The sequence below is a fragment of the Bufo gargarizans genome, chromosome 2, assembly GCF_014858855.1.
Source record: "Bufo gargarizans isolate SCDJY-AF-19 chromosome 2, ASM1485885v1, whole genome shotgun sequence".
Taxonomy (NCBI): Eukaryota; Metazoa; Chordata; class Amphibia; order Anura; family Bufonidae; genus Bufo; species Bufo gargarizans.
This window is the reverse complement of record NC_058081.1, coordinates 305,669,681-305,904,208: the sequence shown is the minus strand read 5'-3', so window position 1 is coordinate 305,904,208 and position 234,528 is coordinate 305,669,681. Positions and strand designations below refer to the sequence as shown.

The window sequence follows — 234,528 nt, the reverse complement described above, 5'->3', positions numbered from 1 at the left end:
GATGTCGATCAGTGATGCAGTGGAGAGTCATCTGTATGCCTATACTGTCTTGGGCTCTTCAGTTTCTTAGATGTATATTTTTGTGATACACTTTTTATTACATACATTTAAAGGGCATCTGTCAGCAGATTTGTACCTATGACACTGTCTGACCTGTTACATGTGCGCTTGGCAGCTGAAGGCGTCTGTGCTGGTCCCATGTTCATATGTGCCCGCATTGCTGATAAATCAATAGCATAAAGCGACCATAGATGTCCCTATCGCCAAAACCTAGTGTATCAACGAATTGTTGTGGCTGGTAAAGGCAGGGATCAACCAATTCAAATAACCCGGTACAAACTCCCAAGTATACCAAACAACCAAAACAAAAAATGGAGCTTGCAAAGTACCCATAAAAAATTGTGTTTTATTTAGGCTACTTTCACACTTGCGACAGAGTGATCATCTACTAGATGACTAGAGTCATCTAGTAGATGAGGGAGACATTTTTTAAAGAAGAAAACAAGCAAAAGAAAAAGGTGGGATTGTTTAGAGAGGCATTTGTCTGATCATTCCATGCAGTACAGTCAGCCATCATGAACCATGGTTAGCCTAAATGGACAAAACCATACATTTTCTGCATAGGTAGCTCTAAGCTCAGGATGCATCGACTCCTCTGTGTATGGCAGGAGTCATGATGTGGACAACCTGATTACATCTCACGGTCAGTTGTCCCCCACCTGTAGCTCTCCAGTTGTTGCAAAACTACAACTCCCAGCATGTCATGATAGGTACACACTGTGCATGGCAGGTGCAGCTGGAGAGACACAGGCTCGAGACCACCAATAAAAGATGGAACTAGAGATTATGCATTTCCTTTTGGATTAAGTATTACAAAACCACTATGGCACCAAATTATCGTTCTGCAGACAACAGGTTTATTTCTTGCAGTTTCAATATATGCTATAAAGTTGTCAGGTAAAATTAATCACAGGATTTACAAATACACTGTATTCAGATTTGGAGAAGAGGCGCAGCAAGTAGTACAACCGACAGTATACACCAAATGCATATCCACTGAATAAAGTACATTGTGCTCTGTTATATATCCTGCTGGAAATTCACAATTGCTAATAGAACAAGAACACATCTCCATATAACAGGTTCACTGTTTCTGAACCGTTTGGACAGAAACGAAGAAATATTATTTAATAAAAAATCAACTATCATAGTACTGAGAACACTAGCAGCAATAGTCTTATGTGGGCAGGAGACAGGTTCACCACATAATAAGTAATAGCACTTAACAGAGTGACAACTGACAGTCCATTTACAAGACACAAAGTTTGCAAACGTTTATTTCATATACATTGAATAATCGTTAGATACCCAGCCACTGGAGCAGTAGTACGTACATTCTGTGCAGTAGATTATCCTATTTCCAAGGTACATCCACCTTCCGGGTACATATGGAAAATCCATATACATCTTCTATACCAGCCATAGCTTTCTGCGGTGCAGGTACATTCAATGACACACTATAGTCCATCTAACCGTATCAGAGTTTTCGACATTTCCTCAGACGTTTACTTTTGCGAACGTTCTTGTCCATGGAGCCTACTTTACTCCTTCAAAAAACTGCTGGTCGGTAATTCAGGGAATTACCTAAAAAAAGATCTCTGTTGCTTAAACTCTCAGACTTTCACTGAACTGTTTCTGTAGAGAGGCGGCTTTCATAAAGGCTCAGGGCATGGTGTACAAACTGATACTGTTCACTTGTTTGAACCATTCCACCCCTGTTGAGGGAAAGAAGAATAACCACTTATGAGTAATGATAAGGTTCTCTTGCATTTCGGACTACAGTCATGTGTAATAATTATAGTATCAAAGTATCAATTCAGAGCAAAAATATTATATGGATAATAATGTGGAGGAACGTTTTGCTTTCATCTACCACTTTGGAGTCTTTACTGACAGGAGCGAGCAGAAAAGTAAGGTGGTAAGGAGCACAGGAAGCTCTTTAGAACCATAGAAAGAGGCACCACCTCAAGTCCTCAAAGAACCAACATGTCACGACCATGGTCATGGTCGTGACTCCTGTAACCGCATGCAGTTGCCTGCGGTCTTGGTTTTGTTGTTAATCACAGGTGAGGGCTAAAGTATGTTGCCTCACCTGTGGTTGCCGCTGGCAACATTGTTTATGTGGCAGCAGAGCAGCCTGAGCTGTTGCTAGGCAGCTTGCTGCAATCTGCATGCGGTTACACTTGGCAACGTGTGTTTATGTGTGCACTTTCCTTGTCTGGTGTGCACAGGGTTTATTGTGTGTATTCCCCTTTTAGTTGCCGTCTTCCCTTCCCTGGTGTGTGAAGGGTTAATTCCCTTCCTACTCTGTGAGCACTGGGTGTGTCTGCGTGGGTGTGGCTACATGGGCTATTTAACCTCAGTTGAGACCTGAGTTCTGAGGGGTACTCCAGCCTTGTAGTAAGCTGGAGGCACGCTCCTGGTCCCATATAACATCTGCCAGTAAGAGCCACCCTCGTGGTCATAAATTGTGATACTATATGTTTATGTGATGTTAAGTTTATGTCTATGTGGTGTCTGTTATTATTGCAGCTATGGTTCTGGGTCCCTGTGTGTTTATGTGTGCTGTGTCCTTTTATGTTTGTGTGTGGACAGCCAGCACTTGTGTCCAGGGATCCAGTCAGTGTGTCTGTGGCAGGTAGAGGTGGAAGTCTTTCACTCTCCTGCCATATCCATAGTCTGTTTATGGTTACATCCCATTGCAGCTCGGCCAGTTTAGACTCCTGTTTCTCCGCATCCAGGAGGAACAGGTGGTCTTCCCAGCTCCTAGTTCAGGGATCGGCGGAGGGTGAGTAGGGATCCGAGGTTCCTGAGCATGGGCCCTCCTACCTTCAAGGTCGGCTCATGCAACTAGGAGTTAGGGTCGGATTAGGGATGCGTTAGGAGGTGACCTGCTCCCTAATTCTGTCGTCCTGGCCGAGCAGCCACTAACATCTCATGGCATCGCACGGCTGAGGGTTTCCCCCATCCTCAGCCGTGACACAACATTATGGGCAAGGATAGCTTGATGTCCTGGTACTCTGGGGAGGGTAAGTAGGCAGAAATAGTTTTTTCTTTGCTCTTCCTCGTTACCCAATGAGCACAGTGCACATATTTCTAAAGTGAAGTGGGCCCTGATGACTCCCATCTCACATTGTGACTCATATCTTTTTTATTACATTGCTTTACAGTGCAGTTCAATGTCAAGTAGGCTCAGTAAATATGTGGTTAGGTCTTGTGAATGCCTCATTAAATTGAGATTTGAGCAGTTTCAGGTATGTGAAGTGTGCGGGCCTCATGTTCACAAATGACTAAACCATTGGGCCCATACAGTGAAAAGTATCAGTAAGTTAACAAAGCTACAAGAGCTGGTCACCCACCTCTAGTACCTTTTTATAGTTTACCCTGGGTCACTGTTGGCAATACTAGCTTTACAGCCCTGATGGCAGCTCTGTGTTAAAATAAAGTTTTGGTGTGAAGCCAATGGAGTCAGATGTAGTAGTCTCTTCTGTGCCCTAGTGCCTAATTGGGCACAATTCCCTCTCTGCCACTTTCATATGGTCAGTATATGATACATATTTTGCATTAGGCATACAAATACTGATGTAAAATACTTGCAAATATTGATTGTGTGAAAGTGACCTAGTGTGTCACTTATAGCCACATCTCAGCTGAAGTCACTTATTGGTTGCAGTGGAGCATGTTACCATGCCACATGGATATGCAGGAGCCAGCGTGGAGGACATAAATTAAAGGTGATTACTGAGGGTCCTAGTAAAGGGACACTTTGGGATGTGCCTATTGTCAAAGGAAGTTTATGGAAGCAGGCTGCAGGCAGTACAGATAAAGTCTTTGTTCCCTGACAACCCCTCTAAGGTGTTGGCAGCTTTGGACAATTCCCACTTGATAAAAACATCCCTTGACAATAGGCACATCCCAAAGTGTCCCTTTACTAGGATCCTCAGTAATCACCTGCAATTTATGAGCAAACCTGGCAGTAAGTATTCATTTGCTCTGCAATGCCACCACTGGGGAAACTAAGCATCACAGTGGTCCACATTTTCTAATGTGCCTGTGCCTTGAATCTGCCTAATTATTTGGGACAACTGCAATTTTTTACAACCTGCTCAAAAAGGGGAAGGGATGGAGCTTTGTGGAAATATGGGATGGGATGGTACTGCATTGTAATTGGATGTGATATAAGATCCAATATCTTGTGCCAAAGTTCTGTCACAATTCTGGCCTGGACTTCTGTCTTAAAATAAGCCAATCAGTAGTTGTTATAGCGTTAGACAAAGCTGTCTATTCCTCCTCCATTATCATCCAGTCTGATTTTAATTGTGGCAAAAAGATGAGGATCAAAACAGAGAATAACTCATAACTCAGTTAACTCAGAATTCCATAACTGGGTATATGAAAAAGTTTTTTTTTATGCTGGACAACCTCTAAATGTAACCACTAAAGTGGTTCCAAACCAGCGTCACTATCAGCTGTGTGGAGATGTATTTCTCAGAAATAGTTTGTGGCAGCAGAATTATGTCCTTTGACCATCATTTGGACAGGATACATCTCAGTCTGCTTGGGAAATGACAGGAAAAGCTGCCTAGTTTCTGTGTGAACTCATGGTCACGTAGGGTGTGCCAATTTGAATATGAACAAGACACATAATTTGCTATCAGACTAAATATACAGTACATGCATTTTCTATGCTGCAGAGAGATCTTAGAAAATCAGGTATCGCAATTTGATAACTGAACTGTTTGTGGATATAAATACGTAACTTGTATATGGTATAATTTACTATGATAAAAGTCACATAAACCCGAACATTCTAAATATCTGCTACAGGTTATTTAATTGGGGTTGTCCAGCCCCTTGAAATGTTTTACCGATAGCTTAGAACGCTATAAAATAATAAACCACCTGTACCAATCCCCCTGCTGCTCCCGTTCAAACTTTTCCCAGGTCCCCTGCCGGACTCTGTTTTCTGGCCTCCAGTGATGACACATCGATGTGGACATGCCAATCATTGGCAGAGGTCACATGGCCATGTGATATGTCAACATTGGAGTCCAGGATACAGAAACTGGTGGGGGACCTGGGAAAGCCACTTTTTAACTCTTTGCTGGGAACTAGAATATAAAGTATGCAGTACAAAAGGATAAATAGTAATCAGCAGGATTAGACTGTATAGTTACTGTGTGCCAATCTTTTTTTATTGGTTAATTCTCTTTAATTATTAGTGATGAGCAGCATAGGCAATATTAGTTTTCACGATATTTCGCGAACTTTTGGCCTAATATTCGCCATAAATTTGCTAATTCTAGAATTCGTGGTCTCCAGTCATTATTTTCTTGATTGCGTAAACCGGCAATGTAATATGTTCGTATTGGGCGCACAATACAGGCGTGGGTCACTTTTGCTACATTTTTCACACTGCTAGAGGCTTCCTGAGACTGGAGTAAATGCACAGTACAGTAATTCCTATCACACTACCTAACACCCTGCACTGGAACACCCTACACTATACCACTATCTAACCTATACTGACTATCTCCTACTAACTATCTGTATTATATATATGAGCTAACTATCTAATGTAATTGAATAGGGATCCAGGTGACTCAGCAAAGCGCAGAGCACAGCAAAGACTCTGCTCTCTCTCTCTCTCTCAGAACTGCAAAAAACAGCAAAAAATGGCTGCTGGGGAGATTCTTATATAGTAAGGGGTAGGCAACTTTCCTATTGGTTGCTAGGGATGTTGCTAAGCTCAGACAAAGATATTGCTGCCTTCTCATTGGCCCACAAGCAAGAAGCAGGGAGGTTACTGCTGAAAAAAATCTAGAATATTCGCAATTATGAAGATATAGCACTATATTCTACATCTTCGCAAATTCTCGAAGTGCCGATATTCGCGATAAAAATTTGAGATTAGAATACTCACGATCAACACTATTAATTATTTCCTACCCCTTTAAGCTAGTGATATCCTTTTTTATGTAGTGAGTTAGTGAGTATATACAGGCCCCTATTTATCAGTGCTGGTACCTCTGGTACCAGGCCACATTCCTAAGGATTGAAGTAACTGTACATGAGTACTGTGCACTGAAGACCTTTAGGAAGGGCTAGGAGGAGCCAGGAGCTAGAAAGTATGAACTTCTATGTATGTAAAAATAAATCTCAGCTCCATTGTGGATATTATCAGGGTAAGATGTGATTACCACCTCTCTTTGCTTCATATGGGTGTTGGCCACATGCTATGTTGGGAACTGGTCGATGGGGAGCTCGCTCATTTGTTCATGGCCTAGGAGACTGTTACTTTACTCTGTATGTTATCTTCTGTATATATATGTTATGCATTTTATCATAGTTTGGTAAAAAATTTTATGCACCTAAGACTTGTCAAGCCTATTTTATTCCCGGATCTCAGAATTCACGGTAATACAGTTACACAGAAATTGAATTGTATACTGTCCACGCACAAGAGCCCTGTGGTAGGCGTCTCTAATGATGTCATGTGACATATTTTTATATTTTATGCAATATATGTACTATTGTGACTATAATTATGGTCCCATATCTTTCCATTATATCTAAAGAGCCTTTTTATTTTATTTATTTTTTTACAAATTTGTATTACAGATCCAATCATATACTATGCAAACGTATGCAATCATAAACACTTATGTTTGGATACATCTGCTATTGATTTCATTCTAGAAATAATGTATAGCTTAACATATACAATATTTGTAATAACCTGACAGAAATCAGACAAAGGGATACACTTTTGGCATATGATAACATGAGATGAGAATAAAATATGAATTGTTCTTTGTCCATACACAATATTAAAGATAGACTAAAACAGCAGTTACAGTTTAAATACTGTCTATTTAATATTTAATAGCTCCCCAGGACATAAAGTTAGGATAGAGCATAAATGTTTGATTGGTGGGAATCTGACTTCTACTGTAGGAACCCTGTCGATAAGCACATGAAGAGGCTGGGATGCTCACTGTTTACAGAGGCAAAGTAGCTCATTTTGAAATGGGTGTCTGGTATTGAAGCTCGGTACCATTGAAATGACTACAACAGCCACTTCATTGTGCTACCTGGCAATTTTGACCTAACAAAAGGACAGGTCATTAATACTTAAGTTAAGTTCCTCAACTTGCACAGCTGGTAGTACATCGCATTCTTATGGCAGACTGTTTTCTGCATATGAAGAAGTAAATGCATACTATCATAAAGTGATCTGTGTCAAGGAGAAGTTTCACACTAGCCTTAAAATCTACCAGCAGGCTGTTCTAGCCGAAGTACAGTCTGCTGGAGTTCATAATATCCAGCATAGCTGGAAAGAGCTGGAGCACATCCAGGCTCCATTGACTATAAAAGGACCTGGCTGGGATCTGGCCTGTTCCCATAATTAGTGCTTGTAGTGTTTTTTTATCTACTAAAACGAATGCCGCAAACAGGCCGGATCCCATTGGTAGCAGCGAGGAGAAACAAAGCTCAGATGAGCGCTTCTAATTCATTTTAGGGAATTGCTGGGGGTCTTAGCACTCAGAACCCCACCTATCAAAATCTTTGATATGTTGCTATGACATCAAACATTTTGAACAAAAAGGGCAGTTACTTGCTTATTTCCTTGCTTAATATACAATACAGTTTTTTGTTGATCTCGATTTACCTGTCCATTCTTAGCTTACAGACAATGCCTAATACATCTACAACTCCTTCTTCTCTCAGTTGACAACAGCCAATGGATGTAGCAATGAAACAACCAGTTCTCCCAATTCCAGCACTGAAAAGAAATGGACAATAGTTTATTATTGGTATGTGACCTTATTATAGCTGTAGTATAGCTCATCGCTAATCTAAATGCAGCTTTGGCTAGTTTACAGTCGACACTGGATTATTTAATACACCATAACTCTATCACTTACTATCTGACATGTCATTGTGTCAGAAAATGTAGAACTGAAGGAAAATGCCAGTCATTGGCTGCAGTGGTGCAGGTGACCATGTCCATACCCCAGCCGGGGACTGGAAGAAAACCGAACAAGAGTAAGAGTGCAGAACAGCAGCAGCCGGAAGTAAGTTAGTATGAGTCCTTCACTAGGGGCTATGAGTAAATTGTGAAGAATTCCCAGAAAACCCCTTTTAGCTATGTATCAGATACAGCAATTGGCTTGTGTGGTGCTGTTCTGCAAAAGTAAATCCAAACAAGTCTTTTAAGCTTAGATATGAAAGAAGAAGAAAACATTATGTAATGCCACACTGGTACCAGTCACATAAGGTAACGTATTTGTAAAGGTGCTTCACATTTTATGTAGATTTAGTAAAGCTTTCTTCAGTAGGTTTCTCTGTAGTCTTTTGCAAACTCAGCAACAGTTGCCTCTAACCTAAATATAGAAGAATTTTTTTTTTTCCACCTTCAAGAAGATAGAAAGAAGTATGGCTGGAGAATTAGACTACACAGGGTTTGTTTGTAGTCTGTTACCATGGCGAAACAAACTGTGAAGAACAATGCTATCGTAAAAGTGTACATAGCTTTTAAGGACTGTATGTATTTATATTGTTCAGAGTATTATATAAAGAAGATTCTAGAAGTGTGGTTGTTATAATTGAAATACTATGACTGCTTTTATTAAACCTGGTGCTTGTGGCCTCCTAGAGTCAATGGAGGGAAGGGTGCTGGTAACTTCCAAAGTATTCAACTATATATACTCTACATATATAATCAATATTATATTAACTGGCTTAACCTGTTAACACAACAAATGTGACCATCCTGGAGTGCCTGAGTCAAGATAACGTTGGCTACATCAGTAGTTCAACTGTCTAGCTCAATTTGGTGGTTTCAAAAATATGGGGCTTGTTCCCTAGATGGCTGCCCAGACCCTGGAACATGTGAAGCTATTATACATAAAAAAGAAACGTGTAGTCTGATATGTATTATATTGCTATTAAATATTACACTCATAAATACCAAAGAACAACATAACATCATAAACCAAGATAAGGTCTCTAAACTTTTTTTCTTTCTAGGAATCAGATATAGTTTATTTGGAGTCATGTGCTTTTAGAGTTGTTTTTTGTTGTTGTTCCTAGTTTTACAATGCAATCACAATTACACACTATTACAAGATCATCAATATCACTTGCTATCTCTGCATAGACACCTACAGAGCCCCAAACTACTTTGTTTCTTGTTCTATGTTTTTGCCTACATTTAGTGTTTTCATTTCTGTTTTCTTATGTGTTGGTGAATCATTGCAGTAGGTAAGTGCATTCTCCTGTCTAAAAAGGATATCATAGAAGCCTACCACTAGTAATTACCAAATGTTACAATGTAGCCAAAATAACCCAATAAACAAGCAAATCAATATGTTTGTGACACGTAAAAAGGAAGGTAAATTGAAGGTGTATATATAAGGCTGCATATGTTGCTTTCATCTTACTTGAAGAGACATTTTTCTGGACATTCCATATTTCCTCACCACATTCCTATCTACCTCCTGAAAGGAAGTGTGTTTTGCAGAGGAAAACATCTTGTGCGTGTAGTCAGGATACAGAGATATTCAGAAGTGTTCTGTATGGGTTAGACATAGAACTTTTAAAGGTAATAAGAGGTCACAGACGTGCAATGTACTCCTGGAGGAATAATCATAGAGCACTTGTACTAACACAGGCTGATCCTAACGTTTTAGGCCAAACACAATGGACTAGTAACTATCACATTCCCCTGCCAGAAATATTTATTTCATCAGTACAGTCAACAGCTAACACCAGCTGGTCAAGAGTTTTTTATTAAAGGCCAGTGCAGATGTTAAAGTGGATGGATTTTCACTTTCAGATGGTTCCACAGCAGTCAGGGGGCACCATATTATTATCTGTGATATAGCTGAGGGCATAGGTCATATAGTTGCTCATGCTGAAAGATTAGATTTCAATCTAGCAACAATATACTTTATTTCAAGTATATGACCAACCTAAAAGGGGTTGTCAAGTTTAGAAAACCTATTTTCACACTCCCTATGGTCCTAGGATATGCCCCATGAAAATAAAACACCCACATGAATGTGGTCTTGCTGAGCCCTTGCCACTGCTCTATGCCCCACAGAACCAGGAAGTGGCTTGAACAGACCCATGACGGTCACATGTGCATGAACACCACAGCAGTGACATACAAGTCAAGCAGATGTGTGCAGTGGTCACAGGACCAAACTACTTCCTGGTTCTGCCGGGATCGGAAGCAGCTGGAACGGGATAGAGGCACAGGCATGGCAAGGCCACAGACAGGTGCCTTTTTTTAATTAGCTTGCAATCCCATGTAAAAATCACCTCCTCAACATTCAGTCCCATGTAAATAATATCACACCCTCCCATAGCCGCCATCAACATACAGTCCTATGTAAACAACATCAATGCCTCCCCCAGCCCCATCTGACATCCAGTCCTATGTAAATAACATCACTCCCTCCCACAGCCACCTCCAACATACAGTCCCATGTAAATAACATCACTCACACTCACAGCCGCCATCAGCATACAGTCCCATGTAAATAACATCGCTCCCTCCTCCAGCCCCTCCAACATTCAGTCCCATGTAAATAACATCACTCCCACTCACAGCCGCCATCAGCATACAGTCCCATGTAAATAACATCGCTCCCTCCTCCAGCCCCCTCCAACATACAGTCCCATTTAAATAACATCACTCCCTCCTACAGCCACCATCAAAATAGAGTCCAATGTAAATAACATCCCTCCCTTCAGCCCTAACCTACAGTCCCAGTTAAATAACCATAACTCCCATAACTCTACCTCTCTCTTCACTTACCTCTCCTCATGTAGCAGACATCACCACAGTTTCATCACCAGGACTTCTCCTCTTCACTGCCGTCCTCTCCTACACTGGTCACATGATGGTGACATCATCGCAGGTCCTTCCTAACCACTGCCTGTTTTACTGGTTACATGACCTGTGATGTCATCACAGGTTCTTCAGCTCTCCCAATGCATTAGATTCAATTTTATTGCCGTCTTGAGGATGGCAACACAGTTGTATCTAGCTGGCAGGCAGGACATTCGAGACCTGAGACAAAACATCAGGGGCCCAGGCCCCCAATGTTTTAATCTGGCAACGGCCCTGACACCGGTCTTAATAAATATGCCTCTTAATGCTCGATTTGTAACTTCTTACTGCCATGTTTCCCTACGGATTACAGTGATCAGCTTATTATAAATAGACTCTTCAACCCCTTCCCGACCGCAATCTGTATATATACGTGATAGCTGCACATACCCGTGCAGCTACCACGTATATACAGGGAGTGCAGAATTATTAGGCAAGTTGTATTTTTGAGGATTAATTTTATTATTGAACAACAACCATGTTCTCAATGAACCCAAAAAACTCATTAATATCAAAGCTGAATATTTTTGGAAGTAGTTTTTAGTTTGTTTTTAGTTTTAGCTATTTTAGGGGGATATCTGTGTGTGCAGGTGACTATTACTGTGCATAATTATTAGGCAACAAAAAACAAATATATACCCATTTCAATTATTTATTTTTACCAGTGAAACCAATATAACATCTCAACATTCACAAATATACATTTCTGACATTCAAAAACAAAACAAAAACAAATCAGTGACCAATATAGCCACCTTTCTCTGCAAGGACACTCAAAAGCCTGCCATCCATAGATTCTGTCAGTGTTTTGATCTGTTCACCATCAACATTGCGTGCAGCAGCAACCACAGTCTCCCAGACACTGTTCAGAGAGGTGTACTGTTTTCCCTCCTTGTAAATCTCACATTTGATGATGGACCACAGGTTCTCAATGGGGTTCAGATCAGGTGAACAAGGAGGCCATGTCATTAGATTTTCTTCTTTTATACCCTTTCTTGCCAGCCACGCTGTGGAGTACTTGGACGTGTGTGATGGAACATTGTCCTGCATGAAAATCATGTTTTTCTTGAAGGATGCAGACTTCTTCCTGTACCACTGCTTGAAGAAGGTGTCTTCCAGAAACTGGCAGTAGGACTGGGAGTTGAGCTTGACTCCATCCTCAACCCGAAAAGGCCCCACAAGCTTATCTTTGATGATACCAGCCCAAACCAGTACTCCACCTTGCTGGCGTCTGAGTCGGACTGGAGCTCTCTGCCCTTTACCAATCCAGCCACGGACCCATCCATCTGGCCCATCAAGACTCACTCTCATTTCATCAGTCCATAAAACCCTAGAAAAATCAGTCTTGAGATATTTCTTGGCCCAGTCTTGACGTTTCAGCTTGTGTGTCTTGCTCAGTGGTGGTCGTCTTTCAGCCTTTCTTACCTTGGCCATATCTATGAGTATTGCACACCTTGTGCTTTTAGGCACTCCAGTGATGTTGCAGATCTGAAATATGGCCAAACTGGTGGCAAGTGGCATCTTGGCAGCTGCACGCTTGACTTTTCTCAGTTCATGGGCAGTTATTTTGCGCCTTGGTTTTTCCACACGCTTCTTGCGACCCTGTTGACTATTTTGAATGAAACACTTGATTGTTCGATGATCACGCTTCAGAAGCTTTGCAATTTTAAGAGTGCTGCATCCCTCTGCAAGATATCTCACTATTTTTGACTTTTCTGAGCCTGTCAAGTCCTTCTTTTGACCCATTTTGCCAAAGGAAAGGAAGTTGCCAAATAATTATGCACACCTGATATAGGGTGTTGAAAATAGGTCAAAATACTCATTTGCCTAATAATTCTGCACTCCCTGTATACGTTCTGGCAGCTCTTTAATCCAAGTGCTGCAAAGCGCTTGGATTAAAGCTTCTGCCCCTGCCCTGCTGCTGTCACGGACAGCATACAGTGCAGCCTATCTGTGTCCCCTCCATCTGTTCCCCATTTTTCACAGTGCTGCCCCCTCCTTGAGTCCGCCCCCTGCTGGCGTGACACCCCCCCTTCCAGCGCTGCCCCCCGTCTGCCCCCCTCCCTCTCTCCAGCATCGGGGCTGCTGCGCTGCGATGGCAGCCCCGATGGTTGCCCTGGCAACCGGACGCTTTGCAAAAGCGTCCGCTGTTGCCACCTACAGGGCATCTGAATGTATTACACTTTGCAATGCAAGAGCATTGCAAAGTATAGTACAGCCATCAGCCCCACTGGATCTTCATGATCCAAGAGGGACTTGATAAAAAAAAAAGTGAAAAAAAAATAAAAGTAAAAATAAATAAATAAAAATGTAAAAAAAAATAAAAAATTGCCTTTTCCTATAAAAAAAAACTACACATATTAGGTATCACCGCGTCCGTAACGACCGTCTCTATAAAGATATCACATGCTAGACCCCGTCCGATAAACAGCATAAAAAAAAAGTGTAAAAAAAAAGCAATTTTTGTCACCTTACATCACAAAAAGTGCAACAGCAAGAGATCAAAAAGTGTATGACTCCCAAAATAGTACCAATCAAACCGTCACCTCGTCCCGCAAAAAATGATACCCTACTTAAGACAATCGCCCAAAAAATAAAAAAAAAGCTATGGCTCTCAGACTATAGAGACACTAAAACATTTTTTGGTTTCAGAAATGCTATTATTGTGTAAAACTTAAATAAATAAGAAAAAGTATACATATTAGGTATTGCCACGTCCGTAACGATCTTCTCTATAAAACTATCACATGACCTAACTCCTCAGATGAATGCTGTAAAAATAAATAAATGAAAACTGTTCCAAAACAGCCAATTTTTGGGTCACCTTGCCCCATAAAGTGTAATAATGAATGATCAAAAAATCCTATGTACCCAAAAATGGTACAAATAAAAACCTCAACACTTTCTGCAAAAAACACGCCCCTGCACAAGACGATCGGCAGAAAAATAAAAAACATATGGCGTTCAGAAAACCAATCCAGCACAATCTGCCTTCCAAAAACCGTATGGCATTCCTTTCCTTCTGCGCCCTGCCAGGGTAATAAATATTGAGTTTTGTTTGGCTGTTAACCCTCAATGTGTTAAAGAATTTTTTTTTATAAAATGGAAAATCTGCCAAAAATGTGAAATTTAGAATTTCACATTCGGCAATGCGCCGAAACGACGTTTAGCTTAAGGCCGGATCCGGATCAATGCCTTTCAATGGGCATTCATTCCGGATCCGGCCTTGCGGCAAGTGTTCAGGATTTTTGGCCGGAGCAAAAAGCGCAGCATGCTGCGGTATTTTCTCCGGCCAAAAAACTTTCCGGTCCTGAACTGAAGACATCCTGATGCATCCTGAATGGATTTCACTCCATTCAGAATGCATGGGGATAATCCTGATCAGGATTCTTCCGGCATAGAGCCCCGACGACGGAACTCTATGCCGGAAGAAAAGAACGCAGGTGTGAAAGAGCCCTTACATACAGTTTTACAAGACCTGACCTCAGAATGTCATCCACAATTTTTCAGGGCACTTTTGATTCAAGTCAAATTTATTACGACCCGATTTGACCCGGCCACCAATTTGGCCGAATTGATCTGAATCAATATGAATTTCAACAAATTCGCTCATCACTAATAATTAGATACTACTGACATTATGTAGCATCAAAGCCAACAACTATTGCTATAAAAAATAGTATGACACCAAGGACACATCTGTAAAATTTAACATGAAGTATATTGTGCATATTGCATATATTTCCCCCTTGCTGCATTGTCCAGAATTAGTGTGAATGATAACACACAGTGTAATTTCAAGCCATGTGAAAACACGACTTACTATAGTTTTCACACAATAAGGGTCCATTCACACATCCGTATGTGCTTCCACGGATCCGCAAAACACTGACACCAGCAATGTACGTTCTGCATTTTGCGGACTGCACATTGCCGGCACTATAATAGAAAATGCCTAATCTTGTCCGCAATTGTGGACAAGAATAGGACATGTTCAATTTTTTTCAGGAACGGAATTGCGGATCTGCATTTCCAGATCCGGACAGCACATAGTGTGGCCCCATAGAAATGAATAGGCCCGCAATTCCGTTCCGCAAAATGCGGAACGGAATTGCGGACGTGTGAATGGAGCCTTAGGGCTCATGCACACAACTATATGTATTCTGCGGTTCGTAAAACACGGGTACACAAAATAAATGGATGACATCCGTGTGATATCCGTCTCGCATCAGTTTTTTTTTTGAAGATCCAAAAAAAGGACAAGAATAGGACATTTTTTTTTTTTTTTTTTGCGGAACAGACATGCGGACACACGGACACAGAATGCACACAGAGTCATTTCCGTTCGTTTTCAAGCCCCATTGAAGTGATTGGTTCCGCATATGGACCTGTAAGAAAACGGAAAAAAAAATGTTCTTGTGCATGAGCCCTAACAGTGTATGTCACCCAGGATCAGCATAAAGTACAAATGATATTTTCTATCACTAATGCACAGTGAAGGAAAAAGCTCTGTGAAAGCCGCCATCTGCTGGCTACCTATGGTACTGCACTAGTCCATCTAGGTACCTTGAAACTCACTAGCCTCAAGCCCCAATTGCATTGATTTGTAACAGAAAAATAACTAGACCATAATATTCCAAATGCCAATGTTCACATTTTTATGAAATAAAATGCGCATTTAAGATGACATTTAAACTAGCCAAATGCCACTATACAAGCATGTACATGCAATGTAAAATGATAAAACATGACATAAAAACCATAAATTATAAATTCTCACAACTTAAAGGGATATTTTGACTGTGCTAAGTTATCCCCTATCCACAGGATAGGGCATAACTATTAGATTGGTAGGAGCCTACATGTGGGACCCCCACCAATCATTTGAATGGGGACCCGTGCCCCTCGAAGTGTCAGATCAGGAATGCACATTGTGGCTCCATTCATCTCTATGTGAGTTTCAGGAACAGCCAAGTACAACGCTCTGCTCTGCTATTTCTGGAAATCCCATAGAGATGAACAGATTGTCATTTCAGGTGGCCCCAGTGGGTATGAGGTCCCTGTTCTCATGATCGGGTGGGATCCCAGTAGTAAGACCCCAACGATCCAATAGTTATCCCCTATCCTATGGCTAGGGAATAACTAGACACAACTGTAATAGCCCCTTAAAAGAGTATTTCCACATTGAGACACAATTTTATTGTTTAGAAATAAAATAAATGTGCATAAAAATTGAGTAAATACATTTTGTATTATAATCCAGAGCCATATTCACAATTCTGCTCTCAGAACTCAAGTGTGGTCTGTAAGTCCCACCTCCTCTTTCTTCATAGGCACTTTCCTTATATGCATGCAGGGCCCACAAACTGGGCAATTGCCCAGGCCCCTAGTAAGGTGAAAGGGGTATTCCCAAGCATGGCCACAGCCAGACTTTATTTTTGAAATATTTCTGTAGGGATTTGAACTCACAACCATCTACATTGAAGACACTGGGCCATAGAGCTCAGTGCCAAGTCATGACTGAAAAAACTCATAGAAGTTTCTCTTGTATCATACAAGAAATACTTCTATGAGGTTTTTAATAAAAGAGAAACTTCTATGAGGTTTTATAGCAAAGAATTAGCATTGAGCTCTATAGCCCAGTGGTTATGGTTCTTAACTTTAATGTAAATGGTTGTGAGTTAAAATCCCCACAGAAATATTTTAAAAATGGAGTCTAAATAAAACTTAAATACACAGGACTCACTTCTTAACATTATATTTTTTCTTTTCATCGTGATATTCTGATCTGATTCTGAACTTTTTTATAGTTATGTCTACAGAGATGTATGGAGGCTAATTTTTTGAAGGACGATCTGTCATTTTTGACAATACCATTTTGGGGTGTGTATGACTTGATCACTTTTTATAAAAAAATTCTTGGGAGATAAAGTGATGTAAAAAAACGTGAATTGGCCTTTTTAAAAAAAATTCTGTTACGCCATTCACCATATGGGCTAACTTTTTAAAATATTTACATAGTATGGGTGTTTTCACATGCGGCGATGCCCATAATGCAATTTTTTTGTCTCTTTTTATTTTGGGGAATGGGGGTGATTTTAATTTGTAAGTTTTTTTTATATTTGCAAAACTTTTTTTATTTTATTTTTTACTTTTTGTTAAGTGGACCACAACTTACAATCATCAGATGTAAATTGCTCCATTAGTTTGTATAGAAACCACTATATCACAGTTCAGTGCTGCCATCTAGTGGCCTAAACTGGGATATACTAACAATGAGCCTAGAAGCCTAGTACAGGCTTCCCCAATCTCTGCTGGGGAAAAGCGTGCCTGAAGAGGAATCCCGCGCTTCCAGTTTTTAACCCTCTTAGATGCCGTGAGTGAGGGGAACTCATTGCTGTGAGGGGAGGGGGCATGTGGCGCATTCTGGGGCCGTGAGGGTGCAGATCTGTGTGAGGAGTTTTGAAGGGATGTAAATCTGTGAGGGAGGGCCAGATTAAACAGAATGTAACTGTGTTGTTAGTACATTATTACAAGATTTGGGGCCCCACTTTTGATTTTGCCCAGGGCCACATTTTGTCTAAAACCAGAAACTGCGTGCATGTATATGCTTGGAAAGAGACAAACAGGAGATTGCCAGATTTATGTATAGGATTGATATAGGACATCACCTGCAGTGTACTGCCACTGGACCCCTGCCTGTGAATGCATCACTGTCTTGCTCCACATCCAGCATGAGTTGAAGCAGAGGCTGAGCACTGTCTGGAGTCTTGTGGTCAGGCCAGGACGTGTACCAGTAATGTTTCACGATGCGTGACTGGCTTCCTTGCTGGAAAAAAAAAATACAGTTATGTATACCAGATAGCACTGAAGCCATGTGATAATCTCTAAAACGGTTACCTTGAGAATCACAGCCTAATCGGAATAGATCAACGATCAATGATAAATTGCAAGGATCCTTTTCCATGGCCCGATGCTAGGCCATAACACACCCCTACTTGCAGGTGTGAGGGAATGTGAACAAGTTTGTAGTGGAATTCACAGCAACATTCTGATGAGAACAGACACGGGTAACCTACCTGCAAGAGCAAAGAGCTGAACATATGACTATACTAGCTCTATCTAGCCACTGTATTCGCTAGCATCCATCTTGGGTCACAGTTGGGAAAACACACAGTATACCATCCATTTGATAAAGTAGCTGCACTTTGAACTTAATAACTATATGTCTCTAACATAATGGGTGAGTTTTTGTAGCCCTCTTTAATTTAGAATTGCTTTTTAGGCGTGGTGTGTTTTGTGGTCCGCAAATCGCGGATCCGCAAAACACGGATGGCGTCCGTGCGCGTTCGGCAATTTGCGGAATGGCATGGACAGCCTTTACATATTACTGCCTATTCTTGTCCGCAAAGCGCGGACAAGAATAGGACATGTTCTATTTTTTTTTTTGCGGGGCCACGGAACCGGATACATTTAAATATTACCTGCTCACATAGCAGCACACAACAGCAAGATGCTGCCAGATGATTGATTATGGAGATCACTGCAGCATCCTGAGAAGGCATGTCTCTGGGAATAGAGGATACTACTGGCTGGCCAAGCACCAGATTGGGTCTATAATAACAAACTGGATGTTTTTTTTATTAATCTACCCAATTTTTTATATGATCATAGGTTGAAGATAGGCTGTATACTGCCTATCTATATGTACTACAGTAAGTCTACTGTGTAATGGGCCACTTGTGCAGGGGATGGAAGACTAAGGGCTGTTTCACACGAGCGGGTCCATTGCGGGAATCGCGCTCCGTGTGTAAGTGTGATCCTCCGTTCTGGACTTTCGGCATTATAATGATTTATAATGCTATGTGTCTCTGCATGGCCTTTTTTCCACAGAATCATAGTGACCTAAAGCTGTCAGTATGATTCTGTAGCAATAAGGTCAAGCAGAGGCACATAGCATTATAAATCATGATAATGCCGAAAGTCCAGAACGGAGGATCACACTTACACGCGGAGCGTGATTCCCGCAATGGACTCACTCGTGTGAAACAGCCCTAAGGGCCCCCCTTGCTCAGGGCCCCACCTATACCCCTGTGGGCCAGTTATCTCATGGGACAACAAAGAATTGGCATACTAAAATTCATCTTGTCAGTAGCTAGTGATAATTGGAGTATATTATATATATTTATATGTATATACAATATATGTATATATACAGTAATATGTGCGTGCAATAATATCTCAATGTATGTATATGTTATAGTTATACACAATAATACTAGATAATATATATACAGATGTAGTAGAGTTAACACTCATGCTTTATGAGACGTGTTATCTAAACTAAATCCGTTAAGCAAACACCTTCAATTGCTTTTCAATGGCTTTTGTTTCAAGATAACGGGATGAGTTAAGAAATTTGAGTTAAGCGTTTGCGTGTTAACCCTGCTACATCTGTATATATTGCCAAGCAGATACATGATTGATTTCTGTTTATTTAACATAGATAACTGTGTTGGAGCCATTTTGATGGCAATCCTGACAGATCCTATTGACTCATGATTGCATACATCAAGGCGAGAATTGCGCTGCAGACCACTCTATTCTTGCTTTCAAAACATAGGCAACTTGATGGAATGGACCCCAGCAGCAGTGTGAACAGAGCGTTGAACCAGCGTTCCAGACAATTCCACAATCAAACAACAGCCTATTATGACCCCTTTTAATGTTACCTTTATTGTCAGACTCCGAGTCGTATAGTACTCATGTTCGTTGACACTGTTGACAAGTACCTCAACATTTCCGTAGATTCCTCTCTTCTCTGGCCAGTAAAGGACACATTTCTGTGGAAAAGAAGAGTCACATAAATATATACTGTCGTTAGTTATTATTATATTTTTGCATAATTTTCTATGGCATATACATATGTCAATAAGATACAATACGATAAAATATGAACCCAACAGAGTGAGAAGGATAGCTAGAAAATCAACCATTACGTACTGAGTTCTGTAGTTTAATAGACGTTGGCCTTGTCCAGATCAGGTTTTCGTTTTAATTTGTAAAACCATACACTTTTGATGGTGACATACGGTTTCATACACTTTGATTCTGTACATGCAACCCCTCTTGGACCGATTAAATAGAGTATGACTGTGCCTTTCCTACAGAAGCCCATGGGACCTCTCCACGACATGTACAGTACAGTATATATATATATATATATAAATCACATAGAAAGTAAATTATTATAAGAGTATCTGTTCCTACGCACAAAGCTTATTGCTGATTTGCTGGAGCACTAACCTTACACATTATCCTCCAAGGATGGAGACACTATTGAATTACAAGTGAAGTCAGGTATTTTTCCTGACAAGTGACGATTGTGTAGCACAACATCTACATGCACAGAAATCAGACATGAGCCTATGAATCTGTCCTACTGACCTGTTCAGCTTTTCTACAAGAATCACTGGAGCTTGTCACACACATGGGCTCAGCTAAATCACTGCCTGAAATATGGTGACAAGCTCCCTTATAAGATGATCAGGGGAAAGAAAAACATTACAAAGTTCAGCAGCCACCCATTGTGGAAATGTTCACATTGTCACATTATCTGATCTGCAGCCTCCACTCCTCCCTGGGAATCAGAGGGAAATTATAAACATGGGAAAACAAAGGGCTAAAAATACAATTCTACTCGCACCGCTCCGCTTACTAAACCAGGCGCGGAAGGCGGGTGTCATTACAAAAATTATGTTTTTCTAGATAAAATAGTCTCTTTGCTTAACAGGCATGTCCAAACTGCGGCCCTCCAGCTGTTGCAAAACTACAACTCCCAGCATGCCCTAATAGCTGTAAGCTATCCAGGCATGCTGGGAGTTGTAGTTTTGCAACAGCTGGAGGGCCGCAGTTTGGACATGCCCGGCTTACAACAAGGCCCTTTACAATGCAGCCATGCATGTTAAGGAGAACCTCTCACCGCTCCTGACATGCCTGTTTTCAGAGCTCCAGGCATTCCCCATGTACTAACAATTCTGGAGCATCTATTCTTATGTCTGTAACATCTCCTGCATGTACCGTTTGCCTGGCCGAAAGTGGCCGGATCCATGCTGAATCCCATTAGAGTCAAAGGGGTCTGGTGGTGAATGGCAGTATCTTGTTAGGATGGATCCGGTGAACTCTGGCAGGCTGTTCTTGGAATAGACCAGGAACAGTAAAATGGAGGTTTGAACCTACCCTTACTACATTATCCTTTCTTATCGTTATTTAAAAACGGTTGGATTATTAGATTATATTAGATGAGTAAATTGTAATGTGCAGGTTGGATCTGGAAATCCGGTACCACCAAGTAATAGCTAAAGATAATATTTAGGAAGGAAGTAGCACTTGTGTTTCATGAGCAATGTTGCAGCTCCTCTATGAAGCCATTTTTGGCGAACATAAAAGTAATCAGAAACTGGCTGGAAATGGCAGGTTTATCAGATTTTAATGTGTATGCCAAGCATCCTGCAATTGCTGGCAACAGTATGTTGATCTGAGTCTTGCTCTGCTGCTTTTTGTCTTGCTTCTATGTACTGGAACCTTGGTGAACACCACCATCTCCCCAAATAAATACCAATTGCCCTTTGTATAATTGAGAATTTCTGACTTTTACCCCATGAAGTAACATAAAACAATATCAGCTAGTTAGTAATACTACAATTTAATCTAATGTATTGTTTCAACTTGTTAATATCACATGAACCCAATTACAATTTTAACCTCTTGAGGACCTCCGGAAGTCTGGTCTTTAAACACGTCCAGCTATAGCCGCTTGGTTTCTGCTTTTTTAAATAGCAGAGCCCTGCAGCACATGTATGCTATCAGACATTTTCCCCTTCAGATGCCGTGGTCAAATGTGACCACGGCATCAGAGCAGTCCGAAAGAGGAAGCCGCTCGCTTCCGCCCTGATAACAGCGTTCCCTGGCTGAGATCGGGGAACCTGTTACATTGCTCTAATAGACCGAAGCCTCAAGCAGGCTTCAGAGTCTATTAGAGGAATATACCAATACAGGCCACTAGGTGGCAGCATTGTATTGTTATATTTAAAATGAAGTGTTCAGCTATAAAGCCATCAATGAACCTAATTGGCAATCTAATAATTGCCAGTTATAGTCACCCAGGGTGACTTAAAAAAAAAGGTTTAACAAATATTTAAAAAAATAAATAAAAAAAGTTAAAATCACCCCCCTTTCCTAAAATAAAAATACTTAACCAATAAAAAAATTAACATCATGGACATTGCTGCATGCGAAAATGCCCATGCAATTAAAATGTAACAATATTAATGGCATACAGCAAACGGGAAAAAAATAAAAACAGCCAATTCACCATTTTTTGTCACTTCAACTCCCCAATAACTTTTTTTATAAAAAGCGTTTAAAAAGTTGCACACACTTCAAATAAGTACAGATCGCCCCAAATGAGCCCTAACACAGCCCTATACACATAACTACAAAAAAAGTTGTTGTTTTTTCCAGTATTAAAACGCAAGAAAAAGTATACATGCGTGGTATTGTAACCGTACTGACCTGGAGAATGAAGATAACAGGTCAATTTTACCGCATAGTGTACAATGTAAAAAATAAATAAATAAAAACCTTTGTCAGAATTGTTTTCCTAATTCTACCCCATTTGGAATTTTTTTTCCGCTTCCGACTACATGGTATGCCTCCCGTAAATGGGAAAAAAAGTAGAGTACAACAAGAAAAGTAGAAAGTACAACTTGTCCCGCCAAAAATAAGCCCTCATAAAGCTATGTGAATGGAAACATAAAAAAATTAGGACTTTGGGAAGGCGGGGAGTGAAAAACAAAAACGCTAATATGGAAAATCTCAGGGTCCTTTAAGGGTTAATAGTTCATTCCAAGCCATGGTCATTGTAATAAGACAGTTAAAGGAGTTCTCTGGGAATTAACAAAATAAAATTACTGAAAATACTTAAATATTGTTTTATTACAAATATATCTCCAAATACCTTTCATTAGTTATCAATTGTTTTGTCTGGGGAGCAATCATTAGGAGACATAACAAGGCCGTCGTCCTATTAGTACACATAAAAACCTGTCCTAGTCACACAGCAGGACAAGTTACTTCAGAACACTGAGGTAAAGAGCTGCCTCATCCTCCTCTCCCACTTGTCAGGAATTATGATCCTGAATACAGTTTAATATGATCTTCAGCTGAATGTCTCTGTAGGAATGGAGTTCATGAGGAGACAGGTGAGGTACAGAGAGGAGGGTATTTAGGTCCATTATATTTAAAGGAAGATAAGACTGTGTAGACTTTGCAGTTTACAACATACCAGTCACACTTTAATAGAGCTTGTAGATAACATTATACTATTTGGCAACATACCACGGGTGGGGATGTGACTAATGGCCAGCAGCACTTGTTATTCAGGCTCCATTACCACAGCCTCACATTACCACAATCTGTCCTTTCCATCTTCTCTGTACTTCATGTCTCCTCATGAACTCCTTGTGTTCTCTAGGCAAAACAAGCCATTATAACTAACGAGAGGTATTTGGGAATATATTTATAATAAAGTAATATTTAAGTTTTTTCAGTTATTTTATTTTAATTCTCAGAGAAACCCTTCAGCTATAAACGGGGGCATTTTCAGCCTAGCTAAAAATAACCAGCATAAAATAACCAATGTGAGGTTGAGCTTGAGTATTTTTGGATATGTAATAAAATACGTGAAAACAGGTACTGGCAATAACCAGTAGAATAATCAATAAATGAAGTAAAATAGTTGAGGGGAAGGTGACATTCAGAGGATTCACAGTATCTAAGGACTATAATGTAATGAACAGAGATCAGAATTTATAACATTCAACTAGACAGAACAAAGGTGCCAAAGACAAATGCATTATTTTAAAATTAGGGAGCATTACAGGTCCATAAAATTAGGGTCCATTACAGGTCAAAAATAAAAACTGTGCAAAATAAACCATATTTTGTCACCTTACATCACAAAAAGTGTAATAGCAAGCGATCAAAAAGTCATATGCACCCCAAAATAGTGCCAATAAAACCGTCATCTCATCCTGCAAAAATCACACCCTACCCAAGGTAATCGCACAAAAACTGAAAAAATTATGGCTCTCAGACTATGGAAACACTAAAACATGATTTTTTTTGCTTCAAAAATGAAATCATTGTGTAAAACAAGTATACATATTAGGTATCACCGCATCCGTGACAACCTGGTCTATAAAAATATCACATGATCTAACCTGTCAGATGAATGTTGTAAATAATAAATAATAAAAACGGTGCCAAAACAGCTATTTCTTGTTATCTTGCCTCACAAAAAGTGTAATATAAAGCAACCAAAAATTATATGTACCCTAAACTAGTACCAACAATAATGCCACCCTATCCTGTAATTTCTAAAATGGGGCCACTTTTTTGGAGTTTTTACTCTAGATGTGCATCAGGGGGGCTTCAAATGGGACATGGTGTCAAAAAAAACAGTCCAGCAAAATCTGCCTTCCAAAAACCATAACCAAGCTTTGTAAAAGTAAAAAAAATATTAAAATGGAAAATCTGGCAAAAAAGTGAAATTTTGAAATTGTATCTCTATTTTCCATTAATTCTTGTGGAACACCTAAAGGGTTAACGACATTTTTAAAATCAGTTTTGAATACCTTGAAGGGTGTAGTTTCTTAGGTGGAGTCACTTTTATGGAGTTTCTGAGGGTGCATCAGGGGGCTTCAAATGGGACATGGTGTCAAAAAAAACAGTCCAGCAAAACCTGCCTTCCAAAAACCGTATGGCATTCCTTTCCTTCTGCGCCCTGCCGTGTGCCCGTACAGAGGTTTACGACCACATATGGGGTGTATCTGTAAACTACAGAATCAGGGCCATAAATATTGAGTTTAGTTTGGCTGTTAACCCTTGCTTTGTAACTGGAAAAAAAATATTAAAATGGAAAATCTGCCCAAAAAGTTAAATTTTAAAATTGTATCTCTATTTTCCATGAATTCTTGTGAAACACCTAAAGGGTTAACAAAGTTTGTAAAATCAGTTTTTAATACCTTGAGGGGTGTAGTTTATAGAATGGGGTCATTTTCAGGTGGTTTCTATTATGTAAGCCTCGCAAAGTGACTTCCAACCTGAACTGGTCCCTAAAAATTGGGTTTTTAAAAATTTCTAAAAAATTTCAAGATTTGCTTCTAAACTTCTAAGCCTTGTAACATCCCCAAAAAATAAAATATCATTCCCAAAATGATCCAAACATGAAGTAGACATATTGGGAATGTAAATTAATAACTATTTTTGGAGGTATTACTATGTATTATAGAAGTAGAGAAATTGAAACTTGGAAATTTGCAATTTTTTACAAATTTTTGGTAAGTTTTGTATTTTTTTATAAATAATTTTTTTTTTTTTTTACTTTATTTTACCAGTGTCATGAAGTACAATATGTAACGAAAAAACAATCTCAGAATAGTCTGGATAAGTCAAAGAGTTTTAAAGTTATCAGCACTTAAAGTGACACTGGTCAGTCCTCAAGGTGAAATAGGGCTGAGTCCTTAAGGGGTTAAAAACAGGGTGCCACATGTAAAGGAGCTGAAACTCCTAAACTCTTCATCCAATTTTAATGTGGATCCCCTAAAATGAAAGCTAAAAGTTTGGACTTTATGTCCATGTTTATTATATAACTATAACTTAAAAATAAAATAAAATTGTGTCAGTGTCCTTTCTTCTGTTGATCTCTCACTGCCCGGAAGCCAGTCTTGTCTGTCCATGTTTTATGCTATTGGAGGGTGAATGAGCTCATCCATTGCATTTTCCTCATTATGAATCTCATTTCACAAGTGCAAATATGTTTCTAGATAATTGTATATTTTAAATCAATACCTCATTTTTTTCCTTGAGCTTGGTGATCATAACGATAACAGGGACATCTTCTTGCCAAACCATCTGCCAGAAGTCATTGACTGTGTTAATCATTGGTCCTTGAGTAGCAATGAACCTCCTCTCTTTACCACCATAGCCCTGCCATAGATAAGGAAATTATTAGTTAATATAATAAGTGTATACATTATGCCATCATTTATAGACATACAGAGTGGATTTAGTGAGTGGGAATTTCATTATGTCTATCCTACACACAGAATGTATGAAAGCTCCACTTTCCTCAACCATCTAGTGATGCAACATTTTTTACCCTATGATATATTTGTTGGGCGACTGTGCAAAAAAAATTCATGCTATGAACATATCATAAAAAATGGTCTTGGGTAAAAAAAGGAGTGAGCAGGCTGCATATATGTCTCACAGCTACAGAGCAAGCTGCACACAAAAAACTGCTATTAAAGGGAACCTGTCACCGGGATTTGGGGTATAGAGATGAGGACATGGGTTGCTAGATGGCCGCTAGCACATCCGCAATACCCAGTCCCCATAGCTCTGTGTGCTTTTATTGTGTAAAAAAACCAGATTTGATACATATGCAAATTAACCTGAGATGAGTCCTGTCCCTGACTCGTCTCACATACAGGACTCATCTCAGGTTAATTTGCATATATATAAAATAGTTTTTTTGACACAATAAAAGCACACAGAGCTATGGGGACTGGGTATTGCAGATGTGCTAGCGGCCATCTAGCAACCCATGTCCTCAGCTCTATATGCAAAATCCCGGTGACAGGTTCCCTTTAAATCTGTTATTGGAGCACTACAGCATTACTATTGATTTTAACTATTCTTATTTAAATCAATAGGATGTTTGTGAAAGGCAAGGACGTACCTGGTTTTCCAGAGCAACACATACCCTTTAAAGTCAATATGTGATCTAGATAATAGGACATACAGTATGATAGTGACGTGAAGGACAATGACATGGGACAATGGCAGATGTGACTAAATTAAAGGGATTATCCCATGATTAATGTAAAAAAAAAAGAAAATCCAATATCATATAGTATCTAACCACCTCTTTCTAACAAACTAAGAACCAGCCCTGTGCCTCACATGGATCCAGAGATCTCTACATTCATTGCTCCTATGGCTCTGCTAGATTTATTTCAAGCTGGCAGCTTAGGGGGAATGTACTTTCCCGGGGTCATGTCCTTGCAATTTAACGTACAGAAGATCATTTGGGGTCCAAAACAATTGCACAACAGGATCAGCTGACTCAGTATGAAGGCCAAATGCTGGTGGACACTGAGACTGTTACTGTATCAGCAATTAGCCCTCATTGTAAGGGCTGTTTCACACAAGCGGATGCCGTACGTGACAACCGCTCCGTGAATGACAGCCAAGACCCGCTGCAGACTGCAGAGGCACGGGGCAGTAACATGACTGATAATGCTCCGTGCCTCTCTGTGATCTCTTTACTACAAAATCACAGTTGTCACGGAGCATTATTAGTCATGTTAATGCTCCGTGCCTCTGCAGTCTGCATCGGGTCTTGGCACTCTTTCACGGAGCGGATGTCACGCACGGCATCCACTCGTGTGATACAGCCCTAAGAGATTTGATGGGTCTCTTGAGAAAAGAAATAAAAACTCTGGCCAGTACCCATGATGCTATAAGTCAGATTGCACTATATAAATGAAGTCTCCAGGTGAGGGGAATTTGTATTAAACCACAGACAAACCTTAATTAAGAAAGCCATGCATATGTGGCATTGCTGAAACATGGCAGTGAATGTTCACAATATGAATGTTACATTTAATGTAAAAGATGAACACATCATACTCACCTTGATATAATTAGCATTTATATAGGTGCTCAATGCATCTTTTGGGTTCTTTGGTTTTAAACACACTCTGCTTACTTGATCTAAAGAAACCGGAATATTAAAGAAACAGAACAGGACACATGATCAAATATGCCAGTGCTTGCTATACTTCAGTTTATACGTAGAACATTAGGTACCATATATCGTAGGATTATATGTAGTCGTGTATGGTGAAAATGGGGTTCCTTGCTGATCAATAATGTTGAGCACGAATATTCAAAAAGCTAATTTTTATCTCAAATATGGCAAATTCAAGAATTTGCGAATATTTCGAATATAGTGCTATACATTCGTTATATCGAATATTTGTCATTTTTTTCCATCTAAACACATGATTCCCCCCTGCTTCTTGCTTGTGGGCCAAAGAGTCATTGGCCCACTTAAGCAGGGAGGAATCATGACTTCAGATGGAAAAAAATGACGAATATTCTAAAAAACTAATATATAGCACTGTATTCAATATAGTGTTATATATTCATATTTTAGAATATTCAATAAAGTGCTATACATTAGTTTTTTAGAATATTCGTCAATTTTTTCCATCTGAAGTCATGATTCCTCCTTCTATAGTGCTATATATTCGTTTTTGACCCACACCTGTATTGATCGCATAATATTCGCATATTACGCTATCATTACCTTGCCGATTTTTCATGAAAAAAAAGAATGTAGAATATAATGAATATTCGAATTTGCAAATATTCCACTGATATTCTACAAAATATTGGCAAAATATCACGAATTCTAATATGACCCCTGCCGCTTATTACTACTGATCAATTTCATGTTATTCCATTCCACCATCCCAAGAGAGTTTGATGCTTGTTGTCCCCTTAAAGGGAGTCTGTCATGTAAATTTCACCAATATAACTACCAGCAATGGCCATCCGAATATTGTAAAAGCATTATAACCATACCTTTATGGTATCTGGCTGTATATTAAAAGACCTTAATATGTATAGCTTGGAAGAAAGAAGAGACCGAGGGGATATGATAGAAACTTTTAAATACATAAAGGGAATCAACTCGGTAAAGGAGGAGAGCATATTTAAAAGAAGAAAAACTACCACAAGAGGACACAGTTTTAAATTAGAGGGGCAAAGATTTAAAAGTAATATAAGGAAGTATTACTTTACTTCGAGGGTAGTGGATGCATGGAATAGCCTTCCTGCAGAAGTGGTAGCTGCAAATACAGTGAAGGAGTTTAAGCATGCATGGGATAGGCATAAGGCCATCCTTCATATAAGATAGGGCCGGGGCTATTCATAGGATTCAGATATATTGGGCAGACTAGATGGGCCAAATGGTTCTTATCTGCCGACACATTCTATGTTTCTATATTCAATGTCCAGGAAAAGCACTTTTATTCCTATGAAAAAGGGTTCTAAGTGCCCAACTGGGTGGGATTTCTTTTTCAAAGTGCCTAAACCCACGCCCTTCCCCGTCTGCTCCTCCGCTAACCTCCCAATGCTTTCTCCCCTCAACCGTGACATCACAGTCATGGGAGCAAGGCCGGTATCAGCACCAGCATACCCAGACAAGTGCTGGGGCCCACTGTTCCTGGGGCGCCCCAGGGATGCACCACCACCGGTCCCAGAGATAAGTGGGGGATGGTGGCAGCAGGGCCATGGGAAATGACCGCTACCATTCAGTGGCGTGCCAAGGACGGGGGACCAGGGGGCATTTTCAAGAGAAACTGGCTGATAATGAAGTTTATATTTGAAAAAGTCACATTTTGAATACAGAGGGAAAAAGCAGTCTGGTCTGAAGCTGTTTGGGAACTGCACTTATAAAAGCAGGCAAACAACGCGAGTTTGTGAGCGTTCGCGTGTTTGATTTCAAGTGTGTGTTTGTTTTGTGTGACTTTAGATTACGTGACTTGAGATTCAGGGACTTTAGCAGGGTACTACACTAAGTCAGTTGCTTATCACTGCACTGTATTGTATTTTTTCTTTTTACTTGCGTAATCCCCATTTAGTATGTGTTCCATTATTAACAGCTCAGTCCAGTGCACATTTTGTCTAATGTATACAGTCCTGGAACAGCCGTTTGAGGGTGCATATCTTTGTTCAAGGAAATATTGGATGAGGTGGCTCACAGTGGGGTTCTTCCAGATCTGCTTTCTCAAGACCATATGGGAGGATTTAATATGTCAGTTTTATGTCATTTTTATTTCATCTTCATTTTTAGTTTTATTCACATTTTTTATGTGTATATTTTAGTGGTAGTATGTTTATTTGTGGATAAAAATGTTAATGAAGGATTTATTTCACAAGAATATGTAAGGAACGGAAACCCTATGAACATAAAACGAAAAAGCGCAACAATGATGCAACAAAAACGCATCATTCTTTTCTAGAACAACTTCACAATTAGGACACTAGATCTACATAGGTGATATTGGAAGCACTACGTGCCAACAAAGGGATATTATTCCATGTGATGGCAAAATCCAGTTCAGGATTTATATCTAACTCTGAAGATTCTGATTCCCCTTTTTAGAACTGATCCACATTGAACCCTACAAAAGGGAACTGGAAATGACACAGGTTCTAAGCCACTGATGAAGGAGCAAAAGGCTCCGAAACACGTCTGGCGTTATTTTGTTTTATCTAACTAAAGAGCTTCTGGTCCGGACCAAGCGAAGTAAAAGGTATCGGAAGATAACAGCGCTTCATATCTACAGCTCAACCTCTGTGCACTGAGGTTTGAGCACAGAACTTTAATCACCTGACCTCCTTTGGGATCACGTGGTTTGGTCACGTGACTGCTTCAAACAGCGCACGGAGATACAGGAACGAGTGCCGCAGCATATACGGCTCCCTGGCGTCTGCCCCAGACAAGGAGAGACTAAATATAGGAGTGAGGTAAGAGCCTCATATGAGGCAAATATTATTTGTCCTCAGGAATGATGCCCAAAGGCAGGTAACTGAACCACTAAGTGGAACTATTATATTGAATAACACTGCCTTGAACGTTATTTTAGCACTGAATACTTATTGTGCAATGTGTCTTCATCTACATCGATCCTGCTGAATGTCATACTTTCTCACAGATATATTGGATATCATATTCCCTCACATATTTTCTGTTGGATTAATAATATGAACATATACTAAAGGATTAATATATATGGACTTTGATTACATCTTGATAAGTGACTACATCTATATTATAACCACAGAACAAACTATAGTAAACTTCGATATACCTTTGGATTAATAGGGGATGTATGTACAGTACAGCATTTACACTATATGTATATGTTAAGCAAGAAGGATTCTATTGCTTGACCTGCCCAAATAGTGATATATATATATAAAGTATATGTGCCCATTCACATTAACGTTTTGGAGTGGCCCAGCCGGAGTCCAGACTTGAATCCAATTGGGAATCTGTGGAGGGAGCTAAAGATCAGGGTGATGGCAAGAAGAGCCTCCAACCTGAAAGATTTGGAGCTCATTGCTAAAGATGAATGGGCAAAAATACCTGTGGAGACATGCAAAAAGCTGGTCTGCAATTATAGGGAGCGTTTGATTGCTGTATCAGCCAATAAAGGCTTTTCTATTGATTATTGAGAAGGGTATGAATAATTTTGGACTGGACACTTTTTGCTCAAATGCAAATAAAAGCTGAGAAATGTTTTTTTCCCCACAATAATGCCTCTTGTACATCGTCTTATTATCTTTTGGGAGACACCTATGTCATTTCCCGTCAAAAAATTACTTGCTGGTTGAATAAAAGTCAAAATTTCCCTGGGGTATCAATAATTATGGGCAGCACTGTAACTAATATAGAAAGTGCTCCATTGTGTATTAATAAGCCTTTGCCTTTTTTGTCTTTGGGGGGGATTTCGTTATCCATGTTTTTATCATATACTTATTTTATTTTATTTTGTAAAGATACAATTATGAGACGCACAGGAGTGGATGAATCCACAGAAGGAGGTGCTCACAGTAAAAAGGATTCGCCCCTCCTTTAAGAGAATTAACAGTGAAATGAAATATACTGGGCACTCACACTATAAGTAGAACCATGTGATTGGAGCGATAAGCCTAATCTTCAATTGATGAGTCTATTAACATGAGCATAAGTTGACATATATACGAATAAAAATATCCCCACCATTATTAATATACTACTAGGACGACCTAAAAGTTGATAGAATAAATACCTAAAATGGTGGATTATTTAAACCTCAGTGCAACCACAATATAACTTATCCTGCGGCTAAAACCCTTGATCACATTTGGTAATAGAATATAATAACATAAGAGCCATAAAATTGGCTCTTATGTTGGTCCAAGACCCCCAGTCCACCCACATGAACTTGTGTTGAATATACTTCATAATCATCCCAGGCTGATGCTGTAAAAGACCGGAGTATCCTGTAAGTAAAGAGGCCCTGGCACGCTGACTCACTAAGAACGCCGATCAATTAAGATCGCAGCACGAGAATATCAAGCATCGTGACTGCAGACAGAATCCAGCGTGGAAGCAGGGAAACTACAGGCTTGGAGGACACCGGCTCTTCAGCGGTACGGAGCGGAGCCCAGAGCCATACAGACCGTTGGCAGACAAACCTGGGAGCAAGTTTTTTGCCGACACAGTGAACCGGAACTTCAGCAGTGGAAGACTGCAAAAGTAATCACCGAACAGTGAGTAAGAGCAGGACGCCACTTTAAACACTCATTGTAAAGTGGACTTTCAGAGACTCAGAAACTTTGTCCCAACCAGCGGATCCCAATCCTTTATCTAGTTAATACTGGCAACAATTTTATGGCTCTTATGTTATCATATTCTATTACCAAATGTGATCAAGGGTTTTAGCCGCAGGATAAGTTATATTGTGGTCGCACTGAGGTTTAAATAATCCACCATTTTAGGTATTTATTCTATCAACTTTTAGGTCGTCCTAGTAGTATATTAATAATTGTGGGGATATATTTATTCGTATATATGTCAACTTATGGTCATGTTAATAAACTCATCAATTGAAGATTAGGCTTATCGCTCCAATCACATGGTTCTACTTATAGTGTGAGTGCCCAGTATATTTCATTTCACTGTTATTTTATTTTTTGTTTTTTATCTATATATACCCAGTATTTATTTGACCAGAAAGGAGTGAGGAGCGTTTTTAATAAATTTTGTCTCCTTTAGCACCAGTAGTAGGTGTTTCTGCCTTACTTTTATACTTACCATATATTTGTTCAAAATGTGAGCAAATTGCCTGTTTGGAATCTCACATCGAGTATCTAACCAGGTCAGTTTCAACACTGAGAAGCGTTGGCAATTTGGAACAGAGTTTGCTGTTCACTGAGCAGGCACTCGATGGGGTAGATGTGGAGGAGGGTAGAAGCATGGAGGCTCAGGAAAGTGAGGTAGCTAGCTGGGTAACAATTAGAAAGTGGGGTAGAGGGAAGAGTGCCAGGGAGGCTAGCCCTGATCTGACACACACCAACAAGTTTGCAAGGTTGGTAGTTGAGGGGGATGTCAGTTCAGGGAGAGCACTGCTGCAGACGGACACTTCCTCTGCCAGTCTGGGGAATGTCAGCTCCAGTAAGCAGGGGACCAGGAGAGCAGGGCAGGCCAGACAGATGCTGGTGGTGGGAGAGTCAATAATTAGGGATACAGATAGGGTGATCTGTCACAAAGACTGGGATCCTCGAATGGTGTGTTGTCTTCCTGGCGCTCGAGTTCGATACATCGTGGATCGGGTTGACAGGTTACTGGGTGCGGCTGGAGAAGATCCAGCAGTCATGGTCCATATCGGAACCAATGACAAAAGTTAGAGGTATGTGGAGTGTCCCTAAAAATGTTTTAGGGATTTAGGTCACAAGCTTAGGGCAAGGGCCTCAAAGGAAGTGTTTTCCGAAATACTAACGGTACCACGAGCCACACAAGAAAAGGCAGCGGGAGATTAGGGAAGTTAAGAAGTGGCTCAAGAACTGGTGTAGGAAGGAGGGATTTAGGTTCCTGGAGAACTACAGGCTCTATTGTAGGGATGGGCTGCACCTCAATGGGGAAGGGGCAGCTGTTTTTGGGGAGAAGATGGCTAGAAGGTTGGAGGAATGTTTAAACTAGGGACTAGGGGGAAGAAGAATTACATTATAGGAAGGGAAGATTGGGCAGTTATCGTACAGGGTTACAGTCTGTTTAGAAAGGATCGTCGAAACCGGAGAGGGGGAGGGGTTTGCCTTTATGTAAAGTCCTGTTTAAAGCCCACACTCTAAGATGATATAAGTGAGGGACATGAACATGTGGAGTCACAATGGGTAGAAATACATGGAGGAAAAAACAATAATAAAATACTAATAGGAGTTTACTATAAGCCACCAAATATACCAGAGGCCACGGAAAATCTACTTCTAAGTGAAATAGACTAGACGGCAAATCATAATAAGGTCGTTATTATGGGGGGCTTCAACTACCCGGATATAGACTGGGAAACTGAAACCTGTACATCTCATAAAGGAAACAGGTTCTTGGCAATACCCAAAAACAATTACCTTTCCCAACTGGTTCAGGACCCAACTAGATTTTTGTTCCTCCCTGAAGATACACTCCTTTGAATGACAATTGATATGGTCACTATTTCCCGGGTGTCCCCCAACCTGCACATCTGTTGTTCTGTCAGGTCTATTGGTTAATACTAAGTCCAGTGTGGCCATCCTGGACTTAGTATTAACCAATAGACCTGACAGAACAACAGATGTGCAGGTTGGGGGACACCTGGGAAATAGTGACCATAAAGTAATAACCTTCCAATTGTCATTCAAAGGAGTGTATCTTCAGGGAGGAACAAAAATACCAAACTTCAAAAAAGCTAAATTTTGCCAACTAACAGAGGCCATAGGCCTAACTAACTAGGACAAAGTCCTCGTCCTCAAAAATAAAAATACAGCCACAAAATGGGATATTTTTAAAAGCATCCTAAAATCTAATTGTCAGAGGTACATACCTTATGGGAATAAAAGTGTCATGGTCTTACCTTCTTGCTGTTCTCCTTCGTTTGACATGTGCTGGCGGCCATCTTGGTTTCTGGGTTTCTTGTAGCCTCCCACCCTGCGGCTTCTCCTTCCCACTGGGAGGAGCTGGATGCCTAGCTCATATATATAGGAGGTCTGTGGCTTCAGTTCCTTGCTTGGTCCTCCTGTGTTCACATGCTTCTAAGACTGCTGCTGCTTCTGGTTCCTGATCCTGGCTTTGTCTGACTACCCTGCTGGTTCCTGATCCAGGCTTCGTCTGACTACCCTTCTGGTTCCTGACCTCTGGCTTCGCAAGACCCTGCTTCGGTTTAGCCATCCGTTTGGACTTTTGCCTGACAGCTTGATTTTCAATAAAGCCTTCTTATTTCCACTTATCTCTTGTTGTACGTCTGGTTCATGGTTCCATGACATTAGGACCAAGCCATGAATTCTGACGGTACAGGGCCATCCTCGCTACCTACGCTGGTTGCCAGACTTGATCAGCAGGATCACCTGTTGGGTCGGTTCGCTGTGGCGTTGCAAACCCTGCTTGAACGCACGGCTCATTTAGCTTCCGTTGCCGATGGGTCGGTTGTCGCTCCTACTGCCGCTCCGGTTGTTGCGCCAGAGTCTACCCCGACACCTGTTGCTGCGCCTGCGGTGTTTCGGGGTATGACCGGTTCTGCCCCCCTTCCACAGTGCTTTGGGGGAGAGCCAACTCAGTGCCGAGGTTTCCTTAACCAGGTGGGCATTTATTTCGAGTTGCTGCCACATGCCTTTCCTACTGAGAGATCAAAGGTGGGCTTCTTGATCTCGCTGCTCTCAGACAAGGCCTTGGCCTGGGCCAGCCCTTTATGGGAGAACAACAATCCGGTGGTTGCCGAGTTTTCCGGTTTTGTTGCTTCTCTTCGGAAGGTATTCGATGTGCCGGCTCGTGCTGCCTCTGCTGCGAAGCTCCTTATGTCCATCAGACAGGGTTCACGATCCGTAGCTGAATACGCCATTGAGTTTCGTACCCTGGCAGCAGAGGTGGGCTGGAATAATGAGGCTCTGGTCGCTGCTTTCTCTCATGGTCTCTCGGATGTCTTGAAGGATGAGGTTGCAGCTAAGGACCTACCAGTGGAGCTCGAGTCTCTTATTTCTTTCCTGATTTTGATTGACACCAGACTCAGGGAGAGACCTTCCTTTAAGGAGAGCCTGCGGAGGTCTTCTAACAGATTGGCGCCTACGTTTGCTGTCCCACCCGTGCCTCCCTCTCCTCCCACGCCTCCTGGGGATGACTTGTCTGGGGGTGAACCCATGCAGCTGGGGTTTGCTCGCCTGTCCGAGGGGGAGAGGGTACTCCGGAGACGCGAGGGCCGATGCATGTACTGTGGTCTCGGTGGGCATTTTCGGTTGGCATGCCCGAACCGTCCGGGAAACGCTCGCACCTGAGATCCTGTCGGGGGCAGATCTTGGGTGGAGTCTCCTCGTCCCCGGTTTCCCGTGTTGACAAACCACTGATTACTGTTGTCCTCTCCTGGGTCGGGGGCTCGGTGACGACCCAGGCGTTGGTGGACTCTGGTGCTGGTGGCTTGTTCATTGATAGTGTGTTCGCTGCCGCCAATTCCATTCCTCTGCAGCCTCGAGGTTCCCCACTGGCTCTTGAGGCGATAGACGGCAGACCCCTTCTGCCACCACACGTGACTCATGAGACCCTTCCAGTGGGGATGGCCATTGGTGCCGTTCACAGAGAGTCGGTCTGTCTCCAGGTTATTTCGTCTCCACACTACTCGGTGGTCTTGGGGTACCCCTGGCTCCAGAAGCATAATCCGACTTTCGATTGGAGATCGGCCGAGATCCTCTCGTGGTCACCGCAGTGTGGGTCTAGTTGCATCCATGGGTCTGTCAAGTTGCTGTGTACTTCCTCGGACTCTCTGTTGCCTCCTGAATACGAGGAGTACCGGGATGTATTCGATAAGGTGCGTGCGGTTGCCCTACCTCCGCACCGCCCATACGATTGTGCCATAGAGTTACAATCTGGTGCCGTTCCTCCTCGTGGCAAGGTCTATCCACTGTCGGTAGCGGAGAATGAGGCCATGGAGGAGTACGTGAGGGAGGCACTTTCACGCGGACACATTCGCAAATCCTCGTCCCCGGCAGGGGCTGGATTTTTCTTTGTGAAAAAGAAGGGCGGTGAGTTGAGGCCTTGCATCGATTACAGGGGTCTCAATCGCATCACGATCAAGAACGCTTACCCGATACCCTTGATTTCCGAGCTGTTCGATCGCCTCAAAGGGGCCACGGTCTTTACCAAACTCGACCTGAGGGCGGCATATAACCTGGTAAGGATCAAGGCGGGCGATGAGTGGAAGACCGCGTTTAACACCAGGATCGGTCATTATGAATCCTTGGTTATGCCCTTTGGGTTGTGCAATGCGCCCGCAGTCTTCCAGGAATTCATCAACGATGTTTTCCGTGACCTGTTGCAGCAGTGTGTGGTGGTCTATTTGGATGACATCTTGGTATATTCTGAATCCATGGAGGCCCACATTCTGGATGTCAGACGAGTGTTGCAACGGTTACGAGAGAACAAGCTGTTCGGTAAGCTTGAGAAATGCGAATTTCACCGATCCCAGGTAACCTTCTTAGGTTACATCATTTCCGCTGAGGGGTTCTCCATGGATCCTGAGAAGGTTTCGGCTGTCTTACAGTGGCCCCAGCCCAGTGGTCTTCGTGCCCTGCAGCGCTTTTTGGGCTTCGCCAATTATTATCGGAAGTTCATCAGGGACTTTTCCATGCTAGCCAAGCCTCTCACGGATCTGACCAGGAAGGGCAGTAATCCCCAGGTCTGGCCGCTCGAGGCCATCCGAGCTTTTGAGGCTCTAAAGTCCGCCTTTGTGTCGGCTCCGATTCTGTCGCATCCCAACCCTGGGTTGCCTTTTGTCCTCGAGGTGGACGCGTCTGAGACGGGAGTAGGCGCCCTTCTGTCTCAGCGTAGAACACCAGAGGGTCCTCTGCTTCCTTGTGGGTTTTACTCCCGGAAACTGTCTTCCGCGGAGTGCAACTATCAGATTGGTGACAGGGAGTTATTGGCCATCGTGCAGGCCCTTAAAGAATGGAGGCACTTGCTCGAGGGCTCGGTGGTTCCGGTTCTCATCCTGACGGACCACAAGAATCTGACCTACCTCTCTGAGGCCAAGAGATTGACACCACGTCAGGCCAGATGGGCTCTGTTCTTGTCACGTTTTAATTACGTGGTCTCCTACCTACCCGGTTCCAAGAACATCAGAGCGGATGCCTTATCACGGCAGTACTCCGAGCTGTCCGGGGAGGAGTCGATTCCGACTTCGGTCATACCTCCGAATCAGATCCTGGCCGCCATTCGCACCAGCCTGACCTCTCCCCTGGGTGAGCAGATTTTGGCGGCTCAATCTGGTGCTCCCTCTGGGAGACCCAACGGCAGATGTTTTGTGCCTGAGGAGTTGCGCACTCGGTTGTTGCGAACCTACCATAACTCCAAGGCCGCGGGGCATCCTGGAAAGAATCAGCTGCCCTGGGCTGTTTCACGTCTGTTCTGGTGGCCTTCTCTACGTTCCGACATCGCCGCATATGTAGCGGCATGCTCCGTTTGTGCCCAGAGTAAGTCCCCTCGGCACCTTCCGTTGGGTCTTTTGCAACCCATAGCCACCGGGGAGCGTCCATGGTCACACCTGGGGATGGATTTCATTGTGGACCTCCCTGCATCCCGAGGCCATACGGTCATTCTCATGATTGTGGATCGGTTTTCCAAAATGTGCCACTGTGTTCCTCTCAAGAAGTTACCCTCTGCACAAGAGTTGGCCACGATTTTTGCCAGGGAGGTCTTCCGGTTGCACGGTTTGCCCAAGGAGATTGTGTCGGATCGGGGGAGTCAGTTTGTGTCCAGGTTCTGGCGCGCCTTTTGCTCCCAGTTGGGGATTCATCTCTCTTTCTCCTCGGCCTACCACCCTCAGTCCAATGGGGCCGCAGAACGATCCAATCAGGCCTTGGAGCAATTCCTTCGTTGCTATGTCTCCGATCACCAAGACAATTGGGTTGACCTCCTGCCTTGGGCTGAGTTTGCCAGGAACACGGCGGTGAACTCTTCCTCTGGGACGTCTCCCTTCATGGCCAATTATGGGTTCCAACCTGCCGTGTTACCGGAGGTATTCTCTCCCCAGGAGATTCCGGCTGTGGAGGATCACCTTTCCGTCCTACGTGCTTCTTGGGTACAGATCCAGAGGTCCCTTGAGGTCTCTGCGCGGCGCCAGAGACTCCAGGCTGATCGCAGACGAGCGCCCGCTCCTTCCTACCAGGTCGGAGACCGCGTATGGTTGTCCACCCGCAACCTCAACCTTCGAGTGCCCACTCCCAAGCTGGCGCCTTGCTTTGTTGGTCCCTTCCGAGTGCTTCGCAGGATAAACCCGGTAGCCTATGCCCTTGCGCTTCCTACTGGCATGCGGATCTCCAACGTGTTTCATGTCTCCCTGTTGAAGCCACTGGTGTGTAATCGTTTCACTTCCTCGGTTCCTCGGCCTCGTCCGGTCCAAGTGGGCAATCGTGAGGAGTATGAGGTGAGCAATATCCTGGACTCACGCCTGGTCCACGGTCGGGTGCAGTTTTTGGTCCATTGGCGTGGTTATGGTCCAGAGGAGCGTTCCTGGGTTCCCTCCGCAGATGTCCATGCTCCTGCCTTGCTCCGAGCCTTCCACGCACGCTTCCCTCAGAAACCGTTCTTTACTCCGCGGAGGAGGGGCCCTTGAGGGGGAGGTACTGTCATGGTCTTACATTCTTGCTGTTCTCCTTCGTTTGACATGTGCTGGCGGCCATCTTGGTTTCTGGGTTTCTTGTAGCCTCCCACCCTGCGGCTTCTCCTTCCCACTGGGAGGAGCTGGATGCCTAGCTCATATATATAGGAGGTCTGTGGCTTCAGTTCCTTGCTTGGTCCTCCTGTGTTCACATGCTTCTAAGACTGCTGCTGCTTCTGGTTCCTGATCCTGGCTTCGTCTGACTACCCTGCTGGTTCCTGATCCAGGCTTCGTCTGACTACCCTTCTGGTTCCTGACCTCTGGCTTCGCAAGACCCTGCTTCGGTTTAGCCATCCGTTTGGACTTTTGCCTGACAGCTTGATTTTCAATAAAGCCTTCTTATTTCCACTTATCTCTTGTTGTACGTCTGGTTCATGGTTCCATGACAAAAAGGTTAAGGAACAATAAAAAAACAATGTGGATAAATAGAAATGTAAAGAAAGCAATAAATGACCAAAAGAAAGCATTTAAATCACTAAAACAGGAGGGTAGCTTTTCTATTGAAAAACTATAAGGAAAAAAATAGAATATGTAAAAGACAAATAAAAGGAGCCAAACTAGATAGAGAGATTAATTGCCAAAGAAAGTAAAGCTAACCCTAAAATGTTCTTAAATTATATAAATAGTAGAAAGTATAAATCTGAAGGTGTCGGCCCTCTACAGAGTGATGAGGGGGGAGTTGCAGAGAGCGATGAGGAGAAAGCAAAGCTATTAAATATTTTTTTCTCCACTTTATTCACTAAAGAAAATAAACAGTCAGATGAAATACAGAATGTAAAAGTAAATTCCCCTTTAAAAATGCCCTGTCTGACCCAGGAAGAAGTACAACGGCATCTTAAAAAGATTAAAATATACAAATCGCCGGACCAGATGGCATACACCTCTTTATCCTAAGAGAATTAAGTAATGTCATAGCCAGACCCTTATTTCTGATATTTAAGGACTTTATACTGACAGGGAGTCTTCCACAAGATTGGCGCATAGCAAATGCAGTGCCAATATTCATAAAGGATCCAAAAACAGAGCCCGGAAACTATAGGCTGGTAAGTTTAACATCATGGGTATACTGAAGGTTTTTTAAGAGATGCTATCTTGGAGTACCTCAATGAAAATAAGCAAATAACGCCACATCAGCATGTGAGGGATCGGTCATGTCAAACTAATTTAATCAATTTTTATGAGGAGGTAAGTTCTAGACTTGATCGCGGCAAATCAATGGATGTCGTATACCGTATATAGACTTCTTCAAAGCATTTGACACTGTACCGCATAAAAGGTTAGTATATAAAATGAGAATGCCTATTAATGGTACACACTCAGATTGGGTCACTGTCACTAGTGGAGTACCTCAGGGGTCAGTATTGGGCCCTATTCTCTTCAATATATGTATTAATGATCTTGTAGAAGGCTTGCACAGTAAAAAAAAAATTTTTGCAGATGACACTAAACTATGTAAAATGATTAACACTGAAGAGGACAATGTACAGCTACAGATGGATCTGGATAGATTGGAGGCTTGGGCAAATAAGCGGCAGATGAGGTTTAACACTGACAAATGTAAGGGTATGCACATGGGAAGGAATAATGCAAGTCACCAGTACATACTAAATGGTAACACTGGGTAACACTGACATGGAAAAGGATCTAGGAATTTTAGTGAACAGCAAACTAAGCTGTAGAAACCAGAGTCAGGCAGCTGCTGCCAAGGCCAATAAGATAATGGGTTGCATGAAAAGAGGCATAGATGACCGTGATGAGAACATAGTCCTACCACTTTACAAATCACTAGTCAGACCACACATAGAGTACTGTGTACAATTCTGGGCTCCTGTGAACAAGGCAGACATAGCAGAGCTGGAGAGGGTTAGGAGGAGGACAACTAAAGTAATAACTGAAATGGGGCAACTACAGTACCCTGAAAGATTATCAAAATTACGGTTAGTAACTTTAGAAAAAAGACAATTGAGGGGAGATCTAATTACTATGTATAAATATATCAGGGTTCAGTACAGAGATCTCTCCCATGATCTATTTATCCCCAGGACTGTGACGGTGATGAGGGGACATCCTCTGCGTCTGGAGGAAAGAAGGTTTGTACACAAACATAGAAGAGGATTCTTTACGGTAAGAGCAGTGAGACTCTCTGCCTGAGGTGGTGATGGTGAGTACAATAAAGGAATTCAAGAGGGGCCTGGATGTATTTCTGGAGTGTAATAATATTACAGGCTATAGCTACTAGAGAGGGGTCGTTGATCCAGGGAGTTATTCTGATTGCCTGATTGGAGTCGGGAAGGATTTTTTTTCTGAGTAAAATTGGCTTCTAACTTCTAAGTTCTTTTTTTTTTTTGCCTTCCACTGGATGAACTTGCAGGATAACAGACTGAACTGGATGGACAAATGTCTTTTTTCAGCCTTATGTTACTATGTTAAAAGTGGAATGCGCCTTTTGATATGAGGTGAAACAAATCACCACTTTTGATTTGTAATGTTAGTATTTTTTGTCACAAATTACGCCATTATTGATAAATGTCCTCCAACATGTCCAATACTTTTCTGCAAAATGTCATCTGCGGACCCATTGAAGTCAATGGGTTTACAAAAAATGCGGATGCAACATGGACAGCATCCATATTTTTCGGATCTGTGATTTGTGGACCACAAAACATAAGGTTGTATACATGGGGCTTAAAGACAGCAGATTACCATGGAATAGCATCATGGCATTCCAGGACATTACAATGATGGCCTTCGTATTAGAACACCAGACACTATTGGAGCTGCTCATTCCTTTGCAGGAGGGCGACCTACATGATTAGAGTCTACAGCAAGTATGTACGGAGGTTCTCCAACTGCCTCTGTGGGCACAGATAGATAGATGGATCCTGAGTTACATGATTTTAGAGGGAAAATGTCACAATTTCTTCACACACTGAAGATTTAGAAATCTGTAAAATTGTGACCTCTACTGGACATATAGTGTGCAGCAGCCTCTACAGCTCAGCTACTGTTCACTTGGTAATAGAACAAAGGTAACCAGTTGACAACTATCTATCTATCTAGATGAAAAAAAAAGGTATGATGGGCAGCACAGCAGTACTTTAGTAGATATGGTGTGCCAGCGGCTGAGAGGGCGATTCACCAACAGCAAAAATAAAAAAGAAAGCTCCATGGCACTTCCCAAAAGATGTGCGTTTATTCACTAGTTAGCGACGTTTCCACTGTGTACATGTAAAAAAATCTGATAAACATGATTATCTTGTAGACAATTCATAATAATGCATACCCTTTACAGATAAACATAATCAATCCATAATTGATAATAATTTAAAATGCCACACAAATGTGAACTCTCAGGTGCATGATTAAAATTTTGAGTAGAAGGGATTAGAAGGCGTACTAACCAGCATGCAGCCAACATATGTGTTCAGCGTTTCCTAATGCACACTGCGCATGCCCAGCTTTCAGTAATGAAAGCGGCACCCAATCTGTCACATGATCGCCGCCCGGCGCCATGCTCCCACTGGAACGCATCATGACACGGAAGCGGCTACCAGCGCTACCGTCACGTGATCAAAGATCACTGATTCACGCATTCAGCCGCCCGCTGTTCACAGACTGTATCATTATTTACATATGCGATGTAATATATTGGAAGTCCATGTATATCTTGCCATCCAATTGGTCAATTAATATAAACGTAAATGAAGGAAACATTATATCTGGAGACAAACGGGACGCTGTATCCACAAACATGGATTCCCACCGGGTTAGACACGGCTTCCACCGCGTCAAAACCAAGTTGGGGTGTCCACATGTGGGGTACCTGTACAGCAGACACCAAAATAAAAAATTGCGCAAAAACAACAAATCCAATCGGGGAAGAGTATATATACCGTAGTATCAAATGTGCCATGGTCCCTCAGTACGTCACAACATACACCCATTACGGTGCATGGGACAGTCTGAAAAATATATCCAAAAGGTCAAACCCGAAAGAAATCTGTGTGACCATGTATGGAGTATAATAGTCCATCCAGCACGAAAGTACATAGTTAATCCCAAATCTCTGTTTTTAGATTTAGACTATGTATTAATTTGATTTATAAACTAATTGCTTTTTGATAATTAATTATCATGGGGGTGAATATATATTTGACTTGGGCACCATTGTATCTTTGTCATTGCTTGAGAAAAGTCCCATTGAGAGGGCTGAAACATTGCTATCTGGTGAATAAACGCAGATCTTTTTTGTTTGGAAGTTCCGTGGAGTTTTCTTTTTTATCTATCCATCTATCTATCTATGTGTCTGTCTATCTATCTATCAATACAAGGACAATATACGCCATGTTCTGTTTTTTTTTAGTATCTTTAGGATAATGTACATGTGCAGTAACTAGTATTTGGCTTCTGTTTTTTGTGACTGTGGTCACATACTATATGGGGAAACCTCTACAAAACACCACCTCTTTGAGATGACCAGTTTTGAACTTGACCAAATTTTATACATATTCAGTTGATACGGCAAGTTAAGATAACAATTAGGTTGCCTGGCTCTGTCAATCAACTGGAGGGTAAGTGGCTCGTGAAGCAGAATGAGTGGCTAGCTAAGCAGAGTGGAGGAGGTTAAAATAATATATAACATTTTAGAGAAAACAACTGTATAAATGGTGGCTGTCCTAATATCATAAAGGTGCAAAAAATCCATTATATGTGACAGAGGGGGGTTTATAGCTGTGTCCTGTATGTGACCTATGCATTGTAGTGTAGGGGGTTTGGTTGGGTGAAGTGAAAAGGAGTCTATCTGCAAAGCTAACAATACAATTAGCACCTTCTTGCTGCTCAGCATTTTTAGATGCAGTTCAAACCTGAAATGAAGTCCCTGCCACCTAAATAACTCACTTGGCAGTATAGTTTTGTAGCGGTTTTTGGTTCCATGACTTGGAATATCAATTTCTTTGGAATCCATGAAATTCATTGGTATTTCCTGATAAAGACACAAAACAATGACATGAATAAGTGTGTTGTGAACATTGCATATTGTCAGTCATGTGGGCTGATCTTTCTCAGTTATTGTTTGGTTCACACTCGTGGAAATGTCTAGACAGGCTATTGTTCACGAAAAATACAGATTTTATTGTTTAAAGGGTCCACAAACCTAAATTCAAGCTACCTTCCCAGGGAAAATATATAAGTAACATTCCCATACCCATACTATGATAAAACTGGAGATAGTCCCCATAATGCTAAATAATCCAGGGTAGCTAACATGAAGACTTACATACCCTTAATATGATGTATTATTTTAACAGAGTTTTGGAAATGTCGACAAATATCAATCTTTGGCATTTGACTAAGTTACAAAAGACTCAAGAAAATTTCAAAAATAAACAATTTTATTACTGAGATTTTCCTTAGGACATGTAGCACCTTTAAAGCCATTTACTCGCCATAGCTCAGGCTAACCTCAGCCAGTACACTTCATACATTCAGCTTAAGCTCTATAGACAATCCCTTGCCATTGCCCCATTTCCGGTTGCTTCCAATCTCTGCCAGACGGGAAGTGGCTTGGTCCAGAGACCATTGTGGCCATTCACTGGCTTAAGCAGTCACTTGTACTTGAGAAGCACATCACTGCTAGTTCAAGCACTTGTAAGTGCTGAGACCAGTAAATGGCCGCAGTGGTCATAGGACCCAGTCATTTCCAGTCTGGCGTGGACCAGAAGTGTTCAGGAACAGGGCAGTGGCACACAAACAGTGGGACTTTGAACAGCTGAGTGATTTTATTTCTTTATCTGGGCACTAGTTCCATCCACTGGGGATGTCAGATCGTAGGCTGGGCCACCCCTTTAAGCCCTGCCAAATCACCTTGCCCCTTTCCAGCCCTCATTTCTTTTACTATGCTGAATGAGCTGAAGACTTGAGTGAGGTACTATTCACACTTGGTCTCATGAACATGTCTAGTGTAAAAATTGGGCAAGCTCCTAGTGTAGCTGAAGTGGCCCAAAAAGCTAAAGGCTTCCCCACTGGTTGAAAATGTAATGTGTATCGGAGTTCCCAACTCTTCTTTGGAGAATCGGGTGAATTTAATTTTTTCTAATTACTGTATTCTGGAAGATAAGCCAACTCCAGAAGTGTCTGGCAGCAGCTTTCTCCTCTCTCCCTATTGAAAACCCATACAGGTGAAACCAGAAGTTTACATACACTATATAAAAAGACACAAATTGATGTTTTTCTCAATATCTGACATGAAATCTGAATAAACCTTTCCTGTTTTTGGTCAATTAGGATTACCATAATTATTATTTGCCAAATGCCAGAATAATGAAAGAATGTTTTAAAGCATTTTTATTACTTTCTGCAATGTCAAAAGTTTACATACACTAAGATTACTATGCCTTTAAACAATTCTGGACTGCCCATATGATGATGTCATGTGTTTGGAAGCTTCTGTTAGGTTTGTTGGCAACATCTGAGTTAATTAGAGACACACCTGTGGGTGTATTTAAATGCACACCTGAAACACAATGTTTCTTTGTGAAGCATCATGGGAAAGTTTAAAGAAATCAGCCAAGATATCAGGAAGAGAATTGCGGACTTGCACAAGTCTGGCTCAACCTTGGGTGCAATTTCAAGATACCTGAAGGTGCCTCGTTCATATGTACAAACTATTATACACAAGTACAAACAAGATGGGAATGTCCAGCCATCATACCGCTTAGGAAGGAGACCGGTTCTGTGTCCCAGAGATAAACGTGCTTTGGTCCGACATGTGAAAATCAACCCAAGAACAAAAGCAAAAGACCTTGTGAAGATGATGGCGGAAGCTGGTAAGATTGTGTCAATATCCACAGTGAAACGAGTACTGTAGCAACATGGGCTGAAAGGCCACTCTGAAAGTAAGAAGCCATTACTCCAAAAGAAACATAAAAAAGCCAGATTAATGTTTGCAAATGCACACAGGAACAAAGACCTATATTTGTGGAGACATCCCATGTGGACTGACGAAACTAAAACTGAACTTTTTGGCCATAATGACCATTGTTACGTTTGGAGGAAAAATTGAGAAGCTTGAAAGTCTAAGAACACCATCCCAACTGTGAAACACAGGGGTGGCAGATCATTTTGTGGGGTTGTTTTGCTGCAGGAGGGACTGGTGCATTTCACAAAATAGATGGCATCATGAAGAAATAAGATTATGTGGAAATACTGAAGCAACATCTCAAGACATCAGCCATGAAGTTAAAGCTTGGGCGGAAATGGATCTTCCAAATGGACAATGACCCGAAGCATACTGCCAAACTGGTTACAAAGTGGGTTAAAGGGAAACTGTCACCTAGATTTGGGGTATAGAGCTAAAGACATGGGTTGCTAGATGGCTGCTAGCACATCCGCAATACCCAGTCCCCATAGCACTCTGTGCTTTTATTGTGTAAAAAAAAATGATTTGATACATATGCAAATTAACCTGAAATGTGTCCTGTACGTGAGATGAGTCAGGGACAGGACTCATCTCAGGTTATTTTGCAAATGTATCAAATCGTGTTTTTTACACAATAAAAGCACACCAAGCTATGGGGACTAGGTATTGCGGATGTGCTAGCGGCCATCTAGCAACCCATGTCCTCAGCTCTATACTCAAAATCCAGGTGACAGGTTCCCTTTAAGGATAACAAAGTCAATGTTTTGGAGTGGCCATCACAAAGCCCTGATCTCAATCCTATTGAAAATTTATAAGCAAAGCTGAAAAGGCAGGTGCGAGCAAGGCAACCAACAAACATGGCTCAGGTACACCAGTTTTGTCAGAAGGAATGGACCCAAATTTCAACAAACTATTGTGAAAAGCTTGTGGAAGTATATCCAAAACGTTTGACCCAAGTCATACAGTTTAAGGGCAATGGTACCAAATATTAATGAAATGTATGTAAACTTTTGACTTTGCAGAAAGTAATAAAAATGCCTTAAAACATTCTCTCTCTCATTATTGAGGCATTTGGCAAATAATAATAATTATGGTAATCCTAATTGACCCCAAAAACAGGAAAGGTTTATTCTGTTTTTATGTCAGATATTGAGAAAAACATGCATATGTGTTTTTTTATATAGTGTATGTAAACTTCTGGTTTCAACTGTACATGCTCAGTCGAATCGAGAGTGTATATGTATGGAGGAGTTGTGAGAAATAGATACAATGTACATGCAAAGGAGCATTCAGTTTACAGCTGTTGAAGATGTACAGGCACCCACACAAGAGTCTGACTAGTTTTTGCCACTTTCATGTTCTATGATTTCCTTCTGTATCAAGGCTTCCCATTCCATTGTAGCAATACATACGGTAAATGGATGAATTGATAGATACATTTTCCACCTTTTAGAAGTTTGCACACTAGCATTGTTTGTACGGTTGAAAAATATATGGCCTTGAAGTGTAACAGAGAAGAGAAATCTTTAATAAGAAACATCTACTGAACTGGAGATAACAAGAAATGTTGCACTGTGGATTGTTGCTAAATACATTAACACTGGAAAAAAACATTCTTTAACATATTGATATATAAGAAAACTATCTTGGAACCCCCAATATAATAGGTAAAGCCTCCATGACAGTTACTCGTACCATGAATTCTGTATGAAGCAAATGGGAGCTTTGAACAACATCATGGAGTTGTTGTCTGGTCAGAACACGACTGGCTGTTTGAAGGTATTCAATGGCAACTTTCTCTCTTGGTCTTGGAGCCACATTGAAAGGTTCTACCATTCCTAAACCAGTCATATCCAATGTAAGCGAGACATTGGAACCTCTCCTGGAATAGAAGAAAATGTGTTACTGCTAAAACTATTAAAGTACAGTAGGTCTACCTGCACATGAAAATGGACAGTCATCAAGATGTTGTGAAGAAGAGTCTTCTACAGTCGTGCCTGACAGTTTGTGAACCCTTCAGAATTTTCTATATTTCTGCATAAAACAGTCATGTCATGGGAAGAGGCAGATCATTTTTAAAATCTGTAGAGATGAGCAAGTTAATAAATAAAAAATTTGAGTTTGTCTTGAATTTCCCAAAAATTTGGATTCCAGAAGAAATCTAAATAGTTTAAGATTTGATTCGGATGAAGCTCTCAAAATGACTGCCTCTATTTTACAGGTCAGACAGAGAAGATGGAATCTGCCATCAATATGGGATAATTTGTGGAGCATGTTATAATTAAGGTTATGGCTACACAGTGACGTGTTATGCGACAGCAAGTCACACAACACAAAAGGTTATGGCTGGAAGTATTGAGGGAAGTGCTTTTAAAGTACAGAATCTGTGTCAGCACGTCCCTCAAAAATGCCACCAGCACGCCAGAACCACCAACTAGGCCCCTGGCAGCCAGCCAACAGTCAGGAGAGACCATACCAAACACCACGTCCCTCTCAGAGAAAGTTTACACTCAAGACTGTTGCCAGCAAAAATTCTTCAACCAGCACACAGCCAGTACACTAAAGGAATGCCGCCAGCAACAAGCACAAGGGCAAGAAACCACTGAGAATAAACGAGGGGACACACCAATACAAGCAATGGTTCACAAGAATGGCAACACCTGTTACCAAGAACCGCGCCGTTAAGGGAACTCCCCTTTCACCCTCCCTCCGGAGGACAAGCAAGTATCCCAGGAATGGAAGGCAATACTTGCAGCTCCCTCTTCCGAAGGCAGTCTCACAGCAACAGTATATGAAGAGACCTAAGACCACACCCAGCTCCACCTTGCTCACATATTAACCCCGTGCACACCAGAATGGAAGGGCAACAGCTTTAAAGGGAAAGCACACCCGCATGCAATACAACAACACGTTGCCACTGGCAACCAGCATGCCCAGCGAAAGTGTCACGGCAAACTACCTCCAAGCTGTGACAGTCATACACAATTGTTCAGGGCAATCTGAGCACTTACGATTTCAAACAAATTTATCCATAACTGAATCAAATCTGCTGATGGATTCATTAAAATTGACCCCCGCAACGAATTTCAAGAATTTTACTCATCTCTACACCTACTCTACACATATTTATTAATGAATTCTAATATGTGCAATCACTAATAAAAAACAAACACTATTATCTATTGCTGCTCTAAATTAAGTAAATGCAGTCTACTAGGAGCGCAAAAGTATTACAGTGAAAGTATACATTGCACCAAAAATGTGTTTCTTGTTGCATACGTTCTTTTGCTAAATTTCTTAACAATGTGTCCCTATCATGGAATAATATTATTTTGAATTCATTAAAATAACATAAACTTGTGAAAATTACATTTGAGACAAATGGCTATTAGGTCACGCAACAGTTCATGTTCTTCATCACACATCATGACTGTAATATTTCTGCAGCTATATAAACTACACACCCAGAGTGTTGAACTAGGCACTGTAGGTATGCATATGTGTGAAAATTGATGCTTTCATAAACTGAATGCTCCTATAGGTTTGGAATGTCCAAACAGGGAGTAACTTCCTCTAATGAGGTCACCCTATAGTGTCTACTCTGTCTCTGATAGCTGGGTAGTGATGACTTCCAAAAGCCAATGACCGGATGGGAGGAAGACACTCATTAAATAGGAATACTGCTAATGGTCTACTAATGTATACCTCCATTTTTTCAAGCTCTTCAGATAAAATAATCTTGCGCTACATTATCCCTGGTGCCTTAACATATGTTTTTTTGTATTTCAATTTCTTTGTGGCAATTCTAATATTCCATTGTAGACTACAACATGTTGTTTCCTGACAGCCACAAAATAGAAACATCACATAAATATGCTTCAGATGGACTATAACAGAAAGCAAAATGGTAGTGTGAAAAAAAAATCCTTAGGGTACAGCCACATGGTCAGGTTTCTGCATGCATTTTTGGAAGTCAAAACCAGGAGTGAATTAAAGTAAAGTCGTATCTGTCCTTTATGCTTTCTCTCCTTCTACGATCCATTCCTGATATTTGTACTCTATGGCATACATTGGTTATGTATTAATGTAGAACATTTCTCTTCAAAGACTTGTCTACAGGGGCATAAGTATAGGATGGCAAAGGTTGTGGTCCAAGAGGTCCTTCTGCACAATATGGGGAGATCAGTACTTTAAATGAAGTGAGATAATTGGGAGACGCCTTTAGAGATTTTTCATTGTGCCCGAAGACATTCAAGTTACACCTCTGTTAGTTCATGTAGTGTTCTTCATGTAACACAATGGAAGCACAGCAGGAGATATATCCCTAGGTTATAGACAGTGGGGTAACTAGAACTGACTGGGCCCTACAAGATATATTTAAATAGCTCTCCCCCCAACAACTTCTTTGCAGCACCCTGCTATTATGCAACCCCAGCTAGTCAAGATTGCTCTCTCAGACCAGGCCCTGCAGCGGCTCCGTCCGATTCCTACATGTATATACTGTATGTCATGTCCCTGTATATAATGTCATTGTATAATACTGTTGAGGGGGCCAGACAATAAAATCTTTTGGCCCTCCTGCCGGGCTGGCACACTCTCAGTTCGGGACCCGTAGGAGCAGCTTCACCTTGCTTCCACAATAGCTTTGCCTCTGGTTATACATAACATTGATCCCAAAGTCTGAATAGTTTTTAGGATTAGGATGATGAATGATCAATCATCTGTGTGCATGCATCATGAACATTCAAATGAAAAGGATTTGAAAAAGTTCACATCACGTTTTTGAATTCCACTTAGCGTATATATGGTGGGAAGGCTCCTGAAGCAACTGCTAACCACATTCATAGGCTTTCTTAGCCCAATTGAGGCCAAAATAGTATCAATGAAAGAAATGTACGGATTAATACCATGGTAGACTACACTATTCCATACAACAGTATCCAGTAAAACACGTATATTACGTGGTATGATATCGGATCAAAAATGTGAAGTGAACAGATCTGTACAGTATTTACAGCTTTTAATCAGTTTGAATTAAAGGGAACCTGTCATCAACTTTATGCTACCCATACCAACGGGTGAGTTGATTTCAGCGGTCTGTCATTTAAAAGTTAAAAGTAAGTGGTTGCCGAGAACCAACATCACAATCATTGCAGATGGGCCTGGAAAAGAGTCCCGGCCACCTGAGAAGAGTCATGGTTATTCATAATCTCCTGCTCTCCTGCCCACCTGCTGATGACTGACAGTCTTCTACCTAGTTTTCTCCCTTTCTCTCTAGGAGAGAACTGCAAATTATCAGTAGATAGGCAGGAGGGCAGGAGATTATCAATAACCAGGACTCTTCTCATGTAGATTTGACTCTTTTCAAGGCCTGAGCTGTAATGATTATGATGCTCATTCTCAGCAACCACTTACTTTTAGCTGATGTGTGACACACCGCTGACATCAGCATTTCTGTCACCATTTTATGCTGCCCTCAGTGAGATCAGCAAATAACATAAATTTATCTTCCAATAGAATCAGCAGCGAACAATGTGGAAATATCTTACTAAATCCATTAAAGTAATATATAGAATCAGAAAGACCATCCTACTCATGTCATGTCCATGCCTCTCCTAGCTGGATGAATTCTCACACAGTAGTTTGTATAATGTATATCCTGTAGGCTTCAGAATGACAGATCTCAGTTACACCCATAGTAGAAACCTATGCTAACAATCAGTCCAGTTTGTGATAAATCGACTACTGCAATTGAAATAAGAGCCTTGTTACCTTCAATATTAGCCATGGAAACTGTTCCAAGCTAATGATTAGACATCTTTACATTTCAATGCAATTATTTAAATACTATTTAGATGGCTTAACCCTCTTGAGTTCCATATCTGAATGCTCTACCAACTCAGCAGGTCACCCTGAGCTAAGGAAACTCTCTTGACAAGTATTTCTAGACTAAGCTTCAAGCAATCAGTATCTAGGGAGGACAGGAATTGCTTTACATCCTGTGGCGGAAAGCAGCTGACATAAGAGCAATTTCAGCTTTCCCTCTTTAATCACACTTTCTTATGTATTGCCAACTAGTTCCTGTTTCAACCCTATGCAACACTTTATGACACCGCCAGGGAAACGGACTGTTTAACATTGGATGCTTATTCAACCTCATCATTTCCTGCAGATTAACCCACTGATCAAATGTTATCTCCATCACCATCGACCTCACACTGATCCAATTCCTCTCAATTCTTTGTGTAGCTCTTAACCCATCATGTACTCGCTATCACAGTACGATTGTTAAAATCCAAAAAGTGCACAGTTTTAATATTTCTGAAGATATTTCATGCAACATGAGCAACTAAAACTGAGTTTGAATTTTTTTTAACTGATCAAAATAATGCTAAAATTAAGGTGACTCTTAGGTTTCATACACATGGCACTTTATAGCTCCATCCAACTTTTGATTTGTATGAACCTATAAATGGCATCCATAGACTTCTATGGAGCTCTACCTAACCTCTGTTTTTTAACCTCTGTGTTTTTTAAATTCTGAATTCTAGATTGTACCTAGGGCTCCACAGAATGGAGCTACTGAAATTCAGAGCACCATAGTACAGGTTACTTGCATTCTGTTTTGCTGTGTGCATGAGGTCTTAGATTCTGTTCAGAGGGTCTGTTAGGAGATTCCATTGCAGAATGCATCATTTTTCATGGGGAAAAGAGGGGATGTATATAGCCAACTTAAAGGAGTTATCCCATGAATAATGTAAAAAATATAGTCCATGACAATCTCTTTCTAACAAAGCTACCTCACATGGATCCAGAGATCTCCCCATTCATTTTTCTGCTACATTTATATCAAGCTGGCAGCTCAAGGGGGGTGTCTTTTCTGCTGCAGCTAAGGGGCGTGTCCATACTCTCCCTATCACGTCTCAGGAGGCAGTTGAAAGATGAAACTGAGCATGTGTGGCCATCTCATTAAGTAGGTCAAAGAAATAAGAAATTAAGTGGCACTATAAAGGTACATTTTACTGAATAACCCAGTGGCTATACAAATTTTTTTCTATTACATGCAATTACAAAAGTATTCAGATCCAGGTGCTGGTTTGAAAACGGTAAAATATTTTTTGTGGGACAATCCCTTTAAAGGGCTTTTCCAGGAATGAAATAGTGATGACCCAGGAGTTTTAACTGGCACCCTTGACGGAAGAGGGCTCAAAGGAACTAAGAGAGGGTAGAGTGCACAATGCCAGAAATGCTGAACAAGTAGAACATAGTAGCATGGGGAAAAAAAATCTGAGGATGGATGTTATACTGTTTATGGAGCACCTCAGGAGAGACTTACAAAAGGTATTGGATAAGATAACAGAATTTGGGTCACTTTCGTGGTTCAGATTAAAATTTACAAAATGTGCAGTATTAACCTTGAAGGGGGGTAAACCTGACCCAAATGCTACTCTCTGCGGCATACCGTTAGTGAGAAATAATATAACTTATCTAGGGATTAAATTAGGGCATAAGACCGACTTCTTGTACTCTCTCAACTATGTCCCTTTACTTAGGAAAATAAATCAAGAGCTCCAAAAATGCCAGAATCTACCTTTATCGCTTTTAGGACGAATTCATCTTGTCAGAATGATGAGTTTCTCAAAACTCTTATATCCGCTACAGACACTACCCCTCCTAATCAAACATGCTGATATTTCTAAACTATATGAGGCAATATGCCACTTTATATGGCCAGGCAAGCGGCCCTGGATAGCTATGAAAAAACTTATGGCCTTGAGGCCTAAGGGGGGTACGAATCTGCCAGACGTTAGAGTATACAATTTATCCTGTCTCTTCCGACATATCATAGATTGGATTTTCAGATCCAATTTTTTCACTCAGATTTCACTTTGGAAGAAAACCTTTGCTTCCCATGGGATCCTTGTACTCTAATACATACGAGCCTAAATTACCTACCTGTGCATCTCAGGGACTCAGTGGTGTTCAGACACACATGGGCTACATGGAGGACCCTTAGGAAACTCTTTGACCTTAGCAAAAGAATTTCCAAATACTTACCTCTATGGAACCACCCAGAGTTTGAGCAAGGGAGATCTAATGATCTCTTCAGGGAATGGAGGGACAAGGGGATTATGACTGCCCAACACATGATGCATGCTACTGACGGACAGTGGTTACTCAACAGGAAATTACAGGGCAATATAACCTAAGATCTTTATAAGCCATTCAATTTGCACAGGTCAAGGACTTCCTCACTGTCAGATTGGTCAATGTATCTAATAAAATTCAACCAAACAGGTTTAATAAGATCCTTAATAGAGGCTCGGGCCCAGAATCAATTTCCTCACTGTGCTCTCAAATCAGGGAGGTTCTTGGTGATGGTGTGCCTTCACACGCTTTTAGTACATGGAGTAGAATTCTGGGGGATCAAGAAGCAGGTGATAAAATAATTAGGGGATATGGCTTCATGAGCAATGCCATACTGAACGAAACCTGGAGGGATACACATTTCAGGATTATGCATAATGCAGTGTAGGCCTTTGACCTCCCCCGAACGGCGGATAGACCAGATAGATTAACTAGCTGTCCTAAATGTCTAACTCCCAACACGGACCTATTCCATAGGTTGTGGACATGTCCACACTCCTCGGCATTGTGGGAGAGGATTGCGTTATTTATCAGAGACATATGGAAACAGAAGATACCACTGACCCCGTGACTAGAGTTGAGCGAACACCTGGATGTTCGGGTTCGAGAAGTTCGGCCAAACATCCCGGAAATGTTCGGGTTCGGGATCCGAACCCGATCCGAACTTCGTCCCGAACCCCATTGAAGTCAATGGGGACCCGAACTTTTCGGCACTAAAAAGGCTGTAAAACAGCCCAGGAAAGAGCTAGAGGGCTGCAAAAGGCAGCAACATGTAGGTAAATCCCCTGCAAACAAATGTGGATAGGGAAATGAATTAAAATAAAAATTAAATAAATAAAAATTAACCAAAATCAATTGGAGAGAGGTTCCATAGCAGAGAATCTGGCTTCCCGTCACCCACCACTGGAACAGTCCATTCTCAGATATTTAGGCCCCGGCACCCAGGCAGAGGAGAGAGGTCCCGTAACAGAGAATCTGTCTTCATGTCAGCAGAGAATTAGTCTGCATGTCATAGCAGAGAATGAGGCTTCACGTCAGCCACCACTGCAACAGTCCATTGGCATATATTTAGGCCCAGCACCCAGGCAGAGGAGGGAGGTCCCGTAACAGAGAATCTGTCTTCATGTCAGCAGAGAATTAGTCTGCATGTCATAGCAGAGAATGAGGCTTCACGTCAGCCACCACTGCAACAGTCCATTGGCATATATTTAGGCCCAGCACACACACAGGCAGAGGAGAGAGGTCCCGTAACAGAGAATCTGTCTTCATGTCAGCAGAGAATTAGTCTGCATGTCATAGCAGAGAATGAGGCTTCACGTCAGCCACCACTGCAACAGTCCATTGGCATATATTTAGGCCCAGCACACACACAGGCAGAGGAGAGAGGTCCCGTAACAGAGAATCTGGCTTCATGTCAGCAGAGAATCAGTCTGCATGTCATAGCAGAGAATGAGGCTTCACGTCAGCCACCACTGCAACAGTCCATTGGCATATATTTAGGCCCAGCACACACACAGGCAGAGGAGAGAGGTCCCGTAACAGAGGATCTGGCTTCATGTCAGCAGAGAATCAGTCTGCATGTCATAGCAGAGAATCAGGCTTCACGTCAGCCACCACTGCAACAGTCCATTGTCATAAATTTAGGCCCAGCACCCAGGCAGAGGAGAGAGGTCCCGTAACAGACAATCTGGCTTCATGTCAGCAGAGAATTAGTCTGCATGTCATAGCAGAGAATCAGGCTTCACGTCAGCCACCACTGCAACAGTCCATTGGCATATATTTAGGCCTAGCACACAGGCAGAGGAGAGAGGTCCCGTAACAGACAATCTGGCTTCATGTCAGCAGAGAATCAGTCTGCATGTCATAGCAGAGAATGAGGCTTCACGTCACCCACCACTGCAACAGTCCATTGGCATATATTTAGGCCCAGAACCCAGGCAGAGGAGAAAGGTCCCGTAACAGACAATCTGGCTTCATGTCAGCAGAGAATCAGTCTTCATATCATAGCAGAGAATCAGGCTTCACGTCACCCACCACTGCAACAGTCCATTGGCATATATTTAGGCCTAGCACACAGGCAGAGCAGAGAGGTCCCGTAACAGACAATCTGGCTTCATGACAGCAGAGAATCAGTCTGCATGTCATAGCAGAGAATCAGGCTTCACGTCAGCCACCACTGCAACAGTCCATTGTCATAAATTTAGGCCCAGCACCCAGGCAGAGGAGAGAGGTCCCGTAACAGACAATCTGGCTTCATGTCAGCAGAGAATTAGTCTGCATGTCATAGCAGAGAATCAGGCTTCATGTCAGCCACCACTGCAACAGTCCATTGGCATATATTTAGGCCTAGCACAGAGGCAGAGGAGAGGTTCATTCAACTTTGGGTAGCATCGCAATATAATGGTAAAATGAAAATAAAAATAGGATTGAATGAGGAAGTGCCCTGGAGTCCAATAATATATGGTTATGGGGAGGTAGTTAATGTCTAATCTGGACAAGGGACGGACAGGTCCTGTGGGATCCATGCCTGGTTCATTTTTATGAACGTCAGCTTGTCCACATTGGCTGTAGACAGGCGGCTGCGTTTGTCTGTAATGACGCCCCCTGCCGTGCTGAATACACGTTCAGACAAAACGCTGGCTGCCGGGCAGGCCAGCACCTCCAAGGCATAAAAGGCTAGCTCTGGCCACGTGGACAATTTAGAGACCCAGAAGTTGAATGGGGCCGAACCATCAGTCAGTACGTGGAGGGGTGTGCACACGTACTGTTCCACCATGTTAGTGAAATGTTGCCTCCTGCTAACACGTTGCGTATCAGGTGGTGGTGCAGTTAGCTGTGGCGTGTTGACAAAAGTTTTCCACATCTCTGCCATGCTAACCCTGCCCTCAGAGGAGCTGGCCGTGACACAGCTGCCTTGGCGACCTCTTGCTCCTCCTCTGCCTTGGCCTTGGGCTTCCACTTGTTCCCCTGTGACATTTGGGAATGCTCTCAGTAGCGCGTCTACCAACGTGCGCTTGTACTCGCGCATCTTCCTATCACGCTCCAGTGCAGGAAGTAAGGTGGGCACATTGTCTTTGTAGCGTGGATCCAGCAGGGTGGCAACCCAGTAGTCCGCACAGGTTAAAATGTGGGCAACTCTGCTGTCGTTGCGCAGGCACTGCAGCATGTAGTCGCTCATGTGTGCCAGGCTGCCCAGGGATAAGGACAAGCTGTCCTCTGTGGGAGGCGTATCGTCATCGTCCTGCCTTTCCCCCCAGCCACGCACCAGTGATGGACCCGAGCTGCGTTGGGTGCCACCCCGCTGTGACCATGCTTCATCCTCATCCTCCTCCACCTCCTCCTCATCCTCGTCCTCCTCGTCCTCCAGTAGTGGGCCCTGGCTGGCCACATTTGTACCTGGCCTCTGCTGTTGCCAAAAACCTCCCTCTGAGTCACTTCGAAGAGACTGGCCTGAAAGTGCTAAAAATGACCCCTCTTCCTCCTCCTCCTCCTCCTCCTCCTGGGCCACCTCCTCTTCCATCATCGCCCTAAGTGTTTTCTCAAGGAGACATAGAAGTGGTATTGTAACGCTGATAACGGTGTCATCGCCACTGGCCATGTTGGTGGAGTACTCGAAACAGCGCAACAGGGCACACAGGTCTCGCATGGAGGCCCAGTCATTGGTGGTGAAGTGGTGCTGTTCTGTAGTGCGACTGACCCGTGCGTGCTGCAGCTGAAACTCCACTATGGCCTGCTGCTGCTCGCACAGTCTGTCCAGCATGTGCAAGGTGGAGTTCCACCTGGTGGGCACGTCGCATATGAGGCGGTGAGCGGGAAGGCCGAAGTTACGCTGTAGCGCAGACAGGCGAGCAGCAGCAGGATGTGAACGCCGGAAGCGCGAACAGACGGCCCGCACTTTATGCAGCAGCTCTGACATGTCGGGGTAGTTGTGAATGAACTTCTGCACCACTAAATTCAGCACATGCGCCAAGCAAGGGATGTGCGTCAAATTGGCTAGTCCCAGAGCTGCAACGAGATTTCGCCCATTATCACACACCACCAGGCCGGGCTTGAGGCTCACCGGCAGCAACCACTCGTCGGTCTGTTGTTCTATACCCCGCCACAACTCCTGTGCGGTGTGGGGCCTGTCCCCCAAACATATGAGTTTCAGAATGGCCTGCTGACGTTTACCCCGGGCTGTGCTGAAGTTGGTGGTGAAGGTGTGTGGCTGACTGGATGAGCAGGTGGAAGAAGAGGAGGAGGAAGCCGAGAAGGAGGAGGTGGCAACAGGAGGCAAAGAATGTTGCCCTGCGATCCTTGGCGGCGGAAGGACGTGCGCCAAACAGCTCTCCGCCTGGGGCCCAGCTGCCACTACATTTACCCAGTGTGCAGTTAGGGAGATATAGCGTCCCTGGCCGTGCTTACTGGTCCACGTATCTGTGGTTAGGTGGACCTTGCCACAGATGGCGTTGCGCAGTGCACACTTGATTTTATCGGATACTTGGTTGTGCAGGGAAGGCACGGCTCTCTTGGAGAAGTAGTGCCGGCTGGGAACAACATACTGTGGGACAGCAAGCGACATGAGCTGTTTGAAGCTGTCTGTGTCCACCAGCCTAAATGACAGCATTTCATAGGCCAGTAGTTTAGAAATGCTGGCATTCAGGGCCAGGGATCGAGGGTGGCTAGGTGGGAATTTACGCTTTCTATCAAATGTTTGTGAGATGGAGAGCTGAACGCTGGCGTGTGACATGGTTGAGACGCTTGGTGACGGAGGTGGTGGTGGTGGTGTTGGTGGTACATCCCCTGTTTGCTGGGCGGCAGGTGCCAACGTTCCTCCAGAGGCGGAGGAAGAGGCCGAGGCGGCAGCAGCAGAATAGGCCGAGGCGGCAGCAGCAGAAGAGGTAGCAGGGGGAGCCTGAGTGACTTCCTTGGTTTTAAGGTGTTTACTCCACTGCAGTTCATGCTTTGCATGCAGGTGCCTGGTCATGCAGGTTGTGCTCAGGTTCAGAACGTTAATGCCTCGCTTCAGGCTCTGATGGCACAGCGTGCAAACCACTCGGGTCTTGTCGTCAGCACATTGTTTGAAGAAGTGCCATGCCAGGGAACTCCTTGAAGCTGCCTTTGGGGTGCTCGGTCCCAGATGGCGGCGGTCAGTAGCAGGCGGAGTCTCTTGGCGGCGGGTGTTCTGCTTTTGCCCACTGCTCCCTCTTTTGCTACGCTGTTGGCTCGGTCTCACCACTGCCTCTTCCTCCGAACTGTGAAAGTCAGTGGCACGACCTTCATTCCATGTGGGGTCTAGGACCTCATCGTCCCCTGCATCGTCTTCCACCCAGTCTTGATCCCTGACCTCCTGTTCAGTCTGCACACTGCAGAAAGACGCAGCAGTTGGCACCTGTGTTTCGTCATCATCAGAGACATGCTGAGGTGGTATTCCCATGTCCTCATCATCAGGAAACATAAGTGGTTGTGCGTCAGTGCATTCTATGTCTTTCACCGCTGGGGAAGGGCTAGGTGGATGCCCTTGGGAAACCCTGCCAGCGGAGTCTTCAAACAGCATAAGAGACTGCTGCATAACTTGAGGCTGAGACAGTTTCCCTGGTATGCATGGGGGTGATGTGACAGACTGATGGGGTTGGTTTTCAGGCGCCATCTGTGCGCTTTCTGCAGAAGACTGGGTGGGAGATAATGTGAACGTGCTGGATCCACTGTCGGCCACCCAATTGACTAATGCCTGTACCTGCTCAGGCCTTACCATCCTTAGAACGGCATTGGGCCCCACCATATATCGCTGTAAATTCTGGCGGCTACTGGGACCTGAGGTAGTTGGTACACTAGGACGTGTGGATGTGGCAGAACGGCCACGTCCTCTCCCAGCACCAGAGGGTCCACTAACACCACCACGACCATGTCCACGTCCGCGTCCCTTACTAGATGTTTTTCTCATTGTTATGGTTCACCACAACAACAAATATATTATTTGGCCCAATGTATTGTATTCAAATTCAGCGGGATATAAATTTGAGGCCTAGTATTTAGGCGCTGGGTGACCGGTATGGATTTAGTGACAGAATTAGACTTGGAAATGCACAGAAGCGTGTGTGTGAAGTTATTCTGAATGACCCTATGTGCACCTTCAATATGATCTACCCTTTTAGGGATAGATTTCAAATAGCTCTGATATAGCAGAAACGACTAAATTATGAAATTGCTAAATTGGGAATTGTATTTCAACCCAGAACAAAAAATGTGCTTTGACGGACACTAAATAACTTTCCCAGCCACAACAGGACAGCGGTAACGAGAGATTTAGCGGGATATAAATTTGAGGCCTAGTATTTAGGCGCTGGGTGACAGGTATGGGTTTAGTGACAGAATTAGATTTGGAAATGCACAGTAGCGGGTGTGTGAAGTTATTCTGAATGACCCTATGTGCACCTTGAATATTATATACCCTTTTAGGGATAGATTTCAAATAGCTCTGATATAGCAGAAACCACTAAATTATGAAATTGCTAAATTGGGAATTGTATTTCAACCCAGAACAAGAAATGTGCTTGAACGGACACTAAATAACTCGCCCAGCTACAGCACTAGGGACAGATTTAGCGGGATATAAATTTGAGGCCTAGTATTTAGGCGCTGGGTGACAGGTATGGGTTTAGTGACAGAATTAGACTTGGAAATACACAGTAGCGGGTGTGTGTGAAGTTATTCTGAATGACCCAATGTGCACCTTGAATATTATATACCCTTTTAGGGATAGATTTCAAATAGCTCTGATATAGCAGAAACCACTAAATTATGAAATTGCTAAATTGGGAATTGTATTTCAACCCAGAACAAGAAATGTGCTTGAACGGACACTAAATAACTCGCCCAGCTACAGCACTAGGGACAGATTTAGCGGGATATAAATTTGAGGCCTAGTATTTAGGCGCTGGGTGACAGGTATGGGTTTAGTGACAGAATTAGACTTGGAAATACACAGTAGCGGGTGTGTGTGAAGTTATTCTGAATGACCCAATGTGCACCTTGAATATTATATACCCTTTTAGGGATAGATTTCAAATAGCTCTGATATAGCAGAAACCACTAAATTATGAAATTGCTAAATTGGGAATTGTATTTCAACCCAGAACAAGAAATGTGCTTGAACGGACACTAAATAACTCGCCCAGCTACAGCACTAAGGACAGATTTAGCGGGATATAAATTTGAGGCCTAGTATTTAGGCGCTGGGTGACAGGTATGGGTTTAGTGCCAGAATTAGACTTGGAAATACACAGTAGCGGGTGTGTGTGAAGTTATTCTGAATGACCCAATGTGCACCTTGAATATTATATACCCTTTTAGGGATAGATTTCAAATAGCTCTGATATAGCAGAAACCACTAAATTATGAAATTGCTAAATTGGGAATTGTATTTCAACCCAGAACAAGAAATGTGCTTGAACGGACACTAAATAACTCGCCCAGCTACAGCACTAAGGACAGATTTAGCGGGATATAAATTTGAGGCCTAGTATTTAGGCGCTGGGTGACAGGTATGGGTTTAGTGCCAGAATTAGACTTGGAAATACACAGTAGCGGGTGTGTGTGAAGTTATTCTGAATGACCCAATGTGCACCTTGAATATTATATACCCTTTTAGGGATAGATTTCAAATAGCTCTGATATAGCAGAAACCACTAAATTATGAAATTGCTAAATTGGGAATTGTATTTCAACCCAGAACAAGAAATGTGCTTGAACGGACACTAAATAACTCGCCCAGCTACAGCACTAAGGACAGATTTAGCGGGATATAAATTTGAGGCCTAGTATTTAGGCGCTGGGTGACAGGTATGGGTTTAGTGCCAGAATTAGACTTGGAAATACACAGTAGCGGGTGTGTGTGAAGTTATTCTGAATGACCCAATGTGCACCTTGAATATTATATACCCTTTTAGGGATAGATTTCAAATAGCTCTGATATAGCAGAAACCACTAAATTATGAAATTGCTAAATTGGGAATTGTATTTCAACCCAGAACAAGAAATGTGCTTGAACGGACACTAAATAACTCGCCCAGCTACAGCACTAAGGACAGATTTAGCGGGATATAAATTTGAGGCCTAGTATTTAGGCGCTGGGTGACAGGTATGGGTTTAGTGCCAGAATTAGACTTGGAAATACACAGTAGCGGGTGTGTGTGAAGTTATTCTGAATGACCCAATGTGCACCTTGAATATTATATACCCTTTTAGGGATAGATTTCAAATAGCTCTGATATAGCAGAAACCACTAAATTATGAAATTGCTAAATTGGGAATTGTATTTCAACCCAGAACAAGAAATGTGCTTGAACGGACACTAAATAACTCGCCCAGCTACAGCACTAAGGACAGATTTAGCGGGATATAAATTTGAGGCCTAGTATTTAGGCGCTGGGTGACAGGTATGGGTTTAGTGCCAGAATTAGACTTGGAAATACACAGTAGCGGGTGTGTGTGAAGTTATTCTGAATGACCCAATGTGCACCTTGAATATTATATACCCTTTTAGGGATAGATTTCAAATAGCTCTGATATAGCAGAAACCACTAAATTATGAAATTGCTAAATTGGGAATTGTATTTCAACCCAGAACAAGAAATGTGCTTGAACGGACACTAAATAACTCGCCCAGCTACAGCACTAGGGACAGATTTAGCGGGATATAAATTTGAGGCCTAGTATTTAGGCGCTGCGTGACAGGTATGGGTTTAGTGACAGAATTAGACTTGGAAATACACAGTAGCGGGTGTGTGTGAAGTTATTCTGAATGACCCAATGTGCACCTTGAATATTATATACCCTTTTAGGGATAGATTTCAAATAGCTCTGATATAGCAGAAACCACTAAATTATGAAATTGCTAAATTGGGAATTGTATTTCAACCCAGAACAAGAAATGTGCTTGAACGGACACTAAATAACTCGCCCAGCTACAGCACTAGGGACAGATTTAGCTGGATATAAATTTGAGGCCTAGTATTTAGGCGCTGGGTGACCGGTATGGATTTAGTGACAGAATTAGACTGGGATATGGCCAAAAAATAAACAGACTATTGCTGGTTAAATGCACTTGGTGTGACAGCTTCACCCTGATGTAGGCTTTAGCCAAAAAACAACCACACCATTGAGGGTTAAATGCACTTGGTGACAGGCGCAGCTTGCCCCTGATTTAGTATATGGCCAAAAAATGAACAGACTATTGCTGGTTAAATGCACTTGGTGTGACAGCTTCACCCTGATGTAGGCTTTAGCCAAAAAACAACCACACCATTGAGGGTTAAATGCACTTGGTGACAGGCGCAGCTTGCCCCTGATTTTGTATATGGCCAAAAAATGAACAGACTATTGCTGGTTAAATGCACTTGGTGTGACAGCTTCACCCTGATGTAGGCTTTAGCCAAAAAACAACCACACCATTGAGGGTTAAATGCACTTGGTCGCAGCTTGTGCTGGCGCACCACAAGACACAAAATGGCCGCCGATCACCCCAGAAAAATGTGACTGACAAACGGTCTGTGCAGCCTAAAAACAGTGAGGATCAGCAGCTCAATGATCCACAGCTGCAGATCGATCAGTTAATCAAGTCCTTTGGAGGAGTTAATCTGCCTAATCTCGCCCTACTGTCGCAGCCGCAACCTCTCCCTACGCTAATCAGAGCAGAGTGACGGGCGGCGCTATGTGACTCCAGCTTAAATAGAGGCTGGGTCACATGGTGCTCTGGCCAATCACAGCCATGCCAATAGTAGGCATGGCTGTGATGGCCTCTTGGGGCAAGTAGTATGACGCTTGTTGATTGGCTGCTTTGCAGCCTTTCAAAAAGCGCCAAGAAAGCGTCACAAAAGCGCGAAGAAAGCGACGAACACCGAACCCGGACTTTTACGAAAATGTCCGGGTTCGGGTCCGTGTCACGGACACCCCAAAATTCGGTACGAACCCGAACTATACAGTTCGAGTTCGCTCATCCCTACCCGTGACCTATCTGTTTCACTATTGGGAGAGGCGGGGAGCAGATGGACCAGGGGAAAGAAATCTGCCTAATCTTTTTTATGCCATATGCATGGTGACTAAGAGGAGTCTACTACAACACTGGCTGCGACCCGCCGCTCCCACTGGGGATATAGTAATACAAAATTTAAAAAATTTGCTGGCGTTGGAATGCAGGGAAGCTGAGAGGCACAAGGAACAAAGTGTGAAAAAATTTGTTGGAAGGTGGCGCAATTTTCTACTACATGGAAGGAGTGATTAATGTGATCAGACCTTTTTCTGTAACTCAATGGTACCTGACAGAGCAATTAAAAAACCCGCTAGGTAGATTGCAGCTGAGATTTTGAGATCTAATGTAGGGTTTACATCTATCTTACCCTTAATTTTCATTGCATATGGTTCGCATTCGGAGCTCACGTATACCACTGTGATATCTTGAAATGGCAGGTTTTTCTGTTTTATTATTTATTGTGCAGATATGTTGTCTGTACAATGTTCTTATAAAATGTTGTATGTATTGAAAATCTTCAAAATACAATAAAATATATTAAAAAAATAAATAAATCAGAGGATGGAGCACAGAATATGTTGGTAAAAGGGCACGAGAAGGTGTACAGAAAACTAGAAGACACAAAATGAAGATCCGACTGACTGGATCCAAAACTAAGGAACCTGGCTCTCTCCCTAACTGCTCAGCCTATGCGAAAATCCCAATGGTAGATGATTGCATATCCTCGTACCTCGACTGTATAACACCTGAACACCCTATAATAGTGAGGGGACACGACCACCGGCTCCCTACACTTGATACGGAGGAAGTCAGGGTCACCTGGGATCCAGCAAACAGGAAAACATAAATGAATGAACAAACTTAACTGTAGAAGACTCAGTAGTAGCATCAGCATGCACACACTCCAGGAAGTAATATAAACCGCAAAGTGATGCAGTATGGGAAGGGTTTTAAAGGGATGCAATCAGTGCAACTACATGACAGCTGAGAGAGGCTAACGAGATGAGAAAATGAAAGCAAAACAAAAGGAACCTCAAGGAGGAGGTTCTGAAGGACGTCTGTCAGAGCTTCTCAGATGCCTGGTGGTGACAAATATGCTTCACAGCTTGAAATTGAAAAGTACAAGGCACGACAAAGCAATGAGATAAAGACAAAATCAGATGTAGGAGGTAAAGCAAGTGAAAAATGGTGCGGGGTTTTGCTCTGGTAGACAGGATTAGCGGACGCGGTATATAGGCAACAACAAGTTATTTCGATCAAACAGTTCAGTGTTTTATTCACACTTTAGGCAAGTTACAAAACAAGCAGTCATAATTAAACAAAAAGTCACCTTGCGGTGTTGGTGTTAATTTACACCATGCGGCAATCCTGCCTCAAAGAATCCTTGCTGATAGCAGCATCAACCTGTTTTCACGCCAAACAGGTAGTAAGCCTTCATCCAGACATACAGACTCCTGAGCTCCACTGTCAGAAGGAGGTAAATCCACCCATCCGGGAAGTGCTGGCTGGTTTTTATGCCTGGCAAAACCCGGCCTGGAACATGGGGAGTAGTCAACCACCCAACGCTTTGACTATTCCCAGTGAGAGCCGTCCTGGATCAGCTATGACAGCCATGCTAACTCTCAAGGTGTCAATTAGCAATAGCTGCTGCTGACACATAAAATACCGGCTCTTACTTCACCGAGGCCAGGAACCTCGATGACACATACCTTCCATCCACGATGGTCCCTTGCGCCTTCCTACATACCTCCCCCCTTTGTTCATCCCTGAGGGGGTAAAGACTTGCCAGACAGTGTACCCAGCCAGGACAGGGCATCCGTGTTTCCCTGCAAGCGGCCTGCCCTGTGTTTCACTGAGAACTTGAAGTTCTGTAATGACAAGAACCATCTGGTGACCCGAGCATTCCTCTCTTTGGCTCCTCCACTTAAGAGGGTAGTTGCCGGACACCAGGCGGAACTTTCTCCCCAATAGATAATAGCGGAGAGACTCGAATGCTAACTCTCAAGGTGTCAATTAGCAATAGCTACTGCTGACACATAAAATACCGGCTCTTACTTCACCGAGGCCAGGAACCTCGGTGACACATACGGAAGGTATGTCACATGCACGACGGTCCCTTGCGCCTTCCTACAATGGCCACTGCTCGGCTGTGCCCGTATTGCGGCCCGCAAACTGCGGATGAGCAATATGCAGGCACCGGCAGCGTCCTCTCAGCATGACAGATGCGGACCCATTCCTTTGAATGGGTCCGCAATCCGGAAGGTGCGGTGTGGAACAGAGGCACGGACCCATTCAATTTGTATGGGTCTGGATCCGTCTGCGGAATCCGCACGGATGTTGCCCGTGCATTGAGCCCTTACAGTACAAATTGTGGTTGAGGTAAATAGGCTAGACCCTTAGTGAAAAGATATAGACAACTGAGATTAAATCGTTAAAACATGAACAAATAGTACTTATTTATAGTTTAAAATTTTTAAAAAGCATGCATTTTTACTGGTTTTTTTAGCAGCAAAAAACGCCAGATCAAGTTGACCCTAAGAAAGTCAAATAGTTGAGTGACCGTTCTAAGGACCCATACACACAGCCTAGTTTTTTGTTTGCATCCAATCCACATTTTTTTGCAGATCGAATGTGGACCCATTCATTTCTATGGAGCTGCAAAAGATGTGGACAGCACACCGTGTGCGGTCCTCATCCGTATGTTTGTTCTGCGGCTCCGCGAAAACATAGTTTGTGGACAAGAATAAACATTTCTACAATAGTGTGGGATGTGTGGAACGGGAAAGTGAGGGCCATTTGCGGATCACAAAACGGATAGGCAGGGACGTAACTACCATAGCGGCAGACCATGCGACTGCTATGTGGCCCAGGGAAAGAGGGGGCCCAGTTGGGATTATCTCTTCTACTGAGGGTAAAAACCTGGTCAGGATTTCCTTAGTATTGAGCAGGTGATATAATTGCTGTCAGTGCATCAGGACTTACCACAGGTATTCATTCTGTGGGATATTTTCAAACCCTGACCGGTAGGTGGGTCCCCGAGGACCGGAGTTGAGAAACCCTCCTCTAAAGAAACAACTTTTAGCAAGTGAAGCAGTGGAAAAAATGGCCCAAGGGTCACTGAAAGGGATTTAGGCAGAAACCCTTCTGTCCTGTGTGGGGGGCCTGGTTTAATCCTTGCTATGGGGCCCTTACTTCTTTATTTATGCCACTACAGATACGGTCATGTGCATGAGGCCTAAAGACAATCTGCAAGTAGAAATACAGGTCTGTCTTTCTTTGCCATATATATTCTATTTCTCAGCAAGCTGCCGATGTGAACAATGCAAACATACAAGTAGTATAAACTCAATTCACCTCCTCTTACAGTACATCATATGGTGGTGGGTAACAGCACAGTTTGAAAACGCTACTGAATATTGCTTTGGGCTATTAAAAGTCACTGCCAAGTTACCAAAGAATGTGCATTGTGTTCAAAAATACATTGAAATATGATATGGAAAAAGTGCATTGTGTTTAAAAATATCACATTGTCAGAAAGGTTTCGCAGGTTCCAGACAGAACACAGTAAACACACAAAGATGCCTGGAACCTAACCGCAAAAAGCCTCAAACCCGTGGACTGCTGCCAAGCGTATGTCCTGACATCATTATGATGTGGGCCCGTCTGCTAATGTCTTATGCACGGAACCTGGGCAGCAGTGCATGGGGGGAATACCTCCATACGCGTGGAGTCTATATAATTGTACCGCTGGTTGAGGCTTATATGTTGTGTGTGTATATATATATATATATATATATAGATAGATATGCACACACAATCAGAGGCATATGGAGATACAGCACAGGCCACCCCTGACTGGCCATTACCGTGGTTGCTCCCAGCTTGGCCTTTCATAGGAATAACCCTTTAAGCTACAGTAATATCCACTGAACCTTAGAAAACTGGAAAATCTGAATGTGTAAGGATTATGCCTATTTTATTCTTATCTATGGATGTTGGACATGCGAACATTCCTTATAGCTTGAATTACTGCTCCATTCTTTCCATTCCTGGAAAAGCGTCTATAAAATGCAGTATCTTTGCCTTCTTATCACAAGTCGTCTTCCATGTATTAAACTGCTTAGGCAGCAGTTAGACGAGCTTGTTTAAAGCATAGCCAAAAAGGAAAAGTAGAAGAAAGGTGGAGCCAGACATGGACAATCAGCCGGCTTCCTGTCACCTTGGGAACTGCATTGATTGGTATTGCTATTTCCTGTGTGTATAAAACACAACCAGTAGCAACAAAGTAACAGGACAAAGTGCGCGATAAGCAGCCTAGAGGCAGCATACAGGCTGCACTGCTGATGGAAGTCACACAGCACTAATTATGCTCAAACAAACATCAGGATACGGCGTTAAGCTTCCGACAACATGTTTTTTTCCCTCAGGTTTAGCTGTCATAGGACAGCGTAGACTCTTTGGTTTTCATTTTGCATACCAAACCAATAACAAGACCTAAACACAGAAAAATCATAATGGAATCATTTATACCGTACCTCTCTTTTATATATACACTCTCAATCTTGGCTTCAAAGTACTGACCATAACTGCAATATGTAAAGACATGCAATATAACACTGGCTATAAGCTTCTGTCTGCACCCAACCAGGTGCTTAAAGGGGTTGTCAGAGTGTTTAATACTGATTACCTATCCTCAGGATTGGTGGAGGTCCGACTCCTGGCATCTTGAAGAGGCTGGTGTGTGGCGTGGCCTCTTCACAGCTTACTAAGAGCAGCGCCGTACATTGCATAGTGACCTTCCCTGGTATTGAGTAGTGATGAGCGGGAGGTGCCATATTTGATTTTGCGATATTTCGCGAATATTCGAATGAATATTCGCGTTATATTAGTCGAAATCGAATATTCGGAATTATTCCAATTATCGCGAATAATATGCGATTTAGGCCTCTTTCACACTTGCGTTGTCTGGATCCGGCGTGTACTCCACGTGCCGGAATTACACGCCGGATCCGGAAAAACGCAAGTGAACTAAAAGCATTTGAAGACGGATCCGTCTTCAAAATGCGTTCAGTGTTACTATGGCAGCCAGGACGCTATTAAAGTCCTGGTTGCCATAGTAGGAGCGGGGGAGCAATATACTTACAGTCCGCGCGGCTCTTGGGGCGCTCCAGAATGACGTCAGAGCGCCCCATGCGCATGGATGACGTGCCATGCAATCACATCATCCATACTGCTCCCCCGCTCCCCACTACACTTTACCATGGCTGCCAGGACTTTAGCGTCCTGGCAGCCATGGTAACCATTCAGAAAATGCTAAACGTTGGATCCGGCAATGCACCGAAACGACGTTTAGCTTAAGGCCGGATCCGGATCTATGCCTTTCAATGGGCATTAATTCCGGATCCGGCCTTGCGGCAAGTGTTCAGGGTTTTTGGCCGGAGCAAAAAGCGCAGCATGCTGCGGTATTTTCTCCGGCCAAAAAACGTTCCGGTCCTGAACTGAAGACATCCTGATGCATCCTGAACGGATTTCACTCCATTCAGAATGCATTAGGATAAAACTGATCAGGACTTCGTCTTTTAGAATATTCGTTATATTGCTCTAACTTCGTCTTTTAGAATATTACGAATATTCTAAAAGACGAAGTTTGAGCAATATTAAGAATATACGTAAAAAGTTGAAATCGCAATGCGATTAATATAACTCGAAGTAATCGCATGGCGATTTCAACTTAGCACTGCTATATTCCATATTAGGCTAGAATTAACGAATATGGAATATAGCAGTGCTAAGTTGAAATGGCAATTCGATTATTATAACTTGAATTAATCGAATTGCGATTTCAACGTAATTCTCAAATCTGACAGTACTTTCTAGTATATAGAGACGTTCCCATGGTGATGGGGACGCTCCATGAGCACGGAAGTCGGCAGAAGCGGCAACGGGCACTGACTGGAGCAGCCAGGAAACCAGGAATCCAAAGGACAGGTAAGAACAACTTTAGGGAAGTGGGAAAGAAAAAAATAACAATTATAAAAAATAAATAAATAAATAAATATTCGATTTCGCGAATATATAGAACAATATTCTAAATATTCGCTAAATCTCGAAATTGCGATATTCGAGAAAAAAAAATGCAATTCGAATATTCGCGCTCAACACCAGTATTGAGCTGTGCCTCTAGGACGTGTGACCAAGGAACGTAATGTCCCAGGCCTAAGGCTACTTTCACACTGGCGTTTTGGCTTTCCGTTTGTGAAATCCGTTCAGGGCTCTCACAAGCCGTCCAAAATGGATCAGTTTTGCCCCAATGCATTCAGAATGGATAAGGATCTGCTCAGAATGCATCAGTTTGCCTCCGTTCCGCATTGGAGGCGGACATCAAAACGCTGCCTGCAGCGTTCTCGTGTCCGTCTGACGAAACTGAGCCAAACGGATCCGTCCTGACACACAATGTAAGTCGATGGGGACGGATCTGTTTTGACTGACAATCTGCCACAATAGAAAATGGATTAATCCTCTATTGACTTTCAATGGTGTTCAAGACGGATCTGTTCTGGCTACGTTAAAAATAATACAAACGGATCGGTTCTGAACGGATGCATGCGGTTATATTATCGGTGTGGATCCGTCTGTGCAGATCCATGACGGATCCACACCAAACGGCAGTGTGAAAGTAGCCTAAGAAGACGCTGTGGCACTGATCAGCGAGGTTGCCAGCCGTCAGACCTCCCCCGATCACATACTGAGGACCTACCCTGAGAAAGACAGTAGGTTGGGAGCCCTTTTACAGAGACATTAGGGGCATCAAGTTACTCCTCTGCATCCACTGATAGGAAGCACAGTGCTGAGTACAGATTGTCGTTGGTCATGAGACATTTCTAAAATCTGAAATCTCCACTGCTACACTGCTTTGGATGATTCTGCGTGCCACATGTGCCATAGGTTGCCAGGGAATCCAATGGTTTTTCTAATCCACACTACAATTCTATTACATGTACTATCTGATAAAGAGTTAACCTGTTTATCAAGCACAGGAAGAACATTAGGCCGTGATCGCTAAAGTTTTAATGACATCCCGGAGGAATATTCACTCTTGAAACCACAAACCCCCAAAGCATCCGAAAACCCAGTTGATTACCGTCTGCATAAACTGGGCCATATGAAAAGGTAATGAAAACACTGTAACCTGAAGGGAAATGTCTGCGCTTTCAGACTTTGAAGTGGATCATAAATGGGACAAACGTAGGAATTCTTTTTGATGAGAGGACATGTTATTAATGATAAGAGGGTGGCATGTGTAATGCACATTACAACCCATCATTAATGCACATTGTCAGCTTACATAAGACTGTGGCAGTTCTGTCCACTTTTCAGTTAATAGAGGTTGTATTCCATTTTTTTGCAGCGATTTTTTCAAAACAACAGAGCGATCTTTACATACCCCTTTAAGAAGGACCTGTCCGCTAAATAGGGCTTGCAGAAACCTGTATCTTTCACACCAATGCATCCGAATCCAGAAGAAAAGAACTCATTTTCAGTTGCAAATCGACAAATCTGTCTTAGGGCTCATACATACGGCCATTACCCGGCCGTGGCCTGCAAACAGGGCACCCGCTGTGTGCACCCCTCATCACTTGAATGGGTCTGCAATCCGCAAGGTCGGTGCAGAATGGATTCACTGAACCCCACGGAAGCACGATGGAGTGCTTCCGTGGGGTTTCTGTCCGTGCTTCCGCACCACAAAACAGTAGTGCATGCACTACTTTTTTGGACTGTCTGATTAGGATCGTGGACCCCATTCAAGAGAATAGGTCTATGTCCGCATGCGGTGGCCCGACGGTCAGTGCCCGTGCATTATGGACTGCAATTTGCGGTCCGCAGCACGGGCCCGGCAGGCACACGGTCGTGTGCATAAGGAATCAGTGCTACTAGCCACAGTAAAATACTTAAGGGGACCCTTGACCTGGGCTGTTTATGCATTTCATCTACATAGCACATAGCACGAATCCTCTGGATGGGAAATGATGAGGCGACAGCAACTCCCACTGGCAAATTCTGGATTTTCAGCAAGAAATCTGAATGGATAATGAACATGCTGCAGATTATATTCCGCCAGAATTCGTTCAGAGCATGTGACCGGTGCATTACAAGCCCCATTCCCATCCACTGCTGATGAAACCGCTAAGGATCCTGTCATGACTTAGTTGTGAAATCCACGTGTTCAGACAGAACCCACAATGTGTTAAAATACCCTAAAGCCGTTATTGCTGGATGGGTTAACTCTTTGTTGTCAAAGGCATTTTAGTTTTTACCCCCCTCCCCTGCCAAAAAACTTTATTCAAAATGTTTATGAAATATTAAAGGATGGACAGTAGAACATTGAAAGAGTCTTCCGTAAGGAGGTAAATATTGCAGTCTGCAGTAGCAAGAAACCCTCCCGAGAGTTTGCTTGGTACATCCCATTTGTTGTTTTGCTTGAGGATCTAAAAGTAATTATATTTTAACCCTTTCAGAATATAGCCCAGTTTCCACTCTAAGGCTGCAGTGTTTTGTTTTTTTCAAACTCTACATATTGAAAGCTATAACTGTGCGATAAGTTATGTTTTTAATGGCCCCATTTTAAGGTACATGATGTATGTATAACTTTTATTCATTTTTTTAAAGGGGAGATTGGAAAAAACTGCAATTCTGTCATTGATTTCTGGGTTTTATTTTTATCTATTCACTTCTATGGCAGTGGGAGTGGAACCACTGTGTAAACCGACAGATTTTTCTTAGCTCTTTAAACCTTATACAGGGATCTGGACTTTGCTACAGGGTAACACCAGGCCGCTACCTCCTGGAGTAGTCACTGTGTGGTTGCTGGCAGCTCCCAAAAACAGCTAATCGTGGGGGTGTCGGGTTTGGACCCCCAACAATTTGATATTGATGACCTATCCTGAGGAGTGTTAATATAGGACATAATTATGAATGTAGTACTGTTCTATATTCAGTGACGGACTGTGAACTTAAAGTGGCCTTGGAAAAAGTAAAAGTGGCCCGATTTTGTACTTGGGTCCAAATAGATGGAAGGCAGAGCCACCAATACCATATTGTGGCACATTATACCACCCCAACAGAGCCAAATACCACAGTCCATCATAAAATACTGCCGCCAAAAGCACATAATACATTCCTAAGAACATCCACTGAGCGGCTGTGAGGAGGGATCAGGTGGCCCCCTGGGCATCGGCCCACCTGGGAATTTCCCTGTAAGGTCTATGGCCAATCCACCCCTGTATATATCGTTTAACAGTGACATTATTTTCAAGAATAAGGCAAAAACTGTCAGCTTCATAAAAAGTTGTGCATTGAGGAATGATGAACCTGGCACATCCATGGTCAATGTTTCATTTCATTAATTATCTACTAGATAAGTCATGCCATGTAACTATAATACTCTTTTCAGCCCTATCTGTTGCCACAGCAAATGACAACTGCTAAGACAAAGCACATGACATTCATAGACGGGAGATTTGGACACAGTAATCTGTTTGAAGAACAGTAACAGGATTTATCACTTAAGTACATAATTGTACCTGCTGCCTTATCATGATAGGTACTGAAGTATTATTTAATATCCATGCCAATCTTTTCCCCAAATAACCTGGTTGATAACACCTGCCCTAGAATTATTCTTGTAATTCTACTAAGTTTAAATGATATTATTAGAAATAAGTGATTCATAGGTTTATATATTTTTTATTTTATCACTTTACTATAATTAACTTTAACTTTTTCTATATTTTAACACAGGTGTGTCAATTACATGACTTATGAAGCAGGTGCATGTGTCAATAGGTGTGTCACAACCTGAAAAATGCTTGAAGCCACGTAACTAGAATAAAGTTCATGTGTCAGATACCTTTGTACGCTACTGTACTACAACTCTTTGTATAAGAAATCTATATATAAAAGCACTTTCATACAGCAGGTGCCCCTCCAACTTGGTATAGTATGTATAAATTGTGCAGAATTGGCTACATACTGGATTATTTATTGGCTACAGGCCATATACAGCATTTAGCCATGGTGTATGACATGAATAAGGCTACTTTCTCATATGCGTTTTCGGCTACTTTCTCATTCCGGTTTTGAGATCTGGCAGAGAATCTCAAAACCAGGGCAAAATGTTTCCGTTTTGTCCACATTTATTGTCAATGGGGACAAAACAGAATAAACCAAAATCAGGATGCATTCCATTGTTGTTTGTTCAGTTTTTTGACCGGACACAAAACTGCTGAAAGCTGTGAAACTGAACAAACCGGATCCAGCACTAAAAACAATGTTAAGTCAATGGTGCTTGATAATTTTTTGGGGAAATCTGAAAAGATCTCATTTGGTCCGTAGTGCACAACACATATGTCAAAGTAGCCTAACTTTGGTTATCATGTTACAATGACAATATATTAGGCAGCAAGTGAACAATCAGTTCTTGAAGTTAATTTGTTGAAGACAGGAAAAAGTGTAAGAGCAAGTAAGCAACAATGACAAGAAGCTAATTTGGATGGCGAGCATCTTCAAAACAACATGTCTTGAAGGTTGTTCCTGGTATGCAGTAGTAAATAGCTGCAAAAGTGGTCCAAGAAAGGGCAATCGTTGAATCAGTGACAGGGCCATTGTGCATGGGAAGCAAAGAAGATCCCACAGAAGATTTACAGTAGTAAAAACTGTAGAAAAAGTGAATGATGACTAAAAGAGAAAGGTGCTTCAAAGCTTGCTACATAAAAAATCTGCATAGATGCTGATTGGTCAGAGTGCCCATCCAGACCCCAGTTCACCGCCAAAAGCATCTACTGTGGGCACATGAGTGTCAGCACTGGATCATGCAGCAATGGCATAATGTGATCTAGCGGATTACTGTTTCTTTGACATCATGAAAATGGACAGCGGCATGTACATTGCATACCTGGTGAAGAGATGGCACAAGGATGCACTATGGGAGGATGGCAAGCTGACGGAGACAGTGTAAGACTGGGACAAGTTTTGCTGGGAAACCTCAGGCCCTGCCATCCATGTGGATGTTACCTTGACATGTACCACCTACCTAGATATTGCTGCAGGACAATTATATCCCTTCATAGCTACAGTATTCCCCAAAGGCAGTGGTCTCTGTGTCAGTGTGCACCCTGTCACACTGCAAAAATTGTTTAGGAATGGTTTGCAGAAAATGACATAGAGTTTAAGGTGTTGACTTAAAATAGCTGGTGCTAATGACTAAAAACCATACAGTATTAATCCGAAGTTTTGAACGAAGAGACTTCGGATGTAACATCTGAAGCTCGCTTTGCTAATCTCTAATCATACGTAAAATGGCTGTACTCAGGGCCAGCTTTAGTGGGGGCAAACTGGGCAATTGTAGTGTCCCACTAGGTAAATGTGGGCACTACACAAAGGTCAATATGGCCACGTTATTGGTCATTGTATTTTATATGATGTTTGTATGTGTTTTCCCTGTTATCTCCTGTATCAGGCCTGTTAGGGGTAGTTCCTCCTCCTAGACAGTAGAGGGAGCTAGGGAACCCCTAGTATATATAGTTAGGCCCAGACATGAAAGGGGAAGTGCAGTATAGTCCAGGAGGCTAGTCAGTGCAGTCTAGCCTGCCTGAGGGTCCTGAGCAAAGAAGCTCAGAAGCTGCCATCCAGGAGAAGGGTTTGCCTCCTGAGAAAACCAAGTTCCCTTGAAGGTGCAATGCAGAGCCAAGTGTATTCCCAGCCAAACAGAGAGCTGAAGGGCAGAAGGATATTCTACAGCAAGGATATATATACCAGAGGAAGTTTTCCCTACCCAAGGATAAAGCCAGCTATAGGGCATATGGGCCTTGGAGAAAGACAGACAGGATTCTGAGGAAAAGTGCAGCCTGATCTGTAAGTGTTATTCCGAGTATCTTGCAAAGACATTGCCTGCCGTTTTTATATCAAGCCTGCCTGTTACCACCTGTTTACATGTGGAACTGACCAAAGACTGTAAATAGTTGAACTGTTTTCAGTAAAAGAAGTTCTGGTTCACTACAACATTGTGTTCCTCAATTATTAATTCAATAAATCGGTGTGCCACCGTTACCGGCACTGGCGTCACGAACCTAAAGGGATCTTGCCAACGGCACATAAAAAAACCTGCAACATCCAGGGCACCTCACCTATCACCCGGCCTGGTCCCTATATACAGAGAGTGCCCCAGAGGACCCCTATGCCAGCCTCTCCATCACTGCTGTACGTCTGCCCAGGGTATATAAAAGACTGTGAGTACCATAACCACCCTCGGTTAGTAACTACCCCTGTGACCTCACCATTCGCCTCACCCTGCAGGGCTGCGTACTGCACAATTGCCTAGGACCCCCCATTGTCTAAGGGGCCCACTGCTTCAGTGTTGCTATTCAGCTGAACGTCCAATGAAGCAAACAGGCGGACAGATGAACAGCTGCACTTTACAATGCAGTGTGAGGTCCCCTCCCTCACATATAAGAGAAATCATTATTCTAGTGCTGACAGGACCTGCGATAATGTCAGATGCAGGAGGCGGAGCTCAGCAGAGAAGAGGGGATGAAGGACCTGTGATGACCTCACCATCATGTAACCAGAATAGGAGGCGGAGCTCAGCAGTGCAGTAAAGTAATGAAGAAGAAGACCAGCCATGCATGTAAAGAAGTATGGATTCAATGTAAGTGCCAGGGAAATTCTGGGAGTTGTAGTCTTCTCCTCTTATACCTCCTGTTATGTAATATCAGAGTACATTACAAGAGGAGGTATAAGAGGAGAGGACGACAACTCTCAGCATGTCCAGGCCATTATTATATAATATCAGGGTACATTACAACACCCTGGATATGCTGGGAGTTGTATACCTCCTCGTACAATGTACTCTGATATTACATAATAACTGCTTGGACATGCTGGGAGTTGTAGTTTTCTCCTATACCTCCTCTTGTAATGTACTCTGATATTACATAATAACGTCATGTTGAACATGCTGGGAGTTATAGTCCCATCCTCTTATACGTCCCCCTGTAATGTGCTCTGATATTAAATAATAATGGCTTAGACATGCTGGGAGTTATAGTCCTCTCCTGTTATACCTCCTGCAGTAATGTGTTCTGAATTAGGGCCGGAACGATGGATAGGGTAGTCATCCGCCTAGGGCGCCACTTTGCCCCATAAAGGGGGGCGCACTCATGGCCGTCGAACTTCACAAGCCTCAGGCCGCTAGGCCTCAAGCCTGTGAGGAATTAGAACAGAGCAAGAAGCCGAAATGACATCAATGCAACCTCCTGCACTGGGTCTCGCATGATGATATAATCACGTGAGACCCGGAGCAGGAGTGGTGATGTCATTAGGACCCCATGCATTAGGACGCAGCAACCCAAGCTACAGATAAAACTGTGGTCTGCATTGCAGACAGCGGCAGGGGGATGGGAGGGAGGCGGGTCTTTATTTTTTAATACTAAATATTCACACTGCTGGGAGCACCAGGGATGGGGGAAAGGAGATCATTATATATACTTGGCACTACTGGGGAGGAATAGAGGAACATTATATACATACTGGCACTACGGTGAAACATTATATATATATATATATATATATATATATATATACATATATATATATATTGGCACTATGGGGGGAAGCATTATGATTGGAACTAGTGGTGGGCACTACAGGGGGACATTAGAGCCACTGGGAGCATTATGGTTTTATTATTACTACTAGGGTACTGTAGGGGCGTTATTATTTGACGTAATATGGAGGGCATTGCTAATAATGGTGGCTATCTTGGGGAGTATTATCACTATTGGGGGCACCATTACTAGTGAGGGCAGTCTGGGTTTATAGTATAGTATAGTGTTTGTGGACATGGGGGGGAGCATAACAGGCACAGTATTGGGGGTAGCAGCTTCAAGAGGTTCTCCGGGTTTTTTTATTTGATGAACTCCTCAAACAGCTGATCGGCGGGGGTGTCGGACATCGGACTGTGTTTTTGCCCAGGGTCACATTTTGTCTAAAACCGGCCCTGGCTGTACTCATGAGACAACGCATTAATTTGGCCTTTTATAATTGCTTATAGTTGAATTGTATAACTGTTCTTAAAGATTTGCTGACTTGTTTTCATATCATCCTATACCAATATTCAGAAAATATATCCTCGCATGACAATGAAAAAGTAGCGGATATAAGTCAATAGAGGTGGCAAACAACCCTATATAGGGAATGAATATCATCCTATTTATTTAAAAAAACACAACCTACAAATAAATGACAAACAGGAGGGAAACAGGATTTATAAAATGATTGATCTAGAAAATGAATCTTGGTGCCTTATATTGAAAGGTGTAACATTATCAAATATCTTGTTTCCTCATCAGCTATTTTAAACTCTTGACATCTTGAAATTTTAACTAAACATCAGAATCCATTTTTAGGAACAGCATCGATAAAGAGTAAATGAAACATAATTTAGAGTAGGTGGCGGAAACAAGACACTGCAGAACTGTAAACAGGGATCAAGAAAGAAATGTCATTTTAGATGCTACATTATAAAACTAAGTGCCCTTTAAGAAAAGAAAAAAAGAACACAAAAGACCGTAAAAAAGTAGAATGTAAGGATATCCGCATTCCATAGCAGCAGATTTCTTTAAAAGACTTAATAATTGAAACACAAAAGGGAACATTTATTAAGACCAGCGTTTTAGACACCGGTCTTCATAACTTTGTCGTATCCAGCGCCACTTCTAAATGTAAGACAGCTTGCTAGCTTTCTTACATTTAGACATTTACATTTAGGAGTAGAAAATGGTAAATGAGACGGGCCTAACCACTTTTTCGACCTGGCGTGATCGGGGACGCAGGATTGATAAATGACCCCCAAATTATTTGGACAATCCATTTACCAAAGTAATACTTTGCATTAGCACAAGGCTTTAGACAAGTGATTAGATACAAAAATGAGTATGTATTATTGATGTTATTGCAAAGTAGAAACATTTGTTTTATAAACTGAGTTATGTCTTTTAAAAACAATTTTATCTGTAAGTCTTTTAATCTATTAACAAAAACGTTATAAAAATAAGTAACTTTAACCACTTCCCTACTGCCATACGTCTATATATATCAGCAGTAGGGTCTTAAAAAAATGTGCTCACTTTGGAGTGGAACAGGCACCTGAAGGCGATGTCTGCAATCGGTGATAATGCTGATCGCAGACATTTAAAACTGATCACAGCATCTAAGGCGAAGATCAGGGGAGCTGTTCATTAGCTGTGCTGGCCTTGGTTCCTCTGATGAATCCCAAGCTATCACAGCAGTAGTTCCTATGGGAACATAGTGAATCTCCCTTAGGCTGCAATGTTTATTCATTGCAGTCTATGGGACAAACGATCTAACAATCGATTGTAAAGTCGATTGTAAGGGACTTAAAATATGTGTAAAAAAAAATGTAAAAAAAAGTTTTTAAAAAATATTTCAAAAATAAAAAAGTATTCTACTTTTCCATTAAAGGGACACTGCCAGTAAAATGTGTTGGCACAAATAATGTTGTATTAATATTATAATTTATGTCATTTTTATAAATAGTGGCTGGATGGTTTTCTGGATATAATTTTTGAAGTCACTCCATTTTCTTTGGAATTTTAGCATCTAGGCCTATCAAGAGAACAATGGAGCTGTCACACTTTTATCCCAATTCTACTATTATCATGAGGATTACCCTTTAGATAACATCTTCCCCTCACAGCAGTAGCAAACTGAAATGGAAAACCTATCTATATAGAAGTCTGTGCTGACTGCTACAGAATGACAATAACTTGTATTTAATAGTACCGCTGAGATTAAAAATTCTAAAAAGTTACATGAATATTGAGTCTAAAAAATGCAATTTTATAATCTCCCTTTAACCATGTAACATATTTAATTTTTATATATTACAATGTTTTTTTTATAATTATCGTGAAAATAATTTATCTTGACATCTGATGGGTTAGCTTTGTTAGAATTTCTACTATACATCATCACTGTAATTCACATAAACAATACCACTACTAATTGTGGTAACATTGGTTAGTACTATTGTGGGTAACACATTTGCATGTTCCCCAAGGTTGCATTTGTCACCCCATCACCACATAAAAACACACTTTAAAAATATACTTGTGAAGTTAATACCACGATGTGGACATGGTCCATTACGGACAGAAACCTACATGAGATAACTCAACATCTTGTCTGTAACTACAGGATTCATAGATTCATAAGACATTTATGTGTTATAGATTCCAATCATTTAAAAGTAATGCAGCAAAGGCTTACCTTTCTTGTAGGCCCACAGGTTTCATCTTAAATGGTGAGGGTCCTGCAGAAGCTGGAAGTTTAAGCTCAAAGGTGCCTGGGCACTGTGGGTCCACAACAACATTCACAGCTTTGGGGATTTGTACAGTATGAACCATACTGCTCGAACGCTTTGCCTCAGACTGTGTAGGCTGAACCGAGAGCGGGGACAGGTGTATCTCTTGTTTTTTTTTGTCCTGACTCAATGAAAACTGGATCTTTTCTTTTAATCTGTAAAGTACCTACAGAGATAGAAACTAAAGAGTATCAACAATTTTCTCCTCCTACTGTATAAACAAAGCAGAGCAAACACACAAAAAACCCAAAGCCATGAATTCAGAAGAAGCTCCATAATTTGTGCTGTGGGAGGTTTGTTTTCTTCATTGTAACATTTAATTTATTGATTCCATTTATAAAAATGGAATACGGTATGTCTGTAAAGTTGGCTTTATAGGATGCCATTATTAGGCTGGTGCACAGCAAAAGTGATTAAATAAAAAAAAAAATAACATAACCAAAGCATAACATTTACTGCTTAGCAAGTACGGTACTTTATTAGTCTATGTTTAGTCACTGCATTGCCACATGTGCCTCCATAATAAATAATATACTTGTAATCTTGTATATGATGCTGTGGCACAATATTTACTCATGTACCCTACATTTAGAAGTTGGCATATAGCAATATAAAGGGAAAATGTACATTTGTGAGAAATGTGCATGGCGCGTTCTTAAAGGGGTTATCCAGCAATTATGATGACTTATCCTTGGAATAGGTTATCATTATTACACCGGCAGGGGTCCAGGCACCCATGGTAATCAGCCGCTTCAGGGAGCTGCCATGTTCACGGGAGCTCTGGTGAGCGCAGTTGGCTCCCAGCAGTTTTCCAAGCACAGCGCCGTACATTGTATAGCGACTGTGTTTGGTATTGCAGCTCAGCCCCATTGACTTGAATAGGGCTGAGCTGCAACTACCTGTGGCTGATGTATGGTGACCCACCGATGTATGGCACCCACACGGCACACCCCTTCTAACAGCTGAGCATCGGGGGTCCCGGGTGTTGGACCCCCTCCCCCCATCCTTGATCTGATATTGAAGACCTATCCAGAGGCAGAGGATATTTCATCAATATAAATTCCAGGTTAACCCCTTTAATATGTGATCGTATCTACATCAAACTATTATAAATAGAGATGCGCAATCTTGAAACTCGTTTGGTGTGTGATTTGTCCAACTTAAAAAATTTGAATCATGGCCAAATCAATTCTACACAAATCAAATGTGCTCTAATTGGAGTGTATACTAGTATATGATATTCTATTGTTTCCTAGATTTTTTATATATTTTTTATATCTTCTTATTTTTTTTTAAGCTCTTTAAGCTCTGGAACCTCAATCACAGCAACAGCAAATAATGTCAGAGTGAGAATGACATATATAGCTGTTGTGTGTTTAAAATCAAAAATTTGTATGCTTTTTAATATTAGAAACGTTCCAAAAATGATCTATTACTGGGGGCAGATGGTGTTGAAACACACAGTGTTATCGAAAAAAAGTGTCCAAAAATTATGGGGGCAGATCCCTGCCCCTGTTTATACACACACATGTTAATATTATGATAAACAGTGGCTTGATTTGCGCAAGCATCCAAAAATTATGCGTTAGTGGAGGCAAAATACCTGCCTGTATATACACACATAAGTGTTAATTGTCAGAAAAAAACATTGGCTTGTTCTAAAGTTGAACAAGCCTGGAAAAAAATCTTCCTTTTATTTGGAAACAGCTGCAGTAGTACAATGTGGAAAGGGTAAGGCTACTTTCACACTCGCGTTTTGTGCGGATCCGTCATGGACAGATCCGTTCAGATAATGCAACCATATGCATCCGTTCAGAACGGATCTGTTTGTATTATCTTTAACATAGCCAAGACGGATCCGTCATGAACACCTTTGAAAGTCAATGGAGGACGGATCCGTTTTCTATTTGCAAGATTGTGTCTGAGAAAACCGATCCGTTTGGCTCAGTTTCCGGTCCCTATTGACTTACATTGTGTGTCAGGACGGATCCGTTTGGCTCAGTTTCATCAGACAGACACCAAAACACTGCAAGCAGCATTTTGGTGTCTGCCTCCAGAGCGGAATGGAGACTGAACTGATGCGTTCTGAGCGGATCCTTTTCTATTCAGAATTCATTAGAATGCAAACTGATCCGTTTTGGACCGCTTGTGAGAGCCCTGAACGGATATCACAAACAGAAAGCCAAAACGCCAGTGTGAAAGTAGCCTAAGTTGTGAAGGAGTAATAACTGGCAGCAATAGCAGTGACAGCAGTAGCAGCACAGCATGGAACAGACAAGGCAGTCGATGTGTGTGTGGCTGTGTTGGGGTAATAGTAGTGGCGACTTTTTAGGGGTAATGTTATTTGCAGTAGGGGTAATGGAAGTAGCAGCTCGGGGATTATAAGTGGTGAGTTGGGTCGGCGATAAATAACCAGCGTCAGCAATGGCAGATGTATTCATCAGCCTTAACCAGAGGTGTCTGAAAGCCCCTCACAGATCCATGCTGCCCTTATTTTGCTAAAAGTGATGTTTTGTACACTGGTGGAGGACAAGTTTGTCTGATTGGGTGTGACATTGTCACCTTCTGTGCTGAAAAAAACCCTCTCTGAGATGACACTGGTAGCTGGACAGGACAGTACAGAGAGAGCAAACCGGAACAGTTCCAGCCACTGTTCTAATCCGCCTGCCAAAGTCCATGTGGTCAGAGAACACGTTATGCGCCAAAGAAAGGCCAGGTAAGACTGAAATTGATTGTTCAGGTGGTAGGTCTCATGGTGTGACACATGAAAAAACTGCCCCATCAAGTTCATAAGACTGGACAGGCTGCTGCTGATATTATGGTGGTGGTGACAGTGGGAGCTTAGTGACTTGGCGGGAGGCTCAGAAGGGCATTCTTATCAGAAAGCTGTGTGCATAGTGTATCCTGGTAATAACACAATTGGGCCTCCCTTTTGGCGACTGCACCCACTTTGCTTTAATAGCGACGGTCTAGAAGCATGGCTACCCAGTAATCATCAGATTAATGGTAAGGATTACGTAAGCAAGCAAGCATGCAGCTTGCCATGCTCATCAGTGTCGCCTAAGGACTCAGTTCTTTCCGTCTCCGCCCCTACTGAGAATTCCAGAGAGTTGGAATGTTGCAGATCAAGAGGTGTAATGGCAGACCATTTTGTAGCTGCAAGTCCAGGAGGGAGTTTCTTGCTACAGAAGAAAGGCTGAAATGTGAGGAAAGTTTTCTGGACATGGCCACCATTCTCTCAAGCCACTGTATTTAAAAAAAAAAAATTAGTGGCCACTTCTAGGTTTGTGATTGTGTTTGAATGCTCACGGCTTATTTTAATCCTGCAGATCTTGCACACGGCAATGCTTTTGTCTTCCAGCACTGTGGAGAAAAAACTACAAAGTGGGAGATACCCAGATCTAGCAGCAGCCAAGCTTGACTTAGGTCTGGCATGTTTTGAGTGTGCATCCACGGTATCAGTGGCATCACCAGTTCCTGAGCTGACTATAATAGAAGCAGATCTGGCCCTGGCAGTTTTTTGGGACGTTATGGCTGTACGTTGCCACTGCTCTATACTGCCTCCACCACCAACCTCCTCCTCTGATGTCACTTCCTGCTCATCATCTCGATCTGGCTCCCAGGTCCTGTCCAATACACAATCATTGTCAGAGTCCTCACCTTCCCTGACATTTTTATTAGACTGAGATATGTCATTGTGGGCTCGATAGCCCCCATGCCAGTTCCCTGCTCTATATTTGCCCAGAGTGCCAATGTCACTACCACTGCCCCTGCTGCCACCACCATGGCAAGTGCCACTACTATTACCACCAACACAACTATTCATGAGGTCCTCCACCTTCCCCTGAGCCTCCTCCTTATGGCAGCCCAAATGCTGACTGTTCTAACACAATTAATCAACAGGAATACTCTCTGTTATCTTCCAATTAACATGAGGGTTTCTTGCCTCTTAGGAAAAAAGAAGGTGCCAGGCTAGGAGGGGGCAGTGAACACAGATGTTATGCAACTCAAAGGCTTTTCTGGCGCCACAAGGAGGAGCAGGAGGAATGCTGTGACCCCTGGCTCTAAGATATGTTGTCAGACTCAGAGGTGACCTCAATATCATCCTGCTGTGGCTGAGAGGGGGAGTGAGCCATCCAGTCCATAAACCCCCCCTCTTTGCCCTCAATAATAATGAGGCGCCTATTGGCAGCCAGGAATTACTGTGGCCTACTACTGCTACTACTGGCTGTATGGCTGGTGCTGCTGTTTACACTACTACCTACATTCTGACTCTTGGATGACGAGACCAGACATTTAATTATGGGGCCTATAAAAGAAAAGTCACGAATTTGGTACACAGATAGGCCTAGAGGTACCCCTCCTTAATCTGCGCAGGCGCACTGAGAGGCGGCCACTCGCTTGGCCGCTCGCTCCTCAATGCGCCTGCGCCGGGTGTAGATGTGACGTCATCGGCGCAGGCGCATTGAGGATGGAGCGGCCGAGCGAGTGGCCGCCTCTCAGTGCGCCTGCGCAGATTGAAGAGGGGTACGGCCGCGGCGCAGGCGCCAGATATTGAATCAAAACAGGCAGGGCCAGCAGAGAAAGGGCCAGCGGACGGGATCTGTCAATCAACAAGCAGAGGGGGCGTCATTACCATCGGAGGATGCGGCTGCTACCAGCAAGTAGCCGCCCTACTTGCTGGTAGCAAGGTAATTTACATATTTCAAAAATCGATTTTTAACAAATTCTACTGAACGAAAATCATTAATTAGCTTATGTATGATGAGATCGCAGTGTAGGGATTATTAGTAAAGAAAAAAAAAAACGGTTTAATGGGGTGACAGAAGCCCTTTAAGCCACATTCTTATCAGTAGTGTTTATAATGTAAGAGAGCAGAGATAAGGAGCCCGTCTGCGCCTCAGATGACGTAAATGACAAAAAATCCACAGGCAGCTAGTAGAGCATGTCAGCTCTGTAAACCATATTGTTAACAAAGTCCAATTTAAAAAAATATTTTTACCTCAAAATGAGTACAATGCAATAATAAAACAATTGCGCCCTAAGGTGTACATGGCCTTTAAAGGGGTTTCCCGAAACTTTTATACTGATGACCTATCCTCTGGTCCAAAACCCAGGACCCATGCCGATCAGCTTTTTGTGAAGGCACCGATGCCTTTTCACAGCTTCTTATAGGCCAGTGACGACACGTTCATGGTTCACGTAGCCTCAAGTGAATAAGGCTGAGCACAATATCAAGCCCAGCCAATATCAAATGTAGGGCTCTGTGCTCTGTGAAGGCAGTGGCGCTCACAGGAGTGCCGATGCCTTCGAAAACAGCTGATGTCGGCCCCCACCGATCAGATATTGATGACCTATCCAGAAGATAGGTTATCAGTATTAAAATCCTGGCAGCTGTTTGTACAGAGCAAATCTCTGTTCTGGCTCATAGAGTGGGATTCTCTGCTCTTACTGGGCATATGGAAACGGCATAGCTTCAAGAAAAAAAAAACTTTAATTACATACTATAAGAACTGGAACTAAAAGTCTATTTTGTATTATGTCATTTTTGTTCTTCAGCCCTAGTTACTAAGTTTAGGATGAGATATTTCATGCTACAGTGATGGAGACTAGGTGATTTTATCATAATTATAGGTTAGAGAATACCATTCCATTTTTCTTTTGAAGCCTCAAATATCTGTCAGTCACAGAATGTCCTAAATGTCACACAAAGGCTACTTTGACACTCGCGTTTGGTGTGGATCTGTCATGGATCTGCGCAGACGGATCCGTTCAGATAATACAAACGTCTGCATCTGTTAAGAACGGATCCGTTTGTATTACCTTTAACATAGCCAAGACGGATCCGTCATGAACACTACTTAAAGACAATCAAGGATGGATCCGTTTACTATTGTGTCATAAAAAACTGATCTGTCCCCATTGACTTACATTGTGTGTCAGGACGTTTGGCTCAGTTTCGTCAGACGGACACCAAAACGCTGCAAGCAGAATGGAGGCGGATCGGAGGCAAACTGATGCATTCTGAGCGGATCCTTTTCCATTCAGAATGCATTAAAGGGACACTGACAGGCCCAATCACCATAATTAGCTGTACATATCCATGCACAGGTCTTCTAATGTGCATTAAAAACATATAAGTATCCCCCCTGTCCACATTATGTATACAGTTAACTCACGTTTTATAACCTGAACTAATCGCTGTTCTTTCTGCCCAAGGGGCGGGGTTTCAGCTTCTCTTGCGCCCAGCCAGCATCAGCCCAACAGCCGTTTTTGAAGGGCCGCCCAGCTCATCAATATTCACTTAGCTGGGCGGCTTCTGCAGTCCCCGACCATCGCAGACTTCTGCGCATGCGCCCGGCACCCACAGCTTTCTATTGGGCATGCGCCGACTCTGGGAAGGTTGGGGACTGCAGAAGCCGCCCAGCTAAGTGAATATTGATGAGCTGGGCGGCACTTCAAAAACCATTACTGCATTAATGGTAAGCAAGTCTGTGAAGAATATGAATAAGCTGAGCTTGAGAAATCAGTAGCTAAACATTGTACATGCAGTTGGTGCAACAGAGTTAGGTAGCCATAGAAAAGCCAGTAGCTGGATTCCTCATGAAAAGAGCTCTGTTCACATAATGAGTCTTCTGTCAAAATTACGGTATACTTTGGGTATATTTTTCAATTTATAGTTGTGGTAGAAGGGTCGATTAATGCAAAAGAAGCATTCCTTTGGCGTACTCCGGGTCACAAACATAGATATGTTTGTATACATACCGTAAGAATAACCAGCACATATGCTGAACATGGTGTTAAAGGGGTTGTCCAATATTTTGATATTGATGGCCTATCCTTAAGACAGGTCACCAGTATCTGATCAGTGGGGATCAGACTCATGGCAGCCTTGCTGATTAGTTGTTGGAAGAGGCCACAGCTCTCTGGTGAGCTCTGAGGCCTCCTCACAACTTACCAAGCACAGCACTGTACATTATATAGCGGCTGTGCTTGATATTGTAGATCACATCCATTCATTTAAATGAAACTGAGCTGCATCTAGGTCATGTGACCGATGTGCGTTATGTCACTGGCCTAAGAAGAGGCTGCAGAGCTCCCCAAAGAGCTGTGGCCCCTTCAAACAGCTGATCAGCACGGGTGCTGGGAGTCAGACCCCCACCAACCAGATATTGATGACTTATCCACAGACAGGCCATCACAATCAAAATCTCAGACAACCTCATTAAAATGTTAACAGACCCTTGGTTAGTCCCAGTAGTAACCCTCGATGATAAAGTCATTCATGCATGGTTCTTCTCCACTGAAAATAACGGGTCAAGAACACCTTCACATTGTCACCTGTAGGTTGCAGTATCACCCACTGTCTTAGTCAAGTCCAAACTTCTGTTTAAGGTCCCATGCACATGAACTTATTTTTGGTCTGGATCTGATTTGTGTTTTTGCTGATTGGATGCGGACCCATTCAGTTTATTGAGGCCACAAAAATGTGGGCAGTACCACAGTCCAGCAAGAAAGATGCAATATGTCCTATTCTTGTATTCTTGCAAAAATAGGCCTGTTCTACAGGAGGTGGAAAAAAATGCCAGCATGCACACAGCTAATATCTGTGTTCTGTGGATACACGGTTTACGTATTACAAATCACATACAGTCATAAGCACGTGGTCTAATACATATATTTTATATATTTGTATTATTAATTTTGTACCTTAAATGATATGCACACGTTGTTATCTTTAGTGCATCAAAAATAAAAAATGAACTTGCTGTAGTATTGATTAATAATATTCTACCATTTTGTGTATATAACTCATGTGCGAACCTATTTATTTCCATAGTCACAGAAATTTTGTGTATTCAGTCAGGCATTGTTCTCCTGCATCTTCCCCTCTTCTTTCTATGGAAGAAGAAAATTTAAAAGGGGTAGACAGGGTAGAGTAACATATGACTACAGAGTTTGTTTGTAGTCTGTAACCATGGAAATGGATAGATCTGCATAGCAACTGTAAATGTAGAACAGTATTTTTTTATGAAGATTATTTGTAAAGTTGCTTCACTGTATAAATCCTTTGGTTTAGAGCCAATCTAAAACTAGCTGTGATGTTTCAATCCAAAGCAGGTTCATTCTTTTATATATTGTTGTGGCCTAAAACGCTGTTATTAATTCTAATAACTGAATATTGTAAAAATAGTTTAAAGTTATATGTCGCTCTAAAACATAGACAGCGCTTCCATATATTTATCAAATAGAATAAACTACAGAAAAAAAGAAAGCTGAAAACTCTTCTCCGTCTCTAAAACTAAACACATCGGATTTAATTCATCTAAAAAAACAATAGTGATATTCAGTGTTTTGACCAAGCTGAAACTTTATTGTCTAACTGGCTTTTATTACAAACAAGGACCATGCATGCTGTGTTTTGTGCAATGTTTTCAGTTTGCTTATGTATGTAGGTGGAAGGTACGCCTTGAAGACTGGATTTATTATATACAATTTGAAAGCAATCGCCCACTGCATGGCAATGGCTGTGCTCATTCAGTACACCTAAGTCATCCTCTAACTGCAGCCATCATACAGCTTAGGATCTTCTATTCTGAGATTTGTTTTTAACCTTTTCAGGAACCTTGTTTTTCTCTAAAGTTCCACAGATGTTCACTGAGGTAGAACTTGTGACAAGTTTCTTTTCTTATTTAATCTGATGGGTTGCCTATGAGACTTAAACACATGTTGCTGTCTGGATGTACAGTCTATACAAGTAAAGTACATGCCTCATAAAAACAAAGCAATGCATGATTAGTTTTTCATGTTTGAGCCAAAATGGCTAACAAAAGCAAATCAAGTGGGAAAAAAAGTCTATAGATGGCCCTGGAATATAACATTTGACCACCAGTCGACACTATTGACATGCAGCACCCTTAAAATGAACGGCGCTCCCACATGTGTGTACTGGGCTATCTCCGGTATTCCTCCAGAGTTCTCATGATCAGTGGGGGTCCTAGAGGTAGCTTTAGTACACACAGTGTCGTAGAGCTAGATAGAATATTAATTGTAACTGCAGCCTGAAAATTGTGGAGTTCATAGCCACATAAACACAGTATAATCTCATATATACGCTACTCACAAAAAGTTAGGGATATTTGGCTTGTAGATGAAATATCAGGATGAACCTAAAATGCACTCTAACCTTTACAAGTGAATTTAATGTGACTTTCTCTAAACTTTTGATTACAAGTGTCAAACTGTTCAGTGTTTCAGTACTTTTTGCACAACTTGCTGTTCTCTAACAAGGAGCTTAACAGCAAAATTCACAACAGGTGTTTGATTCATGAATTGTCAAATACATTTCCAGGTTCAATTAGAATTGGAATTTAAAAAGTCCTCCTCATTATGCTGTTCATATTTTAACATAAAAAAACTAAGATGACAGCTAACAATTGATTAACAGTACCTCGCCATTGTGAGGCTTCAAGCAGGATGTTCTCAGACGGAAGTGGTTACTGAGCTTAGTGTCACAGAGTGTCTTCAGCAGGTTGCAACAGAGATACAGAGAGACTGGAAGAGTCACAGAAAGGCATAGAAGTGGACATAATTTGGCCACATCCCACACTGATAATTACTTCATTTTGAACAATGCCCTGCGGAACCAGATGATGAATGCCACACAACTCCAGGCACATTTAAAGGAGGTGAGAGGTACTCAAGTGTCACTTCAGACTATTTAAAGCTGTTTACATCATTGTGTTCTGCTTGCTAGTTGACCTGCAAGGGTTCCATGATCACAGATGTCATCGTCCTGCATGGCTCAGGGAGCATTTATGCTGGACGAGGGACCAGTGGGCCTCAGTGCTGCTCACTGATGAAAGTCAATTCACACTGAGCAGAAATGATGGCCGCCAACGATGTTGAAGACGTCCAGGAGAGCGCTATGCATCAGCCACTGTTGTCACCAGAAAAACCTTTGGTGGTGGTGGTGTTACAGTGTGGGCAGGTATGTCTAGCCATTACAGAACTGCCCTACACTTTGTGAATGGTACAGTGACAAGCCCATACTACTTGAATAACATCATTATTCCAGTCATTGTGCCTCTGCATGAACAACACAGGCCTAATGTCATCTTCATGGACGACAATGCGCCAGCTCATTGAGGTCGCATCAATAGGGCACAGCTGCTGGAGACTGGGGTACCTTAAATGGAGTGGCCTGCACTTATGCAGGCCACTGCAACCTATGGGATTGGCTGAGTCGCCGGGTAGAAGCTCGTAACTCTGTATCTCAGAACCTCAATAACCTGAAGACCGACTTCAAAAAGAGTGGGATGCCATGCCTCAGCAGACAATAAGTTGACTTGTGAACAGCATGGGACTTCATTGTTGAACTGTAATTGATGCTCAAGGCCATATTACACACCGCTGTTGTTGGCTTCTGTTTCAATAAATTGTTTGAGATGTAGAAATCACCATTACATGCTTCTACTTAAAATGCCCTTCTTTCATGATATAATAACACCCGAAAGCCAAATTTTAACTTTTTTAATATATACGGTATATATATAATTTCTGTTGTCAGACTGTTATTTATGCATGGCCAAATGACTGGACCAATCTGCACCAAGTTTGGTATATAGTTAAATCAGGGGCTGAGAAAGGGTTCCAGTTTTCTAGAACATACCGTTCTTGAGATATTCACAAAAAAGCAATTATGGCACCATCACATGACCCGTAGTCAATATAGCTAATCTATAGCCAACAAGCTTTCAGGTCCTTCATTTCCTAACTGATATACACATAGTCACATTACCCCTACTGGCCAAAAGAAACTGACAGGACCTTCAGTCTTCACCTCACTGATATACACACAGTTTTACACCAGGTCTATAACAACTGATCTATTTTTCTTCACTGCTTTACTGTAAGTCACTGTGGATGTCACTGTTTTGGCCCACTGTGGAGTTCACTGTCATGGGGGCACTGTGGGTGACACTATTATGGAGGTACTGGGCACGTGACTGCTATGGGAGCGCTGTGGATGACACAGTTATGGGTGGTACTGTGCATATCATTCGTCTGGGAGCACGGGGGATGTCACTGTTCTCACTACTGTTATTGGTCACTGTGGATGTCACTGTTATGGGGGCACTGTTAATGTCTTGTAGGCTACTTTCACATCAGTGTTGTGTGGTTTTGAGATCCAGCACAGGCTCTCAAAATCGCAGCACAACGCTTCAGTTTTGTCCCCATTCATTGTCAATGGGGACAAAACTGAACAAACTATAACGGAATGCTCCAGATTGTATTCCATTCCGGTTTGTTGTGTTCCCATGTCAGACACAAAATCACAAAAAACTGATCCGTCCCCCCTTGACTTACCATGGTTTAAATGCCAGACCTGGTTTCTTCATTTTTGATATAATACAACCAGATCCCTTCTGAACGGATGCAGCCAGTTGTATTATCCGGATGGAAGCATTTTGCTCTGGTTTTGAGATCCCCTGTCGGATTTAAAAACCATATAGCAATAACGCTGATGTGAAAGTAGCCTTATTGGAGCACTGTAGAAATCACTGTTATTGGTTTCCTGTGGATGTCACTGTTATGGTGGCACTGTGCATGTCACTGTTATGAGGGCCTAATAGATGTCACTGTTTTGCCCCACTGTAAATTTCACTGTGATGGGGGAACTGCGGATGTCACTCTTTTATAGAGGCACTGTGCATGTCATTGTTATGGGGGCATTATGGATGTCACTGTTTTGTCTCATTGTTTATAACGAAACTGCGTATGTCATTGTTATAATGGCACTGTGGATGTTACTGTTATGGAGGCATGGATGTCACTGATATGAGGTCCCTGTGCATGTCAACGTTATGGATGTCACTGTTCTCACCACTTATATGGGTCACTGTGGATGTCACTGTTATGGGGCACTGTGGATATCACAGCTATGCAGGCATTGTGGATGTTATTAGTATTACACTCTTATGGGGGTCAATGTGGATATCTTTTAACCACGCACACAAAAAACAAAATAGACCTGTGCAAACCTGGGGAATTCTGCTAGTTAATTATATGGAGGAATCTATGAGGTTATCACACCAAGCCCCTCCTGAAGCAATGCCGCTAGTAGTTACCCATAGGTTGTTCTCCTCATACACCTGATTCCTCTTTGTCCAGGGCCTTGTCTAGATTACTGTGATGAAGCTCCTCTGAAAATCGCAGGTCTGTATTAATATGAACGTCATATTGTAACCTCACCATCTTTCATTGTACACACAGCTGAAAAACAACACAACCCTCAAAAATAAATGTAAACCTGTCAGAAGTGCCACTACTAGGAAAAGAAGCCCACGTCTACTGCTACCTGAAGTGACAGTGAAGGTACCAGACCATAGATGGCATGTGGCTTTTTTGCCCCTGTTACTGCTTAGAAACGAAAGGTAGGAGACCTCTAGTATATTCTGACCAGTAACTGACTTCAGTGGGAGTAGCACTGCAGTGATAAACGCTGTCTACTATAAGGGCTCATTCAAACGGCCACAGGACGTCTGAGCCCATATTACGGACCGCAAATAGGTAAGGCTGGTCCCAGCCTGTATTTGTGGGAGGGGCGTCTGGCTACTTATTCTCCTCGCTAGCGGTCAGCCAGGCGCCCGATTCTCATGCCCCTCCCTCCCGTCCTTCTTTCCAGCTTTTCTTGGGTATGTCCCCTTTTTCTTGGTGTACTCACGCCCGTGGCTCCCGGAACAATTCAGCCACTATGTTCAGGGCAGGGTTCTCTGCGTACGCCAACTACTTTCCTAGCCCTGACTATAAACATTGATATTATCACAGAACAAAATGAAATACCCCTATTAAATATAACGGAGTAAAGAAGGGCTGGACATATTCTAGCTACGTCATAACCCTCACCTATCTGAATAATCCACATTAAGTACTATAAGTGCCGAAAGTGAGATAGAAAAGTATAGTGATATGTATGTGGTTGTTATGTCTTTTTTTTTGTAATATTTAATAAAAGACATTTTATCAGGGGTATTTAATTTCGTTCTGTGATAATACTAGAAACCTCTAGTGATTTCTGACAGTTAAACCACAAACATTGGGTCCACAATATACGGGCACTGGCCATGTGAATCCCATATCACAGGTCATTGACTTGAATGGGTCCACAATCTGCAAGATACGGCACAGTGTGGATGTACAGATCTGAAGCCCAAGGAAGCACTACAAATAAGAATAAAGGGAATGCTGAAAGACCTTCACTGGTTCTTACATACAGTAGGCAGTTCTCTACGATACAACATGTGATCCGAAAGTGTCTCCCTATTCTTTATGAGGATAACATACTGTATGATATCCTAAAAAATGGATGCAGGATTGTATCAAGATGCCCATATACTTTGGCTAATTTTTTGTCTCCATCACTATTTACACGTTTTTCAAATAACATTAAGGATACATGGATTAAATATAAGGGGTTCACCAAATGTGGTGGACACCCATGCAAAACGTGTAAATATGCTTTATCTACAAAAAGCTTTGATAACTCCACACATACAGAAACATTTTTGATAAAAAATTACATTAACTGCAATACGTCAGGCGTGATTTATGCCATTAAATGCATTGCATGTGGGTAGTACCAGCAGGCAATTCAAAGCCAGATTGCGAGAACATCTTCATTTTATCGTAAATCCCTCAGCAACAGGCCTCTCAAACGCAGCAAATTATTTCATAACGAAACATAATCGTAATATGAATAGTTTATGTACTTTTGCTTTTGAAAAGGTGAGTGTCCGACCCAGAGGCGGCAATATAAAGAAAACATTTTTATCACGTGGGGCAAACTGGATATTTAGGCTAAATACCAGATCCCCTTCTGGTCTTAACCTAAAAAAAGAACTCATGTATTGCTATTGAGAGTCGCAATGCAATTTTACCGCAATATTATGGAAGGATTTACCGGATGGGGAATCTTGACAGAGCTTTTTTTGCTCTTTTATTTTTTCCCTCATGTGTTTTTTTCAGAACTGCTATTGGACCTGTTCACACTATGCATTTGTTTTAACCAATTTTTACGAATTTTTCTACTTATATAAGGTATTGCCATATTATATGTTTCTATATAGATGCACTTTGGAAGGATTTATAATATATATGTATTTTATTTTATTTTTTTCTGGGTGTGAGGGTTACTTATTTTAATATGTATATATTTTATCGTTCTGAATGTGATGAAAGCTTGAATCAGGGATGTCAATCTACCCCCTGCCATTTGTCCACATCTGTTTTCTTTTTTCCTTTTCCCCCCTCTTTCCTCCCCCCTCCTTTTTTTCACTTACTTTTTCTATTGGAGGAGTGGGTCTATTTGAATCCCAGAGGTCCGACACACGGCAAGGTTGCGACTAAGAACGCCTCAGTTCGAAACATGTTAACCTGCGGTGGGAGGTGATGTCTGTAACATGTAAACATGTGATTTGAAAAATAAAGACGACGCAACTAAGAATCGGCCCAATGCTGGAACTTGTTCTTGTGTACATGAACGGCCTACTGTCATGTATATGAGCCCTAAAGCAGATGATGCTTGTTGCTGAACAGCTGATCTGTGGGTGTGTGGGGTGTCAGACCCCAGCCAATCAGCTAGTGATGGCCTATGGACAACCCCTTTAGTTCATATATTTCCAGTGATTGCTTTTGGGAGAAACACTGCTGAAAGAAATATATGACACTCAGTAAGCCCAAGTGAACAGGCTTGACCTTTTACTCCCAAAAATCAAATGGCAAAATGTACTAATCCCCTAGGGGACAAAGGGGTAAAACTTAACATTTATTGAGAATGTTTCTAAAATAAATGGGCGCTAAAGGAGGAGCCTCTGAGACAAAAAAACATAAGACAGCCCAGAGGGCCTAAACAAGACATCCACAGTATGGTGACAGAAATATAGCAAAACAGAACGTTCTCACCCATGTATGGAGTAGACATAGATGGTGGAATCTCTTTCTTCTTGCTGATGTCAAACGATGGACATTAATGATGTGTCGCCATACTGGATCAGTGCCAGTGTATTCACCCCAGCATAGACAGGAATCGGGAGCAGCAGGCCCTAGAAAACCCTACTAGAGGGGCAGGGGCTAATACGCCCTACCTGTCTATACGAGGTACTTGCCCCGCAAGGGGCGTCCCCGTCCGGATACCTATCCCTATTAGGGGCGGAATCTCTAGTACACCCTATTTAGGTAACTCCCGACGTGTCACGTTTCATTCAGCGAACTCATCAGGGGAGTTGTACATATGTAATGTCAAGCAATGGATGGGGCTTGCATTACAAAACAAAAAATTAGTAACGGGAGGATTGATGAAGGATATTCAAGAGAAACACAGGGGGTTGGTCAGTCGGACTCAAACCACCTTGAATAACTAAAACAACCCAGTTAGCTTAAATGCAGGCACACCAGTGGGTGATGCCTGCCAGAGTCCAAGTCTGACCCTAGGATATATGCGATCCAATTTGGCTGTCAGCAAGGAGTGCCTACTTGTCAGCTCCTTTTAAATGTACCAAGTCGCGTGCCAGTGTTCCCGATCTGCCCTACTTCCGGTCACGTAACGCCGGATACAGGAAGTCACGTGACCGGCGGAACGCAAGGAAGTGGGCCGGCACTTCCCAGTGGTGCGTCCCAGAGCCTGCGATGCCAGTGATGACGCCGCAAATCACGTGACAAAGCACATGATCGGACTGAGCCGGCCCTGGAGCGCAGCACCGCCAGTGCACCACGCCCACAAACAAACAGACCATAGCAGGAGCGGTTGTATGTGTAATCATGAGGCGGGACTATATACTTAGCAACCAATGTGTCTGAAAGTAAATTCAGACAACAGAGGCAGCAAATGGGGCCCATGATAGAAGGGAACCCCTAGTAACAATATGAATATTTAATAAACAGAGCTATTGAAGGCAGGCTTAAGAAGACACCAACCTCAGGTGGAGCTAGCTTGCAGGAAGACCTAAAGATAAAGAGATGGGGGGGGGGGGGGGGGGAATGGATTTAAATATAACAACTAAAATTCAGTTGCTCATTTAAGCCCAATGGGGCCATAGTTTTTAAATAGTAAATCTAACAGGTCTCACGCTGAAGGATAGCGCGGTCCCAGTCCCCCCCCCACGTTTCGGGGGGAAGACCTTGATCAATGCCCATAACTGAAATACAGGCTTTCCCATTGTGGTAATCGTGGATGTGATTAGCCACAGGTGTATCTTTGGCCTTATCATTTAGATGTTCCCCAATTCGTCTGCGAAACTCGCGATGGTCTTGCCCACATATCCTCTGCCACACTCACATGTCAGAAGATATATCACTCTGCGGGTTCGGCAATTAATGAAGTGGTGAATAGAGTATTCTTTACCTGTGACTGCACTACTGAAAACCTTCCCAGTTTTCAGATAAAGGCAGGCAATACAGGCGCTGCACCTATAGCAACCTTTCACATTGGATTTTAACCATGTGGAATCCGACAGGGAAGGGGGTATAAACTCACTGGATACCAGCCTGTCACAGAGACTACGGCCGCGACGATAAGTGAGGTGTGGATATTCACCCACCACCTCTTTCAAATCGGGATCCAGAAAAAGAATGCCCCAGTTTTTTTGAAAAATCTCTCTGATTTCACTTGACGCCCTATCATAGGTCGTAATTGGGCGGATACGTTTTGAAGTCTGCACTGAGCTGGGCTTAGGAGTAAGAAGAGTCATTCTATCTACGTGAAGTGCAAACCCAAACGCTCTCCTCAGAACTTTGTCTGGGTATCCTCGCTGGCGAAACCTAACACGCAGGTCGGCCGTCTGCCTAATGAACTCCCGCTTAGTGGAACAGTTTCTCCTGAGACAGAGGTACTGTCCCTTAGGGATTCCTCGCTTAAGCGGGAGAGGATGACTACTCTCCCACCTAAGTAGGGTATTAGTAGACGTCGGTTTTCTATATACAGATGTCTCAAGTTCACCAGTATCTGTCTTGGAAACAAGGACATCGAGAAAGGGCAGCTGTTTACCGTCTACTTCACAGGTAAAATTAATACCAATGTTATTGTCATTGAGCATCTCCACCAACGAACGGAACGATGGTTCACTTCCGCTCCATATGATGAAGATGTCATCAATGTACCGCGCCCACAAGCCCACTTGGTCCATGAGTACAGACCGGTCCTCCCTTAAAAAACCAAAGTCTCTTCCGACCAGCCCAGGAACAAATTTGCATACGATGGGGCACATGAACTCCCCATTGCTGTACCCCTGAGCTGGTGGTAGATCCTCCCATTAAAGGAGAACACATTGCTTGTCAGAGTGAATTCCAATAGGGAGAGGACAAAAAGGCTGTGGGCACGGTACTGACATTCACGGGGACTCAAAAAATGTTCCACTGCCCTAATACCGAGGGTGTAGGGAATGCTAGAATATAAAGCTTCCACATCGATGCTTGCTAGCATACTCTCATCCTCGATGTGGATCCCTTCTAACTGTTTCAACAAATGCGTGGTGTCACGGGTATAAGAAACGAAGTAACGAAGGGCGCCAAAACTCGATCTATGTAAATCCCCACATTCTGGGAAAGGCTGCCCACCCCCGACACAATGGGACGCCCCTTCAGGAGGTGCGTCCCCTTGTGTAACTTTGGAAGACAATAAAAAGTTGGCAAACGGGGATGGGTGGGTAGCATAAATTTCTATTCATCATCCGTGATAATCTGTGAAAACTTGGCCTCATCCAAGATGGTCTTCAATTGTGCTCTGAATTCTTCCAAAGGATTATGGGCCATGACCTTGTATGTAGATGAGTCCCTCAGCAAGGCCTCGCACATAGCACTGTATTGACCATGGTCCATGACCACTGTATTACCCCCTTTGTCTGAGGGTTTGATCACGATAGAGTGATCGTTCTCAAGATTAGAAATAACATTGGTCCGGTCAATATTGTAACAGTGCGAGGGGTGTAAGCCCTCAATCTGTTGTGAGACCGTGCTGAGGAAAACATCCACAAACGACAACTCACCAAAACTAGGTGGCATTTTATTGCTTTTGAGCTTAAGATTAGTGAGAGGTCCCTGACCTCCCTGCTGTTCAAATTCCCTATCAAGACCATACAAAAGACACACGTCCGCTAGAATGTCCAAGGGAATGCCCAGTTTGCGGCACTGTTTCTTTTTTTGTAATTTATGGAATTTGTGCCAGCGGAGCTTGCGAACAAACAGATTTAGGTCTTTAATAACATCAAATTGATTAAAGGAAGGAGTTGGTACAAAAGAGAGACCGAGTTGGAGAACCTCGGTCTCAATTGGGCTAAGGGGACGGGAGGAGAGGTTAACAACCTAAGGCCGTAGGGGTTTGGAGGTGGCTGTGCCATTGCGCAATGGATAGGTCTGCGGAGGATTGGGTTGGCTCTGATATTGGCCAGCCCCCCTAAAAAATGTCTATCCCTCCCCCGTGAGCCTCCCGTGCGGGGAAAGTACCTCGTATAAACAGGTAGGGCGTATTAGCCCCTAGTCCCTGCCCCTCTAGTAGGGTTTTCTAGGGCCTGCTGCTCTCGATTCTTGTCTATGCTGGGGTGAATACGCTGGCACTGATCCGGTATGGCGACACATCATTAATGTCCATCGTTTGACATCAGCAACACAAGAGATTCCGCCATCTATGTCTACTCCATACATGGGTGAGAACGTTCTGTTTTGCTTTATTTCTGTCACCATACTGTGGATGTCTTGTTTAGGCCCTCTGGGCTGTCTTATGTTTGTTTGTCTCAGAGGCTCATCCTTTAGCGCTCATTTATTTTAGAAATATTCTTAATAAATGTAAAGTTTTACCCCTTTGTCCCCTAGGGGATTAGTACATTTTGACTGCTGAAAGAAAAGTTAAACATTTCCGAATCTTTAATATATGTCATAAGTAGTAGATATAGATCATAGCACAATTTCCTTCACACTGTGTCATGGTCTTACCTTCTCACTGTTCTCCTTCGTTTGACATGTGCTGGCGGCCATCTTGGTTTCTGGGTTTCTTGTAGCCTCCCACCCTGCTGCCCCTCCTTCCCACTGGGAGGAGCTGGATGCCTAGCTCATATATATAGAAGGTCTGTGGCTTCAGTTCCTTGCTTGAAAGACTGCTGCTGCTTCTGGTTCCTGATCCTGGCCTCGTCTGACTACCCCGTTGGTTCCCGATCCTGGCTTCGTCTGACTACCCCGTTGGTTCCTGATCCTGGCTACGTCTGACTACCCTCCTGGTTCCTGACCTCCGTCTACGCAAGACCCTGCTTCGGTTTAGCCATCCGTTTGGACTTTAGCTACGGCTTGATTTTCAATAAAGCCTTCTTATTCCACCTATCTCTGTTGTACGTCTGGTTCATGGTTCCATGACATTAGGACCAAGCCATGAATTCTGACGGTACAGGGCCATCCTCGCTACCTACGCTGGTTGCCAGACTTGATCAGCAGGATCACCTGTTGGGTCGGTTCGCTGTGGCGTTACAAACCCTGCTTGAACGCACGGCTCATTTAGCTTCCGTTGCCGATGGGTCGGTTGTCGCTCCTGGGCCCGCTCCTACTGCCGCTCCGGTTGTTGCGCCAGAGTCTACCCCGACACCTGTTGCTGCACCTGCGGTGTTTCGGGGTATGACCGGTTCTGCCCCCCTTCCACAGCGCTTTGGGGGAGAGCCAACTCAGTGCCGAGGTTTCCTTAACCAGGTGGCCATTTATTTCGAGTTGCTGCCACATGCCTTTCCTACTGAGAGATCAAAGGTGGGCTTCTTGATCTCGCTGCTCTCGGACAAGGCCTTGGCCTGGGCCAGCCCTTTATGGGAGAACAACAATCCGGTGGTTGCCGAGTTTTCCGGTTTTGTTGCTTCTCTTCGGAAGGTATTCGATGTGCCGGCTCGTGCTGCCTCTGCTGCGAAGCTCCTTATGTCCATCAGACAGGGTTCACGATCCGTAGCTGAATACGCCATTGAGTTTCGTACCCTGGCAGCAGAGGTGGGCTGGAATAATGAGGCTCTGGTCGCTGCTTTCTCTCATGGTCTCTCGGATGCCTTGAAGGATGAGATTGCAGCCAAGGACCTACCAGTGGAGCTCGAGTCCCTTATTTCTTTCCTGATTTTGATTGACACCAGACTCAGGGAGAGACCTTCCTTTAAGGAGAGCCTGCGGAGGCCTTCTAACAGATTGGCGCCTACGTTTGCTGTCCCACCCGTGCCTCCCTCTCCTCCCACGCCTCCTGGGGATGACTGGTCTGGGGGTCAACCCATGCAGCTGGGGGTTGCTCGCCTGTCCGAGGGGGAGAGGGTACTCCGGAGACGCGAGGGCCGATGCATGTACTGTGGTCTCGGTGGGCATTTTCGGTTGGCATGCCCGAACCGTCCGGGAAACGCTCGCACCTGAGATCCTGTCGGGGGCAGATCTTGGGTGGAGTCTCCTCGTCCCCGGTTTCCCGTGTTGACAAACCACTGATTACTGTTGTCCTCTCCTGGGTCGGGGGCTCGGTGACGACCCAGGCGTTGGTGGACTCTGGTGCTGGTGGCTTGTTCATTGATAGTGTGTTCGCCGCCGCCAATTCCATTCCTCTGCAGCCTCGAGGTTCCCCACTGGCTCTTGAGGCGATAGACGGCAGACCCCTTCTGCCGCCACACGTGACTCAGGAGACCCTTCCAGTGGGGATGGCCATTAGTGCCGTTCACAGAGAGTCGGTCTGTCTCCAGGTTATTTCGTCTCCACACTACTCGGTGGTCTTGGGGTACCCCTGGCTCCAGAAGCATAATCCGACTTTCGATTGGAGATCGGCCGAGATCCTCTCGTGGTCACCGCAGTGTGGGGCTAGTTGCATCCATGGGCCTGTCAAGTTGCTGTGTACTTCCTCGGACTCTCTGTTGCCTCCTGAATACGAGGAGTACCGGGATGTATTCGATAAGGTGCGTGCGGTTGCCCTACCTCCGCACCGCCCATACGATTGTGCCATAGAGTTACAATCTGGTGCCGTTCCTCCTCGTGGCAAAGTCTATCCACTGTCGGTAGCGGAGAATGAGGCCATGGAGGAGTACGTGAGGGAGGCGCTTTCACGCGGACACATTCGCAAATCCTCGTCCCCGGCAGGGGCTGGATTTTTCTTTGTGAAAAAGAAGGGCGGTGAGTTGAGGCCTTGCATCGACTACAGGGGTCTCAATCGCATCACGATCAAGAACGCTTACCCGATACCCTTGATTTCCGAGCTGTTCGATCGCCTCAAAGGGGCCACGGTCTTTACCAAACTCGACCTGAGGGCGGCATATAACCTGGTAAGGATCAAGGCGGGCGATGAGTGGAAGACCGCGTTTAACACCAGGACCGGTCATTATGAATCCTTGGTTATGCCCTTTGGGTTGTGCAATGCGCCCGCAGTCTTCCAGGAATTCATCAACGATGTTTTCCGTGACCTGTTGCAGCAGTGTGTGGTGGTCTATTTGGATGACATCTTGGTATATTCTGCATCCATGGAGGCCCACATTCTGGATGTCAGACGAGTGTTGCAACGCTTACGAGAGAACAAGCTGTTCGGTAAGCTTGAGAAATGCGAATTTCACCGATCCCAGGTAACCTTCTTAGGTTACATCATTTCCGCTGAGGGGTTCTCCATGGATCCTGAGAAGGTTTCGGCTGTCTTACAGTGGCCCCAGCCCAGTGGGCTTCGTGCCCTGCAGCGCTTTTTGGGCTTCGCCAATTATTATCGGAAGTTCATCAGGGACTTTTCCATGCTAGCCAAGCCTCTCACGGATCTGACCAGGAAGGGCAGTAATTTCCAGGTCTGGTCGCTCGAGGCCATCCGAGCTTTTGAGGCTCTAAAGTCCGCCTTTGTGTCGGCTCCGATTCTGTCGCATCCCAACCCTGGGTTGCCTTTTGTCCTCGAGGTGGACGCGTCTGAGACGGGAGTAGGCGCCCTCCTGTCTCAGCGTAGAACACCAGAGGGTCCTCTGCTTCCTTGTGGGTTTTACTCCCGGAAACTGTCTTCCGCGGAGTGCAACTATCAGATTGGTGACAGGGAGTTATTGGCCATCGTGCAGGCCCTTAAAGAATGGAGGCACTTGCTCGAGGGCTCGGTGGTTCCGGTTCTCATCCTGACGGACCACAAGAATCTGACCTACCTCTCTGAGGCCAAGAGATTGACACCACGTCAGGCCAGATGGGCTCTGTTCTTGTCACGTTTTAATTACGTGGTCTCCTACCTACCCGGCTCCAAGAACATCAGAGCGGATGCCTTATCACGGCAGTACTCCGAGCTGTCCGGGGAGGAGTCGATTCCGACTACGGTCATACCCCCGAATCAGATCCTGGCTGCTATTCGCACCAGCCTGACCTCTCCTCTGGGTGAGCAGATTTTGGCGGCTCAATCTGGTGCTCCCTCTGGGAGACCCAACGGCAGATGTTTTGTGCCTGAGGAGTTGCGCACTCGGTTGTTGCGAACCTACCATAACTCCAAGGCCGCGGGGCACCCTGGAAAGAATCAGCTGTCCTGGGCGGTTTCACGTCTGTTCTGGTGGCCTTCTCTACGTTCCGACATCGCCGCATATGTAGCGGCATGCTCCGTTTGTGCCCAGAGTAAGTCCCCTCGGCACCTTCCGTTGGGCCTTTTGCAACCCATAGCCACCGGGGAGCGTCCATGGTCACACCTGGGGATGGATTTCATTGTGGACCTTCCTGCATCCCGAGGCCATACGGTCATTCTCATGATTGTGGATCGGTTTTCCAAAATGTGCCACTGTGTTCCTCTCAAGAAGTTACCCTCTGCACAAGAGTTGGCCTCGATTTTTGCCAGGGAGGTCTTCCGGTTGCACGGTTTGCCCAAGGAGATTGTGTCGGATCGGGGGAGTCAGTTTGTGTCCAGGTTCTGGCGCGCCTTTTGCTCCCAGTTGGGGATTCATCTCTCTTTCTCCTCAGCCTACCACCCTCAGTCCAATGGGGCCGCAGAACGATCCAATCAGGCCTTGGAGCAATTCCTTCGTTGCTATGTCTCCGATCACCAAGACAATTGGGTTGACCTCCTGCCTTGGGCTGAGTTTGCCAGGAACACGGCGGTGAACTCTTCCTCTGGGACGTCTCCCTTCATGGCCAATTATGGGTTCCAACCTGCCGTGTTACCGGAGGTATTCTCTCCCCAGGATACTCCGGCTGTGGAGGATCACCTTTCCGTCCTACGTACTTCTTGGGTACAGATCCAGAGGTCCCTTGAGGTCTCTGCGCAACGCCAGAGACTCCAGGCTAATCGCAGACGAGCGCCCGCTCCTTCCTACCAGGTCGGAGACCGTGTATGGTTGTCCACCCGCAACCTCAACCTTCGAGTGCCCACTCCCAAGCTGGCGCCTCGCTTTGTTGGTCCCTTCCGAGTGCTTCACAGGGTAAACCCGGTAGCCTATGCCCTTGCGCTTCCTCCTGGCATGCGGATCTCCAACGTGTTTCATGTCTCCCTGTTGAAGCCATTGGTGTGTAATCGTTTCACTTCCTCGGTTCCTCGGCCCCGTCCGGTCCAAGTGGGCAATCGTGAGGAATATGAGGTGAGCAATATCCTGGACTCACGCCTGGTCCGCGGTCGGTTGCAGTTTTTGGTCCATTGGCGTGGTTATGGTCCAGAGGAGCGTTCCTGGGTTCCCTCCACAGATGTCCATGCTCCTGCGTTGCTCCGAGCCTTCCACGCACGCTTCCCTCTGAAACCGTTCCTTACTCCGCGGAGGAGGGGCCCTTGAGGGGGAGGTACTGTCATGGTCTTACCTTCTCACTGTTCTCCTTCGTTTGACATGTGCTGGCGGCCATCTTGGTTTCTGGGTTTCTTGTAGCCTCCCACCCTGCTGCCCCTCCTTCCCACTGGGAGGAGCTGGATGCCTAGCTCATATATATAGAAGGTCTGTGGCTTCAGTTCCTTGCTTGGTCCTCCTGTGTGCACATGCTTCAAAGACTGCTGCTGCTTCTGGTTCCTGATCCTGGCCTCGTCTGACTACCCCGTTGGTTCCCGATCCTGGCTTCGTCTGACTACCCCGTTGGTTCCTGATCCTGGCTACGTCTGACTACCCTCCTGGTTCCTGACCTCCGTCTACGCAAGACCCTGCTTCGGTTTAGCCATCCGTTTGGACTTTAGCTACGGCTTGATTTTCAATAAAGCCTTCTTATTCCACCTATCTCTGTTGTACGTCTGGTTCATGGTTCCATGACACACTGTTGATGTATGATCTACAGTATGTAAGTGAAAATTATGAAAACATGAAGTTAAAGGATTATTTTGTCACCTATTCCGGTGAGATTCTTAAGTATCTAGCCTGGCATTCAGGTAAAATGTACCCATGAAACTGAAAGTCACTAAATCCCATCACCACTTTGAGACGTAACCTTTATTGATTATCTAAAACATCCCCAACACAGTGTATTGTAAGTCATAGGTTAAGTAAGGGTGGATGTGGCAGGTTTTTGGGGTAGGAAAATACTGTACTTCAAACGATCACTCTAATAGCCTCCACTCTGCCTCTAAATGGAATGGCCACCCCATTAGGGGAGATCCTGTATCAGGAACCTCCTATATAACCTTAGTTCAGGTTCAGATATATTTAGATCCGTGCTGCCAATAACCCAAACCAGAAATCCAAAGCAGCTGGGAAGACCAAGTTCCTCCTCTCCCCACGAGTACACAGACAATCACTGCAAGCTGGCCATGTTGCCTCTCTCTTCTGGTTTCCTCCTCCTGTAATCCCTCTCAGAGACAAACCAGAGAAAATCCAAGATAGTGAAGTACTGCAACACTAGGTTCAGCCAAGGATATTTATTATACTTACAGGAGATTATATAAAATATGCATATAATAAAACCACATGTCCTGGCAATCCCGACCCAGGTTCTGCCACGCCTTTTGAATTCCCTATGACTGCCCTTGAGTTCCCATATTAAAATATGTTAATGAGCATTTTCAGTAATATTGACATTATAATTGTTACAACTTATAGGTTCCAAACAGCAGAAGAGTCATATGTTGCATAATACTGATGCACCATTTAGACTATCACACAACTTTCCCTATCCTAAAACCCTTTTTTTCGCAAGGCCCCCATAACAATGGGCTGCCTCCATGTCTGTCTTTGTAATTTTTTGACTGGGTTGCGCGAAATTGGTGAAATCAGCTGACCATCTAATTCGTATTGGGGACTTCTCAATTTCAGATGTTGGGGAGAGAGGGGTCTGGCATGGTGGATTTCATTATGCCCAAATCCAGAGGTGTCTGGCAACAGCTTTCTTCCCTGTCCCATTCATAAGCAGACAGTTCTAGGAGAGATAGCTGCTACCTTGAGATGAGAAAATTGATTCTAAAATCCAGAAATTTGGCTCAAATTTTTTTTCCAGAAATTCTGATTCTAGCTATATAGAATTTATTTAAATTTTGAGTGATTCAATTCAGGAGAATCAAGCAGAGGAGAGAAAGACAGACAGAGAGCGAGATAGAGAGAAAGAGATAGAAAAAGAGACAGACTTCTCAAGGCAATTAGAGCACTTTTGATTCAGGTTCAATTTACTTGGACTCGAATCAGGGCCGTCTTTAATATTGATTGGACCCTGGGCAAAAATGTACTTGGGCCCCCTGGATCCCGCCTTCCCACACCTTAGCAGGCAATCACGCCCTCCACCACAACACACACACAAAAAATCCACACACCTGGTAGAGTACAGTGAATGACTGTAAATACTTCCAGTTCTAAAGACTCCAGCGGCTCACGATCAGTGCTCTGGGCTGGAAGTGGGAACCGCTCTGCAGGAAGGAGACCAGGGCTCGGCTCACGCTAGTGTTACAGTGCACCCCAGCACCCCACAGTATGCAGTATAGCACCCTATAGTATACAGCACCACACAGTATGCAGTATAGCACCCCACACTATACAGTACCCCACAGTATATAGTAGAGCAGTATAGCAGCCCACAGTATACAGCACCCCACAGTATACAACACCTCACTGTATACAGCACCCCAAACAATACAGTACAGCAGTATAGCACTCCACACTATACTGCACCCTCAGTATACATTATACAGACCCCCACAGTATACAGTACAGCAGTATAGACCCCCTACTATACAGCCCCCCCACACTATACAGGCCCCCCCACCCACTATACAGGCCCCCACAGTATACAGGCCCCCACATAGTATACAGGCCCCCACACTATACAGCCCCCCCCCCCCACACACAGTATACAGGCCCCCCACAGTATACAGGCCCCCACACAGTATACAGGCCTGAACACAGTATACAGCCCCCCACACAGTATACAGCCCACCACACAGTATACAGCCCCCCCACAGTATACAGGCCCCACACAGTATACAGGCCCCACACAGTATACAGCCCCCACACAGTATACAGCCCACCACACAGTATACAGCCCCCACACAGTATACAGTCCCACACAGTATACAGCCCCCCACAGTATACAGCCCCCCACAGTATACAGCCCACCACCCAGTATACAGCCCACCACACAGTATACAGCCCCCACACAGTATACAGTCCCACACAGTATACAGCCCCCCACAGTATACAGCACCCCACTATACAGTAGTTTACAGTATATTAACATAACAGCCCCTGAGTGTCACCTTTTTCTGATGTAATCTTCACACAAAAAAGCTCCACAGTTAACTTCTGCAACACTCCTGATAGGACCTGTGATGACCTCATAGCCATGTGACCAGTAATTGCTAGGTTACTGGTCACATGGTGATGATGTCATTAAGGTCCTAAATCACAACTTTAACACAGTACGATCATGATGCCTGGACTCCTGGTCATCGCTCATCTCTACTCCACAGCCAGCCATATGGTACGCCAGGTAACTACACCCAGTCTGGACTTCTGTATGGCCTTGCAATAGTGCTTATGCACATTCATGCATTTTATCCGCTTGTACTATCAATTTATTGAATTTGAAGAATAGGACATGTTCTATCTTGTTTGCGGGGCTGCTGAACAGCAGTACGGATGTGGAAAGAGCACGGTGTGCTGTCCGCATCTTTTGCAGCCCCATTGAAATGAACATGTCCACATCCATTCTGCAAATATGCGGTTGTGTGAATGAACCTTAAACCAGAGCCTAGGATCATAACTATTCATAACAGATCTATCCTACTAAGGAACAAGCAGTTAGTAAATCCTTTAGAGTACAAAAAGGATGATGTGGAATCTACAAGAAAGCATTAGAAGCCAAGCCATGACTGTACACGAAAACATTAGAAGTCAGCATTAGACTTTACAGAGAACTGAGAAAGTATTCAGCCCCCAGCACATTTTTCACATTTGTTCCTACAGATTCTAAACTTGTCCAAATACTTTCTATATTCTAAAGTCCAAATACTAGTTGACATGCTAAGTAAAAGTATTTCACAAGAAAAGCATTTTTTCGTTTTTAATATATATTTCATTAGAAAATATTATTGAATAAAAAGAAATCATGCAATAATAGAAAGCGTTAACATTATGTTGGATGGACATTCAGTGAACATTACACTAGGAACATATGTATGAAAGTAAAGGGCACGTCCAATGTCCGGAATATATTGTTTGTGATAATTAAAGGGGTTTTCCAGGCTTTTAGTATTGATGGCCTATTCTCAGGATAGGTCATCAATATCAGATTGGTGGGGGTCCAACACCCGGATACACTTGAATACACTTGACTAGTGCTCGCCACTGCAATATCTACAGCAAGCAGGTAAAAAATGAAGGGAAGGCTGTGCGGGCATAGAGCTCGACCTTCTCTTCAACCAGCTGATTTGCGGGAGAGCCGGGTGTCGGACCACCGCTGATCTGATATTGATCACTAGTGTTGAGCAAATTGAACTCCATGAAGTGAAAATCGATTGGAATTTTTTTTTTTTATTCAATTTGCCGCAAAGCCGAATTTCCTTGTACTTTATGGTAGTGAATACATTTTCCCTGAATGTCAGTAAAAAAACATACTTATCTCATCCGTTTAAGTGCGAAGAGCCAGCTGCCATCTTGATTGAAGTTTCCGTGCGAAATCCCGAACATGGTGACTTATGACGTCACCACACCAGCCAACGTGACGATGTCATCACAAGCCGTGCAAGATTTCGCACTGGATCTACAATGAAGATGGCGGCGGCCGTATCAAATGGATGAGGGTAAGTATGATTTTATAATTTTTTATTTTTATTTTACACTGTATTATTGCTTTCAGATGCCATGATTAGCTATGAACGCGGCATCTGAGGGGTACAATGACGGGTAGCGACACAATAGCAACTCCCTGTCATTGCACCCACTACTTACAAAAAAATGTGCTTCGTGACGAAGTAATTCATCACAAAGCAAATATTTGGGTAAAATTTGGCGAAGCAGCCGAATAGAATTTTTCAATACTTCACTCATCACTATTGATGACCTATACCGAGGGCTAGGTCATCAATATTAAAATCCCGGAAAACCCCTTTAAGACTAGCATATGAAACGTGAGACTTTAGTAAATGTGCCCCTTTTATCTTGAAAATATCTTTTGCAAATGTTCCACATGGACTGTTTCTGGTATGTTAGTCATATTTGCCTATTTTACAGCCTTCTACGTCACTAGCATATCTGGGCAGCCAGAAGTTCATTTTCTCCCTTATATCTAATTCTGTTAACATAAATATGCTCTGAAGGCATATACAATCTACGACTGTTTAAAAGTGTCAGTCAAATGAAAAGGCACACATTTGAATGAAAGATATAGAGTATAAGTTTGGACAAGTCTTCTGAGACGTTGGCTTGTGGCAAACCTTGTGGCAACCTTGTATCTAGCCATTCATGGTTGATGACTTCTGCAGAAGAAATCAAATAATGACAATTTTCTGTAGAAAAGTATGGATATGTCGTAATGTGCCATGAGGCAGGTCATAAAAGATACTTTCTGGCCAGTATGAAAAATAGCTATAATAATCCATCCAAGAGGAACATTAACAAAGCTCTTACTGAAAAAGTACTTTTTCCAACAAAGTTGGCTAAAGCCTGGAACGGCCTTCAATATCCTATATCAACTATATTTCTGCCACTGCCAATTTAAGCGTCATATTTGCCATGGATTTTACCGCACAATGGAAAAATGTGCGGCCAAAATGACATGGTGCATATTTAAAGTCCACACTGCAGGTTGTACTAGAGTATGTGTGGATTCAGTTGTGGAAATGTGGTATCTGCTAAACCCCTAGGACTCAGAAATGGAAAATAACTGGAATTGGTTTTGAGTGGTAAATCAATGATATATAGCATTATTCCCATCAGTGTAGATTAGCAATAGCATGCTGACAATTGGATTTGATGATCAATAACACATGTATAAATGTCACAGAATAGGACTATCCATATTAGTATATTTAAACCTTTCTGCACATTTAGAAAAGGCTTCGCATCTTATACATGTGCAGTATTACACTTATATCTGTAGCTTATTGTATGACTTATTTTTTGCAAGTATCTACCATTAATACTCAATTTAAAATCACCTTATCATACTAATAGAGGCTGTGTACAGTAACTCTCGTGATAACCACACCTAGGGCATTGAGCTACATTTCTGACAGTTTAGAGAGTAAATAAATGTATACACTCACCATTAGGCACGTGACGATTATGACAAATGTGCTGAGGAAGATAACAATAGTGTAAAATCCTTCTTTGGTCCAGATCTTATCAGCTTCATGTTGTCCTTGCAGAACATTTTTCTTAAAAATAAAGAAAAACAATATATTTTTGAAGAAGCTGAGATAAATGTTTCTGGCCTTCAACTGAAACCTATAGAGCAGCGAATGAGATCTGTTAGACAGAGGAGAGGTTCAAATTCTCCTTAATGCTAAAATAGTCTTCCCACACAGGTATTATGGTCAGGTCTAACTAAAGCAAACAGCGTCAATGTTTTTCTTGGAAATCACCTGGCCCGTCAAGTAGGAGGGTGCTGCCTTTACCTGTGTGCAGAGGAAAGAGTTAAATCTAATCTTTCATGCGGCTCCCCTCCCCCTCCCCTGTACTCCCACACACTCCTGAATTTCATATGACCCTTCCCATCTCCCTGCAGGTAGAAACACTTTCGCAGAATGAATTGTTGAGCACAAAGGTTGTGTTGAGCTGTTATTATGTTGTCCACGTCTTACATCCACATGGTGTTACTTGTGGGTCATTCACACAGCTACTATTTGGCAGAGTCCTTCAAGAGTGCTAGGGGAATATGAATGGGCGACGTGCCCACCCCAAAACATGAATGAAGGACGTTCACCAAGTGTGTTTATTGTGTCACAAATGAAAATGGACCTTATGTCAAAGTTCAAAAGCTTCAGAAATCTATGATACGTCATATTACATGTTCTACCTGTTTGCATTCTGTACATTTCTATTTCCTCAGACTTGAAGAATAATCACAGCTAGAGATGACCAAATTGATCCTAAACTACTGAAGTTTTGGCGACCACCATTTTACATATCCCAGTACAGTACTGAGCAAAGCAGAGCATGGAAGATGAAGATGGACGATCACTTGACCCTAGGTGGGGCCCTGGCTGGCTTGCCCATAATGCTTCACAGTCAGCCTCAGGCAATAAGGAAGGGGGAAATAGACATGTGTCATAGGCACTATGATGGCAAACAAGGAAATTATGGCATTCTGAGTTTGGACATTGATGAATCGGGATCTCTGTGCCATAAATAAAGCAAAGAAAGACAGCTATCTTTAGACACACAACCAATACAGTGAGATCAGGGTCTTATACGGAATGATTTAGGAATTTAGTTAGACAGATTGATTAAATTATTCGATTGATTGAATTAATAGCAAGGGACAGGACAAGAGTCATTTAGTGTACTGTGTCTTAGCCAACAGCTCCCTGATCCCATATATAGTAACATGATATCATAGTCGTTATGTTATTCATCTGTAACCTTAATCACTGGACATACAAAACAATAGTAAACAACAAAAAGGAAACGCTTTGAAAGACAACGTTGTTTCATCTGGAAAATATAAGGTATTAGGTTCAAATCCGACCATGGACAACGTCTCAATGGAGCTTGCGTGGGTTTCCCCCGAGTACTCCAGTTTCCTCCCACATCCCAAGCCCAAGGGCATACAGATAGGCAAGGGCTACACGGCGACATTGGTCACGGCCAGGATCACTGAGCAGCCGTGGTCCCATAGAAATGAATGGGATCACCGCGGCAGTGGCGAGAAATCCAGCTGTGTTGGATTTCTTGAGACTGCTGTGGCGATCCAATTCATTTCAATGGGATCACCGCTACTCAGCAATCCGAGCCGCGACCAATGTCGCTGTGTAGTCCTTACCATAGGGAACTTAGATTGTGAGCTCATTTGAGGAGAGCAAGTCATGATAATGCCTGTAAAACACTGCAGAATATGGCAGGGCTATATAAGTAAGTAAAATAAATAAAAAAGTAAATGGTTTTACCGGAATTACATTGATCAACATTGGTAGGCTGATATAAAAATGTAATATGTACACAGATATCAACTTATTGGTAACATCATAACAACATAGTATAAGAGCATGTGGGTTTAATAAAAACATGCAAAGATTTATCAAAACTAGTGTAAAGAAAAACTGGCTTAGTTGCCCAAAGCAACCAATCAGATTCCATCTTTAATTTTTTAGAGCTCCTTTGGAAAATGAAAGGTGGAATCTGATTGGTTGCTAAGGGCAACTAAACCAGTTTATCTTTAGCATTGTAGGTCTTCTCAGCATTGAAGGTCTCACAAAGTGGGAGCTGGGCAGCCAGTCAGTGCGGTTTTCAAACTGATTGTTAAATGATTATTGTTAATTATTGTCTTTTCAAGGCCTCACTTTAAAAATTCGTTTGGAAACCACACTAGAGTTATATGTTGGTGCGATCTTCAGCCACGGCTTGGCTGTCCAACTTCTCTTCTGTGGGATCATATCCTTAGAAGCAGACCTTTTTTTTTAGCCTTTGCATTTTGAGTATGTATGACATGCTTTCATTGGCAGTTTTGGCCACTGCACAAACAATGCGATTGCATGGGGCCCAAAAGATCAGGAGGGTTCTCCTGCTGCCCCTGGCTTGAGGAAGGCTCTATGGATGAGCTAAAACGTTGCGACCACAGGAGTGAATAAAGTGTTTTTGTGAGAGTGCTGCCATTTTTTTCTTCTTATATTGTCCTTGAATTGTTGCCGGATCCATTGGCCTGCACCTCCATATTGATATTTGGCCTGATGTGCTGCCATTGTCTTCTACAGTGGAGGAAATAATTATTTGACCCCTCACTGATTTTGTAAGTTTGTCCAATGACAAAGAAATGAAAAGTCTCAGAACAGTATCATTTCAATGGTAGGTTTATTGTAACAGTGGCAGATAGCACATCAAAAGGATAATCGAAAAAATAACTTTAAATAAAAGATAGCAACTGATTTGCATTTCATTGAGTGAAATAAGTATTTGAACCCTCTAACAAAAAAAGACTTAATACTTGGTGGAAAAACCCTTGTTTGCAAGCACAGAGGTCAAACGTTTCTTGTAATTGATGACCAAGTTTGCGCACATTTTAGGAGGAATGTTGGTCCACTCCTCTTTGCAGATCATCTCTAAATCCCTAAGGTTTCGAGGCTGTCTCTGTGCAACTCTGAGCTTGAGCTCCCTCCATAGGTTTTCGATTGGATTAAGGTCCGGAGACTGACTAGGCCACTCCATGACCTTAATGTGCTTCTTCTTGAGCCACTCCTTTGTTGCCTTTGCTGTATGTTTTGGGTCATTGTCGTGCTGGAACACCCATCCACGACCCATTTTCAGTTTCCTGGCAGAGGGAAGGAGGTTGTCGCTCAGGATTTCACGATACATGGCTCCGTCCATTTTCCCGTTTATGCAAATAAGTTGTCCTGTGCCCTTAGCAGAAAAACACCCCCAAAGCAAAATGTTTCCACCCCCATGCTTGACGGTGGGGACGGTGTTTTGGGGGTCATAGGCAGCATTTTTCTTCCTCCAAACACAGCGAGTTGAGTTAATGCCAAAGAGCTCTATTTTGGTCTCATCAGACCACAGCACCTTCTCCCAGTCACTCTCTGAATCATTCAGGTGTTCATTGGCAAACTTCAGACGGGCCTGCACATGTGCCTTCCTGAGCAGGGGGACCTTGCGAGCCCTGCAGGATTTTAATCCATTGCGGTGTAATGTGTTTCCAATGGTTTTCTTGGTGACTGTGGTCCCTGCTAATTTGAGGTCATTAACTAACTCCTCCCGTGTAGTTCTAGGATGCTTTTTCACCTTTCTCAGAACCATTGACACCCCACGAGGTGAGATCTTGCGTGGAGCCCCAGAGCGAGGTCGATTGATGGTCATTTTGTGCTCCTTCCATTTTCGAACAATCGCACCAACAGTTGTCACCTTCTCTCCCAGCTTCTTGCTAATGGTTTTGTAGCCCATTCCAGCCTTGTGCAGGTCTACAATTTTGTCTCTGACATCCTTGGACAGCTCTTTGGTCTTTCCCATGTTGGAGAGTTTGGAGTCTGCTTGATTGATTGATTCTGTGGACAGGTGTCTTTTATACAGGTGACTAGTTAAGACAGGTGTCCTTAATGAGGGTGACTAATTGAGTAGAAGTGTCTAACCACTCTGTGGGAGCCAGAACTCTTAATGGTTGGTAGGGGTTCAAATACTTATTTCACTCAATGAAATGCAAATCAGTTGCTATCTTTTATTTAAAGTTATTTTTTCGATTTTCCTTTTGATGTGCTATCTGCCACTGTTACAATAAACCTACCATTGAAATGATACTGTTCTGAGACTTTTCATTTCTTTGTCATTGGACAAACTTACAAAATCAGTGAGGGGTCAAATAATTATTTCCTCCACTGTATTTGTAAAGAAACACGGATATACACAGGAGAGAACAGAGAGGTTGATTAGATGTTCTTTCTTGCAGTTAGTTAAAAACAATATGCCATTGTCCAGTTGGGCTAGATTCTTCAGAAGCTTTTTTAGGTCCATCTGTGTGCACCAGGGTCCATTCTGGTCTCCTCCATTAGATGTTACAGTGACTTCTTTTTAATTAAATGCAAGAAAGAACATCTAATCAACTTTTCCATTCTTTCCTGTGTATATCCATGTTTCTTTAGACGTTTTTTCATTTCTGGCCTGTGCTCCTCATATAGTATACAGGTCTTTCTAAAAAAATTAGCATATTGTGATAAAGTTCATTATTTTCTGTAATGTACTGATAAACATTAGACTTTCATATATTTTAGATGCATTACACACCAACTGAAAGTAGTTCAAGCCTTTTATTGTTTTAATATTGATGATTTTGGCATACAGCTCATGAAAACCCCAAATTCCTATCTAAAAAAATTAGCATATTTCATCCGACCAATAAAAGAAAAGTGTTTTTAATACAAAAAAAGTCAACCTTCAAATAATTATGTTCAGTTATGCACTCAATACTTGGTCGGGAATCCTTTTGCAGAAATGACTGCTTCAATGCGGCGTGGCATGGAGGCAATCAGCCTGTGGCACTGCTGAGGTGTTATGGAGGCCCAGGATGCTTCCATAGCGGCCTTAAGCTCATCCAGAGTGTTGGGTCCTGCGTCTCTCAACTTTCTCTTCCCAATATCCCACAGATTCTCTATGGGGTTCAGGTCAGGAGAGTTGGCAGGCCAATTGAGCACAGTAATACCATGGTCAGTAAACCATTTACCAGTGGTTTTGGCACTGTGAGCAGCTGCCAGGTCGTGCTGAAAAATGAAATCTTCATCTCCATAAAGCTTTTCAGCAGATGGAAGCATAAAATGCTCCAAAATCTCCTGATAGCTAGCTGCATTGACCCTGCCCTTGATAAAACACAGTGGACCAACACCAGCAGCTGACATGGCACCCCAGACCATCACTGACTGTGGGGACTTGACACTGGACTTCAGGCATTTTGGCATTTCCCTCTCCCCAGTCTTCCTCCAGACTCTGGCACCTTGATTTCCGAATGACATGCAAAATTTGCTTTCATCCGAAAAAAGTACTTTGGACCACTGAGCAACAGTCCAGTGCTACTTCTCTGTAGCCCAGGTCAGGCGCTTCTGCCGCTGTTTCTGGTTCAAAAGTGGCTTGACCTGGGGAATGCGGCACCGGTAGCCCATTTCCTGCACACGCCTGTACACGGTGGCTCTGGATGTTTCTACTCCACACTCAGTCCACTGCTTCTGCAGGTCCCCCAAGGTCTGGAATCGGTCCTTCTCCACAATCTTCCTCAGGGTCCGGTCACCTCTTCTCGTTGTGCAGCGTTTTCTGCCACACTTTTTCCTTCCCACAGACTTCCCACTGAGGTGCCTTGATACAGCACTCTGGGAACAGCCTATTCGTTCAGAAATTTCTTTCTGTGTCTTACCCTCTTGCTTGAGGGTGTCAATGATGGCCTTCTGGACAGCAGTCAGGTCGGCAGTCTTACCCATGATTGCGGTTTTGAGTAATGAACCAGGCTGGGAGTTTTTAAAAGCCTCAGGAATCTTTTGCAGGTGTTTAGAGTTAATTAGTTGAGTCAGATGATTAGGTTAATAGCTCGTTTAGAGAACCTTTTCATGATATGCTAATTTTTAGAGATATGAATTTTGGGTTTTCATGAGCTGTATGCCAAAATCATCAATATTAAAACAATAAAAGGCTTGAACTACTTCAGTTGTGTGTAATAAATCTAAACTATATGAAAGTCTAATGTTTATCAGTACATTACAGAAAATAATGAACTTTATCACAATATGCTAATTTTTTTAGAAGGACCTGTACATTGTACTGCATTAGGGGCACCTGTAGGAGGTATTATACTGCACGAGGGGCACATGCAGGGGCCATTATACTGGACCCCAAAGCAGCCGCTTCCTCTGCTTCCCCTATAGCTATGCCCCTGGAGCTTAGTATTGCAACATGGGTTCCCAGATCAAATTTTTTTGGGGCCCAGAAATGCCAAATCCACCCCTGTGTGCTTTCAGTTCAGTACTGGTTATTATTTGTGATATGTTTCAGAATTTTTAAGAAAAAAGCCACAGTTTTTGTGGCAATGTTTTATGCAGTTTCCTGCTGGATTCACTTCTGGCTTTGCCTCAAAAGGCTGTATCAAAAACTGCAGTGGCGCTTTTCCAAAAATGCAGTGTGTGAAATCACCTATAAGCAAAAATATTTTACAATGTCAACATTATTGCAAGGTTTAGGGTACTTTCACACTAGTGTTTTTCTTTTCCGGCACTGAGTTCCGTCCTAGGGGCTCAATACCGGAAAATAACTGATCAGTTTTATCCTAATGCATTCTGAATGGAGAGCAATCCGTTCAAGATGCATCAGGATGCATCAGTTCAGTCACTGAACTGCGTGTTGGACGGAGGAAATACCGCAGCATGCTACAGTATTATCTCCGTCCAAAATTCCGGATCAGTTGTCGGAATTCTGGATCCGGCATTAATTTACATTGAAATGTATTAGAGCCAGTATTAAAAATACTGCAGTGCCGGACCCGTCCTTCAGGTCTGCGCATGCGCAGACCAGTAAAGATGTGAAAAAAAAAAAATAGAAACGGATCTGTTTGTCCGTATAACAAACGGAGAGATGGATCCGTTCTGGCAATGCATTTGTGAGACGGATCCACATCCGGATCTGTCTACAAATGCTGTCTGTTTGCATGCAGATTGCCGGATCACTCTGCCGTAAGTGTGAAAGTAGCCTTAGTTTAGTTTATTTTTCAAACTCCTGTTTAAAAAATCTTTTCTAATTGTGTAAAATATATTACTTCATTCTGAAAACCAAAATGATACAAACTTCCTTTTATGAATATGGTATTTCTCTTGACAACCACAATGTGAGAAGAAGATGTAGCAATAATGGACGGCTATTGACTTGTTTGCTTGCCTGTGTAATGGCTAAACACCTCTAAATACTTCAGACCCTTTCACTTTTTCACATTTTGTTGTGTTGCGACCTTGTGCTAAAATAAAAAAAATAGTTTTCCCTGTCATTCTGAACTCAATACCCCATAATGACAAAGCGAAAACAGAAATCTTTGCTAATTTATTGAAAAGGAAACCTAACATCTTTCATTGACATAAGTTTTCAGACCGTTTACTCAGTACTTAGTTGGCACTAACCTTTGGCACTCCAGCCTCCACTCTTCTTGGGTATGATGCCACAAGGTTTGCACATTTGGATTTTCTGCAGATGCTTTCAAGTTCTGCCAAGTTGGATAGGGACCGTCAGTGGACAGCCATTTTATGTCTCTCCAGACATATTCAATTGGGTTCAAGCCAAAGCTCTGGCTTGGCCACTCAACATCTGTGTTGTCTTGGCTGTGTGCTTAGGGTTGTTATCTTGTTGGAAGGTAAACCGTCAGCCCAGTCTGAGGTCCAGAGCATTCTGGATAAGGTTTTCATTAACCCATTAGTGACCACCAATACACCTTTTTACAGTTGGAGAACATGCTCCCAACTAATAATATCCAGTTGTCAAATTTTTCATAAATTTCTAGTAGGCATGACAGAGGAATGGCACAACACACTTGCTCCTCTAGCTTCTCCTGACAACATCAATCAGGCCCTGTCAATCAAGAGGAAGAGGGAGGAACTGGCAGAGGAAGTAGGAGGAGCAAGGGTGCACAGATTGGCTTGGGTCCGCGCTCGGTGCACCTAAATGCTCACTTTAAATAAACTTCATTACAATCATCTGAGCTAGCCTTAAAGGGCATTGTTACTGAGTTAACAATGAATTTCCTGGTGACAGACTCCCTGTAACACGATGATAAACTGATACAGAAAGAATATAGGAAAACTGCAGATAACATGTCCTTACACAATGAATGATGTTTATTTGCTGAAATGTAATACCTCTTTAAACCTATGTTCTAATCCTCCTAACCTAAGCAACAGGTGGACACGGGGCACCAGAAAGGCGGCGTAATGCGTAATGTGTATTATGAGAATGTTTTAAGACGTGTGACAGGCTTGAAAAGTGATGAAGCAAAGGTGAAAGGTTAACACCTTAGTGACCACCCATACATTTTTTTACGGTGGTCACTAAGGGGCCTTAGGCTGGGCTGCTGCTTTTTTATGGCGGCCCAGTCCAAGTGCTACACGGGTCTCACATGAGAGCCGTGGCCCTGCTCTAACAGCCCGGACCGGAAAGAGTGCTGATCCGGGCTGTTTAACACTTTACATGCAGCGGGCAATGGGGCCCGCCGCATGTAAAGTGCTGACAGAGGGAGTGGACTCCCGCTGTCTCCCATCGGCACCCCGCAAATGTGATCGCGGGGTGCTAATACGTGTGAAGGCTGCCTGGGGTCTGATTTAGGCCCCAGACCAGCCTTCAGTAATTTCCAGCAGGCTGTACCTCTCTGGCGCAGCCTGCTGGTCAAAGTTAGAATAGCATTGCCATTAAAATGCAATGCACTATTTGGTATCACTGTCATCGTACTGACCCGAAGAATAAAGATTTTAAGTTATTTATACCGAAAACGTCATACATTTTTTTTTACGTAAAAACGCAGTGGCAGTATTGCTGTTTTTATTATCTCCCTCCCAGAAAGAGTTAATAAAAGTTAAAGTTATGTGTACCACAAAATTGCGTCATTTAAAACTACAACTTGTCCTGCAAAAAACAAGCCCTCATAAAGCTATATAGCTCTTGGAACGCGACAATGAATGAAGGAAGAAAAACGCTTGATCAGTAAGGCCCAAAACAGGTTGGTCACTAAGGGGTTAAAAAGCGCATGATAATTGCAGCGAATTAATTATTGATCAGCGTATATGTAACAGCGATGTGGTAAGGTAACTGTGTCATTTATGTTGTGAGCTGCTTGAAATATATATTCATATGAGTCTGGTTTTACTAAAACATCGCCACTCTTGCCCACTGGCAGTGTGTAGTATTGCAACTAAGCTCCCTTTTTGTAATTCTGGAAGACCTCACTATCTACACTGACTCCCAGCATCATAGGGTTTTTCTGACATTTTAATACTGATGGATAGGTCATCAGTATCTGTCCGGTGGGGGTCTGACACCCAGGATCACGCCAATCAGCTGTTTGTTCCTGTGAGTACTGCAGCCTTCTCCATGCTCACCAAGTACTGTTCCGTACACTGTATAGTGGCTGTGCTTAGTATAGCAGTTCAGCCCCATTCACTCCAATGGAGTTGAGCTGCGCTTAGGCCACGTGACCGATGAACGTGTCATCATTGGCTACGGCGACCGCCGGTGTCTTCTGATCAGAGGATAGGTCATGAGTATTAAAATCCCAGAAAGCCCATTTTAAACAATTTTACAAAATTGTACAAAAGTAGGTTAATGTTTTCCTTTTGAATGACTGTCTATGTACATCTGCAAACCTCAGCTCCATGAGCACAATACTGTAAAGGCACAGCGCTATTACAAGCCATTGTACCAGAAAGGTCACTGAAACCTGTTCATCAAGTTCAACCTGATACAATTGAATACTGTGGCGTAACAACAACAACAACAACAAAAATATGTTTGGCCTTTTAACTGTAACATATCCTGTAGCTATGAGGGATTTGGGATTTCAAGTTATTATTTTTCTGTTTTATCCAATATATAATAGACTTCACAATTAAAGTCGTAAAGACAATTATTACAATTAGGCCTCTTGCACACGAATGTTTTTTTTTCGTTTCCGTTCCGTTTTTTTGCGTTCCGTATACGGACCGTATATGGTACCATTCATTTAAATGGAATCCGCAAAAAAAAAAAAAAAGGTACTCCGTATGCCTTCCGTTTCTGTATTTCCGTTCAAAGATAGAACATGTCCTATTATTGTCCGCATAACAGACAAGGATAGTACTGTTCTATCAGGGGCCAGCTGTTCCGTTCTGCAAAAAACGGTATGCACACGGATGTCATCTGTATTTTTTGCGGATCCGTTTTTTTGCGGACCGCAAAATACTGAAAAAGACATACGGTCGTGTGCAAGAGGCCTTAAAGTCATGCTTTTCTTTCTGTTTAGCACCCAACGAGTCAACTATGCAAATACCTTTATAGGATATCAAACTACATTTACAGCTTATTACTCGGGCAAATATAGCTGGCATTGATCGTTCCTGATCATTGCTCACTCATTAGCAGTATTTGCATGCACCAATGATCAGTGATATATGGGGATGAACAATCATTACTACGATCATTCATCCACCATACAGTTTCCTTGGTTGTTTGAGTTGCATCTCTGTTTACACTGGACAATGTGCTGCTGAATAATGAGGACTTTCGGGAATGCATGAAAGATATGATCATCCGACAAATAAGTGTTTGCTTGTTTGTTGTGCGGTCGGCAGCACATTTACATGGGACAATCACTGGGAATGAGCATTTGTAGGAATGTTTATTCCTGATAATTGTCCGCATCATTAGTTGGTTTAAAAGGACCCTTGGATTGTAAGCTCTTATGGGCACTTACAGTATGGGCTCTTTTTGTCTGATTATTTGCTCATTTTGTATTATTTCTCAAATGTAAATAACTTCAGAATTTGTTGGCATTTATATACAGCAATTATCATTAGTGCAGAGTCCAATCAGTAGTAATAAGAATGTTCCACCCTGTGCAGTTTTTGTTTGTAGGCAGCACAACCCCTGTGTACATGATCAACAGCCTGTGTAAAAGGGGCCTGTATGTGCATGTGCAAAGGGTTAATTACTGCTGAAAAAGTTCATTCAGTTACCATGTTCAATACTGGGAATTATGGGTAAAACTGTTATTTTTCTTTGCATTATGTAAACTCAATGGCAAGTGTATAGGTAGTTGTGTGGTTAACATTGGTTCACTGGCTAGGTTGCCAGGGTTATGGACCAAGGTCCATCCCCTGGTTAGTGAGACTACTATGAGAGGAGCTGCAGGAAGGACATAAGAGAGACAGTCACATTCACGCCAAGGAACTCTGCTGCTCTGAAGAGGGAATATTGCTCAAACACCTGACACAATTTGATACGGATTGGCTATCCAGATCTTAAATTTGCTTCCATTCAGCTCAGGAACTGCAAAAAGGGTTAAGAACAGGTCTATAGTTGTTTGGAGTGACTGAAAATTGTATTTAGTGAGAGAGAGACTGGGGGTACTACAACTGCCATCATTGTTGCCGCCCACTGTATACACAGCAATTGGGGAAATATTGCCTGTAAAATACCACTGAATTATGCTATAGCTGCTACTTTATTTGTTGCACTTGCAACCAACAGAACTGGTTATTGACTCTACCACCATTCATCGGCCTCTGCATCTACCTTCCTGCTTTCTACCCTGCTAACTATCCACCAACAAGGGCACCCCAAATACCTCCAATCAGGTTGGGAAGAAAGGGTGTGCCCTCCAGTCACTGCACAGTCCCAGGAAGCACGAGAGGGAAGACTGCCGCTGTGGACTGTGAGTACTACTACCTATCTCAGGGCCACAACCACCACTCCATTCCTCTATGCCCTGAACCTCCCATGTGGGGCACTGCATATGCATACTATTAAACAGCTTCTGCCAGGTGATTGACTTATGTAAGGAGATTTTATCAGTGAGGCCACTACAGTAAAAGAACTGTGTTGCCTTGCTGGGTTGGCCACAGTTAGCTTCTGGCATTTCTTTATATTAAAAATAATTTGCAGCCAACAAAAAAAATCTTCTAAAAATTGGCTGATCAGTTTTTTTGTCCAACGTTGGGGGAAAAAGGAAGCAAAAATGCAAAGGTTTATTACACTATGCTTTTCCATCCTCCAGAGTTCAACAAAAAAAAAATCATATACCTTAAACAGATACATTTTTAATAATGGAACCCTAGGGTGACAGATGCTACTACTCTAGGGCATCCGTCTGAGGCATCTGTTTAACTTATGCATCATGTGGCATGCAAAAGTTTGGGTACCCCCTGGACGAAATTATTGATACTGTGAACAATTAAGCAAGTTGAAGATGAAATGATCTCCAAAAGGCATAAAGTTAGAGGAAACACACTTTTCAACATTTTAAGCAATATCAATGTATTATTTTTGGTTTTGTACAATTTAAAAGTGAAAAAAAGGAGAGGAGTACCTTACAAAAGTATGGGAACCCAAGGAGATTTGAGCACTCAGATACTGATACTTTGACCAAGGTCTCAGACCTTAAAGGGAACCTGTCCTGTGGATATTTGATTATAATCTAATTATATACAGTCATTACCTACTAAAAAGTGCCTTAGATGTATTCACTTACTGGTGTGACAGATGGTTACCTCATAATATATACACAAAGATGCCACATGCCGCATGCTAATGAGCTGATTTGAGTCCAGCGTGATGTCAGTGAGTCCAGCTTTTTATTTAATTCAGAGCAATAGCCACTCCCCTGCCCACCTGCTGCTGATTCATATGGCAAAAAAAACAGCAGCAGGTTGGCGGGGAGAGTCAGGAGCTCATGAATATTCAGGACTCATTATTATCAGCTGGAGCCTTTCAATACAAGATGTTGGCAGATTGACTGGGTCAATTAAAGAAAGTGACCCAGCATTTTGCTAAGATAATCAGTCACTTATTTATGTTGCCCTTAGTTAGGACACTATAAAACTGGTGACAGGTTCCCTTTAAATAGCCTGTTAGGGTTAAGGCTTGTTCACAATCATCTTTAGGAACAGCCAGGCGAAGCAAATTCCAAAACTTTATAAATACCCAGACTCCGCTAACCTTGTCCCAAAAACTCCTGTAACCTTGTCCCAAAAAAGGCAGCTGCCTAACACTCTGAAAATTAAAGTGTTTAAGGCAAACAAAGCAGGAGAGGGCTATAAGAAGATAGCAAATTGTTTTCAGATTTCCATTTCCTCAGTTTGAAATGTAATTAAGAAATGGCAGTTAACAGGAACAGCTGAGGCCAAGAGAAAGTCTGGAAGACCAAGGAAAATTTCAGAGACAGCTACTTGTAGGGTTGCTAGAAAGGCAAATCAGAACCCCCGCTTGACTGAAAAAGACCTTCAGGAATATTTAGCAGACTCTAAAGTTATGGTACATTGTTCTACTGTTATGCAACACATGCACAAATAATTCATCAGAAGAAAACCTCTCCTGTGTCCTCACCACAAAATTCTGTCAGAAGTTTACAAAAGAACATCTAAACAACCTTGATGCATTTTGGAAACAAGTCCTCTGCACCGATAAGTTTAAAATAGAACTTTGTTTAGTGAAACAAGGGCACAGAATTTCATGAAAACATCTTCAATCATGCTTTGGGGTTGTGTTGCAGCCAATGGCACTGAGAACATTTCACAGGTAAAGGGAAGAATGGATTCAATGAAATTCCAGCAAATTCTAGAACAAAACTGGAAAAAAAGCTGAAGTTTAAAATATTATGGCTTCTACAAATGGATAATGATCCTAAACAGTTCTCGAAAACCACAACAGACTACCTCAAAAAGCACAAGCTAAAGGTGTTACCCATGGCCCTCAGAGACCCCTGATCTGAACATCACTGAAAATCTGTGGATAGACCTCAAAAGAACAGTGGAAGACTTTTGCAAGGAAGAATGGATAAAAATCCTTCAGACAAGAACTAAAAGACTCTTGGCTGGGTACAAAAAATGTTTATAAGCTGTGATACTTGCCAAAGTAGGTGCTACTAGGTATTACTGCTGTGTATATATATATATATATATATATATATATATACAGTGCTCCCCATAATTATTTATACCCCTGGCAAATTTTGACTTAAAGTTACTTTAGAATCACAGTACAAACAGCAAGACGTGATGAAGACTACAGCTTGGTGAGCCAATCACAATACTCACAATTGCAGAGGTACTTGTCTACTTTTTAATTTTTTATCCTATGTATCCAGATAGCATAGGCTAGCAGGCCACATTTCTTAGGAGAAAGCAGAGCTAGTTCCTGTACTAAGCAATGTTTCTGGGGTCAAACCCCCTTACTCATGCTCACTAGGTATTAACCATGCAGGGTGCCAAAAGTTTTGCTTTGGACCCCTTTGCTTTTTTGTTATTTAAAAAAAAAATTGTCTTGGCTTAAAATACAAAGGGAATGTGTCATTGTTGCCTGAACTTTTGCCTGATATTAAACATGTGACAAAAATCTGATATGAACACAGCCTTAGGGCTCATTCACACGACCGTGCCGTGTTTTGCGGACCCCAGATTGGGGATCCGCAAAACACGGATGCCGCCCGTGTGCCTTTCGCAATTTGCAGAACGGAACAGGAGGCCCATTATAGAAATACCTATTCTTGTCCGCAAAACGGACAAGAATAGGACATGACTCATAATTTTTGCGGAGCAATGGATGCGGACAGCACACGGAGTGATATGAATGGGTCCTTACCCGAGCCACAAAAAATGGGACTCGGATGCAGACCAAAACCACGGTCGTGTGAATGAGCCCTTAGTGACATGCTCATAGGTGCACATATCCCTTTCTTCACTGCGTCATACGTATATATTGTGGTTGGCGAACACACAATGTACCTCAGCATACACGGATAGAAGATGCTTACAGGATCATCAAATTACTGTGACTGACAGCCACTATCTAGTTGTTACATTTTGAGTTCAGAGCAACCTCAGCTGCTTATACATTGATTGCTGTGCTCTAGTAAAAGGGTTGTCATCTCTTTATCCATGTCACCAGGCTTTCTAATAATACGGGGGTGAGGCAAAAATCATCTGCACTTTGGCGGTAGAATTTATTATCAAATCAAATATGAGAAAAGACAAATACATCATTTTTCGACATAATCGCCCAGATTTTCAATACAATTTGTCCATCTGTCAACAAGCTTTTGTATTTACCTCTTCGTCAGATGAGCTGATGGGCTAATTTGCAAATGATCTGCCACATAATCCACTGTCACTCTTCCATTCAATATAATCAGTGCAACTGCACGCTCAATGTTGCCATCAGTTGTGGACGTGGACGGGCGCCTGACTCCTTCTGACACTTGTGCGACCTTCCTCAAACTTCCCTATCCATTCATACACATTTCTTCGTCACACTTTCTCCATACTGTGCACAAAGCCATCGATAAATATCAGCAACGGACACACCATCGACCACAAAAAACGAATCACTTCTCTTCTTTTGTGCAAATCACAAGTAAGGCAGCTGTTGTTTCTTGCACCGCAGTCACGAACGAACTGACGTGACGCGTTCAAACCTGCACAGCAGTGACTGGGGATATTATGTTGATACATTATAGATTTGTCTTTTTTTAAACAAATTCTACAGAGTGCGGATAATTTTTGACTTACCCTCGTATAATCAGGGATCTAGCTCTTATAGGTAGTCAGCCCGGGATTCTTAAAAATGACCCCAGCTCTGTCGATCCATATTTTCGATTGTTATAGGCAGTTGTTAGGGCATAGTTAAGTACGCTGTGCTATTTATTACACAGATTGTAACAGACGGGTCTATAGACATAAACTGTACTACTATTTGGAGACCATGATATTGTCTTACCATTGAACTTTTACCAGTACTCACATAAGAGAAAAAAGCAGGAATTCTAGATGACTGGGCTAAATATTAAAGTGACTGTCCCTGACATCCTTTTCCACCGTAAAATGGTGTAAGTGGCCATTAGTTTCTACTAACGCAATCCTGGATGTAGTCATGGCTACGTATGCCATGGTGGCTTTCAGACTACCACTTCTGTTATGATACTGGTAAACACAGCTGGAATCCGATAGGCAGATGGAATAAGCCGGTTCTGAGGAGCAGGAGACTGGAACAAGTCACAATACTCAAGCAATGATTGAATAGCCACATGGGTAAAAGTAGGCCCAAGCAGGAAACAAGATGGGTTCCAATCAGTACTCATTGGCCATCTTTGTTAAGAGTTTTAGGCCCCATAAGTTAGCATACACCATGCAGTGTGGTAAGAAGAACTCACTGGGCCCCACTGCAAATTTTTGAATATGCAACCCCCACTCCTGCAGCTATTCAAGATAGCTCTCTCAGTCCAGGCCAGGCAGCCACTACGTCCATTTCCTACATGTATATACTGTATGTCATGTCATTGTATATAATGTCATTGAGGGGGGCCTGACAGCAAACTCCCCCGGCCTTCCTCCTGGGGGCCCCTTCTGAGTTTGGGCCCCATAGCAGCCGCTTTCCCTGCTTCTGCTACAGCTGACATCATGGTAGTTGACCCATAATGATCTAGTGATGGAAGTTACCTGATACTACAAATAATTTTTCAGGTATAATATGTAATGCTCATGTCAATGCCAGAAATGTCACGGTACGGTAGAGAGATAATTAGAATGTAGTATTCCCAGGAGGCATTGCTTTCTTTATTTATACTGTGTTACTATGGTTCCTCGGGGTGTGTGGTGTTCAGTAATACTGAATGTTATGTGAGATACAAGATGAAAAACATAATCATTTTATTCATTAACCATTGTTCCAATAAATCACTTCCTAGCAGAAATGAAGATACAGAATTCAGTGTTATTGTTGTTTCTTTAGCTTTACTGTATGTTTCAAGAAGACAGCAGAAGAAACTTGGGCTCTGATATGATCTTACACAGTATGACTGTTGTAGTTTTCCTGGATAAAATAACCCCTTTCAATGGCCCAATTTTCTCCTCCTGCAGTACAATGTTCCATGCTCCTTACAGTCATCCCACCTCCTTCCTCCTGCTCTGCATGGTGCATATTCCCATAAGGACAAGCATATGCAGTAACCCGGTGGTGCACTGCTACAAGGATTAATGATGCTAAAATGTTTTATTCCATACTGTAATGTGGTTCACAAAAAAAAGGGTTAATGTGACTTTACTGTGGATATTGTGTCTCACAGGTGTATAGGAAAAAATAGCTAAAAGGGGTTTCCAACTCTTTACAACTGATGACCTATCCTCAGGATAGATCATCAGTATCTGATTGGTGGGGATCAGCTGTTTGAGAAGGCACCGTTGCTCCTGTGAGCGCCGTCACCTTCTCTTAGCTTACCAAGCACAGCACCGTACAACGTATAGCGGCTGTGTTTGGTATCGCGCTCTGCCTCATTCACTTCTATGGGGCTGAGCTGTGCTTAGGCCATGTGACCAATGAAAGTGTCGTCACTGGCCTAGCGCTGCTGCCTTCTCAAAGAGCTGATCGGCAGGGGGCCCAGGAGTCAGACCCCCACCGATCAGATGATGATGAAGTATCCTTAGGATATCCAAGGATACAAGTATCCTTGTAGTAGTGTAAAAAGTGTACAGTTAGCAGCCAGAGAGTGAGCAGCTAGTTTGTGTAGCTGGTGCCAAAGATAAGCAGGGCTTAAAGGAAACTGTGGAGCAGATCCCAGAACAAACAGTGCCTGCAAGGACAGAGCCTAAGACTGCAGCGGTGAATGGGAAGCACAGGCAGCAGATCGCCGCTGAACATGATGCCCAGGACCACAACAATCCTGTAACCTGATGAAGGGGACCTTAGACTCCCCGAAACGCATTGTTTTATATATGTATTCACCTGTGACAATAAAGAAGATCTTTTGATACTTCACGGACCGTCCACGCCAGTGTCCTTGCGCTGAAGCAGAATTTTCCTTTCTTAGAGATAAGCAACTGACAAGGTTAAACCAGCCCTGCCAGCTAAGAGATATCAGAAAAGTGACAAGAAACCTATATCAACCTCTGAGAGAAAGAAGCATTGAATTTTTGCAGAAGGTTGAGGGCCATTACAAAAGGGATAGTGCTATAAAGGACCGGCTATTGATTTGAGGACTGCACCCCAGAGATCGTCACTAAAGAGAATTTGCACCCCTTGGCAGATTTGGGAAGTGGCTTGGCTTAATTGGGAAGAGACTCAGAGAAGTATTCATTGTATGGCCTATATTTCTATATACAGCCTTGGGAAATCTGTGTATGTAACCTGGAGACACTGAACTTAATTTTGCAAGTGCCTGTGTGGGAAATATGCCCAAAGTGTTTCAATAAAGTATAGTGGACTTGTTACCTCCAAAAATAGGGCTTCCCTTGCCCTATATTAGCTACTTGCCCATTGCCACTCCTTGCTGGTACCTCGCAGGAGCCCTGCCTTGCAACCCGAAAACCCACCAACACCAAGGGCACCCCAGCCACCAACAGGCAGGATCCCCAAAAACAGGGTTTGCCCTAAGGGGAAGAAGGGTAGCATCCCACCGACCACTGCACATCTGGCACTGGAGCAGGGTTAGCCAACATAAGCACTAAAACCACCCTCATGCAGCCACCACTTCTATCCTCTCTGTCTCATGCCTCCCCTTCAGGCTGGTGCACTGCACATGCACATGGGCTAATCTGTCCTCAGCTTATAAAAGTATTCCCTGGGGTATATATCGCACTGTCCCTTAGGCCGCTTTCACATGACCTTTTTTTTTTTCCATTTACGTGCCGTTTTTTGCGTTACGTATACGGTCCGTATACGGAACCATTAATTTCAATGGTTCAGCAAAAAAAAGGAATGTACTCTGTATGCATTTCGTTTTCGTATTTCCATTCCATTGATAGATAGAACATGTCCTAATATCGCCTGAAAATCACGTTCCGTGGCTCCATTCAAGTCAATGGGTCCACAAAAAAATGGAACACATACGAAAAATGCATCCGTATGTCTTCCGTATCCGTTCCGTTTTTGCAGAACCATCTATTGAAAATTTTATACCCAGCCCAATTTTTTCTATGTAATTACTGTATACTGTTTATGCCATACGGAAAAACGGAACAGAAACAGAAACACAACGAAAACAAAAAACTGAACAACGGATCCGTGAAAAACGGACCGCAAAAAAACACTGAAAAAGCCATAAGGTCGTGTGAAAGAGGCTTTATGGGAAGCTGCCTGAGTTAGGCATTTTGCGGAACGGAATTGAGGACCCATTCATTCCTATGGGGCAGCACGATGTGCTGCCCGGACACGGAATTGCGGATCCGCACTTCCGGGTTTGAACTTCCGTTCCGCAAAAACATAGAACATGTCCTATTCTTGTCTGCAATTGTGGACAAGAACAGGCATATTCTATTAGTGCCGGCAATGTGCGGTCCGCAAAATGCGGAACGCACATTGCCGCTTTCCGTGTTTTGCGGATCCACGGCTCCGTGGATCCGCAAAACACATTGCGGACGTGTGAATGGAGCTGCCAAACATGCGGATCTGCAAAACATGGACACCTGCAATGTGCGATCCGCACTTTACGGACCGCACATCACAGACATTATAATAAAAAATGCCTTTTCTCAATTGCGGACAAGAATAGGACATGTTCTATTTTTTTTATGAACGGAATTGCGGATCCTGAAAAATCGGATCCCGAAAAAATGGATGCTGATACCGAAAATGCAGATGCGGATCCTGAAAATGCGGATTCGCATCCGTTGCAGCCCATTGAAAGTGATTGGGTCCGCAAATTGCGGAACGAATGCGGACCCTAATTACGGACGTGTGAATGGACCCTAAAACAATATTTATTTCTCTTGCATATATAGCGCCAATATATGCCACTGCTCTTTACATATGTTATCATCACTCGCTGTCCCCAGTGAATCTCACAAGCTAAAATTCACAAGCTAAGTATTCTTTGGAGTGTGAAAGGAAACTGGAGATCCCAAGGGAAACCAATTCAAACACAAGAAGAACCCATGCAGATGTTGTCCTTGGATGGATGTGAACCTACAGCCTCACTGATGAAAGGCACCAGTGCTAACCACTGAAACCCCTATTTTGTATTCTGACCACCTGTGCCTGCCATCTTCCTGATATCCATTTTGACCCTGTACTGCCTGTCCAGCCCTCCACATGATTACTGTATTGACCCTGAGCCACCTGCCCTGACCTACTGCCTACTTTTCCATATTGCACAAACTTTAGCTGTCTTGACCTTGGCTTTCCCTCTGATCATGCTTCTACCTGTCCTGTTTGTGCCACATTCAAGTGCTTCTTGATCCACATGGTTACAGGAAAGTAGGCCACAGCACTCTATTCATAGAATGGCGAGGGTGGGTGCACGTCCGGGTTGTGTTCTAAAGCTACACCTCCAGAACTTGTAAGTGTCACAAATATTTAGACAGCACTCCTTTGTCGGTGATAATTAAATGATTTTATTTCATGTTATTTCAGCCGGAATAGGTGGTATGTCAGTTGCAACGTTTCAGGCTTAATAATCGCCTTTCATCAAACTGCGGCCAAAGAGAAAGGGATGGCCCCAGAGTACTCTGGGGCCATCTCTTTCCCTATGGCCGCAGTGTACACCGTGCACAGTACTAGCACTCATGTACCGAGCACAGTTGCTCCCAGTGCTACTGTATAGAATTGAGCTCTTTGGAATATGTATTGCATATGTGATTGTAACATTACCATATGAAACTTCCAGATAGCCCTCTCTCTTTTTCATGTTATATATTTTTAGCTGTATAGTCATGTATTTGTGCACCTATTTATATTATCATGTATTTTTGATCTCGATGGCCACCTTATGAATTTTTCTTTCTGTACATTATGTCTTGTCAGCCTGATGAAAGGCGATTATTAAGCCTGAAACGTTGCAACTGACATACCACCTATTCCGGCAGAAATAACATGAAATAAAATAATTAATTATCACCGATAAAGGAGTGCTGTCTAAATATTTGGGACTCTTGATCCACATGGGTCAGCAGCCTTTGGAATGGAGACTAGTCCTAGATGTATATTAACCTGGGGAATGGACCCTTTAAAATGTAGCTTTTATTTAGTTTAATTTAAAAAAGCAAAAATATATAGACACCCTCTGGTAACCGGGTATCCATGGATACCCGGTTACCAGAGGGTGTCTATATATTTTTGCTTTTTTAAATTAAACTAAATAAAAGCTATATTTTAAAGGGTCCATTCCCCAGGTTAATATTCACTTACACGGACACCTATACTATTATTTATATCTAATTCTTTGAGAATTCTAGTCCTAGATGTAGCTGCCCAAGACACCTGCAGCCAAGTCCAGATCTCCATACATAACTATTGCTAAAGGATCTGGTCTAAAGATGAAGATTTAAGCCTCGAATATATTGGGTGTGTAGGTTCCCATGAATTCCTGACTTCTTAATAATAATTCATGGTTACATTTATACTGTCTTTAGCCTTTTTGTCTAAGTGACTATGTACAATGACATGAATCTAGCTTTACCTATATGCATGAAGTCAACATACATACACACAAAGGCATTACTGCTGTATAGTAAACCTACCTCTGGAGAAACTTCCGTTATTCCAAAATTGGACAATCTTTGGTGCAGTGTGTGGAGGTTGAGTGAACGTAGAACCTCCGCAGAGGGCAGGGTGTCCGGGACACCTATCTTTTTGTTTAGTGGAGATATAAACAGCTCTACACAGTTCTTCTTTCCCTAAGTGAGAGAAATATGATTTAGCTTCCTTTTAGGCTTAAGCAACCGTTAAGCAGAAAATGCGATTGCAACATACTGTGAACAGTACACACAACTGTATAGATAAAGCTCCATCGATATATAAACTCTATATTAAAGAAGTATGTCTTTATAAGCTGACAACACATGGAACTAAGTGAAACCACTAGACCACAACACCAAAGGAAATTCATTCAAAAGGCAAAAAATAGAAAAAAGTTCATTTCTCCTCTTTCTGTCTGTATGTAAAAGGGTTAACGATTACCTCATACCTCTTACAAGAAATATGTATCCTCTACAGTTATGTTCCGTTTCTATGGTTTCCCGTTGACCCTGTTATACCACCACTGTTTGAGTGTAGGAGTGTTGAGTGACTGTAGAGTTAGGCCTCATGCACACGACCGTTGTGTGCATCCGTGGCCGTTGTGCCGCTTTCCGTTTTTTTTCACGGACCCATTGACTTTCAATGGGTCCGTGGAAAAATCGGAAAATGCACCGTTTGGCAGCCGCATCTGTGATCCGTTTTTCCTGGCCGTGAAAAAAATAGGACAGGTCATATTTTTTTCACGGCCAACGGTTCACGGACCCATTCAAGTCAATGGGTCCGTGAAAAAACACGGATGCACACAAGATTGTCATCCGCGTCCGTGATCCGTGTCCGTGATCCGTGTCCGTTTTTTCCTATCATTTCAATGGCAAACTTGACTTAGATTTTATTTTTATTTTTCATGTCCGTGGAGCCTCCAAAAATCAAGGAAGACCCACGGACGAAAAAACGGTCACGGATCACGGACCTACGGACCCCGTTTTTGCGGACCTTAAAAAAAAACGGTCGTGTGCATGAGGCCTAAACCAGTATTGCATCGATTAGGTAACATACTACTTCAGTTATATTTGTGTCACATTTAAAGGGCATCTGCCAGCCGATTTCTACCTATGAATCTGGCTGACCTGTTGTATATACACATGACAGCGGAAGGCATCTGTGGTGGTCCCATGTTCATATGTGCATTGCTGAGAAAAAATATGTTTTAACACATGTGGCTCTGTGGTTGCAGTGCTAGGGTACTAGGTTTAAATCTGACCAAGGGCAACATCTGGAGTTTGTATGTTCTGTTTTATATGTTCATTGGAGACAGCTTGATGCAATTTCTGTAAAGTGCTGCAGAATATAGCAGCGCTATATAAGTGCATAAAATAAATTAATGCAAATAAGCCTCTAAGAGCAACAGAGGCTCCACTCTGATCAACAGGGCCAGGCAGTGTAAATGTGATCACACGAGGGCAGAAAGTGCAGAGAGAGCAGCAGTTGCAGAGAGAGCAGAGCCTGTTGCTCATAAAGGCTCATTTGCATGTATTAAAACATCATTTTTCTCAGCAATGCGGACACATAGGAACATGAGACCAACACAAATGCCTTCAGCTGCCAAGTGCAGATGTAACAGGTCAGCCAGTGTCATAGGTACAAATGTGCTGACAGATGCCCATTAAGTGTACCATGTAAGATATGCCATACTGATTTGTGCTGTTGATGTGCCTTAGGTCTCTGTGAGACACCATTGATATATTGAATATGTATGCACCACTGTGGGTTATACCCTGAGTATTTGGCACCATGTATAAGATGTCTTCTGTGAAGTAGCGTATCATCCGGAGATACCCCCAGGTGAGTCATATACCTTCTGGCAGGATGTCAATATGTGTATATATGCATGTATTAAACCACGCTGTTATTGCTAAGAAACATACTGTATGTTATGTGAAACTGTACTTTGAATTGGTGGTAATATTCCAGGAAGAACATAAATAGAGTATTAGAGGAACTTGTGGTAAATGCAGCACAGCAACATAGATGGTGCTAGAAGACACCACAGCCACTGGTGGACAGAGAACCAGCCCCATACTGCATGGCAGTTAGCTAGCTACTGGAGGTCAGTGGGGCTCGCAAATTGCTGTATTACCCCAGGGCTTAGGGAGGGTGAGAGCAACAGTAACCCCCACAGCAGAAAGGTAGCCAAGGTTGCTTACTTGCATTTCCTAGCCTCTGCACCGTTAAGTGTCAGGGGGCTTCAGAGTAGCCAGGACAGCAGGAACAGACCAGCCAGCTTTCCACAATCCCGGCTAAAATGTATACAATTAAAACTAAGACGGCAATGTAAAGATGCACCATATTATTACAGTGGCTCGCACTGCATGATAAATTTGGTACAAGGTTAAAGGTTGGCTAACTTTATACCACCTATTGGTTGGCTTACTTAGTGCCAAATTTTGTTACACACGGTAATGTTATAAGCCACATTCATTACCATCTAAGCCTTTAACCCTTTCCAGTTAAGCTATGCCCTATTGATGAGCAAGATGCTGTAGATTATTTGTTTTGGTGCAATTGCTTCTTAAATAGGTGCACTACTTGATGCAACATTATCTGCCAGAAATGAGCCACATATTGGGACCTTTTACAACCAATTCTAGGCACAATCATAGTAGTAAATGTGGGCTTACATGTGTAGCATGCAGTGGCAGTCTTGACCACCACACAGTTATGTGGGGCACCCTGGCAGGTGAGTCAGACACTGCCAGTTGACAGAGGGGCACGGGAGCCTATGGCTCTCCCCACCAGCGTTCAATCTCATACACTTCAGGCCAACAGGTCAAGCACAGGGGAGGGTTGTGACATCATCATGTGACCGGTGCCAGCACAGGCATGGAGCACTAATAAGGTAAGTACTTTTTTAGCAGGGGCGGCGGAGGGTGCACTACTTGGGTCATACTGCTGGGGCTGGACGACATTATACTAATGTAAGGGTCACTACTGGGGCATTGGTGCACTGCTGGGGCTCAGGGACATTATACTAATGTACGGGGAACTGCTGGGGGACAGTATACTAATGCAGGAGGCACTACTGGGGGCATAGGGACACTGCTGGGGGACAGTATACTAATGCAGACGGCACTGCTGGGAGCCCTTATACTAATGCAGAGGACACTGCCGGGGGGCCATTATACTAATGCCTGGGGACTTGGGGCACTGCTGGGGGACATTATACTAACACAGGGTGTTCTACTAGGGGTGCTATAATAATGCAGATGGGCACTGCTGGGAACATCATACTCATGAGGGGGGCACTGTTGGGGGACATACTAATGCAGGGGGCATTACTGGGGACATACTCATGCAGGGGGCACTGCTGGGGGACATAATACAGGGGGAATGGCTGAGGCATTATAGTAATACAGGGAGGAATGCTAGGGGACACAGTGTGCACAGTATTGTCGGTGGCAGCAGGATAATGTAATATGTCTGTGTGGCAAACTCTACAGAGACAAGATGTAATTTGCCATGACTGTCTGGTCTGAATGGAGAAGATGAGGAAAGAGAACGTCTACATCAGAGGGGACATCACTGGATATAACAGGTATGTCATGTCCAATTCAAATATGCAGCAGAACAAGTAGAATTGTCTCTGGCCACAACTTTCAACTGTATCTGCCTCCCAGTTGTGGACAGACAGGGAGCCTCTGCCGGAAATAGCGATTTCTGGCTGGCTGTCCTGATTAGGGCCCCCAGGCATAACTTTGCTTGGGGTCCCAGAAATGCCAAGCCCACCCCTGTTGGCATGTGACAAAACAGTAAAAAGGAAAAGTATAGCGACATTACATTTAGGCGATTGATGTGAACTTGCTGCGGCATGAGACCTAGAGCTGCAGCTACACCTTGGCGAAACCTCCGCAGCAATGTTGTGTTTAGCTTGTTAACATCCATCTTTAACATCTGAAAAAGACAAACACATAGATTTAGTGGTAATCACTAAAATAATTAGAAATGTATGTTATAAAGAGAGTATACTAGTGGAAAATGAAAAAAAGAACATCTGGAAAACAATGCAATTAAGCTGAGACTGACAAACTATAGTATATAATCAATACATGAAAACGCTTTTCAGATTTTTCACTGGGCATCATACTTAGGGTCCATTCACATGTCTGAAACTGTTTCGCGGTCCGCAAATTGCGGATCTGCAAAACCTGGACACAGGCCATGTGCGTTCTGCATTTTGCGGACCACACATGGCCGGCACTACAATAGAAATGCCTTTTCTTGTCCGTGGCTATGGACAAGAATAAGACATGTATTTTTTGCTGGACCGCAGAACATTAGTGCGGATGTGGACAGCACACGGTGTGCTGTCCGCATCTTTTGCGGCCTCATTGAAAATGAATGGGTCCGCGGATTGCGGACGCGTGAATGGATCCTTACTATGATCAAGAGCTAAAGACCCCTAGCAGATATTGGAGGAAATTTCTTACGATTGTATGCCAGTTTTCTGGTGCACATAAGTTGCAAATTCTTTCTGCAAGTGCTGTTTTGTAACAAAATTTGAGACTTTTTATTGTTTCCCGATGGCCTTGCCACTTTACAAAAAACTGGTAAGGAGAGGGCTAGAGGAGCCCTGCAGCCCGACTGATTTAAAAACAGCCCATCTGCCAGATGATTGGCATATGTTACACCTGGAACCTACTCCAGCTCCTCGCTGGTATAGCTTTCCATCTGGCACATGGACAGCATGTCATGTAACAAATTGACTAAGAGAAATGAGCCTATTAATAATTAGGCACATCTCACACCAGCACAAGGCAAATTAAGACTGGCATACGCAATGCTGGTCCTAATAAGTCCTGCCATTGAGTGTATATAAATTGTACATAGTCAAATGATGTTGGCCAGGAGTCCTGCATTATACAATACAAATGCTAAGGGTATATTCACATATAGCGTGGTGTTGAAATGCATTGCAGTTGAAACTGTATGAAAACAGCATCTGAAAAAATGCAGCAGGTTTTGCCCGATGTCTGTCTTTTTTCAGATGGAGAAGCTTTATATTAAAAAAATGTAAGACTGCAGAGCCACGTACCAGTCAGTTCAGAATAGTAACGACTACATATAAGGACGTCCACAATCTTTGTCCTCCTTACATCTCTGACCTGCTTTCTTGATACATCCCCACACATAATCTCCTGTCCTCACAGGACTTACTTCTCTGTTCTCTTCTCATCTGGTCTTCACACAATTGACTACAAGATTTCTCATGTGCCTCTCCCATACTCTGGAACTGGCTACCCCAGAACATCAGACTCTTCCCCCAACATCCAACCTTCAAAAGTAACCTGAAAACCCACCTCTTCGGGGAAAGCCTACCACCTGTAATAAGCATACTGCCACCACACAGCCAGGAGAGCATCTTCTACCCTCACCTACTGTGTCTTTCCCCCTCCCTTGTAGACTGTAAGCTCCCGTGGGCCGAGTCCTCTCCCCCTCTGTACCAGTCTGTCAGTAGTTTCATGCTCATTGTACTTATGTTTTATATTATGTATGTGAGACCCCTCTTAGATGTACAACGCAATGGAATTTATGGTGCTTTCATATTATAATAATAATACAAAATAGAACAAACCTCATAAATCAGATACTATTCAGGTTCACAATACTATAAAGAGAATAAAAACATCTGAGATGTATGACTGCCATCTTACCATGCCCAACACACCTTGCTATTTGGTGACTGCCCTCAGTTTAACCCAACAATACTGTATATCAGTGCCTGCCATTTACAGATGGAGAAAGAAGCCAGTCTTACCTTTTGACTCGAACCTTCATATATTTTCATGATAATGTGCTATAACGATGGTGAAATGCTACACCTTCTGTGTGAGGCAGGCTTGTACTCCTGGTGGTTCTACTGCAATACCCTGATCACCTGGCTTTGGAGAGATGATGACACTTTCTATAAATTGTCACACTAATTAGCCTTACAATCTCCAAGCAGCCCTTTCTGCCTCTTCTGTAGTAGATGAATGTTGAAGCTAAAATACTAATGATACTGTTATCCTACATGATATATAAAATGATACCTACACAATAGGACCCCCTATAGACCCTTTGATCATCCATTACATGCAAATTGCATAAAGTACCTGGACCTAGTATTTTGCCACTCTCAGTTCAGTTTCTAGGATCTGCTGTGTATTTGTGCATGTTTTACCTTATTTTGTGTCATTGATATATTACACAGCAGCAGTTGACAGATGAGATGCTGCCTGCTTTTGTTTCCTGAGAGATGACAGGTTCCATATTTACACGGACTTATTCCCTTGGGTTACCCATCTACTGTTTGCTTATAGTTGTGCTTCATACAAGTGAAAATTCATTTATTCCATTGCAACTAGTGTTGTAGAATTTGTGCTCAAAAAGGACCCATCGCCCCTCTGACATGCCCGCTTTAGTCCATAATTGTACTCCCTATAATATAACAATTCTGGAGCCAATTTTCTAAGAACCTTTCTTGGTGTATTTAAGGCGCATATTCTGTCACAAAGGGGTTTTGTGACAAAATCTGTGACTTTCCCACACTCATTCTACTTTTCCAAGGTGGTGGGAAAAGGGGGCGTGGCTTGGGCGGGGAAGAGGGTGGACTGGCCGGCCCATCTCATTTATCGTTTTTTACACCAGTTTATGGAGTGGAAAATGGTCTTAAAGGGGTATTCCCATCTTAATGATCACTTTTAAATCTGTTAATGATTTAACAGTGATAATTTTTCTAAATATATTTAATTAACTAATTCCCACCCCTTAGAAGCAAATAAACATATACTTACCTGACTGTTGTCTTCCGTCTCCCCTGGTTACGGCCACCGCTCTTCTCAGGAATCGCGGTGGCTGCGCTTGCGCAGACGACTTCTTCTCCTCTCCCGGCTGGCCACTCGCAGTCCCGAAAGCGCACGCCGAGGCCGCGCATGCACTATGGTGATTTCTCCCTGGCCAGTATAGTATACTTGCAAGGAAGAAGTCACCAGGGCGCATGCACGACGGCGTGCGCGTTCAGTCCAGCGCGCAGCCCGGCCGGGAGAAGACTTCAATCAAGATGCCGAAACCAGGAAGTGGACAGCACGCCGGGAGCAGGTAAGTATAAAACTGCGCAATGAGAATACCCCTTTAAACTATGCCAGCAAGGGAGCTGGCATAGTTTAAACCATGTCGCATAGCTGACGGAACCAAGTGCCAAAGTTATGTAGAGTCCTGCGCCTCTACATAACTTTGGCGCATCCGCCACCAGCGCATGGGGATTAAGACCGGCCTATAAATCGCCCATCCTAATAAAAGACCCCCTTTGTATTGTCCTGTTCCTCTCATTATTTGCGTTATTATTACATGCAATGTCCGGGCCCCTGTGCCTGGTCAGCAGCGGATATATATACAGAGGGGGCAAAATAATAAAAATAAAATTAATAGCAAAAATGAAACACCCACCTCTTCTATTTAATATTCTACTACAACGCATTCAAACCTATAGCGGGCGGGGGTTCGGGGGGGGGCCCAATTCAAAGTTTGCCCTGGGGCCCATAGAACTCTAGTTACGCCCCTGGCTAAGATATGCCATGAATGCCAGGTAGGTGCTGGTCCCACCTCCAGGACCCACTCTTATTCCCAGAATGGACCCCGAAGTGAAGTGAAAGCAGCTGTGCATCTGCAGCCACCCTCTGTACAATGCTATAAGAGTTACAACAGTAGATGTGTGCTGGCTCGGCTATTCCTGGCAGTCCCATAGCAGTGAATGTAGAGGTGGTCATGCATGAGAGGTCCATTCTCCATTAATTGCTATGGGACTTCAGAAAATAGCTGCTCACTCAGCTATTTCCAAAACTACCATAGTCGTGAATGGAGAGCAAACCGAACTTGCGTTGTGCACTTTTACTTCACTTAGGGTGCCCGGTTCTGGAGATCGTAGTGGGTCCCAGAGGTGAGAACTACACCTATTTGACACTGATCCCATATTTTAGAGACACTATAGACATGTGTGCTGCCTACATTGAAAACATTCAAATGTTTGACTACAGTAATCCTTAAAGGCTATGAACACCCTTGGGCACAAAAAAAAATCAATAAACCCATAATGTAGCATGTAATAAAATTGCACTTGTTAGTTTACTGGTATCAGCTTTGCTTCACATGCCCTCAGGAATGCTCTTCTATGAGATTCACTCACTGCTGTCATCTCCTGTGAGGCTCTGTGGGCGTTCCTGTGGATTTCACATGCACGAGCACAAGCTCTGCTGCCCCGCCCCCACATCCTGTTACACAGCACAGCTCTGCTGCCCCACCCCCACATCCTGTTACATAGCACAGCTAGCAGCCACTTACATATAGGCTGCTGGAACTTGTAAGATTTCATTCCAATCCACAACATGGTGAGTCTTACAGTATGCTACAGCCTGTAATCAGCAGATCAATTTCTCCCTTTCCTTTCTGTAGAAAGTCCTTTATTTGTAGACACAATAGATATTTCTGCTGGTAACGTTAGGGCAGCGATCTATAGTCAGAACCGTGGCGTTATAAGCACGATAGTATTGAGTGAACTTGTGTTTCAAGTTTGGCGTACAAGGTTCAGGTTATCTAAGAATTCTGTTATGGATTCTGCTACTACAGACCATAAGGGTCCATTCACACATCCGTAAATTGCGGATCTGCCAAACACGGACACCGGCCATGTGCTTTCCGCATTTTGTGGACCGCACATGGCCGGCAATATGATAGAAATGCCTATTCTTGTCCGTGGCGGCGGACAAGAATAGGACATGCTTTATCTTTTTGCGGGGCTGTGGAATGGAAGTGTGGATGCGGACAGCACATGGTGTGCTGTCCGCATCTTTTGTGGCCCCGTTAAAAATGAATGGGTCCGCACCCCTTCGGCAAAATTGCGGAACGGATGCGGATCCATTATGTGAACGAGTGAATAGACCCTTAGTAATGGTCCGTGGTAGCAGAATCCATAATGGAATTCTGACATAACCCGAACCTAAACCTTGTACACCAAACTTGAAACACAAGTTCGCGCATCCCTAGTTGCGACCACAGGGGTGAATAAAGTGTTTTTCTTTTCACTCAGTTTTTGTGAGAGTGCTGCAATTTTTTTTAAATTCTTATGGTGTCCTGCATATGTTGCTGGTTCCATTGGCCTGCACCTCCATATTTATATTTGGCCTGATGTGCTGCCATAATTAGGGTTATTCCTGCAGTAAATAAATCTTTTGCTAGAGGTAGTTGTGCATTGTGTGTATATATATTACTCTTTTTATGAGGCAAGGTAACCCAAAAATGTCTGTTCTGGCACAGTTTTTTATTTTTTACAATGTTCACCTGACAGAGTAGATAATGTGATATTTATATAAAGCAGGTCGTAACAATGCAGCAATACTTAATATGTTTCCATTTTCTGAAAGCCATTTTATTTTATTTTTTGGTGAGGCGATTGTCTTAGGTAGGGTCTCAATTTTTGCAGGATGAAATGATGGTATGATTGGTAACATTATGGGGCACATATGTACTTTTTGTGATGTAAGGTGATTAAAAAATAGCTTTTTTGGCACATTTTTTATTTTATTTTTTACGGCATTCACCAGATGGTTTGGATCACATGATATTTTTATATAGTAGGTTGTTACGGACACAGCGATACCTAATATGTGCATTTTTGAAACTTTATTTTACACAATAAAATGTAAAAATTTTAAAAAGCATTTTATTTTTTAAAATCATGTTTTTGTGTCTCCCTTTTCTGAAAGTCATATATATTTTTTTGGGACAGTTGAGGTCTTTTTAGGTAAGGTCTCAATTTTTGCGGGATGAGATGGCGGTTTGATTGGTACTAATTTTGGGTATATATGACTTTTTTTTTATCACTTTTTATACAATTTTTGGGGAAGTGCGGTGGGCAAAATTGCAATTCTATCATAGTTTTCCCTTTTTTTTAATGTTATTCACCATGCGGTAAAAGTAACATGATCCTTTTATAGATCAGTTCCTTATGGATGTGGTGATACGAAACATGTTAAGTGTTTTTTATTTTTAAAATTTTTACCAATTATGTGTGGCTATAGGAAGAAGTTTTGTTTTACTTTTTTTCACTTTTTGTTTTACATTTTTTGGACCCAGACCCACTTGGTTTTCGAAGATCCAGTGGGTCTGATTGCTTACAATACACTGCATTATACTATATAGTGTACTGCAGTGCATTGAACTCACACTAAAGCCTCATTCACACGTCCGTGTGCATGCTCAAATCCATGAGCAGGTGGTCAGTGATGCATCCGTGAAGCTGTCTGTGTTGGGTCCGTGTGTCCGTCTTTTGCTGTCTATGTTGCATCCGTGTTTTACTGACACTGAACAGCTAAAAATAATTTACAAAGAATCACTTCTTAATGATCCGTGAAACACGGATGCAACACGGATGGCATCCGTGGTTTTCACGGACCCATAGACTATAATAGGCGTGATGGATCTGTGAACACGGACAAAATAGAGCATGAATCCGTGCTAAAAAAACGGACCCGCGGACCGTGTTAAAACACTGATGTGCTAAAACACATTAAAATGGATAGGGACATGTGCTGTCCGTGGAGAACACATACAGCACACGTCCGTGGAACTGTCATGTGAATGAGGCTTAAGCCTGATCAGGCTCCTGCGTTTTAGCAGGAGCCTGATCAGGCTTAGATATACCATGGCAAGCCGGATGCCTGTGAAAGTATAGTTGCCATGGTAACTATCGGGACGCTGCCACAGTGCAGCGGCCCGATGGGGGAGGGAGCTCCCTCCCTCAGTTTAACCCTTAAGAATCAGGCCGCTGCCACAGCAGAGGAGCGGGCCGATGGTCATCCCCCCATACAGTGGTCCCTAAGGACCACGACATGAAAGGGGTTAAATAGCCGACATCGGTGCCAGCACCGATGTCGGACGTTTCAAGCAGAGTGTCAGCTGTACATTACAGCTAACACTCTGCCCCGCTGCCGCCATGGCATTCTGAAAGGGAGGCGGGTGCTGCGCTCTCTGCCATCTTCAAAGGGGGGGTTGTGCTGTGCGCTCTGCATCTTAAAAGGAGAGGGCGGGGGTGCTGCGCGCTCTGCATCTTGAAAGGGGGGGCGGGAGTGTTGTGTGCGCTCTGCCATCCTGAACTGGGGGGGGGGGGCATCGCCACCATTCGCCCATCTATAAAGGAGGGAGGATTAACCCTTCAAGCATAGGGCCGCTGCCAGGGCAGAACAGGGGCCCGATAGTTAGCCCCTTTCAGACAGCTGCATGGAAGGGGTTAAACTGTTATTCCAAGCATAGTGTCAGCTGTATGCTCTACCATCCTAAAGGAGGGGGGGGGGGAGTTACAGAAAATCCGTCAGATGACGTATTCTCTGTAAACTCACTGAGAGCAGCCTGCTGTGCATAGGAAGCACAGCAGGCTGTAGAACAAAAATGAGAAAAGATAGATAAATAGAACCAATTGGAGAAATGATTTTCTCCACAAAATAAATTAATTTGTGTAAAAATGTTTTTTTTGTTTGTTTTTGTTTTACAAAGGTGTCCATATCCTTTAAAGTTATCCCCTATCCAGAGCATCAACCAGGTTAATCAATTTTACAGTGAGCCCCTCACTGTGAAGCCACTTCAGTTGTCCCTGTTTCTACATGTGCAGTACTCCAGACCTGGGGGTATCTGCAAATATTTTATTATGTATTATTGTCATATTTGTTTATGCCATTAATTCCAGCAGAGGACGCGTGGTTGACAGTGGATGGCAGAAACAGGCCTAACCACCCTGTTACTCCCCTCATGGACTGGTCCTATTTCCTGCCAGGATGTGGAGTTTGAGTCTAGACTGTAAGGAGATAGGAAGCACATGCCAAAACTCCTACTCCATGGGACAGTATCCAGTTCTCCTGTGAGATCATTACTCCATGAAACTGCCAGAATCAAGAACACTTCTTCCAAGAAACTTCAGTGTGTTTTGTCAGCAGAGTGATCAGCAAAACCATCTCTTCACAGACCCTGCTGCCAGTGAGGGAAAGAAGGTCAAACACCCATCAGCTAAAATAGCCACCAGGCCATACTAACTTTAAGCCTGTATGCAAGTGCCATTAAATTGCCAGTCAATCAGCCACCATACCTCCTCATCTGGTGCCAGAAACTGCACTTTGTGCTTACTACTGCTGGAATTGCCGCGTTATATTTTGCACTAAGTAAAGAGAGCCCGTAAAGTCCAGAAGGTTGCACCACACATGCGTAGCCGCCCTCCATTTATCTAGTGAAAGTGCCAAATATAGTTGAGGCCCGAGTGTTCAACTGTTCCCGTCAACCCCATAGAATTGGATGGAGCAGTGGCTGCGCTTGCGCAGTGTGCCTCAAATTCATTTCAATGGGACTTCGGAAAATAGCTAAGTGTGCCCCCTCGGCTATTTTTGGCACTCCCATAGGAATGAATGAAGGGCAGCTGTGAATGTGTGGTATGCCACTTGGGACTTTGTGTGCTCCGTTCTATGTATAGGTGTGGGACCCTGAGGTGAGACCTGCATCTATCAGACATTGGGGGCATATCCTAGCGATATGCTCCCTGTGAGATGAGAATAAAACTTTAATCTGGGGATACTAGTAGGGAGAGGACATGCTTTGGTAATGCCCAATGTGGTGGTTTCAGAATGCACCCCATCACTTTCAGCCGCTAAAAGTTTAATATAAAAGCTGTTGGAAGGATATTTAAATGCAGAACATTCAGGCTGCTGTCACATCTGTGGCTGGGTGTTCCAGCCGGCTGTTCCAGCAGAGACTGTTAGCGGCTGGATCTCTGCTGGACCCCATAATCATCAATGGGGTCCGGCAGGAAGGCGGCACTATTAAGCTATGCTTAATCCAGAGAACTCTTGAGGGCTGTTCTATGCCAGAACAGCCTGCCATAGAAGCAGCCACAGGTGTGAAACTAGCCTAAAAAAAATTATAAAAATTCACCCCCCAATTGTAACCTCTCTTCTGCGTGCCTCTCATCCTATCCTGCACACGAATGAATATTTCTCCAACAGTTTCCCACAACTTTAGTGTGTAATGATTCATATTGTATGAATGCATCAAGATACTGAATTCAGAATCATGTGCAATACTACCAGACAATTCAATCCAATTAAATGAAAAGCTGCTAATACGTCTTCTGTCGAAGAAATGTGTTTAATCTGTTAAGGGTATTCCCTTGTGACTAGTGCAAAGATTACTCATCGTGGAATGTAAATCAGCTAGCCTCCTAGAAGGATTTACTAAGGTTAACTGAGTTAAGAAAGGAGCACAATGGATATAGCTAAATTCAATGGTTTTAGAGGTTCTCGATTAATAGTACTTTCACATTAAAGATATGCAACCTACAGTAATTCTAGCCATACACACTAGTATTTTGGCTGAATACCCCAATTTTTACAGGGTTGGCCAATCATTAAATGTATATGGTGGCCAAGCATGCATTTGCATGGGATGATCTGGAGAGGCAGCTGTCGGCCAAACGAGTATATGGTTGACAGTTATCTCGTATATTCACTTAAAGGGGTGTTTTAGCAGATGGATAGCTTCCATGGCCAGTAAATGGTTAAAAAACCTTATACTAACTGCTGCTACCATTCTGATGGTGACTGGGTCTCCACTGCTCCCTTTTCGACACGGCAGGAAATGGCTAAGAATCCCATGCAGCAATGACCTGCTTTAGCCAGTGATTGGCTGGGCAAAATTCCTAATCACTTCCTTCCGTGTCAGCGGTGGCCTGGGCACGTTCAGAACCGCGGCAGGTGATCAGTGAGTATAAGATGGTTTATTTTATTAACCTTTTGCAGGTTAAGAACATGACTTTACTTCTGCTGGCAGTAAAGATTATAACAGAATCATTGCCAGAGGAAGTAAAGATAAAAACAATACATTCTGTGAATATTAAGAATTTTAAGAACGAATAAGAACTTTAGAACTGAAAGTGCTGGTCCCCTCAGAAATAATCTGAAATATAATGGAGGATGAGGAAAAAGCCGTCCTGGAGTATGGCCTCTTTCACACTACCATATGGCTATTTCAGTGTTTTGCTCAGTTTTTTTGTTTCTGTTGTGTTTCTGTTTCTGTTCCGTTTTTCTGTATGGCATATACAGTATACACTAATTACATAGATAAAATTGGTCTGGGCATAACATTTTCAATAGATGGTTCCGCAAAAACGGAACGGATACTGACGACATGCGGATGCATTTCCGTATGTGTTCCGTTTATTTTGCGGACCCATTGACTTGAATGGAGCCACGGAACGTGATTTGCGGGCAATAATAGGACAAGTTCTATCTTTTAACAGAACGGAAAAACGGAAATACGGAAATGGAATGCAGATGGAGTACATTCCTTTTTTTTTGCGGAACCACGGACCGTATATGGAACGCAAAAAACGGCCCACAAAACAGAAAAAAAACTGTAGTGTGAAAGAGCCCTATCTCAATAAAAATCACTGTATAACTTTGTATCAGTTTGGGTTTATATGAGTTCCATACATATATTGAAAAATAAAGAAATTCAAGGTATTTGTATAATGCCTCGAATTTTGACAGTGATCCGAGGGATCTGCTAATAGTCTATGTGAGGCAAGTTCTAGGATGGACCAGGGTAACGCTGTGGATGTTGTATATCTTTTCAAACATGTTTGATACTGCACCGCATAAAGGGTGTGTACGTAATATGAGAATGCTGAAACTAGAGGAGAATTTGGGTACATGGGTTAAGAACTGGCTCCATGGTAGGAAACAGAGGGTATTTATTAATGGTACACCCTCAAATTGGGCCACAGTTACCAGTGGGGTACCACAGGGGTCAGTATTGGATCCTTTTCTTTTTTTTTTTTGGTTTAACAATAACCTTGTGGATGTTAAGGGTCCATTCACACGTCCGTAGTGTATTGGGGATCCGCAAGTTGCGGATCCACAATACACCCGGCCGGCACCCCCATAGAACTGCAATTGCAGACAAGAATAAAACATGTTCTATTTTTTTCGGGAGCTGCGGACCGGAAGATCGGGGCCACGCTCCGGAAATGCGGATGCGGACAGCACATTGTGTGCTGGCTCCGGCAGCATTACGCAACATCCAATATTCTTTTATTGAAACCTCAAGACACAATACAGCAACGTTTCGACTGCCAAGCAGTCTTTGTCAAGCCTAATGACACCAAAAACCTTAGGCATATATACAGTCATGTGAAAAAATTAGGACACCCTTTGAAAGCATGTGGTTTTTTGTAACATTTTTAATAAAAGGTTATTTCATCTCCGTTTCAACAATACAGAGAGATTAAAGTAATCCAACTAAACAAAGAAAACTGAAGAAAAGTCTTTTCAAGATCTTCTGTAAATGTCATTCTACAAAAATGCCTATTCTAACTGAGGAAAAAGATAGGACACCCTCACATGTATTCCCTCTTAAATTGGCTCAGATCTCACACAGGTATATCACACCAGGTGCACATAATTAGTAGATCGTTACTCTGCATGTTGAATGAGGCTTGCCCTATTTAAACCTCAGACATTTAGTTTGGTGTGCTCCTGACTGTTGAAGTGAGAGTGAGCACCATGGTGAGAGCAAAAGAGCTGTCAGAGGACTTCAGAAAAAAGATTGTAGCAGCCTATGAGTCTGGGAAGGGATTTAAAAAGATCTCAAAAGATTTTGAAATCAGCCATTCCACTGTCCGGAAGATAGTCTACAAGTGGAGGGCTTTCAAAACAACTGCCAACATGCCCAGGACTGGTCGCCCCAGCAAGTTCACCCCAAGAGCAGACCGCAAGATGCTAAAAGAGGTCTCCAAAAACCCTAAAGTGTCATCTCGAGCACTACAGCAGGCTCTGGCTACTGTTGATGTAGAAGTACATGCCTCTACAATCAGAAAGAGACTGTACAAGTTTAACTTGCATGGGAGGTGTGCAAGGAGGAAACCTTTGCTTTCCAAGAGAAACATCGAGGCCAGACTGACATTTGCCAGAGATAAAGTTGACAAAGACCAGGACTTCTGGAATAATGTTCTTTGGACAGATGAGTCCAAAATTGAATTATTTGGACACAACAGCAGAGGACATGTTTGGCGTAAACCAAACACAGCATTCCAAGAAAAGAACCTCATACCAACTGTGAAGCATGGAGGTGGAAGTGTCATGGTTTGGGGCTGCTTTGCTGCAGCAGGACCTGGTCAGCTCACCATCATAGAATCCACGATGAATTCTACTGTGTATCAGAAGGTGCTTGAAGAACATGTGAGACCATCAGTTAGAAAATTAAAGCTGAAGCGGAACTGGACCATGCAACATGACAATGACCCAAAACATACTAGTAAATCAACCAAAGATTGGCTGAAAAAGAAGAAATGGAGAGTCCTGGAATGGCCAAGTCAAAGTCCAGATTTGAATCCCATTGAGATGCTGTGGGGTGACTTGAAAAGGGCTGTACGTGCAAGAAACCCCTCAAACATCTCACAGCTGAAAAAGTTCTGCATTGAGGAGTGGGGTAAAATTTCCTCAGACCGATGTCGAAGACTGGTAGATGGCTACAAGAACCGTCTCACTGCAGTTATTTCAGCCAAAGGAGGTAACACTCGCTATTAGGGGCAAGGGTGTCCTATCTTTTTCCTCAGTTAGAATAGGCATTTTTGTAGAATGACATTTACAGAAGACTTTTCTTCAGTTTTCTTTGTTTAGTTGGATTACTTTAATCTCTCTGTATTGTTGAAACGGAGATGAAATAACCTTTTATTAAAAATGTTACAAAAAACCACATGCTTTCAAAGGGTGTCCTAATTTTTTCACATGACTGTATACCCCCCGCATAAAATGCACGCCCCTTAATATCATCAATATAAAATATATAATAGGATACACATATCCACAAACTAGATTGCACCTGGTTGTAAATCCCCCGAGGTCCTGTTGTTCAAGTCGGCGTTCTCCAATGTGTAATGCGCAGCCGCGTCTCAATACATTTGCGTAACCGGATGTGTCACTCGTCTCCATGGTACCCGGCGGCGCCCGTACCTTCAACCAATCAATGGTCGCGAATGGCCGCTGACGTCGTTGGTGATGCGTCCTCATCACAGACGTCATCAGCATGCGCACGTCTGTGCGTCACCCTCTGGGATCACGTGAGTGCCCGCATCCAACGTCAGTACAGCGCAAGCGCCGGTGGCATGGTAACGATGACACATCCATCATGACAACTTCGTATACTCATAGGTGATCGAAACTCCATCCCTATATAGCAAACATATAGCAGATATATATGCGATACTTCCGATCAGTGATACTATGAGATACACGTCCCCAACACATTCATATTTTCTACAGAAAAATCGCAGTTCATCGCATATAGCAGCACATATAGCAATGGTGGAGGAGGTATATGTCACATAACATCTGGTGCACATCAATCATCTGTATCAAAGATGTATGTAGGATGATACATATACATACCATATTAATACCTTGATAGACATGATCTATAATATATAATTATCATATAAACGGGGCATAAATCCCACAGGGATGTGCTAAATATATATTAAAAACACGCTGTCCCTATACCAAGAGGGCACATCAGCCACCCATATTAGTCGATGGATGCGACATTGAATTCTATATTAAGGCCAAACGGTTGTAGGGACCTGAGGGTATGGATCCATTTAAGCTCCTTTTTCCTCAGGATTCCCTTTCTGTCACCCCCACGTCTTAGATATCCCACGCTATCAATGGCCCGAAATCTCAATTGATTAATAGTGTTTAAATTCAATAAAATGTTTTGCAACCGGTTTGTCGAGTGCACCTGTTCTTATTGTACTTTTATGTTTGTTGATTCTTTCCCTCAATTCCATCGTGGTCTCCCCCACATATATCAAACTACATGGGCACTGTATCATGTACACCACATCAGTGGATCTACACGTATAGTGTCCTTTGATTTTAAACCGTTTACCGCTGTATGGATGTGTAAAACCGTCACCTTTCATGATGCCACCGCAGTTGCAGCATGAAAGGCAAGGGAAATTACCACTCCTCAGCGGTGCCAACCTTTTCTGTCTCTCCATGTCCTTCCCCCCTATGTCTGCCTTTACTATTCTGTCACGCAGATTCGGACACCGTTTGTATGCCATCATTGGGGGAACTGTAAATTCAGTAACTGTAGGCAATCCTTTCTGTAAGATCTGCCATTCCTGTCTGAGGATAGTGGCAATATTGCCGCTGTCACTCCCAAAGACGGAGACAAACGGAATCCGAGGGGTATTCTGCTTCTGTATTTTTCTTGTAAAGGTGGAGCTACGGTCAATAGATACAATCTTTTGTTTGGTACGGTTAATCAATTTTTTAGGGTACCCCCTCTTGAAAAACTTATTACACATTTCATCAACTCTGTGTCCAAAAAGGGTGTCATCGGATACAATGCGCCGTACGCTGAGTAATTGACTCCATGGTAGGGAGTTTACCATATTCTGGGGATGGCTGCTGTCATACATCAACAAGGTGTTCTTATCTGTAGGTTTTTGGAAAAGATCAGTAAAGATCTCTCCGTCCCGCACCTGAATTCGGACGTCAACGAACTGCAGCTCACGGACAGAATGTGTCACAGTGAACTGCAGATCCCGGACCCCAGAATTCAGGTGCGCATGAAACTCATTTAAATCCGATGCAGTACCCGTCCAGATCAGGAAAATGTCGTCGATGTAGCGCCACCAGCACAGAACTCTCTCGAAAAATTGGGAGCGATATACCAGCCGATCCTCGACCTCTGCCATGAAGATGTTTGCGTAGGTGGGGGCCACATTGGACCCCATCGCCACACCACGCTTTTGCTGGTAGAAGGCGTCCCCGAAGAGGAAATAGTTCCTCCTCAGGACCACCTCCAAGAGGGCGAGGATCAGCCGGCGTGCCCCAAGAGAGAGGTCCGTGCCGGCCAGGGCCACATCGACGACATTGAGTCCATATGAGTGATCGATAGATGTATACAGGGATACAACATCAAAACTCACGAGCAGAAAATCCGCCGGTAAATCAAGTGATCTCAACTTAGTTAAAAAATGGCCAGTATCCCAGATGTAGGAGGGGGCCGTGGTCGCGTGGATCCGCAACACCTTATCTAAAAAGATGGATACAGTATTAAAGATGGAGCCCCTGCCCGACACAATGGGTCGGCCAGGGGGATCCACCAGACTCTTGTGGATCTTTGGTAATACGTATATCACAGGGGTGATCGGATGGCTCACACGCAAACAACTATTTAGCTCATCATCAATGGTTCCTTGGCTCAGAGCCTCATCCAATATCACCCCTATGATATCCGCTTTATCAAATTTAGGATCCCTAGTCAAAATCTCATAGACATTATCGTCTTCTACTTGTCTTTTGATCTCATCAATATATTTGCAGGTATCCATCACGACCACGGCACCCCCCTTGTCAGCAGGCTTGATCGTCAATTCCTTGTTGTGTTCCAGCTCAAAGACAGCCTGTCTTTCAACTTGAGACAGATTGTGTTTGAACTTATGGGTTCCCTCGGTCTTCAATTGATCAATGCGTTTCCTGACAAAACCAACATAAGTTTCAACCACATGATTGTTCTGTGGCGGAACAAAATGACTTTTGTTTTTTAATTCCAGAGTTTTACAAGATAAAGTATTGGTGGATACATCAGATTGTGTGACAGATACAACATTATCCTTCACTGAAAAAAAGGCTTTCAATCTCAAACGCCTAAAAAACCTCTGAAGGTCCAGCTCAAATTCAAACCAGTCCCGTGATATTGTAGGGCAAAAGGTCAAGCCCCGACTCAATACATTAACCTGGACAGTGTCAAGTTGGGAGGAGGAGATATTAACAACAAGATTCATCATTTCCGCTGTCCGCATCTCGTGGTTCTCCCCTGTGTGTATGCAGGAACCTCCGTTTGTATTGGGGGGAGAGTTTTTATTGGATCGGTGGTGTTTCCTACCACCCCTTCTATATCGCCTTCCCCTCTTCTCCTGCTTGGGCCTAAAAAATTAGATGCACCGGACTTACCAGCAGAATCTGATTCTCCAGTACTAAAGCCAAACTTGCCCTGGTCGAATCGTTTACCACGCCTACGTCGGTTAAACCTTTGGGGTTGTGACGACTGCCAGTTATAAATTTTACCAGACTGGTAATCATCTAAGTCCCTATGCCACTTATCTCTCTTGATGCGTTCCACTTCCATCTTGTGACGCTGGATATGTTGAGTGCTATTAAATATAGACTGGTTGACAACCTGAAGAAGACTACAGCCGAGTTGGAAATCCAGATCCAGGACCTTATGAGTGCCGAGGATTTTACGGTATACAAAGATAAGACCACTCAACATATCCAGCGTCACAAGATGGAAGTGGAACGCATCAAGAGAGATAAGTGGCATAGGGGCTTAGATGATTACCAGTCTGGTAAAATTTATAACTGGCAGTCGTCACAACCCCAAAGGTTTAACCGACGTAGGCGTGGTAAACGATTCGACCAGGGCAAGTTTGGCTTTAGTACTGGAGAATCAGATTCTGCTGATGAGTCCGGTGCATCTAATTTTTTAGGCCCAAGCAGGAGAAGAGGGGAAGGCGATATAGAAGGGGTGGTAGGAAACACCACCGATCCAATAAAAACTCTCCCCCCAATACAAACGGAGGTTCCTGCATACACACAGGGGAGAACCACGAGACGCGGACAGCGGAAATGATGAATCTTGTTGTTAATATCTCCTCCTCCCAACTTGACACTGCCCAGGTTAATGTATTGAGTCGGGGCTTGACCTTTTGCCCTACAATATCACGGGACTGGTTTGAATTTGAGCTTGACCTTCAGAGGTTTTTTAGGCGTTTGAGATTGAAAGCCTTTTTTTTCAGTGAAGGATAATGTTGTATCTGTCACACAATCTGATGTATCCACCAATACTTTATCTTGTAAAACTCTGGAATTAAAAAACAAAAGTCATTTTGTTCTGCCACAGAACAATCATGTGGTTGAAACTTATATTGGTTTTGTCAGGAAACGCATTGATCAATTGAAGGCCGAGGGAACCCATAAGTTCAAACACAATCTGTCTCAAGTTGAAAGACAGGCTGTCTTTGAGCTGGAACACAACAAGGAATTGACGATCAAGCCTGCTGACAAGGGGGGTGCCGTGGTCGTGATGGATACCTGCAAATATATTGATGAGATCAAAAGACAAGTAGAAGACGATAATGTCTATGAGATTTTGACTAGGGATCCTAAATTTGATATAGCGGATATCATAGGGGTGATATTGGATGAGGCTCTGAGCCAAGGAATCATTGATGATGAGCTAAATAGTTATTTGCGTGTGAGCCATCCGATCACCCCTGTGATATACGTATTACCAAAGATCCACAAGAGTCTGGTGGATCCCCCTGGCCGACCCATTGTGTCGGGCAGGGGCTCCATCTTTAATACTGTATCCATCTTTTTAGATAAGGTGTTGCGGATCCACGCGACCACGGCCCCCTCCTACATCAGGGATACTGGCCATTTTTTAACTAAGTTGAGATCACTTGATTTACCGGCGGATTTTCTGCTCGTGAGTTTTGATGTTGTATCCCTGTATACATCTATCGATCACTCATATGGACTCAATGTCGTCGATGTGGCCCTGGCCGGCACAGACCTCTCTCTTGGGGCACGCCGGCTGATCCTCGCCCTCTTGGAGGTGGTCCTGAGGAGGAACTATTTCCTCTTCGGGGACGCCTTCTACCAGCAAAAGCGTGGTGTGGCGATGGGGTCCAATGTGGCCCCCACCTACGCAAACATCTTCATGGCAGAGGTCGAGGATCGGCTGGTATATCGCTCCCAATTTTTCGAGAGAGTTCTGTGCTGGTGGCGCTACATCGACAACATTTTCCTGATCTGGACGGGTACTGCATCGGATTTAAATGAGTTTCATGCGCACCTGAATTCTGGGGTCCGGGATCTGCAGTTCACTGTGACACATTCTGTCCGTGAGCTGCAGTTCGTTGACGTCCGAATTCAGGTGCGGGACGGAGAGATCTTTACTGATCTTTTCCAAAAACCTACAGATAAGAACACCTTGTTGATGTATGACAGCAGCCATCCCCAGAATATGGTAAACTCCCTACCATGGAGTCAATTACTCAGGGTACGGCGCATTGTATCCGATGACATCCTTTTTGGACACAGAGTTGATGAAATGTGTAATAAGTTTTTCAAGAGGGGGTACCCTAAAAAATTGATTAACCGTACCAAACAAAAGATTGTATCTATTGACCGTAGCTCCACCTTTACAAGAAAAATACAGAAGCAGAATACCCCTCGGATTCCGTTTGTCTCCGTCTTTGGGAGTGACAGCGGCAATATTGCCACTATCCTCAGACAGGAATGGCAGATCTTACAGAAAGGATTGCCTACAGTTACTGAATTTACAGTTCCCCCAATGATGGCATACAAACGGTGTCCGAATCTGCGTGACAGAATAGTAAAGGCAGACATAGGGGGGAAGGACATGGAGAGACAGAAAAGGTTGGCACCGCTGAGGAGTGGTAATTTCCCTTGCCTTTCATGCTGCAACTGCGGTGGCATCATGAAAGGTGACGGTTTTACACATCCATACAGCGGTAAACGGTTTAAAATCAAAGGACACTATACGTGTAGATCCACTGATGTGGTGTACATGATACAGTGCCCATGTAGTTTGATATATGTGGGGGAGACCACGATGGAATTGAGGGAAAGAATCAACAAACATAAAAGTACAATAAGAACAGGTGCACTCGACAAACCGGTTGCAAAACATTTTATTGAATTTAAACACTCTATTAATCAATTGAGATTTCGGGCCATTGATAGCGTGGGATATCTAAGACGTGGGGGTGACAGAAATGGAATCCTGAGGAAAAAGGAGCTTAAATGGATCCATACCCTCAGGTCCCTACAACCGTTTGGCCTTAATATAGAATTCAATGTCGCATCCATCGACTAATATGGGTGGCTGATGTGCCCTCTTGGTATAGGGACATCGTGTTTTTAATATATATTTAGCACATCCCTGTGGGATTTATCCCCCGTTTATATGATAATTATATATTATAGATCATGTCTATCAAGGTATTAATATGGTATGTATATGTATCATGCTACATACATCTTTGATACAGATGATTGATGTGCACCAGATGTTATGTGACATATACCTCCTCCACCATTGCTATATGTGCTGCTATATGCGATGAACTGCGATTTTTCTGTAGAAAATATGAATGTGTTGGGGACGTGTATCTCATAGTATCACTGATCGGAAGTATTGCATATATATCTGCTATATGTTTGCTATATAGGGATGGAGTTTCGTTCACCTATGTGTATATGAAGTTATCATGTTAGATGTGTCATCGTTACCATGTTACCGGCGCTTGCGCTGTACTGACGTTGGATGCGGGCACTCACGTGATCCCAGTTGGTGACGCACAGATGTGCGCATTCTGATGACATCTATAATGAGGTCGCATCACTAACGACGTCAGCGGCCATTCGCGACCATTGATTGGTTGAAGGTACGAGCGCCGCCGGGTACCATGGAGACGAGCGACACATCCGGTGACGCAGATGTATTGAGACGCAGCTGCGCATTACACACTGGGGAACGCCGACTTCAACAACATGACCGCGGCGGATTTAAAACCAGGTGCAATCTAGTTTGTGGACATGTGCATTCTATTATGTATTTTACATTGATGATATTAAGGGGCGTGCATTTTATGTGGGGGGTATATGTATGCCTATGGTTTTTGGTGTCATTAGGCTTGACAAAGACTGCTTGGCAGTCGAAACGTTGCTGTATTGTGTCTTGAGGTTTCAATAAAAGAATATTGGATGTTGCGGAATGCTGCCGGAGCCATTTCTTCTTTTCTATGCATACTACATGGCCTGATGGATCAAGGGCCTATGGTGAGGCTGTTGCATTGAACACATGCACCCATCGAGAGACCGCACAGTGCTGCTTCTAAATCACTATTTGTAAGCACATTGTGTGCTGTCCGCATCTCTTCCAGCCGCATAGAGAATGAATGGGTCCGGATTCGTTCCGCAACGTTGCGTAACGGATCCGCACCCATTCTACGGACGTGTGAATGGACGCTTACAGTGTAGAATTTCAATAGCTAACAATGAGCACAGAGGAGGATAACATCATAGAGAGATTTGGAGAAGCTGGAGTTAATATAACATCATGCCCCTGAACAGAGGAAACTAAATGTAAATGTATATATTGTATAGTAAAATTCTGAGGAAAGCTGCCACTGAAAAAGACTTGGGCATATTAGTAGAGAGTAAACCTAACTTTATAAGGGATTGGTGCCAGACAGCTGCTGCTGAGGGAAATGAAATCATGGGAGGCATCAACAGAGGCATAGACGCTCAAGACAAGCAAAAATACCCACTAGTCAGGCCACACGTGGAATACTGTGTACAATATAAGAAGAACATATCTAAACTAGAGAGGGTGAAGAGGAGAGCAACCAAGTTAGGAAGGGACATGGTCTGTAGTGCCAAGACAGATTAACAGACCTGAGGTTATTCAATTTGGAAACAAAGATGTCCTGGAGGGGACTAATCATGATGTACAAATATAATGGACAAGGATGTTTCTAATAATCTTTTTACCATGACAAGACGGCATCCATCTGGAGGAAAGGAGGTTTCGCCATCATCAGAACTGAGACTATGGGACTCTCTGCCACAGGATGTTGTGATGGCTGATTCACTGTACCAGTTCAAGGGGGCCTGCCTGCTTTTCTTCAAAGTAAATATATTGCAGGATATACTGTATGTAATGTTTTTCTTTTTTTTTTTCATTTAATACAGGAAAATTGGCATCTGCTTTTTGGGGGTGATTTTCCTTTCTCTTGATCAACACAGCAGAATTGAAGATCGGACTTTATGGACCAGTGTCTTTTTTCAATCTTGCCAAATATGTAACTGATATAGTGACAGAATGAATATTAAATTAATTACACAGTATTCTAAAATTAATTACACGGTATTCTAAAATGAATACACAGTATTCCAAATTAGTGCTATACGTGCATAGTGAAAACGACATCACTCATTGCTTTGGTTGTGCCACTTAAAGGGGTTGTCTCATCATGGACAATGGGGGCATATTGCTAGGGTATGCACCCATTATCTTATAGGTGCGGGTCCCAGCGGTGGTCCCATATCGAGAACGGAGCCTCGCAAGTGAAGTAGGGCACACTGCGCATGCACAGTCACCGTCAATTAATTTTCTATGGGGACGGTGAAAATAGCCGAGCGCTGGCTCGGTTATTTCTGCCGGCCGCATAGAAATTAATGAGAGCGGGGACGCGCATGTGCTGTATGTTCCCATTTACTTCTATGGGGAGCCGGCTTGGTGGTGGCCGGACCAGAGTCCTCCAGCCACCACCTTGTGGGGCTCCGCTCTCGATAGACCCGCACCTATAAGACAATGGGGGCATATCCTAGTGATATGCCCCCATTGTCTATGAGGCAACCGCTTTAACACCCACATAAAACCAAACAGTAGCTGCATAGTGCCATTTTCTTGTCCATGCAGTGCTAGACATTGAGTGTCATATTATGCCCACCTAAAATTCTTTAATAGCCACACGGTTCCATATAGTTCCACACCGTGCTACAGAAAAACCCATTCTTAATGCACCCGTCTCACTACATACTACTCTTTGTCAACTAAATCTAATTACATATCTCATGTTCACTTACACTAGAGCAGGTAGGCCATAGGATAAAGGAGAATTCAGGAGGAGTCATGTAACTATATTGGACAGTGGGCATTAATGTGGAAAATATTCATATATTGGTATGGTTATTTAGCTCTCAACATAGATAATAAAGCACAGTGTAGGGATTTTTTCATTCATTTGTTATTTTACTCACTTAGGCTAGTTTCACACTAGCGCTTAAAGATCTGGGAGGCTGTTTCAGTCAGGATCCGTCACTGGTGGACGCTGCTGGAATGGCATCCGGCCCCATTCACTATAGGGGGGACTGGCGGTGATCTTTCCGAAACCCAGAAAATATGCAGAGAGAGGAGAGATACCTGGCCTATAAGACTCCTCACACCTACTAGGTGCTCAGGTGTTCTCCATAAAGAGGATTCCAACCAAGACCTTGCACCTAGCTAAGCCAGTTCTGTTCTGCACTGCTGAAGGGCAAAGCCTGTTTAAAAGGCTAAGTATAGACTAAGTGAATTGATACCTAACATCTGATGGCAACGGCGGCTGTTTTTTCTGTTCCTTTTGAAAGGAAAGCTAATTTGCAAACCCAGAGAAGGGTTGCCTGGTCTACATGACTCCTCATGTGGGTGAGTCTCTCTTTCCTACCCACTCAGATGAGTCAGAAAAAAATTCTGATTCTAGAACTTGGGTTGGATTTCAAATCTAATGTATTGATTTACGCAAAGTCTGTTGAAATGTCAATATCGATTTAAATTTTAGTGACATAAATATCGATGTAACACATACCATATATTAAAGGCATTTATTATTAGTGCATATTTATTCTGAAGAAATCTAGAAGACATTCCCAAAATAAGGCCGTGCGTTTTTTTTTTTTCAAGCAGACATAACAATTGACGTGAATTTTCAGACCTGAGAACATTCCATGCCTTCTGCAAATGATAGTGTGCCATTCCTGCCACTTCAGAAATACCCAGCAGGGGATATATACTAAGAGGTAACATGGGAAACAAAGCCTCAGAAAGGGAAGGAAGGAAATTTCTGGAATAACTAGTCTAAACACAAGGAAATGGAATAAATGATTCCCTTGGTAGTGGATGGGGATCTCTGAACAAAAATGTAACCTTCCATTTCATGCAGCTCTTCTTACATATTTTAAGTTATAGTTTTAGATTGTGCTCATATCCAGGGAGTATTCGGATATTTGTGGAAGTGAACACATATCTGTTCAATTGTGCTGTCTTACTCAATACACCCACTCGCCATCTGTTTCTGGCCGTTTATCGCAAATTATTATAACTAACCACATGACTTGCAAAAGCAAGTTGTAAATGATTAATATTTAGTACCTGTCATGGAAAAGTCTAAAGGAAATGGGCAATTAAAATGAAGGCTGTGCACACCAGAGCAAGCACAGTCCTAATTCCAAAATCAAATACAATAATGTAACAAAGTATATCAATTACTACATACAGAAGAGATGTTTCCATAATTATTGTAGCTACTGTACTGCATCCCTGAAATGTATGCTAAAAGATGTAACCATGTTAGGCCTGTTTCACACTGGCGTTGTTGGTTCCGGTAGGTTGTTAAGGCAGAGGAACAGCCTGCCGGATGTGTAACTACCATGTTCACTATAATGGGGACCGGCGGAGATCCAAGAGGTGGCCGGATAATTGCCTTGCTTGTAGCCAGATCTCCTCCGGTCCCCATTATAGTGAATAGCGCCAGACAGACTTCCGCCAGCAAACGGTTGCATATGGTAGTTATGGATCCAACAGGGTGTTGCCCTGCCGGAACAGCCTGCAGGGACCATTAACACCAGTCTGAAACAGACCTTATTTTCAGTTATGCTTTTTTTTTTTTTTTTACAGAAAAACAACTGTAATCTCATAACTATATTTCTAAGATATTTTCATAAGTATGCCTTTTCCCTCAATCCTGTTAACTTAATTTGCATAAATTAATAGTAACATAGTTTATAAGGCTGAAAAAAGACATCTGTCCATCCAGTTCGGCCTGTTATCCTGCAAGTTGATCCAGAGGAAGGCAAAAAAAAACTATGAGATAGAAGCCAATTTTCCTCATTTTAGGGGAGAAACATTCCTTCCCGACTCTATTCAAGCAATCAGAATAACTGCCTGGTTCAACGACCCTTCTCCAGAAATCTAGTAAATATAACCTATAATATTGTAACACTCCAGAAATGCATTCAGGGAGGAGGAGAAAAAAACTGCTAGAGGGAGAAAGAGGCATTTCTTGTATTCACCTGTGCTACAGAATTTATGCAACATTTTTTGAAAGGTTGCTGATCATTTTACCTCTATTCAAACCTAACACTAAGAACCCAATTTTCAATTTCTAAATGACATGCACAGGGGTTCTAAAATGTATGCTTCTGTCAGCTGTCTGGTTTTCTTCTTGTAAAACCTAAATAAAGAGAAATGATTTGTCACCTTGACTAATTAAAAAGTAGTCTGATCAATCAAAAGAGTGATTACTAAAAGTTAGTGGATAGTGTGAATGCCCAACCTTTGGGACCTCCATGATCCTGACAATGGGGGTCCTGTACCTTGTCCTAATGGAGCAGGTCAAGAATGCTGATCACTCTAACCAGCTTGCTGGTCTCTTAGTATTTGGGTATGGGAAAATCATTTTAAAGGGAACCTTTCATCAACTTTTTGCTGATCTTACTGAGGGCAGCATTAGGCTACTTTCACACTAGCGTTCGATCGGATCCGTTCTGAACGGATCCGATCATAATAATGCAGACGGAGGCTCCGTTCAGAACGGATCCGTCTGCATTATTTTGGCATATAACAGCTAAGTGTGAAAATAGCCTCGGACGGATCCGTCCAGACTTTCAATGTAAAGTCAATGGGGGACGGATCCGCTTGAAGATTGAGCCATATTGTGGCATCTTCAAACGGATCCGTCCCCATTGACTTACATTGTACGTCTGGACGGATCCGCACGCCTCCGCACGGCCAGGCGGACACCCGAACGCTGCAAGCAGCGTTCAGCTGTCCGCCTGTCCGTGCGGAGGCGAGCGGAGCGGAGGCTGAACGCCGCCAGACTGATGCAGTCTGAGCGGATCCGCATCCATTCAGACTGCATCAGGGCTGGACGGAAGCGTTCGGGTCTGCTCGTGAGCCCCTTCAAACGGAGCTCACGAGCGGACAGCCGAACGCTAGTGTGAAAGTAGCCTAAAATAGTGACAGAAATGCTGATGTCAGCGGTGTGTCACACATCAGCTAATAGTAAGTGGTTGCCGAGAACCTGCATCATAATTATTGCAGCCCAGGCCTTGAAAAGAGTCAAATCTACCCGAGAAGAGTCCTAGTTATTCATAATCTCCTGCTCTCTCACCCATTTGCTGATGATTGTCAGTTCTCTCCTAGGGAGAAAGGGAGAAAACTAGGTAGAAGACTGTCAATCAGCAGCAGGTGGGCAGGAGAGCAGGAATCCATGAATAACCAGGACTCTTCTCAGGTGGCCGGGACTCTTTTCCAGGCCCAGTCTGCAATGATTGTGATGTTGGTTCTCGGCAACCACTTACTTTTAACTTTTAAATGACAGATCGCTGAAATCAACTCACCTGTCTCTACTTTATGCTGCTGTTAGTATGGACAGCACAAAGTTGATGAAAGGTTCCCTTTAAGGATTGGTTTGTGTCCCAGCGATAGAAACCCCACTGATAGGGAAATTATTGCCTCATGCTGAGATTCAGCAGTGATTATCATTTCATGTCAGTTTTGCATGCACAGGGTCAAAAACGGGGAAGTAACTAACTGGGGCCTGCAGCCTGAGGCGGGAACAAGTGGTCTTTGTCTTGTATGATGGGTCCAGTACTATTCATAACACATTATGTGGGACCTGTTACAGATTTTACATTAGAGCCCAGCAGCCTCTGCTCAGAAAAGATAAGCTCAAATGAGATGGCTTAGGGTACTTTCACACTAGTGTTTAAGTTGACGGAACTCGATACCAGAAAAAAACGGCCGGATGTGTAACTACCATGTTCACTATAATGGGGACCGGCGGAGATCCAAGAGGTGGCCGGATAATTGCCTTGCTTGTGGCCAGATCTCCTCCGGTCCCCTATATAGTGAATAGCGCCGGACAGACTTCCGCCAGCAAACGGTTGCATATGGTAGTTATGGATCCAACAGGGTGTTGCCCTGCCGAAACAGCCTGCAGGGACCATTAACACCAGTCTGAAACAGACCTTATTTTCAGTTCTGCTTTTTTTTTTTTTTACAGAAAAACAGACTTTATGCTGCTGTTAGTATGGACAGCACAAAGTTGATGACAGGTTCCCTTTAAGGATTGGACAAAACGTTTCAGTTTTGTCCCCATTCATTGTCAATGGGGACAAAACTGAACTGAACAGAACGGAATGCTCCAAAATGCATTCCGTTCCGTTTAGTTGCCTTCCCATACCGGAGAGCAAACCGCAACATGTTGTATTTTGCTTTCCGTCCTGGGATGCGGAGCAAGACGGATCTGGCATGACCCCCAATGCAAGTCAATAGGGACAGATCAGTTTTCTCTGCCACAATCTGCCACAATAGAAAACGGATCTGTCCTCCATTTACGTTCAATGGAGTTAATGATGATCCGTCTTGGCAATGCCCCCCCCCCCCACCCGGTATAGATGCACCACTGCATATGGGGTTGAACACTTCCTGCTTTTCATTACCACGCTAATTTGTAATTTATATATAGAATTGTTTGGAGGTGTAGAAACTCCTAGTCTGAATGTGCCTTTATTTCCATCCACAGGCAGCATTCTGGTGCACATGTAAGGCCTGGGCTATATCAGCCAGTCTTGGGTGGGGCTCAAAGCTCTCTGCCTCCTCCCATTGAAAGCATGGTCACATGCTGGAGGTTACTGGGAGTTTGCTGTGAGTCGGACCTTGCGCACCTGTAATTTGCCCACTGGCCCCTGGTATTGCCCATACGGCACAGGTAGGTTTAGCGTTAGATCCCGAGCTACTTGAGAAACCTTGGCGCGGTGCTCGGGCTCAGACATGTCCTCCACAGTAGGATATATTGGCTAATCTGTCAATTTTACATCAGTATGAGGGTTTAGTAAGACCGCAGAGTGCACCTGTCTTTGTAAAAGTTATTGTTACAATGTTAAAGATAATACAACCGGATCCGTTCATAGCGGATGCAGATGGTTGTATTATCAGTAACAAAGGTGTTTTTGCTGAACCCTGACGGATCCAGTAAAAACGCTAGTGTGAAAGTAGCCTTAGGCCTCTTTCACACGACCGTTTTTTTTTTCCGTTTTGCGGGCCGATTTTTGCGGACCGTATACGGTCCGTATACGGAACCATTCATTTCAATGGTTCCGCAAAAAAAACTGAATGTACTCCGTGTGCATTCCGTTTCCGTATTTCCATTTTTCCGTTCTGTTTAAAGATAGAACATGTCCTATTATTGCCCGCAAATCACGTTCCGTGGCTCTATTCAAGTCAATGGATCCGCAAAAAAACGGAACACATACGGAAATGCATCCGTATGTCTTCCGTATCCGTTCCGTTTTTTGCAGACCCATCTATTGAAAATGTTCTGCCCAGCCCAATTTTTTCTATGAAATTACTGTATACTGTATATGCCATACGGAAAAACGGAACGGAAAAACGGAACGGAAACAAAAAACGGAACAACGGATCCGTTTAAAACGGACCGCAAAACACTGAAAAAGCCATACGGTTGTGTGAAAGAGGCCTAACAGAGAGACACCTCGGCTAAAATCAGCACATTAGTGACCAATCTTACTGCAGTCAATACATCTGTACAGTTTTAAAAGATTAGAAAACCTCTATAAGCTACAGGATGTTTGTGGTAATATCCTTCAAGGCTTCAAAGAGTTTGAAATCCATTGTGGTTGCCCTGTAGACATATTAATAGATGCAGACTGTTTTATGGCACCCTGCGTCCAAGGTCATGTACAAGACATCATAAAGATTTTGGTTAGATTATATTTCTCAGAAATTCGCATTGAGTATTGTAGATGCAAGTTTGCGGACATATCCATGGTAAATTCACTGCTGTGGCACCTTTCCCCTATTATACAACCGCTTCTGCTTTTGTTGCAATTTTTTATTTTTTTTTGCAAACAACTGACATTCAATATGCAGTTTTTAAGGTTTCATGTTTTTCTCATACTTTATTGGTTCAGAATTCTTGGAGCTCACAAATCACAGGAGACGTTATTCATTAATAAGATAGGAAAATAAGAAAGTAACATAGTAAATGGTTATTATGGAGTGCAAAGTATTGTGTATTATTTGTTTATTCACATTACTGTAATGTTCGTGCTTTTCTTACATTTTTTATGTCAAATTCCATTTATAATCTTTTAGACGAGGAAATAGATGAGATCCATAGCAATGTGACAGGTTTAGCCCAGATGTCCTCATGTGGTCACGGAGAAATGAAATGTTACATTCTGTTAATGTAATATGCAGTCAATGGATTGTATCATTGACTGGTATTCATGTCATGACATTTTCCCTGAGGTTTCATAGTTTATACTTGCATTACTGTAAACTGTACTCTAAAATAATCCACCCATGCAATGACAAAATGTGCAGTAGGAATCATGTACAGTATGTTGTTTCGGTCATTCCAAAAGACATGAAAACTCATCTAATGTCTCGTAGAGTTTTCATTATTGAAATACATTTGTTTTCACATTAGGGCCAAGAGCAACGATAAGTGACTGACTTGACATCTTAAGACATTTTATTTAAAGGGCATCTGTCAGAAGATTTGCACCTATGAAACTGGCTGACCCGTTGCATGTGCTTGTTACATGTTGGTCCTCTGTTCATATATTGGTAAGACATGACATCAAGATTAGATGTAAACCAATCCCTACAATGGAGATCCACAAGGCAATGATAGCCTATAAATGCCTGGACTCTCCCAAGCTACCCAGGTTTCCACCTCCTCTGTGCCATGAGTCACCTGTATGTTCGGAAATAAGTAATAACTGCTGCATCATGAACATAAACTGCCTCTTCAATCTCTTAAAAATAAGAATATAACAGGAGAAGCAAACTATTAATGAAAGCATCACAAGGGGCAAATCTCTACTGATGAATATTGTCTATGCCACAAGGTGAATAACATTTGGTTTCAGAAGCTTGCAGCCAGAACAAGATATGGGTAGTGTTTTGGTGCCCCCTAGTGACCGTAAATAACACTGTCCTTAAATAAATTTGGCAAAAAACATACATGTCAAACTTAGTCTAGTTTCACACCTTCTGTGTGAATTCCAGCAGACAATGGCGGGAATCGGCCAGACACAAACCACAGCATGCACAGGCTTGAGTCTGGCTAATTCCCAGCATTGTCCGCCAGAATGCGGCCGGCTTATACTTAATGGGGCCCGGCGGACATTACGTCTGCATATGGTAGTGCTGGATGCGGCGAATTCCGGCAGACTGTTCCCTGCCGCAAAAGCCCGCCAGAATTCACACCGCAGCACACTGCTGGAGCCGTTTTTTGTTTTTTTTTTGCTTGTTGATGTGGCATCTCATTTATAACTGTAACCTTTTACGTCTGCATGACATGGTGACATAGTATACAGCAAGTGTTTATAGTAACGTGATTCTTTAGGATCTTATTGGTCTTTTTAACCAAAACATCTCAGTTACTGATGTTGATTTGACAAGGCATACATCAGTATATAGTAGAATGGTAAGGCCCTTGCACATGGGCATATCACAGCTTTGTGAAGAGCTGTAGTAAGGTACCCATATAAATCTGTAGGCGCCAATTTGTACCTCCCTTGTAAAACAAAGGCACACATAGGTATTTTCTCATGACTTCATACACAATCTGTGATGAAAAGAAATGTCACATTCCAGCAGAAGCCGTGTTATGGAAGTATGAAAAGTACCATACATTGAGACACAGTAGGGGCACATTTATCAAGGCCTGCGTTTTAGACGCCAGTCTTAATAAACCCCTATAGCTGGTGGCGGATCGCAGAGTTATGACGAGACGCCGGCCTCTTCATAACTTCAGCGGATCCTCCGCCAGTTCTAAGTGTAAGATAGCTTCCTAGATGTCTTACATCTAGACAATTTTCTACGCCTCTGGTAAATCAGACGAGCCTACTGGACCTTCCCCTTCCTCGCCCATGCTGCGCCACAAATTTTAGACCTGACGTAAGTGGGAAAAAGTGGCGGATGACTAATCGTTGCGCCACCATCTGCGCCTGAAATACACATAATATAGGCGGATTTCAGTATAATAAATGACTCCCAGCGTGCCTAAGGCTCTGGAACATGGGACTATAGGGTGCTGCTATACAGGCTGAGAGCATATGGCACTGCCAACTGGAGCTTGATACTGACAAAAATAAAAAGGGCAGAACTATGATAGAAAACAAAACATGACATTGACATTGCACAGGAAGTGTACAAATGAATGCATGTGATATATTCCCAAGTCAAATACATGTCATTTGCCCGGCTCCAAAGTGTCCAGTCAAATTGAAATGTCTGCGGTATCAAGTTCCATAAGTATAATGGCTCCATTTGCAATAGATAAAACAGCCCCATATTAATCTGGGCTAAACATAAGGATGGTATGTCCTCTGGGAGTCTCATCCTTGGCCTTCAGGTGGGAGAAAATCTGGATACATTACGGACACGACTCCCTACCTTGTAATCAATCCAGCCATCCATTGACTAATGCAGGAAGCATTAACATGCCGAGCTATATTATTTATAACGGGGCGAGGAATGGCTTACAAAACCTTTTAAAAGCACATCAGCTATGTCTCAATCAGCCTTACCATTGATCTGCCACTTAGAAATACGAGCTTATGGGAAATGGAATTATTTTATTAAGTGCGTTTCATTCCAATGGCTTCTATTGCCTCATTTTCTTCGAAGAATGGCAATAATAAAAGTCATGAAATTATGTTCAGCATCATAGTTATTTTAGTTAAAAATTCCAATCTGAAAGAGCAATTTTTTTAATAATCTAGCAATCTAACTGTGGAAGTAAATACAACTTTGTGATTGCGGTTTAATTAAAGCAATCACGGAAGAAGATGACATTGATCTTACAGGGCCACATGCTGCCGCTCGTCAGGTTAACGGATCAATGGATGTTGTCATCTGCAAATATTCCACATACAATATTCCTTTATTTGCCCTGCCAATGTACATCCCACGTCTTCCTATTTAACTTATAATTCTGCAAATGTATTAACACCTCTATAGATGATTATACAGTATAGCACAATTACAAAAAAAATAATGAAATATAAATTTTATCAACTTGTGTTGGGTAACCTATAGGCTACATTCACACGACCGTAAGTGTTTTGCTGTCCGCAAATTGCGGATCCGCAAACCATGGATATCGGCCGTGTGAGTTCCGCATTTTGCAGACTGCACATGGCCAACGTTATATAGAAAATGCCTATTCACGGAAATGCCAATTGCGGACAAGAATAGGACCTGCTCTATATTTTTTGCGGGGTCGCGGAACGGCGCTATGGATGTGGACAGCACACGGTGTGCTGTCCGCATTTTTGGCGGCCCCTTTGAAATAAATGGGTCCGCACCCATTCCGCAAAATTGTGGAATGGATGCGGACCCATTCATACCATCATGTGAATGTACCCTTATGCTCCATTCACATGTCTGTAGTGAATTGCGGATCTGCAAATTGCGGATCCGCAATACACTCGGCCGGCACCCCCCATAGAACTGCCTATTCTTGTCCGCAATTGCAGACAAGAATAGGACATGTTCTATTTTTTTTGTGTGCTTTCCGCATCTCTTCTAGCCCCATAAAGAATGGACGTGTGAATGGACCCTTACTGTTATTATCATACTGAGGGTTTTTCCATTACTTTGAGGCTGTTCATAGTGTAGTTTAAAGGGAACCTGTCACCACCAAAATGCCCCCTACACCGCCCGCAGTAGCTCACAGCCGGTTACTAATGATGTTCATGGCTAGTTCTCCTGCAGGATCACAGGAAAACTATTTTAATCCCGCTTTGCGCTGTATGTGAGGAGTTTGAAGACCTTTTCCAGTTCCAGTGCGTCCTTTCTATGGACTGGTGCCCATAACTGAACTGTATATTCCAGATGAGGCCGTACCAAGTGGCGATATCACATCCCTGCCCCCCAGGTCCATGCCTCGTTTAATGCATGACAATATCCTGGTGACCATAGAAGCAGCTGATTGACATTGTATGCTGTCATTTAATCTATGATATACAAGTACACCCAATCCTTCTCTACAAATGACTCTCCCAATGTTACTAGCCCTGGGACATATGATGCACAAAGCTTGCTGTGCACTCTGCCTCTCCATTCTCCTTTCGTTAAAGTAAATCTGTCACCAGGATAATCGCTATTGAAGTAAAGCCATGGCCTGATAGCACTTAGTACCTTATTTCCAGATGTGCCTTTGTTCCAGCAATAGATGTTTTTATCCTCTGAAAATCCAGTTTATTTGGTATGCAAATGAGCCAGTAAGGTGCCCGGAGGGGCGTCACTCTTGCAGGCCCTAAGGCTATTGTAAGGCTTCTGGGGACCATGGCAGCCATGCAATGGTATGGTGGGGAGCCGATAAAAGAGAGGCAGTCCCCTCCCTCTGTATTTCCCTAAGATGCTGCGGTCAGCATTGACTGTGGTATCTAAGAAGTTAATCCGCCGGCATTGGCATTTTGAGTGATGCCAGCAGATACAGTAGAGGCCTGGCTGTCAGTAACAGCCAGGCCCCTGTACTGATCAAGTGAACAGAGTTCTTGTGACCGCTTGATCAGTGCGCCTTACGTGTATGGCGGATTTCAGGAAGTCACTTTGTGCTATATGCTCCAGTTGCTTACCAACATATTCTGCCTTGTTATACACATTGTGCTCAGTTGTTTTTGTCCGTCCTATAAACATTGAATGGAGCAGCAGGGCTCAATACTCTATTTTCCATTTCTGGTGATTGGTGAGTATCCAAAATTCTTTTTTATGTTGCCAAATTGAAAAAGCGGTAACTGTGATGTTCTCCAGTGGGCCAGTGCAAGACTGTCTAAAGTCAGTGGTTGGCAGGCCCTTCTAAACTTCTAGAAATGTACATGCACCTAATGTTGTACAGAAAAATAATGCTGTACCATGTTAGCCAGAAAATGTATGTCATGTAAAACACTTTTCTGTCAAAAAAGGAAAAATGTATTATAGCATTAATAGCTCTATTGGCAAGCCAGAAAAATTATATTTGCAAGATTTTTGAGCTTTCTGTTGCTCTTCTATTACGCTTCATAAATCTTATCTTTTGGCTAACCTGAAAAAATGAATCACTGAGGGAAGAGTACAATATTTAAAAGATGTTATACCAATACATTGTACATAGGGTTATACATCAGTATGATAGGCCTAAGGGTACTTTCACACTTGCGTTAAAGTTTTCCGGTATTGAGTTCCATCCTCGGCGCTCAATACCGGAAAAAAACTGATCGGTTTTATCCTAATGCATTCTGAATGGAGAGAAATCCGTTCAGGATGCATCAGGATGTCTTCAGTTCAGTCCCTCTTACGTTTTTTGGCCACAGCATCCTGCAGTTTTCTCTCCGGCCAAAAATCCTGAACACTTGCTGGAATGCCGGCCCCAAGTGTCTTTAAAAATGAGAAAAAAATAAATACCGGATCCGTTTTTCCGGATGACAACCAGAAAGACGGATCCGGTATTGCAATGCATTTGTGAGACGGATCCGCATCCGGATCCGTCTCACAAACGCATCCGTTTGCTTCCGGATTGCCGGATCCTCTGCCGGCCGGAATCCTCTGCCGCAAGTGTAAAAGTACCTTAAGCTATACAACTGACTTTTCTTGTTACAAGAGTAACAGAAAGCTCCATCTTCTCAATTAGACAATCTCATGTCAATCTATTTCCACTGCAGTTTAGACGTCCAGGTAGGCTGCCTCTAGTGGACACTGGTAAAAAGTCAGAAAAACAATCACTGGCTTAAGAAATAAATAGAGGAAGTATTCAGATATTTTATTTGAACATTTTCTTTAACATAATTAGATGCAGATTTATTGAAAAAATATTCTAAATATGTAGTATTATAATTTTGAACGCAAAGCAAGGCTTTAACACATAATAATACTTGTGGATAATAGAGAAAGAGATAATTACAACTGGGTCACATCATAGAATCATACATCATACACATTTAGGGGTCACATCATACAATTTAGGGGTGATATTTGTCAACAGAGTTTCATGTAAACCGCATCAATTCGCTCATCTCTTTATGTTATACTATAGATTTTCCGAACACACTGTGCATCACTAACTGTGCATACTGTAGATGGAGAAGGGCCCCTTTAGTTATTGGGCCACCATAGCAGCTTCTATGCCTCCTACCCTGGGAGTTACATCCATAATACTATGGCAAGCACATTAGAGCTTTGAAACTATATTAAACCATGTGAATAATTGGGTTCATTGAGTTGCAAATTAACAAGCAATGTGCTACAAAATCTAATCCAGGTTAGGTCCCTAGGCATGTAACAACATGGGCCCACTGGAGGATGCTTTAGTCTTCTAGGAGACTATTCCAAATGTGACTTCAAATCATTTAAGAGAGTAATATTTTATTTGTAGATTATTTTTAGAGATGCGATTTCTAAAAAAAATTTGATTCGGTTGCTTCGCCAAATTTTCCGTAAAGATTTGATTTGATCCGAATTAATTCATGGCGATTCGCGTTTAAAAAACAGCTATTTCCTAGCTACAGAGAGTCTGCATAGTGGTGTAGGACACCGTGCCTTGCAGTAACACGCATAAGGAGTCGGCTGTGGTAGTGAAACAATACTGTGAGTCAGTATGACATGCAGATGACAGGCGTCACACTTAGACTGCACACTTCACTTCTTTGGGCAGTTACGGGGCCAAAACTGACCAAATAACTCAAGTGTGAACTCAACCTTACAGGTCAATGTTATTGTCAGGTATAAAGAACTGTGCAGAGGCCCAAGATCCTACTATAGGAAGAAAGAGCGCACTTCTTTTACAGTCAGCTGACTCCTCATAGATGTCTACAGAACCTGTTCTATTAAACGCTTATTCAAGTAGAGCCCCCCGGACAGAGTGGAGAGGGGGTCAGCAGTAAGTTTGTATTGACGTCACTGATTATTTTGCCCTTCCTCTGATCCGTCAGAACAATAACACCCCAAAAAAGGATCCTGTCTGTTGAGCATCCGCCTTCACTCAGTCAGCATTTGGTCAGTAATCCATCAGTATTGCTAATGCCCCCCAAAAAACTGGAGTGGATCCAAAATAGAGATGACACGTGAATAGAATATTTGCATGTCTTCTGTGTTTTGTGCCCACTCCTGCTTTTGGCTACAAAATCATAAGCCAATTCTGATGGGACCATACAGGCCTTACATCTGTTACATAGACAGGATCCATTGTGCGTCTCATTTTTCTTTCCTTCTGACAGATCAGAAGAAGGGTCAAATAAATTATGATGTCGACCAGTCAAAAAAGGCAAAATAGTGGCCCAGTCATGAAGTGCGGAGGGTTGGAATAGCAGAGTGGCCCAATGACATAGTGTGGAGGTGGCGACAGCATAAGGAGATCACAGAGTGGCCCAATGACATAGTGTGGAGGTGACGGCAGCATCAGGAGATCATTCAGTGGCAAGTTGACATAGTGTGGAGGTGGCAGCAGCATCAGGAGATCACAGAGTGGCACAATGACAGAGTGTGGAGGTGGCAGCAGCAGCATGAGGAGGCCACAGAGTGGCAAGGTGACAGTGCGGAGGTGGCAGCAGCATCAGGAGACCACAAGTGACCCGGTGACAGAGTGGCGAGGTGGGTGGCACTAACAATACCCGCTAATGATGGTGGGTGTAAGGAGCACTTGGCATCAGATGTGTGGCATCAGGCGGATGGCAGCATCAGAATAGTAGCTAAGGCAGGTAGCGAGAAGAAACCGGTCTCTTTTGTCAAGGTTTGAGTGAGGTAGCATGGATGATCTAATCTGATGCATCAGGCATTGGTGGGTGGAAATCCTAGCTGATCCACGCCTGATTCATCTTGACAAAGGTCAGTCTCTCCACATTTTGGACAGGCGAGTTCTCCTTGGGGTAACTATGGCCCCTGCCGCACTAAACGCCCGCTCTGATGCCACACTACTGGCCGGGCAGGACAGCTTTTCCAGGGAAAACTCTGCAAGTAGCAGCCACAAATCTTGTTTGGCTGCCCAGTAGCCAAGTGGATCTTCAATGACGGGTGCACTTCAAGTATGCCAGCACCTGCTGGTTCAGGTTCTGCTTTATGTCTAGCTGCTGGTGAGTAGTTTCTTCACTATGCGGGTGAAGAAAGCTGCTCATCAGCGACTCTAGACTTAGGCTGCTGCTGATGGTGCTGGTACTGCTCCTGCCACCCCACCCCAGCAGCCATGGCAGTGGAACATGAGCGCAGAGGGCCCCCCTGGTCAGACCTGCGAGAGGATGGACGATGGCGCAGATAGGTAGCAGCTGACTGACTACATAGGATGTCACTATAGTAGTTCACTTTGTCCTCCCTCTCAGTGGGTGTAAAAAATACCCCCATTTTGGACCGGTAGCGAGAGTCTAACAAGGTGGAGAGGCAGTAGTCATCCCTCTGCCGAATGGTGACAATTCGTCTGTCACTACGCAAGCAAGTGAGCTTGCATTGGGCCATTTGCGCAAGTGACTCAGAGGGACTCCCTGCCTCCATCTCCACTACATACTGCCATGGTGTGTCTGGGTCATCTGCCTCACTTCCTCATCTCCCTTTTGCTCCGTCAGCTGTTCCTGCTCCTCCTCTCCTGTCACCTGTGTAGAAAAACCACCCATTTTGCTACATATTGCTTGTGCTCCAATGTCCTCATCCTCCTCCTCCAGTTCAGCCTCCACAGCGCTCATGTGGCTGTGAGATGTAGGCGCCACATCTCCAGTCCCCTGACCAGACAGATTTACCAGCATCTTTTCCAGGATATGAGTCAGTGGATTTGTTCAACCCCGCAGTCCTGGTGATTGACAAAATGGCCTCCTCAAAGAGCACGTGCAAACAGCAGGTGTCATGCATGAGCTGCCACTGGCTAACATCGAAGTTACACAGGGGAGTACCTCTGTCTGCCTGTATCATCACGAAATTGTTTATGGCCTTTGTCTGTTCGTACAGTCGGTCCAACATATGGAGGGTGGAATTCCAACGGGTGGAAAGGTCGCATATCAGCCTATGTTGGGGGACGCCGTTCTGCCGCTGTAGCTCAAGGAGGATGTGATTGGCGGTGTACGAGTGGCTGAAGTGCATGCAAAGTTTCCTGGCCATTTTTAGGATGTCTTGCAGATGGGTGAAAGATTTCAGTAAACGCTTGACAACCAGATTAAACACGTGCGCTATGCAGTGCGCATGGCTCAGCCCTCCTCGGCGCAGCGCTGACACCATGTTCTTCCCGTTGTCGGTCAGTCACCATGGTTCCGATTTTGAGTTGTCGTGGAGAAAGCCAGGATTCAATTTCTTAATGAAGGACGCAGAGCAGTTCTTCCCCTGTGTGACTCCGTTAACCTAGGCAAAATAGGTGCAGAATAGCGTGACACCGCTGTGCCCTGAACATGTCGGATACTGGAGGAGCACTGTGAGTTGTTCCTGCAGTGGAGGCTGAGGACAAGGTGGAGGATGAGGAGGCAAAAGCGGACATTGTCGCAGGACCAACGGCGTGAGAACGTGGAGGCAGAAGTGGCGTCACCTGGCCAAGTTGCTGGTTTGGTTGGGCAGGAACCACATTTATCCAGTGGGCCATAAAGGACATATATTGTCCTTGACCGTAGTTACAGCTCCACACACTCGCAAAACCAGCTCCCACGCCACTCTCCTCATCACTACTTGCCCACCTATCGGAGGAAGCGGCGGATGTCTCCTTCGGATCTTGGCTGGGCAGTAGCTGCTGACTGTCCTCTAGTAGCTCGTACTCGCTGTATAGTGGAGCTGAGCCCACAGCATATAGTACTTCTTTGGCTGAGGGAACAGAAAAGGACAAAGACAGGTTGAGGACAGGTGAGGGCACAGGGCCTGCTTCCAGGCCATGCCAACTAAGGGTTGTGTCTGACGAACCCACCGACTCTTGGCTGGAGGAGTCTGATGTCACTTGCGACGAAGTCAAAGATAAGTCAACCATTCTAGAACCGCTGGGTTGCTGGTCAAGACACGACCGCTAGCTGACACTGGGAGCTTAGGCCTCTCGAAGTGACCCCTGCGGCCACGCCCCCTTGCTCTGCTGCGACCTGTGCCTAAATTGCTAAAACTTGTTAGAGACCCAAAAGTCTTTTTAAGGACTATAGTTGTATCTGGCAGCAATATACACTCACCTAAAGAATTATTAGGAACACCTGTTCTATTTCTCATTAATGCGATTATCTAGTCAACCAATCACATGGCAGTTGCTTCAATGCATGTAGGGTTGTGGTCCTGGTCAAGACAATCTCCTGAACTCCAAACTGAATGTCAGAATGGGAAAGAAATGTGATTTAAGCAATTTTGAGCGTGGCATGGTTTTTTGAGACGGGCCGGTCTGAGTATTTCACAATCTGCTCAGTTACTGGGATTTTCACGCACAACCATTTCTAGGGTTTACAAAGAATGGTGTGAAAAGGGAAAAACATCCAGTATGCGGCAGTCCTGTGGGCGAAAATGCCTTGTTGATGCTAGAGGTCAGAGGAGAATGGGCCGACTGATTCAAGCTGATAGAAGAGCAACATTGACTGAAATAACCACTCGTTACAACCGAGGTATGCAGCAAAGCATTTGTAAAGCCACAACACGCACAACCTTGAGGCGCATGGGCTACAACAGCAGAAGACCCCACCAGGTACCACTCATCTCCACTACAAATAGGAAAAAGAGGCTACAATTTGCACAAGGTCACCAAAATTGGACTGTTGAAGACTGGAAAAATGTTGCCTGGTCTGATGAGTCTCGATTTCTGTTGAGACATTCAAATGGTAGAGTCCGAATTTGGCATAAACAGAATGAGAACATGTATCCATCATGCCTTGTTACCACTGTGCAGGCTGATGGTGGTGGTGTAATGGTGTGGGGGATGTTTTCTGGGCACACTTTAGGCCCCTTAGTGCCAATTGGCCATCGTTTAAATGCCACGGGCTACCTGAGCATTGTTTCTGACCATGTCCATCCCTTCATGACCACCATGTACCCATCCTCTGATGGCTACTTCCAGCAGGATAATGCACCATGTCACAAAGCTCAAATCATTTCAAATTGGTTTCTTGAACATGACAATGAGTTCACTGTACTAAAATGGCCCCTACAGTCACCAGATCTCAACCCAATAGAGCATCTTTGGGATGTGGTGGAAGGGGAGCTTTGTGGCCTGGATGTGCATCCCTCAAATCTCCATCAACTGCAAGATTTCTAAAGAATGCTATCAGCACCTTGTTGAATCAATGCCATGTAGAATTAAGGCAGTTCTGAAGGCAAAAGGGGGTCCAACACCGTATTAGTATGGAGTTCTTAAAGGGTTTCTACCACTTTGTTTTCACATAATTAGCTTTCAGACACTAGCGATCCGCTAGTGTCTGTTCTGCCAAACAATCCTGATATAATAGCTTTTGGGGCAGCCGTTTCGCTAAAAAAAGAACTTATATTGATATGCTAATGACCCTCTAGGTGCTATGGGGGCGTCATTAGCACCTAGATGATTGGTCTACCTTCACAAAATGCCGCCGCCCAGCGCGTCCCTCCAGCCCGCCCATCTCCTCTGGAATGCGATCAAGCGGACGAATTCTCGCGCGTGCGCGTCTGTATTCGGCGCATGCGCAGTGAATGTCCGACCGCTTTCTGCACAGACATCTCCACTGCGCCTGTTCCTCGGAGCACTATGAAGTCATCGGCGCAGGCGCAGTGGAGATGTCTGAGCAGGGAAGCGGTCGGACATTCACTGCGCATGCGCTGAATACAGACGCGCACGGCGCATGCGCGAGAATTCATCCGCTTGATCGCATTCCAGAGGAGATGGGCGGGCTGGAGGGACGCGCTGGGCGGCGGCATTTTGTGAAGGTAGACCGATCCTCTAGATGCTAATGATGCCCCCATAGCACCTAGAGGGTCATTAGCATATCAATATAAGTTCTTTTTTTAGCGAAACGGCTGCCCCAAAAGCTATTATATCAGGATTGTTTGGCAGAACAGACACTAGCGGATCGCTAGTGTCTGAAAGCTAATTATGTGAAAACAAAGTGGTAGAAACCCTTTAATAATTCAATTGCAATTGTTTGGCCGCTGCAGACAGCGACATTATCTGCGCTACATCTCCTGTCTAACGTGTGCGCAGCCTAAAAATATCTGTGACATCCAGTGTACTTTTTCCGTAGACGGTGTCTGCTGCGGACATTTACATTACCTGCGCTACATCTCCTGTATAACGTTTGCGTATCCGGAATATCAGTGACATTCAGTCTAACTTTTTTACTGCTGGTGGCAGCTACATTACCTGCGCTACATCTCCAGTATAATGTTAGCGCATACGAAATATCAGTGACATTCAGTGCAATTTCTTTCGCCGCGGGTGACAGCGACATTATCTGCGCTACATCTCCTGTGTAACGTGTGCGCAGCCTAAAAATATCTGACATCCAGTATACTTTTTCTGTAGACGGTGTCCGCTGCGGACAGTTACATTACCTGCGCTACATCTCCTCTATAACGTTTGCGTATCCGAAATATCAGTGACATTCAGTCTAACTTTTTTGCTGCTGGTGGCAGCTACATTACCTGCGTTAAATATCAGTGACATTAATTCAGTGTAATTTTTTATTAGGCGGTAATGACAGCAACATTACTTGCGCTATATCTCCTGTATAACATGTGCGCATCCTAAATATCAGTGACATTTATTCAGTGAAATTTTTTATTAGGCAGTGTTGACAGCGACATTACTTGCGCTATACCTCCTGTATAATGTTTGTGCATCCTAAATATCAGTGACATTCATTTAGTGTAATTTTTTATTAGGTGTTGGTGACAGCGACATTACTTGCGCTATACCTCCTGTTTAATGTGTGAGCATCCTAAAAATATCTGTGACATCCTGTGTACTTTATTTGCGCATACACTTACAAAACCTGCGCTACTATACATGTGACATACTTGCAAGCATTAGGGCTGCACGATATATAAAAAAAAAAATATCGAATCGCGATAATCGCCAAATGCGATATGGCGATTTGGCTGACCCGAAAATGCTGCGATTATATATGAAGGGGCCCCGCGCACATAACTGGCTTTGTGTGTAAAGTATTTTACTACTGTGTGAAACAAGCTCTCTCCATATAGCATCTTATGCTGGTCCCCCTCATGGCCCTATGTGTCCCCTCTCTCCTATTGATAAAATGGCCAGCCTCTGTACTCACTCTCACTATGAATGCACTGCAGCAAGCGTCAGCGAGCTGGCTGGCCGGCCGGCGCATGACTGACGTCGCTTAGTCACGCTCCTGCTTCCTGAATTCAGTGGGAGGAGCTAAGTGACGTCAGCCACGCGCCGGCCGGCCAGCTCGCTGCAGTGCATTCATAGTGAGAGTGAGTACAGAGGCTGGCCATTTTATCAATAGGAGAGAGGGGACACATAGGGCCATGAGGGGGACCAGCATAAGATGCTATATGTGTGTCTTATGCTGGTGCCCCTCATGGCCCTATGTGTCATAGCACACATCCCCTATAACAGTGCCATCCACAGATCCACCCCATAACAGTGCCATCCACAGGTCCCCCATAAGTGTCCTCCACAGATCCCCCATAACAGTGTCCTCCACAGATCCCCCATAACAGTGTCCTCCACAGATCCCCCATAACAGTGTCCTCCACAGATCCCCCATAACAGTGTCCTCCACAGATCCCCCATAACAGTGTCCTCCACAGATCCCCCATAACAGTGTCCTCCACAGATCCCCCATAACACTGTCCTCCACAGATCCCCCATTAACAGTGTCCTCCACAGATCCCCATAACAGCATCCTCCACAGATCCCCCATAACAGCGTCATCCACAGATCCCCCACATAACAGCATCATCCACAGATCCCCCACATAACAGGGTCATCCACAGATTCCCCATAACAGCGTCATCCACAGATCCCCCACATAACAGCGTCATCCACAGATTCCCCATAACAGCGTCCTCCACAGATCCCCCATAACAGCGTCATCCACAGATCCCCCATAACAGCGTCCTCCACAGATCCCCCACATAACAGCATCATCCACAGATCACCCACATAACAGTGCCATACACAGATCCACCCCATAACAGTGCCATCCACAGGTCCCCCATAAGTGTCCTCCACAGATCCCCCATAACAGTGTCCTCCACAGATCCCCCATAACAGTGTCCTCCACAGATCCCCCATAACAGTGTCCTCCACAGATCCCCCATAACAGTGTCCTCCACAGATCCCCCATAACAGTGTCCTCCACAGATCCCCCATAACAGTGTCCTCCACAGATCCCCCATAACAGTGTCCTCCACAGATCCCCCCACATAACAGTGTCCTCCACAGATCCCCCACATAACAGCGTCATCCACAGATCCCCCACATAATAGCGTCATCCACAGATCCCCCCACATAACAGTGTCATCCACAGATCCCCCATAACAGTGCCATCCACAGATCCCCCATAACAGTGCATCATCCACAGATCCCCCAAAACAGTGCCATCCACAGATCCCCCATAACTATGTCATACCCAGCCGCGTCAGCGGCTAGTATGGGAAAATCCAAGCAAATAGACCTCTAGCACAATTCTCTTAAAATATTGCATCGCATATCGTTATCGCTATTTTTAGGGCCCTAATCGCAATCGCGCAAAATTTCCATATCGTGTAGCCCTAGCAAGCATATATAATTTAATATGCGCAAGGCGAGCAGTAAGGGACGTGAAGTGGCCGTGCTGCTGATGGTGCACCCAGAGGCCGTGGCCCTGGGTGCGGTGAAACTGTGCCTGCTGCCAGAGCACAAGAAACACACTCATCCACGATACCTAACTTCATGTCCCAGTTTGAAGGGCGGCGTAGGACACCACTCTTGAAATCAGACCAGTGCGACTAGTCAGTTAGATTGCAGGAGATAATGCTTCCAGTCGATTAAGCACCACCCTGTCAGCCAAGAGTCTGGACAACAGAATCCTCACCCTGATACGCCTTCCACCCACCATGGAGAGTCTTGGCAAACAAGATCTTTTCATCGCCATTCCTTAATTTGGGCCTCTCGCCAAGCCCGCTTGAAGAGGGACATGAGGAGATCTTGTGCCCTGATTCCCAAAGTCTGGAGCATCCACAGTGAGAAGAAGATGATGGTGGGGAATGGCAATTAGTGTTTCACGAGGTGGATGATGATGATGAGACACACTTGCCAATAAGTCAACCGCAATTAGTGTCTCAAGAGGTTAATGATGAGGATGAGAGTTGTCAATAACTGAGGTTGTTGTTAGGTCAACAAGTCAGGAGGATGACCAGAGTGAGCAAGTGGAAGAGGAGGTGCTGGACGATGAAGTCACTGACCCAATCTGGAAAGGTGGCAAGCTGAGCGAGGACAGCAGTACGGAGGGGGAGGGATGCACAGCACCGCAAAAGGCTGGAAGAGGCAGTGGGATGGAAAAAGGGAGAAGGTGGGCCACACCAAACAGGCCCGCAATTGTTCCCCGGAGCACCCCCTTGCAGCAATCTCCCTTGCCAAAGGGTAGGTGTTCCACAGTCTGGCACTTTTTTGATGAAAGTGTGGACGATAAAAGAATTGTCATTTGCAACCTGTGCTGTACCAAAATGAGCAGGGGCGTGAACACTAGCAACCTCACCACCACCAGCATGATCCGCCACATAGCATCAAAGCACCCTAATAGGTGGGCCGAACGCCTGGGTCCACAACCAGTGTCTGTAGTTCACACCACTGCCTCCTGTTCCCCTGTGTTACATGCTGGCCAATCCCCTGTCCAAGATGCAGGCCCGGATGCCTCCTGCCATGCACCTGGACCTTCTCAAGCACCATCAGCTAGCACATTCACTTCTGTGTCCCAGCGCGGCATACAGATGTCTATACCCCAGGCCTTTGAACGAAAGCGCAAATACCCAGCCACCCACCCACAGACCATAGCACTAAATGCGCACCTTTCCAAATTGCTGGCCTTGGAAATGTTGCTATTTAGGCTTGTGGATACTGAGGCTTTCCAAAGCCTGATGGCGGCGGCTGTCCCGCGGCACGCAGTCCCCAGCCGCCAATATTGTTAACGGTGTGCAGTCCCAGCATTACACCAGCATCTGTCCCGTAACATTACCCGTGCCCTGACCAACGCAGTTATTGGTAAGGTCCACTTAACGACTGACACACCACGTGCTTTTGGCCAGGAACGCTACATTTCACTGACGGAACACTGGGTGAACGTTGTGGAGGCCGGATGCTACCGTCCCCAAGGATTGCGGGCCCTACTTCCATCAGGGTTTCCGCCGCCACCTACATTAGTGGCTGCAACCCCCCCCCCCCCTTCTCCTCCTCTGCCTCCTCCTCCATTTCCACCTCTGAATTCTCATCTTGCAGCACCAGTCAGTAGCTGGAAGCAGTGTAGCACTGCAGTGGGGAAGCGGCAACAGGCTATGCTTAAGCTTATCTGCTTAGGTGACAAACAGCACACCGCCACAGAGCTGTGGCAGGGGAGAAGAGACCAGACTGAGCTGTGGCTCTCACCACTCAACCTACAACTAGGTATGGTTGTGTCTCATAATGGCCGGAACTTGGTGGCGGCTTTGGAGCTCGGCAAGCTCACACACATACCATGCCTAGCCCACGTGTTCAACCTAGTGGTTTAGTGGTTTTTCAAAACCTTCCCCAATTTGCCTGAGCTACTGGTAAAGGTGTGCCGCGTGTGTGCCCATTTCCGCAAGTTATTGATAGCTTCCACAGGTTGACAACGCTGCATCAGCACTTGCAATTGCCAGCTCACCGACTGTTGTGCGACGTGAGCACGTGCTGGAACTCCACGTTCCACATGTTGGCCAGGCTTTGTGAGCAGCAGAGGGCAGTAGTGGAATACCAGCTGCAACATGGTCGTCGCCTTTCCAGTCAGCTTCTGCTCTTCACAAGCAACGAGTGGGCATTGATGTCTGACCTCTGTGAGGTTTTACGCAACTTTGAGGAATCAACACAGATGGTGAGCGGCGATAATGCTATTATCAGCGTAACCATGCCACTTCTGTGTCTACTCAAACGCTCACTGCTCACAATTAAGGCGGACGCTTTGCACGTGCAAGAGGTGGAAATAGTTGAAGAAAGTACACAGGGTGATAGCCAGACCACCCTCAGTTCGTCTTCTCAGCACGAATTGGATGAGGAGGAGGAGCAGGAGACGATTGCCTCCGTTACAGAGGGTAGTACCCATGGAAGTTCTATTCCATCTGTGGATGGGTAGAAGAGGAGGAAGAGGATGAGGAGATTGAGAGTCATCCTCCTGATAAGGACAGCGAAGTCTTGTCTGTTGGGACTCTGGCACACATGGCTGACTTTATGTTAGGCTGCCTTTCCCGTGACCCTCGCGTTGTACACATTTTGGCCAACACCGATTATTGGTTGTTCACCCTTCTCGACCCCCGCTACAAAGAGAACTTCTTATCTCTCATTCCTGTGGTGGAGAGGACGAGCAAAATAGTGCAATACCAGAAGGTCCTTGTGGAAAAATTGCTCCAAAAATTTCCAGCTGACAACGCTGGCTGCAGAGTATGTAACTGAAAATGCTGACTGGTTGACTCTTATAAAAATGAAAAAGGCCTGGATTGCCCTGACTTCTCTACTCCACCAGAGGAAAGCGGCTGAACATAAAGGCACTCTAAATGTATTCCCATGCACCCCTTTCACCACTAAAAAGGGTATATGGTTCTGTCTCCCTTTTCTCATCCTCCTCCTCCATCATATCAACATGCTTATTAGGCTGCCAATAATGTTTTAGAGGGTCACCAGCAGGCCCTCGCCCATAATGTTTTTGAGGGTCACCAGCAGGCCCTCAACCATAATGTTTTTGAGGGTCACCAGCAGGCCCTCAACCATAATGTTTTAGAGGGTCACCAGCAGGCCCTTGCTCCTAATGTTTTTGAGGGTCACTAGCAGGCCATCATAATTTTTCAAGGGTGTGTATGATGCCCTCCCTTATGTGTAATAAAGGGGGTATTGGAGTGCCGGTTCCTTGTAATTTTTGGCAGCCTTTTCACTTAGTGCATCTGCTTTATGAGTGTAGGAGTCCCACTACCTGAACAATTGGACCACAATGTGAATGAGGCCCTCCTTTATGTGATATACAGGTTGTATCGGAGGGCCTCTTTCTTGTAATTTTTGGCAGCATTTGCACTTTATATACAATTAAATATACAGGAAAGAATGTTTCCTAACAATTTTTCATCTAAAATTGATTTTATCTTCGGTTTGGTGCGTATTATTGTCAGTCTGTAAAAGTGGCGTACTACTTGGACAACATCGTTCCCAGCAGCGACCTGGGAGTCCAAGATGCATCCAGACATCCTCCCAATGCTGTTCCTGAACCATTTCAGTGGTGTTTCCATCAATTTCTGACCTTTTACTAGGAACCAGACACCCTCACCTCTTCAGAGCAGGTTTAATGCTTGGGTTCTCCCATTGACTTCCATTGTGCTTGGTGCTCGACCAACACTACTGCTGACGTCTCTCCCTGCACTAAGTACACTGGAAAATGGCTGAATCCAAGATGGCTGAGGCTATTTATAGGGATGTGACATCACAGGGCTGGCTGGCTGATGACATTGTGAGTGATCCCTCATTCCCAGAGTTCATTGCTCCATGTCCTAACATGTGCAGCAGGCTTTTTAGGAAAAAATGCGATTCGTTACCACGAAGCGTGAGGAAATTCAGACTCGGTGCGAATCGAATAATTCCTGAAATTCGGATCGAATTCCACTTCGTCAGCTTCGATTCGCTCATCTCTATTTTAAAACTGATAAGAAAATCCCTTAAAATTTGGCTTTGATTCAGCCAAATCGGTTGAGTGATTCAATTTAGGTCCAAATTAGAGATGAGTGAATCCATTTATTAGAATTAAAACCCGACCTGCATTTTTTAAATAATTCTGATTTGGTTGAATCAGTATTTCTTAAGATTCATTAGGGTAGAATTTTCCCAGGGAAAGGGAGAGAGGAAACTCAAATGCAATTTGAATTTTTACTAAATTGGGTTCAAATTCAATTTGTTTAGAATCAATTCAATCATATCTATCTACAAATGTATTTTATAATCACTAGAGGTAGATAAGTGAATGGGTTCAAAATGAATCAGATTTGTTATTAATTTGACAAAAATTCTAGCTCCAAACAAATCCCAAGTTTGGTGATTCGTTTCAGACCTGCCATTTTAAACTTAAAGGGTAACTGTCATGTTTTCATCAAAAAATCTATTTTAGCATATGTTACTGCTACAGCAGCATTATACATAAAGCAATCTTTAGTTTCTTCACATACCACTGTTTTCCTTGAGTTTTTCCCTTAGTTACGGCTGTTTAAACATTTTGGGGAACTTTCACACTTGCGGCAGAGGATTCGGGCACGCAGTTCCGTCGCCGGAACTGCCTGCCAGATCCGTCAAAACGTATGCAAACTGATGGCATTTGTCAGACGGATCAGGATCCTGATCCTTATGACTAATGCACTGAAATGCCAGATCCGTCTCTCCGGTGTAATCCGGAAAAACGGATCCGGCATTTATTTTTTGTCACATTTTTTGCAGTCTGAGCATGCGCAGACAGCAATGCCGGATTAGTTTTGCTGGAAATCTTGGCGCCGGATGAGGGATTAAGGCATTTCAATGGGAAAAAATGCCGGATCAGGCATTCGGCCAAGTGTTCCAGAATTTTGGACGGAGATAAAACCGCAGCATGCTTCATCCTCCATTCAGAATGCATTAGGATAAAACTGATCAGTTCTATTCCGGTATTGAGGAATACCTACTGTAGGACGGAACTCAATGCTGGAAAAGAATAACGCTAGTGTGAAAGCACCCTAATATGAGGACCTTCTCAAGATGGCTCCTCTGCCAGTTCTCTGAGGCCAAAACTGCTTTCCCTCACTTCCCATACACACTTGCTGTAGCCAGCAGCTCCCTGCCAGCCAATCAGATTAGATTACTGAGAGACACGCCTCCTCACTCTGAAGCCTAATGCAGACATGCAGTGTGGAAGACCGCCCCTCTGTCTACCTGTCTTCTTAGCCAGAGACAGACAAGCAATAGCAACTAGCAAATAAAATAAATATGACAGTTAGCCTTTACATTTTCAGTATACTATTAAGGAAAACAGGGCAGGGAAAAAAGGAGGATCACACAACCCAGGTAGAGGTCTTGGGCAGCAGGCATGCCCACATTGCCTTGCAGTCAGCCTGACAGCCAATCAGAAGGGAGGATATTGGCTGGTGCATCAGGCACTATATTAGCTCCCAAGCAGAGACCCTATTCTTAGCTCAGCCACTAATGTGATATGACATGTCTGTCACAGACAAAGCAATTAGATATATAAGATAGCCATTCTTAGGGTCTCACAGTGACAGTGTTAGGGCTCATGCACACGACCGTATGTATTTTGCGATCCGCAAAAAATATGGTTAACATCCGAGTGCATTCAGTATTTTGCGGAACGGAACAGCTGGCCTTTCATAGAACAGTAATGCGGACAATAAAAGGACATGTTCTATTTTTTTGCGGAACGGAAATACGGACATAAGGAAACAGAATGCGCACGGAGTAACGTCCGTTTTTTTGCAGACCCATTGAAGTGAATGGTTCTGCATACGGTCCGCAAAAAAACCCGGAAAGGACACGGAAAGAAAATAAGTTTGTGTGCATGAGCATTTAGATACCCTAAGTAGATGAAGTAGATTTCATTACTTGTTAGGGTCCATTCACACGTCTGTATGTGTTTTGCAGATCCGCAAATTTCTGATCCGCAAATCACGGACACCGGCAATGTTCGCTCCGCATTTTGCGGACCGCACATCGCCGGCACTCTCATAGAAAATGCCTTTTCTTGAACGGATAAGAATAGGACATGTTCTATTTTTTTGCGGAACGGAAGTGCGGATCCACAAATGCGGATGCGGACAGAAAATGATTGCGGAACGAATGCAAACCCATTTTGCGGACGTGTGAATGGACCCTTAGAAAGACAGGTTTTATCATTAGGGACAGCATATGGTAAGTTAGTATATCGTGTATCTGTTACAGCCAGCCTGGAGTTCTTCATTTACAGACTGTTCAGCATGGCACAGGAGCCTTTAAAAAGATAGTTCTCTTGCTTTATGTGCAGGAACCAGCTTAAAAAAAAAAAAAACTGTTGCAAAGCTTCTACGGTTAATGCTTCATTATGCCCTCTAGGAGCCTCTAGATATGATGGCAACGCCCCTGTTGGCTCATTCGCATATAATAAAGCATAATATTTCTCAGTAATGTGGACACATGAGAACATTGGACCGATACAGATGCCTTCAGCGGCCAAGTGCACATGTAGGCTACTTTCACACTAGCGTTTTTTGCGGACCCGTCATGGATCTGCAAAAACGCTTCCTTATTGTGTCTTCTAGAGCCATGACGGATCCGCCTTGAACACCATTTAAAGTCAATGGGGGATGGATCCGTTTTCTATTGTGCCAGATTGTGTCAGAGAAAACGGATCCGTCCCCATTGACTTACATTGTGTGCCAGGACGTTTGGCTCCGCTTCGTCAGACGGACACCAAAACTCTGCAGGCAGTGTTTTGGTGTCTGCCTCCAGAGCGGAATGGAGACTGATCGGAGGCAAACTGATGCATTCTGAGCGGATCCTTTTCCATTCAGAATGCATTAGGGCAAAACTTATCCATTTTGGACCGCTTGTGAGAGCCCTGAACGGATCTCACCAACGGAAAGCCAAAACGTGAGTGTGAAAGTAGCCTAACAGGTCAACCAGTGTCATAGGTACAAATCTGCTGACGGAAGCCCTGTAAAAGTTCTCATCCATATGCTGCGGAGAGAGTCTGCGTGGGTACACACACATAACCTGACGTGGTGCAGATTCAAAATTGTTAGCATGTCAATTTATGTGGATATCTGGCACAGAGCTCACCCTATTCAATGCAGAAGGTTAAATCTGCAACAAATCCACATCTTTTCCATACCAAAATCTGCAGCAAAAACCGCACAATTTGATGGGAATTTTGCTAATGCAATTCTAAGCCACCTAGAAGAGTATGGTTGTTTCTTTATGCGTGGCCGTACCCTGAGGCAAAAAGCTTCAGTAAACTTCATCTGACTCAGGCCTCATGCACACGACCGTTGTTTTATTCCGTGTCCGTTGTTCCGTTTTTCGTGATTTTCTGCGGATTCATTGACTTTCAATGGGTCTGTTGAAAACTCGGCTAATGCACCGTTTGTCATCCACGGCCGTGATCCGTGGTTCCAGTTCGTCAAAAAAATATAACCCGCCCTATTATTTTCGCAGAACACGGTTTGCGGCCCCATTCAATGGGACCGCAAAAAAAAGCGGAGGCACACAAGATTGTCATCCGCGTCCTGTGCGTCCGCGTCCGTTATTTTCCTATCATTTGCATGGCAAACCTGACTTAGACTTTTTTTTTACTTTCCTTTATGTCTGGTGGTCCTCCAAAAATAAAGGAAGACACCCGGAAACAAAAACGGAAACGGATCATGGAACAACGGAACCCCATTTTGCGGAACGGAACACAACAACGGTCGTGTGCATGAGGCCTAAGGCCGAATGCACACGGCCGTGTTCCGTGGCCGAGAGCGGTCCGTGGTATGCCGGGCTGGATTCCTGTTCAAAGCAGGAGCGCACGGCGTCATTAGTTGCTATGACGCCGTGCGCTTAATGCCGCCGCTGCTGTACAGTAATACATTCGTATAGATCATACCAGTCTATTACTGTAGTGCAGCGGCGGCATGAAGCGCACAACGTCATAACAACCAATGACTCCGTGCGCTCCTGCTCTGAACAAGAATCCAGGCCGGCATACCACGGACCGCTCTCGGCCGCGGAACACATTCGGCCTTAGGCCTTGTTTGGAAACTGCTTCGTATAATTCGTACATTTTGATATTTAATTAAATATCTAGCAAACAGCAAAAATAGTGTAGCTTATTAACCGCATGATACTTCACTATATTCTCATTATTTCTAATTTATGCAATATTTAAGCATGCTGTAAGGGATACTGAGGAAAGGACATTTCTAAACTGCAATAACAAGATAACAAGGCAGAAAAACCCTTTGGGAAACATTTCAGTGACTGGATCTGATCCTCATCCCTGTACTGAACATGCCGCTCCTGTATGGCTGGCTGAAAGGTGCTTTAACTGCAGTCAAAAATAAATTTTAGGTCTCATATAGAGTCAAAAGGTGCAACTTTTTATATAGAAGAAAATCAGCATAAATTGAATGTCATATTTGTCTTAACTACAACTGATGTAGTAAAAAAAAAAAAAAAACTTCTTTGGTGGCAAATATTTTTTTGCTAGATGATTAGAGATGAGCAAATCAAATATATTCAATTCACCGGCAAAGCCAAATTTCTTTATTCTTCGTGGTAGCAAATTGATTTAACCTGAAAAATTACCTCCTCCATTTGCTCACAACAGGCCAGGCACCACCATCTTGATTAAAGATCCCGGCCGAAATCCAGGCCGAGCAAGATCTTGCGCAACATCTTCAAGCAAGATGGCTGCAGCTGGCCCATTGTGAGCAAATGGAGGCGGTAAGTATGATTACATTTTTTTATGTTAATTTTAGGCCCCCTGCACACGAACGTGTGCACCCCGTGGTCGTTTTGCGAGTCTGTGGGGCAGCCGCAGCGGATCGTGGACCTATTCACTTTAATGGGTCCACGATCGGCCGTTCCGCAAAAGAATAGGACATGTTCTATCTTTTTGCGGAACGGAAGTACGGGACGAAACCCCACGGAATGTGTCCGCATCCGTGATGCACAATACCCATGGAACGGCACCCGTGTATTGCGGATCCGCAATACGGCAATGGGAAGCACACATTCGTGTGCAGGGGGCCTTACACTGTATTATTACTGCGATCATGTATGAACGCGGTATCTGAGGGGTACAATGATGGGGGGCAGCGCTATAGCAACTGCCTGTCATTGCACCCCCTACTTACAAAAAATGTGCTTTGTGATGAAGTACTTTGCCACAAAGCAAATCTTTTTGCAAAATTCAGGCGTAGCAGCCAAATCAAAATTTCAAAAACTTTGCTCATCTCTATTGATGATTCTGGGGTTTGTTTTCACATACAGTATTTGGGAAGTCATTTTTCCCCTTAAAATCGACCATTCTTGACAACTAACTACTCTGACCAGGGGACTATTACGTTCCTTATGGCTTTTGTTTCTTACTAACTTCTAGCAACAGTGACGCACATATGAACATATATTTTTGACCGTTTTTTGCTTGAAAACACGTACAAGTAGAGCAGGGGTCATCAACCACCGGCACTCCAGATGTTAGTGAACTACGAACCTCAGCATGCTCCCGTAGAAGTGAATGGAGCAAGCTGGGAGCTGTAGTTTCACAGCTGGCACGTGGGAGATTGCTGAACTCTGAACCAGACGCTGTTATTGATAGGAAGAAACCACCAACTAGGCCGAATTTAGCATTACTCCCATTGTCCCTTCATATAGAAAAGTGCTCCTTGCAGTCGTTCTGTGCTCTGGTGGTCCTCAGTTGGAAATTCCCTCTATTATTCCCATAAACCCTAATAGGGAATACGAAAAGAGGTTGCCTAATATAGGTAACCACTGCAGATATCCACTTTCAATGTGTTGACTAGTTTTTAGTTTAATCAACAGTTTTAACATACTTACCACTAAAATCACACTCGATTGTGGAACAGGAAGATTTTCCACTTCAACATCTCGATCCTCTGAGGCCAGCAGATTCAATGGCTGGTCGCGAGTTGATCGAGGGAAAGCTGAGCTTACAAACTTGGGGTCAATATATTTACTGATTTTCAAGTGGGAAGAATGAAAATTGTGTTCAGGCTTTTTCTGCCTTTCTAGATCCAAACTCTTTTCAATACTTTGTACATGACTGTAAATGAATCTGGGTTTCCAGGTCCTCTTCTCACGGACTGCCAAGATATGATCATGGTCTCCAGAGAAGCACTCTGTTGGAACAGAAGAGGAAATCAATGACATATTGTGCATTAAATATATAAAACTAAAACAAAAAAAATAAAAACAGGAAGGAAAATGTCAGAGATTGAGGAGATTGTGAATATTTGTAGTCATATAAATAGCTGTGTAAAATAAACTGAAATGGGTTGCCCATCTTGTGGACATTTTATTTGCCTTTCCCCCACAGTGCGTTGGACCTGTTTAAAACTCCCCTGCCCTCTGCTGCTTCATTCCAGCTCTCTGGCTCCATTCAGTGGTCTTCTGGTCCAGTCCTATGAACAGTCGAGAACTGGCCTCGGTGTATTTAATTTTTGGTAACCCTTCCCAAGGGTGCATGTACATGGAAGTATTGCAGCTCCTTATGAGTTTCCTCTCACGGATCTGTTGTTCCGTTTTTTGTTTCCGTTTCAGTTCTGCTTTTCTGTTCCGTTTTTCCATATGGCATATACAGTATACAGTAATTACATAGATAAAATTGGTCTGGGCATAAAATTTTCAATAGATGGTTCCGCATAAACTGAACGGATACGGAAGACATACGGATGCATTTCCGGATGTGTTCCGTTTTGTTTGCGGACCCAATGACTTGAATGGAGCCACGGAACATGATTTGCGGGCAATAATAGGACATGTTCTATCTTTCAACGGAATGGAAAAACGGAAATACGGAAACGGACTGCACACGGAGTACATTCTGTTTTTTTTGCGGCACCATTGAAATGAATGGTTCCATATACGGACCGAATGCGGAATGCAAAAAACGGCCTGTAAACGAAAAAAATAAACGGTCGTGGGAAAGAGGCCTAAATCGTTGTCACATAGATGCACCACAGAGAAGTAGCTTTGCATCTAGAGTACAGAGGAGTAGGTGCTCTATGTGCTACTTCACGGCTCCAGCTCTTTAGTGTACATGAGCACCTTTGGAGCTCGTCCACACATGGCAGAAACGCGTTGGTTTTTCTTCTACAATATGAATGCTATGTGGATGAACTCTTACAGTAAAGTCATGAAAAGACATCAAATTATTTCATTTTTAATACACAATATCTTATCACTGGAAATGAGGGAGATACCCAACAGTGTTCTGTACCCATCTGATTTATATTTCTAATATATTTATGAGTAACCCATATTATGGCTTTTTTATTAAATAGAATAAAAAAACTTATAATGAAATTCTATTCTTAGCAAGTCATCCGGCCTTTGAGAATGATTTTTGAAACGCTAACGGGTACATGCATAACAAATTGCTTTAATAAATGGCTGTCCTGTAACAAAACCATAAACTGTATCCGCTTAGCTGTTACTATAACGTACAACAATTAGACTATAAATACTATAGAGAGATGCATTTTCACTAAGTGTGCCCATGAATTAAACATAGGATCTGTGAAGACTTAATATTACAACAATTATATGCATAAATTGGACTGAGAAGATTCTATTGTATTGAATGTGCAGTGACACCTTAGGGGAAATGCATCACATGGTTCCTAATGAAAGGAATGGACTGCCCATGTAATGCATGGACGTGCTGGGTCCTCCAGAGATAGAGACACCCTTTGTAGCTACTACAATTGTGAGAAAATAATAAAATAATGAATACTCACTTATTCATTCCCAATGCTTGCAGAGCCACTGCCTCAATTCTCCATGCTGAGCTTTTTTGCTTGGCTGTGGTGATGATGTGTCCATATACTCCATGTGAACCCTGTAGCCAATGCCTGGCCTCAGTGGTACTGCTAAGGACAATGATTGGCTGCAGCGGTGTCTGGTGTTGTATATGGGCGCATCATCACATGGTGGTTTAAGCAATGGGGAATGAAATATGTGAGTCTACCACAATTACTGCGTGGGGGACATATTTTAATTATGCGGACACCCCCTGTAAGCCAGTTTAAGGTGGGCTTTTTTTTAATCATGTCACATAGCGCCTCTTATAAAGCTTAGCCTGCTCTGTATGCATGTTGGTACTTGCATTCCCTGAATTCAATGGCACCAAAAATGATAGAAAACCAAAGGGGGCCCAGCATGCATGTGGACCCTAGACCCCTGAACTTCATGGTCGCTGTCATGGCACATAACAGGTAGAATTTAGTGTTAGGTTCTTGTCTTACAGAGATCGCCTTGACGTGTGGCAGACGGGCCCAAATAATTTTGTACAAAATATATTTGCCAAGCATCTCTAATTTATAAGCAAAGAATTAGCAATATAATAAATTTTTGTACTTTATTTGGTTTGCAGATCGCTGGATCGCTGTTGCATTGTATTTTTTACTTTGTGTTTTCAGCCACGGCGACGTGCACCTGCGCATTGGGATGTGCTGACTGACCCCCCTTTTTTTTTTTTTTTGCACATAGCGCCTCTTGAGGAGTGATTTGTAAAGTGACAATGCCCACACACTTAAGAAACTTGACACAAGCTCACAGAATAGCTACATTATCTGAATGTTTTATAAAATGAAAGATTGATTGCAGCCCTGTCTCTGTGAGAACACAATCCGTTTTCCCTACCTCCTTACACCCTGTCAGTGGCAGAAAATAAGATTGTTTTACCACTGTAATGCTATAAAGTACAGGTTGTGTGAGGATACAAATCTTATGAGCCATTAAATCTGAGTAGTACAACTGACAGAAAGACGCATTGTCCTTCAGGCACATTATGACCCTATGGTGAATTTAAGCTTAACTCTAAATGACAGTTAACTGAACAGTTGGAAGTCACAAAGGTGCCCCTTCAAGACATTAAAAAGGGGCCATGTAAAATAAATAAATAAATAAAATTAAAAAAAACTTACCTACCGTATTTTTCGCCGTATAAGACGCACTTTTTCTTCCCCCAAAATGGGGGAGAAATGCCCCTGCGTCTTATACGGCGAATGCAGTCAGTTTTACATCGCTGGCAGCGATGTAAAGAGAGCGAGGACTCGGGGAGGGACTGGGAGGAGGAGCTGGGGCCGGCAATAGCGGCGGGGCGGTGCAGTCACTGTACTAAAGGCCCGCCCCGCCGCTCCGGTGTACTAATAAAATATGTCATATTCAATGAATGGTTATTAAATATGCCCCTTTATGCCTAATAGTACCTTAAATCCTAAGCTCATCCGTACAATGCAGGCCGGGCGGGCGGCAGCGTAACTCCCTGGTGTCACGTGCCTGCGCCGCCTACTTTATGAATGAAGCAGGCGGCGCAGGCAAGTGACGTCAGTGAGTGACGCGCCGCGCCGGCTGCCCGGCCTGCCGGCATTGTACTGAAGCGCTTCGGATTTAAGGTACTTTTAGGAATAAAGAGGCATATTTAATAACTATTAATTGAATAAGACATATTATATTAGTATACAGGAGCGGCGGGGGATCTGTGGATGGCACAGTTATGGGCTGGGAGGGTCTGTGGATGACACATGTATAACAGTGCCATCCACAGATCCCCCCCTGTAACAGTGCCAGCCACAGATCCCCCTGTAACAGTGAAAGCCACAGATCACCCCATAACAGTGTCTGTCATCCACAGTTCCCCCCTAACAGTGTCCGTCATCCACAGTTCCCCCCATAACAGTGTCCGTCATCCACAGATCCCCCCATAAGTGTCCGTCATCCACAGATCCCCCCATAACAGTGTCAGTCATCCACAGATCCCCCCATAACAGTGTCCGTCATCTACAGATCCCCCCATAACAGTGTCCGTCATCCACAGATCCCCCCATAACAGTGTCCGTCATCCACAGATCCCCAGTAATAGTGCCATCCACAGACCACCTAGTTCCAAACCCACAGCACACCTTTTGGTTAAAAATATTTTTTTTCTTATTTTCCTCCCCAAAAACCTAGGTGCGTCTTATACGCCGGTGCGTCTTATACGGCGAAAAATACGGTACTTACCTTTGAAATGTCCCACTGCTCCTGGGCCGCCACTCTGGTTTTACTGGTCCTGCAGATTTCACATGGAGTTCATGCAAATGTGAGTGCTGAGGCCGGTGACTGGCTGCAGCGGTCATATAAAAGATGAGTGGGACATCATCACTAGAGGCACAGCATGGATTATGTAACAGAATGGCGGCGTGAGACCAGTGCAACATTTTAAAGATGAGTAAAGTTTTTTAGTTTTTTTTACACAGCTCCTTTTAACTATGCAGCTTTAGTACAGTTTTATATCAGAATGGAAGCATGTGTGTAATAACTTACTGTAGCATGTGATAACTTTGCAGGATTATATACAGGGTTAATCAGTCATAAGGCCTGCTGCAAACAAAAAAACTACCGGAAATACCGTAAAAATAGGATGCCTTCACAAATCGGCAATTTTAGTTGCAGAAATTTTCTCCAATCAAAAATCATTTCTATTCATCTGCATGAGGTTCTTTTGGTGGGAAGCACATGGATTTCTGCAAGTCCCAATTAGATGAATAGACTGGATATTCAGTTCCAGACATGTATGCAACTAAATCTGACGACTGTGAAGTCTTCTTTATACGCAGGGAAATTTCCTGGTGGACCAATTCTCAGCAAGTGGAATCAAACGATTCTATTCAGATTATAGAATGGGTTGATGGAGGCCATCTTGTATTTCCTGGAGAAACCCTTTAATACACTGAGAGGGGTGTACTAACGGTGTAATCAATTAACCAATGCAGAAGCCAGCACAGTAACAAAAAAACAACAGTGTCCCTCTGCCATAATTTCTGTCCTCCATATGTCCTCTAAGACAGTGACAGACCCTCTGCCATCCTGCTTGGTCATAATTCCTAAGGCTGATAGGTTTCTCCTGATTCGTCCTCAACGGTGACTGTTGAATAGGGGGTTGTTACTGCCCTACCTAAAACTTATATGTATGAGTGGACTTACAAGCTACAGTTAAGTAAAATTATTTAAACTCTCATGTTACAGTCAGCAAGTATGTGGTATGAGAAACACCATTAAAAATGCGCCACAATTTCATATGTGTATTATATAGATAGATAATTAAATATATATATAAAAAATATGCATATATAGATATTTAAGGAGTTGTCTAAGGCTAGTTTCACCCAGCAACTACATCATCAGGAAGGCTTTTCCAACTGCCGGAGCAACGTCGGGGCCTATTGAATATAATGGGACCAGCCTGTTTCCGGAATTAGTACCAATATTCGGCCGTACAAATACTGTACCACTGCAAACAGCAGTTTTTGGCGGGACTAATGGGGGGAAAAGGCTGGATCCCTGCTGAGTCCCATTATAGTCAATGGGCTCCGGAGGGGGAAAGGTAGTATACGGCTATGCCGTATACTCTAATCTCTGAAGGCTGTTCTGCCAGAACAGCCTTCTGAACGATGTAAGTGCTAGTGTGAAACTAGCGTAAGCGAAAAAAAAATTGAAAAAGGCTGGAAAGATGTTAGAGCTGAACCCTTACATATCGCCTTCTTCTCCAACTCAGCCCCTCTGACATGAGCATCAGAGCATTTCAGGCCAAGGGCTTTTTTGTTTATATTTTTACACTGATAGGCGGAAGCTTCTGCATAGCATTGTTCCCGGTGACATCACCGACACTGATGGGCGGGCTTTAGCACTGCGCTAGCCGTTTTACAGGCGAGTACATCGCTAAAGCCCACCCATTAGTGCCTCCACCTAGCTAACCCATGGAGAGTCTGGTACATCACCAGACTTCCAGAAAAAGCAGGAGAGCATCGGAGCATCAAATGCTCTGATGCTCATGTCGGAGGGGCTGAGTGGGGGAAGAAAGGGCTATGTCCGGGTTCAGCTCTGAACCCAGACAACCCCTTTAAAATAATAAAATAAAGTATACTCTTCAGCCATGTCATCATGGTCTTAGCTGCAGAGACAACGTCTCATATAACTCATTGACCATGGTCAATAACGGGCCTCAGTAGTATACAGAACCAGACTGCTGAGTCCAGTGACACTGAGTACTAGCTCACCTGCAAGCAGTGCATTAGTATCTTTATATATTTCAAAATAAAGAAAATGACTTTACATTAACTGGGTGAGATAGCTATCTCTTCGATCTCCATACTCACACACATGCATGCTCTGCTCAGCCAAGCGTGCAAGTGTTCTGAATGAAGAGAGAGGAAAAAGCTTCTGCTAGACTCCTCTGGCACTGGTTTACCTATCCTGAGCAAAAAATGGTTGGTACGCTAAAATCCAACTTGAGCCTTCTCTGCCAGAGTAGAGTTTGGAGACCTCCAAACACTTTAGATGGATAGCTGTTCCCAACAAAAATTGTACTTTTGGACAAAATTAAAATAATGTAGCGTATATGACTAGCTTTAGTTTCGGGTGAGGGCATTTTGTCTGGGTGAAGGAAACCCTACCTACACCTCTGGGATGAGGCCTACTACAAAATCAACTACAATCACCCAGTGGGTTCTGTTTTGTCTTTCTTTGGTTCAAACAAGGTAATGAAGGGTAAACTTGAAAGGCACAGACCAATTTGCCATTAAGTGGAAAAAAGTCCTTCACTGGCCCAAACTGGTAATCTGACATATCCCGGGATCAAACTAAGACTACTTTCACATCTCCATGCCGCACCAGCAAGCATGCAGCGGTTTGTGTCCGGCCAGATCTCTGCTTGTCTGCCGGAATGCATATGGATCTCTGCCGGACATCATATATTACGAGGCTGGCAGACATTCCGTCCGCATCGGGCAGCGCTGGAACCGGAGAATTACAGCAGGCTGTTCTCTGCCAGAACAGCCTGTTGGAATTCAAACCGGAGATGTAGCCACTTATACCAGTAAGGGCGGGTTCACACTAGCGTTAGGGATTCCGTTATGGCTTTCCGTTATAACATGGTTATAACGTAAAAAATAACGGAATCCATAAGACGGAAGGACGGATGCTGCGTAATAAGACTGAACTGAAGACATCCTGATGCATCCTGAACGGATTGCTCTCCATTCAGAATGCATAGGGATAAAACTGATCAGTTCTTTTCCGGTATAGAGCCCCTAGGACGGAACTCTATGCCAGAAAAGAAAAATGCAAGTGTGCTTGGTTATCAGAGAGCAATGCCATAAGAAGTATAGAAAATCAGTCACAACGTATCATTTCAAATCAACGGCAAACATAAAAATAAATAAAATCAGATACAACAGCACAACATAAGGCATATGGTACAACCCACTCACAGCAGACTGGCATACTAGCTAATATTAATATTATCAAACAGCTCAATAAATATTGATCTACATCTTCAAATGACTCCAGACTTGCCAAATACCTACATGGAGTTTTCCAGGTTTTTTATGTATGTATGTGATCGGTGGGCGGACTTATACCTGGCACCCCCGACAATCATCTGTTTGAAGAGGCCGCGGTGCTCTGGTGTGAGCCATAGCCTCCTCGCAGCTTACCAAGCACAGTGCTGTCCATTGTATAACAGCTATGCTTGGTATCGCTAACTTCAATTGGGCTGCTCCTAGGCCATGTGACCGATGAACGCGATGTCGCTGGCCTAGGAAAAGGCTGCGATGCTCACTGCCTCTTTAAACTGCTAATTGGCTGGGATGCTAGGAGTCAGACCCCCACCGATCACATACTTATGACCACCTATACAGAGGATAGGTCATCAGTATAAAACACTTAGAAAACCCCTTTAACTTGATTGATGAAAAAGTATATATGGCCATGATGCTTAGACAGTTTTCAAAAATTGTACAGGTAAAGTCAAATATTACATGGTTGGGTGTCATACACTGCCTGTCCCAAAAAAAAAAAGTTGCCACCTGGATTTAACTAAGCAAATAGTTATGAGCCTCCTATTGGATAATTACTGCATGGGTGATTATCTGTCAGCTGGCAATAAGTTATTTAACCCCAACTGGTGCAATGAGCTGCTTCTCATTTCTTAAACAACCATGTCGAAAGACACATCTCGTGGTTGTGGAAAATATGTTAGTCTGTTTGAGAAGGGTCAAATCATTGGCATGCATCAAGCAGAGAAAACATCTAAGGAGATTGCAGAAACTACTAAAATTGGGTTAAGAACTGTCCAACGCATTATTAAAAACTGGAAGGATAGTGGGGACCCATCGTATTCGAGGAAGAAATGTGGAGGGGAAAAAATCCTGAATGATCGTGATCGGCGATCACTTAAACATTTGGTGAAATCAAATCGAAGAAAAACAACAGTAGAACTAAGGGCTATGTTTAATAGTGAAAGTAAGAGCATTTCCACATACACAATGCAAAGGGAACTCAAGGGATTGGGACTGAACAGCCGTGTAGCCGTAAGAAAACCACTAATCAGTGAAAAAAAAGTCTTTAATTTGCATAAAGATTGGACTCTGGAGCAATGGAAGGAGGTCATGTGGTCTGATGAGTCCAGATTTACCCTGTTCCAGAGTGATGGGCGCATCAGGGTAAGAAGAGAGGCAGATGAAGTGATGCACCCATCATGCCTAGTGCCTACTGTACCAGCCTGTGGGGGCAGTGCTATGATCTGGGGTTGCTGCAGTTGGTCAGGTCTAGGTCCAGCAACAGTATGTGCTCCAGGAATGAGGTCAGCTGATACCTGAACATACTGAATGACCAGGTTATTCTATCAATGGATTTTTTCTTCCCTGATGGCACGAGCATTTTCCAAGATGACAATGCCAGGATTCATCAGGCTCAAATTGTGATAGAGTGGTTCAGTGAGCATTTAGAATCTTTGGGATGTGCTGGAGAAGGCTTTGCGCAGCAGTCAGACTCTACCATCATCAATGCAAGATCTTGGTGAAAAATTAATGCAACACTGGATGGAAATAAATCTTGTGACATTGCAGAAGCTTATCGAAACAATGCCACAGTGAATGTGTGCCATAATCAAAGCTAAAGGCGGTCCAACAAAATATTAGAGTGTGTGACCTTTTTTTTTTTTTTCTTTTTTTTTGGTGGCGACTTTTTTTTGGGACAGGCAGTGTATATTGAATGGCTGACTTGCATGCATCAATTTCAATTTGTTTATGTGTATGTTTTCTCTATGTTTAAGACTATACTGACACAATGTAACCTCTGTCTTTAGTGCTTTTCACGTCTTTGTAAATGGTGTAGGATCTGTTGGCCATAGGCACCATAGAGGTAGACGATATATCAGCTTGGAGAAACTCTGAGTGACTAGAACTTGTACATGAACCCCCTTTCCAGAGGAATTAAACTGTTAGCAAGCATGGGGTGGTAATTCGGCCCATGGATGATGAGTATGGGTACAGCCACATGGGAAAGTTTCCGCTTGCAGTTTTGGAAGTCAAGACCAGGAGTGAATTCAAAAAAGAGGAGACATCATATCAGTCCTTTATATTTTCTCTTCTTTTAAGATCCACTTCTGATTTTGGCTTTCAAAACTACACACTGGCCGCGTGGTACTACTCTTCTGTCCATGGGCACAGAATGATCTTCTCTATGGGGCCTCCTCTATTCTATACACGCTGCCTGCAACATATGTAAGTTATACAAAATATTACATCTTCCCTCTGTGTTTACTATGTACCTGAATATGATCAGATCTTTGCATAGCAACAAGAGCTGTAGTTAATGAGTACCTCCAAATCACGTCTCTGCTCATGTGGGAAGTGTGGGATTGCTTGTCAATCAGATAAAGGACTTGTGGGCATACTGATGATGTGCCACCAGTACTTCTTCCCCCAGGAAGGTGGCTGCCCTCTGGGGAAATAACTGCCAGTCGGCAGTGCTTGACAGAGGATGCAACATATTGGATACATCTTTTTCAGCCCTGTCAATGCAGAAATGGATATGGATATTGGCCTAGACTGTAGCAGAATGTAGAATAGTACGAAGAATAATTGCATTCATTGCTTTTCTTTCTTTGAACATTGCTGTGCTTATATAATTACAAATCCCCTACCGTTTTCAAGAGATCTTGCAACTGCCAGCACCAGGTACTTGTGATAGACCGCTACTTATATGGATCTCTATTACAGACATTTCTCGAGAAGAGCAGTGACATCTGAGTCATCCCAAGCTATTATGGGCTTCCCCAGAATACCGCAGCTCTGTGAAATCTATATATAGCACCCCAGATACCTAGGGAATTGCGAGGATCCATAGAAATGTACTGTAGGTTTTACAGCAGTAGTATGCAGGTTACTTTGCAGAATGTATGCAGCGACCGAGAGAAACAAGGTTCAGGAAAAGAGTAACTGATACCCTGTGTGTTCACAATCCAAAATATACCTGTGGCTTTCAAAATTTACAGTGCAGCTTACAATCTCATTTATATTGGTTTTGGTCTAATAAATGATGGTATCAGGTGGAGACGAGTGAAATTCCCAAAATTAGTTTCAGGTCTGATTTGGCTGATATGGCCAACAGATGCGATTCGGTCCTAGTCAAAAGTGCCCCAACTGCCCTGAACATGCGTGTATCACAATCTGAGGTCTCCCAGGACTGTAGCCAACCCCTTTCAAGCTCTCTAACACAACATGTCAGTGACACATATGGCTATGGGTAAACGCATGGTAGCCCCTCGTAACAAACAGACTATTTTTTTTTTTTTTAAGGAATAAAAAATGGTCCACAAATTATAGCTTTTTTGGTGGCAGATGCTATCTTCATCCTCTGATTTGTAAAATGAGAGATTCATGCGAGGTGAATCACGAACGTTTCGGATTAGCCAAAATTAGAATCTTTTGAGAAATTCATAATGAATTGGATTTATTTAGAATTGATTCACTCATTTCAAGCATCAGGTTTTGGGAAGAAAAAAAAAATAATAGTTCAACTAATTCATCCCATTGAATCATAGGAGCACTACATAATACAGGTCAGCATGCTAACCCTGGACTGGACAGACACAAAGGGGGGTCCATCCTTTCATCAAAGATCCTTTTCCAATATCAGGGAGAAGCAGAGAGATAATGACGAACACCAGGAACATAAGGAAAAATAACCTTCGTCGGGCGGCATATTTTAGGAAATGCAATAATAGACCATCACCATGGCAACAAAGAGTCAATCCAATAGACTTGACACATCTAGAGTTGATTAATCTCCGGAATGATATTAACAATGTAAAGAAATCAATGACCTTGTCTATGTCTCCTATATGCAGAACACATGAATGCACTCCTGTAACCATAAACTGCTAGACGTGCAGATATACAGTTAATAAAAAGGTCGGAGAGGGAATGGCTTCCTCTCGTTAGATCACTTTCATTCTGTCCCGGATTACAATGTCAGGTTGACGGAGAAAATAAAAATCAGTGTGGATTATCCTACTTTTATGGAGAGGACCAAAGATTATTTACATGATGAATATACGGGAGGAGGGGGGTAGGAGAAGCTTAACACTGTCAATGGTTATGTAAGCTTCCCCACAGAGTTCCTCTTACCGGCACAACAAATAAGCGTATCTGCGTATACTACATTGAGCTCATTACATGTCAAGAATATCTTGAGAATCTCTATTAAAAGCCATATTGAAGGCTTGCCCAGACTTAATGAAGACATAAAGAAGAGCTCATGTGAAAAAACATGCAACTGTTTCTCTCTGATGTTATCAGTAGCAGACACCATTACACCAAGATACATATTACTATTATTATTTTTCATAAATACATCTTATATGTGACACTCATTTCTTTTTCTATTGCCCTAGGGATCACAGGTCTCAGTTTCTCTTATACATAGCTCCACATCTCCTGTCCCTTCTCCGTATGGCTTGATACAATTCTGCCAGCATCATGCGGCCACAGCTAGAGGGGAGAAACCAGCAATGCATTTATCCAGGTTCTATTACAAATTGTATTTTGTGTAGTAGAGTTGACTATGATTATATAGAGCTCATTGTGTGATTTGCCATGAAATGTAATGAGTTAGCAATTAGTGATAAGAAAATGTATTTAAATCCAATTTGGGTTCGATATGGCTGAATCAGTCGGGTGATTTGATGGGGTCCAAATAAGTTTGATTTGACTCAAAAGTGCTCCAATTGCCATGAAAAGTTGTAGATGGCATTCTTGGGTCTGGTAGGACTGTATAGTAATCTTAAAGTGACAGCAGTCAGGGGAAAAAACATGGCTACCGGTGGTAACAAACCGTCTCTTTAAAAACAAACTGACCTGTCTGATTTTTTATGTTTTATTTTAAATGGTCTAAAATATCTTTGCTTTTTGGCGGCAAATGCCTGCCAGTTGGTATACACACACCTCATGGCGTCATGTGATCCTCATCCTTCATCTTTCCTGTCTTTTGATCTTAAAAGTGGCTGATGACATTTTAAAAAATTCACCAGAAACAAATTGCCAAAAATTCCTTAAATTTGGGTAGAATTTAAGTACGGTAGTTTAGAATCTATTTTTTTTTTATTTGGGTAGAATTTAACTAGTTTAGAATGGATTCGTGATTCGTATTATCTGTGATTATCTACAGGAGTCCAGTTATACCGACGGAGTCACCATATCCAAATGACAGATTCCGACTTAGGGTCATTTTACATGGGCATATTTTCTACCCATCAGTGAGCAATGATGACAATATACCATGTCGATAGTCACTTGTTAAGTTAGTATGGGACAGACGATCTTTAATACCAGGTCAGACAGCGGGGTCCCTTAGGAGAAGCTGGAAAATGGGTTAGTACTACCAGGATTGAAGAAAAGTGGATACCTGGCCAGTGTCATCTACTGGGAACACTGGAGCAGTAGAAAGGAAAATGCTCTGGGAAAATGTAACAAGCTACAGGAGACCTAGATTTAAGGCATTTGTGGCCTAGAGGCCTGAGTATTTTTCATGGACCAAGAAGCTTGGGAAGGAATATGCCTCTACATGACCACCGACATGCTTAATGCGTCTTTCAGAGATGGGAACCACCGAGTCCATTGCCCTCTTTTGCCTAAAGTAAACTCCAAGCTGTCTGCCATGTGAACAGTGTTACTGTAATATTTTAAAGTGCTGTGCCTGCACCTATTCTATACCCCTTGGCGTAGTCGGCAGGATGGCACAACCTACCACAGATGGAGAGGCACCTCATAGCCTGAGACAAATCAAAACAATAACAGTCACTGGATCCCCTTAAAGCGTCATAGTTCATGAGGCTGCCAAACTCATGTCCATATAATTCAAAGAAACTGCAACAGGACACTTGTATTTTCTTTGTACCCCTCGGACTAAGGACTGTTGCTCTAGTTGAAATGCCGAATGAAAAAAAACGGGGTAGATGTAAGGTGTGGAGATGTGCTGAAGAGTTGGGCAGCACTGCATCTCCAGTATCCTCCTGCTCCAGGAGGGGGTACTGACAGCAAAGGGTACCCCTCAAAACACTGGGGATTTGCGTATGCATAACGGTGATCAATGTGAAAATAAACAGCATACATCATAGGAGATCAGTATGCTGTATAGTAATGGTAGAAGAACGGAGGGGGTTCCTATGTATCTATGTGTCCACTGCAGTGGCCGATTGTCTAAGGGGCCTTTTACGTGGGCCAATGACAGAGGATTAGATGAAGGTTCTATCCCCCAGAAAACAAGCAAATGCTCATTTGTCAGGTGATTGCATTTTTTATATGGCAGCACATCACCCAGTGTAATTAGGGGTCAGCTAATTAGGGATTGGTTTGGTTGGCATTGAACATAGGACCGAAACGCTGCAAGGCACCAGTGCTAACTGTCAGTGCCTGTTTTAGGCAAAGAGACTAGAATCATACATGTTTTTGGGCTTGTCAAAAGACATCATGAAAGTAATGAGGTTTTTTTTAGAAGCATTTTTAGGCCTTTTTTCGTCAGAGATATTTGACATGCATTTTTGGGGGGCTGGATTGTTTTATTGCATAGTCGTGTCCCCTTCTCTTCCTTCTCAATCTTGGCTTCCGCTTGGTTTTCATCTGATCTGTACTCTTTTCAGTACCCTACAGTAGGCATCTTTCTGGGCTCATCTTCTCACCCTGCCTTACTCTGGCCCAGTTATATCATTGTAGCTATGCCAGCCCCGAGCTCTGGTCCCTTCTGTCATCCACAGCTCAGTCTTTGTCCTATCTATTCGCATAGTGTCACTTTAGCCTGCTAACAGGGCTGATGCTGTTCATTCCTGTTCATCCCCAGATGTGACATCTCCTCCCTGAGTCTTTTCTATCAGTCATCCACACAGCCTCCAGCGAGCCATCTTTCCTGATCTGTCACACCTAGCCATCTCAGCTCCTACTCAGCTTCTCCATCTGGTTTCTCCCAGCCTGTGGCTACGTTTTCCATTATCATGGTGCTAGCACTTAGTGCTGCTTTCTATCTGCCATCTGCACAGTTGCCTGCCACCCAACTTTTCTGAGTCCCCTACTGAGCTTTCCTTACTACCAACCCCCAAATGTGGTGGCACTGCCCGTTCCCTGCTCTGCTCCAGACTATTGACTGCTTCAGCCCATCAATCATCCTCCCAGTAGTAACTGGTTTTCTTATGGCAGCAGCCAATAGCCTTTTAGGACCAGCTCTGGTCTCCTTTGTTTATTTAGTTTCCTAGGCAACCAACCACTATACTAGACGCATGGATACATAGTAACCCCTTCCTGTCTCATTCTCCTACTGCGTTATTACTATACATTATATTGATCTTCTGTGATGTAAACTGATTGCTTTCACAATCCCAATGGTTCTCCGCCTATTAGTCCTGTCTGACTCTGGTCACTTTCGGTGTTTTTTGTATATATAAACCACTTGATTGACTCAGTGCCTTGAAACGCCTTACTTTACAGATCAATAAATATGCATTCTTCAATACTTCTGGATTTTGTCTACTGTCAGAAAAAAGGGAACGCCCGTCTTGAATTTTTACTTATTTCCCATGATTGAAGGCGATTTGAATCCATCGACAACCCAGTGAACGTGGCTGCACCCTGACGTGTTCCAAGCATGACTGGTGTCCAATACACAACCATAATAGGTGAGCAAGATCCCACCATGTTTCCATCCTTCCCTATAAAGTATATTGCCGTCTCACACTAAGAGGTCCTCTGCCTATGTGTCATACAAAATGACCATCATGGGCAGTAAGATATGTTATAGTAGTCTTTCCTGCCAGGACACTGAGGACCCCCAACAATCCCAAGAACAGAGGATCCCATGTCTCCTGTCTGAATGGAGCTGTGGTGCGCATGTCCTTCATCTTCTCCATGGACTTCAGTGGGACTAGTTTATATGTCATTTCTAAAACAAAACTATGGAGCGCTATCTACATCAGTCCCATCGATGTGAGTGGAAAAGTGGACCAGCATGCGCACTACGGCTCCATACAGAGAAATGACGCGGGGCCCCCCAGAGATCTGACATTTATCACCTGCCCCATGGATAGGGGATAAATGCTGTTCAATCGATAACCCAAATAAAGGGGTTGTGAACCTTTGGGGGAGGGAAGGGGTTGGAAACTGGTGAAGAGAAGCATACCTAATGGGCTACTTCTCTCCCGGGCCTCAGCTGCTCTGCTTCCTTCCTGGAATGTAAACTTCGGCACTGCTGCAGCCAATCGCTGGCCGCAGCAGTGACCAGATGTTCACGTGATGCAAGGGAAGCAGGTTGCTGCTGTGACCAGCGATTGGCTGCAGCAGTGCCGAAGTTTACATCCTGGGGAAGCAGATAAGTATGCCTAAGAGGGAGGGTTACATAAACCTGGAGTAAAAAAACATTTTCTCTTGATTTCGAGTTTTTGTAATTTCTATGATATTTATGATTCATAGTGTACACCTAATTAGAACCAATAACATTGACAATGACAATGACATATGTTCATCATCTACAGGTCATACAACCTGCATGGAGAACCCGGACCCTGACTGTAGTGATGGCCAATTACTTGCCTGATCCCATCACATTACCAGGTTTTAGAGTTTAGCCAGATCCTATCCTTAGAATGCACAGGGTCTCCCTGAGGATACATATGGGTCCTGTAACCCTTTCCTGATTTCTAGTCATTATATAAGCATGAAGGTATGCCATGTATAAAGCGAGCAGATCCCAGTGTGACATAGGCTTCTGCAGTAGTGCTGTGATGGCGGCAGTCAGGAGCTCAGTATAGGCTATAGGGGTTTGCTCTGCCTCCATCAGACTGTGTACACAGGGCACATGGATGCAGTGCTGCAGCAGCTCTCCATGGTCCTGAGCTGGATCCCATACACATGGAGCGATATTACGCAGTAGCACACCACCCGCAGCAGATTGCCTCCCTATTGAGCCTCATACACACTACTCCTTCCAGGGTAATATGCGATCATGCTATCAGCTCCATCGCTCTGCAGGCAGAGCACCTTACCGGCAGCTGTTGCGAGCAGGTGGCAGAGGACAGGGAAGCAGCAGCTCCTCTGCCTAGTGATGCTGGCTGCGACCTTCATAGCAGCATCTTCCAGGAGACACTTTGGCGGTGGTGTTCAGGATCCCTGCTTGGCTACGGGCACAGCTCCGTTCTATGCTCGGCTCCAGGCAGCTGCTCTCTGCTTGCTGGACCACGTGTGCCTCAGCGACCACTCACAAGCAGAGCGGAGGAAGCTTCTGCTCACCACAGGGCGGCCAGCGTTTCCCTGCCAAGGGCTTCCAAAGCTCAGTGCTCCCGGGGGACTGGACTAATGGCTTTCCGGTGCACTGTGTAGCAGCACTGCTCTCCTCTCTGTACCGGCTGCACCTCAGTTACTGTGCAGTGGAGTCCTTGAATTATCTTCTGTCAAGTGTGTAAAGTTCTATTCATCTGTTTTCTTCATGTCTTCAATGCCTTACACGGGACTGCTCCTAATGTCTCCTAATGTGTGTCTGGAGGAGAGCGGCTCTGCTACTAAGGACATGGGCCGTCATGGAGAACATCTTCACACATTACTTATGTGCTCGCTTATTGGGGGAGATTTAGCAAAACTGGGGTGAAAAAAACTGGCTTAGTTGCCCATAGCAACCAAGCAGATTCCACCTTTCATTGTCCGAAGAGCTCTGAAAAAAGGGTTAACGTGCTGTGATATTAAATAATAATGGCCTAGACATGCTGGGAGTTGTAGTCCTTTCATCTTATACCCCCTCCTGTAATGTGCTCTGATATTAGATAATAATGGCCTAGGCATGCTGGGAGTTGTAGTCTTCTCATCTTATACCTCCTCCTATAATTTGCTCGGATATTACATAATAATGGCCTAGTAATGCTGGGAGTTGTAGTCCTTTTATCTTATACCCCCTCCTGTAATGTGCTCTGATATTATATAATAATGGCCTAGACATGCTGGGAGTTGTAGTCTTATCATCTTATACCCCCTCCAATAATTTGCTCGGATATTACATAATAATGGCCTAGTAATGCTGGGAGTTGTAGTCCTTTTATCTTATACCCCCTCCTGTAATGTGCTCTGATATTATATAATAATGGCCTAGACATGCTGGGAGTTGTAGTCATCTCCTCTTATACCTCCTCTTGTAACGTGCTCTGATATGAAATAATAATGGCCTAGACATGCTGGGAGTTGTAGTCCTCTCTTATACCTCCTCTTGTAACGTGCTCTGATATTTAATAATGGCCTAGACATGCTGGGAGTTGTAGTCCTCTCCTCTTATACCTCCTCTTGTAACGCGCGCTGATATTTAATAATGGCCTAGACATGCTGGGAGTTGTAGTCCCCTTCAACAATGGCCTAGACATGCTGGGAGTTGTAGTCCTCTCCTCTTATACCTACTTTTGTAACGTGCTCTGATTTTAAATAATAATGGCCTAGACATGCTGGGCGTTGTAGTCCTCTCCTCTTCTACCTACTTTTGTAACGTGCTCTGATATTAAATAATAATGGCCTAGACATGCTGGGAGTAGGGTTGCCACCCAGCTGGTAACTCACTGGCCGAGCCATTAATTTAGTGCCCCTGCCGGTGACGGTAATTTATTTCCTATAAGGACTGTTACTACAATGGAAGGGCTCATTAGTACTTGAAACTGAATTCCTCTTCATTTCCGACTAGTACCTCAGAACTGAAGCTGATTTCGGTTTCAAGTTTTAAAGTGGTTTTCCACTTTAAAAAATCAATTACCAAAGTTATTTAACAAAGTCACATGCGACTTCGCAAATAACTTACTTCGGCTCATCACAGCCCATACATTCTAATACTGTACGGAGATGGATCTCCGTACAGTATTATTCCAAAGTTTTGAAAGAAGCGGATGCAGATGTAATATCAGAAACCTGCTTTGCTCAACACTAATCAGCACCTAGCCTCATTTTTTTGGCGCAGTATCATCATCTTTTTTAATTGCAGTAAATTTTTAAACTGCAGTGTCTGCACAGACGCACCAAGTTCTGCAAAGCTGAGCACCAGTCAGTACCATATGTGCTCAGTTTTTTTTTTTTTTTTTTGGGGGGGGGGGAATTGTACTTAGTGATTGCATGTTGATGGCTGCTGTGGGAGGGAGTGAGGTTATTTACATGGAGCTGAATGTTGAGGGGGTGATGTTATTTACGTGGGACTCCATGTTGAAGGCGGCTGGGGGAGGGAGCAATGTTATTTACATGGGACTGAATGTTGAGGGGATGGGTGATGTTATTTACATGGGACTGAATGTTGGGGGATAATGTTATTTACAAGGGACTGTATGTTGAAAGCGGCTGGGGAGGTGGTGATGTTATTTACGTGGGACTGTATATTGGAGGGGGCAGGAGAGATGGTGTGATGTTATTTACATGGGACTGTATTTTGGAGGGGGCTGTAGATAGAGAGGGATGGTATTTTCATGGCACTGTATATTTGAGGGGGCAGGGGAGATGGTGTGATGTCATTTACATGGGACTCTATGGAGGAGGGAGGGAAATAGTGTTATTTACATGGGACTGTATGGTGGAGGGGCTTAGGAATTATAATTTCTGAGGACACTAAACGGAGGAATATGACTACAGGGGCACTGCAGGTGGCATTATAAATACTGGGGGCACTTCAGGGAGAGCATTATAACAGTAGGGGGCGATATAAATACTGGGGCACTTCAGGGTGAGCATTATAACAGTAGGGAGCATTATAAATACTGGGGGCACTGTGGGGGAATTTAAAATCCAGGGGACATTAGGCATTCTTATTACTACTGGGGGCTCTATAGGAGGGACTTATAGATCTGCATTCTTTCTATTACAATGGGGGGGCCTTATTACTACTGAGGGGTCTGTATAGAGCTTTATTACCACTGGGGGAATAATAGGGGGGCCTTATTACTATTGAGGGGTCTGTAGAGAGCTTTATTACCACTGGAGGAACAATAAGGGGGCCTTACTTCTACTAGGGGCTCTGTAAGGGCATTATTAATACTGGAGGGCTCTTCTACTAATGAAGGCACTCTTTGGGAGCATTATCACTGTTGGGGGCACTGTAGGGGGCAGTATTACTAATGAGTGCAATCTAGAAGGGGGTTACTATTAGTGGGACTATGAGGAGCATTATTACTATGGGGGGCACTCATTTTTCTTCAGAATAGTATTTGAGGGTACAGAAATGTGAGGAAGCTAAGATGTCTGTGCGTCATACTCTGCAGACTATGTCTCGACCGAATGAAGAAGATGATGACAGAGAAGGTCTACATCAGAGGAGACGTCACCTGGGAGGCCCTGGATGTGAGAGGTACAGTACAGACCAAAAGTTTGGACACACCTTCTCATTCAAAGAGTTTTCTTTATTTTCATGACTATGAAAATTGTAGATTCACACTGAAGGCATCAAAACTATGAATTAACACATGTGGAATTATATACATAGCAAAAAAGTGTGAAACAACTGAAAATATGTCATATTCTAGGTTCTTCAAAGTAGCCACCTTTTGCTTTGATTACTGCTTTGCACACTCTTGGCATTCTCTTGATGAGCTTCAAGAGGTAGTCACCTGAAATGGTCTTCCAACAGTCTTGAAGGAGTTCCCAGAGATGCTTAGCACTTGTTGGCCCTTTTGCTTTCACTTTGCGGTCCAGCTCACCCCAAACCATCTCGATTGGGTTCAGGTCCAGTGACTGTGGAGGCCAAGTCATCTGGCGCAGCACCCCATCACTCTCCTTCATGGTCAAATAGCCCTTACACAGCCTGGAGGTGTGTTTGGGGTCATTGTCCTGTTGAAAAATAAATGATGGTCCAACTAAACGCAAACCGGATGGAATAGCATGCCGCTGCAAGATGCTGTGGTAGCCATGCTGGTTCAGTATGCCTTCAATTTTGAATAAATCCCCAAGTGTCACCAGCAAATTACCCCCACACCATCACACCTCCTCCTCCATGCTTCACGGTGGGAACCAGGCATGTAGAGTCCATCCGTTCACCTTTTCTGGAACCAAAGATCTCAAATTTGGACTCATCAGACCAAAGCACAGATTTCCACTGGTCTAATGTCCATTCCTTTGTGTTCTTTAGCCCAAACAAGTCTCTTCTTCTTGTTGCCTGTCCTTATCAGTGGTTTCCTAGCAGATATTCTACCATGAAGGCCTGATTCACACAGTCTCCTCTTAACAGTTGTTCTAGAGATGTGTCTGCTGCTAGAACTCTGTGTGGCATTGACCTGGTCTCTAATCTGAGCTGCTGTTAACCTGCGATTTCTGAGGCTGGTGACTCGGATGAACTTATCCTCCACAGCAGAGGTGACTCTTGGTCTTCCTTTCCTGGGACGGTCCGCATGTGAGCCAGTTTCTTTGTAGTGCTTGATGGTTTTTGTGACTGCACTTGGGGACATTTTCAAAGTTTTCCCAATTTTTCGGACTGACTGACCTTCATTTCTTAAAGTAATGATGGCCACTTGTTTTTCTTTACTTAGAATTTGTATTATGACAAGAAGAAAACAGCTAACAGTCTATTCAGTAGGACTATCAGCTGTGTATCCACCTGACTTCTCCACAACGCAACTGATGGTCCCAACCCCATTTATAAGGCAAGAAATCCCACTTATTAAACCTGACAGGGCACACCTGTGAAGTGAAAACCATTTCAGGTGACTACCTCTTGAAGCTCATCAAGTGAATGCCAAGAGTGTGCAAAGCAGTAATCAAAGCAAAAGGTGGCTACTTTGAAGAACCTAGAATATGACATATTTTCAGTTGTTTCACACTTGTTTGTTATGTATATAAGTCCACATGTGTTAATTCATAGTTTTGATGCCTTTAGTGTGAATCTACAATTTTCATAGTCATGAAAATAAAGAAAACTCTTTGAATGAGAAGGTGTGTCCAAACTTTTGGTCTGTACTTTATGTGCTGCTGTATAGCAAGTACAGCAAAATGTCTTCAGTGCTTGTGTTTGCGGGGAGGGGCGGCAGTTGGTCGACTTAGGCTACATTTAACACTAGTGTTTTTTGCGGATCCGTCATGGATCTGCAAAAACGATTCCAATACAATAATACGATCCGGTTGTATTATGTCTTCTAGAGCCATGACGGATCAGTCTTGAACACCATTGAAAGTCAATGGAGACGGATCCGTTTTCTATTGTGCCAGATTGTGTCAGAGAAAACAGATCCATCCTCATTGACTTACATTGGGTGCCAGGACGGATCCGTTCGGCTCCGCTTCGTCAGGCGGACAGCAAAACGCTGCAAGCAGTGTTTTGCTGTCCGACACCAGAGTGGAATGGAGACTGATCGGAGGCAAACTGATGTATTCTGAGCTGATCCTTATCCATTCAGAATGCATTAGGGCAAAACTGATCCGTTTTGGACCGCTTGTGAGAGCTCAACGGATATCACAAACGGAAAGCTAAAACGCGAGTGTGAAAGTAGCCTTAGAGAATTGGACCCTGATGTGTTCCATCGCACAACCAAAATAGATTAGCAAGATCCCACCATATTTCCATCCTTCCCTATAAGTATATTGCCGTCTCACACTAAGAGGCCCTCTGCCTATGTGTCATACAAAATGAACATCATGGGCAGTAAGATATGTTGTAGTAGTCTTTCCTGCCAGGACACTGGGGACCCGACTGTTGGCACACCGATCTATGATATTCATAAATACACATTTAACGAGTTATAGTGTACAGTTAATTAGAACTAATAACATTACATACATTATTATGCAGAATGATATACAGGTGAAACTTGAAAAATTAGAATATCGTGCAAAGTTCATTTATTTCAGTAATGCCACTTAAAATGTGAAACAAACATATGAGAGACTCATTACATGCAAAGCGAGATATTTCAAGCCTTTATTTGGTATAATTTGGATGATTATGGCTTACAGCTTATGAAACCCCAAAGTCACAATTCTGAGGTACCCTTTGCTCAGGGGGTATGGGTTAACTAGCTGACTAGAGTGCGACACTTTGAGCCTAGAATATTGAACCTTTTCACAAAATTAGAATTTTAAGCTGCCTTACTGAAATAAATGGACTTTTTGCACGATAGTCAAATTTTTCGAGTTTCACCTGTATATTCATCATCATCTACAGGTCATACAACCTGCATGGAGAACCCGGACCCTGACTGTAGTGATGGCCAATTACTTGCCTGATCCCATCACATTACCAGGTTTTAGAGTTTAGCCAGATCCTATCCTTAGAATGCACAGGGTCTCCCTGAGGATACATATGGGTCCTGTAACCCTTTCCTGATTTCTAGTCATTATATAAGCATGAAGGTATGCCATGTATAAAGCGAGCAGATCCCAGTGTGACATAGGCTTCTGCAGTAGCGCTGTGATGGCGGCAGTCAGGAGCTCAGTATAGGCTATAGGGGTTTGCTCTGCCTCCATCAGACTGTGTACACAGGGCACATGGATGCAGTGCTGCAGCAGCTCTCCATGGTCCTGAGCTGGATCCCATACACATGGAGCGATATTACGCAGTAGCACACCACCCGCAGCAGATTGCCTCCCTATTGAGCCTCATACACACTACTCCTTCCAGGGTAATATGCGATCATGCTATCAGCTCCATCGCTCTGCAGGCAGAGCACCTTACCGGCAGCTGTTGCGAGCAGGAGGCAGAGGACAGGGAAGCAGCAGCTCCTCTGCCTAGTGATGCTGGCTGCGACCTTCATAGCAGCATCTTCCAGGAGACACTTTGGCGGTGGTGTTCAGGATCCCTGCTTGGCTACGGGCACAGCTCCGTTCTATGCTTGGCTCCAGGCAGCTGCTCTCTGCTTGCTGGACCACGTGTGCCTCAGCGACCACTCACAAGCAGAGCGGAGGAAGCTTCTGCTCACCACAGGGCGGCCAGCGTTTCCCTGCCAAGGGCTTCCAAAGCTCAGTGCTCCCGGGGGGACCGGACTAATGGCTTTCCGGTGCACTGTGTAGCAGCACTGCTCTCCTCTCTGTACCGGCTGCCCCTCAGTTACTGTGCAGTGGAGTCCTTGAATTATCTTCTGTCAAGTGTGTAAAGTTCTATTCATCTGTTTTCTTCATGTCTTCAATGCCTTACATGGGACTGCTCCTAATGTCTCCTAATGTGTGTCTGGAGGAGAGCGGCTCTGCTACTAAGGACATGGGCCGTCATGGAGAACATCTTCACACATTACTTATGTGCTCGCTTATTGGGGGAGATTTAGCAAAACTGGGGTGAAAAAAACTAGCTTAGTTGCCCATAGCAACCAAGCAGATTCCACCTTTCATTGTCCGAAGAGCTCTGAAAAATGAAAGGAGGAATCTGATTGGTTGTTATGGGCAAATAAGCCATTTTTAATTTACACCATAGAAGAGGATTCTTTACAGTAAGAGCAGTGAGACTATGGAACTCTCTGCCTGAGGAGGTAGTGACGGTGAGTACAATAAAGGAATTCAAGAGGGGCCTGGATGTATTTCTGGAGCGTAATAATATTACAGGCTATAGCTACTAGAGAGGGGTCGTTGATCCAGGGAGTTATTCTGATCGCCTGACTGGAGATAGGAAGGAATTTTATTTCCCGTAAAGTGGGGAAAATTGGCTTCCACCTCACAGTTGTTGTTTTTTTTGCCTTCCTCTGGATCAACTTGCAGGATGACAGGCTGAACTGGATGGACAAATGTATTTATTTTAGCCTTATAAACTATGTTACTGTGTTACCAGTTTTGATAAAGCTCCCCATTGTATTTTGTCCTTTGTTTTTTAGGTTCATTAGATGCCATTGACAGGGGTGGACTGGTCATAGACCTAGGGTTGCCACCTTTCCCAACAAAAAATATTGGCCAAGTTAAGACACACCCCACACCCCATTCACACGTCAGTGTTTCGGTCAGTGATTTCCATCAGTGATCATGAGCCAAAACCAGTACTGGAGCCTCCACAGGCATAAGATGTAAGGGAAAGATCTACACCTTGTTTTGGCTCACAATCACTGACCAAATAACTGACGTGTGAATGAGGCATAAGGTCGCTGTCGTACTGTGGCTCTCAGTAATATTAATGCCTCCATTAGTGCCCTCCAGTAATATTAATGCCCCCATTAGTGCTGCCAGGAATAATAATGCCTCCATTAGCGCCCTTCAGAATTAATAATCCCACATTAGTGCCCCCAGTAATAGTAAGGCCCCCATTAGCGCCCCCAGACTTAATATTGCCCCCATTAGTACCCCCCAGTAATATTATTCCCCCAGTAATAGTAATGCCCCCTTAGTGCCCCCCAGTAATAGTAATGGCCCCATTAGTGCCCCCATTAATATTAATGCCCCCATTAGTTCCCCCCATTAATATTAATGCCCCCAGTAATAGTAATGGTCCCATTAGTGCACCCCAGTAATATTAAAGCCCCCATTAGCTCCCCCAGTAATAGTAATGCCCCCATTAGTGTACCCCAGAATTTATAATGTACCCACATTAGTGCCCCCCAGTAATAGTAATACCCCCATTAGTGTGCCACAGTAATAGTTATGCCCCCATTAGTGCACCCTAGTAATAGTAATGCCCCAATTAGTTCCCCCAGAAATAGTAATGCCCCAATTAGTCCCCCAGAATTAATAATGCTCCCTATTAGTGCCTCCCAGTAATAGTAATGCCCCCATTAGTGCCCCCCTTCTTTGCTTCTGCAAAAAAATAAAAATAACTCTCCTCATCCATTTGATCACGCCGCAGTGAATGCTCACTGCTGAGTGGAAGCTCAGGACAGGACCTGCTCTCCAACGTGATGACGTCTCGCAGGTCCTGTCCTGAGCATCCAGTGAGAAGTGAGTGCTCACTGTGGCCCGATCAAATGGAGGAGGTGAGTTTTATTTTAGGTGGAGGAGGTAAAGGCTGTACTAATGAGAGCTCCACAATGGAAGCACTCATTAGTAACAGGTCTTATAAGAAAATATTAATTGCCGGTATAAAAAATGACCTCTCAGCATTAAACCCTTCCTGACCAGCACCCTACTAGTACAGCAGAAAGAACACCCGGCATAATCGCTCAATGACCGGGGTGCGATGGCTGCTCTGTACAGTGGGCAGTCATCTTAACTAAGGGCTGAGGGAGGTATTTCCTCCCCTCTGCAGCTCCAATCGCTGCCATTGGCTGGTTTCTATAGACTGGCCCATCTCAGCTCCGGCTTGTTATGGAGCTGCAGGGGGGGGGGGGGGTGGTGTCATATGGAGGTGACAAGTGCTGAACCAGTCAGCACCTGGCTTTCCCAAGGAATTATTTACATGCGACAACATGGCGCCTAAAATCCATGTGTGCATATTCAGGCCTGCCTGCAAAATCAATATTTTGCAGTTTGCCTTCTATATGCCAATACAGTAGGCTACAAACTCATATGGGGTGTTGTCATGATGGGGAGAAAATGGGTAACACATACCGGGGTACATTTTCTCCTGTTACCCCTTGTGAAAGTAAAAAAGTGGGATCTGGTAGTAATTTTAAATTTTTACAGCTGTGTGCTTTTAAATTATTTGACAAGTGTTTCTGCCTCCTGTTAAACGCCTGTTTGGTGAAAGGTGCCCTTAAAATGTTCATGCAGGGGTGCACTTTTCAAAATGGGTCATTTCTCAGGAATTTTTTATATGCGACATGGCACCTAAAATCAATGTCTGCTTATTCAGGCCTGCTTGCAAAATCTATATTTTGCAATTTGTATTTAAAGGGAACCTGTCACTGGGATTTTGTGTATAGAGCTGAGGACATGGGTTGCTAGATGTCCGCTAGCATATCCGCAATACCCAGTCCCCATAGCTCTGTGTGCTTTTATTGTGAAAAAAAAAAATATTTGATACATATGCAACCCATGTCCTCAGCTCTATACCCAAAATCCCGGTGACAGGTTCCCCTTAACTCCCTGCTATGTACTAATACTGCCGGGTTTGAACACATATGGGGTATTTCTGTAATCAGGAGGAAATGGTACCCCAAATTTTGGGGTGCGTTTTCTCCAGTTCTTCCTTGTAAACGTGAAAAATTTAGAAAAAGAATTGTCAATTTTCATTTTCACAGCCAATTCCATGAAACACCTTTGGGGCCAGAGTGCTCACTACATGCCTTGAAAGATTCCTCGAAGGGTGTCGTTTCCAGAATGGGTCACTTTTTAGGGTTTACCACTCTAGGGGTACATCAGGGTGTGTTTAATTGCAAGATGGTGCATGTTCAATTATTCAGGAAAAATCTGCCCTCCAGAAATGATGTGGTGCTCCATTCCTTCTGACCCCTGTGGTATGCCCATATAGCAGTATGCAAGCATAAATGGGGTATTGCAAAAAAATAAATAAAGAAATGGCCAACAAATTATGGTGTGTATTTTCTCCAGTTCCTCCTTGTGAAAGGGAAAAAAGTCACTTTTGCTAGGAATTTTTGTTTTATTTTTCATTTTCACAGTCAAGTCTTTTCTAATTCCACATTTGGGGCCAATGTGGTCACTACATTCCTGGAGCGGTGTAGTTTCCTGAATGGGGTCAGTTTTTTTGGGTTTCTCACATCAGGGTGTGTTCAGTTGCAAGATGGTGCCTGTCAATTATTCAGGAGAAATCTGCCCTGCAGAAGTTATTTGGTGCTCCTTTCCTTCTGAACCCTGTGGTATGCCTATATAGCAGTAATCAAGCATATATGGGGTATTTCCGTAATCAGGAGGAAATGTACAACAAATTATGGGGTGCATTTTTTCCAGTTCTTCCTTTTGAAAGTGAAAAATTTGAGCCTAAAGTCACTTTTGCTAGAAAAAAAAATGTAATTTTTCTTTTTCACAGATGGAAGCGCTTATTGCTGCCCCGTGCCCGATCACCGACATAGGCTTCAGGTCTAGTAGGCCTGAAGCCTATGCGGTAGTGAAATCCCGGCTGTGCCGGGACTCTGCAAGCAAGCACAGGTAAGTATTTAGCTTTAGGGTTTCCTTCTTTCTTTATTTTTTTCTTTTATGTGCCAACTTTGGGGGACATGAGGGGGCTAGGGTGCACAGAAGACGTGTGGGGGCAAACTTTTATTTTATATTATAATGTGGCAACTTTGGGGGACATGAGGGGGCGGGGGTGCACAGAGGACGTGTGGGGGCAAACTTTTATTTTATATTATAATGTGGCAACTTTGGGGGGCATGAGGGGGCGGGGGTGCACAGAGGACATGTGGGGACAAACTTTTATTTTATTTTATAATGTGGCAACTTTGGGGGACATGAGGGGGGTGCACACAGGAGGACGTGGGGGGGAATATGGTAATAATTTATTATGGGAGGGATAGCAATGTGAGGGACACTACTGTGTGGGGGCAGCATGGGGGACACTACTGTGTGGGGGCAGCATGGGGACACTACTGTGTGGGGGGCAGTGTGGGGGACACTACTGTGTGGGGGATACTACTACATGGGGGCAGTGTGGGGCACACTACTGTGTGGGGGGCAGCGTGTGGGACACTACTGTGTGGGGGGCAGCATGGGGGACACTACTGTGTGGGGGCAGCGTGGGGGACACTACTGTGTGGGGGATACTACTGTATGGGGCAGTGTGGGGGACACTACTGTGTGGGGGAAATTACTGTGTGGGGGCAGCGTGGGGGACACTACTGTGTGGGGGACACTACTGTGTGGGGGGCAACGTGGGGGACACTACTGTGTGGGGGACACTACTGTGGGGGGGGCAGTGTGGGGGAAATTACTGTGTGGGGGACACTACTGTGTTGGGGCAGCATGGGGGACACTACTGTGTGGGGGGCAGTGTGGGGGAAATTACTGTGTGGGGACACTACTGTATGGGGGCAGTGTGGGGGGACACTACTGTGTGGGGGGACTATTGTGTGGGGGCAGTGTGGAGGAAATTACTGTGTGGGGGCAGCGTGGGGGAAATTACTGTGTGGGGGACACTACTGTGTGGGGGGGCAGAGTGGGGGACACTACTGTGTTGGGGGCAGCGTGAGGGACACTACTGTGTGGGGGCAGCGTGGGGGACACTACTGTGTGGGGGGCAGCGTGGGGACACTACTGTTTGGGGGATACTACTGTATAGGGGCAGTGTGGGGGACACTACTGTGTGGGGGCAGTGTGGAGGAAATTACTGTGTGGGGGGCAGCGTGGGGGACACTACTGTGTAGGGGACACTACTGTGTGGGGGGCAGTGTGGGGGAAACTACTGTGTGGGGGACACTACTGTGTGGGGGCAGTGTGGGGGAAAATACTGTGTGGGGGAGACTACTGTATGGGGGCAGTGTGGGGGGACACTACTGTGTGGGGGGACTTTTGTGTGGGGGCAGTGTGGAGGAAATTACTGTGTGGGGGCAGCGTGGGGGAAATTACTGTGTGGGGGACAGCGTGGGGGACACTACTGTGTGGGGGACACTACTGTGTTGGGGGCAGCGTGAGGGACACTACTGTGTGGGGGCAGCGTGAGGGACACTACTGTGTGGGGGGCAGCGTGGGGGACACTACTGTTTGGGGGATACTACTGTATGGGGGCAGTGTGGGGGACACTACTGTGTGGGGGCAGTGTGGAGGAAATTACTGTGTGGGGGGCAGAGTGGGGGACACTACTGTGTAGGGGACACTACTGTGTGGGGGGCAGTGTGGGGGAAAATACTGTGTGGGGGACACTACTGTATGGGGGCAGTGTGGGGGACACTACTGTGTGGGGACACTACTGTGTGGGGGAAATTAATAGTAATAGCCTATTTCTAAGGCTACTTTCACACTTGCGTTCGGAGCGGATCCGTCTGGTGTCTGCACAGACGGATCCGCTCCTATAATGCAAGCAATGGTATCCGTTCAGAACGGATCCGTCTGCATTATATTTCAGAAAAAAATCTAAGTCAAATTTGAACTCAGACGGATTCGTCCAGACTTTACATTGAATGTCAATGGGGGACGGATCCGTTTGAAATTGCACCATATTGTGTCAACTTCAAACGGATCCGTCCCCATTGACTTACATTGTAAGTCTGGACGGATCAGTTTGGCTCCGCACGGCCAGGCGGACACCCGAACGCTGCAAGCAGCGTTCAGGTGTCCGCCTGCTGAGTGGAGCGGAGGACAGATGGAGCCATACTGATGCATTCTGAGCGGATCCGCATCCACTCAGAATGCATTAGGGCTGGACGGATCAGTTCGGTGCCGCTTGTGAGAGCCTTCAAACGGAACTCACAAGCGGAACCCTGAACGCAAGTGTGAAAATAGCCTAAAAAGGCAAGGTGCTGGATTGACCCTGCGCCATTAGCTTGGTGTAGCACACTACAAAAAAACGGATGCCATACGGACGTCATCATTTTTTTTTTTGCGGACTGCTAAACATATACAATCGTGTGACTGTAGCCTTACCATAACATCCCACACCCTCACTAATCAGCTCTAATAAATGTACTGATTTTTGCTATTGGGCCTTATAATTTCTATGTACGCCCCGGGTTCTCTCATAGTTTTTCTTACTTTTTCAGGTTGTAGCAAGTAGTCCCTCCTGGGATTTCCTGCATTGCTATGGCATTCTGATGCCACATGGGTCATCCCCATTCCTGTGTTCTCTCCAGATGGTATCTGTTGGATCTCTCCACCACAGGCCAGATGGTCATTATGGTTTCCTAGAATCTTAACTGCACATGCACCAACTTGCAGTGCATGCACAGATTACCATTTGGGCAATTTTGGGTTTGGGTTTTGTTTTTTGGGGGGGCCGGGGGGTTTCATAGGTTTACCACATTTGGTGCAATTATATTTGGCCAGGTTAATTCTGATTACGTGCTCAGGCACACGGCCGTTGTAGGCCGGTGCCTGTATTGAATGGATCTGCAATCCGGAAGGTGTGGAGCAAAGTCCAGAACCCCACGGATTGCTTTTGTGCTTTTTTTGTCTGTGCATGCACTATTTTGGATGTGGGATTGAAGTGAATGGGTCCTGCCTCCTCATATGGCAGCCCTACTGATAGTGCCTGTGCATTGCGGACTGCATGGAGTACATGACAATCTCTTTCTAAAAAAGTTAGAACATATGGCATAAGAAACCGTCTCCATGGTCACCCTATGCCCATGAAATTATACATATTATGGGAATCATCTATGAAAGCAAATATGTCAGTTTTGTAATGTAAAAAAAGTCACATTCATGGCAACTGCAACATTTCATGATCCTCACCACTTTTCCCAATGGTCTATGTTTAACCACTTCACATCCGGGCCATTTTCCCCCTTCCTGACCAGGCCTAAATTTGCAAATCTGACATATCTCACTTTATGCGGTAATAACTTTGGAACATTTTTACTTATCCAAGCCATTCAGAGATTGTTTTCTCGTGACACATTGTACGTCATAACAGTCATAAATTTCAGTCAATATATTTTATCTTTATTTATGAAAAAATTCTAAATTTATTAAAAATTTTGAAAAATTCACAATTTTAAAAATTTCCATTTCTCTGCTTTTAAAACAGAAAGTGATACCTCATAAAATATGTATTACTTAACATTCCCCATATGTCTACTTTATGTTGGAATCATTTTGGAAATGTCATTTTATTTTTTTAGGACGTTAGAAGGCTAAGAATTTTAGAAGCAATTCTTAAAATTTTCAAGAAAATTGCCAAAACCCACTTTTTAAGGACCAGTTCAGGTCTGAAGTCACTTTGTGGGGCTTACATAGTAAATACCCCCATAAATAACCCCATTGTAGAAACTACACCCCTCAAGTTACTTAAAACTGATTTTACAAACTTTGTTAACCCTTTAGACGTTCCACAAGAATTAAAGGAAAATGGAGATCAAATTTTAAAATTTTTAAAATCCATTTTAATCCATTTTTTTCTTTAACACATTGAGGGTTAACAGCCAAACAAAACTCAATATTTATTACCCTGATTCTGCGGTTTATAGAAACACCCCACATGTGGTCATAAACTGCTGTATGGCCACACGGCAGGGCGCAGAACAAAAGAAGCGCCATATGGTTTTTGGAAGGCAGATTTTGCTGAACTGGTTTTTAGATGTCATGTCCCATTTGAAGCCCCCCTGATGCACCCTTACAGTAGAAACTCCCAAAAAGTGACCCCATTTTGGAAACTAGATAAGGTAAGGTACCAGTTTTATTGGTACTATTTTTGAGCATTTATTATAACACTTTATGGGGCAAGGTGAACAAAATATTTGTTGTTTTAGAACAGTTTTTATTTATTTATTTTTACAGCGTTCACCTGAGGGGTTAGGTCATGTGACATTTTTATAGACAAGATCGTTACAGACGTGGTGATACCTAATATGTATACTTTTTCTTATTTATTTAAGTTTTACACAATAATAGCATTTTTGAAACAAAAAAATATGTTTCAATGTGTCCATATTCTGAGAGCTATAGTTCTTTTTAAATGATTTTCTTATGTCAGGGCTCGTTTTTTGCGGAATGAGGTGACTGTTTTATTGGTACCATTTTGTGGGACATACGCCTTTTTGATCACTTGGTGTTGTAGTTTTTATGATGTAAGGTGACAAAAATTGCTTCTTTTGACAGTTTTTTTTATGGTGTTTATCGGACTGGTCAATGTGATATATTTATAGAGCCGACTTTCACGGACGCAGCTATGTCTATTTTATTTATTTTTTACTATTTTTTTCTTCCTTACTTGGGGATTTATTTATTTTTTACATGTGAAACCTTTTTTTATTTTTTTATTTTAACACTTTATTTTTTTATTTTACACTTTTCATACAAGACCTCTGGGGGACATTTAACGTCACTTTTTTTTTCCTAATATTGATTTCTCCTGTAACTGGGGCTGACAAAGTAGCACCAGTTACAGGGGAAACACCCCCCCCAGAGAGGCTGTACAGCGGTATACTGCGCTGTACAGCCTCAGTGCAGGGCTGATCGAGGACTGTGAAAGAACCGACAGCTCCTGCACTCTCCGGCCCCGGCGGTCACATAGCCGCCGGGCCGGAACAGGAAGCGCATAGCGCTTACTGCACTGTATACACAGTGCTCAGTGAGGGCTGTGTATACAGCGATCTAGAAGGCAGGGACACCTGGGAACTGTCCGTGCCTTCTCTAAGGGTTTCCCTGGTGTCACTGACAGCAGGCAATCTGATCTGCAGCTGTTCGATTAGCGTGCAGCTGCAATCTCTCAATGGACATTCAGAAACGTCCATTCAGAGATATAGAACCACCTCCCGGATGTTTTTAGTCAACGTGCAGACGGGAGGTGGTTAAGATCTAAAACTGAGATTAGACCTGGATTATGGTTCAGTTACCATGTGCATCTTTTGCAAAAGTTGCAAAAAGGTTGCAACTCATGCCAAACCCACTGGTCTACTTTTACACCTAAAGGTGTAATTTACATTACACTCACACCACATATATTATTAAAGTGGCTCTGTCACCAGGGTCAACCCTATTAAACCAGACATACTGGCTGGTAGGGCTCATCATGATGAACTCATTGAAAAGCAATCAAAGGTGTCGGCTTAATACAAATAACCCCTTCCCAACTGCCGGTGTACATGTAGGGTGCTGCGGGACATGATTTAAGCGCCAGTGCCGTACAGGTATGGCGCATTGATCGGGCGGTTGCAGGAACGGGTGATGGGGACCCGATGACTGGGAAGGCAGCCCGATGCCTTCCACAGGCATCATGGCTGCCTTCTACGGAAGCCTGTGAGACTCAGCCCCCTGGGTCTCACAGGCAAGCAGGCTGTCAGTGAATTACAATGGTAATACACTGACAGTGAATGCATTACAATACACATGTATTGTAATGCATTGCACAGGGGATCAGACACCCAAAAGTTGAAGTCACACAGTAGGACAAAAAAAAGTAAAAATAAAAAAGAATTTTACAAATTAAAAAAAAATAAAAAACTTTTGACAAAAAGTTTTAAGTAAAAATAAAAAAAGTCCCCTTTGACCATAATTAAGTTATATAAAATTGGAAAAAAAAGAAAAGTAGATGTATTAGGTATCGCCGCAACCGTATTGATAGGCTCTATAAAAATATCACATGATCCACCCCATCAGGTGAATGCTGTAAAAAATGAATAATAACAACAGTGACCAAACGGCCATTTTTTTCTCACCTTGCCTCACAAAAAGTGTAATACAAAAAGTCGTATGTACCCCAAAATGATACCAATCAATCCGTCTTCTTATCCTGAAAAAATTAGACCCTCCATAAGAATATGTAAGAAAAGAATTTAAGAAAATGGTAACAAAGAATAAAAAAAAATGGCTTTCAGAAAATGGCAACACAAAAACAAGATTTTATCCTTTTCAAAAATGATTTTACTGTGTAAAACTTAACAAAAATTTTAAAAAATACACATATTAGATAATGCCGCATCCGTAACAACTGGCTGTATAAAAATATCACATGATGTACCCTGTCAGGTGAACGCTGTAAAAATAAAAATAAACTATGCCAGAACAGTCATTTTTTGTCACCCCCGCCTGACAAAATGCGTAATATCGAGTGATGAAAAAGTCATATGTATCCCAAAATGATACCAATGAAAACGTCACCTCATCATGCAAAAAATTAAAGCCAATGGAGCCCGTAAACCAATCCATCAAAATCTGTGCTTCTTCCCTTCTGAGTCCTGCCGTGTGTCCCTACAGCAATTAACAGCCATGGGATGCTGCTGTATGCAGGAGAAAATAGGTAACCTATTATGGGTGCTTTTTCTCCTGTTACCCCTTGTGAAAAGGAAAAATATGAGGCTAAAGCAACATTTTATTGAAAGAAATGAAACTTTTCATTTTCACAGCCAAGTGTTTCTAAATTCCATAAAATAATGCTTATGGGGTCAAAATGCTCAGTACACCCATTAATAAATTCTTTGAGGGGTGTAGTTTCCAAAATGAGGTAACTTTGAGGGTTTCCACTGTTGGGGTACTGTCACGAATTAGAGTGGGGGTAACTCTAATCCGTGTGATGTTAACTTAAGTGGAAGCTGCTTGACCAGGTCAACAGAATTAGGGAGCAGGTCACCTCTTAGCGCATCCCTAATCTGACCCTGACTCCTAGCTGTATGAGCCGACCCTGATGGTAGGAGGGCTCATACTCAGGAACCTCGCTTCCCTACTAGCCCTGGACAGGTCCCTGAGCTAGGAGCTGGATAAGACAACCTGTTCTTCCTGGATACGGTCGGACAGGAGTCTAAACTGGTCAAGCTGCAAGGGAAGAGAAACATCAACAGCCTATGGATATGGCAGGAGAGAGAAAGACTCCCGCCCCTACCTGCCACAGACACACTGACTGGATCCCGTGCTCAACTGCTGCTGTCCACACCCAACATAAAAGGACACAGCACACACACATAAACACACAGGAACCCAGATCCATAGCTGCAATAATAATAGACACCACATAAACATAAAATAACATCATGTAACATAAACTTATGACCACAAGGGTGGCCCACACTGGCAGATGGTAAAGGAACCAGGAGGATGACTCCAGCTTAATAAGAAGGCTGGAGTACCCCTCAGACTTCTGATCTCAGCAGAAGCTTTATAGCCCAAAGTGGCCACACCCACACACAGACACACCCAGTGTTCACACACTAAGAAGGGAGTTAACCCTTCCTACACCAGGCAAGGAAAGAAAGCCACTTAAAGGGGAAGTGCACACATAACTAAAACCCAGTGCACACCAGACATAGAAAGTGCATATATACACACACACACATAGGCAGAGGCAACCACACGCATCAACAGTGAGATGCCTAGCAACCAGCTCAGGCTACTACACTGCCAACAAACACCTGTTGTCCGCGGCAACCGCACTAGAGGCAAACTACTACTGCGGTTGACAAAACACCCAGACCGCGGGCAACTGCATGCGGCTCCCAAGGAGTCACGACCATGAACAATGGCGTGACAGGTACGTCAGGGTCTCTTAAATTACAAAATGTTGCCCAAAAACCATTCCAGCAAAATCTTCCTCCAAAAACCAAATGGCACTCCTTTCCTTCTGACCACTGCCATGTTTACTACCACATATGGGTTATTTCTGTAAACTGCAGAATCTGTGTAAATCTGCCCAAAAAAATAATTTTACCTCCATTTTCCCTTAATTCTTGTGGAGTGTAGTTTCTAAAATGGGGTAATTTATGGGTGGTTTCTATTATATAAGCCCCTCAAAATAATTTTATAACTGAATTGCTGCTTAAAAAAAATGGTTTGGGAAATTTTCTTCTAAAATTCTAAGCCTAATCTTGATTGATAACTATTTTATGAGCTATTACTCATGTATTACTTATCTGTCTTAAAAGTAGAGAAATTCAAATTTAGAAAATTAAGAATGTTTCCACATTTTTGGTAAATTTTGGACTTTTTTTTTATAAATAAAGGTGAAATATGTAGACTCAAATCACACTGTCATGAAATACACTGTGTCACGAGAAAACAGTCTCAGAATGGCTTGGATAAGTAAAAGCATTCCAAAGTTATTACCACATAAAGTGGCACATATCATATTTGCAAAAAAAAATGGCCTGGGAAGGAAAGTGAAAACTGGCCCGGGATAGAAGGGGTTAAGCATATGTGTTAACTGTTCTACTGATGTACCTTAGGAGGATAACATAAAAAAGTCAGCTTGAAGGAGCTTTTAATGTTTTGGCACTGTACAACATCTGTACTGGCAGTACAGTGCCATATAACCAGCAATAGAAAAATAGGCCCCCCCAAATTATAAATGCTCTGTAGTCCTTTGAAATCTTGCAGTTGGCCCAGCCAGTAGGTAAAGTACACAAATCACAACATCCATTTTCACAGTACAAATTATTGGGGGTCATTTATCAAACTGGTGTAAAGTAGAACTGGCTTAGTTGCCCTTAGCAACCAATCAGATTCCATGTTTCATTTTGGACAATCAGAAGTTATCTGATTGGTTGCCATGGGCAACTAAGCCAGTTCAACTTTACACCACTTTTCTACTTTACAACAGTTTGATAAATTACCCTAATTGTTTTCATAATTTTCATAGTTTTTCCTTCAATATATATTTTTTAATATTCTACCTGTCATCTAATGGCACAAAAGAAAGGTCTAAGGTGTCCATTGAAAAATAATATCAAACATATGTAGGTTGGCTCAGAATGATTTATATAGTAATGACCTATCCTCTGGATAGGTTATCAGTATCTGATCAGTGTGGATCTGACACCTGGGACCCCTGCCAATCAGTTGTTTGAGAAGGCACTGCTTCTCCGTGCTTACCAAATACAGCGACGTACTAGGGTTGCCACCTTTCCAAACAAAAAAATACCGGCCAAGTTAAGCCACACTCCAAAGGTGGTGTCTGTGGGGCGTGTCCTGATGTTGTTGCTGTGGCTCCCAGTAATATTAATGCCTTCATTAGTGTCCCCCAGTAATATTAATGCCCTCATTAAACCCCCTCAGTAATAGTAATGCCTCCTTTAGTGCCCCCCAGAATTAATGATGCCCCCATTAGTGCACCCCAGAATTAATAATGCCCCAATTAGTATCCCCCAATAAGATTAATAGCCCCATTAGTGCACTCCAGAATTAATGCCCCCCCCCCCCCCCTCGTCATTAGTACACCCAGGGTTAAAGGCTGTACTAATGAGAGCTCCACAATGGAAGTGCTCATTAGTAACAGGCCTTGTAGAAAAATACCAGAAATTAATATTGCTGGTAGAAAAAAAATCACTGGCAGGGGCTTTGCCGGTGAGATACCAGCCGAGTGGCAACCCTAATAGACACATATATACACACGTGCATACATACACAGATATACTGTGTGTATATATATATACATTGTGAGATGGCACAATTTGCCATAATAGATGATAGATACATGTCCCCGAGGTGCCTGGCCTCAGTGAAATGAACCGGTAATGTTTTGTCAGTAACCCTAGGTTACTGACAGTTGCTAGAAGTAGTTTGATCCGGGCCGGGTTTCATTGGAGTAGTCAAAGAGCAGGGTGGGGTGACTACTCCCACGTATCCAGGCCAGGTGTTGGCTGGCATATTTAAGCCAGGAATCCCAGCAGAGCTGGGGGTGTGGTTCCTAGTCAGGAAGGGTAACAGACTGGGAGTAAAGCTGTGTGGTGTGTTGCTGTGGATAAGCCTGCCGTGGCCTACTCTTTTCCCCTCTCTCCAGCGGGGGGTGGAACTCTGGAACTACAGAGGACTGTGAGTTGTACCATTTCATATGGACTGTGTTTCTTTGTGTTTACACGCTGAAGTAAGCGAGCATTTGTTAAGTCTGTGTTGAACAAAATAAAAGACTATTGTTTAAATGACACAGACCAAAAGTTTGGACACACCTTCTCATTCAAAGAGTTTTCTTTATTTTCATGACTATGAAAATTGTAGATTCACACTGAAGCAGTGGCGTAGCTATAGGGGTCGCAGCGGTCGCAATTGCGACCGGGCCCCTAAGTCAGGGGGGCCCACGGGGCCCCCCAGGAGAGACTGAGTGAAGCCCTGGCCTCTGATTTGCAGAGTACAGTACTTGCCGGCGGCTAACTTCACAGGGGGGCGGAGGCAGAGCCGTGCGTGCAGCTGTGCAGGCGCAGGCTCAGCCAGGAGAGGGAGTGGTCCCGTCTGGAAGTACTGGCCAGAAGTGGAGCGTGCCGCCCGAGTGAGTGAGGTGAGGGTGGCCGTGGCGACGTGACTGGAGCGGCGGAGGAGAAGCTGCGTGCCGTCTGAGGGAGTGAGTAGAGGGCGGCCGTGGCGACGTGACTGGAGCGGCGGAGGAGAAGCTGCGTGCCACCTGAGGGACTGAGGTAAGGGCAGCCGTGGCGACGTGACTAGCAGAGACTCGGAGACGGTCTCTGCTCTGGCTGCTTGCTAGTAGCTAGAGTACACTAGCATCACATAGGATAGCAGTAGTGGGTCCTCTTACTAGCACCGTTCTAGCCACATGTGCAGCTGCAAATGAGCTCTGCAAGTAAGAGGACCCACTACTGCTATCCTACAAGTACTGGTAGATGTCACAGCAGAGTCCTATAAATCATGTAATGGTCTATGGCCCATAGAACATACCATTCATAGCACAAGCTGCAGCTATATCATCATCATCACTGCTTCATCATATGCCAGCAGGGTTATTAACATCGCCGCCAAGCCCGCCATTATTGCTCACACAGGGCTGGTCAGCACTGGAAATATGGGAGTGCAAGTGCAACACCTATGGGTGCAGTGACTGTCACCATATTGCCGTGAGTGACTAATGATATAGCTGCCGCTTGTGCTGGAATCAGTCACTCACGGCAATATGGTGACAGTCACTGCTCCCATACAGTGGCGGAAATAATTATTTGACCCCTCACTGATTTTGTAAGTTTGTCCAATGACAAAGAAATGAAAAGTCTCAGAACAGTATCATTTCAATGGTAGGTTTATTGTAACAGTGGCAGATAGCACATCAAAAGGAAAATCGAAAAAATAACTTTAAATAAAAGATAGCAACTGATTTGCATTTCATTGAGTGAAATAAGTATTTGAACCCCTACCAACCATTAAGAGTTCTGGCTCCCACAGAGTGGTTAGACACTTCTACTCAATTAGTCACCATCATTAAGGACACCTGTCTTAACTAGTCACCTGTATAAAAGACACCTGTCCACAGAATCAATCAATCAAGCAGACTCCAAACTCTCCAACATGGGAAAGACCAAAGAGCTGTCCAAGGATGTCAGAGACAAAATTGTAGACCTGCACAAGGCTGGAATGGGCTACAAAACCATTAGCAAGAAGCTGGGAGAGAAGGTGACAACTGTTGGTGCGATTGTTCGAAGATGGAAGGAGCACAAAATGACCATCAATCGACCTCGCTCTGGGGCTCCACGCAAGATCTCACCTCGTGGGGTGTCAATGGTTCTGAGAAAGGTGAAAAAGCATCCTAGAACTACACGGGAGGAGTTAGTTAATGACCTCAAATTAGCAGGGACCACAGTCACCAAGAAAACCATTGGAAACACATTACACCGCAATGGATTAAAATCCTGCAGGGCTCGCAAGGTCCCCCTGCTCAGGAAGGCACATGTGCAGGCCCGTCTGAAGTTTGCCAATGAACACCTGAATGATTCAGAGAGTGACTGGGAGAAGGTGCTGTGGTCTGATGAGACCAAAATAGAGCTCTTTGGCATTAACTCAACTCGCTGTGTTTGGAGGAAGAAAAATGCTGCCTATGACCCCCAAAACACCGTCCCCACCGTCAAGCATGGGGGTGGAAACATTTTGCTTTGGGGGTGTTTTTCTGCTAAGGGCACAGGACAACTTATTCGCATAAACGGGAAAATGGACGGAGCCATGTATCGTGAAATCCTGAGCGACAACCTCCTTCCCTCTGCCAGGAAACTGAAAATGGGTCGTGGATGGGTGTTCCAGCACGACAATGACCCAAAACATACAGCAAAGGCAACAAAGGAGTGGCTCAAGAAGAAGCACATTAAGGTCATGGAGTGGCCTAGTCAGTCTCCGGACCTTAATCCAATCGAAAACCTATGGAGGGAGCTCAAGCTCAGAGTTGCACAGAGACAGCCTCGAAACCTTAGGGATTTAGAGATGATCTGCAAAGAGGAGTGGACCAACATTCCTCCTAAAATGTGCGCAAACTTGGTCATCAATTACAAGAAACGTTTGACCTCTGTGCTTGCAAACAAGGGTTTTTCCACCAAGTATTAAGTCTTTTTTTGTTAGAGGGTTCAAATACTTATTTCACTCAATGAAATGCAAATCAGTTGCTATCTTTTATTTAAAGTTATTTTTTCGATTTTCCTTTTGATGTGCTTTCTGCCACTGTTACAATAAACCTACCATTGAAATGATACTGTTCTGAGACTTTTCATTTCTTTGTCATTGGACAAACTTACAAAATCAGTGAGGGGTCAAATAATTATTTCCGCCACTGTAGGTGTTGCACTTGCACGCCCATATTTCCAGTGCTGACCAGCCCTGTGTGAGCAATAATGGCAGGTTTGGCGGCGATGTTAATAGCGCTGCTGGCATATGATGAAGCAAACTGAAAGGATAAGTGAAGGAAAATTAAGAACTATGTACCTCCCATGCTGCAGAATGACACATATAGGCCGAATGCACACGGCCGTGTTCCACGGCTGTGAACGGTTCGTGGTATCCTGGCCTGGATTCTTGTGTTCCACTGCTGTGAACGGTTCGTGGTATCCTGGCCTGGATTCCTGCTGACAGCAGGAGCGCACGGTGTCATTGGTTGCTGTGACGCCATGCGCTTCATGCCGCCGCTGCACTACAGTAATACACTCGTATGATCTATATGAGTGTATTACTGTAGTACAGTGGCGGTATGAAGCGCACGGCGTCAGTGCGCTCCTGCTGTCAGCAGGAATCCAGGCCGGGATACCACGGACCGTTCACGGCCGTGTGCATTCGGCCATAGACTGATTCCAGCACAAGCGGCAGCTATATCATCATCAATATGGGCATGGGCACGGTGGGCGTGCAGGGGTCTGGTGGTATTAGGAAATGGTATTGAAGGTAAGGGGGGGGGGGGGGCAAACTGAATTCTTGCACCAGGGCCAATGAGCCTATAGCTACACCCCTGCACTGAAGGCATCAAAACTATGAATTAACCCATGTGGAATTATATACATAACAAAAAAGTGTGAAACAACTGAAAATATGTCATATTCTAGGTTCTTCAAAGTAGCCACCTTTTTCTTTGATTACTGCTTTGCACACTCTTGGCATTCTCTTGATGAGCTTCAAGAGGTAGTCACCTGAAATGGTTTTCACTTCACAGGTGTGCCCTGTCAGGTTTAATAAGTGGGATTTCTTGCCATATAAATGGGGTTGGGACCATCAGTTGCGTTGTGGAGAAGGCAGGTGGGTACACAGCTGATAGTCCTACTGAATAGACTGTTAGAATGTGTATTATGGCAAGAAAAAAGCAGCTAAGTAAAGAAAAACGAGTGGCCATCATTACTTTAAGAAATGAAGGTCAGTCAGTCTGAAAAATTGGGAAAACTTTGAAAGTGTCCCCAAGTGCAGTCACAAAAACCATCAAGCGCTACAAAGAAACTGGCTCACATGCGGACCGCCCCAGGAAAGGAAGGCCAAGAGTCACCTCTGCTGCGGAGGATAAGTTCATCCGAGTCACCAGCCTCAGAAATCGCAGGTTAACAGCACCTCAGATTAGAGACCAGGTCAATGCCACAGAGTTCTAGCAGCAGACACATCTCTAGAACAACTGTTAGGGTCCATTCACACGTCCGTTTTTTCTATCCTGATCTGTTCCGTCTTTTGCGGAACAGATCTAGACCAGATCTGGACCCATTCACTTTCAATGGGTCCTGGAAAAAATCAGACAGCACAATGTGTGCTGTCCGTTTCCGTTGTTCCGTTCCGCATGTCCGTTTAAATATAAAACATGTCCTATTCTTTTCCGCAAAATTCAGATCCTGGTACAATCAATGGATCCGCAAAAAACGGAAGACATTCGGATGTCATTACGTATGTCATCCGTTTTATGCGGATTCCGTTCCTGGAAATTACATTTTAATTATTTTTTATTTTTTTCAAAGAAATCCAAACAACTTTATTTGCTTATTGAAATTTATACATGTTTCCGGTTTTTTGCGGATCCGCAAAAAACGGATGACATACGGAAACATTTTCAGGAACAACGGATCCGCAAAGAAACGGACCGAAAATCGGGATATAGAAAATGTAGCCTTAAGAGGAGACTGTGAATCAGGCCTTCATGGTAGAATATCTGCTAGGAAACCACTGCTAAGGACAGGCAACAAGCAGAAGAGACTTGTTTGGGCTAAAGAACACAAGGAATGGACATCAGACCAGTGGAAATCTGTGCTTTGGTCTGATGAGTCCAAATTTGAGATCTTTGGTTCCAACCACCGTGTCTTTGTGCGACGCAGAAAAGGTGAACGGATGGACTCTACATGTGAAGCATTGAGGAGGAGGTGTGATGGTGTGGGGGTGCTTTGCTGGTGACACTGTTTGGGATTTATTCAAAATTGAAGGCATACTGAACAAGCATGGCTACCACAGCATCTTGCAGCGGCATGCTATTCCATCCGGTTTGCGTTTAGTTGGACCATCATTTATTTTTCAACAGGACAATGACCCCAAACACACCTCCAGGCTGTGTAAGGCCTATTTGACCATGAAGGAGAGTGATAGGGTGCTGCGCCAGATGACCTGGCCTCCACAGTCACCGGACCTGAACCCAATCGAGATGGTTTGGGGTGAGCTGGACCGCAGAGTGAAGGCAAAAGGGCCAACAAGTGCTAAGCATCTCTGGGAACTCCTTCAAGACCATTTCAGGTGACTACCTCTTGAAGCTCATCAAGAGAATGCCAAGAGTGTGCAAAGCAGTAATCAAAGCAAAAGGTGGCTAATTTAAAGAACCTAGAATATGACATATTTTCAGTTGTTTCACACTTTTTTGTTATGCATATAATTCCACATGTGTTAATTCATAGTTTTGATACCTTCAGTATGGATTTACAATTTTCATAGTCATGAAAATAAAGAAAACTCTTTGAATGAGAAGGTGTGTCCAAACTTTTGGTCTGTACTGTATATAGACATATACATACACATGCATAGGTCATCAATATGTAAGTCTCTGAAACTTCTTTAAATAGTTATTTTCAGTTAAATAGGCCCATTGCTAATACTGGGAAAATTGGACTGATAAGGAAGGGAGATAACACTCCAGTAATAAAACAGTTAAGAACCCAGACTTCCCTTGTCCCTAAGCTCTTTTGTAAGGTTTTGTTGCCATCTTGTGGTTCCATTTGTGTATTACACTGGGGTCTGTGTTTAATTATCGTTTTCTTGTAGAAGTCCAACCTTTAGGAGTCAAAGAAGTTAAACCCAGGGGTGGGATTCAAATTTTTAACAGCAGGTTCCTTACTCAACGGTTGACACGCAGCGTCACAGCACATAGTTACATGTACATACACCATATATACGAAACACACATACACATAAATACACTATATACATGCCACACATACATAAATACACCATATATACACTACACATACACACCACCCAACGTTTAACCCGCCTAAGGAGCTAAAATATCAGCGGCACTCAACAAGTTTTTTTAAACATTAAGGCCACACCTCTAACTCCACCCAATGCCTATCTGTACATGTCCCAATCCTGTCTAGTGCCCCCCACACAGTAGTTATCCCAGATCTGGGATGATTGGAAGGTATGCATACTTATACAGACTATATAGACACTACACTCACATAAATACATCACATACACTGACAAGCAAAAGGGTAACAATGTTTTGAACTCTTGAATTTCAGGCTCCAAATCTCACAATCCACTACAGCTTCCAACGTGAGACTACCATTATTTTTATACAAATACAGCTTTTTCTTCAACTCTACCCACCAGAGTTAGATTGGGTTGAGGTCTGTGGACTGTTGGGGCCAATCCAGCCCCTCTACTTCATTGTCATTGAACCATTCCTGGCCAATCTCGGCGTATGCTTCGGGTCGTTGTCCTGCTGGAACACTATGTCATCCTTTTCATCCCCATAGTACTCATTTGCATGAAGTAACTCATCCTGTAGAATACTCACATAGAGCTCAGCAGTGAAACCACCATCGATCCTGGTCAAGTATCCAACGCCTTTGGCAGTGAAACAACCCCATATCATCAGGCTTCCTCCACCAAACTTGACAGTTCCTTCAATTTCTCAATCCATTAGCCCTCTTTTCTCTTGTTTCTTCCAGACCTATTTGCACCCATCAGAGCCTAGTCTATTGACTCTCGTCTCATCGCTCCAAATCACCTGCTTTTAATCTTCTACTGTCCACTGTTTGTACTTTTTTTCACTCGCACATTTTTTCACTTGCCGACACTTCTTATGATGATATTGAAGTTGAGGCTTCTTCACCTTTTTTCATGCCACCATTCCAGACTTTTGCAATGAATATTGTACGGTGCTTACATGGATATCTCGTGATCTCACTATTATGAAGCATACAAGCCACCTCCACTGCCACGTGTGTCACGCCAGATAGACCTTGTGATGAGCCGACTTGTTGACTCAGATATTTTGCCTGGATGTCCACCTCTTGGCTTTGGAGTGGATGGACAGACTTCATTTTGTATTCTTCCAACTCTCATGGCACTCACATGATGCAGTTTGGCAATATACTTGGGTGAGATACCGTTATCGATGAGCTGGATGATGCTGTTTCTCTTTTCTTGGGAAATCTTCATGGCTGCTCCTGGATTCAAACCAGTGACCTTTTGTTTGGGAATCAACCTAATAACACACTAAACTATTAGGGAATGTGAGAACAGGTTGTAATTTGTAGTAAACAAAATGAAAAAGATTGCTCCACCACCAAGAGCAAAACAGTAACAGTCCAGTTACATGACAAGAATACATGTAAAATAAAGGAATTCATGTACAATAAAGGAATTCAAGAGGGGCCTGGATGTATTTCTGGAGCGTAATAATATTACAGGTTATAGCTACTAGAGAGAGATCGTTGATCCAGGGATTTATTCTGATTGCCTGATTGGAGTCGGGAAGGAATTTATATTCCCCTAAAGTGAGGAAAATTGGCTTCTACCTCACAGGGTTTTTTTTGCCTTCCTCTGGATCAACTTGCAGGATGACAGGCCGAACTGGATGGACAAATGTCTTTTTTCGGCCTTATGTACTATGTTACTATGTTACTATGTAAGAATCTGCATAACTAATCATATGCTAAATAGTCCAATTTATGTATGAAATAGCAAGATGATTGTCTAAAAAATTATGGTAGTCTCACATTCGAAGCTTTAGTGGATGGTGAGATATGGAGCCTAAACATCAACTCGTCAGTGTATACAATATACACCAATATATGATACAGAATAGAAAAAAGAGACCAGAAAATGGCCTGATGGTAGGAGTGGAAGCAAATGTCCACCCAACAAAACTATGGGCCACTTATACAAATGACTCGGTACCAGCTCCCGAGTA

General features: G+C 43.5%; 1 protein-coding gene across 1 annotated transcript; it reads right to left on the bottom strand.

Annotated features, from left to right (window-relative positions):
- Positions 1 to 493: 493 nt before the first annotated feature.
- Positions 494 to 205,699, bottom strand: PTPRR (protein tyrosine phosphatase receptor type R). Its single transcript, XM_044277148.1, has 14 exons — positions 205,562 to 205,699; positions 189,025 to 189,326; positions 136,116 to 136,229; positions 132,284 to 132,439; positions 110,699 to 110,809; positions 80,964 to 81,223; positions 48,158 to 48,344; positions 44,443 to 44,527; positions 27,726 to 27,805; positions 25,877 to 26,014; positions 19,696 to 19,806; positions 17,635 to 17,792; positions 7,733 to 7,846; positions 494 to 1,775 (listed from the first exon to the last, which is right to left on the bottom strand). The coding sequence occupies exons 1-14, from the start codon at positions 205,638 to 205,640 to the stop codon at positions 1,682 to 1,684; spliced, it is 1,989 nt and encodes a 662-aa protein (XP_044133083.1). The 5' UTR covers positions 205,641 to 205,699; the 3' UTR covers positions 494 to 1,681.
- Positions 205,700 to 234,528: the final 28,829 nt, after the last annotated feature.

Excerpts from the sequence above, each read along its gene's own strand:
- PTPRR (XM_044277148.1), bottom strand. The coding sequence starts at position 205,640 with ATGAAGGTCGCAGCCAGCATCACTAGGCAGAGGAGCTGCTGCTTCCCT. Across the intron at positions 189,327-205,561 it reads CCTGCTCGCAACAGCTGCCG|AGTGCTTCTCTGGAGACCAT; the intron begins GTAAGGTGCTCT and ends CTGTTCCAACAG. Across the intron at positions 136,230-189,024 it reads AATCGAGTGTGATTTTAGTG|ATGTTAAAGATGGATGTTAA; the intron begins GTAAGTATGTTA and ends TGTCTTTTTCAG.